The sequence below is a fragment of the Lissotriton vulgaris genome, chromosome 1_2 (assembly GCF_964263255.1).
Source record: "Lissotriton vulgaris chromosome 1_2, aLisVul1.2, whole genome shotgun sequence".
Classification (NCBI taxonomy): Eukaryota; Metazoa; Chordata; class Amphibia; order Caudata; family Salamandridae; genus Lissotriton; species Lissotriton vulgaris.
In genome coordinates this window covers 40,644,415-40,932,772 of record NC_141686.1, presented here as the reverse complement: position 1 = coordinate 40,932,772, position 288,358 = coordinate 40,644,415, and the positions used below count along the sequence as shown (strand labels likewise).

General features: G+C 46.8%; 1 protein-coding gene across 1 annotated transcript; it reads left to right on the top strand.

The window, feature by feature from the left end:
• Positions 1–100,546: 100,546 nt before the first annotated feature.
• On the top strand, positions 100,547–285,493 carry ETFBKMT (electron transfer flavoprotein subunit beta lysine methyltransferase). The gene is made up of 4 exons (XM_086952785.1): positions 100,547–100,865; positions 169,217–169,347; positions 229,509–229,514; positions 285,027–285,493. The coding sequence occupies exons 1-4, from the start codon at positions 100,567–100,569 to the stop codon at positions 285,362–285,364; spliced, it is 774 nt and encodes a 257-aa protein (XP_086808911.1). The 5' UTR covers positions 100,547–100,566; the 3' UTR covers positions 285,365–285,493.
• The last annotated feature ends 2,865 nt before the right edge of the window (positions 285,494–288,358 follow it).

Below are 288,358 nucleotides of genomic sequence, written 5' to 3'. Positions count from 1 at the left end.
TGACATAGTTGAACAAATAGCGTTTCGGCCTCTTTCATTCGATCTCGTATCTGCATATGGCTGAAACGCCGAGGCAGACAGATGTGTTTAATAACTTGAAGCGGTGTCGCTCTCCAGGAAGCGAAGTAACGGGAACTTCCAGACCCGTCGGAATTAACGGGCCATTCCTAATGAGAGCTGAAGTGCTCCATTTCGTCTCCATCACCACTATGACGTCAGCCCTGCTGTTAGTGCTGACCCGCTAGCCCTCCCCACCCCCATGTGCTGCCTTCCCATCACTCACTGCACCACTTGTATCTGTCATTAGCAGTGCCCCCTTGAAGATCAAGCTGTGCACGGTCCTGGGGTCAAAGGCAGGACCAGCCCGAACGTTTTTGTTGCGCCCTAGGTTTCGCATCAATGGGAGAAACATTCTAAATATACTTTATCCCAAGAGGCCCTTGCCAGCACTCGAGCGCACACACCCACACGTTAGCAAATCAACAGGTTCTTTTTCTAACACAGTTCCCTAGCAAAGCAATCATATTGCAAAGTACACGCAGACTTCATAGCTCTCACCAAGTGACCATATCTCTGCAGCCCCTTTCACGCCTGTCTGTCAGTCATTGTGATAACACGAATCAGTGAAAGAAGAGTGTTCTCATGAAGCTCCTCATTCAATGTTGTAATCAGGGCCGGCTTTAGCGCTGGTTGCCCCTCCCCCCCCCGTTGGTGCCCCCCCCACGCCCCCCCCCCCAATGACCACATCCACCATGGATTCCCTCACTAGCACCTTTAACAGTGCCCAAGTCTCCATAACCACTCTCTCTCATTGCTGCGTTACTCCTGAGGCGGAAAGCCGGGAGTCTGTCTCTGAGCTTAATTTTTTTAAAACTTGTGTATTGTGTTTTTAAAATTGCAGATTTGCACATTGTCCTTTCTGGCACTCACCCTGATCGCGCCGTGCAGCTGACTACTAGCTGACACTGCCTGTCCCCCATAACGCTGCTTTCTGGGCGCCATCGGCACGCCGAGGGAGACTTCTGCCACGCCCTTCCATTGCTGGCCACGCCCCCTCCCACGTCATCAGTCACCACTATAAACCATGTGTCAATATTGGAAGCGCAGCGGACGAGCGCAGCGGGCGCGCCGGTTGCGCGCCGAAGGCGTGCTAAAAGCAAGCTCGTCTGCGCTCGTCCGCGACGAGGACGCGACCAGCGCCGCCATCTCTGGCCAAATTGACTCGCATCTCTCACGCTATACCCGAGACACACTGCTTCACTTACAAGGATCCGCACCCGAAGGTAAGCTTACCTTTGAGGACACTGCATTTCCCCTAGCTGACTTCTCCCAGAGGGGCCTGATTTCAGGAGGCCTACTGAACGTCAGATCATTACCTAAACACGCCACTGAAATCAACCTCCTTATAGAAACACACCATCTCGACGTTCTGTTTCTAACTGAGACCTGGACACAGGCCGACTGTGATATTGATCTTGCATCCGCATGTCCACTCAACTTCAATATCTTGCACCTCCCAAGACCAAAAGGCCGCGGCGGCGGAGTTGGCATTATATTCCGTGCCTCCTGGACTATATATACTATAGACATAGACCCAGTGCCTGGGGTCGAGCTCTTCGGTCTGGCCATAAATTGCCACCTAGGAGATATCTTTACGGTGATTATTTGCTACCGGCCCCCAGGACCTTTCTCCTTTCTGCAACAACAAGCACTTCTCACCATCTTCACAAATATGGCAACCTCCCATAATAAATTAGTTATTTTGGGAGATTTTAATCTTTGGCCAAATGGCTGCCTCGACACAGCACTAGACAACCTCCTGCTTTCTTGTGACAGTGTGGGGCTACACCAACTGATTAGGCAACCCACCCACTCTGCAGGCAATCGACTTGATCTTATTTTCTCGAGCTCAGACCTAATACAAGTGGGCGATATTCTGCCTATGAGCTGGACTGATCACTCACTCATCAAACTTTATATTACTAGTACCACTGCAAATAAGCCCAAAAATAGTCGTCCAGCTGAATTTACTTACCGGAACTGGAAAGCTCTAGAAAAGCTCAGCTCTGCCACTACAGTCTTCGATATGGAGGATAGTTTCTCTCCCATTAGCTCTGTGGAAAACAACTACAGAACCTTCAGTAGCAGGATAATATCCATCACGGATTCCATTGTCCCTTTAAAACACGGTAATCCTAAAGGGAGAGGGTCTGCTCCCTGGTTTACTGACTCCCTGAAAACCCTCAAGTCAGCTTGTAAGCAGGCCGAGAGGAAGTGGAGACACAGCTACTGTGACATCAAGAAAACCCTCTGGAAAAATAAACTTTCTGAATATAAAGCGGCTATTAGAGTGAGCAAATCGGCCTACTATTGCTCCACAATAGTTAATGCAGCTAACAGCTCTAAAAGTATATTCCAGATCTTAGAGAATCTTATACACCCCGACTGTGCTAAGAAAACTATTCCCCCATCCCAGACCCTCTGTGACAATCTCGCACAGTTTTTTCTGGATAAAATCATGACAATCATCAATAACCTGACAATCTCATCATCCCAATACCCGTCTACCTCCCCGGCAATCTGCCCCACTAACCGTCCTCCCAGTTTAGTCGGTTCGCCTAGGGAAAGTCTTCTGGCTTTCCCCCAGATTCCCGAAGCAGAATTTGAAAGATTGGCATTGGGCATTACCTCTGGGTCCCCTCTTGACCCACTGCCCCCAAAAATCTGGAAAGCATGCGGGCACGAGCTATTCCATACCCTTCGGAGGATTTGCAACCAATCTCTCCGCAGTGGAGTGGTTCCCAACCCTTGGAAGCTAGCTCTAATCACCCCGCTTCTGAAAAAAACCATCCCTGAATCCAGAATGCCTTTCCAATTTCCGACCCATTTCACTCCTGCCCTTTCCGGCGAAAGTGGTGGAGCGATGGGTCAGCACCTGCCTGTCAACCCACCTCGAGCAGAATCACGTTCTGGACGACTTCCAATTCGGATTTCGTCCAGTCCATGGCACCGAAACAGCTGTACTTACGGCCATGGAAGAACTTCGAGTGCGGGCAGACAGGGGTCAAGCGGTGGCATTGATCCTTTTGGACCTGTCTGCCGCATTCGATACTGTCAACCACGTGATCCTGCTGGAGAGGTTGAGAGAGGCTGGGGTTGAGGGCACCGCCCTGCTCTGGTTCCACTCCTTTCTTAGAGATAGGAAACAGGCTGTATCCCTTCCCCCTTTTCAATCTGCTTTCTCCCCAGTCCCCCACGGTGTACCCCAGGGTTCTTCTATCAGTCCGATCCTTTTTAATGTTTACTTATTACCACTGGTCACTCTTATCAAATCCCACAAGATGACTACAGTAAACTACGCGGACGATACCCAGCTTATTTTTTCCTGGGAGGGTGAAGAATCTATTACCTTAGAAGCCTTCCACAACTGCCTGAGAGATACTGCTGGCTGGTTACACCATAATTCCCTCCAATTCAATTCCTCTAAAACCGAGGTTATGTTCTGTCCAGCAAGCCGCATACCTCGCCTTCTACCTGCTGAGTTCTGGCCCCCGGAAAATCCAGATAATCCGCAACCGGTGGCTAGTGTTCGCAATTTGGGCGTCTTGCTGAATAACAAACTGAGCATGGAAACACAGGTATCAAGAACAGACGCCACCTGTTCAGCCCTTATGCGCTCACTACGTAAAATCCTGCCACTACTTCCACCACCCGCAAGAGCACAGATAGTAAGGTGCACTATTCTTAGTCGCCTTGACTATTGTAATGCCCTCCTGCTCGACTTCCCCTTGGTACTGCTGGACAGACTCCAACGTGTCCAGTCAGCAGCAGCCAAACTGGCTCTTGGATGGACCAGGAGATCCTCAACCACGGCTGCCTTAGCCGAGCTACACTGGCTTCCCTTGAAGCAACGTATTGCCTTTAAGTCTCTCTGCCTGGTCTTCAAGGCATTACACGGGTTAGGACCTAGACCTCTACAACGGATGTTTACCTGGTATACACCAACCAGAGCTTTGCGATCCGCGACTGCCCGACTTGTAATAGTACCCAGATTCAAGAGAGCCAGGATCGGGGGAAGATCGTTCCGAGTGACGGCTGCAAAGCTCTGGAACAGTCTGCCCGCTGACATTCGTCATACCTCACAGCTCTTGCCTTTTCGGAAATTAATAAAGACTTGGCTTTTCCCCTAGTTCCCCCTTCCACTTCCACTTTTCTAAATCAACTCCCATAGCTTTCAATTCAGAAGTAAGCCTCCCAGCGCCAGGATGCCTGCCAGGCGACAGCTGCGCTTTATAAGTGTTTTAAATAAATAAATCTCAGATGCATTACATCCGTTAATATAGCGCTACTCATACCAGTAAAGGATGTCAGAGTGCTTTCCACCACACATACATTGCACAGAGACAATCAAACATACTTGTGTAAATCAGCTTATAGGAAATGTTACATAAGCCAAAGACATTAAAGTGTAGGAGTCACTTGTCATCCATACTGGTAGGCAGTATAGTTTAGGAGTGTTTGGTGTGGAGAAGCACAAACTCCACAGAAAAAGAAACAGCATAGTTGGGAGCTTTCTTTAATACTAAGAATCGATTTCTACCCAAATAAAGCTTTTTTGCAACATTAATCTATGCTCTAATTTATACTTTGCAGTGTGTATGCAGCTCTGTGATGAAAGGTAATACCTCACTGTTCTATATCAGGACTTTAAGGTATAATATACAAGTATTAAAAGGATGTCTCTTTTAAAAGCAGTAACCTGCTGATCTATTTACATTATATGCACTCTGTAATCTACATGGTACACGTTCTTTGCAGCAGGCATATTAACCCTCTGTACTAACTGCACATAAGTCAAAACATTAACTATACAAAACTCCAATCTCTCTCCAGGAAGAACATTAATCATAGGAGTTATTTTGACATTTTTGTGAGGCCTGGTAATTGCCAGAGGAAAGGAACGCGGTAGCAGGTGCTTTAAAAACATAATAAACTTGCAAACACGGTGCCCCCAGGAAGCCAGCACCCGGTGCGGTGGCACTGGTCGCACCCACCGCCCTAGAGCCGGCCCTGGTTGTAATTATTTATATTTCAAATGCCTCGATGTGTTGTAATTGATACAATAAGCGTGTGATATTCTATACAAGTTCTATAGTCATATTATTGTGAATGTGGTTGTTAACTACTTAAATTTGGCACAATGATATGGACTCATTGCTGTACTTGCAAGCAACAACTCCATCCCTCCTTTAAACAACCCTCTCACTACATGACACGCATCAGTTCATGAGCACAACCGCTAATGGCCTCACTAGTGTGCTGGGGTCTCTGAGCTATAAGTGAACCCTGCCAACAGCTCAAGGGGATTTTGTGCACTTCAACCAGGAGTGTAATATGATATTAATTGATATGGTTGAGTGTGGGGATGGGCCATGCTGCCTTCACAACCCTCTGACTGTTACAGACAGATGAGATGCGTAACCTGATGGCTACCAAAATAGAAGTAAAAGAATCAGGAAACTCATACAAGACCCAACATGGCATGCCTTGAAGAAGGCCTCCCTGCACTTACACTGGAAACAACAAATGGGATAAATGCCTCTCACCTATCAGAAATAGCACCGTAGGCCTCATAGCATTTCTAAAAAAAACACAGATCTCAAGATCCTGGCCAATTATTTGCCCATATCCAATGCACCTTACTTTAGCAGGAAACTGGAAGAGCAGCGACAAGACAGTTTCAGGAACATGCAGAATGAAACCATCTCCTCCACAGACACTGGTCCTGGTTTGCTTCCCAGAGGAGCACCAAGAAAAGCTATTGCCAACGTAATGGAGCTGCGCCTCCTCTCAATGGGTGAGGGAAAAAATATATTTATATGTAATTACTCAGACCCAGACCCTTTACTTGTCCTTGGCCTACCACATTTTTGAACCCTGATTTGAATATATAGGCCAGAAAAGTAGGCCCTATCTTATCCTAAGTCCAATCTTTTCTCTCCAACCACAGTGAAGAATTCAGAACAGGAACAACTGACTCTCCTACTTGCCTGGCACTGTGCTGCAACCTCAAAGGCTCTTCTCTCTCTTACCTCTGCTGTCACTTGTTCAACAGTCATGAATGACCCTTGGGCGATCTTCTTGAGAAATGTCAAGTAAACTGTGAGGCGTATGCAGATAATACCTAAGTATATTTCCTGTTAGGCAACAAACCAAAAAAAACCTTCAACATCACTGCATGCCTGGCCCATGTCCTCCAATGGTTAAAGATGTGTTACTTCATGAACAAAACCAAGGCTGCGATCATCTACCCTTCGACTGGCTTGCAGGTCTCTGGACCTTCCTTCAATCCAGAAGACACTGTACACTTGGAGTTGTCATTCATACCCCATGTCAATGACATGATTAAAGGTACCAATCTACAACAAACCCTAATATATAAAATACCCTCTTTACTCCAAAGTGACTACCGGGCCGTGCTATCTATAGCCCTTAGCATTTTGTGCCTGGGCTACTTTCTCATAATTTGTTGGCAGTCTACAAAAAACTGCAAAACAAAGCATCAAGAATTCGTCTTAACTTACTCAAGCGGAACCACACCAATTGTGCTACTAGTCAAACCCAGTATAAAATTCCAAATTCTGTGCACCCTCCAAAAAGCCTATTTAAATAAAGCCCACAAAGACTGCACAGGTTTTAGCCAAACTGCATCCCAGGCAAAAACCTCAGTTTATCATTGTTCAAGACTGTGCAATCCTTTAGCCCCTTCCTGAGATCAGTACCTGCCCATATTCACCCCAGGAAATACCTAAAAATTGGGAAATTCAGTCTACATTTACAAATGTAACATCTAGACTCTCCTGTGATAAGATTTTTTAACATTAGGTATGGGATCAATCAATCAAGATTTATCAATCACAGCTAATCAGAGAATCGGGTATCCAGACGCATGAAGGTCCCGGAGTCTTAGTCGAACAGCCAGATCTTGAGGGCCATTCAGAATTCCGGAAGTGAGGTGATGGTCCAGAGCCACGTGAGGAGGCTGATCCAGGTCTTTGCTGCAATGTGGAAGAAGGAGCGTCCTCCACTTCTGCTTCGGTAGATGCAGGAGTATGTGCAAGTGAAAGGGAGGCGGAGTGTTGTCCTCTCAACGGTTGTTGGAAGTTCTGGCGTAGGTTAATGTATGCAGGTCCTTGGTTATGTAGAGCCTTGTGTGCGTGGGTCAGTATCTTGAATTGGCATCTCTTCTGCATGGGGATCCAGTGGATTTACCTGAAGTAGGGTGTGATGTGGGTTCATCAGGGAAGGCCAAGGGTGAATCTAGCTGCGGCATTCTGTATGGTCTGAAGTCTCTGTAGGAGGTGTGCGGTGATTCCTACGTAGAGGGCATTGCCGTAGCCCTGTCGACGGGTGATGAGGGCCTATGTCACTGTGCTTCTCGTGTTCAAGGGTAGCCGCTTGAAGATCTTACATAGCATGCGCAGAGTGAAGAAGCAGGCAGAGGACACAGCGTTGATCTGTGATTTCATGGTAAGTTTGTTGTCAATGACGGTACCGAGGTTTCTGGTGTTGTTGGAGGGAGTGGGTACGGGTGAGGTTCTGTGAATTCTGATCCTGGGTCATAAAGGTTGTGGTTCTGTTACGAATTTGGTATCAGCGTACCGTAAACAGTGAGTTCAGCAAGTATGAGTGTTTTCGTCATGTTACACCGATGGATTCCCTGTGTATTTGAAGATTTCGTTCTGTACCCTCGGGTTCCATTTTGTACATGGCAGCCATTTTGTGGTTGCCCTCACATAGGCTGATGACTGTGGCCAAAAGAGTCTTTTGGACACATACACCATAGCTTGAGTTTGTGCTGACTTCTGTTTGACCTGAGTGAACTGACCCTGTTGCCTGAAGCTGACCTTGCCAAACCAGTTCTTGCCCTTTAGCTGATCAAGATTAAGGATCAGAGCACAGGACATCGTAAAGTTTTACCACACACAAACATGCCTTATCCTACTTCTATCTGTTTCTGTATCTTTCTTTATGGTCTATTTATGATGTGGGTTGTGGTCCTTTTTATTATGAGTTTGTCCGGCTTGTCTAAAGAAGAATGTTTATCTTGGGTTTGTTTAATGATTAATTATGGGCTGGACAAACTGAAAAATGGGTTTGTCATCATGCAATGCTTTTTGTCGTGGAAACATGTGAGTGGTCAAACTGTAAATAAGGAATGTTTGTCTGAAGCACAATTTTTTGTATAAAAAGGAATGGCTTGCTTTGTAAAGTTGAGCAGTCTCCTGAGAACATACACCGTGTTGTACTTCTAGGACCTCTGTTACTGGCTGCAGCTAATAAATTTGATCTTTGAAGCCACCAAGAAGTATCCTGTGTCTCTGTATTCTAAGACAGGTGAACCCGAAGACTTTGGGCGTGCCCCTGGCGCCACTGGGTTTAAATCCCGGTTCTTCATGGGTCCTAGGTCTGATGGGTACCAGGAGTCGTTCCATGTGTTGCAGCTGTTGCAAAAGATTAGTACTTTCCACCCTCATTGGACACTTTTTCCCTCCTTTATTTATTTATTTATTTATTTATAAAGTTTTATTTATAAAGTTTTATAAAGGCAAACTTGATGCCGAAGGATATCAGAGCGCTTTACAACCTGTTCTCCTATAAGCTGGGATAGTGTCCCAATTCCATTCTGTGCTGATGTGGCTAAAAGGTTACACAACCCTCCTAAATGAATAAATAAATCAGGCATTGCATCACATTCAGTACTCTGTGGCAAACTTTCCAAATAGTTCAGTGGTCTCATGGTTTTACATGAGCTCTGAAGCTGCCTCTGGCTTCTCCAATGCTATGTGACAACAATAAAAAGTTAGGAGTGGAATGCTTGTAAAATATTCTGGTCAGATTGGAACATGTTCTTCCAGGTCACATGCTCCTGAACAGAAACAGAAGTAATCCCAAACCTATTTTGGCATAGTTGAGCTTTATCAGTGAGTCACACCTTCGATCCTATGGCATAGCGAGAACAGGACTTACACCTGGGCATACTCGCCACAGTTAGGGCCTCATACTGATACAACAAAAGGTCATTGGTGGAATGCTGGCAAAAGTAACAGCCACATGAAGATGGTCTATTGTGTTGTTGCTTACAGCACCCCTCTAGATGGAGACTAACCAAATGCAAATCCATCTTGCCACTATTCCAATTGGTACATTAGTGCCCAAGCTAGCAAATACATCTTATCTACAAAGGGACACAACGAAGCAAAACCATATTAAAATGAATGACAAGTTACCTTAGTTATCACATTAAGGCAAAAGGAGTGGTTTTGTCTGCTAATGACTATTTTCCCTAAAAATTACTTTTGGAATACAGCATTCAAGCCTAGATGAAATGGTTTCCTTTGATAAAATATTTTTCCACTCCTTTTTCTCCTGCCACCCCAGACAAATATCTTAGAGGTAAAGATTATAAGACTGTCCCTAGTGAAAGGCACTTCTGTCTGTTTGCCAGTTTAGAAGAAAACAGCTTGTGTGAATTGCATAGTGCATTTCTTTGTATTGCCTTGTTATTTTGTACTCATTTAAGTGGCAAGTACAATTCTTTTTAATTTTTTTGTCAGGCATAGAATAGGTTAACACGCTGCACTCTCAAGCTGTTAACATTGCATAGTAACTATTTACTTTACTAGCAATTATATTAAGGTAACAATCCACATAGACGAGATAAAGAGATCCAGCAACCCAGCTCAATGTACAATAGCAAAGTCTCTTGAATTACCCATCCATGCAAATAACATCTAACTCTCTGTAGTCCATGCCAGTTGATATTCACCATTCGGTTTTGATATGAATAATATAGTAGCCCCTGTATCAGAAACTGGATGGCAAATAAATCCTTTGGCTACATTTTCTTCAAGATATTTCTTTATACCGTGTCATCCTCGGGGTTAAAGGGTAACATTTTCCATGCTGAATTTGAGCTCTTGATTGGAAATTAATGGCACAGTCATACATGCATTCAGGGAGCAATTTGTTTGCTCTCTTCTTGCTAAACAAAGCACAAAAACAAGATATGCAAGAGGTACATCTGGTTCTTCTAGTTGTTCATGAAAGCAAACCCTGTTAAATAGTTGTTTAAAGTGTACTTCTGTTTGTAACCAGCATCTTTATTTGCAGTATTCCCATCCAATGGTGATATATTCTTTTTGCAAGTTGATTTGGGAATTGTGTTTCCTAATCGTGTGGTTCCAATTACTACAGGAAACATTGGAGAGGAAATGACTTTGAATGTTAAAGATTCAATTTGCCCATTTGCGTAGCAATCAATAAAGGCTTTGTTATCAAAGAATATACTCAGACACCAAGGGTGTTCCATCAATTTTAAAAATAGCTTCCACTAAAGTCTTTTGAATAAGTACAACTCCATGCTATTTGCAAAATTCTTCATCAATGTAACATTCAATCACTCCACAATCTATCAATGCTGTAGTCTTCGATGGATCCCGAGGAGTTGAGTTAGTCAGTCAAAGATTACATGAGTTTGCTTTACAGCAAATACTATAGAAGTAGAGAGGCTTTCCTCTGGCTTCATTTTCATGGACAAGCCTGTTAGTTTCCCTGCAAAACGGGCACTTTTGTATGAAGTATCACCATTGACACAAAGATAAATATTTTTTTAAATATTTATGTTGGTTCTGTCTAGTCAGGTGAGAAAGATCTATATACTGAGCCAATCTTCATTGGTTATCCATCTGCTACCATTTCTGATGTTTTTAGCAGGGTAATAACTTTTTCCTCTATTCTTCAGGATCACTGTTGAGACCCAAAATGGAGCATTAAATAAATTAGGTCATCATACTCCATAGCTGCAAATTATAGAATGCAGCATCTGTTGCCTCATTGATCCAATTGGCTTCGCTCTAAGCTTCTGGAAGCCACTGATGTGAGTAACAATTTCTATTTTTGGCTACGCTATTCAGAAAAGTTTGGAAAATATGTAGTATTGGACTGTTCCCATTATTAACCACTTGGATGCTAAGGGTCATTAGGCCAAAATAAAGACATGGCCCTAATAAAGACTTTGGGGCATATCATCAAGGGCATTATTGCTGCTTTAGCTGCACTTTTTGCATCTAAAGCGGCAATAGTTTTAATGCCCTATCAAGAAGGCGGCGCTAACATGCATTAGCGCATGTTAGCTGCTGAATTCCCAACGCCTGGCATCTCAGCGATAAACATCGCTAATGAGATGCAAAGTAAGCGTGGCTGGGTAACTACATGGGAAATTATCGCTAAGGCTGCTTCGCGATATCAGCAAAGAGTCTTAGCGATAATAATCATCGCGTTAACTATGCATTAATGCAGGAATTTAACGTGTAAAATTCCTGACTAAGACATACCTAACATTGGAGGAGGATCATGGTGATATGACCACAGGGTCGTATCACCAAGGCTGTCGCCGTTTTGAGTGCAACATCGCTGGTTTTCCAGCAATGTTGGCCATTTCCCTGGATATCTCTGGAATATTATCGCACTGGAGTAACGTGCTGTTGGTAACCCGCTTCCCAGCGATAGAAAAGCGTTAAGCGTGCTTTGCGATACTTATCGCCGTCTGTTGCTGATATGCCCTTTCTTTAGTTAAATATGAGAGAGTAAATTACACTTTTGGCATTTCCATTGGTAAGATTAAGATTTTTTTTAGAATGGAGATAACACTTGGAACTGCGGTGGAAACACAACATCTTCTTTGGAGGCTCCACTGTCTTTGCTGGATTACATACCATCATCCCTGTAGTCCTGTTGCTGTTATCTCTCTGATTCTTGTAGCATCTTCTGCCTAAGAGATGGTATTAGGAACTGCTGTTCCCAATTCTTCTGAGTGATGAAGATAGTCTCCAGACTGTCCGATAATTTTACTGGGCTGTCCACAATATAAAGGTAACTGGTTAAGCACTCAAACCAAAAAAAGTATTTATAGTAATATTAGTTGCTATATTAATCAATACCGCACACTGGAAGTCACACAATTACTCAGTTTAAGATGAATGGATGAAAAAAAGAAAATCTTTGAATTAGTATCTGAAACTCTAGTTACATTACTCAAGGGAAAAGGGTTTTATTAGATCATTCTCTTCAAGAAAGTAAGGTACAAAGTGTCAGTCTTCTAGAAAACCATAAACTGGCTTTTATGAACTATATGGATTACCATACCTCACTATTTAGCAACAGTAGTTTATTAATTCCATTTGTATCTCGATCTTATAATTATTTATATGCTAATAACTTAACATGACATAACAACATAAAAATGTTTTACAAGCATACAACGAGCGGTCCCACACTGCACTTCCTGCTTTTAGTGCTATATGGTCGAAGTGCCAAGGGTCTGAAAAGTGAGGAGAGAAACATCCCATATGCGAAAAATGGGAGGATGGTCCACTTACAACCCTGCCAAGTACCCTTATCAGGCGTTAGAGTAACGCATTTTAATATGGTGGTCCGCATCACCGCATTAAAATACATTATCATGCATTTTAGCTCCTGTTGTCCACCTGGGCGCACGCCTCGCTGAGCAAGTAGAAGTAAGCAAATAGTAACCACGACCGCCAGCTACGGCAGCATGGCGTCGGAAAACTAGGACAGTTGTCTTTGTTTGTACGCATGTGGAGTGCAATATCCAATCCAGAACTCGGCATGCAACACAACCACTACTTTAAGGGAGAAAAGTTACACATAACCAATCATAAAAAGAGATGTTTCAATGCATACTGTGACTGTGTCACTGCTGGTGCTGTGCTCAGCTGTGTGTGCCATTGAACGTCACTTACGTGTGCAGTCAGACCAGCATTTTAAAGTCATTTAGCAGCTGAGTGAGCTCTGTGAGCTACAGCCCGACTCACCGCTCAGCGCTTCCTGACAAAAAGAAAAGCCTAGACATTAAATCAGAGGAGCTGAAGGGCCAGAGGTGAGGCCTGATGATTTCTCATTGCACCCAGGGCTTCCCAAGAAGGAGCGTTTTACAACTTGCCTATGCCACTAACTCTGATGCACTTCTGTGGTGTGTATTAACTGAGTACCTGAAGGGGTAAGTAAAGCCTGTGTTTAATAGCTGCTGAGACCACGCCACTACTGCCTGTCTGTCTTGTGGCATGTAGTTCCTTCAGTGATTGTCAGTAGAATAAGTGATTTTTACCGCGTGGCTCCTTCCCAATTGCTGTTATTCCAGCAAAAGGCCTTCATGCCACTGACAGTGACCTTTTCTTTTGGTGGTATCCGGCATGATTCTGAATGCTGCCAAAGTATCGTGAGCGCCGGCATGATGATCACTGATGTAATAGTGCAGATATTGGCAACTACCCCCGCATAGCAGTAATTGGTCGCACCACACAAAGTAATCAGTCCACACAAATTTTGTTGGAAAACAGTTTGCTGAAGGTTTATTTCCTACAAGAAGTTTGCCAAAGTGGTGGGTTAACTTACGCACGATCCAAGGGTAGGCAGCGGTGACTAACCTAAGCTGCCCTGCCCGCCTGATGAGCCAAACTGCACCATGGCCAACCCACTCGGTTCTACCATTTATGTGGGGATTATCCCCCTTAAATACCATGGACCATCAGTCCATAACTTTACTCATGCCTTTTTAAGGGTGGAGCGTTGCAAGGCAAGCCCCCAGTTGCTCAGGCTTACAACCACCCTCAGGACTAGCAGGGCATCGACGTTTTCATCCAGGGTCCTGCCGCAAAGACTCCGGGGGTTTGGCATAAGGTACCCCGATTGTGCTCCTGAAAAGGGTACCTCTATGTACCAATCAGCCTCCGGATCACCCTGTAACTTCGCCTTGCCCAGGATGTGGTTGCAGTCATATCCGGGGCACCCCAAACTTGGCAGGTTCCATAACCTGCAGTTGCCAGTCCTTCTAGCTGGACAGTTCCCAATCTACCTCCAACATGTGTCCCCGCCCCTATCGGGGTAACCATGTGGTGTTTGCACTAATGAGGTCATGCCTAATTTACCAAGCCCTTCTTATTCTATTTGATTTTGAATTAGAGTTGAACCAAGCCCTCCTGCTTGGTGGGCATGTACACAGCTTTATTTACCTTTCCGTAGGAAAGTTCGATGGCCTCCGCAGAAGTTGGCACCTACTGTTCTCTGTTTTAAACACAATTCCAAGTGATGTCCTTATGGTGTCCTCTGTGCCAATTTGGGCCCTCTGATTAGGGGTTGACTGAGCCCTGTCTTTACCCCTCACTGCCAAGGCCCCGAACTCAGGGTTGCTGGTAAGCATTGTGGTGTCCGCCTCCAAGGCCATGAGTATATTTCTTAATAAGTTATTGTTTGTGGCCTACACAATCTTATCTTTACTCCCTGACCTTCATTTGTATGGGAGTACAGCACCAGCAAGAACTAGGACCTCTTGGGGATTTGAAACTACTGCGTTCTTCGTAGCCACAGTTCTGTGTGATATAATCAATTGTGCACTGTGTGCAAGTTTGTGCATTTACATTTGAGGGTTGACTCAACCCTTGTTTAGCACCCTACTTGGCAAGTTACAAATTTAAGAGTTCAAACTGCTGACCATGTGCCGCAGCAGCAAGTGAAATATTGAACCCGAGGAGAGGGTCATAGGTCAGGGACAGGGTGGAGTCTTGTAAGCGATGGAATCCCCTTTCCCCCACTTGAGCTAGCATCTTAGGCATGGCCCTCTTCCCCATAAGTATCATATGACATGTATTAAATGTAAGCTGTCATGTACCTTCGAGGACGCCAGGTGATCCTCCCCTACCAAGACAAAGGAGGATCTAAAAGCAGGGACAGAGGCCTGAGGTCTCCTAAGTGTACTCCAAATATTCTGCCACATTTCACGTCTTTATTGCTTGCAAAACCCATCAGCGTGTCCAGCGGGGAACAGAGAGGATGGTCAATGGGTGGCGGCAGGTATAGAAACTGACCCCAGCCCACTGTGCGCCGGTAATGACGCTGCATAGGCGCCGGACATAGGAGGGACTCCCATGGGAAAGAGTCCCAGAAACAGGTGCGGGGGGTGTACCTAATGTGGCACTAAGAGGGCCGCCCTCTTACAGGGGCCCACTGCGAGCGCTGGTATAATTTACGTAAAGTGCTTTTCTATCTTCGACACCCGGAGCCAGAATGGAGCCACTGGCACCTCTTAAGTCGGTTGGCTCCTCACTCTTCAAGGTAGGATTACAAGGCATTAAAAAAAATACAGACTATTAACATTTGTTCATGGCCACATAAAGCAATCTGTATCACATTATTTTCTGTTTTCGTTATTTTACTTATCAGTCAGGGATCGTCAATTGCAGCTCTAAAGCACGTTTAAAGTGCTTTCTTCATTATACCTTGAGTTTGTAGTATGTTCTAATGTGGTAGAAAATAATGGCTTTTTGTGATTTTTTTCTAATTTTCCAGGGGCTGGTACAGTAAAATGCGAGTTTTTGGTTGCTCAAAATAGTGTTTTTTATGATATTTATGGGTCAGATTTATGTCGGACTTGCGGTACTTTAGTGCCGCCGTTGCGTCACGCAGAGGCGGCGTAAACCCTGCGCCACGTTATAACCTACTTACATCATGACGCATCTATGGAGATGCGTCATGGTGTAAGGCCCTGCGCCACATGAAACCTGCGTCCGGTTTCATGTGGGCGTTTCCACGCAGGGGGGGGGGGGCGTTCCGTCGCAGGAACGCCCCCTGAAATGTGACTCAGTGAAATCTACAAGATTTCACTGAGTCACTTTACCAACGCTGATGCGTCAAAACCCTGCGCCTGCTTGTAGCAGGCGTAAAGCTTGGCGCACCACGTTACAGATAGGGCAAAGTTGGGAAAGTGCTGGAGTTGCGTGCCGCACGCAACACAACTTCAGCACTGCGCCAACTTCACACCCTAGATACGACACGCTTCTGTTTATTCCTGCGCCATGGTGCGCTGCATTTCAAATGCGGCGCATCATGGGTGGCGCAAGAATAAACTTGCGTGCCGCATCTTTCCTGGCGCATCTCTGCTGATTTGCAGAGATGCGTCAGGCAACATAAATCTGCCCCTTTATGTTTGCCTGGGCTTCATTGCTTGATTTTACTCAAGAAAAAGTGTCACTCACAGTCGTTGAATGTCGCTCATAAGTACAGTGAAAAAAAAAATGTAATGTCACACATATGCAATCTGAAACCTTAGCAGCTGTGCACTTATCCACTTATATCACTTGTAATATGGTTTCTTCTGCAAGTCTGAAGAAACGTGTCTAACAGGAGCTTGCTTATTGAACCCCCCCAGAAGAGGACAATCTTATTTACTTTAAAATTTTTAATTCAGGGAAGTTTCAACAAATACATGTTCACAGTTTAGACAGAAGGCAGCTCAGGAGGCATCGAGTATCTCAGAAAACTCCTATGTCTGTGTGTTGTTTGTTCCCGTGAGCGCGCTTGACAAATGTTTGTTTTTCTGATTGGAAAACCAGCGTGGAATTTGCCAGCCCTGCTGCTTGATCCCTCGATTGTCTTGCAAGTGCGTTTTGTTTGGTGTGCTCTAAAGGATGAAGGCTGAAAGGATTATCTACCGTTCCCCTAACAATGATAAGAGTAATTTATAATTGTATCACCAGCTCAGTGGTGGCCTCGGGCCGCCAGCAAACCGCTCAGACCACAATCCCAGGCATCTACCTGCTTCAGTACAAAGGGTTAACATTGAGCAGGCTGGGAAGTAGAGGGGGCTATGCTTAAAATAAAATAAAAAACACGAGCTGTGAATTGTTTTGGAGTTCTGGGGGTGAGAACGGAAGGCGCCTGTCCCAGTTGTCCCTGTAGGCTAAGGGAGGCAATAGCACTTCCGGGGTCATGTTTCAGGGTGATGAATAATGAATGACACATCGGGCACACACTTGTCGGTAAAAAGGACAGAGCGTCTGGCTATTTTAGCTTCTTATCTGGGGTTCCTGCTCTTCATCACGTCAACAAATGCAGCAAGCTGTCAGGTTGTGGAAAGAGTTCTAGTGTGCTCTTTCAGAGTTGCCCCCCACCCCAGTCAAATTCCTCATTGCTTTGAGAAAATAATTTCTGCGTCGGCCTACACATCCACTATTGCCCCCTTGTGGACAGAATGAGAAATAATGATATGTAAGACAAGTGGCATTTTATTTTGTTAATTTGAAATTTACTACAATCCAAATGTGATATAATAAAATATTATTATTAATTGTGTTGTTATTATTTGCGTTAGCTTTATTAACATTATTTCAGTGACGTGTATCGATTGTTTTACTGAAGCATGGGAAAAGTGTAATGAACGTTTTGGTGTTTATGGTTTTGTCTTGACAGATGCTCTTTCTTTTTCCCCAGGCCTCTGCATGTGAATAATATTCCTGTTTATCACTCAATTGAATCCAGGCTTTTTAAGGCCTGACCTGACAGCACAGCTGTTGCTAGACCATATGTGATCAACAAAAGAAGAGCTTTAAGGCACTGCTGAGAGAGGGGGGTTGGCTTCACCAACCTGGTGATTGTTTACAGTGTTAGGCTGGCCAAAAGTTTAGTAGTACCACTGAAAACAAGCATTGGCAAGGCCAAGTATGAATAATGAATGACACATCGGGCACACACTTGTCGGTAACAAGGACAGAGCGTCAGGCTATTTTAGCTTCTTATCTGGGTTTCCTGCTCTTCATCACGTCAACAAAATGCAGCAAGCTGTCAGGTTGTGGAAAGAGTTCTAGTGTGCCCATGGCTTACTGGCTTTGCCAATGAATTTCGCTGTAGCTATGGTGTCTCTGCAAAAAGCATCAGAAAAAAGAGGATGACAAATAGTGCGATGACTTATGCATCCACATGTGTCACACCATACATGCATGCACATACCGCATGATACAACCACCACTTGGAGCAGTAAAAATATATATATATACATTTGTAAAAATATGTATTTAAAACGGAGTGGCCCGGCAGCAAATGGCAGCTGCTAGGTCTTGCAAAAAAATGAAAGGAGTGGGGGAACAAGGAGGAGTAGAAGAGGACGCTAAAATGATGGCAGCAAATGCCAATTAGCGAGCCTGGAAAAAATTCAATAAAACATTTTAAATGACACTGACAGGAAGGGTGGGGGAAAGTGCAGTCTTAACTCATGGCACACGCTGGGCAGTTGCCTGAGGGCCCTACGAGCACAGGGGCCCCATGCAGACCAGAAGTTAACACTCATTTTCAGTTAAACAATTTAGGTCGAGCCTGGTCAGCGCATGCGCTGCTCTGCGAGCCATGCTGTATTGAGTTAGGGATGTGAAGCCCCTCCCACTCTCCGTCCATATTTTTCATTGGCTTCTGTTGTTGTCCTTGTAAATGCTGGTTTCTGATTCCTTAATTGCCTTGTTAGTCCCTCCTCAGTACCGCATTGTTGTCATTTAAAACCTCCCATGGCGACTGGCCCCTTTACTTCTGTTGCAACACGGTTTGTTTGAATTTGTCTGTAAGCACTATTTTCTTTAATGGGTTTTGCCCTACTGCAGGCACAATATGCTTTTCTTACATTCGGCGCGCCATGCGTGCTTTCACTTTCAAAGGAGTCGGACAATGGCAGGCACTTGTTTGCAATGCCATAAGTCTTGCATTTACAAGAGTTTGAGCATTGTAAATGCCACTAGCTTAAACCTCTTGCAAATGCAAGACCTATGGCCTTGCAAATATTTTTTTTTATTGTCAAAGCCCCCATAACGCACTTTCACGTGCATGCAGGCCGCACTCCTTTCTTTAGAAGAGCCGTGTTTAAGGAAAGGTGTACAGCCGCTATTAAAGTGAAACCGCTGCATGGGGGTTTTTACAAAACAAAAGCATTTGTTTGACGAGCAGATGCTTTTTTGGGGGGAAAAGCCCCCATGCCGCAGTTTCACTTTAATAGCGGCCGCGCACCCTTTGTCAGACACTGCTTTTTTTAAAGAAAGGGGTGCGGCCTTCATGCATGTGAAAGTGTGGCATGAGGGCTTTAACAACAAAAAAGTATTTGCAATGCCATAGGTCTCGCACTTGCAAGAGTTTAAGCTGTTGGCATTTACAATGCCTATAGCTCAAACTCTCGTAAATGTGAGACCTATGGCATTGCAAATGCTTGTTATTCCTGTGAGTGGTTGTGTAGGCAGGGCTCACTGCACTGCTTTGCCCGGGGACCTATAATGCTGTTAAGATGGCCCTGGGTAAGGTGAGCAACTGAGGAGTGGGTGGGGGAGAAATAAGCACATGTGAATAATGAGAAGTGATTGTGGAGAAATGGAGGAGAAATGCAAAGGGGGAAGGAACAAAACCAAGCATTTGCAGTGAAATAGAACTTACATTTGCAAGAGTTTAAGCTATGAATGACAATGCCTTTTATTTATTTGTTTTGCTAATTAACACAAATAATTGGCATTATCATTTACAATGACAATAGCTCAAGCTCTTGTAAATGCGAAACCTATTCAAAGAAGCGGCTGCCATGACCCCGGCTGCTTGGAAAGTGAAAGTACTCATTGTGCGCTGAATGTTGCAGGAAAGCATGGCATACCTGCAGTAAGAGAAGCTCATTAAAGAAAATAGTGCTTACAGACTAAAAAAGACGTACCGTGTAATAACCAAAGTAAAAGGGGCCAGTCCTCATGGAAGGTTACAAATGAAGACAAGGCGGTACTAAGGAGGGACTACCAAGCCTATTAACAAATCAGAAGCCAGCATTACGAAGGGCAATGACACAAGCCAATGACAAATATTGGCAGCTAGTGGGTGGAGCTACTATTCCATACTCCAATACAGCATGCCGCAGAGCAGTGCATGCGCTGCCCGGGCTCAACCTAAAAACACAAAGAGCAAGGTTGTCGAGGCAATGGACAAGTTGGGGTGGGGGTAGGAGGGAGAAACATGAAGATTGTGGTGTGTGTATTTGAATGGGGAAGAAGCACACGATGTAAAGGGTAAGGAAACAAATGCGCCCTCATGGAATGCCGAATAAAAATAAAAAAGTAGTTTACTGAGTGTAAGTAGTGGAAGGATGCAAGTCAGACAATCAAAAGGATGGAAAGAAGCTATGCTCCAGGGAAGGGACAAACAAAAGAAGAAGAAGCAAATCCATCAAATAAAAAGCAAGCAAATGAGACTGACAAGAAAGCCAGTGTGACTTTTTGGAGTGGTCCCAAGAGGTCTTCTAACAAGAGACATTAAAAAGCTGTCTGTTCTTGAGACCTAAAAAGTGCTTGTACTGCAGTTTTTGCTTTGTGGAAATGCTAAGGCTCAATGCAGCTGGACAGAGTTGATTATGGTGACAGTGCGCAAGGCTATGTGCTGATCTACAATCAGCATTTAATAAATAAAATACATTAAATTTAAGAGTGGATTGTTATTATACTGTGTTAAAGCCTGCAGAAATATACTTTGTTACATTGATTCTCACAGATTATTGTAGTAGGCAAGGAATTTAGGGTCTAATTAAGACTACAGCGGTCCATGGGACTGCTGCAGTCGCGTTCCGAGCACCCGACCCCATCCGAACGCTGTCTTCTGCATGTGGTGGTGGGGCCACCACAGGACTGCCCCAATCGCTGGAGATCAAGGATCCTGCGGCGTTGCCACAGCAGTCTGAAGCTGCAATATGCTGGCTGTGCCGCTTAGGCACCAAAAAGCATATTATGAGTTTCCTCACTGCTCTCCTTTTCCTGGCAGTGAACCATCCATGAAAAGGATGGCAGTGAGGAAACTCAGGGGCCCTAACACAGCCCCCTGTCACCTCTGTGCATGGGGGTGCATGCAGGGGGACACATGTTATGCCCTCTGTATTTTTGCACCACCTATTCCTGCACAGAAAGACATATGCACAACACTGTGAATTTCTTCCCTCGCAGGAACCGGCTGCGTCCGTCTCATGGAAGTGCGTCTGAAGCACACCTTTGTGCCTTAGACACGTGTAACGTCCGGAACGTCTCAGGATCGTTAACAGACACGATAATGAGGACGCAACCACTTGTGTACGGTTAGTTATTTTAATGAAGGCAAAAATAATACAATAAGTAAACAAAAGATATAGTCACTGGAATCCTCCAGTCTTTCTACGTTACCAACCCACAGCACGGATGGTCCTAACCGTCCTCTGCAAATACGCCGGTCCCGGCGTATGCCAACAGAGGGCAGATATGCAATGGCCGAAAATGCCAATCGGTATGCTGTGAGGGGTACGAAGAGTGAAGGGGAGAACAGAGGAGCCAGGGAAACACCCAGCCGGGGTCTCTACCTGAAGGGAGCAGCCGCTCAACCTCTTCTCGTACTGCACCGGGATGCGAAGTCACCTCCTGGTGCTGCGTCACCGATGCCCAAATCAAAGTATGGTAAAGGGATCGAGAGCAGCCGCTCGATCGATCCTGTGGACTTCCTAGACTGTAACGCGGCAAACACATCCCGGTGTGCGTTACAGCTGGTAGTCCCTGTATCTCAGGTCGGGCTGGGAGCTACGGCTCCTACCAGCGCATGTACCAAGGCGCCTAGACTCAGCCGAGTCGGGGCGAAGCTCAATGGTTGTCCGGTAGAGCTTCCGGGTCAGGAACAGGTTACGCTTGGCAAGACACGGCCCAGGGAGTAACGACTCGACCTACCTCCGTTCTTGCCTGACTCGAGTACCACTCCGGAACGCTGCTCTTCACGAAGCAGGTATGTCGGTGGAAACACAATATCCGACAGTGTTCTTCCTCCAGGTTCCTCCTTTTATAGGGCGTGTTTCCTTGAGTTATGTAACGGCTCTCCCGTTTACATAACATTTTACTCGCTAAGCATTCTGGGATTTGTAGTTCGTGTTTTCTGGTGCTGGTTTACCCCTTCCTGACGGGAATTCTTGACAGTACATCCTCCCTCTCTCAGCGGCTCCCCATGGGGCCAGCGCTGGAAGGAAACCGTCGATGAAACAACGAGACCAAGCGCGGAGCATGGACCCCTTCAGCCGGTTCCCATGATTGCTCCTCCGGGCCATAGCCTTTCCAAGCCACCAGGTACCACAGCTTGCCCCTACGCCATTTGGACGCCAGTATGCCCGATACCTCATACTCCACCTCCGATTCCACGCATATCGGCCTAGGTGTCTCAGACTGCTTGGAGGTTGCTGGTTTAATCAATGATACGTGAAAGACTGGGTGTATCCGCAACGACTGGGGTAAACACACCTTCACGTTCACTGGTCCAATACACTTGGAAATCCGATAGGGGCCCATGAACTTGGGATGGAACACACTGTTCTTACGAAATCGCATGTTTCTTGTGGATATCCAGACGAAGTCTCCAGTACGGTACAGTGGCCCTGGCCTTCTCTTCCTGTCAGCCGTAGCCTTGTACCTTTTCTTGGCTTCTATCAGGACAGCCTTTGAGCGCATCAATGTGCCCTTAATGCGTGCTACCCTGTCCGCCGTGGCGGGAATCCTGTCTTCTTTGAGAGGATGGAGAAATGGCAAGAACCTGGGATGCTGACCATAGTTGCTGTAGAACGGAGATGACTGGGTGGAGCTGTGAGTGGCGTTGTTGTATGCTATCTCCACTACCCATAGCAAGTCAACCCATTCCTCTTTACCCTGGTCCACAAAACATCGCAGATTCTGCTTGAGCGTTTGGTTCAGGCGCTCGGTTTGGCCATCCGTTTGAGGGTGGTAGCTGGTGGACAGGGCGGTTTTGACGTGCAGCGCCGTGCACCATGTTTTCCAGAACCGCGCCGTGAATTGCGACCCCCCGGTCTGACACTATCACCCCTGGCAATCCATGTAGACGTACCACATTCTTCAGGAGTAGTGACGCCAATTCACCGGCTGTAGGGACTCTTTTGCAGGGGATGAAGTGTCCCATCTTCGTCAAATAGTCCACAACCACCAGGATCGCTGTCATCCCTTGGTCTACTGGTAGACCCACCACGAAGTCCAGTGATATGTTATCCCACAGTCTATCCGGGGTCGGAAGTGGACGGAGTAGCCCCTGGGGTCGGCCGTGGTCGGCCTTCATGGTAGCACACGTAGGACATGCCTGTCCCCACCTCCTGACATCCACTCTCATGGTGGGCCACCAGAAATGCCGCCCCATGCTAGCCATCGTTTTTTCGAAGCCCAAATGACCTGCACATGGAGAGTCATGGCACCAGACGAATGCTCGTTTCCTTAATCTAGGCGTGGGTATCAGCAGGCACCTGCCTTTCAGGGGTATCCCATCCTTCACCTGCCATTCTTTGTGACTGAGGAGCCACCTTTGCCACGCAAATGAACGGATCCATCTCTGGATTCCCCTCAGGAATGTATCCGGCTGGATAACTCCTAATACCATCTGAGGGGGAATGATGGAATGTTCGGCAATAGGCATCGGCTCTGTAACAGCAGACTGGCGCGACAGGGCGTCCGCCTTCCGGTTTTCCGTCCCAGGCCGATACGTGATGTGGAAGTTGAACCCTGCAAAGAATATCATCCACCTCAACTGCCTGGGAGAAAGGTGTCTTGCGGCCGTCATGAACTGTAGGTTCCCATGGTCCGTATACACTGAAACCACATGCCTCGCCCCCATCAACCAATGCCTCCATTCGGTGAAGGCGTCCTTAATAGCGAGAAGCTCTTTCTCCGCTATGTGGTAGTTGCATTCGGCGTCGTTAAGTTTACGGGACATGTACGCAACAGGATGAAGCACCCCTGTGTCCTGATTACGTTGGGACAGGATAACCCCCAGCGCCACATCCGACGCGTCCGCTTCCACCACGTAGGGGAGATCCGGATCAGGGTGAGCCAACACTGGTGCCTTACCAAAGGCGCTTTTCAGGGCTTCAAAGGCTGCGTTCGCTTCCGGGGACCAGATGAACTCCTTGGACTTCCTCAGCAGCTGTGTGATTGGGGCCACCAACCCTGAAAATCCATCTATAAACCGCCTGTAAAAGTTGGCGAAGCCAATGAAACTTTGGACGTCTTTCACTCCTTGAGGCACCGGCCACTCTTTCACTGCCTTGATTTTGCGTTCTGCCATCTCCTGTCCATCCGGACTCAGCATCACCCCGAGGAATTCCACAGAAGTGACGTGGAAATCGCACTTGCTGAGTTTGCAAAACAGCATATTCTCCCTCAGCTTTTGGAGTACTGTTTTGACGTGGTGTACGTGCTCCTCCACATTGGACGAATAGATGAGGATGTCATCTATATATACTACTACGTATATATCCAGCACCTCTCAAAATACCTCATTCAGAAAGTACTGAAAGGCTGCAGGGGCGTTGCACAGGCCGAACGGCATGACGAGATACTCAAAAAGGCCGAACCTGGTCTTAAAGGCGGTCTTCCACTCGTCCCCGTCTCTCATGCGCACGAGATGGTATGCCCCCTTTAGATCCAACTTAGTGTAGATACGAGCTTTCTTGACCTGCTCCAAAAGAACACTGATGAGAGGCAAAGGGTACCGATTCTTGATGGTTATCGCATTTAACACGCTAAAGTCCACACAGGCTCTCAGCTCCCCGTTGGTCTTTGGGATGAAGAAGAGTGGTGAGGCGGCCGGGGACTTGGACGGACGGATGAATCCTAGTTTGAGGAGTTTATCCAGGTACCCCGGAGATGCACGTTTTCTGGTTCCGTCAGGGCATACAGCCTGCCACTGGGAACGCTTGCCCCTGGCACCAGGTCGATCTGGCAGTCAAACAGTCTATGCGGCGGGAGCACCTCTGCCTTGACTTCATCGAAGACGTCCTCGAAACTCCGATAGTGTAGAGGGAGTGCCACATCCTTCTCAGCCGCTGTAGCCACCGTCTGTCTCCCGCTCTCTTCAGCGTCAGGGGATTCCGGTCGCATTCCACAATGCAGTGTGCAATATGGTGACGTCATTTCCATGCGATGCGTTGGCCAATCCACAGAGGGGTTGTGCTTCTGTAGCCACGGCAATCCCAATATGACACCGTATTGGGGTGCTCTGATGATGTTAAAATCAATTTGTTCCAAATGGTTCCTTCCATATCTCACCGGAAGAACGCCCGTGTGCTGCCCGATGGGCCCCGTCACCAATCGCCTCCCGTCTACAGCATAGACGTCTTTGGGTACATCTTTGGGAAGAAGCACTAGCCCTAGCCTGCAGGCCTCGTTGTAGTCCATAAACATGCCTGTGGCCCCTGAATCCACCATGGCTACAACGGGTATCCACTGGTCGTGCACTCCCACGTGCACCGTGAGAAATAGGTGTCGTTGTCCTTTCGTGACAGAGTTGGATAGTGAAGGGATGGATGCGTGACTCCGAGATGCCCCTTCATTGGTCTGGGAGTCCTCTAGTTTTCCGCCGGTAAATCCACCACTGCTGTTACCGACCGGTTGGCCCGATAACGTGAGGTCTTCGGTTTGGCAGGGCATTCACGTACGTAGTGGCCTTTTTTGCCACAATATAGGCACAATCCTTGTTTACGGCGTGACTCTTTCTCCGTGGCTGTGAGACTCGCTCGTATTGCGCTAATGTCCATGGGTTCTCCCTTGGATGCGGTTGAGGTTTCGGGACTTCCCACCGTCACATATGATGGAAGGGCTCTTCCTTTTCTCCCATGATCCCCCTTTCTTTCGTTAAGCCTATGTTCCAACCGCAATACCAGGTTGATAAGGCCTTCACATGTCTTGGGTTGAGGGTCTATATGAGCCACGGCATCCTTGAGCTCATCGCACAGCCCTTGATGAAAGAGCGCCGTTTGTTTAGCAACAGGCCACTTGGTTTCCGCAACCAACCTACGGAACGCATTGAGATACTGTACCAGGTCGTTGGATCCCTGTCTCAACTCGAGCATTTCACGGTCCGCCGTGTACGAGTCTGCCCTTCGGTCGAATACCTTCAGGAATTCTTCGCGGAAAGCACCCCAGTCACATAAGATGGGGTCGTCCCTGCTCACCAGAGGTACGGCCCACTGTGCCGCGTTTCCAGCCAAATAGGAAATAAGGAAAGCCACCCGGGCCTGACTCGTGGGGAACGCCTTTGGTTTGCACGACAGATGTAGCGCCACTTGTGTGAGGAATACCTGCACCGTGTTGGGGTCCCCACTGTATCTCTCCGGTGTTGCCAAGGGTATGGCAACCGGCATCTCCACTACTACCGCAGGGTTTTGGTTCGTGAGGGAGGCGCTGGGCGTGAGCGGGTCCATCTGTATAGCATCCAGTCTGGCTTTTACATCGGCAGTTTCTTGCCTAGAGGCTGCCAATTCAACTTGCATGGCAGCTAAAGCAGCCAGCACGTCATCAAGTGTTGCCATGTCTGTTTATCGACCAGGAGACAGTTAATGTTATAAGGTCGGATATTTTGTAACGTCCTGAACGTCTCAGGATCGTTAACAGACACGATAATGAGGACGCAACCACTTGTGTACGGTTAGTTATTTTAATGAAGGCAAAAATAATACAATAAGTAAACAAAAGATATAGTCACTGGAATCCTCCAGTCTTTCTACGGTACCAACCCACAGCACGGATGGTCCTAACCGTCCTCTGCAAATACGCCGGTCCCGGCGTATGCCAACAGAGGGCAGATATGCAATGGCCGAAATTGCCAATCGGTATGCTGTGAGGGGTACGAAGAGTGAAGGTGAGAACAGAGGAGCCAGGGAAACACCCAGCCGGGGTCTCTACCTGAAGGGAGCAGCCGCTCAACCTCTTCCTCGTACTGCACCGGGATGCGAAGTCACCTCCTGGTGCTGCGTCACCGATGCCCAAATCAAAGTATGGTAAAGGGATCGAGAGCAGGCGCTCGATCGATCCTGTGGACTTCCTAGACTGTAACGCGGCAAACACCTCCCGGTGTGCGTTACAGCTGGTAGTCCCTGTATCTCGGGTCGGGCTGGGAGCTACGGCTCCTACCAGCGCAAGTACCAAGGCGCCTAGACTCAGCCGAGTCAAGGCGAAGCTCAATGGTTGTCCGGTAGAGCTTCCGGGTCAGGAACAGGTTACGCTTGGCAAGACACGGCCCAGGGAGTAACGACTCGACCTACCTCCGTTCTTGCCTGACTGGAGTACCACTCCGGAACGCTGCTCTTCACGAAGCAGGTATGTCGGTGGAAACACAATATCCGACAGTGTTCTTCCTCCAGGTTCCTCCTTTTATAGGGCGTGTTTCCTTGAGTTATGTAACGGCTCTCCCGTTTACATAACATTTTACTCGCTAAGCATCCTGGGATTCGTAGTCCGTGTTTTCTGGTGCTGGTTTACCCCTTCCTGATGGGAATTCTTGACAACACGCACCTCCATGGGATTGCCGCAGCAGGACCACCCGACCTGGATTACACTCGTAATCCAGCGGGCTGTCTGACTACAGGCTTGGCGGTCTTCCAGGGGTTACTGGAGTGGTGGACCACTGGACGACCGCCAAACTCAGAATCATGCCCATCGTGTTGGTCACCCTCTTTGACAAACCCTGGTGGTAGAAGATTTGGATTGTGATAACTCTTGTTAGGCCCTCTTTGGGTGCAGTGTATATCATTTTCTCAACTGTAATTTTGTACGTATATTAATGTTATGCCAGATGTTTTTTGTTGTGGGATAGCTCATGCACTCAGCAACAGTGATCTCGGTCTATTCTAGGCTTAGGGAAAAGGGCTTTCTGGGTATATGTTGGGCAGGGTAGTTCCTCAGTAATCGTGTGTGGTTCTGTCTTGCAAATTCTGAAGCCCAAAAGAGCTTGAAAAAGGAAATACAGCATGACTGAAAGTTTAAAAAAAGAACCACTATGATGCGGCCAGCACTGACCATGACATAGCACTGTTTGTTTATGCTGGTGAGAAAGCGGGGTGGAAGGCATCCACACCCTCTTTGTCGCATAGCCTTCCTCCCTCAGAGATGTCTCCTGCCCACCCTCCTGCCAGCAATAAAAAACAAGGCTATGATATGGCCAGTGCAGGGCAGCATGGATAAAAAACATTGACAAAGCTAATAGCTCACATAGGCAAGAACTTTTGGCATTGCCATTTTATATTGAATATTGAAAGGAGCCCATTAGTCAGCCTGAACTGCCAGGCCAAGTCCTTCCTGATCTGGGACACAAGCAATCCAAGAGTAGTTTCTCCCTGACTGGGTCTTGTCAGTCGGGTGCATCTTTACTCCACTGGCACATTGAGCAAGGCAGTTCGAGGATGGGTTGTTCCTGTTGGAGCAGTTTCCAGAGGGGTTTGCATATGACTGGGCCCAAACTGAGGTAGCAAGGTTGGCAATAGAACGATATGTTGAAATGCTATCCGAGCGCTCTCCTGTGGTTAGACTTATTGCAAGCATTCCTCCCATCACCTTTTGTGGGAGAGAAGTGGAATGGGCCTGATGGGACAGTGAGGAGACAAGGGGCCTGCTCTGGGCCACCAAGCACCAACATCCATTCACAATGTGAGGCGGAAGGTAGGTATGGCTGGAGCTACAAGATAGGAAACAGTTTGGTGACTCCATTATCCAAACTTTGCATGCATTAATTCACTGACTTTGTAGCCTCACAAAACCTTGTGCCTGCGTATCATCAGTCCCCTGCTGAACGTCGCACTAATCAGCCCTTTCTGATGTAATCCTTCAAGTGCATAGAGGGAATACATTCATCAATCAATCAAGTCAATGCTTGTTAAGCATGGCTACTCATTCGTATAGGTCTCAAGGTGCTGGGGGGCAGGGGGCTGCTGATCCGTTTAGGCACTGTGGGTCAGTCAAAGGGCCAGGTCTTGAGGTCCTTCCTGAATTGGGTCAGTGATGGAGCTTGCCTGAGGTGGAGAGGCGGGGGGTTCCAGGTCTTGGCGGTGAGGTAGGAGAAGGATCTTCCTCCGGCCCTGGTCTTACGGATCTGTGGGACGTTAGCCAGGGCCTGTAGGGCGGAGTGGAGGTGTCTGGTGGGTGCTTACAATGAGAGGCAGTGGTTGAGGTATGCAGGTCCAGCATTGTGGAGGGCTTTGTATGTGTGTGAGGAGCTTGAAGGTGATCCTTTTGTTGACTGGGAGCCATCGGATATCTCTTAGGTGTTCAGTGATGTGGCTGCTGCGGGAAATGTTGAGGACGAATGAGGGATTATATCAGAAAGGGTGTACTTGTTAAGTGAGTTATTAAAGAGTGTCACATTCTGTGTCGCTGTTCTTTTATTCAGTAGAGCAGAGATATAAACTGCTTTGTTATTCATAACAAAAATACGCATCTAAAGTGGGGAGTAAACAGGGTGCCTAAACAAGCAGAGGTGAACGTAGCTGCACAGTCAATCAATCAATCAATCAATCATGTTATTTGTAAAGCGCGCTACTCACCCGTGAGGGTCTCAAGGTGCTGAGAGGGGGGTGGGGGGTTGGGGGTTTATCTACTGCTCGAAGATCCCGGTCTTGAGGAGCCTTCTGAAGGCGAGTAGGTCTTCGGTCTGCCGTAGGTGGGTAGGTAGGGTGTTCCAGGTCTTGGCGGCGAGGTAGGAGAAGGATCTGCCGCCGGAGGTTGTTCGTTGGATGCGGGGGACGGTGGCGAGGGCGAGGCTGGCGGAGCGGAGCTGGTGGGTGGGGGTGTGGAATCTGAGTCTGCTGTTCAGGTAGGCTGGTCCGGTGTTGTGGAGTGCTTTGTGTGCGTGGGTGAGGAGTTTGAAGGTGATCCTCTTGTCGACGGGGAGCCAGTTTAGGTTTGTCAGGTAGGGGGTGATGTGGCTGCGGTGGGGGACGTTGACGATCAGTCGGGCGGAGGCATTTTGGATGCGCTTTAGTCATCGTAGGTGTTTGGCTGGGATTCCGGCGTAGAGTGTGTTGCCGTAGTCCAGCCTTCTGCTGACGAGGGCCTGTGTCACCATTCTTCTTGTTTCGGTCGGGATCCACTTGTAGATCCTGCGGAGCATGCAGAGGGTGTTGTAGCAGGAGGAGGAGACGGTGTTGACCTGTTTGGACATGGAGAGGGAGGAGTCGAGGATGAATCCTAGATTGCGTGCGTGGTCGGTGGGTGTCGGTGCTGTCCAAAGAGTGGTCGGCCACCAGGAGTCGTCCCAGGCCGATGGGTTGGGTCAGAGGATGAGGACCTCCGTCTTGTCCGAGTTCAGTTTCAGCCAGCTGCTTCTCATCCAGTCGTCGATGGCCTTCATTTCGTCGTGGATGTTGGGTTTGACGGTGCGTGGGTCCTTGGTGAGGGAGAGGATGAGCTAAGTGTCGTCGGCATAGGAGATGATGTTGAGATTGTGGTGGCGGGCCACTTGTGCCAGGGGGGCCATGTAGATGTTGAACAGCAATGGGCTGAGGGAGGAGCCCTGGGGGACGCCGCAGATGATGTCGGTGGCCTTGGATCGGAAGGGTGGGAGGCGGACGCTCTGTGATCTGCCGGAGAGGAAGGATGTGGTCCAGTCGAGGGCCTTCTCTTGGATACCGGCTTCTTGGAGGTGTGTTTTTAGAGTGCGATGGCAGACCGTGTCGAAGGCGGCCGAGAGGTCCAGGAGGATGAGGGCTGATGTTTCGCCGTTGTCTAATTGGCGCCTGATGTCGTCTGTGGCGGCGATGAGGGCAGTCTCGGTGCTGTGGTTTCGTCTGAATCCAGATTGGGACGGATCCAGGATGTTGTTGTCTTCGAGATGGCGGGTCAGTTGCATGTTGATGATTTCTCGCTGACCTTTGCCGGGAACGGGAGCAGGGAGATTGGCCGGAAGTTCTTGAAGTCCTTGGGGTCCGCCTTGGGCTTCTTGAGGAGGGCGTTGATTTTGGCATGCTTCCAGCTTTCCGGGAATGTCGCTGTTTCAAAAGAAATGTTGACGACCTTCCGTAGTTGGGGGGCGATGGCTGCGTCTGCCTTGTTGAATATGTGGTGTGGGCACGGGTCTGTCGGAGATCCTGAGTGAATGGAGTTCATGACCTTGCGTGTCTCGTCGTCGCTGACGTTGGACCAGGAGGTAAGGCGGTTGGCGTTGTTGGTGTTCGGAGGAGGGGTGGAGTCTGGCGTGGTCGGGTCGGTCGTGGTGTTGAAACTATCGTGTATGTCAGCGATCTTGCTGTGGAAGTAGATGGCCAGTGAGTCGCACAGTTCCTGTGAGGGCGGGATGTCGTTGGTGTCAGCGCTGGGGTTGGATAGTTCTTTAACGATGTGGAAGAGCTCTTTGCTGTCGTGTGCATTGTTATCCAAGCGGTCTTTGAAGGAGGACCTCTTGGCTGATCAGATGAAGTGGTGGTGTCTGCGGATGGCGTCCTTGTGGGCTGCGTGGTTGTCCGGTGTACGTTTGTGGAGCCATTTCTTCTATAGTTTCCGGCATGCGCGCTTGGAGGCCAGGAGCTCGTCTGTGAACCAGGTGGCTCTCTTGCCGGCGTGGCTGTTGGAGGGTTTCTTCAGTGGGGCGAGGGTGTTGGCACAGGCGTCGATCCACTGTCTGAGGTTGCGGGCTGCGGCGTCTGGGTTGGTGGGGTCGATGGGTGGGTTCTGGGAGAGGGTGGTGAGCAGCTGGTCTTCGGTGACTTTGCTCCAGCCGCAGCGAGGCAGCTGTTGGGTGCGGTGGTGCGTAGTTGGTTTTTTGAAGGTGAAGTGAATGCAGCGGTGGTCGCTCCAGTGGGGTTCAGTGGTGTGGTCAAAGGTGACGTGGGTGCTTGTGGAGAAGACGGCGTCCAGCGTGTGGCTGGCGGCGTGGGTGGGTGCAGTGACGAGTTGTCTGAGGCCGAGGTTGGCGTGGTGGAGTTGACGTCGTTGTTGTTCTCGAGGTGGAAGTTCAGGTCCCCGAGGAGGATGTAGTCCGTGGAGGCGAGTGCGTGGGTGCTGGCGAGGTAGGCGATGGAGTCGCTGAACTGGGCCTGGGGTCCGGGGGGTCTGTAGACGAGCGTTCCTCCTCCGAAGCCGTTGGTGCGGTCCCTGCGGGTGATCTTGTAGCCATCTGGGATGGCAATGGCGATGTCTGGTGCAGAGGAGTCGTTCCACCACGTCTCGGTCAGGAAGGCTACATCCGGGGCAGTGGCGTCGAGCTCGATGGCGTGTCTGCATGCGGAGCGGGTGTTGAGGAGTATGCAGCGGAGGAGGTTGGGTCTGGTCCTTGATGGTTTGGTGGTTCTGTCGCAGGTGAAGCTGCAGCTGCGGCAGGAAAAGGGTCCGTGGGTGCGTTTCGGGGCGGCCTGGTTGCAGCGTTGGTTTCTGCCGGTGTTGAGAGCGTGGAGAGAGTTGGCGTCGTAGCTGAGGCTGGGTATGGTGCGGTGGGGTGCGCGGGTTCAAGGGGTTCTGGTGCGGGGCGTTGTCCATGCGCAGACGCACGTAGACGGGCTTGCCTCTGGCGTGCCTCCGGCGCCCCAGCGGCGCGGCCGCGCAGCATCCTACATTAAGAAGGGGTGGAGGGAGGGAGGAGCAGCTGGGAGCAGCTGGGAGGCGGGTGGCGGGAAGCGAATGGGAGAGGAGGGGACGGGGCCGCAGGGGACGCAGCTGCGGGAAAGGAAGGCGGGGAGTGCGGGGAGCGGGGCGGCGAAGAACTAAAGGCACAGCAGAAGGAAACAGGCAACAAAAACACAGGCAACAGTTATTTAAGCAGCGCATAGAAAACAGGCAAAAAATACAGGCAGCAAATACAGGCAACAGTCACTAAAGCAGTGCACAGAGAAAACAGGCAACAAATACAATACAAATACAGGAAACAGTCTCTGAAGCAGAGCACAGAGAAAACAGGCAACAAATACCATACAAATACGGGGAACAGGCAGCAGATCAGACCGAATACTTACCGCCCACCACTGGGCCACCAGGGATGAGGCTCAGGCGGGAGCCTGCGGGTGGAGGAGGGCCTCGAACTCCCAGCAGCAGCGAGGGGCAGCAGACAGAGGACACAGCAGCAGCAGGGAGCGCTGGGGCGGTGGGGGAGCGTCCTGGTCTGAGAACAGGTCAAGGTTCACAGAGTCGCAATTTGGCTCACTGATGCCAGTTCTCACCCTTAGCAGACTAGCGACAGTCAAAATTCAATTTTTGGAACTAAAGTAACAACTACACATTCAAAGGCCTGGGGGGGCATAGAGTAGGAAGGAATGAAGTGTCTCCTTTCACCAACAGCAGAGGGTTCAATGCAGAAAAGAGGGTCTTCAGACGGTAAGTGATGGTCAATAAACTTTTAATTGACTTACAGAGCATAAGCGGCACCTGAGACGTTAACCCTCATAGTCCTTCCAACCGTCCCGCTCCCGAACCTCCTCCCTCAACATTCTCAACACACATAGCTCACATGACCCACACAGAATGACACCTTTATCACACACCTACCCCCTTTAAGAACCCACACAAAACAAGACCAACAAAAAAAACAAAGAAAAACAAACAACAATTATCCCAATTCGAAATCCACAAAATGAGCCGGAATTCTCCTCAACCTGCCACCTCGATGCAAGGCATTACTATCAACATATGACTTGTGTCTAGCAGCTTCTTCCAACACAACATCGCCAATGCACAACTCCACACCACGATCCTTCCCCAACATGTACCCATTGCACCCTTCCTCAGTAGATACTTCCACACCAGGAACACCATTCCACTCATTACACAAGCTCAACTGGCGAAAATTCCATCTCCTTCCATCTTCCAGCTCCACTGCACTACCCAACACCTTCCGCACTCTGAAAGGCCCTGACCAAGCAGCTTCACCCTTCAATACACTTCTAGGATTCCTTACACGTACCATCTGACCCATTTTTACAACAACAGGCCAAATGTAAATACCACCACATTAACGAACAGTACACTCCTGGAATGCCTTAACTCTAGATTTAATATCCTCATCACATACACTCTCACTAGACTTCATTCTAGTGTTCCTTACCCTCAACCACCATGGAACCAACACTGTTGAAGGGTTCCTCCCCCTCAGCACTTCGAAGGGTGTTTTAATGGTCACAGAATGGGGAGTAACTCGATAAGCCAAAAGTCTCTCTTGTAAAGCCTTCCTCCAAGGTAATCCTGCACTCAAAGCCAACTGAATTGCTTCCTTAACCACTCTGTTGAAGAGCTCCACCTGGCCATTCCCTTCCAACACTTCACACTGCTGACCATCCTTACCTCCACCCACTTAGAATAATAATCAATCAAAACAATAGCATAACAAACTTTAGCTGATACTGCAGAAAACAGAACCATAAAATCAATAGAAATTTTTTGCACGGTCTCTCAGGTAACTCCACCATGGTCAAGGGTATACACACATTTTTAGCCACCTTATCACTAGCACCACACACCTTACAATTCCTAACCCAACGATCTCCATAGAGTCAAAACCAGGCCACCAAAAATTCTCTTTTATTCTTCTTTTGGTGCTTGACATGCCACCATGACCCTTGTGACTTTTCTCAATGATATCATTGCGCATGCCCACAGGAGGCACAATCCAGTGCCCTCTCAAAATGATACAATTCGACACACACAACTCTTTCTTAATCTTTCAAAAAGCAGAACAAGATGACTCCCTTGGCCAACCGCCCACAATATACTACTCTACCTCTCTCAAAACCACATTCTTATCCATTTCATGCAACCACGAAGGGTCCTCAGACGATAAGTGATGGCCAATAAACTTTTAATTGATTTACGGAGCATAAGCGGCACCAGAGACATCAACCCTAATAGTCCTTCCAACCGTCCCGCTCCCGAACCACCACCCTCAACATTCTCACCACACACATTCCATATGCCTCATTCGACCCACACAGAATGACACCAATACCACATTCGGCTCAGAAAATGATAGAGGTACGGGCTGATCAGCTGTTCCCCATCATAATCGTAGTTTGCAGGACTGGGTGAGACAGCAGAACAGGTCTGAGACAGAGAGAGACAATTGGATAGAGTGTTTCTGTTGTCTTGCCTGGTGTTCTTTTTTAATGCAAATAAATTCTTCTCTGGGCATACCTGCCCACACAACCCTACAAAATGTTACACCGGAGCAGGTGAATGTTACGACTACGTTGTTTCATTCCATGGTTGGGGTGTAAAATGCAGACTCCCAACCACGGAATTAAACGAAATCAGAAGTGTGCCCTAGTGACAGGAATTCCCAGTGGTGCTTGGGGCTCTTCTGTTGCGCAATACATTGAAATCTGTTATCGGTACAAAAAAAAAACCTCTGGTAGAAAGTATACGCGCAAAACCTAAAGCTCCCGGAGAAACAGCAGGGTGTGGTGTTCCTGCGAACAGTGACCCCCACTGTGCGGCCAGATCCGTGACGAGGAGAGTGTCAGATTACCTCCTGGCTATGCCCAACACTGCGGAAGTGAGGATATGCCCAGTCCGCCACCACTGCCCCGACAGCAAACACTGAACAACACACAGTGGACTTGCTGTCCGAACACCGGCAGAGGGTGGGAGAAAATGGGAAGGGAAAACAAGAACACCACGCCTGGGCTCTGCCTGTTCAATTCTTACAGGCAATTAGCAACTCCTGCACTTGGAATAAGAGACAAACAGCAAGAAATCAGGTGCACAATGTGTATATGCCTATCTCCCCATGGACACACATAAACAGGCTTTGCATAAGTTGCACAATAACCCTCCTTACCAGTCTTAGTTCTGTGGTGCCGCTTTCAATCCAAGATTCAAAAGCAGTGTGCAGCAGCGTCCTTGACAAAATGAAAATAACTCCCAAAAAGATTCGTAAGTGATTTCCATACCTCGTAGAACAAAAACAAGGGGGAAAAAGTCAATAGACATAAAAAACCCCCACTGTAATCCCAAAGTGCCCGAAAACACTCCCTGGTAAAGCTGAAACAAGCTATACTTTGGCCACATACAAAAAATGCTACCAGGAAGTCAAGATCCGAAAATACACCCAAAAACCCTATAACGACCTGAGAGGGGTTACAAAAATCTAGGAAGAATCTTGCCAGGTAATCCTCAGTCGAGGTTCCAATACGCAGCTGCATACTGGAGGGAAACGTCACGCAAGTCAATCCAATGGTGCCGAAAGTAAAAAATAAAAGGGTATCCCATGGGAATGTAACAGCCAAGTTGACTGTCGAACCGGATTTTTGGAGACCCCCCTCACTAGGAGAGACAAAGCCAGTGGTGCAGAGGACACCTAGAATCTATGGGGTTCTTCATGCTCAAATCATACATTACCAAGGAGACCAGGACAATCAGCCGTAGAGGGAAGAAAGTTATTTATTAGCTCGAGCTAAGGACAGATTTCCCAGAATGGCACAAAGACAATTCTACGGAGACTGCTGTTTTACTCCACAGCTTACACATATTTATAGTACTGGCAACCCCCCTTACACAGGTTTCTCATCTGTCCAGTTCTAGTTAGGCCTCGTGCTTCATCAGCCTCGGGTGGCGCACTCGTGGTCAAGGAGCATGTGCCTCAGGTGGCGCAATGTTCGTTGGGTCTGACTTCCGTGCTCACATGGTGTAGTCACAGAGCATCTGTTTCTGCTTGCACAACACACACAGCCTTTGTTTTCAGGACACAGATGGTGGTCACAAGTCACAGTCGCTGGTCATGAGAGGCCGAATTACCAACAGCTGACAGGAAGTGGATGAACCTCTGGTGCAACCGGAGGACAAGGTGCACGAGCAGCTTTTCAGGAGGCTCAACCATGAGGAGCAGAGGGTTAAGCAACGTTCAACAGAGTCACGGAAAGCACTTCTTTACCAGGTTGCTGAGAGCATGGCAACACAGAATGGAGTCTTGATGGTCATTTTTAAGCACAGTTCAACATCACGATCCAGGAATATAGGAAAATATGCCCGCAATCCTGCAGACACCACGTTCTGAAAGCCGGAAACCAAGGATCTCAGCACCAACAGGAAGGACCGGATACAAAAGCAAAGTCCTTCCGGGTAATACGACCGGGTGTAGAAACCAAGCAAAGAAGATCGGCTATAGGCTTCCTTTTAAAGCACACCGATTGAATGTGCTACACCAGCTGACCTGGTAACCTGTGAATGCATGCCCATAGAGAGAAGACTGGAGAAAAAGGTAAGGCCGACTAAATCCTAACAGAGAGGTTGGGAGGAACTGCAAATACCGAGCTCTAAGCAAGGCGAGGAGGAACGACGAGCTACGTAATCTTCAGCCTTTCACGCATTACTTTACCATATACTGTTTTGTTAGGCATCTGCCTCGGACATTCGACATAAATGGAGCGGGAAGAGTTCCATCTGTATTGTTTATCTGAGTCTACGAATGAGAGACTCTTTAACTTGTAAAGAGCCGCGATTTGATATCACTTAGGATTGCTAATAGATGTCAGAGAATGTTTTCCCATGCAGATAATGTGAAGTATGAAGTAATCCCCGCTGTCACTGACAATCACTGTCCTGCCCAACTATACACTTGGCTGCCAGACCTTTAAGAAGTGCCTTGGCCTTAAACCATCTATGACTTATCCTTCCCAGTTTGTCACAGATTCAACTTTTGCTGTCATTCAAATTACAATGCTACGCTCCCAGCAGATTCCACCTTGTTCAGAGGGAGCACTTCTTCCTTGGTTGCCCTCCAACACTAAACGACTTTGGATCTCAACTAGGAGGTGCCATCTTGTTTCGATAAACCCCTCTTCATCTTTAATTGACTTAGAATCATGCTTTAGTCTCTAATGGTGCCCTATCATTCTGTTGAATACACCCTGATTATAGCCATTAGGACCCAGCACGCTGGTCATCCACAAGACTTGCAATTTGATCCGGTTTTCCCTTTCCAATTAGAAAACTCATTATCAGTGCTTTGCCATCCTCAGATTACTTTTGGGTGCTGGGTATGTTAGGGCTGGTATTGGTTATGCCTTATTGGCTTATGCCCACTGAGCTTTCCTTCTTGACCCCGAGAGTGCAAGACCTCTGACCTCCTGGTCATGGTACTTGTCCCCCCTTGCACAGCTCCGTCGTTGAGGCTCTGCCCCCAGCGCCTTTCTGGTTCCAGGTAGGTGTTTGAGGCCCTCCTTTACCCGCAGGCTCCTGCCTGTGCCTCATCCCTGGTGGTCCAGTGGGAGAGCCTACTCTTCTGCAGGTCTGCCAGCCACATCTATCTTTTTCTGCCTGCTCTCTTTTTTATTTTCCTTTTCTGTCTGTGCCTTTTTGCCTAATTTGCCTTTTCTGTCTTAGCCTTTTTACCTCATTTTCCTGTTTGCTGCTGTTTTCCTTTTTGCCTTTCCTGCCTCTGCTGCCCCCACTGCCCCTCCCCCCCTGCTTTTTCCCGCTCCCGCCTCCCAGCTGCTCTCCCTCTCCGGACCCCTACTTAATGGTGGCTGCTGCACGACAGGCTACTGGTCCGCTCTGCCAGCCTTCTTCTGTCTTTTTCTGTCTGCTCTCTTTTCTATTTTCCTTTTTTTGTCTGTGCCTTATCCCTGGTGGTCCAGTGGGAGAACCTGCTCTTCTGCTGGTCTGGCAGCCATTTCTATCTTTTTCTGTCTGCTGTCTTTTTTATTTTCCTTTTTCTGTCTGTGCCTTTTCCCCTAATTTGTTTTTTCTGCCTTTGCCTTGTACCTCATTTTGATGCTTGACTCTATTTTTCTTTTTGCCTTTCCCGCCCCTGCAGCCCCTCCCCCCGTGTGTTCCCGCTACCGCCTCCCAGCTGCTCTCCCTCCGACATCGCAATCGCCAACCCCGATGGGTAGAAGATCATGAGGAAAGACCGACAACCGCTCCGGAGGAGACCTCGCCATCGTCCACAAAGCTCCCTCCGACTAACAAGCTCATCTCGAAAAATCAGGACACTCAACAACAACTTCGACGGCCAAGACCATGTCACTGACTCAACACCATCCACCAGCTACGCCATCCAGCCGACCCTCCTCACCTGGACCCCAGTCATCACAGAAGAAACCACAAAGACTATGAAGAGCATCCAATGACCCCTGCCCACCGCACATCTTCCACAGGGATGCCTCCACCATCGCACCAGAACTACGACGGACAATCAATTGCATCCTCGAAACAGGCGCATTCCCTGATGACTGGAAACGTGCCGAAGTCAAACCCCTTGCCGCCAAGGTCATTGAGAAAATCATCAACACCCAGCTAACACACTCCATAGAAACTAACAGCATCCTCAACTCATCTCAATCCGGATTCCACAGCAACGTCTGCACCGAGACCACCCTTGTAGCCATCACTGACAACATCAGCTTGATCCTCGATCAAGGCCAAACTACAGCCCTTATTCTACTAGACCTCTCAGCAGCCTTCAACCCCATCTCCCACCACACACTAGCCGCTAGACTCCACAACACCGGCATACAGGGAACTGCCTTAGACTGGATTTGCTCTTTCCATTTCGGCAGAACACAAAGAATAAGACTCCTGCTCTTCATCTCCGAACCCACAGAGATCAGATGCGGAGTACCCCAAGGATCCTCCCTCAACCCCACGATCTTCAACATCTACATGGCCCCCTTGCAACCATCGTCAGAAAACACGGACTCAGCATAGTATTCTACGCCGACGACACACAGATTATTCTCTCCCTCACCAAGGAACCCAACATCACCAGGCACAACTTCCAGGAAGAAATGAAGGACGTCGCATCCTGGATGGGCAGCAGCTGACTGAATCTCAACTCTGAGAAAATGGAAGTCCTCATCCTCGGATCCACCCCCGCTGCATGGGACAACACCTAGTGGCCTCCCGCCCTCGAAATCCCTCCCATGACCACGCTTGCAACCTCAGCATCATACGCGACTCCTCATTTACCATGAACTGACAGATTTATTTATTTTATTTATTTGAAGGTTTTATATAGCGCGAACAAGACCCTTGCGAGTATCAGAGCACTTTACATGTCAGATGTAGAAAACAAGAGTAGACATAGCAAACAAAGATATAATTTAATCAGACATACAATACTCATAAACATAAAAACTAGCGAAAAAAGAAAATAAACAGAATGGAGCACAAAAACAGAACTAATAATAAAATACAGTAATAAGTCAATAAATTCACGTGAATTTAGCCATGAGGATCGCTTTCACTTCTTTTTTGCAGGAGGCAGTGGAAGGGTTCATTTTTGTGTCAATGGGCAAAGCGTTCCAGATCCTAGGGGCCATACCAGAGAAGGATCGGTTATAGATTTTTGTCTTGGCAAATCGTTGTGCTTTCAGTAGAAGAGTCTTTGAACTCCTGGAGGCTATGATGCCCGCAGAGAGCACCAGTTTCTGAGCTAGGTAGTGCAGGGAATTGTGGTGTAGGGCCTTGTGTGTCATACAGGCGATTTTCAGATGAATTCTTGCTTCAAACGGTAGCCAGTTGAGGGCTCTAAGGTCTGGGGAGATGTGAGAGGGTCTCTTTGAGCCCGTGATGAGTCTCGCAGCTGAGTTGATAGCGGCTCTTAGCGGGGCGACCTTGGGATGCTGCATAAGGTTACCGCCCCATATTCCACTCTAGGGTTTACTAGAGCTTGAGCTGCTTGTTTGAAATCGTAGGCTGGCAGAAAGGGTTTCAGTTTTCGTAGGGTCCTCATGTGGAAGTTAACTCCTTTTGTGGAAGCGCTGATATGCTTCTGCATCTTTAGGTTACTGTCAAGAGTTACACCTATTGACTTTGCTGAGTCAACGATGTGAGGTTGTCCTTTGAGAGCTGTTAAGTACTTCAGCCAGTTCAGAATAGTGGGTGTTTTGTTAGGGGGAGTGATTAAGAGGAACTCCGTTTTGAGGGAGTTTAGTTTCAAATGGTTTTCGGCCAGCCATGTTTGGGTTTTTTGTAGTGTGGTGTTGAGCGATTTGATGTCTTAAGGTGAGTGGATCTTGATGTAGATTTGGGTGTCATCTGCATACATATGGAAGTGAATCTTGGCGAGGCTGAGAAGTTCGGTGAGAGGTTCCATGAAACTGTTGAAAAGGGTGGGTGAGAGGGAGGAGCCTTGTGGAACTCCTAACATGGCTGGCATGTAGTTGGACTGGGATTGATTGACCTTGAATCTTTGGAATCTATTTTGGAGGAAAGAGGCAAATCAGTTAAATGCAGCTCCAGACAGTCCCATTCTGTGTTTCAGGAGTTCCTGCAAGTTGCTGTGTTTGACGGTGTCAAATGCTGATGACAGGTCGAGTAGGACTAGTAAACAGGCTTCGTTTTGGTCCTGGATTTTTAGAGCATCGTCAATTACATGTATCATGGCTGATTCGGTACTGTGACCTGCTCGAAAGCCTGATTTAAATTGGTTAAGCAGGTTGAATTGATCAATGTGACTGTTCAGCTACATGTTAACACATTTTTCCAGGAGTTTGCCTAGCATAGGTATGTTAGAAATCAGACGATTGTTATTTAAATCCGAAGGGTCAGCTGTTGTTTTCTTTAGAATAGGGGATAACTGACCTGTTTTCATGATGCCTGGAATGGATCATTGAAGGAGGGAAGTATTTATGATCTTGGTCCAGAGAGGTAGTAACAGAGAAATTAAGTCTTTTAAGTAGTTGGCCGGAAGCGGGTCTGAGTTATGGTTGTAAGGTTTCAGAGCGGTATGTGTCTTTAACAGGGTATCTTTACTGTAAGTGTTGAAGTGGGACCAAGTTGCGTTGTTTTTGAGGTTGAATTTTGGGAGGTCATTAGCCTGGCCACCTGCAGGGGGCAGTGATGAATTATTTTGCATGTCTGAGAGGAGGGATAAGAGGTCCTTGAGTAGGTCTGATTTTGTGGATTCTGTTTTTGAAGCGAAGAAGGAGGCAAATTTATCACAATTGGGTGGAGTGACTGGGATAGCCTTATGGAGACTGGGTGCGCTTGTCAAAGATTTCCCGTCGGGAAGGAGTAATCCGGCACCCGGAAAATCGGACTACGAATCCCAGGATGCTTAGCGTGTAAGATGTTATGTAAACAAACGGCCCGTTACATACCTTCTGGAAACACGCCCTATAAAAGGAGGAACCCAGAGGGAGAACACTGTCGGATATTGTGTTTCCACCGACGTACCTGCTTCGTGAAGAGCAGCGTTCCGAAGAGGTAATCCCGTCCGGCAAGAACGGAGGTAGGTTGAGTCGTTACTCCCTGGGCCGTGTCTTGCCAAGCTTAACCTGTTTCAGACCCGGAAGCTCTACCGGACAACCATTGAGCTTTACCTTGACTCGGCTGAGTCTAGGCGTCTTGGTCCGTGTGCTGGTAGGAGCCGTAGCTCCCAGCTCGGCCTGAGATACAGGGACTACCAGCTGTAACGCACACCAGGAGGTGTTTTCCGCGTTACAGGCTAGGAAGTCCACAGGATCGATCGAGCGGCTGCTCTCGATTCCTGTACAATATTCTGATTTGGGCATCGGTGACGCAGCACCCGGTGGTGTCTCCGCGTCCCGGTGCAGTACGAGGAAGAGGTCGAGCGGCTGCTCCCTTCAGGTAGAGACCCCGGCTGGGTGTCTCCCTGTCTCCTCTGTTCTCCCCATCACTCTGCGTACCCCTCACAGCATACCGACTGGCATTGTCGGCCATTGCTTATCTGCCCTCTGTTGGCATACGCCGGGACCGGCGTATATGCAGAGGACGGTTAGAACCATCCGTGCTGTGGGTTGGTACAGCGAATAGACTGGAGGATTCCAGTGACTATAACATTTGTTTCCTCATTGTATGAATTTTGCCTTCATTAAAAATAACTAAAACGTACACAAGTGGTTGCGTCCTCATTACGTGTCTGTTAACGATCCTGAGACGATCAGGACGTTACAGCGCTCTTGGTTTGAGCTTTGAGAAGATCGAATAGCTTTTTGGGGCGGTTCTCGGCTTGGTCTATTTGAATCCTGAAGAAGTCTGTTTTATTTTCTGATCTTTCTAAAGTAGGAGTTTCTGGAGGTTCTTAGTAGCTTGAGGTGGTCAGCTGAGGGTGCGGATCTCCAACGTCGTTCAATTACTCTAAGAGAGCGTCTGTCTTCATTTAGCCTCCCTTCAGGTTTTTAGGGGCATATTACCAACAAATAGCAATATTTATCGCTAAGTAGGGTTAGCGGCACTATTTTTATCGCCGCGCATCACCAGTTGTTATCGCTGAGATAACTTGCTATTAGCAAGGTTTATCTCAAAATTGATAAAAATCAGGCGAAATGCGTGAATATCGCTGAGAATACAGCGATATTCACGCATTAGCGATGAAATGCACTTAGCCATATTATCCACCTCCCATTGGATAACATGGCTAAGAACTGGTCTGAGCAGGTGTTGGTTTTTGGCTACGCCGGCCTTGGTAATAGGCGATAGCGACGTTAGCAACTGCTTTCAGTCGCTAACAGGTTGGGTACGCCCACTTTGTATGTCATTAGCGATAAATATCGCTGACATGCAAAGCGGGCCCCAAACCGCTCGCTATCGCCTAAAAGCTGTCGCTAACATCAGTTAGCGACAGCTTGCTAATAGAGCGATAGAATTATCGCCGCTTAGCGGCCGAAAACGGCTGCTAAACCGGCGATAATTGCCTATCCCCACCCTTGGTAATATGCCCCTTAGTCTTTTGGGGAAGTTCTTTTCAGTTGAAGAGGGACTATTTTGTCTAGTATGTTGTTCATGGAGTGAAAGTAGTGATTGGTCAGCCCCTGGACATCGGCTAGGTCTGCCGGGAGACATAGTAGGTTTGAATTAGATGATGCTAGAAGGTCAGAGCCGACGTTTTTCAGGTTTATCTTCCAGATTTTAGTTCTCAGGCGTTGCGTTGGAAGTCGTTTAACTGTTTCCAAGACTTGGAATGTAATGACGTGATGGTAAGACCAATCGCAGGGGAGGATCGAGTCGAGCTGTGTATAGTTCACTTTGGAGATTACTAGGTCGAGAGTTGCACCTTTGTTGTGTGTTGGGCTGTTACATATTTGGTTAAGATTAAGGTCAGAGAGGAAAGCTTTGAGGCTGTTTACCGCTGGGTCGTTCTGGTCATCCCAGTGAAAGTTGAAGTCCCCCAGGAATATTTGCTTATTTTGTTGGTTGTAATTTGACGCTAGAATATCCATGAAGTGTTCTATGAATGTGAGGTTATCTCCAGGAGGGTGGTAGAATGTGTGTAAAGTACATATTTGTTTGTTATGACTGGCGTTTTTTACGCAGAGGTATTTACATGAGGATAAAGCGGAGGAATTGGCTTTGGTCACTGTTAGGCTGTTCTTATGTATGCAGGCTATCCCACCGCCTGGCCTATCCCGTTCTGTCTAGTCTGGTGATAGCAAAATGTCCATGATGGGAGTAGATGCTTCATTTAACCATGTTTCCGTCAGGATTAGAATGTCTGGTTCGTTAGTGAGTAGTAGGTCAGCTAAACCAGCTGCATGTCTAGATGCGGATCTGCAGTTTAGGAGAATACAATTTAGCCGCGTCTTGTTGGATACTGTGGTGGGTTCGATTGTGAGGGGGATTCTCGTGAGGTTATTTTCAACTATGCCTCTGGAGTTGTGTCTAGTGTCTCTGTATGTGTTGATCGGGATAGATTGTATTCATGAGTCTTGTAGTAATTCCAACCACACTGGATGTAGGTTCCAAGTAGATTTATTCTTAAGAAGGACAGCTTAACAACCACAAGTAGAAGGAGAGGTCCTCCCAGCATCAACTTCACAGTAACAGTGGTAAAATCAAGCCAAAACATTCTAGATGACTTAGACTTATTCTAAATGACATGAATTGGTTCCGAATGACATCAAGTCATGGAATACCACAAGTCTGTATTAAGTTAACTGGATGCACAGCGTAATGTGGAGGGTGAGATGGCTCATAAGAGCAAAGGAGGGCCCCTAATTCTTTAGCAGATAAAGGGTTTATCATCCTGATTGGGTGGGATATGGCATTAGGGTGAGGCGCTGTGCTCCAACGTAGGGACCCCTGATCCTGGGAGCTTGCAAGTAGATGTTGGGTGCGACTAGAGTTCTTGGAGTGTGGGAAAGATCTGTATTCCTGTTTAATGTGTGTGAACTTGGGTTGCTGTATAATCAGGTCGAGTAGGGTATGGATGTCAGTTTTGACTTGCTGAAGGGCTGATAATATCAGGTCGAGTCTGGGATCAGGCGTGAGAGTGTCCTTATTAGATGGATGGACTGTGGGAGTAGGCGGAGTAGTTGCATCTTTAGTGCCGTTTAAGGGAGAGTCGTGGTCGGGATCAATACGCAGAACTCTTTCTGTGTGTATGTCAATGGAGGGGGGAGTGATGAAGCAGGATGGGGAGTGGATTGAGAGGATCTGTAGTGGCATAGGTGAGGATGGGGGGGCAGTGGGGCTGACGGGCTGATGGGAGGTGGCGGTTATATGTGGGTTTAGAACTGAATGATTAGTGTTGATGTTAGGGGAGGAGTATGAAAAGCGGAGATGACTGGCATTAAGAGGATGGTTGAAGGCTAGGCTAAGGGGTGTGAGTGGTGCAGGGAGTAATGGTGCGGGGGATGGTGGGGGCGATAGTGCAAGGTGAGGGGGATAGTGTGTGTATTGGTAGTGTTAAGGTGTGAGGCGGTTAACAGGTGGGATGAGTTGTTAGCTGGGGTGTGGCTAAAGTCTAGAGTTAGTGTCGGAGCAGATGGGGACAGCTGAGAATCCCGATTTACTTCGGGTTCAGATTGGGAGTTGAAAATTTCCGAACGATTGGCTGGAGAGGAGGGGTGTGTTATAGTATCTTTTTCCTTGATGAGCGGAAAGATATGATTTATCATATTTAGGTTGTGGTCGGATGATTGGATGAGGATAATTCCATTATAATAGATATTGACGGTGGCTGCTGCATTAAAGAATAGAGATGGGAGGATAGCTAGTGTGAATCTGTGCGTTGTTTTCGTCATGAGAGAGACCTTAAAGAGAGCGAGAAAGGCTTTTCTCCATTGAGCTCTTTTTTTAGTATAGAAGATGATGTCATTCTTAATGAGCCCTTTGTTCATTGAGAAGTATGGATCAGAGATTGGGGTTTTAGGATGAGATTTTAAAAAGTTGTGTTTAAAACCTTTAGCTGCTTTTTTTAAAGGTTTGGGGGGTAAGTGATGGAGTAGGTGTATTTACCGGTACACTCCATAGTGTAGGGAACACTTGATTAGCAGGAAATAGACAGATGGGATGGTGTATATGCAAAGTATTGCCCTTAAGAGGGAAAGTGTGGTGAGGTTGTGAGTGGTGAGTCAGTCCAAGATGGCTGCTCTGTTATCTGACTAGATCATTGCTTGCAATGAAGTCCTCTGTCTATTTCTTTTAAAAGACCTCATGAGAGGCAGTCTTTTTTCTTTGGTTATCTACTGATCTATTGTGGCAATTTTGTGTGATCTGTATAGGCAGCAGAGATTCTTCTCCTATCCAGGAATTCGAGTTTCTGGGAGGGATTCCTAGTTTATAGCCATCTGGTTGTGATGGATCTGCGTGCCTTCAGTCAGGAGTAGCCCAAGTGGCCCCTAGATTGAATGTGGCAATGTGGCAAGAGTGTGGCAAGGGAGAGAAGAAAGAGGGCAAAGCCCCGGATGCCAAGCAGACCCCAGATGAAGTGAAAAGTGCTGGGGGTCCAGCCTGGGCCCCTCAATCACACTCAGGCTGTAGAAGTAACATGTGGCAAGTTTGAGGACATGAAAGAAAATGACAACAGTTAGAGCGGGTGCTGTGGACCCACCTGAGTCCGCTGTGATCTCAAGAGACGCGATCTAGGGCAATTTCTGCCTTCGTCTTGGTATGTGCCAGCCTCGCTCGGCAATACAGAGGGGTGGTGGGGAGCCCAGTCTATACCTGCTGAGCTCCTTGGAAGCACCGGTCCAGAGCCCCTCAGCATGATAGGTGGCTCATTGCCTCTTGGCCTCTGATCAGAGCTGGCATCCCTCCATTGTCGAGAGGAGACCCGGGGGGCAGTTCTATTTCCTCTTGCTATCCTGCAACGGATCCAGTGCTGATGAATACAGGGGAGGGGGAGGGGGGCAGGGGATCACGGTAGGGCGCTAGACAGGGAGATCTCTGGTGCCTTCGTGTTGCCTTTGTGTAGCCTCCTTTCTCAGCGTCTCATCTTTCTTATCAACTCTGGACTCCACAACGATTTCACTCAATTGTTGAGCTCCTCAGCTCCAGCTGGGAAGGCTTCCCGGTCTCCAGTGTGCTCTGGTGCCTACAATCAATGACCTCTCTGATTGTCGGGCTCTACAAACATCAGGGGGAGTCCCGGTCTCCAGAGTGCTCCTGTGCCTGTAATCAACTTCAGCACATGGGACGCGCCAGTGGCTCACACTCAGCAGGCAGCGCTCTGCGATGGCACTCCGGTGGGGGCCGTCAGAGGCAGCAACAACAGCATTGTCCCTGGGCTCCGAGTTCTGTCGCCATGCCAGATGGAGAGACGCACTCTGATTTCCGGACCCTGCAGACTGCCCTGCTGTAGTAGAGGTAAGCAGTGCAAATGTTCATGTTACTCGTAGGCTATTTCCTCTTTCCTATAGATCGGTAGGGCGTCTGATGGAGCTAAAAACAGGGATATCAAGCAAAGTGATCCCAAGCTAGCGGAGCTCTCCTAGTGAGCTCCTCTCCCGTCGGCCATCTTGCTCCCTTCATGCAAGATCAACGCTGAGTCCTCCACATGCTTCAACACCCGACGCAAGACCTTCAAATGGATCCCCCCGACTCCAGGAAGACTGTCACCCACGCACTCATCACCAGCAGGCTGGACTACGGAAACGCTCTCTAAGCCGGAATGAACAAATCACTCCTTCGCAAACTCCAGACCAAACAGAACGCCACAGCCAGACTCGTCCTCAGTATACCACGTCACAACCACATCACCCAGCACCTCCGCGACCTCCACTGGCTCCCCGTCAAAAAGAGAGTTACCTTCAGTCTGCTGACACATGCCTACAAAGCCCTCCACAACACCAGACCCCAATACCTCAATGAAAGAATCTCCTTCCTCACCCCCAAGAGAAACCCCCGCCTTGCCAACCTAGCCCTTGCTGAAACATCCAGCATCCACAGAGCCAGAACGGGGGGGGCAGATTCTTCTCCTACCTCGTGGCCAAGACCTGGAACAAACTCTCCCTCAGCATCAGGCGAAGCCCTACACTGCAAGCCTTCAGAAAAGACCTCAAGACATGGCTCTTCGGATGACCTCGGAGCTGCCTGAACCCACCCACAACCTACCCCCCAATGAGACCCTTATGGTGAGTAGTGCGCTCTATAAATCCCTGATTGATCGATTGAGATGCTATAATGAAGGACAGACGTATTATAGATACCATCCAACGCTCTTCCCTGCAACAGTTCAAGAATATAGCAAGTGTAATTTTATACAAATGTAACATTTAGTCAAATGAGTGTTCCTTCCCTTAAGAGTCAGAAGCAAACAGATATTGAGAGGGCCATGAAGTAGGAGGAGTTAGAGTTGGTTCTGTTTTACTTCATGAAATATCAGTAGAAAATTGGACGAGGTTCGCTGTCCCTTATCTGCTTGTGAAAAAAATGGGTGATTCATGATGCATCACCAAGTGCTGTGACTGCAAATAGATGCAACAATCCTAGGTAATGCATCAAGGTTCAAGATGGCACCAAGACGGCCAAAGGCGGATGCAGTTACCGAGACCTCAGGCGTGCTTGTTAGCAGTTTAAGCTTGTTGGATTTGATCTCATAAGTCTTTATTACTATATTTGTAGATCATAGAGGGGTATAAGACAACCTTACAGACTCACATTAAAACAGTGTTTCTTCTTTTACAATTTGTATGATTAGACACTATTAACACTGCTGCCCATGAAGCCGGCCTTTACTTGTTCTTTATTCTGCTGCACAGAATCATTATGAACTTTTAAATCTGATTTTCTTTGTTTTGACTTTTGCACACAAAGTAAATTGTTTGTAGTCTCCAGTGAATTAAAAACTCCTTTGATGTTGTTATACCATATCGACTGCCTACTGTGATCCTTCTTTTTGTAGGGACAGAGATTAATCACTGTTTTTTCCCTTATAAAACTCATTTCATCTATCTGTTTATTGAACTATTTGAATACATGTAAATGTGGAGTCACATAGAACCCCAGGGATTCAGTAGAATGTCTTAATCCCCTCTTCTTCAAACTCCTCCTCAGAATATTCTCAACGCAAACATTGAAAGCCAAAGGAATCGTCATCAAATATTTGCCATACCAAGCTCCGTAGAGGCAGCTTTCCAGATTCCATTTGACATCTCTCACCTTTATCCCCTTTACAATCCTTTTATAAACTCTACTACCTACTCTACCCTACTAAGAAACTGCAAACAGTGCAAAACGAAGCTGTGAGACTGATAGGCATGCTACCAAAAAAGTCCCCAACTTCATCTGGTCTCCGGAGTCTCCATTGACTCCGTATCGAACAACGAGCAAAATTTAAAGCTCTATGTTTCATGCATAGAATCAAGGCTGGCAAGGCCCCTTCCTATCTGAGCTCTCTGGTCCAGCAATACGCCCCTCCAAGAATCCTACGTTCCTCGACCCAATACAAGTTCCAGGTACCCAGGATCACTCGAGTTAGACAGGGTGGTCGCTCTTTTTCCTACCTGGCCCCCTCCCTGTGGAACTCCCTCCCAATTCAGCTTCGCACAAATGACTGTTACCTGCAATTTTGTGAGAACCTAAAAACATGGTTGTTCAACCAATAACTCTGTTCTCATTAGCTCACTATTCTCCTCTTTGTTATTTTGCTCAGTTTCGTCCTTAGCGCCGGGAAACCTTAGGGTAGCTGTGCGCTCTACAAAAATAAATATAATAATAATAATAATAATAATAATAATAATAATAATAATAATAATAATAATAATAATAAATGCAATATTAGGAATCCTAGATAAATGGACAATTGGCTGTTGAAAACCTTAGGGGTTACGATAGTCGCAGTGTGGCTGAGCAATGACTAACCCAAACCAGGCAGACATGCATGTCACTAGTATCTGAGATCAAACGTGAAAACCAGGGACCCACCCCAAAAGGAATATTCTGAGTCCATGACAGGTAAATAAATCAGAATTTCCACTCTGGTAAACGCCTGACTTAGAAATTGGGAATATTCTATTGGAATGCTTCGGACAGCATAAAAGCACAAAACCCATCTCTTTTCTGAGTTCCTTCACACTCCATGGTGGCCCCGGGGTGTCATCCTGAGCCTTATGTCCTGGGGACCCAGATCTCACGCTTAAGATGGGTCTTTGCCTCGGGTATGGGACTTCCAGGGATGCAGGTACTGTGACCTTCACTTCCGGTACACGATGCTCAATTCTGGAGACCTGGTACTGAATTGCTGTGTGTTAGGAAGTTCAGACCCTCTGTTCCTTCCCATAGAATCGTACAGTTTTCATCCCTCTCTGTCTCCATTTCCATTCATAATTTACCTCGGTAGAAGTTCTGCTGTTGCTACCGGCACACACCACCTACGCAACGCATGTTGGTGCTGCACCATTTCCATTGTGGGTATTTAAATAATTTACGCATACACACCTTACACACTTCGTTTACATCTGGTTCCGTTAGTCAGACCCTGAATCCTCCCAGTGGTTTTCAGAGGGTCACGACAGAGGAGGATCGCGACAGAGATAGACTGTGAGAGAGCATTGGATGCTATCCTGGAGTGACGACGTGCTCCATGAGGGTTTACTGACAGGTAAGAGAGCTTACAATGCAGGTGCTTTCGGCAAAAGACATGCCTTTCGCACAAGAAATATATACATGTTAAACAATCAAATTAAAAATGCAATCAATGTACAAGTCATAAGAAAATCTACACATTAACCTGAAACGAAAATAATAAAAATACAAGCCATCAAAATCTCTGCAAGTGCACAGGGAGACAAATCTGGAGGTCCGCATAGTTTTTCCTGGATATGTTTCTCTGTTTTTTTCAGTTAGGTCCCAGGTTTTAACAAGTTCATGTCCCATGCCTCCGAAGTGTCACTGAGTGGCAAGGAAATGCGTCCTTCGGTCTCCACCTGTTCCTCGTCCAGTCCAGAGTATGTTTAATGGTTGTTGGACAATTTAACAATAACCAAGTCAAGAGACTGCAGTAGACCCGGAAGTGATGAAAGCAACACTTGACCTACAGAGACACCCAGCCTGAGGGTCGTCCCGTTCCGCTGCCTCCTCAGTGTCTGTCCGCGCAAACTCCACGTGGAGCGGCATTTGACGTATTGCCTCGAAGAACACATACAATTGATTAACGATAAAGCGTGCGCTGCTCCACCCCTCCAGAATGCGATAAACCCGAGCAGCCATCCAGCTATAAATCTATAGCGATGCAATTAAGAGAGACATGTAACAAAGACATATAGATCTTTAGCATCGGTTGAAGCCGGTGAGTCGCGCTGTTTGCTTCTCGGACTTGTTAAAATATAGGAGGACATCAAACGTACTATTGTTTCTGGCTGCTGAGCGCTGTATCCTTTGCGTAGATATTTGAATGAGAAGTCGAAAGGTCTTATGTTTACACTAAACCCAATATTGTTCACATTGTGCCTAGGGAACCGGGCTCTGAAGAAAGTGGGGCCCAGATTCTAAAAGGTGTCACGGAACGAAGCAGCCAAAAATGCTGCGCTGCGCTGCGTTGCGTGACAGGGAGGGAGCAGGAAAGCGCCATATTCACAGATATGTCCATCTCCTCCCCTCTTCCTAGAGCCTGCGTTGATTTCAGCTGCTGTGAGCCAGACACACTTCTTAGCGCCGTAGTGTTTGAGTTGGTGCCCGAGTCTACCAAACCTTTGTGTCGTGTCCCACATCAATCATACACGGACACCGACTTGTACATCTTAACTCTTTATTAACACGTGTGCTTGGTTCCCTGTCCCTACTCTAACTGCCCACTTCCTAAGTCCGCTCCTCCTCTTCCTCTGACCCCCTAGCTCCGCCCACTCCCAACTACTGGTATGCTGACTTCACAACATCTCCCCCCTTTGTAACAAAACAAACAAAGAAACTGACTTCTCAGTCCATCTCCACTATCAGTCTCTGGGGTGGACGTATGTCGTGATGAGTATTCGCCAATAGTTCGTCTTTGACTAGACAAGCTCTGTTGCGGATGTCTGGAGGGATGGGGCCTTCAGTGTCTGGGGTGCCTACGGTGAGTTCAGTTTGATATTGGCAGTCTGTCCCCCATTGTGACTCTTGCTCACGTGACGCTCGGCCTCTTTTCCACGGGGATGTTACTTTAGTTCCCTTCCAAGTGTCTGTATGTGTTTTAGCTTCATTTTGCCTTGTCAGGTCGAGACCAACACTGTCTTCCTGTTTCGAGTCTGGGATGCCAGCCGGTGGAGTATGACCTGGGGAGGCCATTTTGGTATGACTCGGAGATTGAGTGGTTGCCTCGGGTTGCTTCTCCCACTCCTGCTCGCGCCGGATCCAGGCAAGCCTTGGAACCGGCCGGGTAGTTGTGTGTTTCGTTCTTGTCTGATGATGACTTGGCTCTCCGGGCGAGCCCGACTTCCTCTGCGGATCGACTGGTTGGTCCGTCTTTATTTGAGTGCTACTGGCCACGATATCTGTTTCCATTTTGTGGGACCAGGACCAGGACCTTCGAGTCAACCTTTCTGCCCCTACCCGGGGTGACGGTGTAGTCTTTGCGTCGCAATGCACCTGTGCTCGATGTGACAGGTTGTCTGGTGGAGTAATCGAGTGTGCATTGTCATAGGGGTTAGACACGTTGTTCTTAACGGGAAAAATGTCCCTTGGTTCGCTGATGTGTTCAGGTGCTTGGCACCATGGCCATTGTCGGGACCACGACTCTGTCGACTCAACGGATCGGACCGAGATGTTATCTAAGTCAGAGGGGTCCTCACTCACTTCCCGCTGGGAATGTTTCTTTAAAAATGTTGCGTGTGGTCGTTGTCGGGACCACGATTCTCCTGACTCAAAGGATCGGACCGACATGCTCTCTGAATCAGAGGGGTGCTCCGTTAGTCTCCTCTGTGAGTGTTCCTTTGGGAATGTCTTACCAGGTGGTCTTCGGAACCGGGTAGTCCGTGACGAGCTGCTTTCCGTCTCGGAATTGCCTTTGCAAGGCTTCTTCGTGTGCCTGTGTCGTAGCATCTTCACTGTTGTCTCATTTGGGAGATTGTTTGAAGATTCCGCGCTTGTTCCTTGCGCTTGATCCCAGGCGTTTGCCCCTTCGTTCTTCTCGTCTGATGTTACCCATCCACGCTCTGTTTCTACGTTGTCGCGGGGCCCAGGGATGCTTTGAGGCCCATGATTGTATGGATCTTTTCTTGCTTGTTGTTGTTGTGCGGGACCAGTCCGTCTTGTGTGATCTGGTTCTCCTCCCCATTTGTTTGGTGATCTAGTGTCTCTGAGCTGTTGGTGGTGCATCCTTCTGCTAGCTGTTTCCTCTGGCTCATCTTCGCCCCTTGGTGATTGATGTTCCGACGTCGATTTCCTGTCTTGATCACTGCCGCTCCTCCTATTGTTTGTCTTTCTCCCCCACTGGTTGTGCAGAATGTCATTTTGTCCAGGAGTGCAATCTGTCCCACTGGACGCTCCCTCTTTATCAGAGTGACGTGTGTTATGCGGTGACTGACTTCTTGAGGGACTCCTGGAGGATGGATGAGTCCGGGGAGTTGTTCTTTGGATGGTTGAGTCCGAGTATTCTTTGGTTCTCTCCGAGTGGCCAGACGCTGAGTAGTCTGACTCTGAGCATTCCATGTTGCTGTGCCTCCTCCGCTGTCTTTTTTGTCTTTTCTCTGGTCTGCCTTCTCTCTCTCTCTTTTTGTGGTTGTTGGAATTCTGGGTTCTCTCTTCCCAGGTATTTCGAAGTTTTGTACTCAGATGCACATCCCTCCATTTGCCTCTTGTTTGGACGTGCATCCCAATTTCAGCTTTCTTGATGATTTCTTTTAGCGACCAATGTCCTCTAAGTATCTTGTGGCTTGTTTCGGGGTTTTCACAGCCTTCTATTATTCGGAGCCGAACAGCATCCTCATTCGTAAACGTGTTGAAATGACAGCCTTGAACCAGACTTTGCAACCGAATGATGAAGTGCGGCAATGGTTCGCCTGGTTCCTGCTGTGCTGTGTTGAAGACCATGCGATTATGATCTACCTCTGCCTGTGCATTGAGATGGGCATAGAGTTCCTCTTGGAGTTTGTCATAAGTGTCTGCTTCTTCCTTGGAAAATGTTCTAATTGGGCATCGGCCCCCGGGACCCACCAGATGGAGGAGTAACAGTAAGCATTTTCTTTCTCTTTGCTCACCGTTGGCTTTCAAAAAGTCGTCCAATGCTTCTAGCCACCAGTGCCATTTGAGGTCCTGAATCCAATCGTCACTCTGTGCCACTGGGGGCGATACTTCAAGATGTGGATTGAAACATTGAGTTACGTCTCCTCCCGCCCTGAGAGAAGGAGGTCCTGATCGGTCGTAGACGCGGGGCATTGTGCTGTCCACTTTTCCTCGGATTTCAGGTGCTTCAGTTTGTGTTCTAGCTTGAGCTTGCTCACTAGTCCTTCCGCGTTCGGTCAACATTACACCCCTGAACTTGTCCATGGTTGGTGACAATGTTGGATTTCACTTGCTTGTTGTGTGTGTTCATTGGCTACCCCACACGCGCATTGGCTCGTGCTCGTTGCTGATTCCGGAGTAATTACTTATGCTTTGTCCTTGTTTATATTTGTTTGTGGCTTCCTCTATTTGGTGGACGCGCGTTATTTCCTGACATTCGCCACTGCACATTCACTTGCGTATCCCACTGTTCGCGTTTCCACCCGTGCTGACCTTTGTTTTGTCGCTGCTTGTTCGTTGAGTCACTCTTGTGGTTGCTCGTGCTTGTTGATTGATACACTCTCGTGTTAGCATGTGCTTATTCTGTTTGGTTGCCAAGATTTGTGCAGTGTTGTCCACGTGCCGTTGTCCCGCTTACTGCTTTGCATTTACCAGCGTTTGTTTAGTGGCACATACCAAGGCTTGTTGACTTGCACGTACCAACACGTGATTGTTTGCATGCACCAGTGCTTGTTTACTTGTCTTCCCCAGTGTTTGTTTGGTCACTGCCAATGCTTGCTTTCGTTTGTTGATTTGCATGTGTCAGTGCTTGACGATTCGTGTGGATCAATTCTTTGTTTACTTGCATGTGCCACTGCTTGCTTGTTTGCATGTATCAATGCTTGTTCGCTCTTGTCCAATACTTGTCCTTACAGGCACCAATGCTTGGTGACTTTCCTTTACCAATGCTTGTCTTCTTAGACTGCTTCTTGGATCTGCATGGGCTTGTTTGTCGTCTTTTCAGCGCTTTATTATTCTTTACTTGCATTCGCCAACGCTTGTTTGCATGCGTCAATGTTTGTTCTGTTGCCGTCACCAATGCTTGCTTCACTTACAGTTGCCAATGCTTGTTTGTTCTTCACTTGCATTTGCCAATGTTTGTTTGCATGTGTCAATGTTTGTTTTGTTAGCCACTACTGCTTGCTTCACTTGCAGTTGCCAATGGTTATTTATTCTGCACTTGCATTTGCCAGTGTTTGTTTGCATGTGTCAATGTTCGTTTTGTTAGTCACTAATGCTTGCTTCACTTGCAGTTGCCAATGTTTATTTTCACTAATGCTTGCTTCACTTGTTGTTGCCAATGTTTGTTTTGGTCCACCCTGCCAATGCTTGTTTTCTTTCCCGGTGCCTGACTTTAAAATGGCCGCCGTTGCATTGCACAGAGTTGTCCTTCTCAGACGCCTGACTCTAAGATGGCCGCCGGGAATCTCGTTTTCAACGAGATTTGGGTCTTCTCTGCTCGTTCCTTCGACCGGAGCCACACATTCACTCGGGGCTGCCGTTTCCACTCACCACTCGTCGTCTTCAGCCGCGATCCACCGCCAGAGTAGCTGCTGCAGGTGAGACTTCTTTTCTTCGTCCCTTGCCGCCGGAGTGGGCTCCCGGTTGGCTTTTGCTTATTTCTTGTCCACCCCTCACACGTGGGGTGATCTTCACGGCTACTGCCGCCGGGTGGGCTCCGGTGGGCGCGCTCGAGCCTCCAGGCAAGGGGTGAGCTCCGCTTTGTTCGCCGCCGAGGTGGGCACTCGGTGGGCGTTCTCACTTGCGCTTCGGCCGCCGAGGTGGGCACTCGGTAGGCGCTTTTAGCTCCACGCTCCAGCCCCACATGCAGGGCGAGCTTCAGGCCAGTTGCCGCCAGGGTAAGTTCCCGATGGGCACTTCTGCTCCTCTCTAGGACTCACGCTTCAGGGGGCGATATTTGAATACCTTCTTGGCGCGCAATCGCGCTAGCTCCACAACCACGGAGCTTCAGGAGCGCTTTCACTCGGCGCTCTTTCTTCTGGCGCTTCGGCGCTTTCACATTGCGCTTTCTTCTCCTCTCGACTCTTCCCGCTTCCAGGGTCTGCTGGGTCACTCCTAGGCTTCTCCCATGACGCCTCAGGGTCGCAGTTGCAGCGGAGCTCTGGACGCTCCACGCCGCGGGACGGGGCTCGTCTGGGTGGGTTTGCTGCTGTATCCCACCCTCGTCGCCAGCTGTCGTGTCCCACATCAATCATACACGGACACCGACTTGTACATCTTAACTCTTTATTAACACGTGTGCTTGGTTCCCTGTCCCTACTCTAACTGCCCACTTCCTAAGTCCGCTCCTCCTCTTCCTCTGACCCCCTAGCTCCGCCCACTCCCAACTACTGGTATGCTGACTTCACAACACTTTGTACAGGAAGAGTACCCTTCCTGGACAAAATACTATGCGTGGACACACTTTAAAGCTTTTCTTACTTTGTATGTGTGCTGCACTGAGCAGTACGTAGGCAAAGTAGGAAAAGAAAAGTGAAATGAAAACATTTCTCCTTTTAACGCCTGCTTTTTAGCAGCACTAATTTTTGGCGCTAAACCCTGTCCATTATTAGAAGTAGATCGGATTTAGCGTAAAAAAGCATAGGTTGTTGCATGGCAATGCCCATATACACCCCATGTAACACCCCCTTGACTCAAACTAATGCAAAGCAGTGTTTTGCACTGTTTTGCTTTACTTTTCCATACAAACCAACGCAAATACCAATTTGCATTGGTTTGTCAATCCCCCAAAAAGTTTAGCGTCGGTTTAGCTGTAAAAAAGGGATGCTAACCCTACGCTAAAACTTTGTTTATCTTGCCTTAGGTACCAGAAAGGATGCTGCTGTGGCCACTGACTACATTGTTATCCCAGGTCAGTTCAAAGCGAGCCCTGTATGCCCCGGCAATCTGTTCCTGGGGAGATACCATCCAGGGGGAAGCTTCTGAGCAACAACCTAGACACTGCCCGGAATAATCGTACAATCAAAATGTAATCAATGTCCAAACCCAGTCGGCATTAGTAATGCTATGGTTTGATCTGCTGCGGTCTGCTGGTTATAAGAGGCTTTTTATATGCTGTATGGAGAGATTCAACAGAGAGCTTGATGATGAAGGCATGACTCAGTAAAGATTAAGCGAGACTGATGTCTTTGGCCTGGTCCACTATAAGAGGACAACAAGCCCCTTCGTATGATGGTCAGATGAAGTTAGTTCTGCAACTCATCAGCACTTATCAGCTCTATAGCCTATTGTCAGACCTACTCGCAACATAATATATTGGGTAAGCCCCTTCTTCGAGTAACAAGCCCATTTCTGATGCTTTATGTTACAATATTGTGGCCTCTTTCACTGGTCCTATAAGGCAGATGACTACAGTTGCTTTAATGTAGCACCAGTCCTGGTAATTAATGGAGGAGGTCATGTGGGGTGGGGGTGCGGAGTGATATAAAAAAAGATTGTTGCACCGGGTGCCACCAGCTCTGAAGCCAGCCCTGCTCGTGCTCTACAAACCCATCTCCGACCATGCACAGCTCCTCTGGCCCCTGCACCTTTCTACCAGACACTTCACCTGCCATGTGCAAGTATTACATTCCCTCTACCTCTCTGCACTCTTGCTGCACTTATTCTCCACAGCCCAAGATGGACTTACTGTCTCTGTGTGTCTTTCTTAGCGCGCTCCCTCCTCTCCAACTCACTCTCTCCTTTATACCATCCGTCTCTCCCTTGTAACAGTCCCCTTATCTGCACTTCTCCACCCTCTCCTGCAACTGTCACCTGTGGAGGACACCTCAGTCTTGAGCCTCTCACCCACACCTTCTACTTCTTCTCTGCACCTCGCACCCTCTCCCCTGCACCACTATTTCTTTTGCCTGCCTATGTCCCTTGTCTTCATTCTCTGCTGTTCTATACTTTCACTTATACTTCTATAATTCCCCTTGCATCGCTCAGGGTCTTTGCACTTCTCATCTCCTTTTGCATAGGTTCCTTCCACCCCTTTGTACCCTAGACATCTCACACTGAACCTGCTCCATTCTCTGCATCGCTCTCTCTTCCATGTGCCTCTTCTCACTACTTTTCAACTCCCACTATCTCCTCTCTGAGCCATTTTCAATCTGGACTTCCTTCCCCTCATTTTCAGTATGCGCCTACAAGCACCAGCCCTCACTACCACCCTCAAACAGTGCCCCACATCTTAGCATAGACCACTCACATACATTTAATTTGTTTTAAAGCAATGATTAGGGTTGGCTTTGCTAATACAAATGTATATCCACCGAAACGAACCCTTTTTAGCAACATTAGGATGATTAAAGATTGAGGGAAAAACATGATGATCTAGCCTATATTATGCAGTTTGCATGCAGCTATTTGATGTCAGTGCTTGAGTCACTGTTGTATAATTAGGACTGTAACGTAGGAGCTGCTGTAACAAAGGGATCGCTATTGCAAAAGCAGCAACCCACTGAGCTATCCACATATAACAGAGTTCTTTGACCTTCGCGGTACACGTTCTTTGCAGCAGGCACATTATCCCTCTGGGCTACTTTCTGACAAAACTTCAATCTCTCTTCCGCAGGACCAGCAATCACCAGAGTTATCTTGACATGTTTATTGATGCCTGAAAACTACAGGACTCACAAGGAACTCTGCAGCATGTGCTTTTAAAACTATAAGTCATTTCTAAACACAGTATCTACTCTCCTACATACCTCCCCACCCCGCGAGATCAGCGCCAGGTGTGGCTGCACCGTCTGCTCCTCCACAAAGCTGGCCCTAGGAGTAAAGACATAAAACAAGTTAAGGTTCTCCTCTTCTGTCCAATACGCTGTTTGAAATTGTCCGAGGAATCCACAAAATTATTCCTCCCGGACCCCACAAACGCCTGTCATTGACAACCCTACTATTATCTTAGCAAGCAATAGACCTCACCCTCTGAAACACAATATAAGCCTAACAGAGAATCCAAAGCCATTCAGAGAGAACACACTAAATCACATTTAAAATATACAGTCCAGAACTCATTCAAAACAAGTAGCCCTGCCTGCAAGGTTTTTTAAAGAAGTGACCAATCACTTTTACCTATTGTCGCTTCACAGCCTGGAATTCAAGGACTTGCTTATCAAAGAATGATGGTCTGGCACAGTTATACTCACAAAGTATGGTCTGGGGGCCACATGCGGCTCTCCTGACCTTTACATGCGCCCGAGGCCAAAAGCAAGACTGGGTTGCTGTTTTCTCGACTCAGCACTAACATTGCAAAAGAAGTTAAATATAAAGGGAAGCCTTTATGAAAAGGTTGATTGAAGTTAATGAAAGCAAGTGAATAGGTTATCCTGCACTGTTCAATCTTAGAAACAACTTTATTTTGAACCCATTCGCTGCTAGGCCTTTTTTGACCACATAAGGTATCCATGCCAAATTTGCGTCCTTTTCTTCCAACATCATAGGGATTCTAAAGGTACCCAGGGTTTGTTGATTCCCCTGAAGTGGACCCAGAAATTAGACAAATTACAGCTAAATATTGTTTTTTTCAGGAAAAATGGTAAAAAAAATGCTGCAAATGAAAGCATCTGTTTTGTCCCCTGAAAATGGTATAAACAAAGGATTTGTGCGGCTGAAATCACAATTTTCCCAACTTTTAGGGACTGACAGACTTTTTTCAGAAAACCAACATTTTTCCACAGTTTTGGCATTTTACTGAGATATAGCCTATTTTTGCTATTTTTTGTGCCTTCAACCTTCTTCAAGTTATTGGTAGAAATGGGTATGAAAGCAATAATGGATTCTGGACAGCTATACATTTTAGAAAAGTAGACACATTTCTGAATTAAGCAAGGAGTCATTTGTGTAGATCCTTCAAGGTTTCTTTATAGAAGCAAACAGTTGATTATAGGAAAAATTGAAAATTAGTTGAAAAAAACAGTCATTTGTGCCAACGTTTTCACCTGTAACTTCTTTGACAGTTGTTTGAAAGCAATATACTGTTACATCCGCTCGACCTTTCTCGGTGTGGGGATATACAGGACTTGTAGGTTCACCAGGAACCCGACGAACCCAGAGCCAATAACTTTATAGCGTCTTGCAATAGTTTTTTTTATTATGTACCGGGTAGATAGCACTTAATTTGGAAAAATATATACATGGAAAAATCGGTACGAAAGACACCTATGTATTTCTGAAATTGGAACAAAATATAGAGTTTAGAAACAGTAGATATTTGCACATTTTCGAAATTGTGAGTACCCATTCTAGCATGAGAATTATAGGTCATTTTTCAAACTGACTTCATTTTTACACATTGTCTTTCATTTGGAAGGCAGAAATGCACCAAAAGTCAATAGATAATAACAGTTGCTCTAGAAGTTTGTGTTACCCTAAGTCTCCCGATAAAAACGGTACCTCACTTGTGTGGGTAGGCCTAGTGTCCGCAACAGGAAACGGCTCAAAACGCAACATGGACACACTTTGGACTTTGGGGCATATTAGCAAGAACCTCGCTAAAATTATTACAGTTTTAGTGGCAGGAAACTGCCGCTAAAATGGCGATAATGGGCTTGCTAATATGCGTTATAGAATTCCAATAGAAGCCCAGGTTAGATGTGCAGGACTTCTAACCTGGGCTTCTATTGGAATTCTATAACGCATATTAGCAAGCACATTATTGCCAGTTTAGCGGCAGTTTCCTGCCGCTAAAACAGCAATAATTTTAACGAGGTTCTTGCTAATATGCCCCTTTATTTTTACAGTAAAAACTGACCCTTTTTTTGCAAAGTGCCTAGCTGTAGATTTTGAGCCCGAGCCCTGCCAGCACTTAGGGAAATTTGGCAAACCTATACATTTTTGAAACCTATACACCCAGGGGAATCCAGGATGGGGTGACTTGACTGGCTTTCACCAGGTTCTATTACCCAGAATCCCTTGCAAACCTCATAATTTGTCAAATAAAACACAGTTTCCTCACATTTCTGTGGTGGAAAGTTCTGGAATCTGCGTGGATCCACAAAATTCCACCCACCCCGCATTCCCCAAAGTCTTCTAAGAAAAATGGTACCTCACTTGTGTGGTTTGGCCTAGTGCCTGCGACAGGAAACGGCCCAAAACGCAACGTGGACACACTACATTTTCACAGTGAAAACTAACCCTTTTTTTTGCAAGGTGCCCAGCTGTAGATTTTGAACCCTAGCTCTGCCGGCATATAGGGAAACCTACCAAACCCATACATTGTTTAATACTAGACACCCAGGGGAATCCAGGATGGGGGACTTGTCTGGCTCTCATCAGGTTCTGTTACTCAGAATCCCTTACAAACCTCAAAATTTGTAAAAAGAAAACACATTTTCCTCACATTTCTGTGGTGGAAAGATCAGGAATCTGCGTGGATTCATAAAATTCCACCCACCCCACATTCCTCAAAGTCTTCCGAGAAAAATTGTACCTCCCTTGTGTGGGTAGGCCTAGTGCCCGCGACAAGAAACGGCCCAAAACGCAACATGGACACACCACATTTTCACAGTGAAAATGGACCCGTGTTTTGCCAAGTGCCTAGCTGTAGATTTTGAACCCTACCTCTGCCGGTACATAGGGAAACCTAGCAAACCTATACATTTTTGAAAACTAGACACCCAGGGGAATTCAGGATGGGGTGACTTGTCTGGCTCGCCCCAGGTTCTGTTACCCAGAATCCCTTGCAAACCTCAAAATTAAAAAAAAACAAATTTTCCTCACATCTGTGGTGAAAAGTTCTGGAATCTGTTTGGATCCACAAACTTACTACCACCCAGCGTTCCCCCAGGTCTCCAGATAAAAATGGTACCTCACTCACGTGGGTGGGTCAAGTACCCCCGGCAGGCAAGGGCCCAAAACGTATTGAGGAGACATCAAAATGGCCTATCACAAAACAACCTGGTTTTGCAAGGGGGTCATCTGGGTTTTTGGCACCGGGCTCGGTGGCCATCTTGGGAAACCTACAAACCCACATATTTCTGAAAACTAGACACCCGGGGGAGTCCAAAATAAGTAATAAAAAAATTGTGGCTTTATCACAAAGACCTGTATACTCCAAAACTATACCACTCACTTACCAGAAGCAGCTAGACTCACCAACACCACTCTTACTGTGTCTGTGCAGAGTGGTGTTGGTGAGTCTAGCTGCTTCTGGCAAGTGAGTGGTATAGTTTTGGAGTATACAGGTCTTTGTGATATCAATCATACGTGTGTAAATCAGTGTATAGGAAATGTAACATAAGCCAGAACACTACAAGGTGAGTCACATGTCATTCATCCTGGTAGACAGTATAGTTTAAGAGTGCTTGGTCTGGAGCAGCAAAGACTCAGACTTTAAAACATAACTCCATGGTTGTGGGTTACATTTAATAGTAAAGATTTTGTTTTACTGAAAGGAACCCTTTTTGAAACATTACAATAAAGAAAGATGGAGGAAAACATCGCAGTTTGCATGTAGCTCTTTGATGACAGTTATGAGCTCACTGTTTATATTTTAGGATTTTAACATCTACACTGCCAGTGACAAAAGGATCTCTCTGACAAAAGCACTGACCTATTTAAACTATATGCACTTTGTGATCTGCATGGTACACGTTCTTTGCAGCAGGGACATTAACCCTCTGTGCTACCATAAAATGAGTTAAAACTTCCACAGACAAAACTCCTCCTCTCTCCAGGAAGAACATTAATCACTGCAGTTATCTTGACATTTTTATTGTTGAAACTTGCCGGAGGCAAACAATTGAGTAACAGGTGCTTTTCAAACCATAAAATACTTCCAAACAGGCGGCCCCTGGAAGAGTCAGCACCCGGTGAGGTAGCACCGGTCGCACTGCCCTAGAGCCGGCCCTACCCCTCTTTCCCCCCCAGAAACTCCTCCTCATGACCGCCACCCTGCTGGCATCAATGCAGACCTCAATCACATCACAGACAAAACATTTTGTCCCCCCCCCCCCGGAAAATGTTTCTGAGGACCCACGGTCTAGCAGCTCTAGCAGAACTTAGGAGCTGATTTAAAGTTTGCTAGAACAAGCTTAAGGTCCGCTGCACCACTAAGAAGTTGCGGAACAGCTATTTCACCTCCAGCGGAGCGTCTGCTTAGTCCACCATTGATCAATGTAATTGTAATTGTGATTCCGGGAAAATCACTTAATCTCCCCGTGCCTACCAGAACATCAATGTGTCCTTGTTTAATGTAACTGGTGCTCATGTAAAACGCTCCAATACCTTCGGGTCGAGTTGGTGCTTCATAAAACTGCACAGAAAAAAAAATATATAGTAGCTGCTTGTCCTCTATATGGCCGCCACCTTTGCTGAATGGGGAGGTTCACCTTATTTATGGCAGACCTGCTAATGCAGATATGCCCTGCCCAGGATGGCCACGCAAGGCACAGCGGACCTGGGCAGGGAAAACAAACAATTGCCCCAACACGCAGGAAAGGAGCTCCCTGCACATCATGACCAGTCTTTTATTCTTTTTCATAAACAAAAACTTGCTTTTTTTCTCCTGAAACTGAAAAAAAGTACGAGATGGGACAAAGCAATATGGCGGCCCACGTGACAAGGTTTCATCAAAATGACCCCCCCAGGCAGGAGGGCATTGCTCAATATACCTGCTGGTTCTTCTCTGGGAGGGCAGAGGCTCTCAGACTAGCAGACTGCCCAGCGGGGTCTACAGGACCCTCTTAGTCTCTCCCTCAATTCCCAAAACAGTTACATTTCCTTTTTTTGAGCTGGGACACAATGATACCCATGCATTTCACGTATGTAAACACTACCCTTACCAGCTGACAGCAAACCTATATGCTGAGGTTAAAGGTTCTTAACAGGAACAATTCACGCCCAGCGACCACCGCTGTTTCCTTAAGAGCAATCTCATGGTTGTGCAGGGATTATTTATTGGAGCACAGCCTTGTGCTTCTTCTTTGGGCCAACAGACTGAACATACAGAATCGTGCTATGTAGTGAGTAGAAGCTCCAAACACCTCTTCAGAATTGTTCCATTGATGTGTCCTACTTATAATTTGTTAATGAAATGTCACTTTTGTGTCAAACAAAAAAGCATGCACTTCTGTGTCACAATTTAGTGCATACTTTTTTAAGTTGAACTATGATTCCCTCAAACTAAGGAGCAATTATACTTGTATTTAAAAGCCAAGGGCAGAGATTTGTTGTTCAAATAACCCCTTGTTTTTTTTCTTTGAAGGACAGCATAGTATTTTCAGAATCAGAGCATTTTAGGTTTCCACACTGGCTTACATGAAGAAAGTTGGCTTCCTGGAATGACGTCAGCCATGACACCCGAAAAGGTGGACACTTACTTTAGCCCTCCAGATACAGTGGGTATAATACATTATCTAAAAAGAAGGGTGTAAGAAGGGTAACAACTAAAGGGAAAGCCAAGAGAAGCACACTATTCAAGTTCTATTATTTTGGTATTTGCATGTTATGTTAACAGTGTTTTTATAGCGCACTAATCACCCATGAAGGTATCCTGGCTCTCTGTAGCAGGAGTGTGAGGCAATCCCTATAGGCCTTACTCGAAAAGCCAGGTCTTCACCTTCTTGCAAAAGTCCAGAAGAGAGGAGGAGGCTCTTATGTGTTGTAGGATGTTGGTCCAGGCTATAGGAGTCAAGTATGAGAAGGCGCAGCCTCCTGCTCTGCTCTTGTGTATGCATGGGGAGTGTGCCAATGAGAGACCAGTTTATGAGATCGTCAATTCATGAGCACTGGTATAAATATGTATAAAACATGCATTTTTCAAAAGGTAACCTCTCGAAGGTGTATCCTCAGGTGCTTGCTGTGCTTGCTTGTAGCAGACTACAGACCACTCGACCCTGAGTAAGATGTGGAGGGGGACTGGTCCCATGAGAATGATCACTCGTGATTGGTCAAGACCTAATGGACAAAGTGTTCCCATTGACTAGCCTGCAACAAAAGCTGCTCCCGGGATTGGTGGAGGCAACTTCCATATTGTGTGGTTTAGAGTTGGTTGGTGGAAAGTGAATATCCTCTTATTTCTGGATGGAGTGCTAAATACGAAAGAAATCCACTTCTGGATTATTGTCCATCACACTATCCATAGGGTAGATGAAATTCCATTGGTGGATTCTCATCAGCATTTAGCACTTCCTCTACAAATTGGATGATTTATGGCCACTGCCCAACTCTAAATCAGGGCCTTAGGGACTAGGATACAAAGAAGAGCTGAGCAGCAGTTGGAGGTTAAAATGGAGTGCAATGAACGGAAAGGCTTGGAAAGACGAGCAGGCATTGGGCCATGTCGCAGACGTCGATATGCAGGACATTGGTATTGTGCATTAACATGTAATAAATTGCTGCCCGTGATACTGATGCAGCAGCTACACATGGATCAGTGTTTGTTGTACCTTGCACAAATAATGCACCATATACACATGCGCAAAACAGTAAAAGATTTACAAAGAGTAGAAAAGAAGACTTGCACCATGGTGCAATGTCCACTCACACCTGCACGCATAAATGTTGTTTCCACTTACACCTGCAAGTATAAATGTTGAATACAATAGAAAGTCAACACATCACACTGTGGATGAAAGAACAGGTATCTACCTGGCCCTACTAGCATACCACTACAGCTGCACCAACTCTTGCCCTTGCTGTGGGAGGAAAAAGCAACAAAAGGGAATTTGATGATGGTATCCTCGCTTAACAAGTTCAGTTCAGAGTGTCCTCCAGAAATTGGAGAATGGCTCCACCAACTAAGTAGACTGTGATTTTGCAAACAAAGCAGTAGCCTGTCTCCTGCAGCCAAACAGCTTACAAGAATGAGTTACTCCACCCAGAAACTTGCCCACTCCTGTACCTTTGGGGACTGTTACACCCCAAATCTCCCCCTGTTTGAGGACCCCCCTGAGTCCAGGGGGATCCTCATAAAGAGGAGCCAATCTCCATTTCGCCATGGATGGAGGTTTCCCACCCTTGCAACTGGGGCTGATTGTTCCTTGCACTTACATTATTTTGTTTCCTCACACCCAGAGTCTCCACTTCTTCTGCACCCTGTGGGGTTTTCACACCCATCAGCTCCTCATCCCAGCACCCTATGTTGAGAATACCCACCCTTGCATCAGGGGGGCCTTCACCCCAGAGTATCACCTGCCAGAAGTGGAGAGGCTCCAGGGTGAAGATGCGGTGTGCAGCTCCCCTAGTCTTCGGGTTTCTATCTGGCCCTGGAGGGGTATCTCTAGAGCATAAGGGAGGGGGGTGTAATCTGGATCGCTCTCTATCAGGAACATCTTCATTAGCAACAGTTTTCAGCGTGACTTGTCTGTTGTCATGTTTTGTGTATTTGTAAAGCGCACTATCACCCGAAAGGGTTTCCTGGTACTGAGCAGGTGTATGTGCCTAGCCCCACCTATGATAGGTTGGTTAATTGAAAAACAAGGTATTCAACTTCTTGTGGAATTTAAGAAGAGAGGAGGAGGCTCTGATGTTAGTGGGAGGCCGTTCCACACTTTAGGAGCGATGTAAGAGAATGCCTGTCCTTTTGATCTGGTTCTGTATATGCCTGGGATGGATGTGAGTAGGAGTCCTGTGGACCACAGCTGTCTGGGTGGTTGATGGAATGAGATGCCACTGATCTGGTAAGTGGGGACTGAGTTGTGTAGCACCTTGAATGTGCGTGAAGAGCTTGAATTGAGTATCTTTGTGCATTGAGAGCCAGAGGTTTAGTGTGATATGAGTTCTGTGTGGAAGGTTGAGTATGAGTCTGGCCACATCTGCACATTTATGCGGTCTGTTGTCTGGTAGATCAAGTAAAGGATGTCTAATACTTGCCCTTGAGAGTGGGTTATATAATGGCACATGGCAGTGAATGTGATGCTAGGCTAATTCAGCACAGCCACTGAGAAAACCTCTATACATTCATAATAGGACCACAGCGCATGCGCAAACTGAATCTGCTGCAGACCAGAGACGCAACACAGGGTCTAGTCAAAAGCATAGAGAAGCAAGCATACCCCATGCACAGGATACAAACACCACGTAGAAAGAAGGGGAAAGACACTGAAGAAATAACTCAACTTTGTAGGATTGGTTGAGTTAGACCATCCCTCACTTTACACTGCTAGGGTTGTCCTAATCCTGTAAACCCAAGCGAAGAAGAATCCTTCTCAGTGCAAGTGTACTGCAGGCAGGCTACCGGAGAGTTGAAGCAAGAGGCAGGATACACTAAGTCCCATTGAGTACAGAGTCAGATCTGAGTCAGTTCAATGGCACAGGAGTCGATCCTATCAGCAGTATCAGTTGGGGGTCTAGTAAATAATACAAATGAAACACTCAAGCAGAATTATATCCATCCCTACCTAAGATAGATCATAGAGCAGCCAGAAGAGAGCCAAACCCCTTGATGTGGGACAATCTGCTGACCACAAAGAACAAAAAGGCTATCAAGGCCAGCAAATGCAAAGAATACCAGACAGAGTGGTGTGGCTCACTGGTTAGAGGCAGCAGACCTGAGAGCAGAGGACGGCCCGGGACCAGGGTTCAATTCCTGACGTGGCAGGGTCGTGGACCAGGGTCAGCGGACTCGATAATTCTCACCTTAGTGCCTACTCTAACCAGGGATCCCACTCGGCAACTCTGGGCATTAGCTTACCTCATCTCCACATACGCTGGGGATGCCTGGTTTCACCTTGGAGATACCCAGTAGGTACCATCTCACAGGGAAAGCCAGGACAGGTTCCCTAGCGGTCTATTGTGCAGAGATACTCCTGCAGGAGTCGATTCTAGCGCTTTAAGAAACCTGCAATTAATGACAATAGAGGATAGACAATAGTTTGTCTGTGCCTCCAACCCTTGGGATGCTACTCCACTTAAAATGATGTGCTTTGCTTTTGCAATTGCGTTTAACGGGTCAGGTGGTGCAGCAGTTTTCTGCACTGTAGGGTGTTGGATTCTAGCAACCCATATCATGGGGCGGGCCTGTCGCTCCAGATCTTTTGCCTTGCCCAGCTGTGTCCGCATGATTGTCATTTTGGGTGCTGCATAGAATGGAGAGCTCTGAACACAGCGCTTCGGCGGCACTTGGGTTATGGCGTGCCCATGAGTCGATGACTTTTGTTGTCTACCTCAGTGGTTTCCAATTCAATGGCTGTCCTCCCTATCCACGTGTTTGTCCCACCCCGGAGCATTTTGGCCCCATGGTGTTCCGATCGGCAGGGCCGTGACTCCAGAGGGGCTTGTTCTGTTAGAGCCTCCTAATGGATTCTGCTGTGGGCAGTTGGATCCAGGGGCCTCCAATCGAGATGGCAGTGCCTGTGGTCAGCTTTACACTGAGATTTGCAATCCTCATAACACAGACACACGCTTCCATGAAACGTTGCAGAGCTTGGACACCCACACTTCCTCTTCCCTCTTACCAGGAATAAACAAAGCACTTTCATGTGGTGCAGAGACACCTTTTAAATTTAACTCTATTCTCATCCCTCCTGCTCTAAAAAAAATGTGTCTATTTTTCTTGAGGTGCTTCGTGGCTCACAGAAAATGGCAAAAAACTAGGAAGGGGTTGGGTGTAGGGCCTGGCTATAGAAAAACATGCTAATAGTAAAGGCAGCGTATAATGTGTAGCCGACCCTCATGTTAATGGAGTACTGGCAACTAATCTGACTTGCTCATTCCTATCTTTTTTCGTGATAGTCAGGCCCAGATTCAAATAAAACCCTAGCCAGTAAAATTTCCTTTGGCTCCACAATCTTTTATTGTGATTAACTGTGGAAAAGAGTGATTGTTGTCATATGAGTGTACATCGAGACAGATATGTCTTGTACCTGGCTGCAAAGCATTCAGCATTCTTGATTTAGTTAGGGTCTTATTTCTTGTTTGGCTCAGCAAGGCCACCCCTTTGTCGGCTAAGTATTCCTATTTCCCTGCCATGGTAATTTTGGCCACTCACTTAAGACACATTTTAACAATCCAATCCACAATACAAACATAAGTTGTTTTTGCTAAGAGGGCGATGGACATGCCAATTGCTTGACTCTCATTGGCAGCCTTCGACACTATCTCCCATCAGACTCTGCTCAGGAGACTTGTGGAAATTGGCCTCCAAGGGAGCGCTCTGAAATGGATGACGAGTTTTCTGTCTGACAGAACACAAACTATAAATCTCGGCCCTTTCCGTTCAAAGACTTCTAAACTGACTAAGGGAGTACCGCAGGGTTCCTGCTTGAGCCCCACCTTATTTAACATCTAAGTTGCTCCCTTAGCGAGATTACTAAGGAATTTAGGATGTGTTCCTATGTCTTATGCTGATGATACTCAGCTCTTACTTTCCTTTGATAAGAACAATCCTAACGCTCAGTCTACCTTTTCGGAGTGTATGCATACCATTGCAGGCTGGATGCAAAACAACTTTCTCCAGCCTAATGTCGGGAAAACGGAGATTATGCTTTTTGGCGAGGCACTGTTGAGGTGGTCCCCTGGGTGGTGGCCTGAGGAAATGGGCACTGCACTGACTCCCAAACTAGTTGTTAAAAATCTGGGTGTCCATCTGGACTACAAGTTGACAATGAAAGACCACACTACATCTACTGTTGGGGCATGCTTTCACATGCTTGGTCTCCTAAGGAAGATATACTCCTTTCTGCCTCTAAACACATGGAAAACACATATCCAGGCACTAGTGTTAAGCCGCCTGGACTATTGCAATTCCCTGCTGATTTCAGTGAATGAAGCATATTTAAACAGGCTGCAAGTAGTCCAGAACACTGCAGCTCGCCTGGTAGCTAATCTTCCCCCTCGAACTGCCTCCCTCCCTCTTCTGCAACAGCTACATTGGCTGCCAGTGCGATGCGGATTAGGTTTAAGGTCTATTGCACTGTGCGCAAACCTCTGAATGGCAAAGGCCCCAGTTATTTAGCAGAGATATTCACCAACTACTGGCTGTCTAGGTCTCTCTGATCAGGGTCCAAATCTTTTCTTGTTGCTCCTCGTTAATTGAAAGAGCGCGTGGGGGGTAAATCTTTTTCCCACCTGGCTTCAACTTTTTGGAATGCACTCCCAATACACCTGCAACAATGCTCTGATCATCTACAATTTAGAAGACTCCTCAAAACCTTACTATTCTAATCCGTTTCTTTTGTGTGGCTGGCAGTAGCATTCCAACACCGTGGAGATACCCCTTGGGGGGGTGATTCCAGTGCTGTACAAATAAATAAATCAAATCAAATCAATGTGCACAGGTTCAGGTGATGGATGTCTATTTCTGTCATCTATATTTTCCAATATATTCTTATCTCCTGATCCATTTGTAAATGTACCTATTCTTGCTCTCCACATTGTCTTTTTAATCCTTGGTCGACATGTGGTTCCAATTCAATCAGATCATTACAATTGGAAGGTCTGTCAGGAATGTGTGCCAACCTGTCTATCAGGTCTTTATTTAAACCTTTATATAAACAAATGCCCCTCCTTTTCAATAGGCCAATCAGTCTCCAAAACTAACCCTAGGAAATGAGTCAAATATATCAAATCTTTTTTTCTTTGCTTTTATCCAACAGTTAATTATAAAATCAATATGCCTCAGTCAAATACATGATGCAGTTCTATGTAAAGTAGATGACTATGTTGTTCAAATCGTGGCATTGACCAACCCTGGCCGCATCTCCAGGTAGGTTTGAGAGTATAGACCGACACAAAGAAATACCCAATTTCTGTGGATTTCAGAACATTTTTTGGGGTATCTATCTGCTGAGGCAGAATCACCACCTGAGTAATAATAGGATTGGATAATATGTTTGACTGAGAGCTATCACCGCCAGACTAAATATTCATTTACCTTGGAACTGGGTTAGAAGGGGGACTCTGAAGTAGTGTTTGAGCAGCATGCATTCTATCAGTTCTATGAGATACGCCAATAATCTGTTCTCTGAGCCACTGAATTTTTGTGCATGCATCAGCTATGTTTTTTTAGGTTGAGCATCAGTGCACATGCAAAGAAATATCCAATTTCTGTGGATTTCTTTGGGGTATCTATCTACTGAGGCAGAATGACCACCTGAGTAATAATAGGATTGGATAATATGTTTTACTATGAGAGCTATCGCCGCCAGACTGAACATTCACTTACCTTGGAACTGGGTTAGAAGGGGGACTCTAACGTAGTGTTTGTATGTTTTTTTAGCATCAGCACGCATGTGCTGTCTGCAAGACCTACTGTAATCACTCAACACAGAGTATAATCCTACCTTCGGCTTCAATTGGTTCACTCCTGCGTCGCTTACATTTCCTTATTGGTGGGCTCCCGATTCTTCACTGCTGTTTTTTAGTTGAGGAGCACTGGCCAATTACAGTTTCCTTACACTGTAGTTGTTTATGTGTTCCTGTTGAGGACTACTTATTTAAAATTGGTGTCAGCCAGTGTTACTATCTACATGGGTGCTGCCTATCATGGCACCCCTGTCATCTTCCTATGCACACGCATAAAAGGTCTAGGTGCGCCTTGCTTTATATTTACGCCGGTGCATACCTTAAGGGTTTTTGTTTTATTCTCATGGTGCCCAGTTCCTGGGCCGCTACGCACAAACATTCATCCAAAAACAATGACACGCATAGAAGGTACACGTGTGCCATGCTTTATATACAGCTCTGCGCCTACTTTTGTGTTCTTTCTTTATAAATTACTCTGTTGCAACAGAGCACTCAGTAAGGGGCGGGGCTTGGATAAATCTCACCAGGACGAGCAGTTGAGACCCGAACACCAAATTATGCGTGACTTCTGAAGAGGAGGGGTTGCTCTAACCTAAAGCGGGACATCAAATATTATACTTGTGTGATTGCCTTCCACTCCAGCCTCCAGGGGCGGATTGGCAATGCGGGTATTCGGGCATGGGCCGAAGGGCCGGTATCTCCATGCCCTCTATGGCCGTTTTTTTTTCTCCCCTTTCCCAGCCGCACGGTGAAGCTGCATTCATTTCTCTGCCTCTGTCTCCGTGATCTCTGTGGACTAGGAAAGGGGAGAAAAAAAACGACCCACAGAGGGCACGGAGACAGAGACAGAGAAATGAATGCAGCTTCACTGTGCGGCCGCGATTATCCGCTGTGGCCTCTCCTTCACCCTCTGCCCAGCAAAGCAATCAGGCTGAGGGTGGCTGGGGAGGGGGTGATTGTTTGCAAAAATCGGCCTCCCTGGGGGCCAGGTGTTGATCAGGCCTTTGAGCCATTTTCACCTTGGCCCCCCTGGGGCCCACACAGCACATAAACATTGTTAGGTTATTTTATTTCTTTTTTGTTCTTAGTTTAATGCGATTTTATATAGCGCAAACTTTACCAGAAGGTGTCAGAGCGCTTTACATAAGAATCAGTTGCGAAACATAAGGACTTAGGACCTAAGGAAGGGATACAAATGGATATACTCTAAGAGTCACATAGGAATGATAGATAGTACAAAGGTCTACTTCATATACTAATGATTAGAGTTATCTATATACATATATATACACACATAGTAGATTTTCTCAAGCAGAGTTCCATTAAGTAGGGTTGGAGGGGGGATGCAGTCACAGCACCAAGGGAGGGTGGGAGGGATACAAGGGTATGGAGAAAAGGCAAAACAGAAAAGGAAAGAAACATTTGAAGATCGTCAAAGGGGGAAACGAGGGAGAAGAGTACAAGACGAGGGAATGGACAAGATGGCGGGTCAGGGTCCAGAGAAAAACGGCTGAGGGAATAGTGGGCGAGGAAGAATGGGTCTCGCTGTGGGGGCCAGGTGATCTTTGCAACTTGCACCATCTTCACCTCAGCCTCCCCTGGCTACCATGGATGACCCAGCAGCTGTGTTTTGTGCTCCCCTGCCAGGACATTGCCCTGAGGCTTGGAGGGCTGGGGAGGGCTGATTAATTTACTAATTTTAGGGGCCTTACTGCTATTCATGTGCTCCTGAGCTAAAGGTCTGGGGATGGCTGAGTAGGTTAGTAATAGCAGGGGCTTCACTGCTTATTAGGTGCTCCTTCCCTGAAGGGCTCGAATAATTTTGTGACAGAAAGGGGCCTTGCTGTTTTTTTAGTTGCTCAGCATGGCGCCATTGTCACCTTTCCCTTGTGTCTCCTGTGCAAGAACAGTATCCTCTCACTTTCATTCATTTCTGTGCCAAACATCTTAAGGATTTTGGGGGCCCTGGGTCAAACATATTTTTGGGCCCCTGTTCGGAACAGATTTGAATTTATAATCCAATTTCTGATCTTTTTTTTTTCAAAACCATTTTTATTAGGAATTCGATCAGGTTTAAGCACAGCCCTCCACAATCAGGAGGAGACTGTCAACAGTAGATACGAAAAGACACATCATTGGCATAGCATCGAACCCAATGCATGAAGCGAATTTTTCAAAAATACTCCCACCCACCTACCCCAAAACTCCCACCAACCCCGGCCACTACCCACCCCTTATCCCACCCTAACCCTGTGCACGTGATCATGAGTCAACCATAAGAGAAGGTGTACAAATGTGGAGCCGGCCAACGACCTAGGGTGTAGGGTCAACATCCTGTGGTAATGCATTGTCCATGTCCATAGGAGGGTCGAGAGGCAGGCCCCTATAGTCTGCCCACCGTTTCCATATTTTGAAATGTTTGCGGGGACAGCCCCGAGCCTCAAAAACCGGCTGTTCCAAACCCATGATGAAGTCCAGGCCCGCCCTCCAGGCACTGGGGGGGGGGTGCTCGCTCGCTCTTCCAGGCCTGTGCCAGGTCCCTCTTCGCTACCACCAGCCCCAGCAGCAACAGATGGCGCTTGTATATGTTGCCCCCAACATTTTCTAGGACGTGAAGAAGGCCCAACCTAGGGGTACGGGGCAGGTCCCACCCCAGCACCTCAGACAGGCAATCCCAGACCCCGGCCCAGAACCGAGTCAACCGCACACAAGACCACACAGTGTGAAAAAGGGTGCCTCTCTCCGAACCACATCTCAGGCATTCCGGGGTTGCAATCAGGCCCGCCCGCCACAAACGGTCCCTTGTGAAATAAGCTCGATGCAGATATTTGAACTGAATGAAACGGAGGCGGACTGCAATGGCAGCCCCCCGGGGGGATTCAAGGGCCTCGCGCCAGTCGTCTTCATCCAAGGGGCCAACATCGGCCTCCCATAGGGCCTTCAGTGTCGAGAGCGAGGGGGAGCAGTGCGTGACCAAGGAGCGGTAAATCTGGGAAACTTTTTTGTCACCCAAATCTCCCATAAACAGCTTCGCCTCTATGGGACTGAAGTCTGGGAGCTGTTCCAGCCCCACCAGGCTAGGAGTAAGAGCGTGACGAAATTGGAGATAACGAAAGAACTGGGACTTGGGCATGTTGAACTCAGCACTCAGTTCCTGAAAGGATTTAAGAGCGGTGCTGGAGAGGACATGCCCCAGGGACGAGACCCCTATTGCGTCCCAGCCGTCGAAGCCCTGCAGCGACGCCAGCGCCGGCAGCAGGCCATTACGCTACAACGGAGTCTCCGCCGTCAGTTTACCCCACCAGCCCATGCGGTGCAGGGCCCTCCGCCAGACAGCAAAGACCACCTGGGTGACTTGTGGGAGCAGCCGCCTCCTCCTGGCCGAGTACAACAACGTATGAAGGGAGGCGTCGCCCATTAGAGAGTGCTCCAGGGCATAGGCCGGGTCACAGCGGTCCCCATACCACCACTCTTTGAGCACCAGGAGATGGGAGGCCTGATAGTAAGACAGCATATCTGCGGTAGCCAAGCCGCCGCAGTAAGTAGAGAGGAAGCACGTACGGAGCGCCACCCTGGAGGCACCTCCAGCCCACAGGAACCTGCCCAACACAGAGTCAACACTGCGAAACCACTGCGGATCAATCGGGTAGGGATGATTCTGCAGCTGGTAAAGGAGACGGGGCAAGGCCACCATCTTAAAGATGGCCGATCGACCGTAAATGTTAAGAGGCATACGTGTCCACGTCTTGATGTCCAACTGGACCCGGTCCCAAACCGGTTGAATGTTCCGGTTCCACGCCTCCGTGGGCGAGGCAGAGAGGAAAACTCCCAGATATTTCACTCCCTCCACTGCGATCCGAAGGGACGCAGCCCATGGAAAGTCCACCGCGCCACCACCCAGCACCCATAAGGTCGACTTGTGTGGGTTAAGGAAGAGCCCCGACGCTTGACCGAAGCCCTGCATCAATTCCAGAACCCGCGGGCCCGTATTCTGCAGGTCAGTCATGAAGAACAGCACATCGTCCGCATACAAGGCGATGCGGTCCGCATGATCCACGCTCCAGACAAAACCACGATACAGCGCATCACTGCGAACCCTGGCGGCCAACGGCTCCATGGCCAGCGCAAAAAGGTAGGGGGAAAGCGGACACCCCTGACGCGTGTCCCGAGTCACCGGGAACCGAGCCGAGGCCGCCCCCGAGATCCGCACCGAGGCCGTAACCTCAGTGTAGAGCAGGCGGACGTATGAGATGAAGACCGGGCCGAGGTTCAGCAGTGGTAGAAGGGTGAAGAGGAAAGTCCAGCTGACTGAATCAAAGGCGCTATCAATGTCAGCCAGCAACAACGCCGCTTGATCCTCCGAAGCTCCGATAGCATCAATCGCCACCTGCGCCCGCCGTATATTGTGCCGTGTCGCTCGGCGCGGCATAAAGCCAGCCTGGTCAGGATGAACAAGGGCAGAGATATGGGGAAGCAAACGATTCGCGAGCGCTTTGGCCAGGAGCTTGGCCTCGAAGTTGATCAGGGAAATGGGCCGATAAGAGTCATGGCGGTCCGGTGGCCTTCCCGGCTTCTGGAACACGACGATTTCGGCATGACGCCAGTCTGGTGGGAGGCGGCCCCGCCCTCGCACCAGCTCCAATGCACGCAGGTAGTGCGGCCCGAGCTGTAGATGGAATTTCTTATAGAATTCGCTGGGAAAGCCGCTCGGTCCCGGCGCCTTACCCACATTCAGCTGACCCAGTGCGTCCCCGAGCTCCTCAGCCGTCAGGGGGAGATCTAGGGCGGCACGCACCTCGTCAGACACAGCAGCTGGGGGGACCAATGTGAGATAACCTGCAATAGCAGCGGGGGAGAGAGTTTCCCGGGAGGCATATTGACGCCCATAATAGTGCGCGAAGCTCGCGGCCAGAGTGGCCGGGTCTGTGATTGCCACACCTGCGGCATCAACGAGACCCGGGAGCGTAATGGGCTGCAAGGTTTGTTGACAAAGCCGATGGAGCATTGTGCATGACTTGTCACCCCACTGGTAAACCCGGCTACGGGTGGCCAGCCACGCCTGGCGAGCCTCGTTCAATAAGACCGAGGAGTATGTTTGTTGCGCCTGCAGGAGCCGTCGCAGGGTGATGTCATCCGCCGCATCTCTGTGGCGAGCCTCTAGTTCTTCCACCCGCCCCGCCGCAGCGGCTATGCCCTCTAGCCGAGCCCGACGAGCAGACGCACACCATGCCAGATCAATACCTCGCAGAGTGGGCTTCATGGCCTCCCAGACAGTCACCGCGTCCACATCCACGGCAAGATTGTCCTGCCAGTATTGGGCGATAGCGCCACGAAGATGTTGGGAATAGTCAGGTCGCTGCAGATGCCACGCGGACATCCGCCATCTGAAGGGCTGGCGCGGTCTATGCAGGTCTATCTGGACCGCTACCGGGGAATGGTCGGAGAGCCCGCGAGGCCGAATCGCCGCCCCTTTCACTCTGGCAAGGAAAGCCCTCGGGACAAAGACATAGTCCAGGCGCGAAAGGGAGCCATGAACTGCCGAGACATATGTGTACTCGCGGCGCTCTGCATGTAGATGCCTCCACACATCCGCCCATCCCAGTACATCCATCATAGCCCCCAACCGCGTAGGGGGGGGGGGGGGCAGGCGCCACCCCAGGCCTCCGCTGTCGGTCCACAGCCACATCCACAACATCGTTCCAGTCGCCACCAATCACCGCCAGGGAGTCGGGGAGTTCAGCCCATAAGGCAAATAACCGCTCAGCCAAGGCCCATTGCAGGGGGAGGGGAGCATATACACATCCAAACACCACGGGCTCCACACCAACCTTCCCTTGAATAAACACAAAGCGCCCCTGGGGGTCGAGCCACTGACGCTCGTGAGTGTATGCCAGCCGCCTATGAATAAGTATGGCCACCCCCCTGGAACCCCTGGCAAACCCGGCATGGAACACCTGGTGGAAGCCAAAGCGCTGGAGACTGAGGGCCTTCGTACCCAGCATGTGTGTTTCCTGAAGCATGAGCACATCTGCAAGATCCCTTTTGGCCCAGCGAAGTACCGCCCCCCGTTTAATCTTATCCAAGAGACCTCGGACATTTCAGCTAAGAACATGCTTGGAGGCGCCAGAAGGCACCAAACGAGGGACATCAACCATCATCACGACTCATCCAACCCCACAATCCCCAGCCCCCGACCCAGGCCCCAAACCCCACAGTAGCATAGGTCAGAAAGATCACGTGCACCCCAACGAACAATACCCCAATACCCACAACCCCCGCAATGCCAACCCCCCCAACACGCCACCAAACAACCCCAAACCCCCCACCCCCACCCCAATACCTCAAGAAACAATGAAGCATCTGTCGTGGCATACGGTACTTCAGGCACAAAACAGAGCGCCAAAAGTCAGGCATGCCAATGGATCCCACACAACCCCCTAGTACCAACCAAGCACACACCCAAAAACCTCCCCCAACCCCAACAGGAGGAAGCAGCCCACCAAACATGCCCCATCCTTCCCCCCATCAATAAGCACAATCAATAATATTGCAAGATATAGTGCATTTGTCCACACGAGTCCCAGCTAGGCCCGTAAGAGCCAGGTAATACTGCACCAGATAAACCCCTGATCGTTGTGCAGCAGGTCGCCGCCGCAGTAGGTGGCCACACTAGAGATGCAAGAGTCAAGGGTCAGTGGACAGAAGTCACGACCCCCCGCCAGAGTGATCCGTCTCCGGCTGTGTGTCCCCCAAGAGGGGGTCTCAAGACAGGGACCTCCGCCTCGGACGGGACTTGCGGTGACGCTTCCCTTTGGCCTGTTGATCGCCCCGCTCCTGAGATGAACTGCGGGAGGAGCCGGAGTGCAGCCCTGGCTGGACGTGTGGACGAAGCCGAACCGCCTCGTCTGTCCAGGCAAAGACAGCCTCCGGAGTGTCAAAGAAGTGGGTCCTCGAATTGTAGATGACACGGAGGCGGGCCGGGTACAGCAATGAGTATTGAAGTTTCAGGCCCCGGAGCCTGGCCTTGGCCGCCAGAAAAGAGTGCCGCTGCTGTTGAACCAACTTGGTATAGTCTGGGAAGATCATAATTTTGCAATTATCAAACAGCAGGGTGTCCTTGAGCCTCGCCTCCCGGAGGATGGCATCCCTGTCGTGGTAATTCAGGATCCGAGCAATGATCGGGCGAGGCCGCTCCCCAGCCGGGGGCTTATGTGTCAGGGCGCGGTGGGCGCGTTCTACCACAAAACAGCTTGACAGGGCGTCCGGGGGTAACCAGCTCTCTAGCCACCGGGAAAGGAACACGTCCATAGGCCCCTTCTCGCATCCCTCCGGAAAGCCCACAAAGCGCAGATTGTTCCGCCGTGCCCGCCCTTCGGCGTCCTCCACGCGGAGCGCTAGGCCCCGCTGCGTATGCTCCAGGTCGGCGACTCTCTTCTTCAGGGCACCAACATCACCCTCCACCGTCGTGACCCTGGTTTCTGCCTCCGTGATGCGAGCAACCGCGTTGCGGAGGTCCTGGCGCAGCAGCATCACATCGGCGCCCACTGCGCCGATCTTCGCATCCAACATGTCACGGGATTGCGTGATGGCCGTTAGCAGCGCTGCATTGTCCGGGCCCGCCGCCTGACTCCCTCCGGCCGCCCCAGCACCATTCCCGGGGCCGGTGAACTTGTCGATGGGTCCCGTAGTGGCTGTATTGAGACCGCCTTTGCCTCTCGTCATGGCCGCCGGCGCGGTAGTCCGACGAGAGATACTCGCTATGGGTCACCCCACGGAAGCAGGCAGCAGATGGGACGTCCACGGCACCGCCGTCCCTCGGGTCCAGCTCGCCCCAGTTCGCCAAGAGACGGACCAGACCCAGGGGGGGGGCACACTCCACCGAGGCGCAGGGACCACCAGGCAAGGGCCCAAGGCTGAATCGCCGGATTGGCGCCACCAGATCTTCCGTCCCTGGAAACGCCGCCGCCCCACGAGAGCGTCAGGGCAGGTTGAGCAGGATACACTTCTGGTCCACACCACCAATGCGTCGGGACCCCACTCCACAGGGTATGGTCACGAGTCCCAGTCTCTCGGCTCCAGTGACTCCGCTCCGGCGGCGCGGACTGAGATGGATGACGCCCAGCCGGCCTCAGGGCATCCCGGCGGGCAGGAGAAAAATCAAGGCCCCGGCTCACCACGCGGCAGGTAGGCCCAGCAAGGACGGCTCCCGATGGTCGCGCCAGCGGGCGTCCGGAGCTCCAAGAACCACACCACCGGGATCCACCGGACTCCAGTAAACTCCTGCACCAGTAGAGATGGGGGAAGAGGGTGTAGGGCAAGGATAAATTAGCGGATAAGAATCGGGCCGGCAGGAGCTCTACAGAGCCGCGTCCGCCATCTTCGCCCTCGAAGCCACGCCCCCCCAATTTCTGATCTTTGATGCCCTCTTTCAGCCGGTCACTGGACAGTGCACCACCATACTTGTCCAAATTCCTAATGTATTTACATCTAATATTCAAGGACATTGACGTGTGTAACCAAATGGTGTTTCATGAAAGGGCACGCCCCTTGAATGTGGGTCACGCCCCTTAATTGTGGGCCACGCCCCTTGAATGTGGGTCACTTTTTTCGTCAGTGCCCGGGCCAAATTGTGATCCCAATCCGACCCTGCCAGCCTCTTATAGTGCCTCCCTTAGCCTATCAAAGAATGTAAGCTGGCATTCCGATTGGCTTACCTTGCTCCCAATTTGCATAAAAGGTACACGTGTGCCGTGCTTTATATTTAGCACAGCACCTACTTTTTTTCCGTTTACTCCGTTAATGCTAAACAGAGCACTCCGTGAGGGGCGGGGCTTGGATAAACCTCCCAAGGACGAGCAGTTGAGACCTGAGCACCAAATTAGGCGTGACTCCTGAAGAGGTACAGGGGTTGCTCTAACCCATGCCAGGACATCAGATATTATGCTTGCGCGACTAACTGCCACTCCAGCCTCCTATAATGCATCCCTTATCCTATCAATGAATGTACACTGGCATTCTGATTGGCTAACTATGGTCCCAGTTTGAATAAAAGGTACAGGTGAGCCGTGCTTTATATTACTCCCTTAATGTTAAACAGAGCACTCCGCGAGGGCCGGGTCTTGGATAAATCGCAGCAGGACGAGCAGTTGAGAACTGAGCATCAAAATATGTGTGACTCCTGAAGAGGAGCAGGGGTTGCTCTAACTCATTGCGGGGCATCAAATATTATACTTGCGCGACTGCCTGCAACTCCAGCGTTCTATAGTGCCTCCCTTATCCTATCGGTGAATGTAAGGTGGTATTCCGATTGGCTCACTTTGCTCCCAGTTTTGAAAATAGTTTCAGTCTAAATGAAAGTCGCTGCAGGAGGACCATATTCTAGAGCAGGGCTTTAAATGGAATGAAAAAACTGGGGGGTCTCTCATAGGGATTTGGCCAAAGTAACTCTTAGCATAGTGTGCCGCCCCACTGGTATATTGCTGTTTCTATCCATTTCTCCAGCTATTTAACACAACAAGTAATATTACACCTACAACAAGCTAGGACTATTGTCAATGGTTGTAAATTGCCTGGGATAAATGAGCAACAACAATGACTTTGTTAAATATATATTGAAAATGCTTCAGGTCTTGTGGGTGAGGTTATGGCGCAAGGCTAGAGCAGCCGACCTTCGAGCTGAAAAAGCAGGTTCTAGCCCCACGTTGTCTCATCATACTGTGATTCAAAACATAAATATGGTCTTGTGTAAAGTAACTGCTGCTCATGTTTGCACTATATGATACTGAAAAATCAGTCTCTTTGAAGCTACATCAAAATCACTGACAGGTGGTACTATCTCAGAGTTAAGCTTTTTTTTCTTTTCCCACCTTTTAAGAACTGCCGGTGCTGAGCACCGGCAGGACCTGGCCCACTTAAAGCCCTGTTCCTGTGTCTCTGTTGGCTTTGCACTCCCCTAGCTCCTGTTTTAGGTCTGGGCCTGTTTCCAGACACCAATTTATTGAAGGAATCTAGGGCCAATGCAGTTTCTCCTGCAGAGAAGTTAATACCCAAACCACGGTCCTGCTAGTATTGCATGTTAGCATAAACGTTGTCTACCTTGTTCAAGATGTCGGCTATATAAATGTGCATGTGTGTGTGTCACACACACATTAATCTCACGAATACAGTTCTTTATTTAGTCACTTTAATATTTCGTTTTTTAATCTGCTCATTTATGTGCATTTAGCATGCACTGGTTGGACCAGCCCTAAACTCCCAGCGAAGCTGCTGTGCATATCAAAGACCAGAATACTACGTCATTCGCCTTTTTTTGCCGACGCCTCTGGTCCGGCCACTTTCCGCTGTTCCAGGGCAATCCCAGCAAGGTACTCAACTTCTGTTATTTTCCATCTGGCTTGGCTTGTTGTTGTAGCCTTGGCTCGATTTTCTTGGTTTACTTTTACATTCGCTGGGGGTGCCACCCCTCTCCCAACACTGCTTTTTGTTGTTGCGGTTTTATATAGCGCAATCTTAACCCGCAGGTATAAGATCGCTTTACATGAACACCCGTTGCATTACACAACAATCATTTCAGTTTCCAGGCACTCCATTTGGGACCCGGTAGCAATTTCAGGTTGCTGGCACATAGCTTTAGTATTTGAGATGCCATTTAGCGCCTATCCTCAAGAACTCACTCAGCATAGTGGCTTTCATGTCAGCGTCAGTAGAGGCTGGGTGTTGTCAGCATTCGACTGAAAACCTACGTTCAGCTGCCTTACTGTGCTTTGGTGAATTTCTTTGCGTGAGAATCCCAGATTTCTTTATTAGCATTTCAACAACATATGCCATTACCTCCTTGTCCTGTCTTCCCGTCCCATTCCTTACAAGTGAGCAGCTAGCCTGCTCCACAGAAACCAATTACCTACCAAGCTTTTCGCACCTCCCCCAATATGGCGACACCACCAGGTGACCATGAAGGGAGAAGTGCGTCATAGTAACATCCTATTCTTTTTTTTCTGCGAGCAGTTTCCTTATTGCCTAGCTGAGCAGTGGGGTAAGTTTTTCCCTTTCTTTATTTTAATGTTTTTTTGGGAGCCTCTCTTTGTTCTGAGGTTCGCTCTAGCGGCCGTTTTGGTTCTTTGGCTCACCTGATATGGGGTCTGTTCTCGGCTTGCTCTAGCAGCCGTTCCTGTTGCTGTCATTTCCCGCAGCGCCTTGCTTTAGCAGGCTTGGTTTGCGGTGATGCTTTTTGGTGTGCCTGGGGCGACATTGGGGCGGATGGCTACTTTTTATGTCCCGCTCTCTTTTTCTGTTCCTGCATGTGCTCGGGCCCTCTGGACTTCGTGTGTATTTCTGGAGGGTCCTTTTTTGCTGTCAGCTGTCCTGTGTGTGTCCCTGTTGCACTGGACTGTCGTTGCTGGCGTTTGGAGTTTTCATAGCTCTTGCCTGTGTTTTCCTGGGTCTGTGATGGATCCAGGTGCCTCTTCCTTGGCTCCTCCTCTGGGTGCCTTGCGCAGTCTCATCGATGAGGCGGTGGTTGCTGCCTTCCGGGCTCGGGAGGCTGCAGGCCCTCCTGCCAAGGTGCCTCGTGGGTCTGTTGATCGACATGATGCTCCTAATGGCGATTTGGGTCCTTATAAGGAGGAATGTGTCTGGGGGCGCTTTGTTCAGGGTGCGAAGCTCTCTGACTTATTCGCCCATGTCCGTGTTACCCTGGGGTTCACTACTCCTGTGTCGGATGTCATGGGGGTTGGCTTCTTTACACTATATCACCAGCCTCCCCATAATCCTTCTCGTTGCCTGGTGCGGTGTGCAAGGTGCTGGATCATGAGTGGTATGAGGTGGATGAATCTGCCTTCCCGCGCTTTTTGTCTAGGCGGTATCCTTTGGTGGTTTTTGCTGAGGACATTCCTCAGGCTGTCATAGTTGATAATTTAATGGTCCAGGTCTGGTCCTGTCGGATGACGCCCTCCCTTCGCACGCTGTGGATAAGCGTGTTGAAGGGGCGGAGAGGCGTTCCTATGCTGCTTCCAATTTTTCTGTCAGGGCGATGGCCTGTTCTGTTTACATGGTGCGGTCCCTCCTCAGAGTTTCAGTCCCTGTCTCTTCTTCTCCAGGAATAGGAGGATGCTTCCTATTTTTTGGCCCTCATGGGGTTGTACAGATATTTCTTTGACAAATGGAGCGTCGCTGCGGCTGCTTCTAGTGCTTCGATTACGGCGAGGAGTCCTATCTGAAAGCGTTCTAGGTGGTCGGTCCTGCTGCAGCTGCCCTTTTTGGGTTCCAAGGTGTTCGGTCCTCAGCTGGAGGAGATGGTGTAACAGTCGGCGGGGAACCGCAAGCTGGTGGCTCCGCTCCGCCCTCCTTCTCGGGGCGTAGTTTTGGCTGCCGGCGTGCCTTTGAGCCTTCTGCTCTGGGTGCATTGCGGCCCTTTCGTGGCAGGGGTCATGGCCGGGGGCCCCTGGGGATGCCAAGCCGGTGTTGCTCCCGCCGCTTCTTCCTCTTAGCAATAACTGTCTGTATTTGCCGGTTGGGGTTCGCCTTCCATCTTTTCTGCACCGACGATTGTCGGTTCCGGATGCCTGGGCGGTTCAGCCCGTATCGGAGGATTGTCGGCTCGGCTTCTCCTCTCCCCTCCCTCCGGTCTTCCCTGTGTCTCACCTGCCCCATCTTCCTCTGTGTTGTACGGCCCTGCTGGACGGTGTGCGCCTTCTGTTGGAGAAGGCGTCTATCGTGGTATTTCCTCCTCTGGAAAGGGGCAAGGGTTGTGTGATGGAACGGCCCGTAAAACCCTATCTGAGGACCCAATCCCCCCTATCATGCCTTGTCCGACACCCCCGGGACTGAGTTTACCTCACCGAAACGCCAGCACCGAGACAGGACGCCGAGCAACCTCCATCACCAACGAAACCCCGCCCTTCTCTCTCCCACAGGAGCCAACCCGAGCAACAGGAAGGGAGGAACCATATCCAGCTGACCCCGGAAGTCCCGCCCCCCTGGCAGAGTCAGCACAGGATAAAAGCCCGGATTCACCACAACAAGGTGTCGGAGTTTCGTGGCAGGACCCTCTGGCTGGAGACGGAGAAGGTGACCAGACGTGCGAGGAAGAAGTGTGGACAGAGGAGTGGTGGAGTCCCTTGGAGGTGGCTGGAGAGCGGCCGTAACTCACTGGAGAGTTACGGCGGACCGCGTGAGTGCCTTTTGCCTCCTTTATCCCTTCTCACTAGGAGTTCGTGTTAAAGTCCCTGTATATATACCCTCTCTGCATAGTCTCACTACCCTTGCACTGTATTATAAGTATATAGCACCTCACTGTATAAAGCCCTTTCGTTACTCGCACACCCCACCCCTGCACCCTCTCTATTACCCAAACCTGTGTTCCTTATTCCCGGTACCTTCCTTTCCCCACTGTCCGTTTCCGACCCCGCTCTTGCACTACCTGGGTGAAGGTGTACAGTTGAGTCTCTCTGTCGGCTCGATCAGACTAACGGTCCTTTGTTTCTTTCCTCTCTTCCGGTCCTCCTGGGAGTCTCCCCGTCATCGAAATCTACCCGGACCATCTGCGGACATCACGAAGAGGAAGAAGCAACGCCTCTGTGTTCATCGCCTGGTGCCACACCCTCGACCTGTTGGGACTATCTGTACTGTAAATCTAGAATAAAGACCGAATATTGCCCACTACATACGGCCTCCTCGCCTGCTTTTCCGGCCCGCTACACTCACTCCACGACATTTGGTGTCAGAAGTGGGATCTGCTGGAGGTATGGATGCCGTAATAAAGAAGATGGCAGAGTCCCAAGAACAATTCGGGAAACTTATGGAGCAGTTCATGAAGACTGCCGAAGACGACAGAGGTCAGCTCCACGATGTTCTGAAAGGCCAGGGGACGACCCATGAAGATACCATGACAAAGCTAGCAGACGCCCTGGGCCAACAAAGACCGATGACCTCTCTTCCCTCTGTCGTTCTTCAGAAATATGTCCCTGGAGAAGACCCGGACTATTTTTTCACAAACTTTGAGAGGATAGCTCAAGCCGCCAACTGGCCTGCTGATCGGTGGGGACAGTATTTGGGTCCACTCCTCACCGGTGACCTCCAAGCGGCCTACCAACAGGCCAATATCCAGGGCAACACTCCCTATGCTGACATTAAAAGGTGCATCCTAGAACGCCTTGGCATTGATGATGATACTTACAGGGTGAAACTTCGTCAGGCCAGGGAAAAGCCCCAAGAGAACCCGAGAGCACTCTCCTTTCGGATCCGCGATCTCGCCAACCGATGGTTGAGACCCGAAACCTCTACCAAGGAGGATATTCTGGAGAAGATCTATCTGGAACAGTTCCTTAATTCCTTACACCCGGCTACCCAACGCTGGGTGAGGCAGCACTCCCGACTCACCCTTGAGACTGCTATAGAGATAGCGTCTGCATATAGCAGGGCACAAGAACTTCAGCGGGGCAAGGACGACCACCCCCACAGGCCCCTGCCTGCTACGTCCACTCGCCCAACCCGGCCTCCCCAAGGCCGTCGACCTGAACCACCACCGCTATTTCCCTCCCCCGTAGTGTTCCGAACCCCGACTCCCGGACCCCAGTGTTATTCCTGTGGTGGGTTCGGACACATTGCCCGGATGTGTCCACAGAAGGAGGAACCGATGGAGGTCGGTTTCGTCAGGAACTACCTGTGTAACCCTCCCGGTTACACGCCACCGCCGTTCTATTGTCCAGTGTCCATAAATGGTCAGCCACTGAGGGCTCTCGCCGATACTGGATGTCGACAGAGTGTTCTACGACCCCAAGACCTTGCCCAGCCTCTAAGCAAACCTACTGGGGTTGTAGCCATACAATGTGTGCATGGAGACACTAAACAATATCCCACCACTCAGGTACGAGTCCAACATTCCCAAGACCCCGGGACCTCTCTCACCGTGGGCCTTGTGCCCGCATTACCGGAACAAGCTATTTTAGGGAGTGATTATCCGGGACTTCCAATGCTCTTACAAAAGACTTCCGACTCCCTAACTCAGTGGTGGAAAGAGGCGCCCTATCCAGAGTGTCCCGATCAAGTACCCGATCCCAAACCCCACAAACCGAGGAGTCAGAAGAGAAGAGAAAAGAAAGAACACCTCAGCGCTTATCCTGCCATTATTGACGAACACCCCTGGCAGACTGACCAAGAGTTCATGGCCGCCCAACGAGAAGATCCTCTGCTACAGGAGGCATGGGGAAAAGCACTTGACCACGAGGACCCCTTACAAGTAGGTCCTTACTTCCTTAAGAAAAACGGGTTGTTATATCGAAAAGGGGGGCCCCAACAGAATGCTCAGTTGCTTGTCCCCGGCCCCTTTCAAGACAAAGTCCTTTTTCTGGCACATAGTCACCTTTTGGGGGGTCATTTCGGGGACGAGAAAACCAGCCAAGCCATCTTGGAGAAGTTCTATTGGCCGGGGGTGTATCAAAGGATCAAGACTTACTGCCGCGAATGCATAATATGCCAAAAGAACAGTCGACACAGACCACCCCGTGTCCCGTTGCAACCCCTCCCTGTCATAGATGTTCCCTTCAGTCGCATTGGGATGGACATAATCGGTCCCCTCTTGCCCTCCCGTAGCGGGTGTCGCTATGCCCTGGTCATAGTAGACTATGCCACCCGCTTCCCGGAAGCCATACCCCTCCGCCAACCTACCACACAGGCAATAGCGAAAGCTCTGATCTCCTTGTTTTCGCGGGTTGGCTTCCCGCGGGAAATCCTCACTGACCAGGGCACCCCATTAGTTTCAGCCCTTATGAAACGGGTATGTGCGGAGTTAGGAATCAAACAAATCCGGACCTCTGCGTATCACCCGCAAACAGACGGGCTCGTAGAACGATACAACGCCACGTTGAAGCAAACATTAAAAAAACTCTTAGGCCTCGAAGCGAAGAGATGGGAAGACATGCTTCCTTTGGCCTTGTTTGCGATCCGTTGTAAACCTCAGAGCAGCACGGGGTACTCCCCATATGAATTACTGTACGGACGAGCCCCCCGTACCCTCCTAGATATGGCCCAGGAAGAATGGGAAGCTGAACCGGACCGGACTCGTCCACTCCCAGAATATATGCAAAACCTCAAGACACATCTGTCTATGATTCGCGATATTGTCAGACAAAACTTGGTGACCGCTCAGGACAACCAAAAGAGACAATATGACAAGGGCACTCGCAGTAGGGTCTTTGCTGTCAACGACCTAGTACTCCTTATGATGCCCTCGTCCGACCAAAAATTATTGGGACAATGGCAAGGACCCTACCCCATCCTTCGGCAGGTAACACCCGTCACGTACGAGATAGAACTGGACCCTACCCGAGGCACCACTCAAATCTTTCATGTTAACCTGCTAAAAAAGTGGGAAGGACCCCGTCCGGTGCTGTCGGGAACCAAGAAGAACCTCATCTTCTCTTTCGACCCTTGTCTAGATTCCGACCTTAACCCAGTACAAATCCAGGAACTACGCCACACCTTGGAACCCCTGAAAAGCGTCTTCTCGACTTCCCCTGGTCGAACCACGGTCACCGAACATAGGATTGAAACCGAACCAGGGAAAGTGGTCCGCCTGAGGCCGTATAGAGTGCCAGAGGCCCGTAGAGATGTCATCCGTCAGGAAGTGGAAGTCATGCAACAAATGGGAATAATTGAACCCTCAGTCAGCGAGTGGAACTCCCCTATCGTATTGGTACCGAAACCTGACGGCTCGGTCCGTTTCTGCATCGACTTCCGGGAGGTCAACAAGGTCTCCAAGTTCGACACCTACCCCTTACCCAGGGTGGACGAAATGATCGAAAGAATAGGGCAAGCAAAATTCATTTCCACACTCGATCTCTGTAAGGGGTACTGGCAGATACCCCTCCGGGAACAAGATAGAAGAAAGACTGCCTTTTCCACCCCGGATGGGTTATATCAATTCCTGGTCATGCCCTTTGGACTTCATGGCGCCCCCGCCACCTTTCAACGGGCCATGAACCAGGTCCTGAGACCCCATACAGCTTACGCAGGCGCGTATCTGGATGACATCGTCATCTTTAGCGACAGCTGGCCCCAACATCTGCAGCACCTTTCCAGTGTTATCAGCTCCTTAGGCTCATACGGATTTGCCATCAACCCGGCCAAAACCACGTTGGCCGCGAAAACAGTTAAATACTTGGGGTTTCTTCTGGGGGACGGCCTGATCAGACCCCAAGAGAGCAAAACGGCAGCCATCCGATCCCTCCCGTTTCCACATACAAAAAAAGACCTCCGAGCCTTCCTAGGACTCCTGGGGTATTATCGGCGCTTTGTGCCCAACTTTTCTCAAAGAGCGGCAGCCCTCACGGACCTGTTGAAAAAAACAAACCGCTCAGACGAACAACTCAGGAATCCCTCCTCGGAAGCCTGGCATGCCTTTACAGACCTCAAAGAAGCCTTGACCTCGGGTCCTGTGTTGGTCCCCCCCAATTACTCAGTCCCTTTCATCCTACAGACAGATGCATCGGACTACGGCTTAGGAGCCGTATTGTCCCAGAAGGATGCCCTGGGAAACGAACGACCCATTCTGTTTGTGAGCCGCAAACTCTTCCCCCGGGAAAAACAATATGCGGTGGTTGAAAAAGAAGCTTTAGCCATCAAGTGGGCGGTGGAAAGCCTTCGGTATTACCTTGAGGGCAGAGACTTCATACTTTATACCGATCACGCCCCTTTGGAGTGGATGGCTAGAAACAAAGGGCAGAATGACCGGGTCCTGCGGTGGTTTTTGTCTCTCCAACCCTTTCGTTTTCAAACCAAACATAGAAAGGGTTCCGATCAAGGTAATGCGGATTTTCTGTCCCGGTATCCGCATTCTCCTCCCATTACAAGAAGGACAGCTAGGGGAAGGGGATGTGATGGAACGGCCCGTAAAACCCTATCTGAGGACCCAATCCCCCCTATCATGCCTTGTCCGACACCCCCGGGACTGAGTTTACCTCACCGAAACGCCAGCACCGAGACAGGACGCCGAGCAACCTCCATCACCAACGAAACCCCGCCCTTCTCTCTCCCACAGGAGCCAACCCGAGCAACAGGAAGGGAGGAACCATATCCAGCTGACCCCGGAAGTCCCGCCCCCCTGGCAGAGTCAGCACAGGATAAAAGCCCGGATTCACCACAACAAGGTGTCGGAGTTTCGTGGCAGGACCCTCTGGCTGGAGACGGAGAAGGTGACCAGACGTGCGAGGAAGAAGTGTGGACAGAGGAGTGGTGGAGTCCCTTGGAGGTGGCTGGAGAGCGGCCGTAACTCACTGGAGAGTTACGGCGGACCGCGTGAGTGCCTTTTGCCTCCTTTATCCCTTCTCACTAGGAGTTCGTGTTAAAGTCCCTGTATATATACCCTCTCTGCATAGTCTCACTACCCTTGCACTGTATTATAAGTATATAGCACCTCACTGTATAAAGCCCTTTCGTTACTCGCACACCCCACCCCTGCACCCTCTCTATTACCCAAACCTGTGTTCCTTATTCCCGGTACCTTCCTTTCCCCACTGTCCGATTCCGACCCCGCTCTTGCACTACCTGGGTGAAGGTGTACAGTTGAGTCTCTCTGTCGACTCGATCAGACTAACGGTCCTTTGTTTCTTTCCTCTCTTCCGGTCCTCCTGGGAGTCTCCCCGTCATCGAAATCTACCCGGACCATCTGCGGACATCACGAAGAGGAAGAAGCAACGCCTCTGTGTTCATCGCCTGGTGCCACACCCTCGACCTGTTGGGACTATCTGTACTGTAAATCTAGAATAAAGACCGAATATTGCCCACTACATACGGCCTCCTCGCCTGCTTTTCCGGCCCGCTACACTCACTCCACGACAGGTTGTTATTCAATCCTCTTTCTAATCTCCTAGAGAGATACTTCGAATCTGCGCCCTGTCTTGGATCTGGAGTGGGTCCATCGCTTCATCCCCTGTCGTCCATTCGAGATGGTGACTCTGTTGTCCGTCCTGCATCTTGTGCTTCCTGGGAGCTTCCTGGTGTCTCTGGGTCTGATGGATGCTTCTCTACATGTGCTGATCGATCCGGCGAATCAGCAGTTTCTCCGATTTGCTGTGAGTTCCCAGCACTTCCGAATCCGGGTGCTGCCCTTCGGCCTTTCATCGGCGCTGAGAGTTTTCATGGAGCTCTTGGCCCCTCTGGTGGGTGTTTTTCATTCCTGTGGTCTTCAAGTTTTTCTCTATCTCGATGGCTGGTTGATTGTTTTGCCTTCTTTTTCTCAGGTTCGGTCGGATGTGGACCGCGTGTGTCGTCTGCTGAGGTCCTTTGGGTTCCTCATCATTCACCGGATGTCCTCCCTGGTGCCCTCCCAGTCCCTGAAGTTCCTGACGACTCTCTTCGGCTTGGCTCTCGGATAGTGTTCTTTTCCCGGGAGCGCCAGTTGACTTTGGTTCGTCAACATTTCTTGGGTTCTGTCCCAGTCCCTGGTGTCCACCCGTCTCTGGTTGAGGTGTCAGGGAGAGGTGCATCCACTTTGCATTTCCTTCCTTGGGCCGGCTGCTTTTGTATCCCCTCTTGCATCATGTCCTGTCGCACTAGGATCCTGCCTCCCTGGACTACGGGGCCTTGGATCCCGTCTCTCCTGGGATTCGGTTGGATCTCCAGTGGTGGTTGTCCCCTCAGTCTCTTTCACAAGGGTTCGATCTCCTTCCTCCTCTGCAGGTACTTGTGTTGTTCACAGATGCCTGTGCTGTGGGTTGGGGGGCTGTGATTTGTGCCTCCAGGGCTCGGGTCAGTGGTCCCGTTTCGAGTCTCTCCGGTCCTTGGACTGGACGGAGTTGAGGGCGGTTTGGTTGGCTCTTCGATGAGCAGGGTGTTCCCGACCTCGGTGGCTATGAGTCTGTCCCTGGATCTGTTCGATCTGCTTATCCTCCGGTTCCACCGTCCATGGCTGGTTCTGTTTGCTTCAGTGGCTTCTGCCCTTCTTCATCGGTTTTGCAGCCTCGTTCCCTCCTGGTTGGCCTGGGCGGTCAACGCTTTCTCTGTCCCTTGGTCACTGTGGCTCCTGTTTGCCTTCCCTCCATGTGCTCTGTTTCCGCGGGTCCTCTGGGAGTTTTGGTTGGACAGGGAGTAGGTTCTTCTGGTTGTGCTAGAGTGGTCTTGTCAGTCTTGTTTTCCCCCTGTATCCTTCTCCTCTGGGTGCTCCTCTTCTCGGTGTTGCCTCCCTGCGCCGCCTCCGGCTGGGGGTTTGGTACTTGAGAGGTTGAGTTTGTTGGGTCAGAGTTGCTGGATTGAGGTTGCCCAGTATATCCTGTTGTCTCGACGCCCTTCCCACATTGAGGTCCTATGACCGTCATTGGAAGTACTTCTCCTCCTGGTGTTCTGGGAAGGGTCTCTCTTCATCCTCCTGTGAGACTGTGAGGGTGTTGGCCTTCTTGCGGGTTGGTTTCATCATGAGACTCACTGTTTTCTCCCTGTGAGTAACCAGGCATTACCTCCTCGTCCTGTCTTCCCGTCCCATTCCTTATAAGTGAGCCCATACCCAAGCACACAGTGATTGTAAGAAAACAGACCCAAAAAGTGTGATAAACAGGTCCATTTAAATGAACAGAGAGCAGTACAAATTACAAACCATGTACAGCAGACAACACATGTTAATCACAAAGCAATATAGCAAGAGAAAAAGATAATCAATCCCTTGACCCCAGGAGTGGGGAGGGATTCAGGATTGTATCGAGGAAGAACTGGACTCGGAGAAATTAAGATTACCAGCAGGTAACTGGGTCATTACCTCCTGATCCAACTTCCATGAGACAGTCCATACATTGTGAGCCTATAACTAAGCAAAGGCATGTTGATGATGTGGAATGGAGAAACAAAATAGCTAAAACACACATTAAATACAACACCCATGAAATTTAATTTAGAGAATTCAGTATTTTCACCACTGAGGTCTCTGCATTTACAAGGCATTAAACATCCTGAACAGAAGACAATACAGCAATCCCAATGTCTGCTGTGAGACATCCACCCAATTCTAGTTGGTAATGTGAAAGGAATATATGTAGCAACTTCTATGTAGTCGTCAAAGCAATGTCTTTTTTTTCTAACCAAGATTTTATTAGTCTAATGATTTGTAAATCTCAATGAACAAACAGGGTGTATAGACAGTGCAGTGGCATATGACAATATATCTACAATGAGGGAGGCAACACACTGCCTCTCATCCCAGCACAGTTCGCCCCATTGTATTCTGGTAAATGCAGTATGCATACTTCAAAGTTGCTGTAGTTTTTCACCTAAGCTGGTGCAGGTAGTGCTGTTATCTCTAGACATGTGTTTGTGGGTTTAGTCCTTCATCAGCAGAGATTAAAAATAGTAGAGAACAGAGAAAAATCATCTGGGGCTGCTGAAATGCTGCCCAGGTCTTTACAAGTCACAGTACCACTCCACAGGGGTAAACACCCTTTACAACAAAACTTTTACAACGCACTACCGTTACAACGCGGTCATTACAACGCAAACCATTACAACGCATTGTGCTGGGGGGCGCTCTAGGATAGGGAATAAGTTTAATTTTCTATCCAACACCTTCCCTAGTGTCCACGGGGACTGGAGTTGGAATAGAAAATTTAACTTTTCACTATCCAGCACCTCTAAGCGCTATGCGTTGTAAAGGTATGCGATGTAAAAACCGCGTTGTAAAGGCAGGCGTTGTAATAGCCTGCGTTGTAACGTCATACATCCCTCCACAGGCCCACAGGAGCATCCCATGTGAGCTCATCAGCTCGTTGGCTCAAATGAGCTTTTTAAACACCAGGGAGGAGGGAGCATCCTGCCTCTCATCCCAACACAGTACACCCTATTGTATTCTGGTAAATAAAGTATGCTTACTTCAAAGTTGCTGTAGTTTTTCACCAAAGTTGCTGCAGGGAGTGCTGTTATCTCTAGACACTTGTTTCTGAGTTTAGCCCTTCATCAGTAGAGAGCAGCAGTTATAGAGAGCAGAGAAATGTCATCTGGGGTTGATGAAATGCTGCCCAAGTCTTGACATCACATCACTACAAATGTGTATTTTCAGAACAATGAAGCCCATAGTAAGCCCACCATTTCCCACAAAGTTGTTTGCGTTCCTCCAAGCACCCTCTGGTCACATAACAGGGTTCTTCTGGGCATCCTCTGCTCGACAGGAAAGTGAAACGTTTCCTCCAGTAGGTCACAATGACAGGACAAGTCCACACTGTGTGGAAGAAATCTCCTTGTTCCTCCGGATAGTGGAAACAGTGCCGGGATAGTGTTTGTTTGCATGCCATAGACAGGTTGGTGAGAAGTAGGACATGTGTAAATAGTACATCTGAATTAGCCAAAGCCTGGAGGAAATAGCGAGGACTCTCGGGGAAACACATGCATTCCTCTAGTCATTGTCGTCAAAGGGCCCCACCCAAGCCTCTCATTACTCCTTCAATACACAAGACCGATCCGGCGAATGTATTGCCAGAGATTTATAGATATGTAATGCCCATCTCTTCCCCAGAGACCCAGAAGAATTTTGTCTGCCAGTGGATTATATGCAGGCATAGCTTCTAGGGAGTCACTGTGGGATCTAAGGGCATGAGATACATTAAGAGAAAATGCCTGTCTCCAAGCTTAGATATATCTATGAGATCCCAAAATTCGAATTCCCGCAGGGATGCAGTGTGTCTTAGCCAGTTGCCATGCCACAAGGGGGTTTCCTTCGTAAGCCCCTTGTCCCACATAATCCAGCATAATGCTGATCACCATGACAACAAGGTCACACAAGTGGCTTTAAGGAGAGTGTGGGAGACAGGGTTCCCAAATAACATTTACAGAGTTGGGCCATCTCCAGGCGAAAGGCTGGTTGGCCCACCCCCATTCATCTAGTCATTCACTGCCAGGATCTGGGAGGCCAAGTAGATGGACTGAATATCTGCCATTCCTATGCTGCCATCGTATACAAATGCTTGCATTTGTGGAATGCTATTGAGGGGGTGGAGGGGCTTTGCTCCTATGGGAAGATGAGGATCTTTCCTGCAGGTTTGTGAGTCATTTCCGGGGGATGAGAAGGAGGAAGTTCTGAATGACTTAAAGGAACTAGAGTCGTGTCATAATCTTGAAGAGGGCCACCCTTCCTAGAATGTTGAGTGGCAGTTTAGCTCTTTGATGAGGTCAGTTGTTATTTTATGCATTTGTGGCTGGAGGTTTAAGGCTCATGTCAGGTGTGGATCCAGAGTAATGTGGATGTCCCAAGTATTAAATGCTGATACCACATCAATGCCTGCCAGTAAATCATATCTCTGTCCCCTCAAGGGGGAATCAGGAGAGATTTGTACCAATTGACTGTCAGCCCAGAGACCTCGCCATAGAGGTTAAGCATGTGAATCAGACGGTGCCCGGTGATGGCCCGCTGAGAGAAAAAATGTAAGATGTAATCTGCATATTGGTCTATTCAATTTTCTGCGGCTACCTCCTAGTTGAAGCCCCAAATCTGGGCATCACACCTGACCCAAACTGTCTGTGGTTCAATGGCAAGTGTGAATAAGAGGGGTGGACAATGGACAACCCTGTCTTGTGTCCCTGTCTATCTGGAAGGAAGGAGATAGTGCCCTGTTGACCTGGATTCATGCCCTGGAATGGGTGCACAGAAGATGGATGTAATTTATGAATTTGCTATGGCCCAAATCCCATCCTTTTTAGGGTGTCACCTAGGAAGTACCAGTCAACCAATTCGAATGCCTTAAGATCTGCACCCTAAATAAAACATCCTGTGCGATCATCCTCCTCAGGTTCACTAGCAGGATTAGGAGGACCAAGGTTCCTTAGATGGAAAGGGCATGCTCTCACAGGCTTGAAAGGCCACCTCAACTGCGTCTGTAATCATGTGTTGTCTGGAAGGAACAGTATGAAGGCAATGCCACCTTTAAATGCACTGCATCCTCAAATGTGGGCTGTAAACGGCACCTGTTAGTAAGAGGAAGAACATGCGATGACCAGCAGTACCTTAGTCTGTCGGGATCTACTTAAATATGAAAGGTGCTAGTGAAACCTTGTACAAAGTGCCATATTGAGGTCAGCACACCCACAAGGACCACAGCTGTCGTGTCTATTGAGAATGTGATATATTCCTCCCTCCACTGAAGGAAATATGACCATTAAAACCAGACCGCTAAGTAAGTACTGAGCAAGCCCTTTTTAGAAGCAGACTAACAGTCTGTATGGTTAGCAAGATGTTAAATGACCATACCTAAAATGTAAATATAAAGATACTAAGGCAAAGCCTTAATATCAGAAAAAAGTCACACCAAGAACAGATGCTGCAAAATATATTATAGAACAAAAACAAATCCTTACTTCAGCAGTAAGGAAGAGCATTCTGACACGACAGAAAAAAGGAACAGCAAGAGAGCTCATAGTTCCTTACATTTGTGGCACTGCTGAGAAAGTAGTGGCCATATTGGGAGAATTATTTCAATTCAGCTGGGGAATTACTTTTGTGGGACAGAGAATTACTCACAATGTAAGGGCTGTCTTGAGGTGGATGAACGAGGTGGTAATGTGCACATACACTAAATACCTTTAAGACTCATAGACAGGCACTGTGAGAAATTAATACTGCTTCCAGCCACAACTATAGAGCTCTCAATCGTGCCCTGTTGTGAACACTCACCCACACCCAGAGACATCCATTGCTCACTCAGTTCACAATATGTACTTTAAAACACTAATATGTTGCAGTAAAAACTTCAGAAAAACATCCCCCAAAAACGTAATACTTGAAGGAAATGCAAGATCAACTAAATTATGTGAAATATTTGTGAGAAAGAAATCAGAATTGTTGCCTGCAGTTAGAGATATGAATATTAGACTAATTAGGGACCCATTTCAAAATCAGTTTTTATGGCCTGGCTTGACAGCGCAGCTGTTGACAAACAATTATGTGAGAATCACCAGGAGTGGCGCTTTGGCTCCGCCTACATGTTTGGAGTCAGGAGTACATATTTCCACTGGGCACAAGTTGTGTGCTTCCACAAAAAAGCTTGCCCTCCACAGAACTGTGAACTCTGTTCTACGTTTTCTTAGCTTCTAATGTCTTAGCAATCCAGCTTGCACTAACATGAACCGAAACTGTGCTTCCTTCTGTTTTGAAATGATGTGATCATTGTTGCTATTGTTATTTTCCTGCTATAATAAAGAATTATAAGCTTTGCACTGAGAGACAGGGAACTTTTCTAGTCTTTCGTTCATAATGTACCTAATCAAGGACAACCTAGCTGTCAAAGACCATATTGTATACAGTGTTTCAAATCATGCTACATGAATAGTCTCTAAAAACCTCTGCATCTATTGTAATAGTATTATGAGAGAATCTTCAAATATATTCTGTAGTAAATTGTATCTGTATGCTTATTTCCCATTGGCGCATATCCTGAGAACCATGTACTGTGTAGTAATGTGTGAAATCCTGTGTCTAAAGTCCTATAAAAAGATGTAACATTTCCTCTGTTTAGAGGAACCCCATTTCCCATGCTTACAAAGCAAATCTATGCCGGATTTTCTCTTGAACTTTACTGAGTTCTTTGCACTTATGATTTATATGCCTTAATGATAACTTTATTGATGGTCTACCTAACGTACACTGCTTTGATAATTCTTTATATAAACCTTTAAAACTTTGGCACAAGTCTGTCATTCTTACTGAAAATGTTACAGCCTTATTCCTATCTGTAAGCTTTCTTGTGTCAGAGATGTGTCCAATTGGGGAGCACCAAAGTCAGTTTAGGGGCTACACTGCTCCTTTAGAATGTTCTTGGTGAATAAAAGAAAGACAGATTTGTACGTTGACACAGCTGTGATCATTTTGCTTATTTATCCAACTATCTGAGCTTGAAATTTCAAGGGCACACACATGACATTTTAAAGCTATTAAAGAGCCTTAGATAACTAGATAATTGATGGTGTTTATCTCTGGTAACAGCACAGATGGAAGTAGGGCAGTCATTAACTTACATGGAGTTTTAGGTCTAGTGTGTCAGTGCAACCCTTTAACTTACACTATTATTATTATACAGTTCTGTGCTTCCACACAAAGACATATTAATTCCAATGCTATATACTGGTAAAGCTTCAGAGCACCATACAACATTCCTTTATGGCCAGACCAATTGGCATTGTTGATGCTTGTTAATTACTAGGGATCTGAGACAGGGAGGACCTGTTCCACTTACAGCCCCGAGGAAGGGTTTCAGTTCTTAACCATAGAAAACTCAAACTCTTTTCAAATCAAATTTCAAAGCTTTATTCGACATTTGTCATAAAAGCAATTCCTCCCTAACACTATACAAATAAATAATATGTCTAAAAATACTCACAATAAAATACATATTAAACAATTGACAGTCGAATACAATGCACAATTAAAAACATTTACTTGATTCATAAATTGATAAAAAGAGTTTTATCCTAAAAACCATATTTTTAAACAGATACAATATCTAATAAAGTGCGAGTGCGGATCACCCAAGCCCAACCAAGAAATTTAGCTACGGCAATTGCAAAGAGCGGCGAACAATCTGTTTCTAATATTCTCAATGCAGTCGCCTGGCTACGAGTGCCCAGATTTAAACAAACTGGTCTTAGCCATTTGTGCCTTGGGCTAGCATATAGTGGGCAGCAAAACAACAAGTGGGAGATATGCTCTATTTGGTCTTTGCAATAATAACAGTTCTCATCCCGTGATGGAGACCAATGCTTTTTAAAAGCATTCACTGGGAGTGTTCCAACTCTGAATTGGAAGTATAACTTCCTATCACGCGGCCTTTCAATTATGTCCCAATAAGCTTCTCAGGATGGAACCATTTTAATATCCAAAAAGCGGCCAGTTAGATTAGCTCTTGACCCAGCACAATAGATTGAGGAATACACCATCTCCCAATATATTTCCTTCAGTTTTGCTTTAGTTGGAAACTTTGTCACATCCATATTACCCCAAAGATGGTCCAGCTTTAACTTTGTCAGTAGACCCCTCAGATCTTTCAACCAAAAAATACAGTGAAATTGATCAAACTTGACAACATCTAACAATGCAGATGCATAGTGGGCTAGTTTCAGCGTCACCATCAGGCGCCTCCAATACAACAATGGGCGCAATCGTGCTATGTCCTCAATGCTTCTCAGTCCAAGGTCCAGTTTCAATGGGATTGTTGGTGTACTTTGCGGGACCGTTACCATGCGACGCAAGAACCTGTTTTCCGCTGAACCTAGGTCTGCTAAATTTGAGAGACCCCAAAGTTCGGAGCCATACATACAAGCACTCAGAACTTTCATTTTGTAAATTTCGAGGGCACAGTTTATTGGCTTTGTCAGCGAGGCTCTATGTTTGAGTGCAACTGCTCCTGCAAGCTGGCTAAACTTTAATACTGCCATGTTGATGTGAGACTTCCATTTCATATTATCCTGTAATGTAATTCCTAAATAGGAAAAAGCCTCAACTTTCTCTAAAGGAGTGCCCTTATAGGTGATTACACCTTTAAATGTGGACTGACGGTTCAAACACATAAACTTGGTCTTAGTAGTGTTCAGCTCAAGGCCCCGGCTATCACAAAATTCGCCAAATGCATTTACAGCCTTTTGGAGACCGCTTGGGGTGCGTGACAGTATAAGCGTATCATCCGCAAACATGAGGACTGGGACTTTTGAGCCTGCAATTTTGGGGGCATCACTTGGAGATTTGTTCAGGAAATCCACAATACAGTTAATATAAATGGAGAATAATGTTGGGGCCAGGACACACCCTTGCCGCACTCCCCGCTCTACTGGGAATGGCTCCGTCACTTCTCCCTGCGCCCCCCACCTGATTTTAGCATAATTATTTTCATGCAGACGCACAAGGAGAGTGAGAAGTTCTGGGCTTATTCCTGCTTCGGCCAAAGTTCTCCACAGCTTTTGTCTAGGCACTAGATCAAATGCGGCTCTTAGGTCCACAAAAACAGCATATAGGGTACCCTTATTTAATGTTACATTTCTCCAGTAAATGGACATGAAATAGAAGACCTGATCTATAGAACTAGTCAAGGGACGAAAACTCGCTTGGTAGGGCGACAAGATGCTATTATCCTCTATCCAGGTTTGCAGCTTATTCTGCACTAGTCGGCCCATCAGTTTCTGAGCTGTATCTATGAGACTGATCGATAGTTGTTGGGGAGGGATTTGTCACCTTTTTAAAAGGGGTGAAGTCTATGGGACTTGCAAGAGTGCTGCTGCAGGATCGGATATCAGAAATGCAAATGTTTGTTTTTTCCTTACCTGTCAGGAGCACCGAGAGAAGGCTATGGCAGAGAGAGTGTGACAAAAATGTTGTGTACTTGCCTGCAGGTGCAAGTTACTGTCTGTGCATAATTCGAGAAACACAAGACCAGTCCCTGCAGAGTCTGACGCCCACCAAGGAATCAGGTTTTTGCATGCATAAATTGGGAGGCGGGAGACTAGCCTTGATATTGGTAGTCTCCTTTCTGAATCAGGAGGGTTAGCATGTATGGAAGTGACCTGATACTGGTCCAGAGCACATGCGGTAGACCTTGTGCATATGCACACACACACACACACACACACACACACACACACACACACACACACACACACACACACACACTTCTTTCAAGTGCATTAACAACCTAAAACATTTAATACTGGCAAGAAACACAGAGCAGTTGCAGCAGGTACCTTAACCCCTCAAGTTATCCTAAAATACAGATTGGTAGTTGTCAATAAAGAAAACGAGTTTTTCTAGCAGTTTCTCTTGTCAATTTATTTAGGGCAGAGTTTGAAAAAATTATGCATATTGAACAACAGACTACAGGGTGAATAGTCAGATACTCTGCTTCTCTACACCCCTCTTTGAAACCACTGCTAATATCCCAAAGTTTTAGATATATACGTATATCTTCTATTATTTTGTATTAAGAATCTTACACAGTCCACATTTAATGTTGATATCAAACATGGTTTCTTCATTCTATATTGTATCCATATCTTTATATTTATAGCACAGACCATCTTCCCCATGAAAATTCACAAGGAGCTGTATGCAAAAAGGATACGGCTGGATTCAATGATAACTAAAATGCAATAAAAAAAACGCACTAAACATTCTTTGGATCTTATTGAAATGAAAGAAGGCGTTTTCTCAAAACGTTTTAATATTTATACTACAAAGTTTTAAAAGTAGAGAAATATCAGACAAATAAAGACATTCCAAGATGTCCGACATGTTTGCATGCCCTTCATCTGCAGCTGAGCTATAGTCCTCTTTCAGTGTTCTGCTCATTCGAGGGTATCTTGCAGCTGTAGAATTTCATGGAGAAAGTTTAGCTAGACCATGTGTAGCGTGTACGCTGTCATACGGAGATGTATTTGCATGCATGTTCTCCTGGGCAGCTCGGCGAGAGCACGAGAAATCAGATCTTGCCATACTAGTAGAGAGCAGGGTCTCTCTTCCTCAGAAGTCAAAGCGTTCATTGAGGCGAACACAGAGATTTCCAAGGAGCACCTGACTCCAGAGATCAGACTCCGACTGCTCACCCCACGTTGCCCATTCTGGCATGGGCGACCCGATTCCTGGCCGTTTGCTGACCCCTACTGGGCAATCTACTGGCCGGGAGGCCAAGCGCTGTCAAGGTAGAAATGCTCATGAATGTCTTTAGAATAACGTGAATAAACGTAGTTAACTCTTTGATCCACTTTATTTTTGTGTTACGGCTTAAGAAATCTAAATAGTGAACATACGTAGTTTCCTTTAATTTGACAAAGTAGGATCTCGAAACTTAAAGAGCTTAGTAAACATTTTCGGTTCGTTTAGTAAGTGATAAGGTATTTATTTATTTATGCGTTTTTATATAGCGCGTACTCCACGCAGAGGTGTCGGAGCTTTTTAATAGAACGAACTCCTTTACATAAGGAAAGAGAGTAACATGGTAGTAAGTATCAATACTTTTATGTACAACAGTTACTCGTGGTGAGAGGTACAGGTTAACAAGTTACATATTCTCTCAAGATTACATATTAAGAAAAGATGGAGTGATTAGAGTTACACAAATACATATTTACATAATTGCGACAGATGGTCGTAGTAGCTCTCGTGAGTGTCATGTGACAATCAGGGTCATGACCTGGGATGACGGGACGTGTGTATAAGGGGAGCTTGGCGAGGAGAATCAAAAATTAGCTAGCATTCGCGCCAAGAATTTTAAATTCTATTAAGGACACGGAGGCAAGGATTATGCTTCTCTTTCTTATATTTGCTACTCACAGCAGCCAATTAAAAACGTTTTGTATGCAAATAAAACTACATTTCCCATGATGCTTGTACATACATCACATCCTGTATAGCCCCATAAGAGCTGCTGTACCCTGTGTCTCCTCCTCTTTCTTTGCTCGAACATATATAGTCCACACATTAATAAATCCAGTCCATTCCACGGAAAATGAGTCCCAATAAACATCCTTCAACATGGAGAACCATCGTCAAACTGGAAAGATTATGTCTTCTAAGCCAGAAGAACACCTGCTCCTTCTTCTTTACTCGAAGCTGAAAGGAATGAGACAGGAAAAACCCGTAACTTCTGCTGATACAGAATATCAAGTACATGCGGGTGGGTAATTATTACCAATACTGTAATAAACCGGGTGGGATAATCCTCGCCTCCGTGTCCTTAATAGAATTGAAAAATTTTGGCGCGAATGCTAGCTAATTTTTGATTCTATTACAGGACCGGAGGCTTCGGATTATGCTAGTTTAACGCTCATCAACACAACTACAGTCTTAAAACTCCCACCGGTACATAATATACTGTTTAAATAGAGTCTGAGAAACTCCATCAGAAGAATTAAAACTTGCTCAACAATGGGAATTATCAAAACAAGAATGATAAGTATTGTACTTGAACAAACTGCGTCTCACAATTGGTTCTAAACACCCATTCTGGCAAAAGGCCCTCAACCATCGGCTGTAATAGCCTCGTACTCACATATAAAATGTCAATAATCATTAACAATCATATGAGCAATTATACGAGAAAACCTCAAATTGTAAATCCGAGAATCATCGCTGTAAGTCATTAGGCATGGGAAGAAACACCCATAAAGTGCATTATCTCGAATTCGTGTGACCAGGCCCTGACCACATGCAGTTCAGACCTCGCTCACAGAGCAACTTCCTAGAGTATATACTGTACCTGTAAAACGAGGACTTGCCTCGCCATAGGAACACCTGAAGGTGGAATGCTCCGTAACACAGCTTGACAATATTTCATGTCCAGTCGACATACTATTATATGTCTATTAATAAAAAGGAAATCACGAGAATTTTTCCGGTTCGGGATATTTACGCCACCAAAAAGGATTTGAAAGAAAAACCCGACGCAAGTTCAGCAACCTGCCCTGAACCGAGAATGAGCCGCAGAAAACGGCCAAAATGGACGCTATAAGGTGAATGTTACTGAAGTCCCCATACATTATTTGGTAAATAATTCACAAGTAGAGAAATCAGTCCTCACAAAGCCGCCACATGGCGTACATATCAACAAAGCGACCCTCTATCGCCGAAACGTATGTCGGGAGTGGAAGGACCCAGAAATACGAAATGAACGCCCTCAGCGCGTTCGAAAAACCTGGAAAGTATTGTAGATACCAGAAACTTGATCGTAAATAAAGCAAAGTCGGAATACATACCACCTGGAGAAAACTGTACTTACCACATTGCTATGTGTCCAACCCAGACCCGTGCCTACTAAACGGCAACGATCAATCTGCGAGCCGTAGCTCCCTGGTGAACCATAAAGGCATCTGCCTTGATCTACATGAGTGCTACTTCATAAGAAAAAAGGGAAAATTCTAAGGTAAGGGAGGAAACCGAGCCGGCCTCCGCCGACCCAAGGAGCATTGGAATTTCAAAATGGAGTCCACCATGCACGAAAGTTGCGACCCAGTCGCTGGAAATACAAGGAAACCGGATGGAAAAATCCTTTACTGTCCTGTACGCTAAAGAGGTATACCGCAACAACCTAAATATGAAAATTTCGGCAGAATGGCCTGCGTCCTGGAACAAGTCCACTAAGAAGATGACCTATATGCCCATATCCGATGATCGTTCTCGCAGTCGAGATATTGCGCATGCTGAACAGTAAGCCTCAGAGGCGTGCACGATAAAGACCCCGAATAACTGAAAGATCGGAAAAACTGTTTGAATGACGGTGCCCAACGCACGGCTACTGTGGCACTCACCCGAAGGGAAACTCTTGCACTGATACCATCGGAAAGTCATCCTCGCATTGTACATTGGGTCGTACAACAACTGAGTCGCGTAGGATTGAGATAAACCTGAAATCTAATCTAAGAGCCACAAATGTATGAAGGTTATAACTGGGCTATTCCAGCACATCATAATCCGATGTCTGGGAATGTGAGGCCAAGGCCTGTTAAGATAGACCTATCCATACATATATATCCCACTAACTTGAAAGGTAAAATAACTCGGTACTCGGAGGGTACAAGAGAGCTGAGAGCTTGGGATAACCTATACCCAGCATCAACCATTAGAACCGCCACCGGAACAACTGCCAATGTAGGGAAGGAGGAGACCACCAGACTCTCTCCTGAACGCTATGTGCCAGAAGCTGCGGAAAACAATGGAACAGAACCGATCAACTAGTAGGAATGTGACCACAGGCAAAATACGTCTACCCTTTATACCCGCAACGATAATAATCTGTCCCAGAGGGCCCTGTCGCAAAAAGGCCTACCTGGATCGAGTGTCCTGGTGCCCAACATTATGAAAGGTTTTGCGCCTCTCGGACGATCTGGCGCAAATGGCGTCATACCAACGCCTATCGCCGATCGTGGCTGACTACGACATTGATTTGCAGCCTGTCAAATCTGTGAATACCTTTCTAAGACGACTAGAAAAAAAGAAGCCTGGCGACGCCATCGGGCAATTCCTCAGCTATACCCAAAAAGGGGGGGTCGCAACGCCCTAGACTGAATCCCGTCACATGCGCGCGGCTGCCTTACGTATTGGTGAAAAGGAAATACGAAATAAAAATAATAAATAAAATAATAAAATAAAAAATAATAAGTAAATAGATAAAAACAAAATCATGCTCAAGGATTTGTGGTAGCAGAACGATAATGGGCATCAATCAAGCCCTGTCACTCTGAGTTAGAGAAAGTCATACTCGAGGCCCTGTTGACCACACAAGAACGTGAAGAACCTGGGTGTCAACATAATTAATTCAGGAGGCTCTTGCGCTCCTATCGGTTAGTTGTCATCCTCCAATATATATATATATATATATATATATATATATATATATCTGTGACTCCACCTGCGGTTCCCTTCGGGCAGGCATGGCGCTCTTTGCTGGAGGTGCGTCGCTTTACGGCAGAACCACGCGTTACATATTCCCCAACATCTTCCACAAAGAAAGAAAGTAAGCCACACACCAACAGCGGAGCCTTTGTGTTTTTATTAAAAGTACTTTCTCTCACCCGGCAGTCCTGACATGTTTCGCTCGACCTTCGAGCTTTTTCAAAGGTGCGCCATGAGTCCTTGTCCTTTCAGCTGATGGAAACCATGCTCTCATACTTTTTCCGTTTTGACACGCCCCCAATGGCTGCTGAGACTCCTGGTCTTTGTAGTCTGTAATGGTTCCCAGGCTGAAAGGAAATGTTTTTCAGTTTAAATTTTTACACAAAGAGTCTGTTGTGCCACTGTGAGCCAAAAATAGGGATGAGGTTCAATAGAATGGTTTGAAGGTTTTGTTTTCAGAATACTCTTGTAGAGGGCATCTTCAGTGATTAAGTCAAAGCCTAGGGGAAAGCCTTTTATTAGACCTAGTCATATGCAAATCAGTCTTGACCCTGTTCCCCAGGGGAACAATGCAGCATGCCAGGCCTGGTCCTCCGTGGACTGGAAACATGCATCCTAGGACCGGTTTCAGTGTATCGGCCCTCATAAGGCAGGCTAGCAAGTCCAGTGGCATGGAGAGTACGGGACCCACGTCTGGGCCTACCCTTTCCACTGGGGTGAGGGGGGACAGATGCAAAAAGAACAATTGATGAACAGAATGCTGAGCAATGCCATGCATTCATCCCAGTACAGAGATCTGGGCCTAAATCGTCTTCCCCCATCAGGCAGTAAAAATGTATTCAAAGGAACATAACTTTAAAAGTTGTTTGTTAGTCAGCTCAGTTGTTTTCATTTACTTAGGATTTATCACAGTAATTAAGCCTAGACATGCCAACCGCATCAGAGTGTTTTAAAGTGAAATATATACAATTAACGCTGTAAAATACAAAACAACATTTTTTTTTTTACCATACACGAAAATATATGCAAGTCTTCTATAAAAGCAAAACCGAGAGACAATCTGATGCAAAGTAAAATAGAACAAAAATCACTTCTAAAATAAAGGGAATAAGTTTGATGTTGGTCTTTCAAGAGTCAAAACAAGCGTTGGCAAAGGTAATATGTTTTTCCTTTATGGCTTATTGGCTTTGCCAATGGTTTATAGCCACACTACACAGCATTCGTGATGCTGTGCAACATGGCTAAATAAAAAAAATAATAAAAAAGAAGCCTTTGACACGGCCGCTCGCATCATTTTGTAGGCACACGCACTACATATATGTGCTTCTACAAAATGATTGGGGCACTTCATCATCAAAGGATCTTTATTCGGTGATTAAAAAACTTCATAAAAGCACATATATATATATACACAATTTAAAACATAATTAAATGTTATCTAGACCCTGACTAATGTTTATACAAATGAATTAAAAAGCTTTACAAAGTCCACGATCAGGCCGACCCTCTTGTTTTCCTTAATCTTAAAGAAACTTTCAAGAAATTCATTACACAGCACAATGTACGGGGGTCATTCGCCCTTTACAAGAAGAGTAGAACGGCTTTAGCACGTCTCAAATTGGCCTGTTTTAAGATGTCCACCAGAAATCTATGCCTAGGTGTTACATAAAAAGAACACAAAAGTACAAAATGAAAGGGGTCTTGCGAAGACCTATTGTCGCAGCCGCAAGCACCCTTCTGCTCAAGTGATGAAGTAAAAACCTGGTGGATCAGCTAATAGATTAGGTAAAAGGTTGAGCCTAAAACGAGACATTAAAAACCTCTCCTGAGCATTATACATGAGATAAACGTACGGTTCCATTCCCTCCCTGCTCTTAACAAGGCCATGGGCATTTACTGAGCGTTTGGTCCCTTCAGTTACTGCTCTACGGGTGGCTCTCCAGTCCAAAAACGCTCTCTTAATTTTAGGTATGTCCAGTGGTAAAATTACTGTAGGGTTTATAAAAAGATCCTTATGGTCTAGGTCTTCCAAGGTAGTCTTCACATATTTCATCCACAGTATTTCCAGGCCTTTATCCCTGGATTGGGGCACTTATTTTTTTTTTTTTTTTAAAACCTTTATTTGGAGACAAGCAGGTACAAGGGAAGTGTACATTCAAAACATACAATCACATTCGGCCATTACAGTGGTATGTCAGAGCCTAGAAAGCATACGAAAAAGAAATAAGGAGACACGAGGAAGTACAGGGCAGGGCATCAGTCAATACAAGGAGCAACAACGAAATGTGCAGGAGATATTAAAATACAATGATCCAGCATGGGCAGGCGAGCCAATAAGACAGTGCAATATGAATACAGTACATTAGCGGAGAACACGTGAGCCAGAGGGGACACAAGTATGAGGAGCACAGGAAAGAAGGGTGCCGCATAGGGATACAATCTGGATTCCCGATAAAATACCTGTCCGAAGGGAGACTCCCACCCCCCAATAGCTCGCAGGAAAAGGAGACAGTCAGCCCCCCCCCCCGATATCGGAAGAACAGCAGGTGTCGTGTAAAATCCCAGCCCATCACGTTGTCATCAACCTATCCCCTCACGGTCCTCAGGTTCAGAATCAGAGTCCCGCGCAGCCCTGGTCAGGAGGTACACCTGGAGCGGACTCCAAAAATCCTTTGGTCTGCATCGAACAGGCATCAAGTCAGAATAGATATTATACTGATCCTGACAGTAAATGAGGTCAGTCACCCAGTCTTGAACGCGCGGCACCCTACCACGACCCCAGCAACAAGCAACCCTACGCTTAGCCAACAACAGGGCCACGTCAACAAATCTACGGTGAGAGGCAGGTACGTCCTTAGAGAAGCCAAGTAACATCACTAAGGGGTCAAACGCCACCCCATCCTCCGCCATAACCTGCAGGGCTTCATGAACCTGAGACCAATATTCCAAAACCCCCGCACAGCTCCAAGCCAAATGCAAAAAGTCAGCGCCTTCCGCCCGACACCTAGCACACCTATCATCCTCCGCCAGATGAAACCGCAGTTTCCTCGCCGGGGTATAGTAGTACCTCTGAACAAACTTGTAATGGATAATTTTAAGGCGACAACTAGAAGAGACATTGGCCGTGAGCCCGCAACAATATTTCCACTGCTCGTCTGTAATAGGAGCACCCAATTCGGCAACCCACTGCTCGCGCACCCGATTGGTCGGGACCGATCGCTGTCGGCGAATAGCCCCGTATAACTTCGACACCAGGTGTCGCCCATCTGAAACCAGCAGCACATGGAGGGGGAGGGTTACCCCAGGCTCCGAAGGGTAGTCCGGTAGCAGAGCACGCATGCCCTGCCGCAGGCGGACAAAGTAGAACAGGTCTAGAGGGGAGCAAGCAGCCGAACCGAAGAAATGAGCCTGCGTACGGAAGGCACCTTCATGAAACAAGTCGCCCCACGTGAGGATACCTAGCCGCTTGCACATTCCCTGAAACCCCGTCTCCAACAACAGCGACAGATCCGGATGATAAGACAGAGGCAAGGCCGGCGAGTATAGAAAGGAAACGCCTAGCAAATGAGCCATCCGCTTCCAAGCATCCACCGTGCATGTCACCGTCGTGCGGGGCGTTTCCACATCTGACACCTTGCCCAAAACCATCCCCTCCAGTGGGAGCGGGTGGGCGACCCAATGCTCAGCAGCAATCTGGGGCATGAACGGCGTGGGGCGCATCCAATGATAGGCATAATGCGCCTGAGCGCTGAGATAATAAAGTTCAAAGTCAGGGACGTCGAAACCGCCATCAGCATAAGGCAACGTAAGGGTAGCCCAGGCCACCCGTGGCTGCTTGCCCCCCCAGAACAATCGCAGAAGCTCAGAACGAAGTCTATGAAAGAAATAAGCACCAGGATGATATGGGAGGTTTTGAAAGAGATAAAGAAAGCGGGGCAGAACTACCATCTTGATAAGAGACGCCCTACCGGCCATGGAGAGAGGTAAAGACATCCACCTGGTGACATCATCCGCCAGTTTAGTAATGGCCACACCATAGTTGAGACGAACCGCGTCTCCCCTATCCAAGGATACGACAATACCGAGATATCGCAACTCCGAGTCACACCATTCCAGAGGGTAGTCAAGGGGAAACCTGGCCACCGCAGCTGTGAGGGGGAAAAATTGAGATTTCCGCCAGTTGATATGAACCCCGGAGACACCTCCAAAAGCGACCAGCTCCCGCAGGAGCGAATTAAGGTTGTTCTCAGGGTCCTTGACATAGAGTGTGACATCATCGGCGTATAAAGAAATGCCGACCTGCCGCTGAAGACAATTAAAGGCACTCTGCTGATGAAACTGACGTATCCTACAGGCTAGCGGCTCAATGGCGATAGCAAACAAGAGGGGCGAGAGGGGGCAACCCTGTCGGGTCCCTCTCGTGAGAGGGAACGAGGGGGACAGCACCCCATTCACCACTACCCTCGCCATCGGATCAGTATATAAAAGCTTAACCCAAGAGATGAAAATCCTGGGGAAACCCATCCGACAAAGAACATCAATAAGGTAGCCCCACTAGACAGAGTCAAACGCCTTAGTGGCATCAAGAAAGATAGCGGCAACCGGGACAGTGGGATCGATGGTCGACACAAGCGAAAACAAAGTGCGAAGATTGTGAGAGGTGGCGCGGCCGGGCACAAATCCCGACTGATCAGGCAACACGATAACGGGCATGAGTTCGGCTAATCTCACCGCCAAGACCTTCGCGAGAATTTTAACATCGCAGTTGAGCAATGAGAGGGGCCTGTAGGAGCCCACATCCAGTGGATCCTTACCCGGCTTGAGCAGCGACGTGATGGCGACCTCCCGCATGGAGCCCGGTAGGCGTCCCTCCTCCAGAGACTCCTCAAACACCTCACGGAGCACAGGGGCCATGATGTCAACATAACACTTATAAAATTCAGCAGGAAGGCCATCCAGCCCGGCGGCCTTCCCATTAGAAAGAGACATGATGGCATTCCTGACCTCCTCAACCTCTAGGGGCCTGCCTAAGAACTCCCGATGACCATCCGATAGTCAACAAAGCGCCAACTCATCGAGGAAGCCACCGTATCGAGTCTCACCCGTCTGCTGTGTCGTGTAAAGGTGTGCATAGTGATCAATAAAAGTGCGCTGAATCTCCGAAGTGTCTCGACAGCGAGTGCCATCCGGAGACACCAATTCCAACACGTCCGACCCATGCCTAGGATGTCTAGTAAGGGCAGCGAGGACCTTACCGGGTCGCTCCCCTTCGCAGTATCGCCTCGACGTCCAGTATTTCCCCCTGTGCTTAGCCTCTCGAGCAGCCTCCTCCTCATACTCGGAGAGCTTAGTGCGGAACTGTGCCAAAAGAGCGGGGTCCGAATTCACCTGCATCCTGCGCTCCAAGTCTCGCAAATCAGCCTCCAACCTCTCGAGGTTCCGAACAATCAGACGGAGTACTCCACAACTTTTAGAAATAGTGACTCCCCGGATCGTAACCTTGAATGCCTCCCAAATGACCTCAATGCTTTCCACAGAGCCCTTGTTTCTAGGGAAGAACGCCTCCACCTCCGCACCGAGTTCCTCCTTGAACACCGGGTCAAGCAAAGCAGTCGGAAACAAACGCCAAGGCGGGCGCGGCCTGTGTAACCCGGGGACGGACAAATCAACCTTCACCGGACAGTGATCTGAATACGTCCGAGCCAAATGTGTAGCCCCCCTTAGGCCAGCCATCAACCCTCTAGAGAGAAATACATAGTCCAGTCTTGCCCATGAGCGAGCATGTGTGGTGTAATGAGTGCCCTCCCTAGTGGCAGGGTGGGTGAACCTCCAGCTGTCAACCATCCCAGCCTCCTCCACTATCCCCCGCAGCACATCCCTAGCCTGTACATTGTACTGAGGGCTACCCTCCGATCTGTCCAACTGGGCCTGAAATGCAAAATTAAAATCACCCCCCCACACAATGTGAGTAGCATCCACTGCAAGGACATGACCCCACAGAGTGACAAAAAAGATTGGCGTATCAACATTGGGAGCATAGCAATTAACAAACAGTATAGTGTTCTGCCCAAGCCGTCCCCACAGCAGCACATAGCGCCCCTCAGGGTCCCCCATAGATCCAAGTTCCTGAAATGCAAGCGACCTCTTAACAAGGACGACAACCCCACGAGCATAAGAAGAATATGAAGCAAACCCCCTGGCCGCAGCCCACCTTCCGCCGAAAGTGGGGGAGGGAGCGGGGCGCAGATGCGTCTCCTGGAGAAAAGCAACATGAATAGCATGCCTGTCCAAATACTGGATCACACTGCGACACTTCCTGGCATCATTAAGGCCCCGTACATTCCAGGACAAAATCGAGATCTGATCTACAACAGCAGTCGACATCACAGAAAGTAAGGGCCCCTCGGGACCCGATAACCAAGTACAGGGCATCCAACTACCAGTAACAGCCAACGATAGGTCCACGCCCCAGGGCACGGGCAGACCCCCACATACACTCCATACATTTCCCAGTCATCTCCAAAACAACCAAACAAGAACACAACAACTCCCCCCCAACCGACCCATCCATGCAGCAAGCACTCAGGACAGACTACGCGCCACGCGCCGCCAAGCCATCCCACACGGCCCACATCTCGCACACGTGCTACGCTCGCAGAGTGCGCCCCGGCACGTGGCAGCCTAAAATGGCGGCCGGCGCACTCGGGCCCAAAATGGACGGGAGCACGGATCCCAGAACCCGTCCCGTAAGATAGGAAAATGGAACAGCCTGGATAGCGGGCGCCACGACATTTCCGTGCACTCAAACAACAGTAGCAGCTACTAAAGCGAACCAGAAGTCCCAGGCAAACAGACATGGACAGCTTCATCCCCCCCCCATCCACCCACCTGACACCACCCCCCCATCCCTCAACACACATCCAGTCAACCAACATAGGACTAGAATCCAAACAAAAGGTAAACATGGGGCACACCCTCCGGGGAACCTTCCAGAGGTGCACAACGCCACTCCCTCACGCCACGCCAGTGTCCGCGCCAACGAGTATCAGGCGGCCCCAGGCGCAGCGCGGGGGGGTGGGTGCCCAGAGCGCGACATCCCATAACACCATCCTGCGGTGCCACCCCAACCCCACAAAAATAGCAAAACGCACTCACTCATCACAATACAGACACGACCCACGCATCAGCAAAAAAATCAAAAACGGACAATAGCCAGGCCGCAAACACTGAGAAGGAAGCCAGCAGGTCTCAATACAAAAGATACATGTCCACAATGCTCCAAAAACCGGAAAGAAGATAGACAAAGTCCAAAGTCACCAGAATCAGGCGACCTCCTCCTCAGCAGCCGAATGTTCACCCTCCGGATCTCGATCGTCACCACGATCCGCAGCAGCTCGCTCGCGCTGGAGGCGCTTCGCAAAGTCCTCAGCATGCTGTGGGTTGGTGAAAAAATGTTGTTTAGCCTGATGCGTCACACTAAGTTTAGCCGGATAAAGCAAGGCGTAGTCCACTTGAAGGTCCCGAAGCTTCCTTTTCACCCCCAAGAACTTCCGACGCTGGTCCTGCACCATCGGTGTGAAGTCGGGGTACATGGTGAAAGACACCCCTTCGAAGGAGAGAGCCCTGTTAGTGCGGGCAGCCTGAAGAGCAGCGTCTCGATCACGATAATTCAAGAGGCGCGCAATGATGGGACGCGGTGCAGCCCCAGAGGCCGGACGAGGTCCCAACGTCCGATGCGCCCTCTCGACGATGAACTGGGACGAGAAAACTTCCGTCCCAATGGCGCCCACCAGTAGCCTCTCCACATAAGTCTCCATTTTGCCCACATTCGTGGACTCCGGTACACCTACAATGCGCACGTTGTTGCGCCTACTCCTCGCCTCCAACTCCTCATTCTTGGCGGCAATGACACGCAAGATATTGTCCATCCTCGCCAGTTGGGTGGTATGGGTGGCCGCCGTGTCATCATGGTCCGAAATGCGCTGTTCTGCCGCCGTCAAGCGCTCCTCATGCACGTCCAATTTCTGAACGACCGCATCCATGCGCGACGATATCTTGTCCACTTTGTCCACTATAGTGGCGAACCCCTGCCTCATCTCCTGCATCATTTGGACGAAGTCCGGTGGAGGTGGGTGCGGGACACTCTCAGCGACATTCGGGGGGGGGGACCGCGAAGTCCCAGCCTCCTGGAGCAAACGCGCCCCACGCCTGGCCCCTCCAGAGTCAAAGGACAGTTTGGACTGTTTAGTGTCCGGCTTCCCCATAACGGTGGTACAGTAGGGGAACGAGGCAAATGGGAGTCAGGATACAGGTCGGACAAGGGACCCGGCCAAGCAGAAAGCAGCTCGAATCGTGGGGGCACGAGCAGGCCAGCACGCCCCGCCACTCCCAACGACGAGTAATGGCCGTCTTCGTTCCCAGCCCAAGGGGGCAAACCCTCAGAATCCAAGTATAAAATCCGTTGCGCCTCCGTGGGCGATGGTATATGGACAGGCAGATGGGAGAGCCGAGAGATAAGTCCGACAACAAGGAAGAGCCAAGCGTCTCGCCCGGCCAGCGATCGGGACTGGCGGAGAAGGGCGGGGCTAGGCCTACACCCCACGTGCAGAGCCCCGGACTGGCATGAACAGTGACGCCGGGCAAGAGGGCATCAGACTTCCAGAGCACGAGTCGGAGAAACTTGGGACCCTCGTAACTTCGGCCAGCAACCTTCAAATGGCTCAGGAGTTGGACCGTGGGTGGACAGCCGATATCCCAACCGAACCGTGGGGTCAGTGCAGGGCGCAGCGATGGTAATCAGGATACCTAGGCGGATAATAGCTCCGGGCAGCGGGAGCCTCACGACAGTGCGGCCATTCCGCAGTGCGCCCTCTAGCGCCCCCTATTTTTCTTTTTATTTACCTAGCCAAGTTGGATCTGTAACTAAAAGCAATTCAATAGGAAAAAGGATTGGTGAAGGGTAAGCAACATGGGGGAGGGTAGGGGGTGAATGATGAAGAAACATAGAAGGGTTTGTGAGGGAATGCCGGAGCAACAGGGGAGGGAACTCGAAAGCACGGGGAGGGGCTGGAAGGTAGCAAAAGCCATAAAGCGGGATGGTGAGACGTAAGCAACACAGGGGTTGGTGGAAAGGAACATGGAGGACATGGGTGGGGCGAAGCAATGAAGAGGTTTTTTCTATAGATCATTTTGGGCTGGGGTGCAGTCCTCCGTCCTCTAAGTTTTTTAGGCTAAAATAGATACTGTACCATGTCATGAAACAGTTGTTTTTTGGTGTCACTGTGATAAGCAGTTAGATATCATACAAATGCACTTTGTAGTGTTTTTGATTTCCGGCAATGAAAGCACTTGAGACACACTTACTAGAATTATTAGCTCTTACAGCAGATGCCAATTTATGTGATGGGGTTGTCTTATTATTTTATTGAAGCCTACTCGGAGCAAACATTAACAGTAACTGGTACGATTAGGCCCCTATTGTAAAACTCAAATATTACAAATAAACATAATCCTTGAAACTTTCTTCTTGCAGCTCTTTACTAAGGAGATCTAATTAGGAACAAGTTTGGTATGTAAGAAAGTTAGAATTAGACTGCTCTCAAGCAGAAAGTTAGGATAAAAATTAGGAGAGTTAATCCAAAGATCTGGAGTGTGCGAATGTCCATATTAACCCAGTGAACTGGGAGGATTTTATAACCTAATGTGCTAAAGTAGTCAATATATGATAGAGAACAGTCGCAAATAGTGATCTTTCTAAATTGGGCCCGTCTCTGTTCATTTGGTACCAGTGTAGGGGTGCTATTCAAGAAAATTAGGTCCTTGATTTCGAGGTAATGACTCTTCTCTGAGGGTTGTAATGCATGGGTTGGAGACTCTTATAGGACTAATTTAGGCCTCCTTATATGAACTTGTGTCCCTGCAGTGCAGGGAGGCCCTCAACCCTTCAAAGCAGGAGCAGGTAAACACACCTCCACAGTTATTGGAGCATTTGCGACACACAGTACTGGGAGTTCCAGCTCATCTTGTAAGGTGAAACAAGAAGAAAATGAAAGATGAAGTAGGAAGTGACATAGACGAGGGAGTACAGACATCATATTGTATAAAAAGTGGATTTTATAGATATGGGTTAAAATGGAAATTGAGAAACGTGTTGCAAACTGGATTAGAGGTAGGGGTACAGCCTATGTGGTTTTTATCACTTTTAGAGGTTGAAGAATGTACAGCGTGCTTAGTTGCTTCAGGAGAGAGTGGTGTGCTCATGCTTGCACAAATATAAAGTCTATTTCCTGACCCATGACAAGGGTAAGGAGACTGCTGCAATCCATGGCCAATGCCAGAGTTAGAGCCGCATTGAATGTGCGGTATAATGCCCCCTCACTTAAATTATGTATTGTGGCAGAATGAATTTAGAAAAGAGACTTCATAGCAGTGATCAGAAGGAATGTCACATGTGGCATTGGCACCCTAGGGACAGATGTGACTACTAGAGCAGCCCATGAAAGTGTAGAATCATCACTAGATGCAGTATTGAGGACTGAAGTGAGGATCAGAATGAGTAGCTTGAAGCTAAAAATTGCACGCATCTTGCCGCTTAACAATGTCAAGTGATTGATCTTCATAGATAAATTAGCACCTAACTCATGCAAAGCAACATTGTTATTATTTTGGATAGCAATTTGCTTAAAACTCATTTACATGATCTCTTTTGATGTCTGGTATGTACTGTCATTCACAAAGACAGACATAATACAAATGTGATTTGCACAGTAGTCCTCTACCAGAAGTGCCGGAAATGCTTCACTTCAGAATTTTCTTGACATTTTTCCTTTGAAGTCCTTTCTGTCTTGATCCAATTAAAACTTAGTGTGCTGTTTTTTCTACCATTTACCACCATTCTATCCACAGTTGAACCTTCGAAAAACAATTTGAAGAACTAGTCACATTTATGGAAACAATATGCCTACAGTACCCTCTTGAAGATTTTAACATCACAGGAAAATTCACTGGAAAAAAACAAAATGACATAGTCACTACATGGCTCCACAAACCAATTTTCCTTCCCATGCACAAGAAAGCTAACATTCTTGACCTAATAATTTCTCCACAAATTCATATCTTGCACCACAACACACTTGGACAACCCATCTCCATATTATTTGCCATTCTACACTGATTCCAAATAGGATTATTAAACGGTCAAAAATACAATAAGTTGGGAATTTATTTTTCAAAAGGCATACCCATTCATTAATTCTTGCAGGATCTTAGAACCACTGTTTTGTCTTCTAATGTAACAAGGAGTGTGGACTCCCACACAAACTACTACAGTGTATCAATGAAAGCTATAATATTCTTCCTTGCCCAGTAAAACCAAAACTTCATACACCATGGTACACCAGAGCTTTCCCCATCAACAAACAAATCACCAAAGAACTTCAAAAATCAACAAACTCTCTTGTTGCCCAAAACATTCACAGAAAATGTAATAAAATAATCATACTAACAAACAAGCCAGCTACCTCAGGGCAATAATAATTAAATTAAGCTACTAGCTGCTTTAGTACACTTTTCACCCACATAAATCACTGTGCTATCCCCGTTTCTTCAACAAAAACCACTAGCTCACAAACGTTTGTACTAGCACTGCTATCTTCTTTACAGTCAAAACAAACCAAATTCCTGAGTTTCAGAAACAACAAAAGGCTACTCTTTCTGTTAGCCCTGAAGTACTAATATCACTTGATTCTCCTTTGAATACCAGAGGTGGAACAAAATCTCAGAGACCAGCTGGGAGAAAACCCTTAACATCTCCAATCCTTCTACTGCCACCAACCTCGAACAGGGAGTGAAAAACTTTGAAGCCTAGATCACCAAATGTGCAGACTTCATCATCTCCATCAAGAGCAACATCATGAGAATATCCTTCAAAAAGGTGAGCTGGTACACCCAATTACTCAGAACACCGAAACAAGACTGCAAGCAGTTGGAGAGGAGATTGCGCACTAGCAAGGACTCCTCCGACAGGGCAGCCTACAAGACCTCTCTCAACTTATTCGACCACCTGCTGAGGGCATCAAAGAAGACAGCCTTTGCCCCCCTCATCAAAACCAGGGCCAACAACAGCAAGGAACTTTTCATTATTGTAAAGGAATTCACACAAACCCGGCTGCCAGCGAAAACAACATCAAACCCTCACAGGAGTTGTGCGACAATCTCGCCCACTTCTGCCACTACAAGATTGCACCTGTATACATAAACTTTTAAACCTCAACCCACAACTACGGACTTCATTGACAGATATGCCACCACTGTAACAGACAAGAACCACAAACTGAACCTCCTGGAACATCCTCTCCACCCAGGGCAGCATCTCTGCCATGAAATCCTTCCACTCTGAAGCTCCCACAGACCAATGCCTGTACCACATCTTCAACCTTGGAAACCAAAGGATAGACCAGGAACTCGCCACCCTTCTCAACATCTCTATCATCACTGCAACATTTCACGACACCTGGAAACACATCAAATTCAGAACACTTCTCAAAAAACCCTTCGCTGACCCCAACAAACTCAAAAAACTACCGGCCAATGCTCCTGCTCCATTTCCAGCAAAAGTATTGGAAAAGATCATCAACAATCGACTCATGACACACCTGGAGCAGAACTGGCTACTCGATACCTCCCAGTCCGGCTTCTGCAGAAACCAGAGCACCAAAACCACCCTGATCAAAGCCATCAACGACATTCGAACCCTCCTTAACAAAGGAGAAACAGCAGCTGTGATCCTCCTCGACCTCTCGGCAACCTTAGACACTGTATCCCACCATACGCTGATCGAAAGACTCCACCACATTGGCATCCCTGGGGATGCACTCAGACGAATCATCTCCTTCCTCACCGGAAGAACCTAGAGGATCCACCTCCCACCTCTCACCTGTGAACCTATGGAGATCACCTGCGGTGTCCCCCAGGAGTCATCGCTCAGCCCCACGCTCTTCAATGCATATACATCCCGGCTTGCCAACATTGTCAGATCCCACAGTCTGAGCATCATTTTCTACACAGGCGACACCCAACTCATCCCCTCACTCACTGACGACCCAACCACCACCAGTACCAACTTCCACAGATGCATGACAGACATTGCCGATAAAGAACAACTGCCTACAGCTGAACACAGACAAGACGGAAGTACTGATCTTTGTAGGCGTCTAGTTGAGGCCTTGTCTGCTCATAGATAGAACATGTTTCCATAATCCCGTCATGAAATGATCAAGACCTGAATAATCATCTTTTGGGCAGAAAAAGGATTCCTCTAACTGTTTTTTTTTTTGCCAATTCAGCACCACAATGCTGGTGGAGGCAACCTTAGCAACCTGAGGTTTCACCGACAGATTCTTATCCTGCCAGAAGTCTAGGTTCTTAGGGAGTGCACTTAGGTTCTCAGGCCAATGCTGTGGACCCCAGAGTTTGAGGTTCTTGCTTAGGGCCATTACGTTAGTCATTTCTCTATTAAGGTTTGGCAAATTATTATTCATCCATGTGGAAAACGGGAGTTCAGGGCCACAGAATTGTGGCACTGCGCAGAAGACCGAGAAAAGATGATTTGAGTGTCATCTTTGTATGAGAACAAAGCTAGGCCACAATTTCCACCACGTCCTCACGTGTACGGACATAAATATTGAATAGCATCGGTCTTAGAACAGTGAGGACAAATGGCTCCGTGTGCCACTGGAATCAAGCTAGCCTGGCTGATGAAGGGTAAAACCCAGAAACCAGTCCCAGGATGCTTGTTTCCGGTCCAGGGAGGACCTGGTTTGGCAGTTCGGTCTGGACTGTTCCCATGAGGCACAGGGTCAAGACTGATTTGCATATTCTCGGTCTAAACTGGGGTGGCATGGTGAGCAAAAGAACAAGGGATTTAACCCAGATCTCTTCACTGGGGGTGAATGTATGATTTATTCAGTATTCCGTCCATCATTTGTTTACATAGCACTCAGACATAGAGCTGGCTTAGAAAACTTGGAAAGTGCGATCTTTCAGAAAAGAAGACATTGAGGATAAATCTGTCCCCTGTAGACCCAGTTAGGCCCATCTTTCCAAGAAAGTGAAATGAGACAACGTACTGAAGGCAAGGCTAAGATTGAGCAGAATCGGCTCGGCTCGGCTGTTCCACCTCATCTGGAAGTCATCTCGGATTTTCCATATTTCTAGGAGGGCGGATTCGGTACTGCGTTCTGCTCTAATACCTTATTGTGAGGAGTTCACCAAGTTTTGCGATTCCACAAAGATGATCTGTGAGTTCACATGTTTCTCCAGAATTTTGGAGAGAATGGGAAGCATTGAGATTGGCCTAAAATTAGACTAATTGGTGAGATCTATGTTAGATTTTTTAAGAGGGCATAGCCATGCCTGAGGAATGTGTTTCTTTTGTAACGATGAATGAGAAGTCTTACTAAGTTGTTTCTGGTCTGAGTCCAGCAGGTTGAGCTTGGTTGGCGGAAGGGGATCTCTGGAGAGCCCTATTTTATTGACTGAATCAAGGTCAGAAACTGAAGGGTATCCAAAGAGGTTAGTACATTCATTTATAGGTCTCGCCTGCGTGGGCTGCGCACATGCGCAGTCTCGCTGGCGAGATTGTTTGATTTAGAGGATGCGGCAGAAAAAGAGAACAGTCTATGTCGCGGCGAGCGTTTGTTTCACAAAGGCGGCCGGTGATTACCGCACACACCATTCGCGGGACTAGGCCTGTCTCTGAGTTCCTGCATAGCCGGTGACATTGCTTGTTTGACAGACAATAGCGTTATGAACATCTCTGCCCCGCTCTGACTACCTCTCTTCCTTTCCCCCTCCATGTGATCTGGTAGCGCTGCTTGGAGTCGTGGTTCGGTCACACTCCCTGGTATCTTACAGCGGGAAAGTGAAACAGTAAGAGGGAAGCCAGGGACTCGTAGACGAGAACGGGTTCAGTCTGTAGTGTGAAATGGCAGCGGGTAAACCGTTTGTTTACTAATCTTGTTTACGTGGACGCACATGTGGAATGTACACACAGCCAGAACCCTTAGCTTACGCGCCACCATCGCCACAATACTGCTTCCCTTCCCAAAATAAACATAAACATTTCTAGCACAAGAGTGGCTGATAATACCTGAACTTTGAACAATTCAAAGTGGTCACTTTGCGCCTTGGTGTTTTTCCCATTCCAAAATGGCAGCCAGGTGGGAGCTCATCCTATTTCGAGATCAATGTTGTGGGGAGGAAGGCGGTACGGCCCAGGACAGAGTTGGATCTCTTGCACTGTTTGCAAAGGATCAGAGGGTTTTTGTGCAGTTAGGTGAGTTTCGTTGTTGGTAAGTGTTAATGCTGCTGGGCTGTTCTTTGTCGAACCGTCGGGTCAAAAATTTCACTTCTGGCGAAATAGCTCAGCAGGTTGCTGCAACATACCGATGTGATACGAGTTAAAAACTTGCCAAGCTCCAATTTTCTCCTATTTATTGAAGGTGCGCATGCAGAATATGAGAGTAACCTACACATAGCCTGGTGAGGGACGGGCGTATCCTCTATCATAACAGTATTATTGTTTTATCTGTTAAACATGTATTCAATATCAAAACAGTTTATATTAGTTTGGCAGTTGTACATCATTCTCTATGAAAATTTACTCGCTGTGTCTTGTCATATTTAACTACCCCCAGACCAGTTTCATTGTCGTTTTGCTTCCGATATGGGCACATTATGGGAGTTTTATTCCTATGTTCAACAAGATAATTGTTTCCTTCAGACAATTGTATAGTTTGATTTGTGTTTCTTTCCCGAGAAGCGATCACAAAGTTGTTTTCTCTTGTATATGTCCATTTTGGGAGTTAACTTAGTGCTTTATGGAAATTGTTGTTTATTTTCGTAGACTGTAGCCCCAAATAGCCTTCCGTTCCAGCACAGTACTGTAAAAGGAGGCCGCTTTGTGTGGAATTTTAGTGGGACCAATAGATACATACCATTGTCTCCTCGTGTGTTGCATGCCTCGTTGTTTTGTTTACTGGTGTTTGCTATTATTTAAAATAAAAGTTCCCTTATCTTAATGCAAGGTTTGTAAACTTGCCAGTATTGGTCTCTACCTTTCCTCCATTTACGACCAGTCACTCATGAACCCAGTTCTGGAAACCAGGCCTGCATGTCTCTCACTTCACTACAGACACACCTTCTTAATGCGGCTACCTTACCTTCAAATACTTCTTTGCACGTTTCTTCCCTTTTATATCTTAACATTGAGTTGGTTAAACACTTGATTTGATTTTTTAGTTTAGTGTACGTGTATCTAATTACAGCCATATATCATCTATGCATTCGGCGCAGAGAGCATTGTTTAACCTTCCGGTTTTAGGCATTGCAGGAAATGACTATCTCAGGTGTGATTAATTTCCTTCCCTCGCCAATTTGTGCGTTATCTGTTTTGAAGGTATTAGAACTCAGTGCACTTTACCCACGCCTAATAAGAGTAAAGTGCATGTGCTCTCCCTTTAAACATGGTTAAATTGGCTTACCTCTGATTGACCTGTTTAAGTGGTCTTTAAATCATCATCAATATCTTCATTAAATAGGACTTGTAAAAGTGACTAATCACCCGTGAGGGTATCCAGACGCTGAGAACCCTGCTGCTAGGAAGGGATCAGTTGAACAGCCTGATCTTGAGTCCTTTCCTAAATTCCTACAGATAGGATGAGGTTCGACGGTGAAGAGGAGGTCATCCCAGGACTTCGCATCGAATTAGAAGGAGCTTTACTGTTGCTGCCGAGCGCAGGTGTCTGGAGAGTTCATGGAAGTTCAGGCGGTGTTCGAGATGTTATCTTCACCTGTTGGAGGTTGCAACCAAGCACTGATATTGGGAATATTATCAACAGCCTGACGTTCAGCTGACCGAACCTTCACAAGAGAGAGTTGGATGTTTGACACCTTTTTAACAAAAAAGCATGCCAGCACCTCACATTGTGACTGAGACAGTGAAGGTTACGGAGATACTTCATAGAGGTCGTGAAGTTCTTTGACCTTTTTTAAAGAGCCTTTTGGAGCAGTTTTGGGAAGTTAAGATTTTATCTGAGTAGAATGATGCCTGAGAAGATCTACAAAGCAAATGATAGTTTATCAAAGCCGATTCATACAAGAGTTTCACATCCTCATCATAGGATTTCCTCCAGGTACTTTCCAGGCCTTTGCACTGCTTTTTCTCCAAATGTATAGCCTCGGCAAACCACAGGGCAAGGGGGTGGATTCTGACTGAGGAGCTGAGTTTGGCCAGCAAAATTACCACCAAGGAGTCACATATCCAGTCATCAACCACAGGTTGCTCTAAGTCAGTCCTCTGCTACAGGTTGAGTCTTGTATTCCGTATTTTAGCATTCAGAGCATTAGACCAGTTCCTAGACATGACTAACGTTTTGGCTGCCCCTGTAGAGGGTGTTAAATAAGTCAGGATGGAAAAGGGCACTGCCAAGGGGTCTGACTACAGTAACGGCAGGGGAGGTTCTGTAGTGAGGTCCTTGATGCTTGAAAAAATAAAGTCTAGAAAATGGCCCGCCCTGTGTGTGGGTGTTTGAATTAATTGGAACCAAATGTAACTCACTCAGATCCTCCATAAAGGCCCAACCAATACTGCATGTGGGGTCTTACAGGTGAATATTAAGATCTCCAAGAAATATTAAGTTAGGGCATTTGAGACTATATGGAGAGAGTAAGTCAGTAACCAAGGAAAACCAGTTCCCAGCATAGCCCGGAGGATGGTAAATTAGTGCACTGGATACTGTAAAATTGTGTTTGACAGAGTGAAAAAAACAAGGCTTCTCAAGCAGGAATAGATGGCTCCTCTACTTTACGTCCGTACTTATCCTTAAACACGATAGTGATCTCACCACCCGATTTATCCTGCCTATCCCTTCGAGCAATGGAAGAATTTAGCGGTAGTGCGGCAATAATATCGGGTACTGGGACAGAAGCCTCATGAAGCCATGTCTCAGTCAGAAACAGGGCATCAGGGGCGTTATCCAGCAAGAAATTGTATAAGTGCTGATGTTGCCTTGGGAGGAAGCAACAGTTGATGCTGAAAAAGCGGAATTCACTTCCTGACGTGCTACCAAGGTGACCGCTTTATTGCTTGAAGATCCGTGGGCGCAATCCATGGCGATCCACTTGCCATCTTTCTTTCACTGTTCTCTGATATGAAGTCTCTGTATCATCATTGATCACAATCTCGACCTGAATTATTGCATTTAAAACTAGCTAAATGTTCCTCCTTCCAACTTCCTCTTCAGAAAACTAAAGTGGTTAGTTCCACACTCTAACTTCTGGAATGCAGTATATGCACTTGTTGTCCGAAACCTAGATTGAGGAATGTAGTGCAAGCAAGCCTTCCCAAAATTCTCTATTGCTCCACTTAGAGGTATAGTCCATACTACTGTGTGACTTGTCATGGGAGCCAGAATGTTGGACCACATCATTCCCTCTCCAGTTAATTTGAAGCAAATTTTCCAAGTTTCTTGTCCTGAACTTGGCAAGGGACTCTGCGGTGGATACCTCTGTGCTGAAGTACAGCGTTTCTCTTCATCACTGTTGTGAATACCCGGGTGTCGGATAGACAAATCTTAGGCATACCTGCTGAAAGTTTGCCTCATCTTTTCCTTAAGTTGCAGATAGTTCTCTATTCAACAAGTCAGCTGCGATGCTGGTTGTGGGCTGGTATGCCATTTTGCTCCACTTAGACCGGTACAGCCAAGATTTTTTTTAAATAAACTGTGAGCAGGAAAGTGGGGTGGAGCTGGGAAACTCGGGTCTAGAGAAACCCAAAACAAAAAAGGCCAGTGAGGCTGCCCCAATTAGCTTCCTGTTAAGCTGGGGGAAGGGAAGTGGAGAGGTAGCCCTTCCAGAGAGCAATGAACCAGGAAAAAGCGGCGGAAAACTGTGTGACTACAAATCGACCTTCACTCTCACTTCTCAGAGTTTCAACACCACAAAGGATACCTGGAATGTTCTTGGGAAGAGAAACCCTGAAATTCCCAACTTCTCTCTGAGCTCCTCCTGTAACCCGTCATCTTAGGTACCACTAAAATGAGCTTTGCAGTAAAAATATTGTGGGGGGGAAATTACCTGAAAATACTTGTTAAAAAGATTTTCCACTATAAAAAATAGAACAAATACAAGTTGTGATACAAAAAACATAACATTGGACCATGCCATACTTTAGAGGTGCAATTGAGCCTAAGGAACCACAGCTGTGACATAGAGGGGCATAGGCTAGATGGCCGCCGCGTAGCTGTGGCTGTTTTACAGTGGAGCAGTGAGGATGAGGACGGGGCCCTAAAGAGCCTGTGTTAATGCAGCCACGGGACCCCACATACGGAAAATAATCAGTTTTAATCCGAGGAGGCCCTGATGACGATGATCTCTGCCCTTACCTGTCGCGGATCGGCAAGACAGTTAATGCGGGTGCTGGCGTTGGCTGTAGCTGTCCTCTCTCCCTGCCGCCGGCTCCTTGCGAGCACATGAGGGCGGAACTTCCACACAAGGCAGCGGAGCAGAGCGGAGCTCAGTGCGGAGCCCAGAGGAGGCAGCGAGCATTGGGGATTGCAAAGCCTTTGGTGCCGCAGGAAAGGGAGGCGAAGGGGAGCCATGGCCCCAAAAGTGAACACGGGGGTAAAAGCGGCAATGACCAAAAAGAAAGCTGGGATGGAAGGGGCGGCAGTGGCGGCTGAGGAAGGTGAAATTCGGCAGAAAAATCAAACGCCCTCGGTGAACTAGTGAATATCGGACCTCCAGGGCAAAACGATACAAAACGGGGGAGCAGGCAGGCAGGGCGCTGGTGCTTCGTATCAGACAGGATAAGGTCAAGAATATAATCTCTAGCATACATGTGGATGCCAAAGAGTATACCGAGCCAAAGGAAATATTACGGGTTTTTAAGAACTTTTATCAAACATTGTATTACGAGGAGGGCTGTACTAGGCGTCAGAGTGAGGAGAGCGGGGATGAAGGTCCAATGCTGGATGAACAGGGTAGAGAAGAGCTGGACAGAGATCTGACTATGAGTGAGATCACAGTTGCATTACAGGAGCTAGCAGCCGGTAAAGCTGCAGGCCCCGACGGAATTCCCTTGGAGGTCTACAAAAGCATTGAAACCGAGATCGCTCCATTGCTATTAGACCTCTTTAATGGTATATTGTGTTCAGGTGTAATTCCAGATTCCTGGAAGGAAACGAATATAATTGTATTTCATAAAAAGGGTAAACCAAAGGAAAACCCAGGGTCATACCGCCCAATCTCGCTTATCAACGCGGATACAAAGCTGTATTCTAAAGTTTCGGCTAAGAGAATGGGCAGGATCATTGGCGGTCTCGTCTCCCCGTGGCAGCATGGGTTTGTTCCTGGGCAAGGAACGACGGACCATACTAGACGAGCTATAGCACTGTTCGATGCCCATGGTGCCGCGGGGGGGGGGAGATGGCCATGATTCTCCTCGACGCGGAGAAAGCATTTGACCGCGTGGCCTGGGATTATCTTTGGGGCATTCTGGCTGGTAGAGGCTTTGGACCTAAAGCTATGAGAGCTCTTAAAGCAATGTATAAAGATCCGGTAGCCCGAGTTTTAGTAATGGGAGAGGGCTCTGATAATATAGTAATTAAGAGGGGGACGCGTCAAGAATGCCCCTGCTCTCCGATTCTTTTGTCATTATACATTGATCCCCTGATCCAGAAGATCTTAGGTTGCCCACAGATCAGCCCAGTGGTGCTTAACGGCTATGCAAACAAACTGCTGGCCTACACCGACAATCTGGCGGTAATAACCACCGATCCTCAGCAGGCGATGCCTATTTTGGCCCAACTGGAGAAGGACTTTGGTAGTCGATCAGGGTACCTACTAAACGAAGGAAAAACACAAATAATCTGTACTAAAAACATCATTAAGGCAGATGCCAGATACGTTGATTCAGCTGTATATCCCGGGGTGAGAGTTAACGCCTCAGTCGATAAGATTATTGCAGATGACTATCTGCCGCTTATTAAAGCGATTGAAGCCGATTTGAAAAGAATAGACGTGTTACATCTCTCTCTGATAGGGAGGGTAAACATCTTAAAAATTACAAAGTTCCCCAAAGTTTTGTATTTGTTTCGGGCCGTACCACTTTTGTTAGAGGATAGAGTAATCAAAAACTTAGAATCAATCTTTATAAGGTTTATTTGGCAGTATGGCAAGGTCAGGCGCTCCACTAATTTTATGTCACTTTCACTGGAAAGGGGCGGGTTGGCCATGCCAAATCTTAGGCTATATCATTGGAAATGCCTCTTGACACAAATGACCATACTTTTTCAATCAGATTTAAGCCTGGCTGTTGGTCAAGGAGATAATCAGTGTCCCCCTTCCATTTTTGAGCTTTTATTGGGGAGAAAGGCTATCGGTCTATTGATGTGTGAAGTAGACCGCAGGTACTATAAGGGGGCCTGGTATAAGATCCTGGAAGGTGTGTGGGGGACCTGGAAGGCGGCCCAAAAGTTTTTGAATATTCCAAAGATAACAGCAAACCTTCATTTATGGAACTCTAGCCTTTTTCCCCATTTTGGCATGGATAGGAATTGCTTGTTTTGGAAGGAGCATGGTGTGAGGATTTTAGGAGATTTTATGGCAGGAGAGGATATCCTTGGGTTTGAAACAATTCAGCAGAAGTACAGTATCCCTCCCAATCATTTGTTCTTGTACGGCCAGGATGTACGAACCTTGTCTGCTTTCAGACCTAGATCTCTCTGTCAACAGTTAATCCAATGATTGATTATTTAGTAAAAGGAGGCAAGAAAATAAAAATAGTTTATAATCATCTGCTGCTGAGATTACAAGATGACCTGGAGAAATCCGAATCAGCACTGGCGCTGAAGCTGGGAGACCCAGACGTCGATCTGGATCAAGCCCTTCTTTTAAATAAGAAATTATGTCGGTCCTCAAATTTGAGGACACAGCATTATAAAACACTGTTTAATCTTTATCATACCCCTGCGAAGCTGTTTGTTTGGGGGGTCAGGGAGGATGATAGGTGCCCTAGATGCAATGTTGGCCCTGCAGATCTACTACATATGCTCTACCATTGTGATCAGCTTGTCCCAATTTGTAGGTAGATTACGAGCTTCTGGAAGGAGCTGCTAGATCATAAAATCAATCTATCCCCTACCCTGATGTTATTAGGCATGGATGGTAAGCTGAAGCTGGGAAAGGAAGCAGAAGCTTTGGTTTTTATCTCAGTGGCTGTACTTTGGATTCTTATCTCCACGGTGATGGAAAGATACCACCGCTCCCTCTTTCTAAATGTGGCTCGCCAGATTATTGGGAATGCATAATATAGAGTCTTGTTTATGTGAGCAAAAGGACAAAAGAACTCGAGAATTGGGTAGAAGTATCTGGGCACCACTTAAAAAGTGGAGGGATTCAAGACTTTAGCAGAATGTTTTATCTACGAATGCTAATATTAATTGTTGGAATTTTAACACCTTGGCATTTTTAGAGCTGTTCTTATGTTATATATACTTTTACCATCTGTTCGTGGCTTTTATTATTCATATATTACTCATTAACTTTTCTGAACATGTATGATGATATCTGTTTTTTATAAGGACAAAAAAAAATCACATACTTTAAAAGGCAAATCTAAGTGTAGTGGGATCGAGGGTTAAGGAGCATCCCTTGAGAGAAGCATTTAAAGTGCAATGTTGAAGAGGGTGGGCTAGTAAGGGTTTTGTGGGATTTAGGGAACGGAAACATTAAGGGTACTAAGGGGTTGATTGGATTCTGAGATTGGCAACGTTAAGGGGAGTTACAGGCTTAGGTGTTTTAGGGAAGGGTAGGATTAAAGGGTAATAATGTTTAATTAGGGTTCGGGGACTGTTAGTAAGGGATTTTTCAGGGTTATTCAGGTTCAGTAAAAGGAAAAAGCGTAAAAGAGTAGTAAGGTTTTTGTGTTCAGGATAGTACGTTTTATAGGGTTCAGAGAAAGATAGTAATAAGAGGAAGTAAAAACATCTTTGTGTTCAATGAAGTATATCTTTAAGGGATAGTAACGGGTTTTCTATGATTCAGGTAATTAGCATTAAGGGTTAGTTGAGGGTTTTTACGGTGCACAGAATGCATGTAACAAAATTGACTTTTAAAACACAACATTTGGGGACATATCATTAGTAATAACGGAGAACAGGACATTAATACAACAGTCTTTAAGATTAACTAAAGCTTTGTGTGAACTTTTATTTCTTTGTGCTAGAAAGTACCTGCTCTACTACAAACCTGAATAGACAAACACTATGTCTTTGTTCAATTATAAGACAGTAGTCCTGATATCTGAATGTGCCCTACTCGGGTGTTAGCAGTTTTTTTAAGGGTACATTTTTAATTTGCGTTGTGGCATTGGTTGTTTACATCTCATTGTCTTAATTAAGGATTACACGAACAGAATTCAATAGCAGGAAAGGATAAGTTACATTAAAGCTGATAGGGGACAATTTATAATTTTCAATGGAAGGGGTAGAGGAGACAGAAGGGTGGAAGCAAGAGAACAGGACTACGAGTGTGAAGGGGAAAGGTGGAGGAAAATGGAGTGGAGGATAACAGTAATGAGGAGGGTAAGGAATCGTGAGATGGAGGAAAAGTAAAAGATATGACTAGATGAGGCAATGAAGGAGAAAGAAGTTTTAAAGGGACAGAAATAATTAAGGCGCAGAGGGTAGGGTGACAAAGTGCGAGAGAGGGATTGGGGAGGGGCTCAGACTCCTTAAAAACTTTGACACATATGGGCACCAATCTCCCAGTTCCTGCTTTGTGTGCAACGCTTCCTCACCATTAAACACCCCTCATACCAGCCTCAGTGGAACTCCAGTTTATCTCTAGTTACAGGCATCCATTTACCTCTTGTGTGTCCCTACTTCCCTTGTTATCCTACCCGTGTTCCTCCCCTTGTCCCCTAGTCCTCACTTACCTAAAGGAAGATGGTAAGTGCATCAATACATCAACCATCTCCAAGTCTGGCCATCTCGGCTCTGGAGAGGAGTTGATATATACGGCTAGAAAGGCCCTCCTCCTACCCTCTCTTGATGACTGATTGGTCGGCAGCGTGTCTGACACCTCCCTTTTCCTCTCTTTCTAAATCTTATTGGTCTGATATGATTCAGAGGCCCCCACACCCCTTTAAATGGAGCGCTCTGCCCATCATCTTGTGGCATCGTCCACCATAGGCGTCATCAAAGACCTGTGTTTTCGCCCGGCTGCTGCTTTTTCCTTTTCGCCAACACGAGTGCCTGACCTGCACTGCTGCTGCCTGAAAAACTGTTTGTTTACCAGAGGTTTGAACTTAAAGATGGCCCAGCTCATAAAGGTGACCTGCCCAACCAAACCGAGCCACCTTTCCAAACCATGGAGATTGACATTTATGCCAGACAATGTACAGATAGAGGTGATTTGGGTGGCTCCGTTATGTCCCTATGTATTCCTGTAGCTGGGCTTTAGAAATTCACTGGTTATGTTATGTTATATTATGTTATGTTATGTTATGTTAAATGAATTTGTAGTTCGCTTGTTTACCCGAAGGTGTCCTGGCGCAAGGTCAGAGGTTTGGACAGGAAAGTGGAGAGAGGAGTTGGCCTAACGGCTAGGGGGGTCGACCTCAAATCTAGGGAAATGGTTTCGAGTCTCTGCAATGACGCTGAGCATCCTGTGATTCTTGGCATATCACTTAATCTCCCTGTGCCTAACGAAAAAAATGAATGTGTCCTCATTTAATGCAACTGGTGCTATGTAAGGCGCTCTGATACCTGATCCCTTCAGGTCAAGTTCACGCTGTGTAAAACTCTGTTGAAAAAAATAATAATTAAAAAAAAAAAGTGGACTGGGCCTAGATATTAAAAAGCCACGTTTTCAATTCTTTTCTAAAGGTGAGCAGGTTGAAGGCAGAATGCATAGGATACCGTAGCGAGTTCCATGCCTTGGCCGTTTAGGTGATGAGGCTTCAGCCTCCCCAGGGAGTGCTCTTGAAATTGGGAACAACAAGGGGTTGAAGAGCCCAAAGAGCGAAGTGTTCTGTTGGGTTCGTACCATTTAAAATTCTGCTTGAGGTGGGAAGGGCCTTTATTGTGTAGGGCCCTAAAGGCTGTACAACGGGCTATGAATTTGACTTACCGGAAGCCAATTTACTTTTTGTTTTGGATTTCAGTTTTGACTGACTTGAATTTAGGTGTTCACCCCAACTTTCATGTATTTCCACTTCACCCAGAAGCTATCCCTACTCGTCGTCTTTTGAGCATGCTCTGGCTACCAAGTACTACCCCTTCCTTAACTAGCATTCCCCCTATTGCCAGCATGCTTGGCTCCTTTTACTTGGCCCTATCAGTATTTAGTCTTTAGGCAGCACCACTCCCCTCCCGTACTCCCGCCACCCAATACCTGCTCCCTCTTCTCCCCTCCTTGCATCTCCATCTGCCCCAGTATCATCCCCAAATCACCTCCCTCCTCACCTGGCCACATACATATTTCTGTCTGCCCCATGGTTTGCTCACAGTGCCTGATATCACGAAATGTCACTTCCTCGTTTTTAGGTTTCGCCTAAGTGAAAGCTGCGCACTGCGCAGCTTTTCACGAAGGTGAAAACCTAATGAGAATAGTATGTGGCTTTTTGAATCCGCCCTCTGTTCCATTGGCTAGCTCCTTAAATAGAGGCTAGCCATTGGAACAGAGAGCTGTCCGTCATGGCCGGACCAGATTCGTGGGCGTTCCCGCAATTTCTTCCCTCTCCACCCTTTTCTGATCGTCATCGCGGCGGTGGGTGTGTGCTATTTTATTTTTTCGTGTCGGCCTGTTTGGTTCTTTTTAGAAGTGTCTGTTGCTGGAGTTGGCTGCAAGATTTAAGTTCCCACGAAGCGATCAGGTAGGGAAGGTTTGCCCGGCCTATTTGCAGGTAAGCGGCATTTTTAAATATTTTTTTTTATCCAGTTTTCGCCCCCCCCTCCCGCTGTCCGTGTGCCCGTTCCCGCCCCCCTCACCCCTCCCGTTGTCTGTTGCACTTTATCGTCTCGGGGCGCCTTGCAAGTGGCACTAGCACGCGCTATCACCACCCGTGGAAGAACTGCTTTTACCCATGTTATGTGGGTCACACTAGATACGGCGTGGGCCACGCAGAAAGGAGGCCAGGTATGTGACGGGCTGCCACCGCGCGCGCTCTTTCACCATCACGTCACCTGCATGTGTTTGTGGTGCTCTTCGAAACATGGTATTTAACGAACATGTTGTTCATGTACAAGTTTAAACGCCACCGATTTGTCGTTTGATAGTGCTACAGGCAACAAGTGGGAACTATTAGGCCACTAAATAATGTTCATATCATCGGCCTCAGAGGGATGAAAATCTGAGACAGCCCTGAAGGGAATGGAATCTGTAGCCCAGTGAATACATCATGCGCTGGGGGAGGGGCGAGGGTGGCACAGGAGGGGTGGTGGAGGTAGGCGGCCACGCACTAACGATACTCCTACGTGTTGTTTGAATGCAGGGGCATTATTCCGTTCTTGCTTCTGTTGAGAGAGGACTCGGAGTAGCTGCCAGTGACGTAATGCACCGCTTGGCGTATCTTTGATGCTTACTATGATATCCCACTGCACACAGTTGCAGCTTTTTACTGATTCGGGAGAAGTTAATAACACGCAGTAGATGAGTGGGTGCAGCGCCTGCTGCAGAGATCCGGGACCTTGTCCGTCACATGTTCGTACAGCCGCCGGGTAAAGTCTGGCTCTCATCTTTTCTAGGTTGGTAAAAATGTGCAGTGGGTCAATTCAGGGCGGGGGAAGATGCAGAATAATAAACAGCCAACTGACAGGTGACCACTACTTCGCCTTTCAGATCCGTTCTTCGAAACATGGTATTTAACGAACATGTTGTTCATGTACAAGTTTAAACGCCACCGATTTGTCGTTTGATAGTGCTACAGGCAACAGGTGGGAACTATTAGGCCACTAAATAATTTTCATATCATCTGCCTCAGAGGGATGAAAATCTGAGACTGCCCTGAAGGGAATGGAATCTGTAGCCCAGTGAATAACCCCAGGGGTTCATCTTTTATTTCCCTGCACACTAAACTCACTAAGGAGCTGTGCTTGCTTCCCTGCCCCCTGGCTGTGCTTGCTTCCCTGCCCCCTGGCTGTGCTTGCTTCCCTGCCCCCTGGCTTTGCTTGCTTCCCTGCCCCCTCGCTGTGCTTGCTCTCTTGAGTGTGTGTGTGGCTTTGGGTGGGTGTGTGTGGCTTTGGGTGGGTGTGTGTGGCTTTGGGTGGGTGTGTGGGGCTTTGGGTGGGTGTGTGTGGCTCTGGGTGGGTTTGTGTGGCTCTGGGTGTGTGTGTGTGTGGCTCTGGGTGTGTGTGTGTGTGTGTGTGTGTGGCTCTGGGTGTGTGTGTGTGTGGCTCTGTGTGTGTGGCTCTGTGTGTGTGTGTGTGTGGGTAGGGCTCTGTTGGCGTGTGTGGGTCTGTGTGTGGGGGTCTGTGTGTTTTTGTGTGGCATTTGCCAGAGATTAAACTATTGGCATTGTAAATGACAATGCCATTTATTTATCTGTTTTCAAAACCAACACATAAATACAAATTTTATCATTTACAATGCCAAGAGCTCAAACTTTTCAAAAGGCGAAACCATTGCATTATAAATGCGTGTTTCTTTCTGCTCCCTCTCCTGCCTCAAAGCTCGCCCTTTAAGGCTGAGTAGCTCAAGGGAATTTGGAAGTTGGCACTTCTGTTTGGCTCCCCTGATAGCATGATTGTGGAATAGGTAACCACAGACAGCCTCAGGCACTCTCCCATTAAATGTATTACAGCCCTGCAGAGAAGTGAAGGCACTCGGTGGCGGTAACTCCCCATGTAAAGCACTGGGTCACAGCTGTAGAAACAGGGTCGGGTCGGGATCACAATTAGACTCGGGCACTCCGAAAAAAAAGTGGACCACATTCCCAAATGGTTAGCATTTTTTGTAGCTTTATATAGCGTGAATTCGGTCCAAAGGCATCAGAGCAATTTAGGCATCAGAGCAATTTAAGCATCAGCTACATTGAACAAAATCAAAGGGATATTAAGTGATTTGCCCTGAATCACTGGATAGTGAGCTGATGCCAGAACTCCAACGTACTACCCCAATTACAACATCAGCAGCTGTGACACCATGACGCTACGTCATATTTTTTTTCCCCTCAGGAAACTTGACCCCGCAGCGATGCCTAGGCAAACACTCCCCCACCCCTCCACCAATGCCTAAAAGAAACTGGGACCAAGGTGACAACACCTGGCCCCTTACAAGGCCACTTCTCTTACTAACCCCCTCTCCATCCCATTATGGCCGCAGGGTATGACCCTGCAAGGGTTGGGGGGGGGGGTGGGCAGGGGGGTGGTTGGGAAGCTTAGGTGAGAATGTGCATGCAAAAAACACATTTTTAGAGACAAGGCCACTTTCTTCCGCAACCAACTAGACCAGGCGAAGAATAGACCTAGAGAACTCTTCAACATTGTTAAAAGTCAAACAAATGGCACACCCTCTTAAGAAATAAATGCAACCAAGGATAGATGCGGAGAAACGCCAGCTTCTTCACAGATAAAGTCACAAAAATTGAGCAATCCTTCATCCAAACCTCAAATCCTCCCTCCCTCACAACCTGCCCCTCTTTAATCACCCTTGACCAAACCGATTGAAATCTTACCATAGACAACCAGGTTCGCTTCCCTCTAAAAAATGATGCTAATTGGTCAGACTTCGAACTCATGTCGGAAAACGAGGTCTTCAATATAATTGCAAGCCTAAAGCCTACTTCACACACTATTGACCCCCTCCCACCCACAAAAGTGAAGAAACTCCACTACATCATTGCCCCTTTCTGGACAAAAATGATCAACTCCTCTCTTACATCAGGCTGTGTCCCAGACTCCCTTCAACTAGGACAAATTACATCCATACTCAAGAAACCAGGAGCCTACCCTAACGTGCTCAACAACCTCAGACCTATCTCCAACCTCCCGTTCCTATCTAAATAATTGGAGAAGTGCGTTCTCCAACAACTTAACAAACATATGGATGACTTCAACCTCCTCAACAACTTTCAATGGGGATTCAGGAAAGGTTATAGCACCGAAACAGCGATGCTCAATATTTCAGATGATATCATAGAGCCTTAGATGAAGTGAAGCCTGTCTCCTCATCCTTATTGACTTAGCGGCATTCTACACAATAAATCATCCAGCTCTAATTGAGACTTTGCAGAGGCGCTCTGGCATTAATGGCACAGTACTAAAATGGTTCACTTACTTCCTTCAACAACGTTCACAACAAATTAAAATCAACTCCTGCCTCTCTATAGCAACACAAGTCACACTTGGAGTCCCACAAGGATCAATCCCCTCACCATTCATCTTCAATCTCTTCAAGGAATCCCTTACAATTATTCTGAAACAAGCAGGGGTTCAATACCACCTATATGCAGATGGCACACATATCTACTACAACGTCAAACACCTCAATGTTATGCTAAGCAAGATCCAAACTTGGTTTAACGCAAACCCCTTAAAGCTGAACCCGGAAAAAATGGAATTAATACTGTTCTCTCCGAAAAGTATCCACCGACCAATTCAAGACTGGCTCGAGAATCTTGATGCTCTAAACTGCTCCCTCGTCCTATCCGACTCGGTAAAGCCACTAGGCATTACCCTAGATAAGAACCTATCAATGAAGGACCACATGAAAAACTCTGTAAAAGGTGCACTCTACTCACTAAAACACCTCAAGAAAATTAAACCTTTCATTCCCCAGGATGATCTCAAGACAATAGTTCAATCGCTAGTCCAACTGGACTATGGGAACACCTTCCTAACAGGGACACAAAGAGCTCACCTAGCCCCACTAAGGTCAGTCCTTAACATGGCAGCTCGACTCATAACTGGTGTAAAAAGATTTGAACACATCATACCAGCCCTCAACTGGCTTCCCATGGAAGGTAGATGTAGCTACAAACTGGCCTGCATAGCACACAAGGCCCTTCACGCACATTCCCTCAACCACCTAAACAGAAATCTGGTAAAAGCAGGAAAATCCCGAACTCTGAGAAGCACCGATTCCACTACTTCTCATCCCTCCGAAATTGAAAATGAAAACGACCCAGTGCCGAGCCTTTTCTGGTAACGTACCCAGGATGTGTAACTCTTACCTCTAGACCTCAGATGCAACCCCTCCTTCTCCTGCTTCAAAAGGGACTTGAAACTCCATCTCCTCAACAATTACTTTACCATCCAAGCCAACTAACCTAGGCTTCAATATCCTAGTGGACTCCCCTCTCGCTTGACCTTCAAGGATGGGTGGTTATCTGACTGATCCAACCACTAAGTTTTTCTCCCCTTCACTGCATTTAAAAGTATTATATTGTTGCTTATATCTTTATGCTCCCTCTTATCCTGCGATGCAATGCTAATTTTTCTTTTCCTTTGTGTATGTAGAGCGCTCTGATACCCACGGGTCAAGCTAGCTCTATATAAAACTTTATAAATGAAATAAATGTCTCCCCCTGGGAGGCTCCCACCCTCTCCACTCCCACCATGGTGTGAAAGGGTTGGGGGACGACTTTGCTTCTGGGCCAGGACGGTCACTGGAGGCAGGGGGCCGGGGTAAGAATGCCCTTAGGCAGTGCTTTAACTGGGCCGCTACTCACTGGTACGGAGTACCGGCACTTCTTTTTTCCCCCTCCGAGAGTACCGGCACTTTTTCCTTACAAATGAGAGTACCGGTACTCATTCAAGCAGGTCGGCATTTTAGGTCTAGTGAGCATATGTCACATTTTTATACAGTGACACATGCTCGCACGATGGCCATTTCACACCGGTTTCGCACCCTGCATTACACAAGCACACTAAAGTCAGAGCGCCCCCTCTCCTGAGAGCTGGAAAGCCCATCGGATGGCCTGATTGGTGGATGTGCTGCACAGATCTGCCCATATTCAGACTGGCTCGGCTGCACCCTGTGTGCTTGGCTGTGTTCTGCTAGGCAGGTGGCGGCCATGCAGCTTTGGAAGTAAATTTGAAAAGGTCCCAGCTGGGGGCGGCAGGGGGCAGCCACCGGGAGGGGGGGTGGGGGATAGAACACATCCCAACCTGCTTCTTCTGAAAGTTATTTGAGGATGGCCGTGTGTCGGCCTGGGGGTATTGTGTGGGATCATTGTTTGGGAGGAGTGAATGGCTGCTCTCAGGCCCACCCCCGGAAAGGGGGCAGAGGGTGTAAATCTTTGGTTTTGACTTGACACTGCACATGCTGATAATGGCGCTCTCATCTGCCCACTCTTGCCTCGGCCGGAGGATGATGGTCAGGTGGGTCTAAACATCCAACATCCTGCTCTCGGTTTTAACTCAAGACATCACGTCTGGGGTGGGGGTGTGGTGGGTCATCTCCTGGAGCCTGCTGTTCTTGACAGATTCAGGAATACTGATAGGGAGGGAAAAGGGCACCTCTTCTACCAGAAAATAGTTTATTTCAGATTAGAGCGGACTGATTACACTGTTCAATTTAAAAGTTAGGTGATAACATTTTTCTATTTATTTATTTATTCATCCAATCGCTGCTGGTGTGAGAGGACTAGACCACAAACAAATGCAAAACGATGGGAAGAGCAAGTAATGCAGGGGCGGCTTCAGCACTTCACACCGGTGCCCTGCATTACATCTCTCCAAGGGGCCCATCAAATCCTGCGTTCCAGCAGAGGCAGGAACAAAACGAAAGGGATCTAATAAATTCATTTCCTGCTGTTTCTGCCTCTGCTGCTGTGTTTCGCTCTGGTCCTCACTGCTGGCCCGGCTCCTCTCTCCATGGGCGGATCTTCAGGTGAGTTTGTTTGGGGTGACCTCCCCCCCCTCCTCCCCCCCCCCCCCCAACCCAATTATACTTTCTATTTGGCATTTATTTAGGCCAGTTAGTTGGTTCAATTAATATGTGTAGGCAGCAGCAACTGGTATCTGGGCTAGCAGACCTTTAAAAAAATCACAGACGTGGAGATTTCCTTCTTGATGGCCCCTGGAGTGCTATATACTGTTTTGGTCTTCGGTGCCGTTTTTATGGCTGTTGTCCTTTATACAACTCTCCAATTTACACAAGAAGTGGTGTTTAGATTTGTACCTAACAAGTGGTATCATGGGTTCTCACCAACATTTATTTTGCTTAGGATCACACAATTTGGTAAAGTGCAAGGGTATCAAAAATATATTACAGATTGAAGCAATTTGTCATTATTTGCTCCCCAAAATATTCTTGTGCCCTTTAAAGTGTCATTAGCCCTGCCCATTGTCCTGCCTCCTAGCCCCGCCTTCTTGCCATGCCCCCAGCTCAATTTGATGAGTACTTGCACTTTTTTCCCCCATTTAAAGCACTGCCCTTAGGGCAGGGCACAAGTCCTAAAAAAAGGAGTGGGGGGCGCTGACGTCACAACAGGAAGTGATGTCACGAAAGGTAGCTTGCACCATCAGACTCATTGCCTCCCCTCGCTCACCCCTTAGATGCGATTGCATCAGAGAAGCCAGTGCGTGAACAGTGTTCTGAATTCGTTCCGATCTCGCCCCAGAGAGGCCTTTGAGTGAATGTGTGGCTCCATTTGCTCCAGTTATCAATCTCCCTGTAAAATAAGTGGGGGGACACCTTACACCCGCATGGTAGCCCGACTCGAGCCCTGCCTTGGGGTCAGAATAACACTTGGCCCCCAGCCTCAGTTAGTATGACAGGGGAATGCAAGTAATACTACCAACACTTCGCAGTGGCCTGCCAGGACCGGGGAAGACAGTAAGTCCCTGTGGGCCGGTTTACATGGGCTCTGAAAAACCGGCCTTCAGATGACCATGAGGCACCGGCGCCCGACTGCCCGCCTTACCAATCCGACCCTGTGTAGAAACTCACTCCTTTCCAAGTGTGCACTGTCCTGCTGTCACATTACGGATACCCATGGAGAACTCTGTTGGTCTGCGCCGATGCTGCCTCACGGCCCACTCTTAAATTCAAACACTGAGACCTACAACCATCTCTAACAATGCACCACACCTCGGGTCAGATGTATGTATGTAAATACCTCAGAACTGTGAAATGTAGTAGTTGGGCTTTACATTGGGGTGGCCTAACCTATATATTCTACTGTAGAAATGCCTTTGACTGGGCGGTGCATACCCCCAGCCTTTACATCCGCTGTGGCTACATTGTGAAAGGAAAATGTGGTACTGGTACATTGCTGCTTAAGTATGTGCAAAAACAACAGTTGATGGACAGAATGCAGAACAATGTCATACATTCACCCCAGTACAAAGATCTGGGCCTAAATCCATCGTTTTTTTGCTCACCACACCACCCAGTTCAGACATGGCGTATGCAAATCAGTCTGACCCTGTGCCTCATGGGAACTGTCCAGCCCGAACTGCCAAGCCATGTCTTCCCTGGACCGGAATCAAGGATCCTAGGACCGGTTTCTGGCTATCGGCCGTCTTCAGCCAGGATAGCTTGAGTCCAGTCAGTGGCGTAGTGAGCACGGGACCCACGTCTGGGCATACCCATCCCACATAGGGTGAACAGCAAAACACACAAGATGATGGACGGAATGCAGAACAATGTCATACATTCACCCCAGTACAGAGATCAGGCCCTAAATCCATTGTTGTTTTTGCGTTTAAGTATGTGCAGCAGTTTCTTGGATGTACTTGTTTTGCATCAGAGTAGGCAATGACCCCCTGAATTGCATCTGTGTAACATTCTATATTAACATTTATTGGTTGGTGCCAAAATACCTCTACCTCTGCCTCGTGTCTCTTTACTTTTGTAGCTGCATTCTTGTTTTTGGATTGGAAAGTGCAGCTGTCTAATAAGACCTGTTGTTTCCAGTAATAAATACAGTGGGGTTTGGGTCTGCCGATTTAGTTTTTTAAAGACGAACTCGCCAGCCTTTCGCCTAATTCCATTTGGTGTTTGGCTGTATCCTTCCGTCTAAAATGAAGTGTACGACATGAGGGATTGTTGTACATCGCCTCGCTCCTCTACCTGTTGTCCCGTAATCGTTTAAAACATGCTTAAATTCATAAATATATGAACTATTTTAAATACATAAATATTTGAAAGCTACTCCATCAAGACGAGACTCGTTTTTCTGCTTGGTCTAAGTTTAGCCACTAGAGGATGCTAGACACCATAAAATGTGTTTCGGATTTAACGCATGTCCAATTATAAAAATGTCGAAGGTTTACATCCTGTGTAATTGCCACTTCTGTGAAATGCCTCCGTGCCAGCGTTGAGGACGATGTTACAGTTAAACAAATCCCTAAAAGCAAACGGAGATTAAAGAGTGCATCAGTGCATGTCAACACACGCTCGCCAAGGAAGACTGGCCATCCGCCACAGAGTCGAGAATCGGGGCCGGACGGACTGGGAACCAAAGGAGCCCTGGCAATGTTGTGTGACCAGACCACGTAAAGTGAACACCAAGTGCAGGGCGCGAGCCTGACCACTACAAAGGGGGTTTTGGGAGGGCTTCTCCCGCCGCCCCCCTAAAATATTGGGGAAAATGGTGCATTCTACAGCACATTTGTCTTTATATATTCAATAGCGATTAGCTTTTAAAGCATAGGAAATGATGCCCTTACTGTGCACCATGATTTCATAATCTTTGTTGGCGCTCTTCAATGATGCCCTCGCTACCCCCTCCAACAGTGCCTCTCATTTCTCCACTGCCCCTCTCCTACGTGTATTTCATTTGTTTTATAAACAATGTAGGGCGTGGGAGCACTTTCCATCACACGCAAACGGAGACAATGAATCAGGCAATTGTAAATCAGTATATAGAAAATGTTCTATAGACTACAAGGTGTAGGATTCACATGCTCTCCACACTGGCAGGCACTTTATAAGAGTGCATGGTCTGGAGAAGCTAACTCAGGATTCAGTACACAACATTGTGGTTAGAGTTGACTTTAATTATAAGAATTTAATTCTACCCAAACAAACCATTTTAGAAACTTCGGGATAATGAAAGACTGGGATAAAACCCATAACTTTCTAACCTTTACCATGCATTTTTTATGCAGCTCTTTGATAGAAGTTCATAGCTCACTGTGCTAGGTTACGATTGAAACTTATAAACTACACCGTAACAAAATAATCTGAGACAAAAGCAGTAACCCACTGAGCTATGCACATACAATGCAATATTATGTATGGCACACTTTCTTTGCAGCAGGCATATTAACCTCCCGCGCTACCTTAGGTGAGTCACACCTGCCACTAGACAAAACTCCCAACTTTCTCCAGCAGGTACGTTAATCACCCGCGGGAACTTGACATGTATTGTTGCCCGAAAACGTCTGACTACAGCGTCGGATTGGTAACGCGGGCATTCGGGCAATGCCCGAGGGGCCGGTGTCTGAGTGCTGCTGTGAGCCTCTTTTTTTAGCAGTCTGGGGGGGCATTTGGGCGCTGTGTCTATTGTTCGAATACAGACAGCGGCCCAGTAGGTGTCTGACTGGCCTTTCTAGAGGCGATGGGCGCTATTACCTCCGTTTAGCAAGAGGTGTCACTCCCTTTGTCTCGCTGGCCGGACCATTAATGTCTGCACATGCTGAGTGGTGGCAGGGGGCCTGAGTAGAAGTGGCCTCACTTGTTTCACCACTGTGAACTAACACGTGCATTTTTTTTACCCCCCCTCCTAAAGTTTTTTTTATAAGATTATGTCGCAACAGTGATTTGAGGAGTGATTGTGCAAATGTGGGCCGATATTTTTTTTTGCATACCTGGGCTGATTTTCAATCCCAATCCAACCCTGTCTGACTATACAAGAAATTCTGCAGTGCTTTTAAAACTGCTGCACTGCTACAAAGCTGCCCCGCCCACTAACAAAACACCCCTCCCACCTTCCAGCCTCCCGGAGAAACACCCGATGCCTGGTAAGGCAGCCTGGCCTTGCTGAGTATCCTGTTCCAACGTAAACACAGATAAGGAGCCTCGCACAAGTGCACTGAGTGGCATCACACCTACCCCGAAGATCTAAAGTAGAAAGTTACCTACTACATAGAGTACTGCTCTTCATGTTCTCTCGGCTGAGACCTTTCAAACCAGCACTGCTTGCTGTAGCCGTTAGTCCCTCCTTGACTGCTACAATATAATTTCATTACCATGGAGGTAGCTGGACCAGAAACGGAATCTGCTCCACACCCAGCTCATGCACATGAGAATGGCCCAAAGCGCCAGATTTGCATGTCTCCGATAAGCATGCAAACAGTTCCCTGCTTGGAGTTCTTTCTGTCTGGTTGCACCCCAGCGTCTCCACAGGTTTTGGGTGCCTTGAAATGCTGCACAGATGATTTGCCCACTGGCTCTACAGCTACTACCTTGTTACATGACTCTTTCTACCACCTCATTTTATATGGTCTTCTCCTGCTGAGCTCAATGCTTCTTGCACCACCAGCATTATCATCATCATCATCCTCTAGCAGTCAACACATTGGGTACCACTCACTCTTGGTGTCTTTTCTCCACAACTCGAAACCCCTCGATGCTGGCCTACTGAAGTGCCCCTCTGCGAATGGCTGCGCCATGAATGTTCATGACCTCATCAGTCTGTCCCAATTGCAGATACGTATTTGGCAGAAACATGGACAGCTTATTCGTTTTACACGCCACAAATTTTTCATGACATCATCCTGGTTTCTTTGGGAATGGTGAAGACCAGTGGAGACTGTGCAGTAGGGGAAAGGGAGAATACACAGCTTGAGGGCCACATATGCTGAATTACAGGCCTGGTTGAAATTGTGGTGCAATGCAGCATGGCTCTATGGTGTTGTCTGTTCCAAAAAGGCTAGCTTTCTCCTTATTGGTGTTATTCCAAGCGCCACTAATTCATTTTCGGATTCAGAAAGATTCCATGCAATACAGTTCTAATCTGATATCGGAAACTCTAGACACCAAAAGCCTTCCTAGTCATTTATCATTCGAGTCAACAACCAGCCATTTTTAGGTCTCGCCTGTCGATGCGCATGCGCATCGAGCTTGCGAGACTATGGGGGCTTATCCACTCTTGAACCGACTTGCAAGGAATCGTGGCGATTCCTTGCAGTGCCCGTGACTTTTAAGCTCAATGCGCATGCGCATTGAGCTTAAAAGCGCGTGCACATCAGTTCCCTCATCCGCACGTCGCATTTCTCCTCCCCAGCTCCGCCCCCTCACTTCTTGATTGCACGGCCGCTAGGCCGTGCCTCCCCTACTCTCCTCCCCCCTCCTCCTCCTACTCTGCCTGCCGTGTCGCACCTCTCCCCGCTCCGCCCCCTGCACACTGGCCTGAATTGTACCGAAGACTGGACCTCGTATGCCCTCAATCCATATTGTGGACCCCTTGACTCCAGTTCCCTCAAGAGTGTCGCCGCAGACGCTCTGCATGCACCTTTGGTCTTTCCATATATTGTTTTTTCATTACACTCCCAACCCAAAATGGCCGACACTTTCTGCCGCGCGCCCATTGGTCATTTGCTTCCATGTGACCGCGAGCGGCTTGCGGAAGAGAGGGAGGGGGCATGGTACGGTCTTTGGTGCTCATCGTGGAGGAAGGGTGACGCCCCATTCACCCACCTTCCCAATCCATGCAAGATTCAATGTGCTGAAGAGGGAATTTCACACAGTGCTCTATGCTCTGGATCCGCGGCTCATTCAGCCTCTGCGTCCCACCCCCTCTCCCACACACAGAGGAGTTTCTTAGCAACACCAGAGTCCAGCTCGGAGTCCGCGAATCTGCAAGGCAGCCATTGATCAGGCCCAACATCTTTCCGGCGCTAGATGCAGCCGGGCTGTTGCAAGTGGCGGGGGATTGTGAGGAGGGACAGGGTGGAGGGAACGAGGTACTAAGGGGCAGGCCGCATTAGCATGCATATCAGGGCTAGATCGTAAACGTGGCCCACCATCTCGCAGCGCCTTATCCGCATAGACTGCCCTGGCTTCAAGCATGCGTTCACGAGAACAGGAGGAAAGCCAGGTCTGGGCGAGCTTCCCTGTCAGGGGAGCCACACAGGATGCCCGCTTATGCAAAAAAACACAATATGGGGTTGCCGAGTCATTTTTTTAATTCACTGACAGGTCGCCATCGGTAAGCCTCACTCACTGTCCCTTACTCCTGCACTCCTTTAGAGTCCTTCACTTATGGCTAGCAATGTTGCATTCCAAATGCTATAGGTGTCACATTCGCAAAAGTTATAACTATTGGCATTGTAAATGACAAAGCTATCAATTTAGCTATTTTAAAAACCAACAAATAAATAAAATATTTGTCATTTACAAGACCAATAGCTCCAACTTTTCTAATGCGAGACCTATTGCATTTCCAATGCTTATTATTATCTTTTGTATGTACATTGACATTAGGTGGGTCTTCACTGCATAAGAGTTGTCTCACTAGAGAAATTCTTAAGCATTGTTCGAGCACAAGCATCACATCTCTTCCTGATTGACCAGTGAAGTGCCATTTACCCACTGGTAGTCCCGTCATTTGCAGTGGAGGTGGCTGGTCTCCTTGGCTTGTCACTCGACACTGGTGCTATTTGTATGGTGCACCTTCTATGATTAGTCAAGGGCAGGGATGGATCAACATGTGCTGTCTCAATGCTCTATTAGTGGCTACAACTTGTTGAAGCTCCTTGTGAGGTTACCTCTGATGTAGTGCTACCAGGGTAGTAGTAGTTAATCCCTGAAACAGGATACCACTTCCGTCAGTTGATCACTGCAATGTTTGAATGTGGTAACCTTCTTGCTATTGACTACTGTGAATTGAGCGTGGTTAAATGTTGCTATTGGTGGCTCTCAAACCAGCTCTTCACTTTAGGGAACATTTTGGAGTTTAATGTGGTGCTTATATTTTGATTTGTTGCAGACTTCACATTTTTTGCCTGCAAGAATCCTCTTTGTGAGCACTGTTAAAACTGAAATGAATAAGTCTTCAAATAATGTAGGCGTCAGTCATGGGGAATCTCCAGTATAATTTTATTGTGCTTCCGCTGCAGCAGTGGTGTCTTTGAGCATTCACCAGAGAGTCCGCTTCAGCTATCAAACTACTCTGCTTATATACATTTGCAGTTACATAGGAAATATGGAAAAACAATGATCTCAACAAAGCATCATCCCCCAATACAAAGGTCCTTGAGAAATGTCGCTGTAGCAAGAGGATTTCAGACAAATTGCCATTTATCATTAACAACAGTTCAATGGTTTCCTTCCTTTCTCAAGATGCCTGGTTACACTTTAAATAAACCATTATTCACTAACCTTGACAACATAATGTCAGGGATTCACTTGTAGCCACCATCTTGCCACCGGGGGAATCACGCTGGTGGCCTTTGCCTACATACCTGCAATTCTCTTGGCACCTTCTTTGGCATTCTGTGCTCACATCCACACCTTGAGCGCTTGCCGCCATGTGGCCTCCTGCGCATACTTTCAGTTCTTCATGTTCTAGGGTATGTAGGGTAAAGAGCTCGACACCTTAGGTCACCTTTTTGGCAGAACAGTAGGGGATCTCTCTACCTCCATGCATGGTGGTTTATGCTTTAATTGATATTTGGCTCAAATTTTGCCTCACACTTTGGAAGGGGGTCTGAATACTGGTGAGTCATCCTCAGCTGCCGAATCGTCCACAACAGTGAGTCATCCTCAGCTGCAGAGTCATCCACAAACACCAACAACATGAGGCAGCCTGCTAAGATCTCACGAGACCTCAAAATCTCGGTGGCCATTTTCAAAACTCTGAACTATAAGTAGCCTGGCTCCCAATCATTTGATCGTTCGCAACAAGGAATTCAGACTTGAAGCATCTCCTGCCCAGCCTCCGAATTACGATCACACTTCTCTATCTAGGTACAATAAGTGCTCTATTAAGAGCTCTCCCCCGCTTCCATATTAGTCCAGCTACTGCAGTGCTCCTTGATAGAGCATTTGTTGCCTTCCTTGGGCCTCTGGCTGCATACCTGGATAAAGGAAAGCTCAGTACCACCCACCACCGGTGAAAACTCTGCGCATTCAAGCTGCTAAACATTCTAAAAACAGCTCTTGTAGGGTTATTTAGCTGCGCAGCTAACTTTGTTGATTATTGTGTGTATTGTGTTCTCTTTTAACCTCCCTAGGAAATCTTTATTTCTGTGCAATGTGATGTGCTATTGTGTGAGGAGAAACATAAAACATCGGTGTGAACTTGATCAGCATACTAGTAGAAATCACACATCTACTAGGTACGAAGGTTGATACTCTACATGGGTTATGTGTTGGGGATATATAATCTTGAGCTGTGACCAGTAATGTATGTATGTACATGTTGTATACTGTATATATTATCTCTGACACGAGATGGCACGTGGCTTTACTCGTGACATCTCGTGTCAATCGCTTTCTGTTATGCACATGTTGAGGTGATGGTACTGAATGCGAACCTGAAAGGAAATTATCCCTTTTAAAACATTGCCTTGGGGGGATTGGATTAAAAGAATTCGTCACTCTTCCAGCTTTAACCAATCCTGGTGAAAAAGATGTGTATGAATGTGCAGCAGAAAAATTAAAAATTAGATTCGGAAAGAAAAAGAACATTGTCATGGAGAGATTTATTTTCTATTCCCGCAAACAATCTGCAGATGAACCAATTGATGATTTTGTATCCTCTCTCAGATCTCTTGCCGTAACTTGTGATTTTGAACATATAAACTATGAACAGGTATTAAGAGATCAAATTCTCATGAGAACAAATAACAAAAAGGTCTAGGAAAGACTTTGGACAACTTCGGATATGTCTCTAAATGCAGCCATTGACATTGCAAGGTCAATTGAACATTCCGAGAAGTTTGTAAAGGAAATAAGAGGAAGTGAAAAAGGAGATGTCTTTAGCGTTTCCAAAGAAGGAGAGAAATTTAAGAAACCGTTTACTTTTAAAAATGATTTTGCTAACAATAAGAGTGACTCAAAATTTAAGTACACTAAAAGTGATAAGAAGAGCAATACTCAGTGGATTTGTTTCAGATGCGGAAGTTCAAATCATTTAGCAAATTCTAAAGTTTGTCCTGACCTTGATAAAATGTGTTTGAAATGCAATAAGAAAGGGCATCTAACAAAGTTTTGTAAATCCACTACCAAAAAAGTTAATATTGTTCAAGATTTTGATGACTATGATTCAAATGAAAATGATATCAATACTGTGATCAATATTTGTGGTAGTGAAGGTGTAAGTAAATTTCCATCTTGCGATGTGATTATAGATGGAAAGACAATTAACATTTTTGTTGACACCTGTGCATGGTATACATTATTGGGTTTAGATGTCGTAAAACAAATTGGCCAAACAAAATTTTACTTGAATCTGACATTTCCCCAGGGGGTTATACTGGACATAGGATTGAATTGGTAGGTTACTTTTGGGGGAAAATCACCTTTGCCAGTGAATCTACATATGGTAAGATCTATGTTGCTAAGTCTGGGCAACCTTTGTTAGGATGGCCACACCAAGATCAATTGGGCATTAAGATAGATCCAAGAGCCAATCCTCCTGTTTACTCCGTTGCTAACACCAATGATCCTGATCGTAATCTCATGCTTGATAAATTGAAATCTGAATTTTCAGATGTTTTTATTGGGAAACTTGGTCAGTTTTTGGGTTTCAAACACACTATTAAACTCAATGATGGTGTTGTTCCTGTTCGGCACAGAGTCAGGAACGTTCCTCTTACCTACAGGGATAAACTCAAAGTTTTACTCAAAGACTTGTGTGACAAGGACATTATTGAGCCCATTGAGTCCTCGCCGTGGGTTTCCCCGATCGTGATTTCGGTTAAATCCAACGGCGAACTGAGGCTCTGTGTAGATCTTCGCAGTTTAAATAATTCTATTTGGGTAGATGCCCATCCCTTGCCAAATCTTCATGAGATGGTTTCAACATTAGGAGGTGCTGAGATTTTCTCGTGCATAGATTTGGCAAGTGCCTATCATCAAGTCGTTTTGGATGATGACTCCAAAAATCTGACAGCCTTTATTACGCCAGAAGGTCTCTTCAGATATAAACGCATGCCTTTTGCATTGGCTAGTGCCGCTTCCGTTTTTCAAAGGCTAATGAAAGAGACACTTGAAGGGTTGACAGGGGCAATCGCCTTTCAAGACGATATTCTTGTATTTGGGAAAAATGTAGAGGAGCACGATGATAATTTAAGGAAAGTTATATCTACATTATCCTCTAAAGGTCTTACTCTTCGTCTTGATAAATGTAAAATTAGAGAAAAAGAAGTTGAATACCTGGGACATTCCATAAGCGGTGCTGGAATTAGACCTAAGCAAAAACACATTGAGAGCATCATTAAAGCCCCGGTTCCAGTTTCTAAAGAACAATTGGTAGCCTTCTTAGGATTAATGGAATTCTATGCCAAATTTATTCCAAATTTCTCTTCTAAAGTTGATTCCTTTAGACCACTTCTAAAGAAAAATGCAAGGTTCTTATGGTCTGATGTAATGACGGAGGCATTTCAGAACCTTAAGGCTTTTGTTGTGAATGCACCCTGTTTAAGACCTTTTGTTATTGGAAAAAAATGTACCATCATGGTTGATGCAAGTAGCACAGGGTTGGGAGCTGTGCTCATGCAGAATGATTGCGGAAAAGAATGGATAATTGCCTATGCTTCAAGGGCGTTGAGGGATGCTGAAAAACACTATTCAGTTATTGAAAGAGAGTTATTGGCGTCAGTTTGGGCAGCTGAACACTTTAAAACATTCTTGTGGGGAACAAAATTCACTATTAAGACTGACCATAAGCCTCTTATTTACATGATGGCACCAGGTGGAGGTCGAACTTTATCGGCTCGCCTTGCCAGACTGGCATCCAGACTACAATCCTTTCATTTTGAGATGGTATATGTAAAAGGGAAAACTAACATTCATGCTGATTGCATGTCCAGGTTGCACACTTCTTGTGATGTTCCTTGTGATGATGATGAGTGTGAAGTAGCTTTCACTTCGCAAGACATTATGTTAGTGTATGGGGAGAAGTTTGATTTGAGTAAGGAGTCTTGGGTAAGAGAAATGGAGAAGAGTATTGAATTAACTCAGGTTAAAAACTACATTTTACAAGGATGGCCAGAACAAAGGAAGTTTTCAGGCGAGATGATGAGTTATGCAAAAGTTCAGGATGAGTTAGCAATCGAAAATGGGGTTCTCATGAGAGGTGATAAATGTATTCCTCCTTTTTCCTTGAGAGATACTATCATTGGCATTGCCCATGAGGGGCATTTAGGAATCTCGTTTACCAGGAGACGCATAAAAGATTTCTTTTGGTGGCCAGGAGTGGACAGTTGTGTGGAACACTATGTCCAAAAATGTTCAGAATGCGCCAACAGTGATAAGTCTGCTGTCCCTTTACGTCCTGAACCCTGTCCTGTTGAGTTTCCTTTCGGTCCTTGGCGGAAGTTAGGTCTTGACTTCATTGGTCCATTTTCCGTTTTACCTGAACATGAGAAATTTGGCATGGTTTTGATAGATTATTTCTCAAAATGGCCAGAGGTAAAAATGGTTAGGGAGATAACAACTAGAAATGTAGTTGAGTTTTTGGATGGGGTTTTTTGTCGAGAAGGAATTCCAGAAGAATTAGTGACTGACAATGGACCACAATTTACCAGCAAGGATTTTCAATGTTTTATCACCAAATGTGGGATTACGCACAACAAAATTGCTGTGTTCCATCCTGAAGCCAATGGCCAGGTTGAAAGATTCAATAGAGTTGTGAAGGAGGCTATCCAACTTTCTGTTAAAGGTCATTTGAATTGGCGTAACGCTCTTCAGTCTATGTTATTGTCCTATAGAACATCTCCTAACTCTGTCACTATGGTTAGTCCGTTTGAACTTTTAAGGGGTCGGAAACCCAGTACTCGTTTAACTCCATGGTGGCTAAAAAGAAGTTTGAGTGACCATTGTGGTTTTTCTAAAGTAGATTATGATTTGGTTCGAGATAGGGTCAGCGCATATAAGGATAAGATGAAGGAAAGGATGGAGGCAAAGCAGGGATCAGTGAGTAAACATGTCATTAATGTTGGTGATTTTGTTCGTATTAAAAGAAAGGAAGGTGTTTTGAAAGGTGGTCAAATTTGGTCACGTCCCAAGGAAGTTATTGAGGTTTTCAAGCATGCTGTCAGAATTGAGGATGGGAGTGTTTGGAATTTGAACAGAGTTTCCATATTTAAAGGCAAAGATACGTTTGCGTCAGAGGATGGCAGTAGTGCTTTACTTAAAGGCAAGGATGTTGTTGTGTCAAGCGATGATAGCAACGTTTTTCTTGACTTTGAATCTGACAGTGGGGTCCCTGGAAATGTAGAAATCACTTCTGGGAATCTTTTGAGTGAGAATGCCAATACTAGGGTTGTAAGGACCACTCCATCTGTGGTACCCTCAAAAAATTGCCATAGGTCTCACCGTCTTCCTGTAAGATACAAGGATTTTGTCATGAATTAAGATAAAATTGTATGGGATTATTCTTTATAGTTTTGTTATTATGTTGTTTGTTTTTTTCATTGTTTTTTTTCATTTACAGGAAGGGAGGTGTGTTGTATACTGTATATATTATCTCTGACACGAGATGGCACGTGGCTTTACTCGTGACATCTCGTGTCAATCGCTTTCTGTTATGCACATGCACAAGCCACTGCATCTTTCGAATATGTATGTTTGACATGAGTTTAGAATGATGTGGCATTAACTGTTAGACTGGACTTACTCCAGACGTGTTTCCATTAAACTCTCTTCTCATCAAGCTTCCTGTGTCCTCCAGTCTTTCCTACAGTACACTTGTGATATTCTTCTTTGTGTACATCATTTAGAGGTCCTAGTGTGTTGCCCTTCTCCAGAGTGCTCGATTAGTAGGTGCAGTATCTTGTTTCTCCCCTTCAGCAAACGCTAAGTACCCTTTAGGTAGCATCTGTCAGTTTTTGTTTTGGGTGATATCTGTCCTGCTTTTCCTTATGATTACTCATTCTGCCGGTCCAAGTTGGATCTCTGGAGGATAGTGGATCATCATGTTTATTTTGGTAAATAGCTTAGCTTTTTATTTTAGCGTGTTATATTAGTTTGTTGTTTATTCCCAAGCCTCTTTCCCTTGTGTTCATCCAACACCATGGTGTGTTTCTTCTACAGGTGGTGGTGTGGTGGATTCAGGGAAGAAACAGTGCATGCTTCACCCGTTGGTCTTGGACCTCGTGGATGATGACATAGAACTTCAAATCTCTGACACAATCGGGGCCGGACTGAGAACCAAAACCGGCCCTGGGAAAGTGCTCGGCCAGCCCCCTGGGGGTGCAACCGAGCTCTTTGCCGGGGCCGGTTTTCGGCCGATTTTGTTACAGGGCCGATTTTGCAGCTATGCTGCAAAAACGGCCCTGTAGCAAAAACGCCCCCCAGGGGCCCAGAACCGGCCCCCACCCTTGCGGCGCACCGGGGGATTGACCGGTGCCCGCAACGACCAGTCCGGGCCTGGACACAATGGGGTGTTTGTAGTATTTGTATCTAGGGCTTTTGGTTTTATGGTATTTGTCTTTTTGACATTTCTTTCTGTATTTATCCATATTTATGTTTTGCTATTTATGTATTTATCCATATTTATTTTGGTATTTGTGAAAACATGAAGCTATAGGTAGTATATTTCCACATTTATTTAACCGATAAATGTGCACTTGTGCTTGAATGCCAGACAGATTTTAGTGATATGAACACCCACAGATAATACATCAAGGCACTTATATAAAAAAAATGCTAATTTCAGTATCCACTTTGTGCATATCTACTGGTGTTTAAGCCTTTTTACCGAAATGTATTTCTTTTTTAAACCTCTTACCTGTCAATCTGCACAGCTATTGGCCTGGTAGTCACAAGTGACAGCATGTAGAATCACTTAAATAAAAACAATTTCTGTTTTTATCCACATTTAAGAATAAATACAGACAGGAACATAAATGGTTTTCGGTCTGCATTTTCTGAAAAAATCAGTAAAAACCGAAAACAGGGAGCCTTATTCATAACTGATGTTATGAGAACAGCATAATCTTCCTTACTGGCTTCCATGCCATAAGGAAAACAGTGGAAGCTTTTCCTTAGGCACATAATTCAACTAACCTTTCCATGAACCTGTCCGTTGTTCTCACAGCACAACAGGAGTCATCCCATTAATTCAAGTACCTTTATTCATCTTCTGGTTACAGCATGTTATAACACGTCCTGTCCCCTGCCCAGTTCCTGGCTCTCTGCCGTCCCCCACTCCTTGACCGGAAGTGGTGTCCAGCTCTTTGCCCCCTCCCACCAGTCGGGTCCAGGGTCCTAGTGCCCTGTCCCCAGGTCACAACATCTCCCCCTTTGTTGCAGAAAAGACAGAGAGATTGTTGAGAGAGAGAACAAACATTGGTCCCCCTCACATTTCTTCAATCAGTCTCTTTGGTCTTTTGCACTCTCTTCTCTGCCGTGTGTCTCCGTTGTCCATCTGTGTGTCCTCGTCCTGTCTCATGCCTGTGTCTCCTGTTGCAATCGCTCCTCCGTCTTCATCAACTATCTTGAGTTCCTTGAAGTGTGAGCTGTTTGCACGTGACGTGGTAACGTCCCGCTGATACTGTTATCATGGGCTCTTTCACCTCGGTCACCGTCAACGGCTCCTTTGAGAACGGGCTGTTCGATTTCCTCAGCTGCCGCACCACCACTGTGTCCCCTTGCTTTAGTTGCGCCGGAGTGGTGTGTCTCCTTGCATCTGCACAGGTCTTCAATTTCTCCTTTGCCTCTTGATCTTTGGTGGCAATGCTGCTTTGCCCTGGCTTTGCTGCTGCTTCCAGCTGCGGTAGCCTGGTCCTGCTTGATCTGCCCAGCACTAGCTCGGCGGGACACCGCCCTGTGGAGCTGTGGGGGGTGTTTCGATAGTCCCTCATTACTTGGCACAGAGCCTGCCCTATTGAGATCTGCACCAGTTTTGCTGTTTGGACAGCCTTCTTAATGTTCCACATGAATGTTCCACCATGCCATTTGCTTGTGGCCATAGGGGCGTTATTTTCCTGTGATGGATCCCTAGATAGTCCATACATTTTCTGAATTCTTCCCCTGAGAAGGGTGGACCATTGTCCGTGTTTACTGTTTGCGGGGAGCCCCACACCGCAAAGACGCCGTCCATAGTTGGCAGGTTGCGCTTGCTGATGTTGATGAAACGTGTCGCACAATGGGAAATCTGGAGAATTCATCAATTATCACGAGCAGGTAGTTGCCCGTTTCCAGGGGCCCGTAGAAGTCTGCTGCCAGTCCTGTCCACACTGCTCGCAGGAGCTCTGACATTTTTAGTGGTTCCGGTTTTGCTGGTTGCGCCGTCACTTGGCAGACGTGGCAGTTTGTGACTGTGGCCTCTACCATGTTGTCTAACCCAGTGAATCACACTTTTTCCCGTAGCAGTTTCTTCGTCGCTACCATGCCTCTGTGTGATTCGTGAGCCAAGTTCACAGTCTGTCTCCACAGCGCTCTTGGCATCACTATTCTTGTTCCTCTCATTAGTATTTCATTTTTGGTCTCTGATAGCTCTTCATGAATCTTTTTAAATGCCAGCATTTCCTCTTTGATCACTCCGTTTTTCCATGATGCTGTTGTTGTTGACATGCCTCCATCTCTGTTGTCTTGTTACCATTTTGACGGCCTGCATTGTGGCGTCCCTCTCTGTTTCCAGCTCCAACTCCGCCAGTGTTATATATGCCGGAGTACTTTGTTTTAGTACAAAGTTCAGGTACTCCCCCGCTATTGATGTTACCTCAGGTGCCAGTGGCAACGGGTGCCGCAACATATCTGCCGGGTTGTGCTCTTTCCCTGGCTTGTGCACAATCTTTAAGTTGTAGTCCATTAGCCGTATGCCTCATCTCTCTATTATAGGTGGTATTTTTGCATTGGGATTTCCATAGATCGTTACTAGTGCTTGATGATCCGTTATGATGGTGAATGGTTTCCCATATATGAACATGTGATAGTGCTCACACGCCCATACTACTGCGAGGCTTTCCTTTTCCGGCTGCGAGTATGCCCTCTCAACGTCAGACAGGCTTTTGCTTGCGTATGCCACTATGTGTCTTGGCGACTCTTTGCCTGGCCTATGCTGTGCCAAGATCGCTCCTAGCCCCACCAGGCTGGCATCCGCCGTCAGTTCTGTGCATAGCAGAGGATCAAAGTACGCAAGGTGGTCTACCGCCATCTCTACATATCTGATGTCCTTGAATGCTTGGTTGCAGTCTTCTGTCCACATTAATGTCTGGCCCTGTTTCGTCACTTCTCTCAGCGGGGTGCTTACCATGGCAAAGTCTTCTATGTATCTCGTGCAGTAGCTGGCAAGCCCAAGAACGACCTCACTTCTGCAACGTGGTTCGGGGGTTTCGCTTTTTCTAGCATTTCCACTTTGCTCCGATCTGGTCGCATCCTTTTTTTTGAAAAGATGTGCCCGAAGAACACCAGTTCGTCTCTCCCTATTTCGCACTTGTCTTCATTCAGCGTGAGTCCTGCTTGTTCCAGCTGGGAGCATACGTCTCGCAATGCTTTGTCATACTCGTCATCTGATCGACCAAATACCAGAATGTCATCACTGTAGTTGAGGCTGTTCTTTACCGGCCTTATCACTTGCCGTATTGTCTCTTGAAATATTTCCGCTGCCGATTAGATGGCAAAACTAAGTCGTTTGTAGCGAAAGAGACCCATGTGCGTGGAAAATGTTGTGATATATCTCGACTGAGGGTCAAGCTCTAGCTGATGATATCCTTTGCACAGGTCCAGTTTTGAGAATCGGCATGTGTCAGTTAGGCAGCTGATCATGTCGTTGAGGTGTGGTCCAGGGTGTCTTTCATGTTCAATTGCTGTGTTTGGTATCCTCATATCGACACAGATGCGAATTTTCGTTGTGTTCTTCTTTGGTACTGCCACTATTGGCGACACCCATGGTGTCGGTCCCACTGCCGGCTCTATGATGTCCTGGCTTAGCAACACTTGTATTTCCTCCTCCACTTGCGGCTGCACGTGTATCGGCACTCGCCTGTGATGTTGAGACACTGGTCTTACTGCTTCATTGATGTGCAGTGTTATTTTCCGTCCGTTTAGCTTCCCTAATCCATGTAGAATTTCTGGATATTCTCGCAGGATCTTCTTCTTCTCTGACATGTGGTATGTCATTGCTAGGAGGCGCATTATCTGCTCTGTGACTTTACTCAGTAGGCATGGTGCTGGAATGTCACCCTTTAGTACATGTATCTCTTCCTTGCTTGTTTGGTCTTTGTACTTCAGTGTCTCAGTGAATTTTCCCATGTTGGTTACTGGTTTTCTTGATCACCACGTAAATACATCAACTCTGGATGGCGCTAGTGCTGGCTTTATCTTCATTTTTTCATATTCGGAAACACACATGATGTTGCATGTAGCGCCGCTGTCTAGCACAAAACGTGTTTTTTGTTGCCCCACATCTATGGTCACGGCCTCAGTCTTTTTTACTTGATGCTTCTCCATTAGGTGGATGCTCCCTCGCCCTTTGTCTTCTTCCACAGCATCGGACATCATGTATAGTCGTTCTATGTTCTCTTGCACCGCTTCTCCGTCAGATTCAGCCGATGAGCTGCGGTTTGTCGTTACCATGTACCTGGCATATCTGTTTGTCATCATTTGCGGTCTTCCAGGTCTTCCTCTCTTGCTTCTGAATTGGGTGCCTAGACATGCGCTTGCAAAGTGGTCGCTCCTGTTGCATTTCCTGCATGACTAACCCATTGCCGGGCACGCCCCAGTGTGTGGAAATTCCAGTCCGCATCTGTAACATGTTTTTTCTTGTTGTCTCCTTGTCGGTTGCTCATTGTTGTCCTTCTACCAGGTGTTCGTGTGGTTGCTTCTGATCATGCGGTTTGCTTGTTCCAATCGCCTCTCCTTGCCCAGCTCCATCTGCTTAGATTGCGCCGTTGCTCTCGCTTCTGCCCTTGCCATCATTAGAATTTTCTCCAGGGAGGTCGGTTCTTTCAGAATTCATGTGCGAAATTCCATTGACCGACATCCCTCAATGATGCGCAGGCGAATCGTTTGTTTTTCTCACGCTGGTCCTGTTGCAGCCGGGGTGGGCTCCAGCGCCGTGACTCTGTTATGTCGCTTGGACCAGGGTGGGCTCCTGGCTCCGTAGCTCTTCACTTTTTTGGGGCACTGGACACACGTGTAGTTTGTCACCTCATCGCCAGTTGTTGTATCGTTGTTCTCACATCATAACAGGAGTCATCCCATTTATTCATGTACCTTTATTCATCTTCTGGTTACAGGATGTTATACCACGTCTTGTCCCCTGCCTAGTTCCTGGCTCTCTGACGTCCCCCACTCCTTGACCGGAAGTGGTGTCCGGTTCATTGCCCCCTCCCACCAGCCGGGTCCAGGGTCCTAGTGCCCTGTGCCCAGGTCACGACATCACCCAGCTGCATTCAGCTAAGTTAGATAAACAGGTTTATCCCAAGAATAAGTTCATGTAAAGGATACAAAAGAGAAAAACAGCAATATTAAAAAAGAGGAGCTCTCTCGGCATTATACAAGTCTCATCTTTTCGCCAGATGTAAACTGATCAAATTGGTCCAGCCCTTCTTTCCACGTCAGTCCCAGACTGCTGAAAATGCCATGATAAATGATACTGTGGCGCAAAGATACGTGGTTGAGCCCTTCTTTGTCTTGCTGTTGGCCTATTTCTTTTTAATGTTATTTATGTTGTGCCCATACTGCTTACTTGTACTCTTTGACTCTCTGACAGCATTCTACTTTGGGTCCCTGTAGGTGCACTGCCATTTACACCAATTGTTATTTACTACTTACTGTATTTTCTTTGGTTAGGTTTCTTACATTTTGCAGGGTCAGTTACATGGCCTCTGTTTTTTATTTACTTCTTTCCATGTGTCCAGTACTATTTGACCATTGACTCTCATACACAAGACTTACTACAAAATGCCAAAGTACCGGGCTGAATTTTACCTCATCCATGCTCATGACGAGCCCAGCTCATCATGAGTCACAGTAGAGCTGTGCTCATGACGAGCTGGGCTCGTCTTAACTGCCGCGGTCCACCCACCCATGATTGATTCCCCGCTTGTGTGGGAGAATTAATCAGTGGGCGCAGTCGTGACGAGCCCAGGTCATCATGAGCACAGCTCTACGGTGACTCATGACGAGCTGGGCTCGTCACGAGCACCGCGGCGCCAAAGCCCCCCGCCCCCAGCACCGTGGGGGAATTACCCCCGCAGCAAAGGGGTTAACACTATTAGGACTGCCTGGATGTAAGATGCCCGCCCTGTCTTTTTGTAGTATCACTCTATCTTGCAATACCTATAATGGAGCATGATGTGCTATGATTTCAACTGAGCACTAAAAGGTCTGATTTAAGTATCATCACTCCTCCCTCACTTTAATTGTGTCTTGCGAGACTTTGCTGTACATGTGTTTCAGCTTCATTGATGACTGTGTGGTGGTTTATGGCATATCACTATGTTATATTACAAACAAAATTGGAGAGCAAAGGGATTTTATCCACCTTGGTGGACGGAAGGGTACTCCCGATCCACCAAGGTAACTGTATAACAAAATAAGGAGTACCACCAAACATAAGGTTAGAAACCGATATCGGTGGGATGAGACTCTAATGGAGAAAAAGAAGAAGTCCTTCTTTGTTTTTAAGGAAACCCTCACTCACCGACCTGGTCGGTGACATGCTTCATCATCGGGGCCACCTTGACAGCCGAGTGCCGTCAAGGTGTGCTGCAACACCTGGGATACAGTGGAGCGGGTAAGTGAGTGATGAATGTAAAGAAAAAAAGTCAGTGAGTTAAAAATTGTCCTGGTATGACTTATCCAAACATTATTTATTCTAAGACTACTGGACAATGCTAAAAACAGTGTATGTCGATACAGTGAAGGCTTAATTAGGACCAAATGTATCTGTGATATGTGTTAGGTCTACATGTTTCAAACCAACAAGGGGATTTACCGTTTTTTCTTCAGGACCAAAAAATATAAAGGAATTGGGTGGTCAGGGTACACTAACACCCTGCCATACCTGCAACCCTTTTGACCCAAATAACTAGTTGCTATGAGGGTGAAAAAATGTAACCCAGAGGTGGTTACATTAAAATGCAAAAAACCTGTGAAGAAAGAGAGGATCATAAGTCATCAAAACTAGTTACGTGCCTGCAACGTAGTGAAGTGACGCAGTCCGCTCTATCTGTGAATCATCCCACATTCATTTAATGCGAATTATCCATAGTGCGGTGAATCAACATTGCTTCTCAGTGGAAGTTTGGATGCTAACAAAGCACGCCTATCAAAGTAAGTGTGAGGGTGAACACGCATATACATTTTATAGCCCGTTTGTTACAAGCTTGATAGTGCGTGCCTAAGTTATGTCCATATATTAATAGTGCCAGGGATTACTGACGTGATAATAGTTCAACTTGATCCAAAGTTACATACAAGACAAAACAGACGACACACTGTACACATAATGCCAAAGTTTAAAAACGCTCACTCCTCGTTAAGGGATTATTGGCTGCACGGGGATTAAGGGGAGAGTTCACAATGCTCGAGACACTTCCTGAGTCTAATGAGCAATTGAGAATTTCACCTGTCAAAGGGAGAATAGCCTCAATGCCTTCAGATAAAACATGAGGGGTTGTTGGATCTAAAGGAGATCCTGATTTGGTTGTATTCATAAGGGCCCGTACTATGTCTTCATTCCTAGGTGTGAGCTAAGTTAAAACGGGAAGGTTAGGAGTCACCAGAAAGTCTGTTGCTTGACTTGGGTCTGTCCCTGTACCCCCTTGGAATGAGTAATAGATATCTGAAACCTTTTTTTGGAAAAAGAATGCTAACTCATTGCATCTTTTCTTGGAGGATTGTGAAGGGATATTACCCCGGTTTGGGGTTGTCAATGCTTTGACAACTCTTAAAAAGTCCTTTAGGGGAATTTGATGCCCGGTTTATCTTTTCCTCAAAATATTGGGCTGAGCGTTTTTCATTTAATTGTGGTGCAACCTGATGGTCGATTTTATATTTTCCTTTTAAAGATGGATCATAATCCTCCCCGAGTTTCTTTGTAGCTTCTTGCAGTCCTTCCTTGGGGAAGCTAGATGGGTGTTGAACCAGGGGGCTCTGTTTGTATTAATTTCAGACTGTTGCAGTTCTTGGGATACATTCAGTTAGTGACTGAGTGATCCAGTTTGCCTACTGAGTGTAGTCCTCATCCAGATTACATATTAAATTTGGAGAGGAGGTTTCCAGCATTTTCATCCATACTCCGGGGACAAGTTTAGACCAATTCTACACTTGATTAGAGGGAATTATTTGGATGTCTTTGGGTGGATATATTAGTCGACGTAAAAGGAATAAAATGGTGATCTGACCACGGCACGACAGTCTGGGGCGGAGACTTGAATCTTACGGTCATTAGAGAATATGGGATCAAGTATGTGCCCTTTCACGTGGGTAGGGGCGGATACATATTGTGTTAGTTGTACCACCTCTAATTCCTGCGACAACCTATTAATATACGAAATACCGAATTTGTCAAGATGTATATTAAGGTCGCCCAAGATGGTGATGTGCTTTTTTTCCCACTGCTAGACTAGCTAGAGTGTCTGTCAAGTTGTCTATGAAATTTGCACTAGGACCCGGAGGTCTGTAAATTAAGGCTCATGAGAAAGTGTATATAGGGGAGAATGAGATGGCAAATTGTAGGCTTTTACAGTCTTATATTAGGAGGAGAGTAATGATGCATTTGAATTCCTTCTTTAATATAATTGCTAAGCCACCCCCTACCTTTCCTATACGGTCGTGCCTATGTATTTGGAACCCAGAAGGAAGGGCCATTAATATATCCAGGGTGCAGCTGTCATTAGGCCAACTTTTCGTGATAAACAGAACATCCAGGTCTCCCTCTTTCAACAAGATCCTCGTTTCTCTACTTCTGGGGGACCTTTCCTCCTATCACACTTTCCCAGTACTGTTCTACCACTGTCTAAACCTTTTCCTTGCCCAGCTTCTTGAACCCCGGTCCCACCCCTAACAGAAAGTTGCGTCTAGTTTCCAGAGGAAGCTCTTGAGTTCTGCTGCCTCTTGTGCTCTTGTCTTCCAGGAGGGACATCTTGGTAGAAAATTTCTCTTTTCTGTCGGCTCAGCTAGAGGGCACTCTTCAATGTGGTAGATCTGGGATTTTACTGCCCTGTATTTGTTTCATGTTTGGGGTGTCCAACAGGGCTTTTGATTGTGTCAAATATTTCCTATATGGTCTCTGCGTATGTATTCTTCTATGCAAACCAGCTTCCTTTGCAAACGACTCACCATCTGTGTTCCACATGTATATCTGTTCTTTTATTATGCTTTTTAGGTCTCGCCCACTAGTCAGCACATGTATCCTAATTTTACAGTGGGCTTACAGTCTGCCTATTTTTTTACTGCTGGTTGGCTCCATTGTCACTAACATGTGCTTGCTTCTTATTCGTTAGCTTGCATGGCTTTTTTGCCTCTTCTTGTATCTCTTTTTCGCCTGGTCTCAATTCTTGTGTTCTTTTACTGTTCATTTTTCAGGAGCTATTTTTTTCGTATTGTTTAATCACTCCACAAGGGCCCAAGTGTTTTCCATCTGTCTCACTAGTGTGCTTCTCTTCCATCCTCTGTGCTCTGTGTTCTCTTTCTCTTGCCCATGTAGGTTTAGTGCTTAGAGTGAGTTGAAAAGGTGTGGCATAAGTGATTAAGGGCATGGCTTTAAACATGTGATCCACAATACTGTGCTTTACCCACCAGCATGCTGCCTGACCAGCATTTAGGTGTCTTTTATGCGTTTACTGCTATTGCACCCAGAGAGCTCACACAATAACAAACATGTGTCTGAAACAAGCCAGACCTAGAGGCTTTCTGAATGCTTGTTAACAGTTTCAAATAATGAGTAACAACAATTATTTTGTTGTAAATAATTAGTTGGTAATTACAAATGGCTCATATGAGGCCATCACTAAGTTTGCTTTGGAGAGAGGCCAAGGATTGGATGATAATGTAACCTGAAATCTGTTAGGACCCAATGACTCACATTGCCTTTAGCCTTCACTTCAGAGCTCTCAATTGTGCCTGATCAAGAATAACCTTCCGCAACCAGAACTCCCTGGACATCTTAATGCTACTTAGTACATATGTACCATACAAGCATTGGAAACCCCCAAACTGTATCTTTTCAGAACCAAGACCTCTTGGTTTTGCGAATACTTGGTGAACTAAATTCCAAAATTGCAGTAAGGCAAAGAGAGCTTCCAAATGTTAACTAATTCAAAGCCTACTTGTGTAAAATATGGAGAGCCTGATTAACAAACTGCACTTTGTTTTCCATCTTGTAGTACTACAAAACTTATGACAAAATGTAACTTTTACTTTTACTTATGTGTGCGGATTTCTCTGTCCCAAATGTGGTGTCTCTACACACATAATTCTAGGCTTTAGTAGTAAATATGGGAGGGACACAGAGGCGTAGGCGGGAAACGGGTCAGACTTACTCCTAAAGGGGATGGGCTTAGAGAGACGTAAGCGGGGTTTAGGGAGGAAGATCACCTACCTACACAAGAGTATGCCAACTGCTATAGTCTAGGGGTGGAGACATGCAACCAACACTTTTGAAATAAGTCTGTACTGAATTTGTGAATACCGAAAGTAGTAAACTTACTGCTAAGTGTAAACCTATTTAAAAGTGAATGTTACCTTTGTGAATCGGGCCAGTAATGTATCTATAGTAATATATTACTAAACCGTTGGCAAGGGCAATAGATCCCAAAGATGAGACTTATTGGCTTTATCAGTGTTTGTTTCATATATACATCCATCCACTCTTTATTGTTAACTTCTATTTCTCACGGAACTATTCCTCAGACATTGGGATCACCCAATTGTTTCTGCACCTCATCGGCTTATCAAACCAATGCCATAAGCTGGAGGTTTGACAGCTATTTTCCTTTTACTGAACCAGGGCAAAGCCAAGCTATTCATCATCATGGGTCAGCCTCATTGCAATGTATTTTTTTCTCAGAGTTTCTTTTTTCTTTCCCTCCCTCAGCCAAGCTTTTTAGGTTTCGCTGGGGGGCGGAGCCGTTAGGCTCCTCCTCCAGAGAAATCTATTGAGTACAGTAAGGCACTATGGAACACGCCCCCCGTCCCATTGGCTAGCTCCATAAATGGAGCCTAGCCATTGGACGAGGGGCCTGTCCATCAATGCCGGACCAGACACGGGGGCGTTCCCGAGATTCTTTGGCTTTTGCCGACGTCACGCGACGCCGGGAACGCCCCCGAGTCTGGTCCGGCCCGGCCGTGATTGCTGCTGTCCTGGGCATGTTTTTCCCCGGCACGTTTCCCGCCTCCCTCCCGCCGTTCGTGTTCTCTCCCGCCCCCCTCCCCCCTCACGCCCCCTGTGTCCTCTCCCGCACCCTCCCGCCGTCCGTTCCTCTCCCGCCCCCCCCCCCTGTCCTCGTAGGCCTCCCTCCCGCCGTTCGTGTTCGCGTTCGTGAGTAAACGCACCCACTGTCAATTGGACGTGGAAGGGACCCCGCCGGCCGCTTCTGATAGCCTGCCCTCTCTTGTTTTGCCAATTATTCCTCCATGCCATTGATAAGAATTTTTTTAATGTTTTTCTTCTAAACAAAAAAGTGCCCAGTGCTGGTGCCGCCGGAGAGCGCTTTCTTCTCGCGCTCCAAGCGCAGAGCTTGAAACGCGTCTTTAAAGTCGACGCCCGGGTCTGTGGTGTCGGAGGTGAGCCCGGAACAGCAGGGGTGTTTTTGAACCGGTGCTGTGCGCTCCACCCAGGTGCCCTGTTACCACCGCCAGGCTTTCATCCGGCAACTAATCTAACGTTTATGACTGTGAGTGAAGATGCGGCGGTACAGAAAGGCGCTGCCATGTCGATTTAACATCAACTGCCCCGCTGCCCTTCTGATAACTCGCCTCCCTATTGTAGTATTGATAACTTCATGTCAGTATTTTTTTTTTTTAAATCAAATGTTTATTTTTCGTTCCATTGGAGATATCGTTCTTCTTCCTAAAATTAAAGAGACTTTACATTCCACAGCTGGGTCAGTGGGCTTCAGTGGGTGTGTTGTTGACCTTGTGAATCATGCGGCACCCACATTCCATCACCAGTCATGCCCCCCTGCCCCCCCCCCCCCCTCGATGCTTCAACTCGTCCGTTTGTTTGGATGCTAACACGGCACACAGTCAGTGCTATTGTTAAATGTCAGTGCTTCGTGGGGGGTCTAGCTTAAACTGCATTTCTGGTCGGACCCTTTCTTAGCATTCCTTTCTCTTTTTGACGGGTGATTTTAATGTCAGATTCGTTTTCCTTAAACAATTTGTTTTGACTTTGGCTAGAGTGTGTAACATAGCGCTTTGTTGTGTATGTAGTTGAACTTTGTAACATAGCGCTTTGTTTCTTATTTGGCTAGACTGTGTAACATAACGCTTTGTTTTCTATTTAATTAGATTGTGTAACATAGCGCTTACTTTTGTATTTAGTTAGACCATGTAACATAGCGCTTTGTTTTGTATTTAGTTGGACTTTGTAACATAGCGCTTTGTTTTGTAGTTAGTTAGACTGTGTAACATAGCGCTTGCAAGGCTGTGCCTCTCACGCTGACCCGTGTGAGTACCTACCGACCCAGGGGGGAGCGTCAGCTCTGCTGTTGGTGACGTCTACTTGCCCCTCTCTCTCACAAGGTACACAGAGTCTACTCCCCTCTCTCTGCGTCTCTTCTCTCCCTCTCTAGCTCTTCATCTCTCTTATTCTGCCTGTTTCCTGCTCGCTCGCTCTCGTGCTCCCTCTCTTTCGGTCTCTCTTTCACATTGTCTCGCTCCTGCTCTAGATGTGTGTCTCTCTCTCTCTTACTCTCACCCCTTTCCATTCTGCTTTTTCTCCTTTCTCTTTAGCTCTTGTTCTTTTTTTCGTTCTCACTTTATCTCCCCTCTCACTTCATTGCTATTTCTCCTTCTTTCTTTTTCTTACTCTCTCTCCATCCCTTCCTCTCCCTCCCTAACTTTTTTCTTCCCTCCCTTCGTCTCCCCCTCTCTCTCCCTCCCTCCTTCCTCTCTCCCTCCCAGCCTCCCTCCCTGCCTCTCTTTGTCCCTCCTACTCATCATCCCTCCCTCCTTTCCTCTCTCGCTCCCTTTCTTCCTCCCTCCCTTTCTTCCTCCCTCCCTCTCCCTCCCCTCCCTCCCTCCTTTCCTCCCTCCGTCCCTCTTTTCTTCCATTCCTCTCTCCAGTCCCCCTCTCTCAACACCTCCCTCCCTCTCCACCTCCCACCCCACCTCACTCCCTCTCTCCCTCACTACCTCTCTCCATCCCTCCCTCTCTCCGTCCGTCCCTCTCTCTACCACCCTTCGTCTCTCTACCTTCCTCCGTCCATCCCTCTCTCCCTCCCTGCCTTCCTCTCTCCCTCCCTCTCTGTCCCGCCCCCTCCCTCTCTGTCCCTCCCTCTCTCTCCCTCGCTGCCTCCCTCTCTCCCCCTCGCTGCCTTCCTCTCTCCCCCGTCCCTCTCTCTCTCCCTCCCTCGTCTCTCTCTCCCTCCCTCCCTCTCTCCATCTCTCCCTCTACCTCCCCCCTCCCTCCCTCTCTCCCTCCCTCTCTCCCTGCCTCTCTCCCTCCCTCTCTCCCTGCCTCTCTCCCCCCTGCCTCCCTTCCTCTCTTCCTCCCTCACACTCTCCGTACCCCCCTCTCTGTACCCCCTCTCTCCCTCTCGCTCTCCCTCTCTCCCTCCCTCTCTCTCTCTCCCCCTCTCCCCCTCTCTCCATCTCTCCCTCTCTCCCTCCGCCCCTCCCTCTCTCCCCTGCCCCCCTCCCTTCCTCTCTTCTTCCCTCACACTCTCCGTACCCCCTCTCTCCCTACCTCTCTTCCTCACTCTTTTGCTCTCATTCGCTTTCACCCTCTGTGTCTCGGAGACTCCCTCATGCTATCGGTCCATAAGCCTGAAGACTACTTAAGGAAGCCTGGGACCCACAATTCCCTGGAGCTCGTGGGGGATCAGTACCACTGAACCCCCTGAGATGTGAAACCGAACCCACTGCACCCTCTTATGTGTGAGCTGCTGCTATGTTACGATATTCTAAATACACCTCACTGTCTCCGAATATTACATATAAACACACATTTTGAATTTGGACGAGTGCCCCTGTGCACTGTCAGTGATCTGGCCAAAGAGGGCACGAACTACCTGAAACTGGATCATAAATCCAAGACGTTCCAAACAGGGTCCCCAAAAATACGTTTGGCCCAGAGCCCCCAAAATCCTTAAAATGTCCCTGATGACAGCGCTGTAGTGATGGACTTCCATTCCTGGAACGTGCCAAACCTGGACCATAGGGCATCCCGACTGACCATACATCCTCCTCCCGGTGACGGGATCAAGTTCCTTCATAGCTCATCCTGCAAAGTGGTTCACTTCAAGGCGTTCAGGTGCGTTCATTGTGTCTGGTGGTTTTGAAAAGCGCCAGATTAGGAATATTGGGGTTTTAAGCGTTGTACAATACAGCGCCCCTACACTCAAATCACACAAGGTCAGGTAGGTGAAAGGAGAGATGAGACTTCATGCCCATTCAATCCACAGGGTTTATTCTAATACTGGCAGCGGGAGGAGCTTGTGTACCAATTACATAGATGCCGCCAAAAGGGAACAAGCATTTACAATGCAATGGTCTCGGCATTCTTAAAGTTAGAGCTATTGGCATTGCTCATGACATTATTTTTATTTATGCTTTTGTTTTTAAAACATAAATAAATGGCATTGTCATTTACAATGCCTATAGCAGGGCAGGAGAGCAAGCACAACGAACAAGGGGGCAGGACAGCAAGCACAACCACGAGGGGGCAGGACAGCAAGCACAAGCAACGAGGGGGCAGGAGAGGCTCCTCCTCCAGAGAAATCTATTGAGTACAGTAAGGCACTATGGAACACGCCCCCCGTCCCATTGGCTAGCTCCATAAATGGAGCCTAGCCATTGGACGAGGGGCCTGTCCATCAATGCCGGACCAGACACGGGGGCGTTCCCGAGATTCTTTGGCTTTTGCCGACGTCACGCGATGCCGGGAACGCCCCCGAGTCTGGTCCGGCCCGGCCGTGATTGCTGCTGTCCTGGGCATGTTTTTCCCCGGCACGTTTCCCGCCTCCCTCCCGCCGTTCGTGTTCTCTCCCGCCCCCCTCACGCCCCCTGTGTCCTCTCCCGCCCCCTCCCGCCGTCCGTTCCTCTCCCGCCCCCCCCTGTCCTCGTAGGCCTCCCTCCCGCCGTTCGTGTTCTCTACCGCCCCCCTCCCCCCTCACGCGCCCTGCCCGGGAGTGAGCCGAAGCTCTGCCTGGGCTCCTGAGCCGCTGGTGGAAGCAGCCGCGGAAGAGCTGGCTTCGTATCTGCTGAGGAGTAAATCGGTACGATGAGAACTGGTGTATAGTTATCATTTATAAATCCTATGCTTTAAAGATCACGTTAAGCTGTTCTTTGGGATGTTCTCCCCTGCCAAATACGTTTTTGGAAATGTTTTTTAATCCAATGTATCTGTCCTTACTCGGTGCTCTCATCTGCCCCCTTAAACTGTTCAAAGTGATTGGCAAGGTATGGGGCGGCCCCTCCCTGAGCGCGGCTGTGTTTTATCCTTTGATAAAAGGAGATGTGGTAAGTGTGGCTGTAATCCGGGCTCCAGTTTCAAAGGGGAATCCAGCAGCCAAGCGGCGTCATCGTTCCAAACCCGGGCAGGCGAGGAGGGCGGGAGGGAGGCGCGCGCGCGAGGGACAGAGATGGAGAGAGGGGGAGAGGGCCATAGTATGCGAGGACCGTCGCAGCGAGGAGATAAAGTACAAAATGTAGGGCCAGGGATAAAGGGGTGAAGTTTGAGGGATGAAAAAATACGCATCAGGGGTTGATGGATACGAGGGGTGAGAGAGTGTAGAGTGAAATGAGAAGGGGGGCATGTGGAGGAGTGGGAAGAAAAAGACTGCAGTCGCGGAAGACGGCTAGGGAGGCGGAAATAGTGACAGGGAAACAGCACGTGTGGGGGGACGGACGGGTATTCGATCGTCCTGGTCCCGCATGGTTGTATCCCGCTGTCCGTCCGTCCCCCCCTAACGCTGTCCGTGTCTTTGTTCGCCCTCCCCCCTCCTCCAAGCCCCCACCCGGCCTTGCCATTAATCTTTAGTTTGCTTCGCATTGACCACTCTTTCATTCCTGTAACCAACAGCCTCAGACTAACGTTCATTCGAGGACTGGGACTACGGCTCCCAGAATGCACCGAGCCGCTAATTAAACCCCAGGACTGGCACAGGTGAGTCTGTCTTGTCATGAAACGTCACCGCATCGATATCAAGTGCAGTAAACAAGGCATGCACCTTACGGAATCTCCTCTTTCGCTCGTTTTCTGTCCTCTTCGTTGTTGCCTCGGGTTTCTCTCGAGTGTCCCAGATAAAAGCCTGCAGCACCTCTTTTTATAGCTCTAAACTTGGAATAAACCTAAGTTCGTGCCTTCCGCTGATTGGCGGATGAAAGTGGGGCAGTTATGAGGCCCCTTCATCCGATCAGAGAAGGGGCGGCTCCGAAGAGGCTTTCACTTTCTGCCTGCCCTGCCCTGGGATCCCCTTCATTTCATGGAAAGCCGTGATTTACAGGAAAAAGAAACTTGAGGGATAACAAGCATTGGAAAAGGCAATTGGCCACGCTTTTGCGAAAGATATTGACTTTGCCTGTTTGACAATATCTTTAAGCTAAATTGTAGAGCAGTGGGACTGTGCAGCATGCTAAAAGTAAAGGTAGTAAAAAGGCACAATGATGGGACACATCGTTTGTTTTAAAAGGAGGGTGGCTGTGTCAACAGGGACAATGGGAGGGAAGGAACAACAAGGGGGTGGGAGTTAACAGGCAATGAGGCAGTGAGATAAAAGTGCTATTATGCAGTTGGCGCTGGCCACCTCATAGCGCTAGTTAAACATTTGGGGGGGGGAGCGCGGAAGGAGCAACACAGGAATCTCGTCCTTCGCTCGTTTTGTGTCCTCTTCGTTGCTGCCTTGGGTTTCTCTCGAGTGTCCCAGATTAAAGCCCGCAGCACCTCTTTTTATAGCTCTAAACTTGGAATAAACCTAAGTTCGTGCCTTCCGCTGATTGGCGGATGAAAGCGGGGCAGTTATGAGACCCCTTCATCCGATCAGAGAAGGGGCGGCTCCGAAGAGGCTTTCACTTTCTGCCTGCCCTGCCCTGGGATCCCCTTCATTTCATGGAAAGCCGTGATTTACAGGAAAAAGAAACTTGAGGGATAACAAGCATTGGAAAAGGCAATTGGCCACGCTTTTGCGAAAGATATTGACTTTGCCTGTTTGACAATATCTTTAAGCTAAATTGTAGAGCAGTGGGACTGTGCAGCATGCTAAAAGTAAAGGTAGTAAAAAGGCACAATGATGGGACACATCGTTTGTTTTAAAAGGAGGGTGGCTGTGTCAACAGGGACAATGGGAGGGAAGGAACAACAAGGGGGTGGGAGTTAACAGGCAATGAGGCAGTGAGATAAAAGTGCTATTATGCAGTTGGCGCTGGCCACCTCATAGCGCTAGTTAAACATTTAGGGGGGGGCGCGGAAGGAGCAACACAGATTTTGTGTGGGTGCAATGTGCAGAAGGGGTGGCTGCAACCAGGGCACGAGTCAGGGGTCCACGCGGGTGGACGGATTCCCCCCATTTATTTTCACAGGGTGGCTGCCGTCCACCCTGCCAAGAAGTTGGTCCCCACAGAAAAAGATACTGAATTCGTCCCGGTGTAATTTCCAAACACCGGGACACTCTCAGCAGCGCCTGCACGTTGTTGTCTGCTTCCGATCACAACAAAGTGCAGGAGGGGACAGGGCTCTCTTATTTCTATACTGGCCATAACAAAGGCCGAGTCTTAGGGGTCATAAGCCTCCTTTTGTTGGAGTCTCCTGGCTGTCAGCAGTCAGGAGCCTCACACCTGATGCAAATGGAGCGGAGGGCTCTGTGCGTGTGTGTGGGGGGCTCTTGTGTGTGGGGGGCTCTTGTGTGTGGGGGGCTCTTGTGTGTGGGGGGCTCTTGTGTGTGTGGGGGGCTCTTGCGTGTGTGTGGGGGGCTCTTGCGTGTGGGGGAATCTTGCGTGTGCGTGGGGGGCTCTTGTGTCTGTGGGGGGCTCTTGCGTGTGTGGGGGCTTTTGCGTGTGTGGGGGTCTATTGCATGTGTGGGGGGCTCTTGCGTGTGTGTGGGGGGCTCTTGCGTGTGTGTGTGGGGGGGGGCTCTTGCGTGTGTGTGGGGGGGCTCTTGCGTGTGTGTGTGGGGGGGCTCTTGTGTGGTGTGTGGGGGGGCTCTTGTGTGGTCTGTGTAGGGGGCTCTTGTGTGGTGTGTGTGTGGGCCTCGTGTGTGTGTGGGGGGCTCTTGTGTGTGTGTGGGGCTCTTGTGTGGGTGTGTGTGTGTGCAAATGCAATACGTCTCGCATTTGCGACAGAGTAAGCTATTGGCATTGTAAATGACAATGCCATATATTTATCTGTTTTCAAAACCAACACATAAATAAAAAGTTTGTCATTTACAATGCCAATAGCTCTAACTTTTCCGAAGGCGAAACCGTTGCATTGTAAATGCTTGTTTATTCATAATCTGGGATTCTTTTCTGAGACAAACCATAAAATTATCAGAAGGGAAATATCTGTCCTATAGATTTGTGGCTGCCAGATGAATGGGATAATGCTGTTTAAGGGAGCTGCCAGATGAATGGGATAATGCTGTTTAAGGGAGCATCTTTGCTGGGGAAATGCAGCCAGCAAAGACCTTCTGCTCTGAAGGTGAAATTGAATACAGCTCCATGCACATACTTGGCAGAAATGTCATTGGATGAGTACGCACACTTAAAAAATCTAGAATTTCCAACCAATGCTTTTCCTCCCTCCCACCCTTTAATACTCCTTACACTGTCCATCTGCCCACAGTTTGGCGCATACTTGCCCTTCCTTTATTTCTGTTTAATGTGCTGCCATTGGTCCACCAATATGTTATTATTGGTACCCTGGCAAGTTCCGAGTTGACAATGCATCTGTATTCACACTGTCACTACACAGAGTCCCTCCTCTCATCCATGGCCACGGACATAATGCTCCGATTTCAGACATTCTGTGCCTATTCTTTTGAAGAAAAGTAATCCTAGTTGCACCCTTTTCTGTGTCTTTTCCTGACACGTTAATATTTAGGCTTATCCTGGTTCCTGCACTATTGGCTCTACCTTCCGAGAACCACTTCTGCCCTCACCATGAAATGAAAGAAGTCTACACTCCAAACAAAACCACCTTTTCAAACCGAAATGGTGCAGGTCACCAACATGAGCTACTATGATTAATACCAAAGGGTTGTTAAGTCTGCAGTGTGTGCTGTGTATATGGCCAATCTCACCCAACTGGCTTGAATCAGTAACAAGTGTACACAAAAAAATAAAGTCTCTCTTTTACTGGTAAATAACTTGGTTATCCGCAGTTCGTTTGAGCACATCTTCGCCTGCTGTACACACAAACTTATTTTTGAAAATGTTAATTTCTTAGGTATCTCTTGGATAACCCACATGTTGTTAGAAATGCTTCGATGTTGGATATTGGAAGTGGATGCGGCGCTACAGCGATTGCTGCCTGTATGAGTGGTGCATCGCAGGTCTTGGCAAATGACATAGACCCTGGTGAGTAAAATTTGGATTATTTTCTATGTTCAATGTATTTAAGTAGAACAGCTGAGTTTGTTAAGCACTTTCTTCAAAGGTATGTGGGTAACGGGCAGGTTGTTGGTTTGAGTTATGGTATGGATGATCCAACTTATGATCTGTCGGAGAAAACCCCATACCTCTCCTATCACTCTTCGACTTTGTGTTTAAACCTGTACAGTGCTCCCCTTCCTTTTGACTAAGTTTGCGCTATAGAAATGCCACATACATTACTGCAGATCTGGGTGCAGGGATCACCTAAAATCGTACAGCCCAAAAAGACACCTCAGCAACACATCCACGGACGGATGAATCTAGGACTTTGTTATGACCAATTTCATAAGACAATGTGTCTCCAAGATAAGGCTCCCCACAGCATATCAAATACATTCAATAAGAAAGGACAGATTCAGTAAGTGAATTCGAGGGCAGAATTAGAACATTAAGAAAAATCATAAGTTGTTATACAGAAATCGTTAATCAAGGTGAATAACTTCATTGCCAAGAAATATCTAAGCAAATATAAAGAAAAATGGCAGCCAAGAATTATTCTGAGTTCCAAATAATCAGCAAAGTTCATAAGAAATCAGACAGCATCCCTAGTACCATCGAAAAGTCTCAAGAGTTCTCGTACTTGCCCCCAAATTTGAAGGTCTATATAGAAAATCTTCTCATAAGGCCGAATGAAAACTTCAGATTGATCATGGTGTGAGCAGAAGAATACAATTTTAGCAACTTGGAGCATACAAAATTAGAGCGTCATACTACTTTACCACCTAAGCACTATGCCAGGACATGAATACTGATTCAGCTAGAGAGCCCTGAAGTCATCTGAAGATGGCTGAAGAAACTAGTTACAAAACAAAAGTGAACTATTGTGCATGAATGCAATACAGCAGGTAGCGGAAGAGCAGTTGAAGCGTTACTGATTCATGTTGGAAATATCTTTTTCTGGATAAACGAGAACAGTGTCATTCAAAAATAAACAAAGATGACGTTGCTTGACTATGTGGAGCAGAAACAGTAAACGGTGACTTTGCAGGGCGAGATATCCATTTTGAACAAGATGGCGTCAAGGCCTAGTTGGCTTAAGCCATGAAAAGGCACTTTAACAAATCATAACAAAAATGTTTCAAAAGCAATGATATCAGATAAGTATGCACATATAAATCCAAGTGTAAATCCATATTCTTCACGCTGTAAACATGCGCAATTTTAAAAAAATGCACAAAAACTGATTGATGAAATATGTGCCATTGGGGTGAGTTATATTGACACCAATGTTCAATCCCCAAGAGACAATTAAGTATGTGGTGACCACAAGGTAGATGGAAAATGTTTTATATATTAATATGAGTAGGACGTCCAGCTCAAAGTAACATACAAAATAATCTGCTCTGCACATCACAGACAAAGCATATTGCAGGAAACTGCACAATCATAAGGAGCATGGCCTTAGACCAAGTCATGGGAAAATATGTGCAGCCCCATCTCCCTGAAGTCAAAGGTGAATGTGTAATTAGCTAGCATCCACCTTGATGGGATGCTGATACTTACATTGGATATCACTGACCAGGAACCAATCATCTTAGCTTTCCTGACATTCACACTGTAACCACTGAGAACAATTGATGTGAGTCTGACATTTTAATTATGTATCATCTTTGTTGGATTCCTCAAAGTAAAAAAATAAATAATTGGACAGTATGTAGCTGGTGAAACAGAGCCCATATGTTTCTTAGGAGAGCACTGCCCGTGATTATTGACGGGATAAATTGGCTTGCAGAAAACTTGAGAAGGTTCACCACCAAATCTCTTCCCGACAAATCTGCCTACAAAATTGCACTAGGGACTATCACAAAAAGATCAGAGAAGCTTGCAGGTCCCACAATATTAACAGGATAGATAATGCTGGGAACTGGGCCAAAGAAATGTTAAGGTTTTAAACAAGTTTATTAAGCATGCTGCATGTGCTTCCACTATTCCGGCCTCTCAGCCATTGTGCGATGCACTCTCAGATCATTTTGAGGAGAAAATCTCGAAAATCTATCGGAACCTTTCAATCTACTCTATACAGGCAGAAGCCTCCTCTACTGTCTCCCCTGCTACCAACCCTTCCGCCTTAAGAGGAGTTTGAACCCATTACCTCAGCACAAGTCGCTAATATGATGAGTAAAATTAAATCAGGCTCACCGTCTGATCCTTCCCCTCTGTACATCATGGTGGCTCTTGATACCATACTCCTTCCTGGTATTACTTCACTGCTATATCTTTCTCTTAGCTATACAACCTTACGTTTGGACAGGAATGCAGCACAAGCCATGCCTATTTTGAAAAAAAAACTAATGCATATTCCCTTGAGCTCACCAACTACAGACCCGTATGGCTACTTCCTTATCTTAGTAAAATCATGGAGACGTCGGTAAACAAACAACTTTTATCTTACTTGGAAGTCCACTTCCTTTTGGACCCCTCTCGGTCGGGTTTTAAAGTGTCATATAACACAGAAATAGTGCTGGTGGTGGTATTGGAGACTGTTAGACTAACATAGATTGGTGTCTGTGGCAAAATTCTGGGCTGGCTCAAAAACTTTCTTAGCAACCGGACTCAGACAGTGCACCTCAAATGTTTTAAATCTCAGACCATGATTTTAGATAAGGGTGTTTCGCAGGGCTCTTCAGTGAGCCCCACGTTTTTTATCATCTATGTAGCCCACCCTAGCTCAAGTGGTAAGATCATGTAACTTTGAGGTCTTCTCATATGCAGATGATACTCAATTGATCATCTCTATGGGCCTTAATCCAGAATCCACCAAAAGCAGATTTGGTAATGTATGAGGAAAATTGCTTCCCAGATGACTTCGAATTGCCTACAGCTGTACTGAGATAAGACTGGGATCCTGCTGTTTGGCAAGGACCATGCATATTGGTCGGATCACTGGTGGCCTTCTGAGTTGGGCTTGATCTCCCAACCTAAAAGGTGGTAAAAGAATCTCGGCATCCTGGCTGAAGAGAACCTCTTTATGTGGAAGCTCCTGTTACACAATAGAAGTACTCTCACTCAAGCACTCATTGTAAGCTGCTTGGATGATGTCAATGCCCTTTTGGTAGCAGCTAATGAGATGCTACTCTCCAAGCTGCAGGTGGTTGAGAACACCACTGCCCGCCTGGTTTGCAAACTTCCTCCTCGCTCCCCTTCGGAGCCTACACTGAAATCTGAAATCTCTCCCCTGACTTCGCATGAGAAAACGATCTCTATTCAAACTCCTGTCCCTGGTTTACAAATCTTTGTTTGGCAAGGGCTCTCTGTCTTAGATCCAACAGCCAATATCTGCTATGCTCTTGACGTATTCATACTACCAAGTATGGTGGACTATCCTTTTCCTATCTTGCTCCCCATCACTGGAACATACTGCACATTCATATTCAGTCCAGTAATGAATTTGCCTGTTGTAAAAAGGCATGGATATTCTGAAACACTTTTGTCCTAATCATGCTCTCAAGCACCGAGATACTCCTTTGGGGGTTATTCGTCCTGCGCTACATTAAATGTCATTTCCATAACATAACATAACAGGGCCACACACTTTAACTGCTAGCACCATGCCGTGCCATTGCTGCTCACTGTCTTTGGTGGTAGCACCACCCTTTCCTTTCCTAAATAAGGTCCGATTTATAGGGAAGCCAAGAATATAGTGTTAGAGTTGGTCTGCTAATTATAGTAGGTAGGTTAATCCGCTACGAGTACATCTCTGCAACATAAGACGGTCTTGCATGGTTATTTACTACAATAGCACTTCAAAAGGTCATGAAAGTCTGCCACATTCCACGGGTCAACTGACTTTGCATTTTACCGAGCATCGGCTGGCAATGAAGGGTCAAAGAACGTATCTAATGCCTTATTATTTTTTTATTTTGTCTCTAAATATATCCAAAGTTTGTCAACTGGCCAGGCAGCCTTATATGTCATGTCAACGTCCTCAATAGTACATCACTTACCTCTCCACTCCTCACCCCAAAGGTCAGTTATACCTTATGCTATTTGTTTTAATTTTTCTCAGTCTAACTGTTTAGGTTGAGCCCAGAGGCAGCACCCATGTGCTGCTCTGTAAGACTTGTTGTAGTGTAGTGTGAAATAGAAGCCCCACCCACTCTCCACCCATATTTGTCATTGGCTTGTGTCATAGTCCTTCGTAAATGCTGGCTTCTCATTCCTAAAGAGGCTTGTTAGTCACTCCTTTGTACCACCCTGTCTTCACTTGTAACCTCCCATGGAGACTGGCCCTTTTACTTCGGTTGTTATATGGTACTCCTTCTTTAGTCTGTGAGCACTACTTTCATTAATGAGTTTATCTTACTGCAGGCAGCACATGGGTGTCCGCTTTCAATAACAACATTGGCACCCGATTTCACTTTAACTTGGGAGCCTGCCATTATCTCAATCCCCCACCCTCCCCATCGCTGCTTAATCTCGCTCCGTCGCCCTTTGTGTCTGTTTGTCCCCCCCACCAACTAGCCCTAAAACCCTGCCTCATCTACGAGACCGTCTACGTTGCCGCAATCCTTGCTTGTTAGGTATGTGGTGTATGTCACTGTGGTATGTCTCGAGTGGTGTGTCTGTGTCTTCTCTCCTCAAAGGATTTCATTGCATTGTTTGCAGAGTTGTGTGTCGCCTGTGTGCATATGATCGTTTGAGGGGATATTTCTCACCAACAGGAACTTTTTGTAGAACACATAATTTCAAGGAAATCTTCCTCCGTATTAGCCGAAGCATTCAGCGTGTCTATACGAATCTGGTTACCACTTGCAGAGCTGATTCACAGTGCTATCTGGGGGCAGTGTCTTGGAGGCTGGGAGGGTTGAGCAGAGTCAGACGCACGTTTTGAAGTTTCTGGCGCAGTGTGTCCCTTTTAGCCTCCAGGGTTGCCAAAAAGACATATTTCCTCACTGTGTGTACTCCAGATCACAAGTTCTTGCCTCCAGTGCGTCCATTTTAATAAACTGGTTTTGCTCATGATTGGCACTAGGGTGACCAACTGGCATTGGTGCAAATTCAGGACGGGTGAGTGTAAAAATTCAGGACAAAGGGTCAAAATTCAGGACACAAATTCAGGACAGGAGGTCAAAATTCAGGACAAAACTTCAGGACAATAGGTACGTTTTACAGACACATCAGAGGTCGCGCAATAGTATATAAGTAAGCCCTGCCATTTCCAAACATATTCATCCATTTGCAAACCTATCCATCATGTATCCTTCCATCTATCATTTCACTCATCCATCGCTTCATCCATCTTCTCATCCATCCTTTCACTCATCTCCATTATCCATCCATCCATCCACCATTTCACCCTATCCATCTGTACACTTATCCATCCACTCTTTATCCCATCCATCCATTCACTCATCCATTCAGCCACTTACCCTTTCACCAATCCAGCCATCCTTTCACTTACTAATCCTTCCACCCATCCACTATTTTAGTCATCCATCGATCTTCCCTTTCTCTCTCCATCGACCCTTTCACTTAGCCATCCTTCCTTCCATCCATCCATCCCCCCACCCATCCATCCATCCATCTACTCATCCACTCATAAATCCATCCATTGATCCTATCACTCATCCATCTATCATTTCACTCCTTCACACATCTATTCATCCTTTTGTCCATCTACCCTCCCTTTCACTCACTCATCCATCCTTACATCCACCCTTTCACTCATATGTCCATTAATTCACCCTTGCACTTATCAATCCATCAATCCATCCATCATTTCACTCATCCACCTACCCACCCATCATCCACCCAACCATCCACCCACCCACCATCCACCCACCCACTCATCCATCCTTTCACCCACCCACCATCCAATCCACTGATCCATCCTTTCACCCACCCACTATCCACCCACCACTCATCCATCCATCCATCCATCCTTTCACCCACCCACTCATCCATCAATCCATCCATCCTTTCACCCACCCACTCATCATCCATCCATCCTTTCACCCACCCACCCATCATCCATCCTTTCACCCACCGACTCTCCATCCATTCATCCTTTCACCCACCCATCATCCATCCATCCATCCGTCCTTCCCCTCATCATCCATCGTTCCCCTCATCATCCATCCATCCTTTTCCCTCATCAACCATCCATCCATCCTTCTACCCACCCACTCATCATCCATCCCCTCATCATCCATCCATCCTTCCCCTCATCATCCATCCATCTTTTTACCCACCCCCTCATCATCCATCCATTCCCTAATCATCCATCCATCCATCCATCCTTTCACGCATCCCCTCATCATCCATCCACCCTTCCCCTCATCATCCATCCATCCATCCCCTCATCATCCATCCATCCATCCTTCCCCTCATCATCCATCCTTCCCCTCATCATCCATCCATCCTTTCACCCACCCATCCATCCTTCCCCTCTATCCATCCCCTCATCCATCCATCCCCTCATCCATCCATCCATCCCCTCATCCATCCATCCATCCCCTCACCCATGTTCAAATTCAAGTTCAGAAATTTGTATAGCGCACTACTCACCCACAAGGTGCTTGATGGAGGGGGGGGAGGGTGAGGAGGGGGGGGGGACTTTACTTATCGAATATCCAAGTTTTTAGTTGCTTTCTGAAGGAGAGGTGGTTCTGTGTGAGGCGGAGGTGGGTGGGGAGAGAATTCCAGGTTTTGGCTGCTAAGTAAGAGAAGGATCTTCCCCCCATGGTGGATCTATGGATACGCGGAATTGGGGTGAGGGCTTGATTGGACGATCGAAGTTGGCGGGTGGGGGTGTAGAAGGACAGTCGTGTGTTGAGGCATTCGGGTCCTAGGTCGTAGAGGGCTTTGTGTGCGTGGGTGAGGAGACGGAACGTTATTCTCTTGTTGACGGGGAGCCAGTGGAGGTCTTTCAGGTGGCCGGAGATGTGAGCTTGGCGGGGGATGTCCAGTACGAGTCTGGCTGAGGCGTTTTGGATGCCTTGGAGTTTTTTCTGTAGTTTGGCTGTAGTTCCGGCGTAGAGGGTGTTTCCGTAATCCAGTCTGCTAGTGACCAGTGCGTGGGTGACCGTCTTTCTTGTTTCGGTGGGGATCAAACAGAAGATTTTTTTGAGCATGCGTAGGATGTTGAAGCATGATGATGAGACGGCGTTGACTTGTCTGGACATCGAGAGGGAGGAGTCCAGGATGAAGCCCAGGTTACGTGCGTGGTCTGTAGGTATGGGTGCGGTTCCCAGGGCTGGTGGCCACCATGAGTCGTCCCAGGCAGAGGGGGATGAACCTAAGTTGAGGACACCCATCCATCCTTCCCCTCATCCATCCATCCCCTCATCCATCCATCCTTCCCCTCATCCATCCATCCTTCCCCTCATCCATCCATCCTTCCCCTCATCCATCCTTCCTTTCATCCATCATCCATCCTTCCCCTCACCCATCCATCCATCCCATCCATTTATCCTTCCCCTCATCCATCCACTCCATCCATCCTTCCCCTCATCCATCCATCCTTCCCCTCCATCCATCCATCCTTCCCCTCCATCCATCCATCCTTCTCCTCATCCATCATCCTTCTCCTCATCCATCTTTCCCCTCATCCATCATCCAGCTACCCTTCCACCTGTACATCCATCTATTTACATTTTCTCTCCATCCTTCCCCTCACTCATCAATCCATCCATGCTCTCTCATTAGCCATTTATTCAATCTTTCATTCATCCATTCACCCTTTCACTAATTCATCCAGCCATTCACCCATCCCTTCACTTACTTACTCGCCGACCTTTCCATATTAATTTTGAGCTGAGCCCTTTTGAGAAGAGGCCCATCAAGAACTTCACCCTCGCTGCAGGGGCCGTTCCAGGACTGGGACGGAAGCCACCCAGGGAGGAGACAGGATCCACCACAGGGGGGGAAAAGAGCAGCCACAGGTGGGGGTGGACTGGAGCCACAACATGGGGGGACAGGAGCCATCCCAGGCGTGGGGTGGACTGGAGCCACCACATGGGGGGACAGGTGCCATCACTGAGGGGAGGGCAGGAGCCATCACAGGAGAGGGAACACAGGGGTGGGCATGCAGTATTCTAGTATCATCTTGGGCTCCTCTCCTGCACAAGACAACGAGAAGACAGGCTCTCTGTCCAAAATGCCACCCCCCACTGTGATGTACAGTACTTACAGGAGATACTCTTAAGAGAACTGATTGAACTGATTGTCCTCCATACTTTGTTAATCAGTGTGGGTGCGATTGTGCCATTTCTTTATTTTCTTACATTACAGACTGCATGTTTGAAGAACCGAGGTTTGCTTACAATTTAGTGACAGTAATTAAGCTCTGTGAAGAGAACCACGTGCTGCCTCGGTGTAATCAGGGGTGTAATCTGGCCGAGTCTTGGATGTTTGGGGCCCTGGGTAGAAATGGAATGTGTGAGCCCCTCTCTAAATAGCAGAGACATGACACATTCAGGGCTGTTTGCGTGTGAATAGATGTCGCTGCTCCTGAAGCTGCAGCCCCTCCCTCTCAGTCACCTTCGAAGCACCTCTTAACAGCTCATCAAGGGCTGGAGGTGTGAGGGTCGCCACCCCGCTGTGCCCCTCCAATGCTGCGGGGCATCTGAGGAGCTTTGGTGCAGCATCGGAGTGAAGAAAAGAGGTGGGTGCAAGCTGTGCCGGCTTTAGGGTGGGGCAACCGGTGCCCTGTTAAAATGACGGACAAATGGCGTCCGTTAAAGATTCCTTCACGGACAACGGACAGACGGCCGAAATTACGGACTGTCCGTGAAATTTACGGACGGTTAGTCATAATTGGCACTAATCGCATGATGGGTCATAGGGTGATTAAGTACGAGGGGGGGGGAAGGTGGCAGCTGTCGCCACCCTCAGCTCGTGTGTTGCATGTTTGTAACTGCATCAGCTCAATTCTGAGACACCCAACAAATGGGAGTGCACGTCCGAGGTCCGCTACTTAGCATGATCTTCAGTGGCATGGGTGAACCTGCTTTCCGGGTCGACATACGTCAGTTTCCCGGCTCTCCAGTGCGCCATGGGAATTGCAGTGCACCCTGTGCTCCTGGAAAAATAACTCTGTCTCTGTTTGCCTAGTTTTCTTAACTGCAAAAAATTTGGGAAAAATAGGAAAGCGCACACACTTAATATTGTGGGCTACATATAGCAAGCACTGGCAAAGTCAATGGGTCTCACTTTTTGGCTTTGCCTATTCTTTTGGTGATGCTGTTAGTTCCCTGACGTGAGCCATGGAAGTATATAGGCCATGCATCCAACAAGCATTTGCAATGCAATAGGTCTCGCATTTACACGAGTTTGAGCTATTGGCATTGTAAATGACATTGCCTTTTATTTATGTTTTGGTTTTTAAAATATAAATAAAAGGCATTGTCATTTACAATGCCAATAAGCTTAACCTCTTGTAAATGTGAGACCTATTGCATTGCAAATGCTTGTTTTAAAGTTGTAACTTATCGTTTCATTTGGAGAGTTGACTCTATCTGCCTGATTGTATTCTCTGCTGACTCCCGCACTGAGACATCTGGTTTACTTTGACGGCACATAAGCACTTTATTAGTGCTCCCCCGCCCCCACTAAGACACTTACATTAGGGTCTTGCATTACCCAAGTTTAAGGGCTACTTACAATAATTCCTATCTCTCAAGCAACAACTTGGTTTTCCCTGGTCTGCCACAGAAACCAACCAACAAAGCAGAGGCTTAGACAGACGCTAATACAGTTGGCGGTCTAGTTCTTTGAATTCCTCCCATCTTAGGCAGGCTGAAGGCTATTTAAGTAATGGCGTGCCAAAGGCAAGCCAATTTGGCCCATCCACGTCAAAATGCCAACAGGGACCCTGCCTCTTACATTTCAATGGGTAAGAAAATGTCTCCTACATCATATTCATATTCTAGTGTGGATCTCAAAAATATAAGAGAACAAGCCGCTCGTGTCTCTAGCTTATTATGCACTATGATATTACGTATAGAACAAAAGGTTCCCCTATTTGTAAATGTTGTAACTATGTGTGCCTTCCTCTACCTTTCAGGAAAGATGGAACAATAATATCCATGGCAAGGAACCACCTAAAACCGACAGTGTGGCACAGCTCAAATCCGCTGACTCCTCTATCTTGCCGATCCCACAAGCCACTCCTGTTACTTTTTAAAATGTTTATTTTATTTATTGCATTTTGAGATACAGAACTCAAAGAAAAACAAACAACACGCTCACAGTTCAGTCAAGTACATCGTACAAAGCTCATTAACACAATTATACAGTGCATTGGAAAATTAGGGACATATTCATATACATTGCTTTTGCCGGATCATCACTTGTAGACATCTTATTGTGTACCTATATATTATAGGAACTGACACGACCTAATATCATAAAGTCAATTATACCCGTGTATAATTCTCCATATTTGGTTCAACGTGGCCGCAGCTTGCCTCGTCAAAAGCTGCCCCCTAAGGCTCTCCAATCTCTTTACCAATTAGATAATACTGAAACAGGCTCCAAATTTTTTTGGGGTGGTTCTGAGGCGGTACCAATTCACTGTATACCTCAGAATGGGTGTTACTGTATAGCATATCTGCTGACCAATCCTCTGTTCTTGGATGAGGGCCTTTAGCCCACCGCATGTCTACCCGCCTCTTGGCCAGTAGCAGGCCAATCGCGACCAGTCGCCGCACTTTTTGGCAATTCTTTTATCATACCCAACAATGCAACAAATTTGTTAGACCAATTATATCGTAAAGAGTCTAAAGTACCTCATTCCAAAACTCCTAAATTTTGGAGCAGGACCAAGCAACATGCAGGAACCCGGACTCAGGGTCCGAACAGCGAGAGCAGGATGCAGAATCCCTTAAACCATATCTAAATAGTCTAGTTGGCGTGATACACACCCTATTCAAATATCTGAAATGAATTAGGCTGTGTCTGCCATTCAATGATACTACGCCATCACCTTAATTAGCTTACAATGGTGGTTCACACATCGGACGTTCCACGTCAATAGTCTAACTTTACCAACCATTCTTAGCGCAATTTCAGCAGTAATCTTTTACTATGGATATCACATGCTCCTTGTGTGAGCTCAAATAGTTGTACTGTGCAACATACAACAATAACATTCCCAGCAACCCCACCCACGCTATGCCCACCCCAACCAAGCATAAGCGACCCAGCACCCACCCTCCCTTACAAAACAATCACACCCAAAGGGCGAGACAAGCAACAAACCTCAGAATGCAGTGTGAGTTACACTTGGGGGCAGATATTACCGGCATATCGGCATGGTTGATACCAACGCCAATTCTTTAACACATTAGGAATGCTTCCTACCGTAGATGTATATGCAGCTATCTAGACAGCTAATAAATGTTAAACCCTCCACCCCACCACACTAACCCCAGGCGCAGAGCGCATGTCATCAAAACTGTTTTGCTACTGGGCTGAAAAGCAAATTAACATTCTAGAACATACCCCAGTGAACTGTACTTTGCTGGAAAATATTGGTACAGAGCAACAGATGATCTAAACAAAGAAGCCAAAAGCAAAAAACCCCACCCGTCATCCCCATCAAAAAAATGGAAATTAGCAACCTTGAAGTCAAGCTACATCCCACAGCATTCCACCACACCCCAGTGTCATAGTATGGCTAACTTGACAGAACCCATCTTACGCATCCATCACAGGTCAAAACATCAGGTAGATGCGAGGCCAACCCTCCAGAAAACACGAATATTGAATGATTATCCGTGCCTACAATTTCTCTGTCTCGGAGGCATCATCACGATGTGCACGTGAGGGGCCTAGGGAGCCTCCCTGGCCCCAGCCGCTTTCTCATTTTTTCAGGAATTGTAAAGCTAGCGTAGGTTCGGTAAAAATGTGAGCCTTTCCATCGACTTGTATCTTAAGTTTGGCGAGATAATCATGTTATAGACAAATTTGAGCTCCCGCAGCTTACGTTTTACCGGCAGAAATCATCGTCTCGCCTCCTGTACCTGCTGTGTGAAATCGGGATAGAGTTCTCTGGCCTTGTGGAGAGCTGCATCTCTCTCCCTGTAGTTGAGCACCCTCACGATGATGGGACGTGGAGGGGCACCTGGCACTGGTCTAGTGGGCCAAGGAACTTTGCGCCCGTTCTAAGATAAAGATGTTAGAGAACATATCCCTACCCAGCAAGGCAACCAGCAATTGCTCGACGTAGAGCTCCATGTTCGGAATGTTTGTGTACTCTGCAAGGTATACACCTGTTACAACGCAACTTTTACAACTACCTACTGTTACAACGCAACTTTTACAACGCATACCATTACAACGCATTGCGCTGGGGGGCGCTCTAGGATAGGAAATAAGTATAATTTACTATCCAACACCTTCCCTAGGGTCCACGGGGACTGGAGTTAGAATAGTAAATTATACTTACCACTATCCAGCACCTCAAAGCGCTATGCGTTGTAATGGTATGCGTTGTAATGGTCGCGTTGTAACAGTAGGTAGTTGTAATGGTATGCGTTGTAACATGGTACATCCACTCTGCAATGCCTACGATATGAATATTATTTCTCCTTGAGCTTGCTTCTAGGTCTTCAGCTTTAGCTTGAACGAGGTGCAAAGCTTTATCCATTTTCGTGATTGAGTGCCTGTTAGAGCTGAGCATGTCCTCCGCGGCAGAGTCCAGGCGCATCTCTTGTGTTTTTCCAGCCGCTCAGACATTATGTCCATTAGGAGCGTAAGCGCGTCAATTTACCCATCAATTTTGGGGAGACTGTCCTGCAATTGAGAGAGGATTTGTTTCAAGTCTGGGTCTGCTTGAGCGTCCCCCAGCTCCGACCCCGACTCCAAGACGTTTTTATCAGCTTCTAATTGTCTGGTGGTCCTGCGCAGTTCAAAGAGGAGCCTTGATTGAGATTTGTCCGTTTTCCCCATCCTGATGATTATCTCAGAACCCTGTTCCAGCTGACTCAGCCAGGCGCTCCAGGCCAGGAAGAGTGGATAGCACACACTACTAAATCACTGGCCGTGCCTGCCTCTGCGCATCCCCCAGCCAGTGCCGCACACCAATCACTGCTATCTAATTCTCTGCAAATGCACTATGTAGGGCGCACCAGTTCGCATCAGGCATGAACCAGTCAGAGTGTACAGGGCATCAAATGTCTGTTGGCGCACAAAGTTTTGAGGCGGCTCACCTCTAGGTGGTGAGGGGTTTAGCTTGTGGCCACAGCTCAAAGTCCAGTTTGCAGCAACTGTTGATTCTGTGTAGGGGGACAGGTGAAATGAAGGATACCACATGGGTCGCTTCAAGACAAACTGGCATCCTGCCCCTCCACACGCAGAAAACGATCCGCTTCACCTGCGGGTCGCTTTAATTGCCGCCAATAATAAAGTTGTCTTTTCATACAATAACAGTGGGAGCCACAACCGTAGAGGGAGCCCAGCGCTACACACGCCGGTCCGAGCACAGCTCTGTGAAGGGGCAATGAGTAATTGTCATAGGTGGCCTCTCCTCGGGCGTAACGATGACGAGCAAAGGGAGTCCCGGGCTTTAGTCTAAATTTTTGCCGGGCAGCACAGAAGGCCTCACCCCGGTCTGCCAGCCAGGCCGTACCTCCCGCTACCAAAAGCAGGGGAGACCCGCAGGCCCCAGGCAGGCACTATGCGGCCGGCCCCTCCAAAGCCAAAAAATGACCTCAGGGGGCAACCTGGAACAACAGCGAGCCGCCGACACAGGCCCGGGTGCCTCCCAAGCCGCATAGTGGGCTCACTGCAGGACCTCGCCGCCCGCCCAGCTCGGATGTTGTCGGGGCTCCACCACTGCAGCCGCCACACAATCGGAGGCAAGCGAAGCGCTCCCTGGCTCTGCTCCATCAGCGTGAACTTTGATCACGCCAGGGCCTAGTCCGCATCCTGGCTCACAGACAGTACGTTCGCTGATCGCCCTTACGTCGCTGATCCTGCACAGTTCTCAGTTAGCAGACTCTGCCCACGGCCCATTCACATCTCGCTGGGTGGAGGGAGGTCAAATCAGAGCATTAGAGAAGCAGGATTGTGTAGGGTAGAGAATCAGGCTTGTGGAGCAATGCTAGATTGTGACCATCTTTAGGCCAGGCAAGCTCCGCTCCCCAGCCACTTCGTTATTTTGTCTCTATTTCAACGCGCACATTATTCAGAAACATGGCCTGAAATTATTGGACTTTTTGGATACTGAAAAACATGATATAGGTTTTATTACTGAAACATTGCTTCATCCAGATGTTCTTCCCTGCATCTCCATGGCATTAACTTGTGTATTATAGTCTAACTAGACTTGATAGACAAACTAAAACAGGCCTGGGCATGGCCATTGCTACGTACAACACAGTGAAAATTATGTTATTGAAATCCGTTCTTACTGACTGGGTTGAGATGATTACTTTTAAACTAGAGATCCTGCCGTAAAAACAACTTGGAAAGACGCATTAGTCTATCATCCTCCTGGCTCAAAAAAATAACTTCGCACAAAGCTGATTTAATGTCTGGCACCACATATTTTGTCTGCCGATAATTTTATGTGATTTTAATCATCATGCAGAAGTGATCTCTGATTCAGGCACCATACGATTGCTTTCTGACCTGGAAACTTTAGGTCTGCATCAAAGGTGATATGCCCCACACATTTAGCAGGACATACCTTGGACCTAGTATTCACTAATTCAGCCAACTTGCAGACAGAACACCCTACCCTGCAGTTTACACTATTAATTTTTATGTTAGTGAGGAGAGACCCTTGGACTTCATGGTATAAGCACCCAGGCAGGTCAGACCTTGGAGCAAGGTAGAACTCTCATCATTTACCTTGGTTTTCTCTCTGCCTCCCTTGAGGGGCAATGCAGATAGGAATATGGCTTTGAATGATTTTGAGGGAGCCATTTCTCAAGCTTTAGATTCTATGCACAGCCCCCCCTTATACTTAGTAAACCCATATCAAAGAAACCAACCTTTCCTTGGTTCTCAAACTCTTTAAAAACGAGATGGCAGCTTGTAGAAAGCTGGAACATGAATGGAGGACCACAAAATCCCCTGGGGATGGAATAACCTATGGAACTGCATTAGGAATCTATCATAGAAATATTAAAGAAGTAAGGAAGACCTTTTATAGTAGATAGGAAAAACAACTCTGGAACCTCGACTAAAGTATACAAGATTCTGAAGGAATTCAATAATCCTTCAACCTGGGCCAAACCAATTCCCGCTTCCCATGCTCTCTGTGATGAGCTCGCAAACCATTTTGAAGAAAAGATATCTAAAATGTATAACACCCTTTCAAATGTTTGGGAACCTGAAGGGCTGATTTTACCCAATTCCCCTGTTATCACCCATCCGATACTATTGGAAGCTTTTGATCATGTTGCCCCATATCATGTGCTGGCTATGTTTAACAGGATTAAGTTGAGATGTTATGTTATGTTAATGGTTTTTGTACCGCGCACAGCTGCCCCAGCAAAGGGGCGTCCTGGCGCCAAGGAAGGTAGATCTCCAGACGATCCTGCCTGCCATGTATTACGGCCACTTTGGCCCCAGCCCTTCTCCCCACTAATACAGACCTTCTCAACACTTCTTTGAGCACAGAAACTATTCCAATAAGCTAGAACGCAGTGCGTGTCAAACCTATTTTTTTTTTTTAAACCACAGCAGATCTGCTAGAGTTGGCAAATATAGACCATTATCACTGCTCCCCTTTCTTGGAAAAGTTATGGAGACCCTAATCAATCAACAGCTCATAGAAGCAAAGGTAGAAGTTTGTCAGTTGGGAAAGACAGGATGGACTCAACCAGTACGTTCCCTTACCTAGGTGTTTTGTTTGAGCGTACTGGCTCCTGGGGAGCTGCGATTAAGAGTAGGAATCTCCTTTTTAAGAGGTCAATAGCGGCAGTGATTAGTTTTGCAAACAAAATGGGCTAAAGGCCCCCGGAAATTCTCCTCAAAACCAGGTCAAGTGCACTAGTATTGCAATGTTTGGGGCAGGAATCTGGGGTTTTTATGATGTCTCCCCAATCCAATTAGTCGAAAAACCTTTTTAAGATGTATTTTAGCGGTCTCAGAGTTCCCCAGTTTTTAATTGTCATAGCAAACTGGGGATTCCATATATTTCGATATGAGCAGAATGCAACCTCTATAACTATGGCATCGAGTTTGGGCATCTTCCTGTTCAGGGTTGAATAGAGATATCATTAAGGATACAATGAAATTGGACCATGTGTGTAGCATTAACTGGCTCAATTATATTAGAAAATGTTTTTTATAATGCTCCAGAAACCATGAACTCTATTTCTAGGATTTTTTTTCAACTTCTTTGTACAACACATTTAGAGTCTCTAAGAGCTGCACAGGAGATGACTAAATATACAGTGATCCAGCTTCAATTGACATTGGCAACCTATCGTATCCAGCCCTATTTGGTTCGTTGCACTGGAGGGTACGACAGATACCTCCTTACATGGTTTAGGTTTGACTGTTTTCACCGCCTGGTCAGTTTTTCCCTCTGTCAATGATTGGTCCAGAAAAATGTGTCATTGCCCGTGTGATAATATCTCAAAGCAATCAACTATTCTTGTGATTCTCTTCTGTAAAATATATTCAAATGAAAGAGCTAGATGGATTCTGCCTTTTTTTTTTTAAACAAGGGGGTTGGAGGCAATGTTGACCATCCTTTTTATATTTGCAATTAATGGAAAACGTTTATTGTGTGACGATCATGACTGGCCTCTTGAAAAGTATAATGAAAAACAGAGAGAGTATAATTAGGTCATGAATTCTATTTTCCAAATGCATAAAGTGTATTAACGGTCCAAAATGCTTAGGATGCGTGAGAAAAATTTTGAGAAAACAGATGGAAGTTCTTTGAAAGAGAAGTTGTTTAGACAATTTTGTATGGTGTGTCAACAAACTTTTATGAATGTTTTAACTGTGGCTTTTATGATTTTAATATAACTTGAAATCGAATAAAGTATATTCTGATTCTGAACAGCTCATATCTTTTCTGGCAACGTATTCTGTGTTAGAACCCTCTCAGTCAGGTTTCCGGGCTTCCAATGGCACGAAAACTGCGCTAATAGAGGTTCTGGATTCAATCAGACTTGCTCTGGATGAGGGGAACCCAGCTATGTTGGTTTTACTAGACTTGTCCGCAGCATTCAGCACCATCTCGCATGCAACTCTAATCTGTAGATTGAGGAAGATTGGTGTTGGTGGCAAAGTTATACCCATTATGCACTGTTCATGCAGTGCACATGAGTCCCATGGCAGACTGCTTATCTAATATTCTGTCACAATTGTCGGCCTCTGGCACACATCTCCTGTGCCGAGTGCAGGGCACCATAGCCCAAGAAAGGAGGATAAGTGCTAAAGTTATTTTTTATCATGATTTTAGCACTGGCTATATCTAAGGTCTAAAATGTACATGTATGTAATGTTTATATTTTTCATGACTTCCAAGATAACCCAGTGATTTAATGCTCCCGCTGCAGAGATATGTTCTTGCGTAGTTTGAAGGTTACATTTTCAAATCCCTGCACCTGTAAATAAAGTGTTTGGCTGCACTATTTCTGAATTTTGTACGAAAAATAAATTATTAACAGCTATATAATAGAAGAGGTGTAAGTGCATAGGTTCACAACGCTAAGGTGTACACCAGCTATATCACTGCGCCCTCACATGATTCCAAGGAGGAATTAACTGTATGTAATGAAAGAATGAAAACTAACAAAACATTTCAAAACCAATTCTCACAGCCTCTTCTGAGTTTAATAGTTATTGTTACACGTATTTTTATTCAATACAAAATGATGTCTACAAGATCAAAGAGTTTGAAATCAGTTCCAGACGGCCGACACACATTTTGCTACTTGATGTCACATTTTCAAAGCTGCAAATGAAGGAAAACAGCCTGCTATTACCACACCATGAAAGATTCCCTGATTTCCAATCCATAACACTCTCCAGGATCTAAAGTGATACTAATTTCCATCTACAAAAACAAAGTGTAAAAAACCCTGTAAACTTAAACCGAACTATTGATCCTGGCAACAAAATACCATGAATTGTATTCATACATGGCTTATAAACATATATATATATATATATATATATATATATATATATATATATATATATATATATATATATATATATATATATATATATATATATATATATATATATATATATATATATATATATATACACACACACCACTTGAGGTGTAAGGAAAACAGACCGTTTTTGGGTGCTACATAGTTAAGGTATTCAAATTTATCTCTACTAAATGTAAATGTGGGTGTACTTGTAAAGCGCACTGCGACTCCATGGAGTATCCTGGCGCTGAAGACCACTGGGGAACCCGTCCCGGTTTTCCCTGTGAGATGGTCCCTTTCTGGGTATCTCCAAGGTGAAAACTGGCGTCTGTGGGGGGCCGTTGTAGAGATGAGGCAAGCTTAATGCCCAGAGTTGCCGAGTGTGTTCCCTGGTTAGAGTAGGCACCCCTGCATGACTTTTAATAAGAATTGTTTTTTATTTTATAATGCACACACTAAATGGGTGTCACTCTTCAAGCTTTATTTACGGATAATCTGTTGTTCTAGATCCTGAACAAAGATTGCCCAGACTCATCAGTTTGTTTACAAAGTGAGTGACATAAAGGCCCATCCTTAATTTTTATTTATTGTATTTATTTTTTATTGATCTTGATCCATCAAATTACTGGACACAACTATTTGTATATAAAAAAATATTCTCACTATTTTAAACAGTTTAATAATTTAATAAGTAATTATGTTGGCATAGGCTCAATGTTAACTGTTTGTAAAAACGTGGCTCTGATACACAGCACCTGAATATAATTGCCTTTAGCTCTTTGTCTATATGTTCACTCATTAACCACACAATGAAGACAAATAAGCAGCGGAGGCACCTCTGCTATGGCTATAAAATGATTTTCTTATCATTTTCTTTCCGCTTAGACGCAGCTAAGTCTGGGCGGGCCCTGATGACAGCAGGGGAGGTGTAGTTGTAGGAAGCTGGCTCTGTATATACTATACCAAAGTATGGTATAGTGTGGATAGAATCCAGTGGATCTCCAAAGGCTTACAGAGGTAAAAGTAGATAACACCTAACTCTCTATTTGTGGTAGTGTGGCGAGCAGTAAGGCTTTATCAGAGGGTAGTGTTAAACATTTATTGTACACACTCAGGCAAGAAATGATGTCACACACTCAAAGACTGAACTCAGACCAATTTGTTTGCATAAAAATATTATTTAGTTGTATTTTATTTCAAACCAGGCAAGTGTAATAGTACTTTGTAAGAATAATGCTGTTGAATACAGTTTGAATGCAATTGAATTGGATAAACAGTTGGAATTACTTTTCAGTTACTATTAAAATTACATTTTAACTTTTCAGATTTCTTTTTCTACTCAGTGTGATATTCCTAGATATCACACTGGGACATTTCATAGATAAAAGGTGAGTAAATATTTTTTTGTAAGTATACAGTTTCTTAAGGTTTCATACAATTTTCCAACTCCACACTTAAATCAATCAGCGAATTTATAGAGTGCACTACATACCCGCGGGGTCTCAAGGCGCTGGGGGAGGGGTTCACAGCAGCTAGTGGTCGAAAAGCCAGGTCTTGAGTAGTCTCCTGAGGACAGCGGGTCTTCAGTCTGACGTAGTAGGAGAGGGAGGGAGTTCCAGGTCTTAGCAGCGAGGTGGGAGAAGGACCTACCCCCGTAGGTGGTTCTGCGGATGCGTGGGACGGCGGCCAGTGACAGGTCTGCGGAACGGACGTTTCTGTTAGGTGCGTAGCGTGAGAGTATGTCGTTGAGGTAGGCTGAGCCGGTGTTGTGGAGTGCCTTGTGTGCGTGGGTCAGGAGTTTGAATCTGATTCTTCTGTCAACGGGGAGCCAGTGCAGGTTTCTGAGGTGGGGGGGTGATGTGGTCTCGGCGTGGTACGTCGAGGATCAGGTGTGTGGAGGCATTCTGGATTCTTTGAAGTCTGTTGATGAGTTTGGACGGGGCTCCGGCGTAGAGGGCGTTGCCGTAGTCTAGTGTGCTGCTGACGAGGGCGTGGGTGACGGTTTTTCGCGTGTCTGTCGGGATCCATCTGTAGATCTTGCGGAGCATGCGGAGGGTGTGGAAGCAGGAGGAGGATACTGCGTTGGCTTGGTTGGTCATGCTGAGTTTTGAGTCGAGGATGACTCCAAGGTTGCGTGCGTGGTTTGTAGGTGTTTGAGGGAGCCCAGTAATGCGGGCCACCAGGAGTCGTCCCAGGCTGAGGGGTTGGGCCCGAGGATGAGTATCTCCGTCTTGTCCGTGTTCAGTTTGATCCGGCTTTCTTTCATCCAGTCGGCGACGGCCTTCATGCCCTGGTGGAGGTTTGCTTTGGCGGTGAGGGGATCCTTGGTGAGGGAGAAGATCAGCTGGGTGTCGTCGGCATAGGAGATTATGTTGAGTTCGTGTAGTCTGGCGATGCGTGCGAGAGGTGCCATGTAGACGGTGAATAGCGTCTGGCTGAGGGAAGAGCCTTGCGGGACGCCGCAGATGGTCTTGGTGATTCCGGAGTAGAACGGTGGGATGCGGACTCTTTGCATTCTGTCGGAGAGCAAGGAGGTAACCCAGTCCAGGGCCTTGTCGTGTATTCCTGCGTCGTGGAGGCGTGTGCGTAGTGTGTGATGGCAGACGGTGTCGAAGGCGGCGGAGAAGTCCAGGAGGATGAGGGCTGCTGTCTCGCCGTTGTCGAGCAGTATTCTGATGTCGTCTGTGGCAGCGATGAGGGCGGTCTCGGTGCTGTGATTCTTGTGGGAGCCTGACAGGGAGGGGTCGAGGATGCGGTTGTCTTCTAGGTAGCGGGTGAGTTGGGTGTTGACGATCTTCTCGATGACCTTAGCTGGGAACGGAAGCAGGGAGATGGGCCGGAAGTTCTTGAGGTAGCTCGGGCCCGCCTTTGGTTTTTTCAGTAGGGCGTTGATCTCGGCGTGCTTCCAGCTCTCTGGGAAGGTCGCCGTCTCGATGGAGACGTTGATAATGTTACACAGGTGGGGTGCGATGGAGCTGTCTGCTTTGTTGATGATGTGGTGGGGGAGAGGGTCGGATGGGGCGCCTGAGTGGATGGTGCTCAGGGTCTTGACAGTGTCCTCTGTGTTTATGTTGGTCCAAGTAGTGAGGAGGTCGTGGTCGGTGGGGTTCGGTGGGTCTGGCATGGTGGGGTTGCCGGGTTTGTTCGAGGATTGAAGCTGTTGTGGATGTCGGTGATCTTGCGGAGGAAGAAGGCAGCAAGGGTGTCGCACAGGGCTTGTGACAGCGGGATGTCGTTGGTGCAGGAGTTGGGGTTTGAGAGTTCCTTAACGATGTTGAAGAGCTCCTTGCTGTTGTGTGCGTTGTTTTCGAGGCGGTCTTTAAAGGAGGCCTTCTTGGTGGTCCTGATGAGGTGGTGGTGGTTGCGGATGGCGTCTTTGTGGGCTGCGTGGCTGTCGGGCGTCTTCTCTTTGTGCCAGATGTTTTCTAGTTTCCGACAGGTGCGTTCGGAGGCTAGTAGTTCCGGGGTGAACCAGCTGGCTCTCTGGCTGGTGGCTCTGTTGTCGTGCTGTCTCAATGGGGCTAGCGTGTTGGCGCAGTCTTCCATCCAGAGTCTGAGGGTTCGGGCCCCCTCCTCGGGGTTGGTGGGGTTGGTCGGTGGGTTGAGTGTGAGTTGTGTTTGTAGGGGTTCCTTGGTGACCTTGCCCCAACGACGTCCGGGGATCTGCAGGGCGAGGTGACGTATGACTGGTACGCAGTGGTGGTCGTTCCAGGTGAGTTCGGCTGCGTGGCTGATTGCAACGTGGGGGCTGGAGAAGAGGGCGTTGAGCGTGTGACCGGCGATGTGGGTCGGTGTCGTGACGATCTGTTTCAGTCCGAGGGTAGCGAGGTTGTCAATCAGGGTGGAGGAGTTGTTGTCCTCTTTGTTTTCCAGGTGGTAGTTCAGGTCGCCGAGGAGGATGTAGTCATTGGAGGTCATTGCGTGTGTGCTGATTAAGTTGGTGATGGAGTTTCAGAATTGGGGGCGGGGTCCGGGTGGTCTGTAGACGAGGGTGCCTCTTACGGTGGTCTTGGGGTCCATGTGGATCTAGAAGTGCATGTGTTCGGCGGTGTTGAGGGTGTCGGCGGTGTTTGTGGAGATCCTGATGGTGTTATTGTGGATGATGGCGATTCCTCCGCCGACTCCGTTGGTATGGTCTCTGCGGGTGATATTGTAACCGTCAGGGATGGCCACTGCGATGTCTGGGGCGGAGGGTCCGTTCATCCAGGTCTCGGTCAGGAAGGCGATGTCTGGTGCTGTGGAGTCGAGTAGGTCCCAAAGCTCGACGGCGTGTTTGCGTGCGGAGTGGGTGTTGAGCAGGATGCATCGGAGCTGGTTCGGCTCTGTTGTTGCGGGAGCTTCGGCGTCTTTGATGCAGGAGAAGCTGCAGTTTCAGCAGGTGAAGGGGCCGTGGGTGCCCTTAGGGGCGGCCTTGTGGCAACTGAGTGGTCGTCCGTGGTTGAGTGAGAGGAGGGTGTTGGCATCGTACCGGATGCGGTCTTCGTGGATGGTGCGTGGTCCAGGGGTTCTGGCGCTGGGCGCGGTCCAGACGCAGACGGGCTTGCCTTAGGCGGCACCCGCTGCGCGGCCTCACAACGGCCGGCATTTAAGGGAAGGAGGGGAGGGAGGCAAGCTGGGAGGCGGGAGGAGGGACGGCATGGCCAGTGGGCACTGGGGGGTTGGGGCCGCAGGGGGGGGCAGCGGCGGGAAAGCAGGGGAAACACGGGGCTCGGGTGGGGGGGAGCGGGGCTAAGGGATGAGCGTCAAGGCAGCGGGGACAGGGGGGGACAGGGCAGAGGGGCTACACAGGAAGGGCCGTGGAACAACGGGCCCTGGAAACGGCGGCAGGAGCGGGAGACAGCGACCAGGGGCAGTCGCATCAGTACAGGGCAGGAGGCATGGGCATGGGAGAAGAAGAAGGCAGTCTTCAGGAGCGGCAAGGCGGTAGAACCGGCACAGGAGCAGGGGCACTGGGGGGTGGGGCTGCAGGGGGGGCAGAGGCGGGAAAGCAGGGGAAGTGCGGGGCTCGGGCGGGGGGGAGCGGGACTAAGGGATGAGCGTCAAGGCAGGGGGGAACCGGGCAGAGGGGCTACACCGGAAGGGCAGTGGAACGACGGGCCCAGGAAACGGCGGCAGGAGCAGGAGACAGCGACCAGGGGCAGTCGCGGCGGTACAGGGCAGGAGGCGCGGGCACGGGAGCGGAAGAAGCAGGCAGTCTTCCGGAGCGGCAAGGCGGCAGAACCGGCACAGGAGCTGCGGCGGGAAGGGGAGCGACCTACCAGGAGGTCAAGGGTCGCTCTCCTCTCCTCATGGCGGCCGGCTTTAAGGGAAGGAGGGGAGGGAGGCTCAGCTGGGAGACGGGAGGAGGGGGCGGCATGACCAATGGGCACTGGGGAGGCGGGGCAGCGGCGGGAAAGCAGGGGAAGCGCGGTGCTCGGGGCGGGGGGAACGGGGCTAAGGGATGAGCGTCGAGGCAGCGGGGACAGGGCAGAGGGGCTACAAAGGATGGGCAGCGGAACGACGGGCCCAGGAAACGGCGGCAGAAGCGGGAGACAGCGACCAGGCACAGTCGCGGCGGTAGAGGGCAGGAGGCACGGGCACGGGAGCGGAAGAAGCAGGCAGTCTTCAGGAGCGGCAAGGCGACAGAACCGGCACAGGAGCTGCGGCGGGTTGGGGAGCGGCCTACCAGGAGGTCATGGGTAGAAAATGATTCACAGAAAAGCAGTCAATGCAATCCTATGGGAGGGAATGAAGTTATCGGTTTACAGGTAAGTACTTAGTTTTGGGAGTTGGTTTTCTGGGGTTAGAACAGGGGTTCCCACAGAGTGAAGTATACACTCCCAGAGCACCTTCAACAGCACTAGGACCGCTGGGTGCAGAGGGCTGAGGCCTAATGTTTTCTATAGGGGGATAAGGGGCCTCATGTTGGTAGCTGCTCATGAGCTGGCAACAGGGTTGTGGAAGCAAAGCTCCTGCGATTAAGTTCAGGGGAAAGGGGGGGTTTCAAGTTAGCACCCAAAGTACACTCACAAAGGGGCGGCGGGTGCAGGGTGCTGTTTTGGCATTGGGTGCCGTGTTGTTTTCAAAGGGGATTGTCCGGTTGCAAGAAACGCTGCCGGCTCGGGGACAAAGATCTTCTGGAGGCAACCACTGGTTGTAGAGGTAAGTTGGGATGCCAGGACATTGTCGGTTGGGCCATCCAAGGCCGTGGCGCGTCGGATGCAGGGGTGTCTTTTGGCGTCTGGTTATCCCTACCAGCTTCGCTCACGGTCAGGGGGGATCCTCCAAAAAGGGGCTGCAGGCATCGTCTGGAGACTTGAGGCAGTTCAGGGATAACCCAATCCCAAGTCAGGATCGCAAGAAGACCTCCTCATGGTGTTGGGCCACTCAAACTCGGGTCGTGGGCATCGGGTGCAGAGTGGTATAGATTTGCTGATTTGGCTGGAGCCAGAGTCTGTTGGTGAGCAAATGTGGTGCTCACGGAAGACAAAGTCTGGTTGAGGAAGGCAGAGCAGGTCCTCCGGGTTCTAGTGGGGGTGCTGGCTACAGGACATACCGTGATATTGTTGGAGCAGGTCGAGGTCGGGACAGGCCAGAGGGGCTGGGGCCAAGTCAGTTGGTGTACTCCTCTTCTTCCTTCAGCACAGCCCTTCAGTCCTTCTTGAATTTTCTTGTCTGAGGAAGCAAGGTTCAGAGTTGCCACTAAGAATGGACCTAGACACTGTAAGGGTGCAGGGCTCATGCTGACCAATGTCATATACAGTGGGTTGTAGGCGGGCACACGGGGATGTGTGCCATGTCGACTCTTCACTTTGTTTTGCACTAAAAGACGCATCCTGCAATAGCAGTGTATGTGTGTCCGGGTACAGGGCCTCTAAGGGTGGCACAATATATGCTGAATCCGTTGGAGGCCTTCCCTGGTCACAGTGCCCTTGGTACCCATGGTACTTTTTACAAGGGTTTTATATGTGGCTAGAGAGTTGCCAATTTAGGTGTGCAACTGTACAGATTTAGGGGAAATAACATAGGCCCTGGGTACCTGGAAGGCAGGAACCCAGGGCACACCTAGTCAAATAGCATCAACATCCAGCAAAAAGTGGGGGGCAACCATGCTAAAAGAGGCACTTTCCTACAGTAGTGCACACTGTAAGTGTGCATGAAGTTTTATCCAGCTATCTAAGGCAGACCAAAGCGTCATACACACTTAGGTCTCTCTCCACCCGAGCTGTGCTGCACAGACGGGTGGAGAAGAGCTGCAGGCTCCTAGGATGTGAGCGAGCATCAAACAAGCCTGATCAGGCGAATCATATTGCTGCTTTCATGCTGTATTACCAATATGAGAGCAGCGTCTTGATTGGCGTCTAGGAGCTTTTTTGTGTGTTTTATTTAGCCCACAACTTCCCATCCCACCACTTGTTATGAAGTTTCTGCAAATACGTTCTTAGAAGAGCGATAGATTGCCCTACAATAGATTGCATTGTGGTCCTTTTCTGTCTGCTGCTACATCCTCTGGGGAAACTTTGAGCGCTTGGTTACTTCCTGCATCTACTTCTTATATTGCTACCGTAGCATCTTACCCATCATGTGCAATGACTGAATTAGAGGTTGTTGGAAGTTAGTAGAAATATAATCTTCGACTATTACCTTACACTGCCTGATAGGCTCATCTCAAGTGAACACCACTTGGCTGTCAAGCATCTCAGAAAAAGTATTATACAATGTACGAAATACTTTAATGCATGTTTATCAAAAGGAAGGTCAAAAGAAATAATGAAATTAAATAAACATGTTAAACCGTTCCAAAGCTACCAACCTCATCTGCGGCGTACCCCAGGGCTCATCCCTCAGCCCGACGCTGTTCAACATCTATATGGCCCCCCTTGCTCAAGTGGCCCGCCAACACGACCTGAACATCATCTCCTATGCCGACGACACCCAGCTCATCCTCTCCCTCACCAAGGACCCACACACCGCCAAAACCAACCTCCACGAGGGAATGAAGGCCGTCACCGAGTGGATGAGGAGCAGCCGTCTGAAGCTGAACTCGGACAAGACGGAAGTCCTCATCCTCGGCCCCACCCTGTCTGCCTGAGACGACTCCTGGTGGCCGACAACGCTAGGAACAGCACCGACATCCACGGACCACGCATGCAACTTGGGAGTCATCCTCAACTCCTCCCTCTCCATGTCCAAGCAGGTCAGCGCCGTATCCTCCTCCTGCTACAACACCGTCCGCATGCTTCGCAGGATCTACAAGTGGATCCCAATCGAAACCAGAAGAACGGTGACCCAATCCCTCGTTAGCAGCCGGCTGGACTATGGCAACGCACTGTACGTAGGAATCCCGACCAAACACCTACAGCGACTACAACGCATCCAGAACGCCTCGGCCCGCCTGATCCTCAACCTCCCCCGACGCAGCCACATCACCCTCCACCTCAGAGACCTTCACTGGCTCCCCATCAACTAGAGGATCACCTTCAAGCTCCTCACCCACGCTTAAAAAGCACTCCGCAACTGCGGACCAGCCTACCTGAACAACAGACTGAACTTCTACACCCCCGCCCGCCAGCTCCGCTCCGCCAGCCTCGCCCTAGCTGACGTCCCATGAATCCAGCGTACCACCTCCGGAGGCAGATCCTTCTCCTTCCTCGCTGCCAAGACCTGGAACACCCTCCCCACCCACCTGCGGCAGACCCAGGACCTGCTCACCTTCAGGAAGCTCCTCAAGACCTGGCTCTTTGAACAGTAGCGGCAGCCACCCACACTCGCAACGCCTTGAGACCCTCACGTGTAAGTAGTGCGCTTTACAAGTTCTGTGAATGATTGATTGATTGATTGATTGAACCAGTAAGTCAACCTCTGAAATAACTGCTTGAGTGCTTATTCATTTGAATTCAAGCTCACTCAGTGATCTATCTCCTGATGACCAGAACTTTCCCTCCAGTACCCAACAAAATAAAATAAAGAACTGTCCCCTCTAATTTTATTAAACTATTTATTTATTTAAGAGTTTGCGCTTGCGGACATACAGGAGGGAGCTGGCACCAAAAAAAGAATAAAGAACAGGGCGGTTTTCAGGGACTTTCTGAACTGAAGATGGTCCAGGCATAGCCTCAGTGAGATGGGGAGCTGATTCGAGTATTGGGGGGGCCAGATACGAGAAAGCTTTTCCACCTGTCCTTGATTTCTTAATCCGGGGAACCTTGAGAACGGATTTGAAACCGGAGCGGGGATCCCGAAGGGGAATATATTGGTTACATTTCTTCACAAAGTAGACTGGACTGTTACTAAACATCGCCTTATGAACGATACAGCAAACCTTGAACTTTATTCATTTTCGCACCTGAAGCCAGTGAACTTGAGTGAGAAGTGGTAGGGAAGCTAATCTATAAGGGGCATTTAGTACCAGACGAGCCGCTGTATTCTGGACTACCTGTAAGCGGTCCAACGAGGACTCATTAGCCAAGACCAGCAAGGCATTACAATAATCAAGTCCGCTCAATACCAACGTCTGGATGAGAGTTTTCTGTGTGTAATCTGGAAGAAAAGGGAAAACTCGTCTCAGAAGACTGAGCACATGAACGCAGGAGCCGACCGGGTGGGTCACGTGTTCCCTAATGGTCAAGGCCTGCTCAATACGAACACCTACATTTTTTGCTGATGTCTCCCCCCCTGAGAAACACACACACTCCCGATATTATGGGACGGACGGAAGAATGCACTGTGCGCTTTTCCCCAGGCCATCATCATTTATTATTCCCGCAACTGCGGTGCAGGCGGCGCCGGAGGGACCCCCCTGAGCGCGAGGCCCTGGGCAGCTGCCCATACCGCCCATGGCTAGGACCGGCCCTGGGGTTGCGGCCACTCCAGCAGCCTTGATGCCGGAGCTCTGCGAATGAAATCCAGAGCATGTACCTTTTAATGAGTGCTTCACTCAGTGGCGAAGCTAGCATCGATGCAGCAGGTGCAGTGGCACCGGGGCCAATCACGCTGATGGGCCCATTGAACCCTGGCAAGTGCCGTACACTACTACCCCCAACAGTCAACGCTGCCAGTTTCCTTGCTTGTACCAGGGTCCCTGGCATCCTTACTAGCGTCCTGCCTCCCATCACCCGCCTGCCTCTTCTAGTGATGTGAAACCGAGTCTGCCTTGTGACCTTGTGTTCAGAAATATAGCAATAGAAACTCATTTTTGAATTGTGCTTCTTATAACGCATTCATGTTTTTTGTAGGAAAGATTATTTGAGATAAACGTGAAGCTGTCCTTTCTTGCTAATTGAATAAAGGATGCAGGTGTGGAGGCACAGGCACGTAAAAGGTGCCTTATCTCAGTTATGTAACATCTAAAACCTTGAACCAACGTATGAGTTGAGAAGTGTAATTGGTTGTTTATCATATATGTTCTGCCAAGATGCTTAAGTGCGAGAAATAGTACTTTTAAGGTTGATGAAGTTGGAATGTGTTTATAATTTACCTTTGCCAATATGTAATTGTGTAACTTAACTTGGCAGCTTTCTATAGTCGAATGAGTTGGCGATTTTAATGCAATTCATTGAGCGTCAAAAGGTATAAAAGACCCGTTATAATGTAAGCAAGCTTAAACATTTAGCAGAATACACTTAGTATATTTACTTCCCCGGGGGCTTGAGCAAATAAACTTTGCTTTATTAGTGCCCCATGACCGCATATTGACTGTTCTATTTCTTACAAATAAATGCTGCTTTAACTAAAGTTGTTTAAAGAAATATTCACACTTTTTTTCTTACTCCTCAATTATCATTACTTCATGATACTACAGGGCTGACATCCATTTCTACACATATTTTTACATGGCTTTCTACTGCTCTAAGTCTAGCAAAAATCAGTATATTACGTTTTTGGAAGTCTGATAATGTTCCGACATCTAACTTCAGTTGAAAGATATGTTTAAAGTGGCCCATTTTGAGGAAATGATATATTAACTAACTGATAATCTACCTTATTTTGATTCTATTTAAGGCCCTTTTCTGGAAATATAACGCATTTTTATGTTTCAAAGTATTCTATTATTTTTATCTTCTTTTTTTTGTGTGTGAAGATTATGTCCTCAAACATCCTTGCAAGTTTTTGCTTAGATTTAATCTATGCTTGCTCTGGTTTAATTGTTCTTTGATTTTAGAATTTAGTTACTTCATGTATTCAATCATGTTTATTGCTATGGAGTTTTTGTACACTTTATGTTCTTATAATGTATATATGTTGTTTTAATGTTTAACTGTTATTTGTATATATATATATATTACCTACTGGCGGTCGCCAGTAGGTAGTTATAGTTAGGATTATTTTCAATAGGGAAATCGCAACATTCTATTGGGAATAACTTTGGCGCCGGTTGAGAAATCTGCCTGAAAATTTCCTCAAATTTGCCTCGCGGTGCTCCGGTCCTTGCGTGAAAGTTTGGGGGGGATTCCTCAAGCGGGGGCCGAGAAAAAAGGGGGGTCCCAAAACGTGTTTCCCCATGTTAATTTCCATAGGGCGGTCGACCTCACTTTTAGCCCGAACGGCTGAATGGATTTCCACAAAACTTGGCAAAATTGTAGGGACTGGTAGCCCGATGTGCCTTTGCTATGTCTCAAGATATGTGCTCCAGTGGATTTTGAGTAATTTAGGTTCCAAAAAATATATATTTCTATAAGCGCGCCCCGGTACGCGCACCGGGGCGCGAACCAGTGCGCTATGCGAGTTCGCGCGCGGAAAGCTGATTGGCTCTCGGGTGTCTGTAAACATTCCAAACAGTCCGGAGCGGCCGCCATCTTGTGTCTCGGTAGGATCGAAGACACAAGAGGTGGCAATAACAAAGAGGGGAATGACCAAAAGGGGGCAGGATAGACCCCCCCTGACCCCCTAGGTTTGATGTGGGGGCCATAAAAGGGCCCCGCGGGGCAATTTTTTTTTTTTTCCGATTTGCGCGGGGGGAGCGCCCGGTACGCGCACCGGGGAGCGTACCATGGAGTTTTTTAAAAATCTAGCCTTTTTTTTTATAAATTGGAGGTAGTTCTGAAAAGAACTGTTTTTTTCTTCTTTTTGTTGTTTTATATTTATTTTAATGTTTTTTTGAACATTTTGTACTTTTTTTGGCTTTTATGAACTATTTTATATTTTTTTTGTTATTTTTATGGGGAGAAACAAAAAACAAGGAATTGAAAACGGCTCAACTGGAGCAAAAAAAAAACAGGAAAAAATTATGGATTTTTGGGGCATTTGTGGTTGTCACCAGCACGGTTGATGAGCTTTATGCTTTGCTCACCATAGGTGATGGTTTTCCCACAAAAAATACAAGTGATCTTGTATTTCCAAAACTGGGGTTGAATGTTTGGGACCATCTCTCTTGTCTCTGGTCCCGATGGAGTGGGTTGCTTTCTTTTTGAGGTGCTGGGTGAAGATTGGGGAGGGTTACTGACCAGTTCTCTCACCTCTGCCGCAGCATAGTTGTTGGGATGCTTGCGCTGCATGTGGCCAATCATGGTGTTATTGCCAAATGAGTATTTTTTGTTAGGGTTCCCCCTTGAAAGTTCCATGTTACAGATTAGGCAAGTCACCTTTGGCGCATTCACCTTTTTTTGGCCACTTGGGATGGAAAAAAACTCCCATACAATGTGTGGCTTTGGCCTATATGGGGTATTGTCTTCTGGCAGGAAGGTCCTCCTCCCCTCCTCCTCTTCCTCCTCCTCCTCTTCCTCTTCTTCATCTCCACCAGTGTGGTGTTGTGGTGGTCCTCTTGGTGGTAGTGGTGGCGGTGGTGGCTAAGATGCTCCTGCTGCTACTGAAGCCATTTTTCAGTCCAAAAAAGAACAGAGAGGTCTTTCAACAGGTCTTCTTCACTCAAAGTACAAAGTGAGAATGAGGAAAAAAGGTGGGGGCTTTCATCATTAGGAAAATAAAACTGTCCTGAACCAATGAAAAGTGTTAATTTCAGGTCACATGACCAGGGCTTTCATCATTTGGAAACCAAAACTGTCCTGCACCAATAAAAAGTGTTATTTTTAGGTCGCATGACCCGACACGCTTACGCTACGTGCCCCCGGGCGCGTCGCGTAAGCGCGTCGGTTGCTTACGTTGCGCGATCGTATGCGCTCGAGTGCTTCCGGGTGCGTTTACGCCGTGCGTATCGTGCGGACGCGGCTACGCGATACGTCACGATGATGTTTTCGTTTGCGGAAAAAGCGCTAACGGGACGCTCACCGGTACGCGCCCTGGGGCGCGCCGCATGACTGCGCTTTCCGGTGCGCTCACCGGGACGCGCACCGGGAGCGCTCCAGGGCAAAAAACAAAAAAAAACATGAACCATATACATAGCAAAAATAGTATTACATAAATATACATTATAGGAGTCATTATAAAAAATTTTACATTTCATAGATCTAGAAATTTTCTATCAAAAAACCTATGAAATTCACTGAAAAAACCAAAGGTTTCATACCAGTTATAGTTAGGAATTAGCATTTAAAAAACCTTTGAAATTCACTGAAAAAACATAGGTTTCACACCAGTTATAGTTAGGAATTAGCATTTAAAAAACCTATTAAATTCACTGAAAAAACCATAGGTTTCACACCAGTTATAGTAAGCTGGAAATTTTACTGACATAAAACCATTGAAATTCCCACGTTATAGTTAGTTGGACTCACTATAACTTGCGCGCCTGCAATGCACTGCTGATGACGTCACATATTACATCACTCATGACATGGTCAGTGACATCACTCATGACATCACTGATGACACCATCCTTGTGACAGAGTGACAGACCTCCTTTTGTGGTACTGAAAATTCTGGACCCGTGTCATAAACATTGTCGTATCATGACGATTTTGATATCAGCAGACCGGTAATGGTTCGAATACTATGCACAAGCATTTCCGTCATGTTTTAGTGACGAAATCACCCTGAAATTGGCTTTCTCGTCCGGAACCCTCGGGTTCCATTTTGTGATCGGCAGCCATTTTGTGATTGCCCTCACATAAGGCAATGACTAAAGGCTGAAACCAACCTGAAGGACACGTACACCTTTGCTGACTTCGCTGTGACCTGGGCAAACTGACTCCACTGCCTGAAGCCAAACCTGTCCGGCCAGGTTCTTTCCCAGTGGCCGAGCGAGATCAGAATCAAGGCACAACATGTCATAAACCGATCATCTCACACAAACCATGCCTAATCTCACACACACCTGTCCCTGTTTCTTCTTTATGACCTGTTTTACGAGGAGGAGGTGCCCGTTTTTATTAGGGGTCCGTCGATATCTGATGAAAGTTCTGGGCCTAACTATAACGTGGGAATTTCAATGGTTTTATGTCAGTAAAATTTCCAGCTAACTATAACTGGTGTGAAACCTATGTTTTTTTCAGTATATATATATACAAAGTCCAAAGGTGGACGAAACGCGTCAGGTATGACACCCAAAAGAAAATAAAGTACCTGCTTGTCAACCCGTGAGTGTGCGACTCCACTTCCTGCGCTGGTGGGAGTTTGGTGAAGATATTTGGCGGCGTGGTTCTGCCGCGGGAGGACGCACAGTCAGCAAGCGCGCCGGAGGCTTTCCCGACTTGAACCCCCTCGTTTCTGGTCGTGACGCACGCATAGGGAAAGCGGTTGCCACCGGTGACCGGCACCGGTATGACTCTGTAAGCAAACTTGAAAATGGTTTTGCCAACAGCCCACGGAACAGACAGACACTTTTAATTGAAACAACAAACATTGAAAACACCGCCTAATGGAGGGCAGGAACTACTGTTGTTAAAAGGACTACAAAACCCAGCATGCCTTGAACTACGCAATAGACCATTGGAGGTCTTGACCACTGGGGGTCAATAAAAGAAATTGTGGCAAATGCTTGTGGGACTGCAACAACAGCGATGGTGTTAAGGGGTGACCTTTGATAAAGTCCAAAGGTGGACGAAACGCGTCAGGTATGACACCCAAAAGAAAATAAAGTACCTGCTTGTCAACCCGTGAGTGTGCGACTCCACTTCCTGCGCTGGTGGGAGTTTGGTGAAGATATTTGGCGGCGTGGTTCTGCCGCGGGAGGACGCACAGTCAGCAAGCGCGCCGGAGGCTTTCCCGACTTGAACCCCCTCGTTTCTGGTCGTGACGCACGCATAGGGAAAGCGGTTGCCACCGGTGACCGGCACCGGTATGACTCTGTAAGCAAACTTGAAAATGGTTTTGCCAACAGCCCACGGAACAGACAGACACTTTTAATTGAAACAACAAACATTGAAAACACCGCCTAATGGAGGGCAGGAACTACTGTTGTTAAAAGGACTACAAAACCCAGCATGCCTTGAACTACGCAATAGACCATTGGAGGTCTTGACCACTGGGGGTCAATAAAAGAAATTGTGGCAAATGCTTGTGGGACTGCAACAACAGCGATGGTGTTAAGGGGTGACCTTTGATAAAGTCCAAAGGTGGACGAAACGCGTCAGGTATGACACCCAAAAGAAAATAAAGTACCTGCTTGTCAACCCGTGAGTGTGCGACTCCACTTCCTGCGCTGGTGGGAGTTTGGTGAAGATATTTGGCGGCGTGGTTCTGCCGCGGGAGGACGCACAGTCAGCAAGCGCGCCGGAGGCTTTCCCGACTTGAACCCCCTCGTTTCTGGTCGTGACGCACGCATAGGGAAAGCGGTTGCCACCGGTGACCGGCACCGGTATGACTCTGTAAGCAAACTTGAAAATGGTTTTGCCAACAGCCCACGGAACAGACAGACACTTTTAATTGAAACAACAAACATTGAAAACACCGCCTAATGGAGGGCAGGAACTACTGTTGTTAAAAGGACTACAAAACCCAGCATGCCTTGAACTACGCAATAGACCATTGGAGGTCTTGACCACTGGGGGTCAATAAAAGAAATTGTGGCAAATGCTTGTGGGACTGCAACAACAGCGATGGTGTTAAGGGGTGACCTTTGATAAAGTCCAAAGGTGGACGAAACGCGTCAGGTATGACACCCAAAAGAAAATAAAGTACCTGCTTGTCAACCCGTGAGTGTGCGACTCCACTTCCTGCGCTGGTGGGAGTTTGGTGAAGATATTTGGCGGCGTGGTTCTGCCGCGGGAGGACGCACAGTCAGCAAGCGCGCCGGAGGCTTTCCCGACTTGAACCCCCTCGTTTCTGGTCGTGACGCACGCATAGGGAAAGCGGTTGCCACCGGTGACCGGCACCGGTATGACTCTGTAAGCAAACTTGAAAATGGTTTTGCCAACAGCCCACGGAACAGACAGACACTTTTAATTGAAACAACAAACATTGAAAACACCGCCTAATGGAGGGCAGGAACTACTGTTGTTAAAAGGACTACAAAACCCAGCATGCCTTGAACTACGCAATAGACCATTGGAGGTCTTGACCACTGGGGGTCAATAAAAGAAATTGTGGCAAATGCTTGTGGGACTGCAACAACAGCGATGGTGTTAAGGGGTGACCTTTGATAAAGTCCAAAGGTGGACGAAACGCGTCAGGTATGACACCCAAAAGAAAATAAAGTACCTGCTTGTCAACCCGTGAGTGTGCGACTCCACTTCCTGCGCTGGTGGGAGTTTGGTGAAGATATATATATATATATATATATCTTTGAAAATGTAATAAAGAATTGCTATAAATAAAAAAAAGTTACGTGTAATCCCTATTTATCAACCAGAAGGTACTCATTGCTAAACAAGAGTTCTATAATTCAAATATTGTGAAGCTGTGAGAGTGTTCAAATCATTAAGCTTGTTTTGTTCAGTTGTCGAGGTGATCCAGGTTTCTTAGTCTTGAGGATCTTGAAAAGGTCTTGAGTTCGCTAAAAGGAGAAAGCGACTCTTTTGCAATAACTATTGATATCATCTTTTTGCGCTCAATTTTTTTTAAACAGAGCGAAGTAAGGACTTGTGTCACTCTTGCCTGTTTCATGTCAAACGTGCCTCTTACGTACAGTGATCTGTATTTAACTGTTTATTTTCGTTTCAAAAAAATTATTGCTCATGTTTCTTTCTGTTCACCTGAAAAAAAAACATGCATAGCTCATAAGACACTGCCCTGCGGCACAGGAGAGGCACTTCACCCCTTTTAAGCACATACTCAGGCCCGGGAATCATGAGGAAACCCTTATCTGAGACGGGCGCTACAGCGCCTACAAATAGCAGCTGTGCACTCAGGGCTTTAAGTGGGCCGGGTCTGTCCGGGTCTGAGCACCGGCAGTTATTTTTAGGGGGCCTGGAACCGGGTCTCTATCGGGCTCTGTTTTCAGGCCTCCAAAGGAAGTCCGTTTTCTTTTTCTTTTTCTTTGACAGCAGTGAGAGCATGCATATGATGTGCCCATGCTCACAAACAACTTCAGAAGAACTGACGTCTTACTTTTTCACAGCACCCCTTACTGCGCTTTCACTTTTACAGTAGCTGTTGCGCTGTCCCCGAACTCACAACACTCCTTCTCCAGTCTCCTCGCCCCCACTACTCGGCAGCAGACGCCAGGAGCAGCAGTGCCACCGGGTCACGACACGACTCCATCTTGCAGGAAGACGAGCAGTAGCAACTGCGTGGTAACTGGCACAGGTTCATCTAAAAGTCCTTGGAATTAATTTTGTGCATGTGAAGAAGCGTTTCTTAACCTTGCATTCCAACCTCCATAACTGATCACAAAACGACCCCAAAGGCAATGTGTCCAAATAGAACAGCGTTTTCATTTAATGACTGTGCTTTTTCTTTGTCTTGGATCAGAAAGGCACGACAACATACCCTCAAATTTTATTCAAACATACGAGTGTGCTTCCTTCGCTGTATTATTTGATAGAAAGTGATGAGCATAATTTGGGCAGACACTTGAAAAACAACGTGCAGGCAGTAAATAAACATTCATACCGCCAGCCAAAAAACCAGTCACCCCTTCCTCTGCCCCCACCTGCTGCAACTGCTTCGCACTTCGGTACCGGCTGCAACAAAAATGAAAAGTACATTTGGGTGGTTCCTTTCACCAAGTGTATTTCTGCCTAGGTTTTGACAGTCACAATTATTTCGGATCTAGTCACTTTGCCCCCTTCCAACTGTACCTGCAATCCTTTCATTGACAGCGCGTGCAGAGATGGGGTAAGCCAATGCTGAACAGCCTCACCCCCATTTTGAAAAGGATTGACAGCGAATGAGGAAAAGCAAAGATGTGCACCTGCCCTTTGGGACAGGAGTGGGGTGGTGACAGGAGTTTTTTTGTGCTTGGGGGACTCCATTTGATTTCATGGAAATAGAAAACGTCATCAAAAATCCCAGCACCCGAGGGTAAAAACTATTTTAATGAAACTGGGTATCTGTTGGCAAGTTAAAAGGCAGACGGACACAGTGGAGTATGGATTATGACCTGGCAGAGAAAAAGACCGAAACTATCGATCTGGTTCCTCCTTGGACCTGTAATCCTTCCGGGCGCCGCAGAAGGATTACAGGTCCAAGGAGGAACCAGATCGATAGTTTCGGTCTTTTTCTCTGCCAGGCGACCCAAGGAGGCTTTGATCAGCTAAATACTGTCAAAGCGAGAGGGAATCCCCTTCTCACCCATATAGCACCTTAGTGCGTGCTACACATAAAATCCTAAATACACTCACTGTAAATTAATTTTATAACCCCACACATACTCACTTGGTCCTGAGGAAAGCCTGTTTCAAAATTAAGAAAGGCCAGGCTGAAACATGTAGACCACACAGGACACTGGAGGTCATAATCCATACTCCACTGTGTCCGTCTGCCTTTTAACTTGCCAACAGATACCCAGTTTCATTAAAATAGTTTTTACCCTCGGGTGCTGGGATTTTTGTATGGCTTTTTAATCTTCACCTTCACACTCACCACATTGCACACTCAGCAATTATACCAGCTCCGCAGTAACCTGGAGTCGAAGCACACCCGGGGCACGTTAGGTGCCACTGTGGTGGGGCCCGATGATGAAGCATGCCACCAACTAGGTTGGTGGGTGAGGGCTTTCAAATAAAACCTACTGGTTTTTCCTTGACATACGTACTCCTTTGAGTCTTACCTGTATAAACCTAGCTAGTCTCTCTTGATTTTGGATATATAAAAGCGGGGATTCAGACTAGCTTATCTAGTCCTCCCTCTCTCCTTTGATTTAGTGAGTGCTATATTACTTTGACATATGTCAAGGCTTAGTTTGGGCCCTAGAGTCAGGCAGTTTTAAAAGTGCATTTGTTTCATGTACTTTGTGCAACACGTTATTGCTGATATAAGGTGCTTAATGTAACTGCTCATTCTCAGTTTTGGTTGGCAGAGCACGGTTTGTGTTGTATGTTTGGTACAGGGCTTTAAGTGGTCCGGGTCTGAGCACTGGCAGTTATTTTCAGGGGGCTTCGAAATGGGTCTCTATCAGGCTCTATTTTCAGGCCTCCAAAGGTAGTCTGTTTTCTTTTTTTTTCCTCGACTGCAGTGAGCGCATGCACATCGATGTGTGCATGCTCATTTTGCTCACCACAGAGCAGCGGAGATAGTGAGCATGCCAGGTGAGCCGCGTTGTAGGAGGAACACAGCTTTAGAGAGCCATTTTCTCTAAGGATTTCCCTTCCTGCAGCGCATGTGCAACATCGTAGTGGTACCAGCCTTCACATCATGGGATGATTAGGAGAGAGATGACCACAGGCAGCCCGCTCCAGCACAACCCTGCTCTGACTTTTCACACTGAGCGTCAAGGCTGCAGTGTAATCAAGCAATAATTAAAACGCAGAGAGAGGAACTAGTCTGCGTGATCCTGCCCCAGCCCTAACACAATGCTAGTTATCTTGATTTAGACCACGCCCCTACTTGGATTGGCCACGCCCCTTTAAGTGGTTTCCCCGCCCATTTTAGAGCACCCCCAGTTTTTTTTCCCCACTTAAAGCCCTGTGTGCACTACACAAACGCTGATAACCTAACCATAACTAAGTTACACCAAGGGGTCAGGCAAACCTTTCAGTCAGCATGGCTTACTCTGATGAATCGCCTGTCGAAGACCAACTCGTTTTCTCTTGATTCCCCTGTTGTCATCTTGCATTTCAAACCGCTTTGAATCAGGAAATCGGCGCCCCATATCTTTCAAAGGCCATAAATAAATTGCACGTTGTGCATGGTAACAGCGTCTTTTTAAATATACGAGTTTACCCCACCGGATGTCTTGGTGTGCTCCCATTTGCTAGTAATAGGACACATCAATTTCTTTAGAATACACAACGTTGTCCTAAATGCGTTCCTTGAATAGAAAAAAATAGCTTGTGTCCTGCATCCGCCAGGTAGTGGTGCAGCTCAAGTGATTAATGGATCGGTTTTGAAAAGCATGCGGCAGAAGTCCCCGATTACTTTAAAAAACAAAACCTCCTCCCGGTATTATCTGTGAAGACAACGGGTGTGCAGTTGTGGTGCAACAATACCACATCAAGAACACCACAGCCAAAAATAAATCAACGTAAAAACACAACAGCACAATATACTAATCTAAAACAACCTTGTTATGATAATGTGTGTTCGGGTTCTGGTGTTTTTTTGTTATGTCATGCGTTGTTAAATTGCATTTTTGTTGCATTGTGTTCTGTATTTTTTGTTGTGTTGTGTTGTGGATTGTGGTGTAGTTATTTTGTCTATTATGCATTTTCTGTGTTGCTGTATTATGCAGCTTCGTTTACAAACGTCAGCAAATCCACCCTTCACCCCGAATCCCCACCCTCCACCCCCACCCCCTTTTTCAAAAGTAGCACATTCCATTGAGGGTCCAGTGTACCATCTTCAAAGATGAACGCCCCCCCCCCCCCCCCGAACTCTACAGCCTGACATGATGGGGGCAAGGGTGAGCAATGTTGAGTGCTATTTCATCCTAAACCATATGAAAGAAATGGTCCCCATACAAAAGATACTCTGCATTATATGAACATAAAGGAGCAGCAAGTGCTTTTTGTAAACAATACAGAACTGAAATCCTCAGAAAGACGTGCTTAGACTCCAGTGACTGTTGTTTTTTAAATTTCAAATTTACAAGATGTGAATGGCCATTACCGTCTGTCTGTAAAAGGCAAAAAAAAGAAAAATATTGCGCCACCATCACGCTCTGCCGAACTTTTTGACCTCATAATGCACCATTCTCAACTAGAGATACAAGGTTGTTTGGCTTCTAGTGAGGAATTATTAGCGAGCACCGATTCTTGTCTCAGGGGTCGGGTTAGGTGGTCCCGCCCACCTTCTTGCATTCTGAGTATGTGTAGGGTATCTGCAGAACGCTTAGCACCCATAGGTGTTCATGGCAGCTGAGCGTTCTAAATGTATTGGCATGGAGAATGCTCAGTTGCCCGCCCCCTCCTGCTCTTTGCGGCATGTGGCACTCCGTAACTTTTCCGAAGTGCGACTGCGATGCTGGTGATGTTGATAGAGCGCGCAGTTCACCCGGGTCACTAGTTTACCAATTTTTCCACGCACTGGGCCCTGGCGTGTATATGATGACAGTGTTTTGCGTGAACCGGGTGATTCCTTACACGCTACTATGAGTAATTCAGAGGGTGACTCTCTCACCACTTACTATACATGTACCTGACTTACCACAGGCACATTACTCCTGATGGATCAGGAGCTAGCAGTGGATAGGCGACAAGTTTTCCTAAAGAGTAGAAATACCTTACACATTCAATACATTTAATAATACCTCGTGAAGTATAATGACCACAGACACCTGATGGAGTTTTAAAAGTTTATATAGAGAAGATTAGAATGAATATGCCATGAAAAAAAGGCAAATACAAATCAGAACATCAATAATCAGGATCAAAGCCAAAATGTAACTATGGATTAGGGCAAGCACCATAGAGTACTAGGGAACATTACAGGGTATGAGCGTTAGGGAACATGCTATTTTAGTACGATTTTAAAATAAGGCAGGGACATGAGAAGGACCTTCTATGAGTACTAATATTTTAAACTAATTCCTAAACCTTATGCTATTCTTACTAAATTCACAGCAATCATACTAAAGGAAAGGGAAAAATGGAACAAGCTAACATAAGCAGTCAATTTTATAATATTCTAAAGGTAGGGAAAGAAGTGGAACATCACTAATAAACAATTGCATAAAAGTCACTTTTAATGGTGATAGAAAATACCGTAGGCAAGAGTGCTTTATTTGGAAGAGGAAAAAGGTAGGAGTAAAGTTTAGACAGACACCCACGCATATATTTACCTAGGACGGGAAAAGGACCAACCCTCTCTCCCTCAAAACACAGCAGACAGTCTGCAGCAGCTGAGCCCGATTTACTGCTTTTCCCTTGGTGTGCGACAGGAGCACCTCAAGGATTTCCACATTGCACGTGCAGCCCTTTTCTGGTCTGCTACACGTTTCACATCTCAACGTTTAGCTCTCTGTGGGATCCCCTTAAAAAAATTGAATTCTGGAGGGAGCATCGAGCAGAGCCGAAATCACTTGAACGCCACCCTTTGCAGCGAGACGCGGTCACCCCCCGCCCCCGTCTCTACCGAATCGCATCCGGAGCACCTTGAGCACCTGGCGTGAAGTGTCAAGTGCATCTGTCGACGTGGGGGATAAGAGGATACCGGACTAACTGTGCTGCTTACCGCGTTGCCAGAGGTAAAGGATTGCCAAGCTCTTCGTGTTCCGTTTGGTTGCCTCCCCGGGGACTCGCTGGTGTGAGCGAGAACAGCTGTCTGCTGCTCTGACCGTCGCTCCCAGCTTGAGTCTCCAGGGTTGAGGCAAGGGCGTTATCAAGAACTACATCTAGCCCGGGGGACTGCGAGGACCAGCAACCCCTGCCTGGAGCAGCTGCTGCCTCTTCCCCCAGGCGACACGCCCACGGACACGTCCACCGGAGAAATCAGTATTTTACTTCGTGACACCCGCTTCGCGGGCGCCACTCACTTGACTGCTGTTTCCATTGTGCATTGCCAGGATACCGGACTAACTGTGCTGCTTACCGCGTTGCCAGAGGTAAAGGATTGCCAAGCTCTTCGTGTTCCGTTTGGTTGCCTCCCCGGGGACTCGCTGGTGTGAGCGAGAGCAGCTGTCTGCTGCTCTGACCGTCGCTCCCAGCTTGAGTCTCCAGGGTTGAGGCAAGGGCGTTATCAAGAACTACATCTAGCCCGGGGGACTGCGAGGTCCAGCAACCCCTGCCTGGAGCAGCTGCTGCCTCTTCCCCCAGGCGACACGCCCACGGACACGCCCACCGGCGAAATCAGTATTTTACTTCGTGACACCCGCTTCGCGGGCGCCACTCACTTGACTGCTGTTTCCATTGTGCATTGCCAGGATACCGGACTAACTGTGCTGCTTACCGCGTTGCCAGAGGTAAAGGATTGCCAAGCTCTTCGTGTTCCGTTTGGTTGCCTCCCCGGGGACTCGCTGGTGTGAGCGAGAGCAGCTGTCTGCTGCTCTGACCGTCGCTCCCAGCTTGAGTCTCCAGGGTTGAGGCAAGGGCGTTATCAAGAACTACATCTAGCCCGGGGGACTGCGAGGACCAGCAACCCCTGCCTGGAGCAGCTGCTGCCTCTTCCCCCAGGCGACACGCCCACGGACACGCCCACTGGCTACGCACATAAAGCAACTCGTAGACTCACGCGACGCGGGACGCGCGTGGGACCAAGCGCGGGACTAAGCCCGGACAAAGGGTGGGCCGTCTGTGGCCGTCCGGGGACGACCAAGGACGGGACGGGTCACCCCTCTTACATCGACTTCAGGAGATCGAGCCCACCTATTTACTTGACCACAATACTCCTCAATGATGGCTTTGAAAAAATTGCGCTCAAGAACAATTTACATGAAACGCATGGGTACCGATGCAGCCATTAGAAAATCTGTCGATAAATCTATGAAACCTGGCCAAATTTCTAACACACCCGCAATAACCAAATACTTTTCTACTCTTTCCGAGAAAAACCACTCATCTCCTCGAACATCGGTAGAAGAAAATAAACATATTTCTATTACTATTGATAGTGAACGCCAGTCAGAATTATTTGCTGCACTAAGCAATCATAATCAAGAATCATCTAATCCAGAGATAAATCAGCCAAATAATCCGCCCTCGGAAGAGTATTCTCAACTGATTCTAGAGATGTCGCAAATAACACCAATTAGACAACAGGAGAACAAATCAGCTAATGAGGTCTCCGTGAATATCATTACGAAGACCGAAGAACAGAAATTAACGTCTCCATTAAGAAAAAACCAACCATTCACTAGTTCCCCAGATAAATCACCTAAACTGTTCTCTAATCAATCCAATCTTACAAATCTCTATTTTCCTAACACAACCCTTCCAGCTGCCTTTCCACCCCTGTCCAAAGTTCTCTTCTCCCTTCAAGACATTCTGGAATCAGTTCTCACACATCTCGGCCAAATCTTAGCCAACTCAGACGACACATTGGACGTCCAAATAGGCATTCTCAAACATCTGGTGGAAGAAAAAAAGAAAAAAGAGTCACCCAAAGCCTCATCCGAGGAATTAGAAACGGTCAACCAGGTACCATCTGAAGCTGGTTGTAAAAAAAAGTTCAAGATCTCAAAAAATGCAAAGTGTAAGTACGCAAACATCAGATGCGAAAATAAAGGAAAGTGAATTTAAGAAATTGCAATCTAAGGAAAACCCACCCATAATCTTCTCTCTGAAAAAGCTTTTCAGTGAAGAAAAGGAATACACTTCTGAAAATAGTCTCAAAAATTATCCCATTTTTTCCAACAAAGAAACTGAGATTGGTTATGGTATGATATCCACCGAAAATAACATACATTTGTCGAAGGATAGCAAAGAAAATGAAACCAAACAGACAGGAAAAATTGAAAAAATCACTGAAGTGAAAGAAAATATGGGCAAGAAAAAGCGAGGACGTCCCCTGAGAAGAATCCATAAGAAAAAAGGGAACAAACTCAAATTTCAAAAACATACTTATGCTAATTTGGAGATCACTCCACCGACTAAAATAACTACGCCGGCGAAGCCTTTGAACCCTAATGCAGATGAATATTGCCAGTCAATAGTAAGAAAACCATTAGAGCAAAATATCGTCAATCCAAAAAATCTACAAGATCATATAACTAGGCAGTGGGACAGAACACTATCAAAACACTTAACTATCGAGGAACTCTTTCCAACTGATAATATCCCGCTCAATCGAGGAAGAATAGTCCAGCTATTGCAAGAAATTCCTTCCTTGATCTCTCTGACAAGTAGAGAAATAGACCTAGTACGCTTTCCAAAAATAGAAAATACTCAATTCGCACAAGTGTCATTCTTCTCTCCAGTTCTCCCAGGTCTAATCATGAGAGAAAAAGAAATTCTACAAAAACACGGATATGATGTAATCTCAATTTCAGACATCAAAACCAACTTGCAAAATTCCGTAGTAACTAAACAACATCTTACTGATAAAATATCTAACATAGAAAGGGATGAACGTACATCAAACAACATGAGGAAAGACAAATTAAAAATACAAGTAAGGCAAGGCGAAAGGTCGGTGTGGTCAAGGAACATTAATCCAATAGAAGATGAAGATTACCAACAATCTTGGACGTGGTTACCAGAAGTATTAAACGGCAACAAAATGGACAATTTACATCACCGTCAGGTTTAACAAAGGTCTGAAAATATCGCTATGGAATATGGCCGGGAAAACTCACAATAAAATGAAAGGTGTAACAAAAGATAATCCAGACATTCTAGCGTTGCAGGAAACATGGTCAACCACCTCCTTTACGCAAAAAGGGTATTACGTCTACGAAAACCCAGCAAAAAAATCTAAAAGGGGTCACGCGAAAGGAGGTATGGCAATCCTACTGAAAGAAGACTATTGCTGGTCACAAGAAAGTATTGATACATATTCGCACAACCTACAATGTATCAAAATTCAGCTCAGATTACAGCCTACAGGCACTTATAAGAAAATATTACTTTTCAACATTTATGCTCCACCAAGTAAAAAACATGACTCTTTATTCGATCATCTATTAGAAACCATATCCAACATCCTCGAAGATCAACATCATCTACCATATATTTTGATGGGTGACCTAAACGCCAAAATATCAAATAGCGAGATAAAGAAATGGTCAACGTTATTTAAGGAGGAATCACTGGAAATAGCACTCCCGCAACTTCCAAAAGGAGTGAAGTCGGATAAAAGAGGAAGCCTGTTATTATCGTTCCTCCCAACTATAAATGGGATAATTCTAAATGGAAATATTAATGGAGACAAGCCAGCTTCATTCACAAGACAAGGAAATGGAGTCTCCTCCATCTTAGACTACTTTATATGTGGGAATGAGCTAAGAGAACAAATTTCTGACTTGTCTGTCAAATTTAATGATGAAAGTGATCATGCCATTCTCTGCTTAACAACACTCTGGATGCCACCAATCACTTACCAGACCGACCCAATATTCAGAAATCCCATAATAGAAGTAAATCCAGTCCAGCGTCGGATTTATTGGGAGGCGGAAAACTTGGATTATTTGAAAGTATTAATCACACAATCCCAATTGTTAACCAATATTTACTCTGAAGATCCTATCAAAAACTATGAAATTTTACTAAATGAACTCAAAAATGCAATACAAAGCAAATTAAAACAGAACAGACCTGCACAAAGAAAGTGCGTCAGCAAGCACAAAAACTGCAATCAGCCAACGGTAAAAATGCTAAACAGGATGATTCGGGCTCAGTACTTGTGTAAAACACCATTATATAAAGCTGAAATAAACAAATTAAAGAACCAAATCCGTAGGCAACGTGCTAGACAGGAAAGGTTGATACAGGACCGTAACTGGATGGACATTCAAATTGCAGCAAGGCAATGCAACCAACGAAAATATTGGTCCTTGATAGCTAAGATGACGGGAACTAAAAAGAAGCTTGAAGCAATCCCCGTCTCAGAAGAAGACTGGGACACATTTTTAAATGATCTGTATAAATCCAACATGAAGGGTAGGGCGAGAAAGGCATTTGAACAGAAAAAGGAAAACAATGATATAAAACTCTCCAGGGCCTCGGCAGAGTCAATTGCCTTGAATATCAAAAAGGCACGAAGTACGGGTGCATCCGGTCCTGACCAGATCCCGATAAAGGTTTATCAAGCTGACCATAAAGCTTGGGGTCAGATGTTAGCGCCACTATTTAATTACATATTCGACTCTGGGAACATTCCAAACTCGTGGAAAGGAAGCACAATAATTCCTATTTATAAAAAAGGAAAAAGGACTATTGCTGGCAATTATAGACAAATTGCCTTAATGGATTCTGGCGGAAAGATCTTTGCGGCTGAAATTCTTGACCGGTTAAAGCTTTGGGCTTTTTCAACTGGACTAATTCCCATGTTTCAAGCCGGGTTCCGATCGAACCACTCGGTTACGGATAATATAGCTATCTTTCAATTTCTACTAGATAAATACGTAACCGGGAAATCGCAAACAATATATGCTGCCTTCATCGACTACTCAACAGCGTTCGACAGGGTCGATAGGCCGACATTATGGTCGAAACTGAGAAAAATGGGTATCTCAGAGCCTTTATTGCAACTAATCGTGAACCTACATAGCAATACCTGGTGCCGTGTCCAAATGGGGGGCGAGAGGGGCATGTCAAAAATAATACATACATCTAATGGCCTAAAGCAAGGGTGTCTGTTGGCCCCGATTTTATTCTCTCTTTACCTGAGCGACCTGCCGTCGCACTTACAACAAGGGCAAAGCACCCCACCGAAAATGGCATCTCATCCGATACATTGTTTACTTTATGCGGACGATATTGTCTTGTTTGATCTGACACCCTTTGGTCTCCAAAATCTCTTGGACACTTTATACAATTACTCGAAAGATCATTTTCTAACTCCAAATATAAATAAAACTAAAGTAGTTGCATTTACAAAAAAGAATAAAGAAGTGAGGTTCCAATGGAAACTGGGAAGCGAGATCTTGGAACAGACAAAGGAATATACTTATCTTGGAAGAATCTTTACGCATAACTTGAGTAACAAGAAGCAAATCACCCATCTAAAAAGGAAATGTGACCTACACGCAGGTGCAATATCACGCCTGTATAGGAAGACTGGAAGTAGGCATTTCTCAGCACTGATAAAAATTTATAGAGCCAAAATATCTCCGGTTCTATCTTACGCCTCAGAACATATTCCCCTAAAACAATGGAGTTATATGGATACAAATGAAGGGAAAACACTAAAAAAGCTATTGAAAGTTTCTAACTCAACACCTGTACAGGCCCTAAGGCTTGAATGTACGATCACCAGCGCATTTGCAATATCAATAGCAAGCCTCATAAGGTGGGCCTATAACCTTCTGCATTCTAATGCGGGTACCCTACGACATCTGCTAAAAATTGAGATCTTTAGAGAGGATGCCATCAACTCTACTTTTGTGAAAAACTTGGGAGAGGCGTTCTGTTTAGCAAAAATTAGTGCAGAAATGTTATCCTCTTGGACACCCGCACAACTCAAACTATTTTTAAAAACATTTTCACCAAAATTAAGTTATGAGTTAGATCATTTACATTGTACTAAACTATCTTTGTACAAACCGTATGCTGACTCCCAAGAATATAAGTTAAAATTGCCATATCTGGAATACACTCTTACCCATGGCGTAAGGCGTACGATCATGATGCTACGTCTGGGTATTCTCCCTTTGTTATCTTTTACCTCCACCTGGAAACCAAACAGTTCCTCTCAATGTAACCTATGTTCGGGGGGTAAACAGAACTTAGAACACATGCTCTTTGTATGTCCAAATAAAGTTGTTGTTACTGCTAGGGTAACATGCCTAGAACCAATATATCGGTCCTGCAGGATCACGAAAGCAAGGGATTTCATCTCCATGTGTGCTAATCCACCTAACGAATATGTTTGTAATAAGATTTATAAATTTTTTAAAATAACACTGAAAATGTATTAAATTGTATGTTAATGTAATATGTATTTTCCTTTTAATGATTTTGTGGTCCTCGAAAGAGTACCGAAACAAAATAAAAAAACTTTGACTTTGACTTTGACCAACCCTGGCCACGGGTCAGCTTGGAAAAGGCGAGGACAGGGACCCTCAAGGATTCAGAATGCCAGTAGGCGAGCAGGTGCAGCTCATGGACAGTCAGGACAGGATACCCCTCAGGATTTGGGTCAGGACTGGGCTCACCAAAGGGCACGACCAACACCTGCAGCTTCGGATGCAACGCCTGCGTTACCCCCTCTGCACGGAATCCGCCAGTAACCCCGATTGGGTTTTCGAATTTCCCAGCAAAGTGCTTCGCCAGCACTTAAGACTATTTCCACCCCTTGGAGTTTGAGGAAAGAACGGACAGAGTGCTCTGCAGCGCTCTGTATCAATCACCTATAGAGTTCGTAGGGTCAGTGACAGGTCAGCTACTGGGACAAGTCGGACAATTTTCTCTAACTAAACTAGGCTAGTTATACTCTATTTGGACCCCCAGACCACCCACAATTGTTGCAAGTGACAAGGTCCCATCTTTCGATTGGTCAAGAGAGGTGGTTAGGTCATTGTCACCTCCTAAATTCTATGTTCCCATAATTAATATTTATTTTTCAGTACCCACCCCTTACATTCCAGTTCCCAGGGTATGAGAAAGGTGCAAAACAATAGAACACACATAAGACTATACATTTGTATCAGTTTAGGTACAGCCGAATTCTCTTCCCAGTTCTTGGAAGATGTTCACAGGCGCATCTCAGCTTCAGGAGCCAGCTGGCTTGGGTTTGCTTCTGCGTGGTTCGGCTTTTCCCTCATCACGTGACAGGGTTGTGGGAGGATTCAGAGATGGCGTCGCTCCCCACTCCCAGGCCCCAAATACGCGGTACATGAAAAGTAAGCGAAAACAAATTAGAAACACAGAAAAAAGTGAATACACTGTATACCATAAAAAGCTTCACTGCACCCCTTACTTTGAAATATCTATAGCATTGAGGGTTAATGCGGGAAAGACAGATATGCAAAAGCAGCATGAGCTAGCAGAGAGCATGGTTAAAGACAAGCGGCCATATTTAGCAACAATGCACATGAGCAAAAACATCCCTCCAAATTGCGAGTGCGTCACATCACGTGGGTATGACCGACGCATGCGCAGACTGGATTTCTGCGAAGCGGCCATTCAGTAGTGCAAGCATCATTATAATTAATAAACATAGATGCAAGCTTCTCTCGGGCACCCGCGTGTATTGGGAAAAGTGAAAATTAAGACGGACAGGATTGGTTAATGCTTATTAAAGGTTAGACGAGGTTCATGAATGAGAGCAAGTCGCTTTACGTGCGAATCCTTGCTCCATCAATCCCCTCTTTGATGATATTTACTATCATCACTATAAATGGAAACAGATGCCAACTTCACTCTTGCATTTCATTCATCTCAATTTCAACAAACTTGTTGTTGAGCTTTCTTCCTGCATACTTATTAGGGTGAAAGCTTTTAGCTCTCTTGTAAATTTCGTTCTTCAATTCTTCTAATTCTAGCTCATCAACATTTCTCTTCACCCCTCTTTTGTTCACCATATACTTCTTTTTGCATTTTTGACATTTGCAGTAGATAAATATAATCAGTACAACCACACCTATTCCAGCTATTGGCATCAGTATTTTCCATAGAAGATTTTTACCCAGGTTAGAGAACCAACTACCTACAGAGGAGAGACCATCAGTCAGTCTCGTCCAGGCACTATCAACCTCCAATGGTTTGAGTTCTTTTTCCAAATTAGTTATGTTTCTTACATATTTCTTTATTTCAATGCTTTTATCAGGAATGTAAGTGCAGCAATGTTGCGCCTTCAACATCCTGCAGACTCTGCCCTCTTTTGCCAATAGAGTGTCAAGAGCAAGGCGATTCTGTAAAACCATTGATCTGATCGCAACCATTTCAGTATTGCCCAGCAGGAATCCAGCAGCGGTGTCAGTTGATAACCGGTCCACTACTGTAGACAATTTGCAGATACAGTGAGTATTCAGAACTACCCCCATTCCAGGTATCAGTGCACTAAAAATATCACCTATTATTTCTCCTACACTTTCACGTTTACTACGCACTAAGCCATTAGTATCTTCATTGCTTCCAGCAGCATTGTTCACATGGTATATTTTCGGGAAAACGATGCCAAAATAGCAGCTTCCATACCAGTGATCGGGCAATTTGAAATAAGCCTTGTTTCCACATATATAATAAATTCCGGGAAACACAGGTTCTGACCCATTTTTGAAACCCCAACCTCCAATTACCTTGTAATTATGTTCACACTCGCTGGAACCGATGAATACATTGTTATAATAACTAGTCTTTTCTCTATGGAGACAGAGTTTCCCTTTCCGTTCAAAATCCAGCAACAAGGCAGGACTAGCTTCGCCTTCTGAGGTGCTTTCCATATTCTCTGCCCATCTAGGGATTCTATCTTTTTCATCATTGGCCTTTTTCTGGAATTTCTCCCTCCTTCTTTCTGCCATCTTCAGAAACATCTTTTCCTGCTCTTGTAAGGAACAGGTCAGATTATTTTCCCTAGCTTCGTTTAAGTCTATGTCACCTATGGTCAGGAAATATTCTCCCATATAACGGGTTACCTCGCTTCTAATATGTACAATGTTCAGGTTTCCCCGAACAGGAAGTTCTGAAAAGATTACGTCAGTGTTTGAGTAGTAGTACTGTAAAGTGCTTCTATAGAATAAGCTAGCTAATATACTACAGGAAATTCCGTAGGTCAGGGGTAAATGGTGATATGTCACGCTCTCAGCTACAGAAGTAGGTAGCTTCATACATACATAACAATCTTCTATTTCCATAGCTTCTACATAATGCACTAAAAGGTTTGCGAAGACATTTAACTGAGTTCTGTTTTTCATCTTGTGAAAATGTAGTCCACCCTCCTCTGATGCATCTAAGTTAGGTCGTGTTTGTCTCAGTACAGCAGCATTGTCACGTCTTTCTACACTTTGTGGTGTTTCTTCAGTCTGTACAGTTTCTGTATCTAGAGTCTCTGGGTTAGTGGGGTACAAGTTAGGGTCTTTGCTTATCATAAAAGGTATAAAAACTGTTAGTCCTATCCATATTATTATCAGTACGGCTATACTACAAAAACATACTTTACAGCAGGTTTTACAACAGCTAAATTTGGATCTTCCATTTACACTTGAATCAGACATTGTGGCTTACAGGTGGTTTTCCAACCCCTCTTTGTTTCTCTATACCAGAGGCTTACTCAGGCTTGCCTCACGGAGGGTCTTCGTCAGAGCTCCGATCAGTGATCGACTCTTCGTCACTTTGGCCACTGTGGTTGGGTTCGTCAATTTCCTCCAACACCAAGTAAGTCCATTCAGGACTCCGATACAATTTGTTTTGTTTCTTTACTCGTGAGCTTCGTCGGTTGGACTGGACTCGGGCTTCTTTTCTTTCACTGGCAGCCCTTTTTTGATCTGCTAGTTTTTCTTCAACTGTCTTGATTCTTAGTCTCAGTCTTTTTATGTATCGGGGTTCACTCTTTTTCTTGTGGCTTTTAGTGGTCGAGGAGACTTGACCTTCCTCGTGAACTCTCTTGTTTTCGCTTCGTTGTGGTACTCTTGTTTCGGCAGTGTCTATTTCCCTTCCTGTCTGACTAGTTCCAGGTCTTTCATAAGTTTCTTCCGCCTGGTCTCTAAGCTGGCCTTGTTCAGGTCTACTTTGTATTTGATCTTTATTGTCAGGTGATTTGGACTCTGCTTCCTGAACACGTTCGTCTATTTCTATCTGTTCCTGTCATGCACTTCGATCCCTTGATTTTCTTCCGCATGAACTTCAGCTTTAACCACTATCTGTCCCTTTCCAGTTTCTGAAGTTTCAGGAGGAGTGTCAATAACTTGGTCTGTCCCTACTTGGCCTATTTCCTGATCAGGTTTGTTGTGAGTTTCGATGACCTGACCTTCGTCCTCTAATTCTGTCTCACCTTCACTATCCCACTCACTATCTAGGTAAGAATATTTTCGGGTTCTTATTGGATCATGAACTTGGTCGTCGGCAGAGAACCATTCAACGTCTTGACTTGAGCTCGGTAGTTCGATGTCAGCGGGATCTGGACTCTCTTCTGGAGTCTCCTCAGCTGCGCTACCTTCAGCTTCAGTCGCGTTTTCTCCTGTCACTGGCTTCGTATGGCTGGCATGGATCCACTTCGGTACGCCCGCACACTTCACAGCAGTTGTGGTTACAAGGATCACTTGCCTCGGCTTTCCCCACTTTGGTTTGAGGCAACTCTTCCGGGTGTGTTTCTTTAACACCACCCAATCACCAGGTCTCAAGTTATGTGCTGGAGATGTAGGCCATTCGACAGCAGTCTCTCCAATCTGGTGAGAGATAGAACGCACTTGGTCACCCAGCTGCCTGCAGTATTCTAGCACTAAATCATCAGAAATACTTAGCAGTTTGTGTCCAGGTACCCATGCCTGTCGCATTACTCTTCCCATTAGTACTTCATGGGGACTTAGGCCTGTTTTTCGGTTCGGAACACTTCTCAAACTCATCAGCACAAGGGGCAAAGCTTCTGTCCAGTTCATTTTGGTGGAATCACACACTTTCGCCAGTCTGGACTTGATGGTGCCATTCACTTGTTCAACTATTCCAGAAGCCTCTGGATGATATGCACAGTGCAACCTTTGCTCCATTTTAAATGCTTTACAGAGTTCCTTGAGGATTTTGTTAGAAAAATGCCCACCTTGGTCTGTTTCAATAGTCTCTGGAATTCCAAATCTAGGTATCAACTCTCTAAGTAGTAATTTGGCTACAGTTATAGCATCATTTTTCTTTGCTGGGTAGGCCTCCACCCATCTAGAAAATAGGCAAACTATGACCAGGACGTATCTGTATCCTTTGCACATGGGCAACTGGATAAAGTCCGCCTGCATCCTGATAAAGGGACCTTCTGCCCTCCCAATCGTACTTTGCTCCACTACTGTCCTTTTTCCTGCGTTGAATTGCTGACACACTAAGCACCTCTGGCAAAGTTTTTCTGCTGTGTTCCTGAATTTTGTGTTACGGAATACCTTGTTAAACATGCGGCACATGGCATCTCTCCCAATATGTGTGTCCTCATGTATGATCCTAGCCATTGAGGCTACTAGACTGTCTGGTAATACAGGCACACCAGTTTTGTAAACCATGACACCATCCTCATCTCTCGGTGTACATTCATCCCTTTCCCACCTGTCCTTTTCTTCTTGTTCTGTTGCCTGTTGCATGTCTTTCAATTCCTCCCAGGTAGACACACCTTCAAACATCATAAGTTGGCAGCTGCTTCCACCTCCCCATAATTTGATTTTGAGGGACATTTTGTATCGGGAGCAGTATTGGGCAATTTGGTCAGCGTATCGGTTTCCGGCTGTCACATCATCATTTCCAGACCTGTCAGCCGCACACTTGACCACAGCCAATTCTTGGGGTAATTGGATCGCTTCCAGTAAGTTCTGTACCACCTTTCCATTTCTGATAGGGGTACCTGAGGAAGTCATGAATTCTCTTTGTAACCATAGTTGGCCGAAGTCATGAACAACCCCATAACAGTACTGGCTGTCAGTAAAAACAGTTACCCTTTTGCTTTTCCCCAGTTTACAAGCTCTTGTCAATGCGATTAATTCTGCTACTTGTGCAGATTTTACATCGCACAGGTAAGATGCTTCCAAGATTGTCTCCAATGTAACTACAGCATAGGCTGCACTCAGACCTCCATCCTCATGTCTTAAACATGAGCCATCTACAAACATCATAATATCCTCATCAAGTAAGGCTATTTCTTTGATATCAGGACGTGGCTTGGTGCTAAATTCAGTTAGGCCCATGCAGTTATGCTCAACTTCATCTTCTTCAATATCTATGGGAATGGGCAACAGAGTTGCGGGGTTCAAAATATTACACCTGGAGATGATTACATTCTCAGCACCTATAAGAATTCTCTCATACTTAGTCAGCCGACTAGGGGTGAGATACTGGGTCTTGGTTCGGGTCAGTAAGATCACAACAGAATGTGGCACATATACAGTGACAGGATGTCCCATAACAATGTTTTCACTCTGTTCCAGACTTGCACAAGTAGCAGCTACTGCTTTCAGGCATCCGGGTAATCCAGCAGCCACTGGATCCAGAGTGGCCGAAAAGTAGGCCACTGGACGCCTAGTCAGTCCATGTTCCTCTGTTAGGACTGAGAGTGCACAATTGTCTCTTGTATCACAGAACAGTTCTAAGTTCTTGGAATAATCAGGCATTCCTAAGGCAGGGGCAGAGCACAGACAGTTTCGCAATTTTACCCAGGCGTTCATGCTTTCATCGTCCCAACTAACTGGATCTTCCACTCCCTTCTTGGTCATTTTTATCAGGGGTTTGGCTAGAGCTGCGAATCCTACAATCCATTGTCTGCAGTACCCTACAACTCCTAGGAACATTCGTACTTCTTTCTGGGTTCTGGGTAGTTCCATTGCTCGAATTATTTTGATCCTTTCTGTAGTAACTTTCCTGATCCCTTTCTCTGTCTGGTGCCCCCGATATTTCACTGAGGTTTTACAGAACTGTAATTTGTCTGCGGACACTTTATGTCCTCCCTTGCCTAGGTGATTCAACAAGGCAATGGTATCAATGACACAGTCGGTTTGACTTTTGGACGCCACCAGAAGGTCATCTATGTACTGTACCAAAACAGACTCCTTTGGCAGTACTAACGATTCAAGGCATTTCTTTAGGATCTGGTTGAAAATCGATGGACTTTCAGTGTACCCCTGGGGGACACGATTCCAGACATAGACATGGCTGTCAAATTTAAAACTAAAAAGGAATTTGCATTCGGGATGCAATGGGATGGAAAAGAATGCATGACACAAGTCAATGACAGTGAACCATTCCGCATCCCAAGGAATCTTATACAGTATCACTGCGGGGTTGGGCACAATGAGACAGCAAGGTACAACAATTTGGTTTACCTTGCGCAGGTCCTGCACTACCCGGTACTTTCCGCTAGGCTTTTTAATTCCAATTATGGGCGAATTACAGGGACTGCTCATTACTTCCTGTATGATGTCTGCTTCAAGCAACCTGTTTATTTCAATTGCGATTCCCGCTTTTACTTCTGCACTCATTTTGTACTGTCTTGTTCTGGGGTACACAGCATTTGTTTTTATTGCTATTTTAACTGGGTCTACATTTGCCATTAAGCCTACATCTTTCCCAGTGAAATCCCACACTTCAGGAACCACTTTTAGCTGTAGTTCTTCGGGTAAGTCTTTAATGGACAGGAGTTTTATTTCTGTGTCTGGTTTTAGTAGCATCAATTTGTACAGGCTATCTTCATCTGGGGTCTGAATTTTGACGCCATTTGGTGTGCAAAAGATGGTACAATTCATTTTGCACAACAAATCTCGTCCTAGCAGGTTTACAGGACTGGAGTCACAGACCACAAATCTGTGCATTTCCTAACCACTGACGCAAGCCCTTTTAATAAAGTATCCTCACCCCAGGGACCATCCGCCAAGCCGTTTTAACTTCACATACCTGAACACCCTACACCGCACACACAGTGACATACCTGCTCCGCTGTAATCAGGCGTCGAAGCACACCCGGGACACGCTAGGTGTCACTGGGTGGGCCCGATGATGAAGCATGCCACCAACTAGGTTGGTGGGTGAGGGCTTTCCAAAGACACCCACTAGGTGCCACTGCCAATTGGCAAAACGATACTGAGTCGCTATGAAAACAATAATAATAATGTCAGATTAACCCCTGCTCTCTAGCTAGTCTCCTTTTGATAAACTAACATATAACCGGGGATCTGGACTAGCTTTCTGGTCCTCTCTCTCCCTCTTGATTTTCACAATTCATTTTGCACAACAAATCTCGTCCTAGCAGGTTTACAGGACTGGAGTCACAGACCACAAATCTGTGCATTTCCTTGAAATTTCCAATGGAAATCTCCATGGGTTCAGTTACTGGAGTACTGATTATTTGATTTGAAACACCCACTACTTGGATGGCTTCTCCCGAGAGGGGTAGGTTAGGAACATCCACAGTTCTCACAGTGGAACGGGTAGCACCAGTGTCCAATAGAAAGGTGACGTCTTTTCCCTCAACCTTTCCTTCGATGTATGGTCCTGTCTGGTCTACCGGTAAGGAGGCGCCAAGTACGCACTCCTTGTCCTCCCCCCTCAGGCCCCGTCAGTATTGATCATCACAAAGGAAAGAATCATTTAGCAAAAACTGTGAAACTGCTGCACTTCTCTCATTCTCTCCTTTCCATACTTCGACCCTTTCATTCTGCTGAGCCTGATTTTTATAATTTTGTCTAGGAGCGCGAGGCAACGGAGGCTGCTTTACCTGTGGTTGGTTCTTCCGTGTCCCCTCTTTCTGCACCTGTGGATTTAAACCATTTACGGGGGCATTACCAGCCAGCAAATGTGGACACTCGTCTCTCCAATGCCCTATCTGACCGCACCCGTGACAGGGAAATTTTTTCATAGCCTCTACCCGACTCATTTTTACCCGGGGTTTCCCTCCTCCCCCAGCAGTGAGATTTTGTGCATTATTATTATTCAATTTACTTAACTGTTTTTCTTGCTGTTCCGCCAATTTTACTTGCGCCCACATGACCTTCTCCTTAAGGGCTTTCTTCTTGTTCTCTATCTCATCCTCGTAATACTTGGCATACTTGAGGACATCATCTATGGGTTTACCTTGCCAGCTGATTTTATTATCTCAAATCCACTGGGATATTTCAGGTCTTAATCCTAACACGAATCGGTAACTGAAATGGGTCATATCCTTCATGTCCACATTATCGATTCCACTGTAAGTTTTGAATACCTGCAGTAACCTTTCATAAAAGGAGTGGACGGTTTCATCGCGCTCTTGGGTAGTTCTATCTATCCGGGTCCAATCAGTTTCCTTTGCGGGCACCTTTTTCTTCAGGTATTGTATGACTTGGTCATATTTCCTCATTACCTCAGGTGAGGGAGCTCCGGTTTTGGAGTCTCTCTCATATTCATCACTGGGCCAATCAATTTCAATTTTGCATTCGGTCCACAAATCTACAGGCACCACAATGTCGAAAAACCCATCCAGGTCTTTCAGAAGACATTTCTGGACCTTTATGAAACGTTCGACCTGTCTGTACCAGTCGACTGGCTTCTCCCGCAGTTTTGGAAAGTCATTAGTAAATGACACAATATCTTGTCGGGACCAAGGGACATGGACATATTTTCCCCCAGGGACCTCTCTCATGGGACACAATTTCTCTGCGGGACCTACTTCTTTGAGTACGTATTCTGAAGTCTGGGGTTTAGCCCTACTGTCTTCCTTTTTCTTTGCCCACCGGGTTTTCCATTTTTCTACATCCCCCCATTTCTGTAGAATTTTCAGTAATTCTTTTATTTGGGTTTGTTTTCCTGACACATTCATGTTTTCGAAGTCCTTGTCGGAGAAATCTGCTCTGTAAGGTTTCTGAAGGACTTTGGAACGACTAACATCAATTCCCATGTCAGCAGCAGTGTCCATTAATCTCTCATGGAGCAATCTAGTGTTCCGGGTAAGGTTTTTGCTGATAAACAGTAGCTCTTCTTCACTAAAGGAGTTTAACCTGTCCAACCCTACATTACCGGCCATTAGTTCCTCTATTTCTATCCTTAGTCTATAGATTTCTAAGGGTTTTGGTTGGGGTGTGTCCTTTTCTAACTCTTTGGTCCATCTATCCAATTCTTCTGGGGAAACTACAGTGGCACTCCTGACCCCTGAAGTGGTTTCAATCAGGACCTCTTTTGTCCTAGCCTGATGTCTTGCCCTTGGTACACTGGTTCCAGGTTCCCTGATAGGCAGATCCATTAAGGAGATCACAGACTCACACTCACTTTCTTGATCATCAACTATGAGCGGCTCTTTTCTTGGGGGAGGAATGATAGGGGTTGGTACAATTGGAGTTATAATAGGGGTTCTTGGACTAGTCAGTCTATCCCCATAAAGAGGTATAGCAGGACCAATAGTTACTGGGATAGTCAGTGAATCCGGACTGGGATTTATCTGGGCTATGGTCTGAATTAAATCAATTCGCTGTTTGTTCAGGGCTTCCTTTTCTCGTTCACGCAAAACCCTTTCTGAAGAATTGTCATGCATCACTTGGGGTACCAATGTAGGGTAAATACTTGGGGCAGTCGGAAGGACCAAACTTGGTCGGTCTTCCCCGAAAGGTTGGTAATTTGGGACCGCGGAACTAGGTCTGCAAAACCCATCACTATCACTGGCTTTACTTTCCGTACCCGTTACATCTGTCTCACTGGCTGTCCTACATCTAGGATATTTAGAAAACGGGTTTTGGGAACCCAAAGATTCTGATTCCGCAACATAGGGAGGTGGGTTTTTCATCAATAAATCCTCTAGGTGCTCATCTTCGGAGTCCCCCATAGCCATTAAGTTGCGTGTTTTCTCCGTACATTTTCCTTTCCCCTCTTCGAGTACCCCAAACATTGGAAACAGTCCCTCAACCATCATATTCTGTCTCCACTGTTGCATCTTTTTCTCTTTAGTTTCTTTTTGGACCTTTGGATACCACTTACTCACTCCTTTATCCATTCGGGGTCTGTCTCGTTCTAGCGCTTCAATTTCCCATTCCTCTAATGCTTCATATTGAGTTAATCTAGGTCGGGGATGCAATTCATTCATTCGGGTTCTTAAGTTAAACAGGATCCTACCATTAAAGGTACCATTAATGGGAAATGCTTAGACCCCATCATCTTCTGTGTACCTCACCCAATTCTCCAACCACACACAGGTATGATACCCTTTATCAAATATCATGAAGGAGGCGGGAGTATTTGGAGGTGGAATGATCACGCCCTCCCTGGTTCGTATGGGCTTGTCTTTCTTGAAATAGTTTTTAATCTTTTCGCCAAATGACAATTTTCTCTTTCCTCCGTACATATTGTAAGGTCTACCTCTTAGCATCTGCTCCTTATAAAAACCTAGATTCTGAGGATTTGGCAAAAATTCAGGATACCACATACACCTTTCCAGTCTAGCTTCTAACTCGGCTTGATTAATTTTGTTTACCTTTGTGCTTCCAATGCTAGCGCGACTTTTATTTCGCGACGACCAATCAACACAGTGATTACAAAAGCCTTTGTCCAATAGGTGCGCGGCCTTTCGCGAGACGAGGTCTCACTCTCCGGCACTCACCCCTCCCTTACAATTTCAGCTTCACTACACGCCCGCTGTCTTGACCAATACCAGCGCGGCACGGAGTGACGTCAGAGCAGCCTTCCGACTGACACCCTCCTTCACAAGGTAACGGAAACTTTGAATTTTTCTTAAAGTGCAAGTGCTAAACTTAGTCAACAACACGTAACGTTCGCCGCTGTGTCTGAGCGTTCTAAAAAGAGAGAAAGTTCTTCTTTCGCTACAAGTAAACCACTTCTGTCTACTTTTCATTCACTTCGGGTAGACTTCTCTGCCTAACCTCTCACACGAGCAATATAGAACCTGCTACTCTCCTGACTTATCCACTTCTTTCCGGGATATATACTAAGTCAGGCTTTCACCAGCGGACTACCTTGCTTACCATTCAAGCTTCGGAGAGCCTATTACTCCTTCCACATGTGACCCTTACTAGGTGATATCACAATGGAAGTTTTATACAAAGGACTCGTAGCTATCAATTATTCAAATACAAAAAGATCCTAATTAGTGCTTCCGGTCCTTCCTAACCATGCACTAATAACTCACAACAAGCGACCTCATTGGCTAACCGGATTCTGCTCACCGTTAGCTATAGACTTCCCCGGGGATTCGGACTACATAAAAGTCTCACAGACAATTTTGTTAATATTACATATAATACTTATAGCAGCAATACAAAATTATTTAAACTTAAAAAAATCTTTTAAAACATTTGCGCAATGTTTCAAGCAATACAATCAATATTGAAACTCTTAGCAGCACATTTTTATTTTCACGGTTTATTTATTCACTATCTTATCTACCTATCTTAACTAGTCCTAACCATAGCTCTGCTACCAGAAAATTACTGATAGAGCGCGCTGTTCACCCGGGTCACTAGTTTACCAATTTTTCCACACACTGGGCCCTGGTGTGTATATGATGACAGTGTTTTGCGTGAAACGGGTGATTCCTTACACGCTACTATGAGTAATTCAGAGGGTGACTCTCTCACCACTTACTATACATGTACCTGACTTACCACAGGCACATTACTCCTGATGGATCAGGAGCTAGCAGTGGATAGGCGACAAGTTTTCCTAAAGAGTAGAAATACCTTATACATTCAATACATTTAATAATACCTCGTGAAGTATAATGACCACAGATATTGTCGTGCAGGGTAAATTGTGTGGCACGCTAATCACTCTGTTGAATGTGTATGGACCTAATGTAGATGACCCTGATTTCTTCACGGCACTCTGGAACAAGCTATATAGTCTACCACCATCGGCTATTCTCTGTGGGGGGGACTGGAATGTCACGTTGGATTCAGAGTTAGATAGGAGGCGTGATCGGCCATGTGAGCGTAAGAGAGCGGCGGATGCAGTGTGCGAGGGTATGACTGGGCTGCATCTGCTAGATGTTTGGCGATTGCGAAATCCTGGCAGGCGGGAGGGGACTTGCTACACATCAGCGCATGGTACGTGGTCGAGACTGGATTATTGGTTGCTGACCCGGGATGTGAGTGGATGGGTGCTGAATGCAGAACACCTCCCCCGTACGCTTTCCGACCATGCCCCTGTTACAGTGAAGCTGCAGATACCTACGCATGCCCCTGCTCCGTTTACTTGGCGACTCTCCCCTGGTGTGTTAACAGATCAAGTGTTGTGTGAACGTCTGAGGCAAATAGTTGAGGAGTTCTTTGTGAACAATGTGGGTTCCGTCGACAGTATGTTTACGGTGTGGGAGGCCTTCAAGGTCTCAGTGCGGGGTGCGTGTATTGGGTTGCGGTCCGGGGTTCTCACGTCCATCAGGGACGCTATGTCCAAACTAGAAAGGGAGTTGCTGGTTCTAGAACGCCGACTGGAGGAGGGGGCGGAAGTCACGTTATTAGCGGATGTTAGGGCGAAGGTTACAGAATATAATGATCTGGCAGACCAGGAGGTGAAATTTCTTTCCAAACGTGCTACGGCCAGATATTACGGTGAAGGGGGCAGGCCGGGTAAGGGACTTGCTGATCGCATTAGAGAACCTTGGGCGAAACACTGCACGGTATTAGAAATTGAAGATCAGGGGAGCGTGGTGACTACGACGGAAGGTATATTAGCTTGCTTCTCGAGACACTATGCGCAGCTCTATGAGCACAGGGTCACGGCGGAGGAGGACGAAATAACGCGATACTTGGAGGATGTTGCTCTGGTGTGGCTCTCCAGGGGTCAACAGGAATTCCTACTGCATCACGTAACTGAGGCGGAGTTTAGAGATGCAATAGCAGCGCTCCCGAACGGGAAGGTGGCTGGCACTGATGGGCTACCCGCCGAATTTTATAAAACATATGCAGATTTGTTAATTCCGCAGTTGGCACTGGTCCTGGAAGAGGCATTTGAATGCGGACGGCTACCCAGGACTATGCGGGAGGCGCTCTTAGTGGCGCTCCCTAAGCCGGGGAAACCTATGAATAGATGCGATTCGTACCGCCCCCTTTCACTCATGAACACTGATGTTAAAATAATTGCCAAAGTGTTAGCCACTAGGCTGCGTCTCCTCCTGCCGGTTATGGTATTGCCGGATCAGTCCGGATTCATCCCTCTCCGATCCACCACTCACAATCTGAGAACCCTATTCGCTGTCCTACATCTCCTTAAGCCAGAGCTAGCCGCGGTGGCGGTCATGCTTGATGCCGCCAAGGCCTTTGATTCAGTGGCATGGAAGTATATGCTGGCCGTTTTGCATCGGATGGGGGTGCCTTTCTTTTTCACGTCCCTTATTGCCCTGTTGTATACTGCACCCACGGCGAGAGTTAGGGTCAATGGACATGTCTCTTCCTCCTTCCCGATTCAGCGGGGGACGAGGCAGGGTTGCCCTCTCTCGCCCCTGCTTTTTGCCATCATGATGGAGCCGTTGGCCTGTGTTTTACGGCAAAGATATGCGGAGGCAGCTTTAGGGTTCCCTCTCAGATCGTTGGCTGTGTCCATGTATGCTGATGACATGGTCCTATATGTCAGGGACCCAGCTATCCACCTGGAACGCATACTTCGAGAGTTCATTAAATTCGGCCGTCACTCGGGCCTGACCATAAATTGGGACAAGTCAGTTGTGCTGCCACTCACGGACGGCACTTGTCAGGTTCCACTGGAGTTCCCGCTGGAATGGGCGTCGGAGTCGGTTAGGTACCTGGGCGTTTGGGTGCATAGGGATTGTCATGAAGTCATACGGGCCAACTACGGTGTAGCTATTTCTAACCTAGAGGATCAAGTGGCGAGATGGACTCGTCTCCCACTGACCCTGGCGGATCGCGTGTCTTTGATCAAAATGGTGGTACTACCGAAATTTCTTTATCTATTTACGAACATTCCGGTTCCTCTGCGGTCCTCTTTCTTTGCGAGGCTAAGGTCCCTCTTGATATCGCTCACGTGGGCTGGCAAGAAACCGCGGGTGGCTTGGGAGGTGCTGATCAAGCCATACGGTCTGGGGGGGTTCGCCCTGCCGGACATGAGACTTTACTATCTGTGTGCACAGGCACACTTTGCGAGTTACTGGATAAATGCCCCGCCATACACACCGCACGTGGCGCTGGAAGCGAGCGCGGTTCTGCCGTATCCGCTGAGGACTATGATCGTGAATAAGCACTCGGTGTTTGAGAAGGGGGAGATTGATACTGTGCGGCTCACGGCGACTGCATGGGTCAGCCTGGCTGCACGTGCTGGTAGACTCCCGCTATACGCCCCGGCTATGCCACTGCTTTATCACTCAGATATCTCTGTGTCGGGCGAACCTGGCGGGCTGCAGATCCTGCGGGAGGCTGGACTACAGACTATGGGGGACCTATTTCCGGGAGCGTCGTTTCTCTCCTCTCGGGAGCTGACAACTCGCTCGACGAATGCTACAATGTCCACCTTTGTGTATGTCAGACTTCGGGCCGCTGTACGTGACTTATACCCAACGTATCCTGAGGAGCCACCGGCCCTGGGGGCCTTGCAGTTGCTGTATACGGCCAGGGACAGGACTAAACTGCTATCTAAACTATACAAGGCTGCGCAGGAGGACGAAGGTGGGGGGGCGACACTGGCTAGAGCGAGGTGGGATAGGAGTCTCCCGGAACCGCTGAGTGATGAGGAATGGAATGAATGCTGTGCTATGACTGGGGGGTATGTGATCAATGGCAATTTCCGCCTTCTGCATTATAAATTTCTACAACAGTGGTACTATACGCCTGCTCAACTGGTGCGGTATGGGCTTCGGGCCACTGCTCACTGTGTCCGGTGTGGAGCTGAGGACGCTGACTTTGTACACCTGGCCTGGGGGTGCTCGCGCGTCTACGACTTTTGGAAGGAGGTGACTGAGAGGCTGACTGTCATGGCTTCGACTGAGGTGCGACTGGATGTGCGCTTGTGTCTCTTGGGCATGGCTTCTGGCGTGGCTGCGTCCTCGCGGCAGCTGGTGGTACTGGCGCTTCAACTGGCTAGAAGGAGGGTTGCTATGGTGTGGGGAGGGAGGAGAGCACCTGAGGTGCAACTGTGGCTGAAGGATATGGCCTATTGCAGGGACCAATTGAGCTGTTACTATGACGAGTTGCCTACGGCGTCACGCCCGAGGGATGTGTGGGCTCCATTTACACTCTATATATTGTCCTTAACTGCCACCGACAGCGACGAGAGTGTGCATGATGCTCTGTCGGACGGGGAGGCTGGCGCTGCCTAAGATGTTACTATGAGAGATCTGTATCTGGCACAGGGTGATTGGACGGGGGACATGTCGGGGGAATGTTGTGGTTTGCTGAGACTGGCACGGTGTGAAGTATTTCCCGAGCCGCACTACGGCCTCTGGTTGATTACAAGACGGGGGTGAGGGTTCCCTACCTTGGGGATGCACTGTTGGACATCTGCTACATTGGCTGCCCTATGGCACTATGCCTACTGGACTTGGGTTACTCGCTGCAACCAGGAGAAAGATGGGGGGGGAGGGTTTGGGAGTTGTTGGTGTTACCTTTCTTTATGCAAAACTGAAAATTAGACCAAGATCACATGGGGGCGATACGGCCGCACTCTGAAGGTGTGCTGTCAATATTTTATCTGGTTCAACTGTAGTGCCTTCGTGAGCTATGACTTCTGGACTCCTGCACCTTTGTCACTGGCGTGTGCTGTTAAGCTCGTGTGATTTATGTGGTACACGGATTGCGGCCGGCCCCAGCAGTGGGTTGTAGGCACACCGCTGTGTATATGTATAATGTGCAATAAAGGTCTTCCAAAAAAAAAAAAAAGTATAATGACCACAGACACCTGATGGAGTTTTAAAAGTTTATATAGAGAAGCTTAGAATTAATATGCCATGAGAAAAAGGCAAATACAAATCAGAACATCAATAATCAGGATCAAAGCCAAAATGTAACTATGGATTAGGGCAAGCACCATAGAGTACTAGGGAGCATTACAGGGTATGAGCGTTAGGGAACATGCTATTTTAGTACGATTTTAAACTAAGGCAAGGACATGAGAAGGACCTTCTATGAGCACTAATATTTTAAACTAATTCCTAAACCTTAGGCTATTCTTACTAAATTCACAGCAATCATACTAAAGGGAAGGGAAAAATGGAACAAGCTAACATAAGCAGTCAATTTTATAATATCCTAAAGGTAGGGAAAGAAGTGGAACATCACTAATAAACAATTGCATAAAAGTCACTTTTAATGGTGATAGAAAATACCGTAGGCAAGAGTGCTTTATTTGGAAGAGGAAAAAGGTAGGAGTAAAGTTTAGACAGACACCCACGCATATATTTACCTAGGACGGGAAAAGGACCAACCCTGGCCACAGGTCAGCTTGGAAAAGGCGAGGACAGGGACCCTCAAGGATTCAGAATGCCAGTAGGCGAGCAGGTGCAGCTCATGGACAGTCAGGACAGGATACCCCTCAGGATTTGGGTCAGGACTGGGCTCACCAAAGGGCACGACCGACACCTGCAGCTTCGGATGCAACGCCTGCGTTACCCCCTCTCTGCACGGAATCCGCCAGTAACCCCGATTGGGTTTTCGAATTTCCCAGCAAAGTGCTTCGCCAGCACTTAAGACTATTTCCACCCCTTGGAGTTTGTGGAAAGAACGGACAGAGTGCTCCGCAGCGCTCTGTATCAATCACCTATAGAGTTCATAGGGTCAGTGACAGGTCAGCTACTGGGACAAGTCGGACAATTTTCTCTAACTAAACTAGGCTAGTTATACTCTATTTGGACCCCCAGACCACCCACAATTGTTGCAAGTGACAAGGTCCCATCTTTCGATTGGTCAAGAGAGGTGGTTAGGTCATTGCCACCTCCTAAATTCTATGTTCCCATAATTAATATTTATTTTTCAGTACCCACCCCTTACGTTCCAGTTCCCAGGGTATGAGAAAGGTGCAAAACAATAGAACACACATAAGACTATACATTTGTATCAGTTTAGGTACAGCCGAATTCTCTTCCCAGTGCATGGAAGATGTTCTCAGGCGCATCTCAGCTTCAGGAGCCAGCTGGCTTGGGTTTGCTTCTGCGCGGTTCGGCTTTTCCCTCATCACGTGACAGGGTTGTGGGAGGATTCAGAGATGGCGTCGCTCCCCACTCCCAGGCCCCAAATACGCGGTACATGAAAAGTAAGCGAAAACAAATTAGAAACACAGAAAAAAGTGAATACACTGTATACCATAAAAAGCTTCACTGCACCCCTTACTTTGAAATATCTATAGCATTGAGGGTTAATGCGGGAAAGACAGATATGCAAAAGCAGCATGAGCTAGCAGAGAGCATGGTTAAAGACAAGCGGCCATATTTAGCAACAATGCGCATGCGCAAAAACATCCCTCCAAATTGCGAGTGCGTCACATCACGTGGGTATGACCGACGTATGCGCAGACTGGATTTCTGCGAAGCGGCCATTCAGTAGTGCAAGCATCATTATAATTAATAAACATAGATGCAAGCTTCTCTCGGGCACCCGCGTGTATTGGGAAAAGTGAAAATTAAGACGGACAGGATTGGTTAATGCTTATTAAAGGTTAGACGAGGTTCATGAATGAGAGCAAGTCGCTTTACGTGCGAATCCTTGCTCCATCAATCCCCTCTTTGATGATATTTACTATCATCACTATAAATGGAAACAGATGCCAACTTCACTCTTGCATTTCATTCATCTCAATTTCAACAAACTTGTTGTTGAGCTTTCTTCCTGCATCCTTATTAGGGTGAAAGCTTTTAGCTCTCTTGTAAATTTCGTTCTTCAATTCTTCTAATTCTAGCTCATCAACATTTCTCTTCACCCCTCTTTTGTTCACCATGTACTTCTTTTTGCATTTTTGACATTTGCAGCAGATAAATATAATCAGTACAACCACACCTATTCCAGCTATTGGCATCAGTATTTTCCATAGAAGATTTTTACCCAGGTTAGAGAACCAACTACCTACAGATGAGAGACCATCAGTCAGTCTCGTCCAGGCACTATCAACCTCCAATGGTTTGAGTTCTTTTTCCAAATTAGTTATGTTTCTTACATATTTCTTTATTTCAATGCTTTTATCAGGAATGTAAGTGCAACAATGTTGCGCCTTCAACATCCTGCAGACTCTTCCCTCTTTTGCCAATAGAGTGTCAAGAGCAAGGCGATTCTGTAAAACCATTGATCTGATCGCAACCATTTCAGTATTGACCAGCAGGAATCCAGCAGCGGTGTCAGTTGATAACCGATCAACTACTGTAGACAATTTGCAGATACAGTGAGTATTCAGAACTACCCCCATTCCAGGTATCAATGCACTAAAAATATCACCTATTATTTCTCCTACACTTTCACGTTTACTACGCACTAAGCCATTAGTATCTTCATTGCTTCCAGCAGCATTGTTCACATGGTATATTTTCGGGAAAACGATGCCAAAATAGCAGCTTCCATACCAGTGATCGGGCAATTTGAAATAAGCCTTGTTTCCACATATAAAATAAATTCCGGGAAACACAGGTTCTGACCCATTTTTGAAACCCCAACCTCCAATTACCTTGTAATTATGTTCACACTCGCTGGAACCGATGAATACATTGTTATAATAACTAGTCTTTTCTCTATGGAGACAGAGTTTCCCTTTCCGTTCAAAATCCAGCAACAAGGCAGGACTAGCTTCGCCTTCTGAGGTGCTTTCCATATTCTCTGCCCATCTAGGGATTCTATCTTTTTCATCATTGGCCTTTTTCTGGAATTTCTCCCTCCTTCTTTCTGCCATCTTCAGAAACATCTTTTCCTGCTCTTTAAAGGAACAGGTCAGATTATTTTCCCTAGCTTCGTTTAAGTCTATGTCACCTATGGTCAGGAAATATTCTCCCATATAACGGGTTACCTCGCTTCTAATATGTACAATGTTCAGGTTTCCCCGAACAGGAAGTTCTGAAAAGATTACGTCAGTGTTTGAGTAGTAGTACTGTAAAGTGCTTCTATAGAATAAGCTAGCTAATATACTACAGGAAATTCCGTAGGTCAGGGGTAAATGGTGATATGTCACGCTCTCAGCTACAGAAGTAGGTAGCTTCATACATACATAACAATCTTCTATTTCCATAGCTTCTACATAATGCACTAAAAGGTTTGCGAAGACATTTAACTGAGTTCTGTTTTTCATCTTGTGAAAATGTAGTCCACCCTCCTCTGATGCATCTAAGTTAGGTCGTGTTTGTCTCAGTACAGCGGCATTGTCACGTCTTTCTACACTTTGTGGTGTTTCTTCAGTCTGTACAGTTTCTGTATCTAGAGTCTCTGTGTTAGTGGGGTACAAGTTAGGGTCTTTGCTTATCATAAAAGGTATAAAAACTGTTAGTCCTATCCATATTATTATCAGTACGGCTATACTACAAAAACATACTTTACAGCAGGTTTTACAACAGCTAAATTTGGATCTTCCATTTACACTTGAATCAGACATTGTGGCTTACAGGTGGTTTTCCAACCCCTCTTTGTTTCTCTATACCAGAGGCTTACTCAGGCTTGCCTCACGGAGGGTCTTCGTCAGAGCTCCGATCAGTGATCGACTCTTCGTCACTTTGGCCACTGTGGTTGGGTTCGTCAATTTCCTCCAACACCAAGTAAGTCCATTCAGGACTTCGATACAATTTGTTTTGTTTCTTTACTCGTGAGCTTCGTTGGTTGGACTGGACTCGGGCTTCTTTTCTTTCACTGGCAGCCCTTTTTTGATCCGCTAGTTTTTCTTCAACTGTCTTGATTCTTAGTCTCAGTCTTTTTATGTATCGGGGTTCACTCTTTTTCTTGTGGCTTTTAGTGGTCGAGGAGACTTGACCTTCCTCGTGAACTCTCTTGTTTTCGCTTCGTTGTGGTACTCTTGTTTCGGCAGTGTCTATTTCCCTTCCTGTCTGACTAGTTCCAGGTCTTTCATAAGTTTCTTCCGCCTGGTCTCTAAGCTGGCCTTGTTCAGGTCTACTTTGTATTTGATCTTTATTGTCAGGTGATTTGGACTCTGCTTCCTGAACACGTTCGTCTATTTCTATCTGTTCCTGTTCATGCACTTCGATCCCTTGATTTTCTTCCGCATGAACTTCAGCTTTAACCACTATCTGTCCCTTTCCAGTTTCTGAAGTTTCAGGAGGAGTGTCAATAACTTGGTCTGTCCCTACTTGGCCTATTTCCTGATCAGGTTTGTTGTGAGTTTCGATGACCTGACCTTCGTCCTCTAATTCTGTCTCACCTTCACTATCCCACTCACTATCTAGGTAAGAATATTTTCGGGTTCTTATTGGATCAAGAACTTGGTCGTCGGCAGAGAACCATTCAACGTCTTGACTTGAGCTCGGTAGTTCGATGTCAGCGGGATCTGGACTCTCTTCTGGAGTCTCCTCAGCTGCGCTACCTTCAGCTTCAGTCGCGTTTTCTCCTGTCACTGGCTTCGTATGGCTGGCATGGATCCACTTCGGTACGCCCGCACACTTCACAGCAGTTGTGGTTACAAGGATCACTTGCCTCGGCTTTCCCCACTTTGGTTTGAGGCAACTCTTCCGGGTGTGTTTCTTTAACACCACCCAATCACCAGGTCTCAAGTAATGTGCTGGAGATGTAGGCCATTCGACAGCAGTCTCTCCAATCTGGTGAGAGATAGAACGCACTTGGTCACCCAGCTGCCTGCAGTATTCTAGCACTAAATCATCAGAAATACTTAGCAGTTTGTGTCCAGGTACCCATGCCTGTCGCATTACTCTTCCCATTAGTACTTCATGGGGACTTAGGCCTGTTTTTCGGTTCGGAACACTTCTCAAACTCATCAGCACAAGGGGCAAAGCTTCTGTCCAGTTCATTTTGGTGGAATCACACACTTTCGCCAGTCTGGACTTGATGGTGCCATTCACTTGTTCAACTATTCCAGAAGCCTCTGGATGATATGCACAGTGCAACCTTTGCTCCATTTTAAATGCTTTACAGAGTTCCTTGAGGATTTTGTTAGAAAAATGCCCACCTTGGTCTGTTTCAATAGTCTCTGGAATTCCAAATCTAGGTATCAACTCTCTAAGTAGTAATTTGGCTACAGTTATAGCATCATTTTTCTTTGCTGGGTAGGCCTCCACCCATCTAGAAAATAGGCAAACTATGACGAGGACGTATCTGTATCCTTTGCACATGGGCAACTGGATAAAGTCCGCCTGCATCCTGATAAAGGGACCTTCTGCCCTCCCAATCGTACTTTGCTCCACTACTGTCCTTTTTCCTGCGTTGAATTGCTGACACACTAAGCACCTCTGGCAAAGTTTTTCTGCTGTGTTCCTGAATTTTGTGTTACGGAATACCTTGTTAAACATGCGGCACATGGCATCTCTCCCAATATGTGTGTCCTCATGTATGATCCTAGCCATTGAGGCTACTAGACGGTATACACCCGTTACAACGCATCTTTTACTCCGCACTACCATTACAACGCGACTTTTACAACGCATACCATTACAACGCATTGCGCTGGGGGGCGCTCTAGGATAGGGAATAAGTATAATTTACTATCCAACACCTTCCCTAGGGTCCACGGGGACTGGAGTTAGAATAGTAAATTATACTTACCACTATCCAGCACCTCAAAGCGCTATGCGTTGTAATGGTATGCGTTGTAATGGTCGCGTTGTAACGGTAGGTAGTTGTAATAGTATGCGTTGTAACGTCATACATCCCTACTAGACTGTCTGGTAATACAGGCACACCAGTTTTGTAAACCATGACACCATCCTCATCTCTCGGTGTACATTCATCCCTTTCCCACCTGTCCTTTTCTTCTTGTTCTGTTGCCTGTTGCATGTCTTTCAATTCCTCCCAGGTAGACACACCTTCAAACATCATAAGTTGGCAGCTGCTTCCACCTCCCCATAATTTGATTTTGAGGGACATTTTGTATCGGGAGCAGTATTGGGCAATTTGGTCAGCGTATCGGTTTCCGGCTGTCACATCATCATTTCCAGACCTGTCAGCCGCATACTTGACCACAGCCAATTCTTGGGGTAATTGGATCGCTTCCAGTAAGTTCTGTACCACCTTTCCATTTCTGATAGGGGTACCTGAGGAAGTCATGAATTCTCTTTGTATCCATAGTTGGCCGAAGTCATGAACAACCCCATAACAGTACTGGCTGTCAGTAAAAACAGTTACCCTTTTGCTTTTCCCCAGTTTACAAGCTCTTGTCAATGCGATTAATTCTGCTACTTGTGCAGATTTTACATCGCACAGGTAAGATGCTTCCAAGATTGTCTCCAATGTAACTACAGCATAGGCTGCACTCAGACCTCCATCCTCATGTCTTAAACATGAGCCATCTACAAACATCATAATATCCTCATCAAGTAAGGCTATTTCTTTGATATCAGGACGTGGCTTGGTGCTAAATTCAGTTAGGTCCATGCAGTTATGCTCAACTTCATCTTCTTCAATATCTATGGGAATGGGCAACAGAGTTGCGGGGTTCAAAATATTACACCTGGAGATGATTACATTCTCAGCACCTATAAGAATTCTCTCATACTTAGTCAGCCGACTAGGGGTGAGATACTGGGTCTTGGTTCGGGTCAGTAAGATCACAACAGAATGTGGAACATATACAGTGACAGTCCCATAACAATGTTTTCACTCTGTTCCAGACTTGCACAAGTAGCAGCTACTGCTTTCAGGCATCCGGGTAATCCAGCAGCCACTGGATCCAGAGTGGCCGACAAGTAGGCCACTGGACGCCTAGTCAGTCCATGTTCCTCTGTTAGGACTGAGAGTGCACAATTGTCTCTTGTATCACAGAACAGTTCGAAGTTCTTGGAATAATCAGGCATTCCTAAGGCAGGGGCAGAGCACAGACAGTTTCGCAATTTTACCCAGGCGTTCATGCTTTCATCGTCCCAACTAACTGGATCATCCACTCCCTTCTTGGTCATTTTTATCAGGGGTTTGGCTAGAGCTGCGAATCCTACAATCCATTGTCTGCAGTACCCTACAAATCCTAGGAACATTCTTACTTCTTTCTGGGTTCTGGGTAGTTCCATTGCTCGAATTATTTTGATCCTTTCTGTAGTAACTTTCCTGATCCCTTTCTCTATCTGGTGCTCCAGATATTTCACTGAGGTTTTACAGAACTGTAATTTGTCTGGCGACACTTTATGTCCTCCCTTGCCTAGGTGATTCAACAAGGCAATGGTATCAATGACACAGTCGGTTTGACTTTTGGACGCCACCAGAAGGTCATCTATGTACTGTACCAAAACAGACTCCTTTGGCAGTACTAACGATTCAAGGCATTTCTTTAGGATCTTGTTGAAAATCGATGGACTTTCAGTGTACCCCTGGGGGACACGATTCCAGACATAGACATGGCTGTCAAATTCAAAACTAAAAAGGAATTTGCTTTCGGGATGCAATGGGATGGAAAAGAATGCATGACACAAGTCAATGACAGTGAACCATTCCGCATCCCAAGGAATCTGATACAGTATCACTGCGGGGTTGGGCACAATGGGACAGCAAGGTACACCAATTTGGTTTACCTTGCGCAGGTCCTGCACTACCCGGTACTTTCCGCTAGGCTTTTTAATTCCAATTATGGGCGAATTACAGGGACTGCTCATTACTTCCTGTATGATGTCTGCTTCAAGCAACTTGTTTATTTCAATTGCGACTCCCGCTTTTACTTCTGCACTCATTTTGTACTGTCTTGTTCTGGGGTACACAGCATTTGTTTTTATTGCTATTTTAACTGGGTCTACATTTGCCATTAAGCCTACATCTTTCCCAGTGAAATCCCACACTTCAGGAACCACTTTTAGCTGTAGTTCTTCGGGTAAGTCTTTAATGGACAGGAGTTTTATTTCTGTGTCTGGTTTTAGTAGCATCAATTTGTACAGGCTATCTTCATCTGGGGTCTGAATTTCGACGCCATTTGGTGTGCAAAAGATGGTACAATTCATTTTGCACAACAAATCTCGTCCTAGCAGGTTTACAGGACTGGAGTCACAGACCACAAATCTGTGCATTTCCTTGAAATTTCCAATGGAAATCTCCATGGGTTCAGTTACTGGAGTACTGATTATTTGATTTGAAACACCCATTACTTGGATGGCTTCTCCCGAGAGGGGTAGGTTAGGAACATCCACAGTTCTCACAGTGGAACGGGTAGCACCAGTGTCCAATAGAAAGGTGACGTCTTTTCCCTCAACCTTTCCTTCGATGTATGGTCCTGTCTGGTCTACCGGTAAGGAGGCGCCAAGTACGCACTCCTTGTCCTCCCTCCTCAGGCCCCGTCAGTATTGATCAGCACAAAGGAAAGAATAATTTAGCAAAAACTGTGAAACTGCTGCACTTCTCTCATTCTCTCCTTCCCATACTTCGACCCTTTCATTCTGCTGAGCCTGATTTTTATAATTTTGTCTAGGAGCGCGAGGCAACGGAGGCTGCTTTACCTGTGGTTGGTTCTTCCGTGTCCCCTCTTTCTGCACCTGTGGATTTAAACCATTTACGGGGGCATTACCAGCCAGCAAATGTGGACACTCGTCTCTCCAATGCCCTATCTGACCGCACCCGTGACAGGGAAATTTTTTCATAGCCTCTTCCCGACTCATTTTTACCCGGGGTTTCCCTCCTCCCCCAGCAGTGAGATTTTGTGCATTATTATTATTCAATTTACTTTACTGTTTTTCTTGCTGTTCCGCCAATTTTACTTGCGCCCACATGACCTTCTCCTTAAGGGCTTTCTTCTTGTTCTCTATCTCATCCTCGCAATACTTGGCATACTTGAGGACATCATCTATGGGTTTACCTTGCCAGCTGATTTTATTATCTCGAATCCACTGGGATATTTCAGGTCTTAATCCTAACACGAATCGGTAACTGAAATGGGTCATATCCTTCATGTCCACATTATCGATTCCACTGTAAGTTTTGAATACCTGCAGTAACCTTTCATAAAAGGAGTGGATGGTTTCATCGCGCTCTTGGGTAGGTCTATCTACCCGGGTCCAATCAGTTTCCTTTGCGGGCACCTTTTTCTTCAGGTATTGTATGACTTGGTCATATTTCCTCATTACCTCAGGTGAGGGAGCTCCGGTTTTGGAGTTTCTCTCATATTCATCACTGGGCCAATCAATTTCAATTTTGCATTCGGTCCACAAATCTACAGGCACCACAATGTCGAAAAACCCATCCAGGTCTTTCAGAAGACATTTCTGGACCTTTATGAAACGTTCGACCTGTCTGTACCAGTCGACTGGCTTCTCCCGCAGTTTTGGAAAGTCATTAGTAAATGACACAATATCTTGTCGGGACCAAGGGACATGGACATATTTTCCCCCAGGGACCTCTCTCATGGGACACAATTTCTCTGCGGGACCTACTTCTTTGAGTACGTATTCTGAAGTCTGGGGTTTAGCCCTACTGTCTTCCTTTTTCTTTGCCGACCGGGTTTTCCATTTTTCTACATCCCCCCATTTCTGTAGAATTTTCAGTAATTCTTTTATTTGGGTTTGTTTTCCTGACACATTCATGTTTTCTAAGTCCTTGTCGGAGAAATCTGCTCTGTAAGGTGTCTGAAGGACTTTGGAACGACTAACATCAATTCCCATGTCAGCAGCAGTGTCCATTAATCTCTCATGGAGCAATCTAGTGTTCCGGGTAAGGTTTTTGCTGATAAACAGTAGCTCTTCTTCACTAAAGGAGTTTAACCTGTCCAACCCTACATTACCGGCCATTAGTTCCTCTATTTCTATCCTTAGTCTATAGATTTCTAAGGGTTTCGGTTGGGGTGTGTCCTTTTCTAACTCTTTGGTCCATCTATCCAATTCTTCTGGGGAAACTACAGTGGCACTCCTGACCCCTGAAGTGGTTTCAATCAGGACCTCTTTTGTCCTAGCCTGATGTCTTGCCCTTGGTACACTGGTTCCAGGTTCCCTGATAGGCAGATCCATTAAGGAGATCACAGACTCACACTCACTTTCTTGATCATCAACTATGAGCGGCTCTTTTCTTGGGGGAGGAATGATAGGGGTTGGTACAATTGGAGTTATAATAGGGGTTCTTGGACTAGTCAGTCTATCCCCATAAAGAGGTATAGCAGGACCAATAGTTACTGGGATAGTCAATGAATCCGGACTGGGATTTATCTGGGCTATGGTCTGAATTAAATCAATTCGCTGTTTGTTCAGGGCTTCCTTTTCTCGTTCACGCAAAACCCTTTCTGAAGAATTGTCATGCATCACTTGGGGTACCAATGTAGGGTAAATACTTTGGACAGTCGGAAGGACCAAACTTGGTCGGTCTTCCCCGAAAGGTTGGTAATTTGGGACAGCGGAACTAGGTCTGCAGAACCCATCACTGTCACTGGCTTTACTTTCCATACAGGTTACATCTGTCTCACTGGCCCTCCTACATCTAGGATATTTAGAAAACGGGTTTTGGGAACCCAAAGATTCTGATTCCGCAACATAGGGAGGTGGGTTTTTCATCAATAAATCCTCTAGGTGCTCATCTTCGGAGTCCCCCATAGCCATTAAGTGGCGTGTTTTCTCCGTACATTTTCCTTTCCTCTCTTCGAGTACCCCAAACATTGGAAACAGTCCCTCAACCATCATATTCTGTCTCCACTGTTGCATCTTTTTCTCTTTAGTTTATTTTTGGACCTTTGGATACCACTTACTCACTCCTTTATCCATTCGGGGTTTGTCTCGTTCTAGCGCTTCAATTTCCCATTCCTCTAATGCTTCATATTGAGTTAATCTAGTTCAGGGATGCAATTCATTCATTCGGGTTCTTAAGTTAAACAGGATCCTACCATTAAAGGTACCATTAATGGGAAATGCTAAGACACCATTATCTTCTGTGTACCTCACCCAATTCTCCAACCACACACAGGTATGATACCCTTTATCAAACATCATGAAGGAGGCAGGAGTATTTGGAGGTGGAATGATCACGCCCTCCCTGGTTCGTATGGGCTTGTCTTTCTTGAAATAGTTTTTAATCTTTTCGGCAAATGACAATTTTCTCTTTCCTCCGTACATATTGTAAGGTCTACCTCTTAGCATCTGCTCCTTATAAAAACCTAGATTCTGAGGATTTGGCAAAAATTCAGGATACCACATACACCTTTCCAGTCTAGCTTCTAACTCGGCTTGATTAATTTTGTTTACCTTTGTGCTTCCAATGCTAGCGCGACTTTTATTTCGCGACGACCAATCAACACAGTGATTACAAAAGCCTTTGTCCAATGGGTGCGATGCCTTTCGCGAGACGAGGTCTCGCGCTCCGGCACTCACCCCTCCCTTACAATTTCAGCTTCACTACACGCCCGCTGTCTTGACCAATACCAGCGCGGCGCGGAGTGACGTCAGAGCAGCCTTCCGACTGACACCCTCCTTCACAAGGTAACGGAAACTTTGAATTTTTCTTAAAGTGCAAGTGCTAAACTTAGTCAACAACACGTAACGTTCGCCGCTGTGTCTGAGCGTTCTAAAAAGAGAGAAAGTTCTTCTTTCGCTACAAGTAAACCACTTCTGTCTACTTTTCATTCACTTCGGGTAGACTTCTCTGCCTAACCTCTCACACGAGCAATATAGAACCTGCTACTCTCCTGACTTATCCACTTCTTTCCGGGATATATACTAAGTCAGGCTTTCACCAGCGGACTACCTTGCTTACCATTCAAGCTTCGGAGAGCCTATTACTCCTTCCACATGTGACCCTTACTAGGTGATATCACAATGGAAGTTTTATACAAAGGACTCGTAGCTATCAATTATTCAAATACAAAAAGATCCTAATTAGTGCTTCCGGTCCTTCCTAGCCATGCACTAATAACTCACAACAAGCGACCTCATTGGCTAACCGGATTCTGCTCACTGTTAGCTATAGACTTCCCCGGGGATTCGGACTACATAAAACTCTCACAGACAATTTTGTTAATATTACATATAATACTTATAGCAGCAATACAAAATTATTTAAACGTAAAAAAATCTTTTAAAACATTTGCGCAATGTTTCAAGCAATACAATCAATATTGAAACTCTTAGCAGCACATTTTTATTTTCACGGTTTATTTATTCACTATCTTATCTACCTATCTTAACTAGTCCTAACCATAGCTCTGCTACCAGAAAATTACTGATAAAGCGCGCAGTTCACCCGGGTCACTAGTTTACCAATTTTTCCACACACTGGGCCCTGGTGTGTATATGATGACAGTGTTTTGCGTGAACCGGGTGATTCCTTAAACGCTACTATGAGTAATTCAGAGGGTGACTCTCTCACCACTTACTATACATGTACCTGACTTACCACAGGCACATTACTCCTGATGGATCAGGAGCTAGCAGTGGATAGGCGACAAGTTTTCCTAAAGAGTAGAAATACCTTACACATTCAATACATTTAATAATACCTCGTGAAGTATAATGACCACAGACACCTGATGGAGTTTCAAAAGTTTATATAGAGAAGCTTAGAATGAATATGCCATGAGAAAAAGGCAAATACAAATCAGAACATCAATAATCAGGATCAAAGCCAAAATGTAACTATGGATTAGGGCAAGCACCATAGAGTACTCGGGAACATTACAGGGTATGAGCGTTAGGGAACATGCTATTTTAGTACAATTTTAAACTAAGGCAGGGACATGAGAAGGACCTTCTATGAGCACTAATATTTTAAACTAATTCCTAAACCTTATGCTATTCTTACTAAATTCACAGCAATCATACTAAAGGGAAGGGAAAAATGGAACAAGCTAACATAAGCAGTCAATTTTATAATATCCTAAATGTAGGGAAAGAAGTGGAACATCACTAATAAACAATTGCATAAAGGTCACTTTTAATGGTGATAGAAAATACCGTAGGCAAGAGTGCTTTATTTGGAAGAGGAAAAAGGTAGGAGTAAAGTTTAGACAGACACCCACGCATATATTTACCTAGGACGGGAAAAGGACCAACCCTGGCCACGGGTCAGCTTGGAAAAGGCGAGGACAGGGACCCTCAAGGATTCAGAATGCCAGTAGGCGAGCAGGTGCAGCTCATGGACAGTCAGGACAGGATACCCCTCAGGATTTGGGTCAGGACTGGGCTCACCAAAGGGCACGACCAACACCTGCAGCTTCGGATGCAACGCCTGCGTTACCCCCTCTCTGCACGGAATCCGCCAGTAACCCCGATTGGGTTTTCGAATTTCCCAGCAAAGTGCTTCGCCAGCACTTAAGACTATTTCCACCCCTTGGAGTTTGTGGAAAGAACGGACAGAGTGCTCCGCAGCGCTCTGTATCAATCACCTATAGAGTTCGTAGGGTCAGTGACAGGCCAGCTACTCGGACAAGTCGGACAATTTTCTCTAACTAAACTAAGCTAGTTATACTCTATTTGGACCCCCAGACCACCCACAATTGTTGCAAGTGACAAGGTCCCATCTTTCGATTGGTCAAGAGAGGTGGTTAGGTCATTGTCACCTCCTAAATTCTATGTTCCCATAATTAATATTTATTTTTCAGTACCCACCCCTTACATTCCAGTTCCCAGGGTATGAGAAAGGTGCAAAACAATAGAACACACATAAGACTATACATTTGTATCAGTTTAGGTACAGCCGAATTCTCTTCCCAGTGCATGGAAGATGTTCTCAGGCGCATCTCAGCTTCAGGAGCCAGCTGGCTTGAGTTTGCTTCTGCGCGGTTCAGCTTTTCCCTCATCACGTGACAGGGTTGTGGGAGGATTCAGAGATGGCGTCGCTCCCCACTCCCGGGCCCCAAATACGCGGTACATGAAAAGTAAGCGGAAACAAATTAGAAACACAGAAAAAAGTGAATACACTGTATACCATAAAAAGCTTCACTGCACCCCTTACTTTGAAATATCTATAGCATTGAGGGTTAATGCGGGAAAGACAGATATGCAAAAGCAGCATGAGCTAGCAGAGAGCATGGTTAAAGACAAGCGGCCATATTTAGCAACAATGCGCATGAGCAAAAACATCCCACCAAATTGCGAGTGCGTCACATCACGTGGGTATGACCGACGCATGCGCAGACTGGATTTCTGCGAAGCGGCCATTCAGTAGTGCAAGCATCATTATAATTAATAAACATAGATGCGAGCTTCTCTCGGGCACCCGCGTGTATTGGGAAAAGTGAAAATTAAGACGGACAGGATTGGTTAATGCTTATTAAAGGTTAGACGAGGTTCATGAATGAGAGCAAGTCGCTTTACGTGCGAATCCTTGCTCCATCAATGTCGCATCATCTGTCCAGGAGCCTACAACGGGTTCCCTTTCCTCCTGCAAGTGACGCGGTTAGTGATCCTTTCCATAAAGTCTCCTCATCGATCCTGATCTAGCAGAATCCCCAAACCTTCTGGAATCAAAGCTTTCCCTCCATCTTGGGTGTATTAATGGCTCTATGCAGACAAGATAATATGACTTCCCTTTAGATGGCCTCGCCATTATTCTGTCAATTGCTGTTAGCTGTCTTGAACTGCTGACTTCTGAACCACGGCCTCCGTAGTCTGTACCTGAAGTCTCCTTCTCCCTGGCCCAGAGTCTTCCTTCGCTTGCTCTGAGGGCTCGATATGTCCCTTCTGGTATAGATGTTTCAGGGTTACCTGCTCCCCTTCTTCCAGGCTGAGCACTTACTCCTCCCTAAGCCTGAAATGGAGTCGATGTTGCACCGCAGTGGCATGAATGATGACAAGAACTTTTTGAGGCTTCCAAGTGTGCTCAATCAATCCTGTTCCTTAGGTGTGCTCTAGTGAGTGGACTGGGAAAAGCAAAGCTTTAAATCCTGCTGAAACTTAAGCGGGCACAAAGCCTCCCACAGAAGCCTGCTTAGTGTGTGGTCTGTAGTGCACCAGCCATACCAGACTTCCACCGGCCCAGTCGTACAAATAACCTAAACCCACTGCTTGGTGATGTTTTACTAGTTTAGGGACACACATACCAAGCACCTTGACTGTGTCCTTTCCTAGCACTGCTCTCCTCCCATACTGAATCTGAGCATAGTCCTTAATGCCACCAGAAATGCATTCCAGAAGACCAGTTGCGTTATCTGCATGCAAGATCTCAGGAAGAATGGACATCTTTATAGCCGCAATCCTACCCACCGATGACAATGGCCGGTGTCTCTACCTCGCGAAATGTATTGTGAACCTCTTTTATAATATTTTTTGTTTTGGCTCCTCTGGTTTTACCCCACTCATTAGTTTTCATGCACAGCAATAATTCATCAAAGTGTTGGCGCTTGAAAATTATTCATCTACTGTAGGTCTGATTTGCAAACTATTGTCCTGATTATTTTATGCTTCTGCAGTATCTTGGCCTTTTTACCAGCTGGTCAGGTCACAAAGTCAATTATCAACCTTGGTGGGCGTCTAACCTAACAACAAGCATTGGCAAAGCCAATAGGTCTCTCTATTGGAACATATTGACTTTGCTCTTGCCTTTTAGCCATGCACTACAGCTTCTAGCTTTTTCTTGACGATGTGCGTCATCTTAAAATAATAAAAGTAAAAAAGGTTCAAGTATGTGACCACTACAGGTGGTCATGCCACACCACTGGTGCATATGTTAGAATCCATGCACGTGCCACTGGAAGGACGTGAGTGCCATTTGTTTTAATTTGTTAGTTACCAATCCAAGTTGAGAGCTGCCACTTGGATGAGTAAACAAAAAACTACTTGTGCACAAAAGACCAACGTTGCATATGGGGATGGTGGGTGGTACCTTGGGGGAAAGGTGGAGAATACATTTGGGCTCGGATGATACACACATGGAGAGAAGAACACAGATCATGGTGGAGAGAAAAAAACTGGTTGGGGGATGAAGGGCACATAAGAGAAAAAGAGGCACACAAAAGTGACGGCAACATGAGCTTCAGGCAGAAGCACATGGGGTGAGAATAACATGGAGTACAAGCGGCATGAGGAGGAGAATTACATGAGAGAGAAACGTGGAGATCAGAGTGGGCATTTGAGGGGAGCATAGCGAGGGAGAGAGCTGGAAAACACAAGAACTCTCATGGAGTGCTAAAGCAAAAAAACTAGTTTCCTAAAAGTGATCAGCAGAAGGATAGAAGCCAGCCAGTTAGAGAAATGGCAAAGAGGATATGCTTTATGGGAGAGACACAGACAAGATTGACCAGCGGGGACATGGAAAGCCATCAAATAAGAAGCAAACCAATGATCATGACAGTGAAGTCAACCATGGTAAACATTGGTCCCTTTTGGCACAAGTGACGAGTCCTGCACTCTGCTGCAGGGTTGAGGCTGGAGATGGACTCCTTCAGCTCTCGCTTCTACCCACTAGTAGCTAGACTTGTGGTACCGACATAAAGTGTTAAAAATAAGGTTGTTGCATTCATGGCACAAGTTTCACTTCTCTATATAGCTGGGAAAAATTCTGTTCACTGGGCGTTGCTGTCAGAGCACAGGGAGAGCTGGAAATATGCAGGGGCTCTTTTAGCAGGGACAAGCAACAGGTTACAGCTGTGTGTGTAACATATACGGTAAAATACTAAACTTAAAGTATTGGCTGTGCTGAGCTGTTTTAAGCTGTGACTTTTATACTTCAGGTGTGCCCAGATTCGAATATACATAGGGCAGTGTATTGGTAAAGCACGTGTGGCTTTTGAGCAGAAACGTTTTTAAGGTTGTGTGCCACTGTTGGTTATTTGTTATGTTATGTTATGTTATCCCGGGGTTTTATATAGCGTACGGCTACTCAGAAGAGTGTCCCTTTGAATTGCACACAATCTCATAACACAACAAGGAAAGTAAATAAAAACAGAGAAAAGGAAACCTAATAGGGCCAGGAACTAAGAGGTAAAAAGCCAAGTTTTGAGCCCCTTCCTAAAAGCCAACAAGTTAGGGGAGCTGCGCAGGGACACAGGCAGTTTATTCCACAACTGAGGCGCTAGTAATTTAAAAGAGCGGCCTCCGATGCGGGCTCTCTTGACACGAGGAACCGTAGCAAGAAACAAGGCTCCTGACCTGAGCGGCCTAGCAGGGTGGTAAAATGACAGCCTTTTCTGAAGGTATTTTGCTCCGGAGGTGTGCAAGGCTTTGTATGCCAGAGTAAGAGTCTTGAAAATTATCCGCTTCCGGACAGGAAGCCAGTGTAGAGCCTCCAGGAGACCCGAGGCTCTAGCACGGCGAGAAAGTCCATAGATGGCGCGTGCTGCCGAGTTCTGGACAACCTGTAACCGTTGGAGCAGGTATTCTGGCAGGCCGAGATAGAAGACGTTGGAATAGTCAATTCTCGAACCTATAATCGCCTGCACCGTGATCTTCCTGTGTTCCTCCGATAACAGGGGAAGAAACTTGCGTTGCATCCGGAGCAGGCCAAAGCAGGTGCCAGTGAGACCGATTACCTGTGAGCGTAGTGTGAGGCCATTGTCGATCTTAATCCCAAGGTTTTTTGCCACCTGGGACGAACTTGCTGGTGGAAACATGTTCTCAGGCCACCACACTTTCCAGTCCGGGTCCGAACTGCACCCAAAAAAGAGGACCTCGGATTTATCCGAGTTGCACTTGAGGCTGTTATGTTGGAACCACTGAAACACAGCCTCAAGGCAACCCTGGATCCTACCTCCATCGAAGTCCGCACCCTTCTCACAGGTGAAGAGGAGCTGGGTGTCATCGGCATAGGAAACGATCTGAGCCCTGAAAGACTCCGCCAGTACCGCCAGAGGGGTCATGAAGATGTTAAATAGAGTTGGGCTCAGTACTGAGCCCTGAGGAACTCCGACACCCAATGGCGACATCTCGGCGGAGCAAGCAGAAGCCCAGAAGCCCAGACCATTTGATGCTGGTATTCGCAGCTGTCCTGGACTAACATAGAGTTAGTCTGGTAGTTGAGTTCATGACATATTTGGAAAATCAATTTCAACAGAAAATCAACAACAAAAGGAAACATTGAATGTCCTGGAGCTGGGAGCTATTTAATAGACACACCTGTTATGAAAGGAAAACACAAATCTATACATTGGGTTTCAGAAAAGATAAAAACAATGAGTGCTTTGCAGTTATTGCTCAGTGTGAATAGGAAAAATGCACAAATTGCGCCTCTGGCCAACTCAATTAATTTGTACCCTACCTGTAACCCACAGAGCAATATTTCTTCATTTAAAACTAACTACTAGTACCAGCACCAAGTAGAATCATTTAATGTCCAGGGCCAATGAACACTGCACTCGTAATCATCAACAAGGTATTAGTTTATGTAAAGTAGGAATAGTTTAAATGTGAGAAACTGTTATTTGCTTCAGCACACAGCTGCTGGAAGAGAGGAAGGGGGCGCCGGCAATAAACCGAAGTGAAGAAAGTCACTTCTGTTGGGTGGGAACAGTGACACGAGACCTCTGCGGCTTGCCCAGAACTGGAGATTATCACTTTTATTGCACAAGCTGTTACCACAACTTGTCTTTGATCCCGGCAGTTTTTATCAAGGAGAGCAGCTGTTATTGGCATTCGATAGGCTGTCGCCATTAGAAGCTTAGTACCTCCTTCTTTTTGGATGCCAGCAGCCAAGCACGTGTTGACGGACTGCAAGCAGTGTGGGACTGCAATATCTGGAGCAGCTATGTAATGTCCTGTGGAGAAGTGTGGCTCAGGGGTTAGAGGCGGCAGACCTGGAGCTTGAGTTCGGCCAGGGACCAGGGTTCAATTCCCCGCCTCGGCGGGTCTTGGGCTCAAAAAATTCCACGGACTCGTTAATTCTCGCTCCGGTGCCTTCTCAACTCACGGGTTCACACTCTGCGACTCTGGGTAATAGCTTGCTTAATCTCCACAACGGCCCCTCGCGGTGGGATGCCTGGCTTTCACCTTGTGGATACCCTGCCAGGGTTATCTCACAGGGGAATACCAGGACGGGTTCCCTAAGCAAGCGCTGAGATGCCCCAGGGTAAGTCGTGCGCTATATAAGTTTCATTCATGAGGCCGCAACTAGCCTACTGCAAATAAATATAAACAAGCATTGGCAAAGTTATGTTATCCTTCACTTCGATTTTGCCCTGTTATGCGTTTTAAAGATAACCACCTGGGCAAAGAACCGTATCGGAATGAGAATTGCTCCTGCTGAGGGAATCATTTTTTTAAAATAGCGCAACAAAGAACAAACACCAGAGTCTACAATGCTTGAAAACGTTACCTTAAAATAACTATTTAATTTCTACGTTGCTGTTTGTAAAGCTGGCGCCTATGCAGGTCCTTCAATTCGCTTTATTTTTCAGAAGGTGAGAAAAAAGCAAGCAGGTCGGCAGAGACTGCGTCAGCTTCTCGTAGATACAAACCGGCTGAAAAAAAATCAACACGCAGTGAATATACAGAGGTGTGACTCCAGGACAGCGGGACTGGTGGCAAAAGGAGGGCATTTTCTATTCAAATGACAGAAACATACATTTTGCATCTATTCTCCAAAGAGGGCCTGTGCTTCTGAATCATCGCAACGCCCTCACAGCTGTAAGGGGCTGCCCGCTCTGAATGTGATTTGTCTGCCGACTGCTCCTGGCTTATTTTAGTAACGGGCGCTGCTGTATTGTCAAGCATGAGGTTGTTTTGTGTTCATCAACATGCCAAAAGGGGTGTTTCGCAAATTAGCCATAAAGGCAAAAAATAAATCCTCTCACTTTGAAGTCCGAGAAAGAACCAGACCGTTTTATCAGTGTCACTGGAGGAGAGGCATACTGCCCCACCTTTTTAAAGTTCTGCTTTTTTGTGTGTACCCAGACCCTGTGCTGGCATCTTGTGTATGTCGAGCAAGTGTACATACATAACGTGTATGCTGTTATATTGTATGTGTCTGAGTAAGAAAGGCCAGTGGGGTCTATTTTGGATACACCCAGGCCTAGAACAAAATGAGTGAGGACTGTGCACTTAGATAGTGGAAATGTATTGCCTGCATTCCTGTAGCTGGGGGGAGCAGACCCAGACACTAAAGTGAAGGGAATGGAATGGAGACAGGACTTCCTTTAGAAAGTTTGCAAGTAATTTTGGCTAGCAAGGAGCTGCTGAATACTCTTACTGAGCACCTTCCTTTGGTGGATGGTAGGGGTAACGGGTGGACCTGCGGACTGTTGTGAAAATTGAAGAATCCCTTAGGTGATGCCTACCCTGTTATCCTTCCCTGATGATGCCTTCTGGTTGGTTGATGACAGCCAGGTGCAGAATCCTCACACCTCTTTGTCCCTATGTTGTGGTGCTCCAGAATGAACCCAGGCCCAGTTCCACCTATGTGAGAAGTATCAAATAATCTCCGTTCTGCAGTATGAGACAGTATAATCTTGGGCACCACATAAAGTACTTTTCACAATTGAGGCCAACATGCGGGTGGGAGGGGATCTTCTACCTAGCAGTTGAGTTTAAAGATTAGAAAATTCTATTTTTAATACTGGAGGAAACTGGTACTATTCGTCAGTGGTTTGAGACTGTTTGTGACACAGGTGCAATGTCTTCATGTTCTGGTTCAGACTGGCAAGTGTGTGTCTGGAGTATAGGTTAACGGTCATGGGCAGCATTTATTATCTACTGTTTAAAATAAAACACAACACATCGGATGGCAAAATCTAACTTTGCGTTTAATGCACAATATCTAGAAGCACAGCAAAATAATTGAAATAAAATTGTCATTTTAACTGAACAGAGCTGCCTCTAGGAAAGGGTCACTTGACGTATTATGCCTAAATATATATGATTCAGGACAGTTTTTTGTACAGATTTCTCCCCATAAAAGCCAAAGAAATCTAATCACCTGACACAAACTTGTTCATGTAAATTCAAACTTATCAAATGAGCAGGTGAAAGGATCTACTCAGAAAAGTTGTAAGATGTCCTTGAGGAGAAGATATACATGAATATAATACTGAGCAACTTATTCTCTCAAAACCCAGCTTCCTTTTGCCAGGATTGAAAACCTGGCTATGCGTAGCATCTGAGCCTACTAGAGCCATGAAACTCATCAAGGATATTTGAGGCTAATGAATACTTCAAGTCACTAAGAAGCAACATGCATATTTGGTTATAAAATATATCGCTACATACTTTGTCATACATAAATATAATCTAATGATACCACACAGGAAGAAAAATCAGATGGACCATCTGAGCTGTATTTGTTTCTCTCATTTATCCACTGCTACATCCTCTTCTAAGACTTTAGGTGGACATATTTTACTCTAAATAAACTTGTGTTTGGAATTTTTCTCCTGGGATTCGTCTTTGGTAGTTTGGGGGAAAAGAGTTCTTCTCTTCCATTCCATTGGCTGATGGGTCTCTTATCTGCATTTTCTCCAAACCTATTGATTCTTAAAGCTTTGAGGAATGAATATTGCCTTATGAACAGCTGTCTAGTGTCTTTAGTGGAGAAGTGTGGCTCAATGGTTAGAGCGGCAGACCCTGATGCAGAGGTCTTGCCCGGGACCAGGGTTCAATTCACGCCTCGGAAGGTTTTGGGCTCAATTTCCTCGGACCTGATCATTCTCGCCTCGGTGCCTATTCTAATCATGGGTCCCACTCTGCAACTCTGGGCAATAGTTAGCTTAATCTCCACAACGGCCCCAACAGCGCTGGGATGCCTGGCTTCACCTTGGGGGTGCCCAGGAGTGGACATTTCACCGGGAAAAGCCAGGAAGGGTTTCACAGCGGTATGCTTACAGCGCCAGGAAACCCCGGTTGGGGTATAAGTGCGCTTTACAAGTACAAATTAGTTTCAATATCATTTAGTGTCTGCTTTTGTCTGGCTGTGTTCTCTCTTTGTGGCTCTTGCACACCACTTCCCCGAGTCTCCAGTAGGCATACTAGCGACTAGAGAGTTGCACATTTAAGCATCGATGGACCTGTAAAAATAGGATACACGTCAATTAGACGTGTAGTGTGTCTCTGATGGTTTCACCAAAGAGTAGAAATATTAGTGTGATAGAAACTGAAACACCAATTAAGAATTGCATTTCCAAGTTCTGCAGACTGTCTTTAAACCTGTTGTTTTTACCATGCCTATATTCGTACCATAATATCTGATAGAGACTTGTAGCAGCAGATTCGTTACCTTAGAATAGTACCCAGGCATCAGACTTGATCTGGAAAATCTTGAGAAATACCTTTGCTCTTTAGTAGGGGACATTGACTCATGTGATGTGCGCAGTGCCTATGTAGAGCCATGCTATCACGCTGAAATCAGTTCTTTTCGTGCCGTCAGCGCAGATCCTGAGGGGATACCTCTGTAATTTTTTGACTACTTTGTTCGACTGTCCCCCCAAAAACCTGGCAGTTGTAAATCCTATGGAGCCTGTTATAGGCAGATGTCTGTGACAGACCCTCATCTGGTTAGCTTGGGGTGCCATGCTAGGCCATGACTCCTATGCCCGCCAATACTGACTGCAAAGACTGCAGAGCAATGAACCCCTAAGCAGTTCACGAATGTGAGTCGCTCACATCAGTTGCCTTCGTTGTCCAAATCTTCATTGTATAAGTACCACAAGAACAAGAAGGCAAAGTGTTCTTAGACTTCACCACGCCAGTCCCACTCATCAGACGAGGCGCGAAAACAACATCTGGGGCCTGCTACCACACTTCACCTGCGGAGCCTGGGTCTTTAGCCACTAAGTGCCTCCCTGAATTTCCTGGAGTCGGAGGGATCCTCCCCTGTGGAGAATTCGATTGGGGTGGATCTGAGGATCCGTATGGTTATCCTGACCCCTTAGAAGAGCCCTTGGTGGAGAAACTGGCTGATGCCAGTGTTCTGGACACTTTGTCAGAAACTGGCCTGGTCTCTACTCCTAGTGTGGCTACAGAGTAATGGGCTTCACTGGCCTTGGTGGTTTAGAGGTTGGCTGAGGTACTGGACCTTATACTGCCCTCTGTGGCAGTCAAGACCAACATCTTGACAGATGTGGTTCAACCCGGGGTAGCCCCCACGTAACCACTTCGCCCCTATAATGAAGCACCCACTAATGACCTGCTTGGGGCCTGGGCCAAGAACTGCACAGGTGTTCCTGTGCTAGACAATCCTGCACCACCACCACCCCACTCCTGGGAATCCAGGATTTCTCAACTAGCACCCCACACCAGAGAGCCTGGTTCAGGTCTCCACGCCCAAATTCAAACTTTGCGCGTTCCCTACCACACTACCTATTAGTGAATCCAGGGGGCTGGATACCTTTGACAAGAGGCTGTTCTGTTTCACCAGCCTTGTACTGCAATGTCTGTGAACACTGCATGCCTCTTGGGCCAGTTTGTCTATACAGTATGGTACTCTGTTGGGCAAGTACTGCCCCATGACCTCAGAAGAGACCCAAAGCATCCTGACGAGCCTATTGCCGATGGCAGGGGCACTGCAAAGTTCACAATATGCTGTGGACAGGTCACAACAGACTCGCTAGGTAGAGCAATTGCTTCGTTGGTGGCACTTCATCTCCATGCCTGGCTAAGGTCAACTGGCTTCTCAAGGTATGTCCAAGCATCTGTCATGGGCATAGTCTTCAATGGCATTTGCCTCTTTGGCAATAAGGCAGATTCATCGCTTTAGTGCTTTAAGGACAGGAGGGATACCACCAGGTTGTTGGCACACTCCATGGCCTCACGCCAGCCCCATTCTGCCTTCTAGTCCTTCCATGGCTAGAGAAGGGGGCTACAATCCGCACCCATTTCCATCCAGCCACCATGGCAAACAGGCTCCTCAGTCCTTTCGTGGCTGTAGACGCAGCTCGCACGAGCCTCACAGTACCAAACATCAGAGCTTTGCCCAGTCCACCACTCCCCCTCTGGCAGCCGAAGCCTTCAAACCTCTTTAATATGCCCTCACAACATCACAGGCAACCGGTCGGCGGGCAGGATCAAGCACCACCTGTCCCACTGGCAGTTCATATCTTCAGATAAATGTGTGCTCAAAATTTACAGAAACCTTGCCGACCATTTCACCATCCACACATTGGTTGACAGAGGACCAACTGTCCTGTTTTATCTGGAAGTGACCAAAGGAGCCATTGAAAGGGTGCCACCATCAGAAGTAGGTTATGGCTCCTCTTCCTGCTCATTTCTAGTTACAAAAAAGAAGGTGGTCTCGGTCCTATACTAGGCCAGTGCACTCAACTACTTCCTGAAAAAAGAAGAAATTCAAGATGTTCACATTGGGTCAGGTCCTGTCTGTCTGGAACCCTGGCGACTAAATTGTAGCATTGTATTTGAAGGATGCATATTTTCCAACCCAAAGACATTACCTGCAGTTCACAGTGGGCCACAAGCACTGTCAGTTTGGCGTGTTCCCCGTTGGCCTTACCAGCATCCTTCACGTGTTTAAGATGGTGATGACGGTGGTTGAAGCCCACATGCAGATATCAGGGGTTCCAGTCTACCCCTGTTTTAACAACTGGCTGTTGGCGGTAGGCTCTCCCCAGGAGGTTGTCACCTATCTCCAGACTGCAGCAGACCTCCTGCATTCTCTTGGGTTCACTATCACGTGCCAAAGTCACACCTGATTCTCTCTCAGACAAACCCTTTAAACTGAGCCATTATGGACACAGTGCAATTCTGCACCTATCCTCCGGAGTGGCTAGTTCAGGATAATCGGGCTATGATCCAGATGTTTCAGCCTCTATCCTGGGTTTTGGTGACACTGATGTGTTTTATCTAGGACCCCGATCAATATTGTGACCTCATGCCCCTATAAGGCTATAATCAATACATATCCCTATAAATAGCATAATAATTAGAACCATATTTCAGTAACTTGCCTCTGCAGTCCATGAAAGTCCATGACACAGCAGAAGCCACTTCCTTAGATTCCTAGATAGCACACCGAGTTCTTTCGACATCCCAAACCCCCAGCAACCTGAGAAAGCCCTGCTTGCTTTGTTTTGATTAGTAATTGAACTCCTGGGAGCACTGTAAGAACGATCAGTTCTTAGTGACATCTTTATTGACGTCTTATGTCCAAAAACTTATGTCAAACTCGGCACCTTTCAGGTATAAATATACCGACATTGCCTTAAGCAAACACACAGTGGTGGTGAATTCTGGAGCAGAACAGCTGTCCTCTTGCAGAAAGCCCAGCAGACGCAAGAAGCCCAAGGACGCTGCCCCTCCTCTTTGACGCGCTGAGAAAGACGGTGTCTTTTCTCCTGCCGAGAAAATCCAGCTCCGGCGTTTCCAGCCTACCCTTGCGGGTGACTGGGATATCGAGTCCTGAGAGGAGATACCAGACCTCCTACATTCTATTCCAGAGGTACGGTACTGATTAAACCCTTAGAGAGAATTCTTGAATCAAACTCTTGGCAAAACCAACTTAACTTAAACTGCTACTTACCTACTCCCTCCCACGTATTAGGCTTAGGTCAGGTACACCGGGGTAGGCGTAGTTAGAAGCACCAGTTGAGGTCGTTAACCAATGTATATATGAATGTATATATTTTATTCATTTTAACTATCTTATGGCTAAGAAACCATATCAATGCTTTTACAGTATTATTTCGTAATACTCCTTTTACTGTACGCACTTTTCATTATAACAAGTCTTGCAATTGTGGCAATTCATTTCTCTTGCATGAAAAGGAAGACTGCTCAATAAATAATACCTTTTATTGAAAACGCCCGTCTCTCTATTCTCTGCACCCTGGTGAAATTAAATCTGCACAAGTGACTGAATGAAATAGCTGTCTATTGTTTCACACGACTCTAGAGATTGACTCTTATTCTGAGGATTCAGAAAAGGGGTGGTGATGAACAGAGTGTCTGAATTAAGCAGACCACTCTTACCCAGTCCAAAGATCAGGGCTTGATCCATCACCGTTATTTATCTCACTGCCCCATCCCAGCTCAGAACCTGGCTATATGCAAATCAGTCTGACCCTGGCCCAGTGCATCATGGGAACAGGGCAGACTAAACTACCAAGCCAATTCTTCACCAGAAAGGAGACAAGCTACCGGGGACCGGTTTCTGGCATTTCAGCCGTCTTCGGCCCGGCTTGCTTGAATCCTGATGGAGCAGTGAGAAAGGGACTCATGTCTGAGTATACCCTGCCACACCTATAGTGGCCAAAAACGATTCAGAAAAGGGGGTGGTGATGAACAGAGTGTCTGAATTAAGCAGACCACTCTTACCCAGTCCAAAGATCAGGGCTTGATCCATCACCGTTATTTATCTCACTGCCCCATCCCAGCTCAGAACCTGGCTATATGCAAATCAGTCTGTCCCTGGCCCAGTGCATCATGGGAACAGGGCAGACTAATCTACCAAGCCAATTCTTCACCAGAAAGGAGACAAGCTACCGGGGACCGGTTTCTGGCATTTCAGCCGTCTTCGGCCCGGCTTGCTTGAATCCTGATGGAGCAGTGAGAAAGGGACTCATGTCTGAGTATACCCTGCCACACCTATAGTGGCCAAAAACGATTCAGAAAAGGGGGTGGTGATGAACAGAGTGTCTGAATTCTGAAACTGGGATGGTGCAGTGAGCTAAAAAACGGTGTTGGATCTAGCCCTGATCTCTTGACTGGGTGAGAGCTTTCTGCTTAATTCAGAGACTCTGTCCCTCACCACCCCTTGTTGTAAATATTTTTGTCCACCCTAAGCGTGGAAGGGTATTCTCAGATGTGAGACCCTTGCTCATTGCACCATCAGGATTCAAGCAAACCGTGCCGAAGACGGCTGTAATGCCAGAAACCGGTCCCCGGGAGCTTGTTTCCTTCCCAGTGTAAGAATTGGCTTTTGTAGTTTGGTTTGCCCTGTTCCCATCTTGCACTGGGACAGGAACAGACTAATTTGCATACAGCCAGGTTCTGAAACTGGGATGGTGCAGTGAGCTAAAAAACGGTGTTGGATCTAGCCCTGATCTCTTGACTGGGTGAGAGCTTTCTGCTTAATTCAGAGACTCTGTCCCTCACCACCCCTTGTTGTAAATATTTTTGTCCTCCCTAAGCGTGGAAGGGTATTCTCAGATGTGAGACCCTTGCTCATTGCACCATCAGGATTCAAGCAAACCGGGCCGAAGACGGCTGTAATGCCAGAAACCGGTCCCCGGGAGCTTGTTTCCTTCCCAGTGTAAGAATTGGCTTTTGTAGTTTGGTTTGCCCTGTTCCCATCATGCACTGGGACAGGAACAGACTAATTTGCATACAGCCAGGTTCTGAAACTGGGATGGTGCAGTGAGCTAAAAAACGGTGTTGGATCTAGCCCTGATCTCTTGACTGGGTGAGAGCTTTCTGCTTAATTCAAAGACTCTGTCCCTCACCACCCCTTGTTGTAAATATTTTTGTCCACCCTAAGCGTGGAAGGGTATTCTCAGATGTGAGACCCTTGCTCATTGCACCATCAGGATTCAAGCAAACCGGGCCGAAGACGGCTGTAATGCCAGAAACCGGTCCCCGGGAGCTTGTTTCCTTCCCAGTGTAAGAATTGGCTTTTGTAGTTTGGTTTGCCCTGTTCCCATCATGCACTGGGACAGGAACAGACTAATTTGCATACAGCCAGGTTCTGAAACTGGGATGGTGCAGTGAGCTAAAAAACGGTGTTGGATCTAGCCCTGATCTCTTGACTGGGTGAGAGCTTTCTGCTTAATTCAGAGACTCTGTCCCTCACCACCCCTTGTTGTAAATATCTTATTCTGAGGAGCAAAGTTGTCATGTTTATGCGGTTGTCGGAAGCTGAATCCCTTCTTGTCTGAGCCAGGGAAGCTGATCACTTCCTATTCAGTCAAGAAAGTTTCCAGTGACCTCTGAGCTAGCTGGCACAAACCTAAATTAAGTCTAACATAGTCAGTAGAGACCTAGAAGACCTCAGTCCTACGTCTACACTGCTGTTTGTTATTCCAATGCGCAGAGCCTATAGGGAAAATAGGAACTACACTACATGGCGCCCAACGTTTGGTAAGGCGATAAAACTAACGCAAGACGTTAGAGTAACTCAGTCGTGCTTTTTCACACGGACCCTTTTCCCGTAAATACTCCAATAGACGTCTGGAGTGGGTGAAAGGTTAAAATCCGCCGGGACTTAGTAGGAAGAGATTCCTATGAAGAGTTTCTGGTTTAGTCAACGTTGAAGGATACAGTGTTCCAAAATATTGTGCACCTAATCTTTGATTTCCTTGAAACTTGATCTGCAACAAAAAAAACTTTCTGCATGTAAAATGTCGGAAAGTGATGAGGAAAGGGAAGCAGCTAGATTAGCAGCCCGACTAAAGGAGGATGACACGAGCCTCCTACGGAATGACCAGAAAGCTAACCTCATTCCGGTCAACATAAGAAAAACTATAACTTTAAAACGTATAGAAAACTGACTGACAGCACGAGGTGGTACAGTCATTTTCGTGATAGAGGCACACGAATATCGGCAGACAGAGGTATTCTATTCATGGATAAACTTTCCAGCGGCAAACGCAACAACACACGAATTCCACTATTACAAAATAGAGGAACCACCGGAAGAATATACTCCTTTCGAGGAGATTGAAATCCCATTAAAATACCAAGAGCACCTGCTCTGGTTTAAAGGCGCCCTAAAACACCATGATCACATTACCAGGCTTGGTCCACGAGGTAGACCAGGAGCAACGTGGCCGGTTCTAGCCAGCTACACACCACATCCAGACATTGATAAAATGTCAAGAGAAGAACTTTTAGCACAGCTAAAATTATTAATTAAAATACACAGACAGTTAGTCCAATATGTAATGCGGACTGCAACAATCCAGACAGCTGTTAATATTCCACAGCTGACCCCTCATCAGGGGAACACAAATAAAATTACACCACAGAACATACAATCATGTCTTGGAAAAACTCCCACAAAACGGGAACAAATTCCTTTCTGGTTGGCACAGAAAATTACTCAAATAGAGGCAGTATTCCCGAATACTACCCATATTGAGAAACACAGAATTCTGACTATCTGCCTTCCAATGGGGGTCGCACCACATGTGGAGGACTGTGACACTTGGGGTACAGTCTTTGCTTCCATTTACACGAAAACACATGGTGTTCTATCCATGACTGTAATACCGGATGTGCTAAATCAAATTCAGAATGAATACGGTCCAGAACCTGCTTTAACTCTTGGTATGAAATTACTGAAAGACTTCAAGCAGGTCTCTGCTATATTATTAGCCAACATAAAAGGAGAAGCAGCATCTGTGGCGATCCACCAGAAATTGAAAGAACCAGATATAACAGATCAACCAATTGAGCTTGCCAGAATAATAGAAAAATGCTATGAAGCATTAGGTAGAGATAGTTTGGGTGGGAAACCTGTAAAACCCCAACTACTCGAAAATCCTGGAAAATTATTTATTAAAAGTAATCTGAAAACTCCTAAAAAGAACTGGGATGGAAATAAACAATTCACTCCCAAAGAAAAAGTTTTCCAGTCCAGAGGAAGGTCTCCTCGCGGAGGGAAAGAACTCCGAATCGAGAACACCAGTCTCCCCAGAGGGAGCACTCTGAGAAAAGATATAACCTTAGAAATAGGGATAACTTGAAAAAGCCTGATAGATATCAAAGTATTGATACATGTCCCTCTCGATCTTTTTCACAGAAATCGGAAAGAAGAGCACGGTCAGATCCAAGGGAAGAGCACACCAAGTCCAAAGACAAGGAACCTGCTCAAAGTAAAAAATTACAATTTCCAAGAAAGAAGGTAGCCAGTATTAGAGTAATCAAACATGCCGAGGATACTGAGGACACAGCTGAAAAACGGAGAGTGGGCACAGACAATGCTAGAGAGTGCAGCAGAAATCAGCATAGCTCGCAAGATACTGACGAGTCATCTGGAGACAGTGGACACGAATTAATACATTCAAGTGGAAACTGCAGACACCAGAGTTAGCGAACCTCATAAGATATACGCAATAACACAATGTATAAGACTAGGAAAATAAGGGGTCTGTTTTGGGATAACCTCTCAAAAGGCTATGACATCCTGTTAGCTGAGAAAGATTGCCCCCCAGAGTTTGTCAGGGAGTGCCCTCATGGCGAAGAAATGATTATGCCTGCTTTCTCAAATCACATTCCAATTCACACTAAATATATATATGCAAGGAAATGGGCAGTAGCTCAGGCACCAGGCACCAGCATTATATAAGAATCATGTAGGATGGGATGAGGACTCTCCTCCTCACAAAATCCAGTAAAATGTCAACCTACTGCACAAAGGCAGTATCCGATTAAGCAAGAAGCTAAAAAACAGGTCAGGGAGATTTTAGATCAATTTGAATACCAAGGGGTAATTGAAACATGCACCTCTCAAATGAGCAATCCTTTGTATCCTGTCTCCAAACCAGACGATTCATATCGTCTAGTCTTGGACTACAGACACCTTAACTCATGTTGCAAAACATTTGCGGTACAAAATTCGCACAGTGCGGCACTAATGAATAACATAGTTCGCAAAAAATACAAAACAACATTAGACATATCTAATGGGTTCTTTTTTCAAAATATTGCACCAGAAAGCAGGTACTTGACCGCTTTCTCAATAATGGAGTCACCGAAAAATTTCTGTAGGCTCCCACAGGGATTCAAGAACAGCCCAGGACTATTCTCAGCCAGAGTAACAGAGTTACTACAAATTTATGATGATGAGGCATTATCTTATGTGGATGACATCTATCTCACTGACGATGACTTGGATACTCACTTGAAAAGAGTGAACACCATAATACTTGGGTTCGCAGCGGAGGGTTACAAATTCAACTTTAAAAAATCAAGAATTGCCCATCTAACTGTCCTATTTTTAGGATAGGAATTATCAAGTGAAGGTAAAAGCCTAGCGGATAACTTCTTAGAAAAATGCGCTGTACTCCAAGCGCCGAAAACGCTGAAAAACTTACAATCGATCCTAGGCTTTCTGAATTTCGGAAGAACTTACATTCTGAACTATGCAGAGAGGATTAAACCTCTCTACGAATTAATTAAACCTGATTTCAAACCAATCTACTGGACTCAAAAACACACAGAAATTTTGAGATCACTGGAAACAGACATGTTAGCTAAAACAAAATTAGAAACATGTGACAATACACGCAACCTTGTAATCCGGGTCATCCCAGGAAGATGCGGATTCACGTAACTGACCTCTAATGAGGGAGAAATGGTACCAATAGCTTACAAATCACATTTGTACACACAAGCAGAAAAAACATTCAGTCTTACAGAAAATACTGTAAAGGCAGTTCAGACGGCTGTAGCAAGAGAAAGATCACAAGCACAAGGCAAAGAAATAACTGTTTTCACAGCAGAATCAGCCTTCGAGGCACTATTCAGCCCAGTAAATCTAAAAACAGTGGCACTGGATCCAAAGTGGATACAGTGGGAGAATTCTCTTGATACAGAATAAGTGAAATACTATTATGTCCCGAACATGAAAAAACTGAATGATTTAAAATATGAAAAAGAATATCCTCTGCCTCTCCAACAATACTCTTATATAATCTATACAGACAGATTTGTACAGCATTATAATGTAGATGATAAATCATACAATGCAGCCTGCGCGATTGTTAAAGGTCGCTGGCTCTGCGGTAAATTCAGACCGAAAATAACAAAAACGGAATCATTGAGAAACTGTTCGGCTCATCGAGCTGAAATCAGATCTTTAAAGATGGCGCTTGAAAATGCCGATCGTGAATTCCCGACACTAATAGTGTGCGATTCGCTTTTCTGCGTGAAATCTTACAACAATGACTTGCAGAGCTGGGTTCAAAACGATTACAAAGATGACACAGGTGCCACAATGAAGCATAAAGTGCTTTGGAAACAAGTAGTTCTTTTAAAGAAGGAACTACAAAAGACTCACGTGATACACACTCTGAGTCATCAACGTGATGGCGTTCACGTTGCAGGGAATTCATTGGCTAATACAGCCACAGCGGAAGCAACTAAGCCGGCTTCCGTAGCCACAAAAAGCGTTCAAAAAAATACAGAGGCGGGGAAACCATGCTGGCGGTAAAAACGTCTTCAAAAGGCGACTGTGCAGCACTACCCGTGAACTATCCACTCAGTTATACATACGTAATTGACGCAAACTCCGTTCCTTTTGCTCGAATCCCTGGAGTGGGGGATAGGGTGATTCCAAACACGAACAGGAGATTCTTATTAATAGCAGACGCACACATGGGTGAAGGTGCAAGGCACAACCAGATGAAAAACTCTCTGAAAGAATTACTATCAGAGTAGTGGTGGCCGGGAATGAGCATACAACATTACAAATTTGTAAAGAACTGTCCAGACTGCGACAGAGATCGCAGCAGTGAATCTAGCGGAGTAATGCCATGGCCAGTCTTATAGTTAGCATAAAGCCATCTATAAGTAAAATCCAGCGTCCTATTAAAAACATTTTTAAGACTGAATACACTAGAAAATGTAGACCCCAGCGCTCGGCTGACGCCAGAACTGTTATAAAAGATTTGCGAGTCTTTATCGGCACATACGCAATTGCCAAGCATCATTCTGACCAGGGTCCTGCTTTCAGCTCTCGAGCTTATAAGGAGGCCATGATCAGCTTGGGCATTGGATTGCGATTCTCTTGTCCCTTCCATCCTGAGGGAAACGGGGTAGTGGAAAGAAAAAACCCAGACATAAAGCAATCTATAACGGCAAAGGTATTAGGTTTGGGTGATGGGTGGGTCCAACATTTAACAAGTGTCCAACGTAGTCTTAATAACTTGCCAAGAAATTCTCTAAAAAGTTTCAGCCCGTACAAACTATTGTTCGGAACTAGAATGTATGTTCAGGATCTAGATAGTCAGGCTTCAGTGGTAGAAGATAAGAAAACATGCTTTGACATCAAAGATTGTTTGGCTGTTTTACAGGACTTAAATGAAACAAGAAAAGCCCTGAGCAACATAAAGTTAAAGCAACAGCCAACAACCACTGAAGACACACCACCTGTCCCAGCAAGACCTGTCTGGATTCCAAAGATTGGGGATCTGGTCAGAGAGAAAATAGCGGTGAAGAAGGAATTTGGGCCTTCTTACAGAAAAGCAGTACCTGTCTTAGCAATCAACGGAACAAGATCAGAAGGACTACCGCCCCTTGCTGGTAAAAAAGAGAATCGAGTTGTATCAATCGACATGGTAAAACCACAATCATGTGGCCTATAATCAATAGCAGGCCCAGTGGACTCCCAAGAAGTAACAGAATACCCAAATTTGCTAGCATCCAAGAGGTTCAGACTGAAAGACTAATCACATTTGATAACAATGCCATGGAACTTGTGCCTCTTGAAACACAAATTGAAACATTTTGTCAAGAAACACCAGTCTACAATGATGTAGCCTCAGAATGTCCTGATGAAAGACACATCGGAAATACAATCCCAACAATTGACAGAACTGCATCTGGCTACTTCATCAATTTCGATAACTTCTCTGAAGATCAAAGCGACCCTGAAGTGATGCCAGCCACAAAGACTTTTAAAGAAAAAGCAACAGAACTCTTTGATCAACTCAAAGAAACATATCTAAATGCACCATTTATTGAACATTGGATTGTAGCTGGGGTACTTATACTCCTACTATGCCTAATTTTATTTTTAATTTTAGGAACATTTATTACAATACAATGGACACAATGGACACAGCAAGTCAGAACATCAACCTAGTTCTTAAGCCTCACAAATCATCTCACATCGAGAAAAGAGAACTATCATCAGTGAATGTCACAGCCATTCCAATACCCGGCGGGGTAGTTTGGGACAAAACTGACTATGAAATATATGGCCCGGTAGAGCTCTTGAAATATCCTCACCAATTTAAGGTCTCATTAAGTGACTTTGTAAAACCAAGTACATTCTCTGATGATTGGGACTTTAAAAGTATAAATGATATGATGTCGGATTTAGTTTTGTCAGCAAAATTTACAGAACATGATTATTTGCAAGGTTCATCTAATTATGAACATATGTACTGTTTTACACATTATGCAGACCACTATTTACATAAATCTGCTCAACCTAGAAATGTTTTTAAATATAACCAAAGGGAACATTGTGCTACTCCACCTAAAAGCAGTTCAAAAACATTCTATGAGAAATTCCAATACTTCTCAGAGTTTAACACAAGTAATGCAGAAACATTTTATTATAAACTGTTGGATAAAACAGGGACAAAAACCATGCTGACAAATACTAAATTGATATATTCAGAAGCATTTTATGAAAAAATTATTACAATTGGTTTTGATTTCTGGAAGAACAACATTGAAACAAAAACAATCTGGGGTACTAAAGATTGGCAGGTACAAGGCCTAGAAGCATTATTTCGAGCCTGCATGATCCCAGAACAAATAATCTTCTTGAATGACACAATTCAACAGACCACTTGTCTTGGTCTAGCTAAGATAAAAGAACTGAACAAACCGTCTATTCCAAAACCAATACCTGATAGTAACACCACTGCAGATGTTGAAATAGACGTATCCCACATTTTACATGAAAACAGAACACATCCTGATTGGAAAAAGTGGTTAATCTGGCCTACAGACACAAATAACTGTCAAGACAGATTTCTGAACAAAATACAGGGGTTAAAAATGACCAGACCAGACCCTAGATACTCCCAGAGACAACATTCAGGGATAGTAACAACATACAGTGTAGGGAAACTATGCCTTGAAAGGCTGCAAACATCTGCACTGGCACAAATTAAGCAACACTTGTCTTTACTTCAAGATGGTGCTGACTTGCGCGATTTCATAATGGGACGACGCAAACAGCGTCAAAAACAGCGTCAAAAACGTTTCATAGCGGCCAGCATATATATGCTGCATACAACGAGGCCTAGAAAGTGACTCAAATTGAAACGGCAGAGAAAATACGAGAAATTGATCGTATTAATTTGGAAAAAACACTTTTTGTTGTGGACAATGGGTTAATGACTCTGTCCTCCAGAATATATTCACTGGACAGTATTGTATCATCTGCAATTGATATAACAGACCAGGACTTACTAATGTTACAACATGGCCAGTCCCAATTACATTCTATTGTACAGCTAGGCTGGACGTTGCAAAACCTCCGTTCAGGCTATGTGCCATGGCTTGTAATCAACACAACGTCATTGTTTTCTGTCTTTAACCTTACTGATAAACAAATCAGTATGGCACAGAAAGGAGCAGACTATACAATCCTGAGCATCGAAAAACTTGAGAGATTACCATTGACAATGTCAGAAAGACCTGTCATTGAATGGATAATACATGGGAGTATCACAATTCCGATAACAACTTTCCGTTTTAAAAATTCCCTAAAGTATATACCAGCAGGCCAGTATGAAAAGTTGGGTAAAGGATACATTAAGTCATCATGGAAGTTACCTTATACACACATGTTATAGTGACAATAACAAAAATGTATTTCTTAGTGGTAATGAGTGTAAACAATCACTAAGCGGTATACTTTTGTGCCAGGGTATTAACTTGCATGGGGCCTGTGAGGGTACATCGAATAACCTTTCATGCCACCAGCACGGCACACCTGCAGCACAAATAGAGCCATTCTTTAGACAACTTTCTAACGGGAGTTACGTTCTAACAACGGATCACAGCTGTTGTGGCTTAGTGCCAGGGAAAGCATATCTCTTAAGCGTCAGCTCCATGGTCACTTGCTGTATGCAAGCATTGTATCCAAATGGCCCTGGAGACTCAGTGGCTCCGATTTGGCCTCCTTTGAATATCTCTTCTATACGAATTGATACTTTAGGCAGAATGAAGTCTGTGCTTTTACAGACAACAGTGCCCATCACGTCATCAAAAGAGACGTATGATCTCCAAGTTACAAGGACAACTGCAGAGATACATACACTTTTATCAACAAATTGCCCGGTGCATTTCACAGAAATGCTCAGCCAAATCCTAAATATGTCGGATGCCAGTGGTATCTCGTATGTATTTAAGACAATTTTTTTGGGACTGTTAACACCATTCAAAGCAGTCCTGGGCATCTTTCCCAATTTTGTCCATTCGGTCTTTGGCAGCCTACCACTACTTTTGGGACTCGTAGCAGGTATTTTATTTTTGACCCTCCTGCTCCGATATGGCCAGCCAAAACACAGACATAACTCCAGCGACTATGGAAGAAACGATCCTAGCAGTACGCTACCGGGACCGCATAGCTAAAGTCCTTGGATTAGCCCGGCTACGAGATCTGAATATGACCTGGTTTCTTTCATTCAGACCTATATGGCACACCTGCATCCTACCTGTGCTTCGATGTATGCTATGCGGAGAGGAATGCGTGTTAGACACCTGTCTTGCACTACAATCACCAGTACCAATGGTTGTTGATACTTTGCTAAGTCCAGTAACGGCTCATGCATCGTGTTGTTCCCAGCGGTTACCAATCCTGATGACTGCATTCGTTGAGACTCCTGCGCTACGATTAGGTGGTGGCAGTGAAGCAAGAAGAGAAAGCAACATCACCCAGGTACGACCTTCTGTGAGCATTGCTGATCCTGAAATCGATGATAGCAATCATTCTCACAACTGCCAAGTTACAGCTTTATCGAACTTGGTCGAACTATCACCTGAATATATAGACCAATTCTTTGCGAGCCTGTCTGAAATGATGTTCTCCCCTGAATAGAAACAATAACTTTTGTAAAACAATCCGGGACACAGCGTTCCCATGAACTCTGAATTCGGCCTTCAGCTTTGATAAACAAGAGCTACTAAAAAACATTTGGAACTATTTTTCCCATAAAGATGAAATTATTTTTTCCGAATTTCAAAATATTTACCTTTTCTGGCATTGATACTCTGCTTACAGTAGAACTATTCATAAAGAACAGAGCTTCTATTTTTAGTAGATCTAGAGACAATATATTACCTCAGCCTCTAGCACATTTTACAGCAACTGTATTTATATGTCATGAAATAGTCTTGCCCTTCTTTTCTGTATTAAGAGACATTTCATGTGTAATTTTTCGCAAATCGTTCAACTGGATATATATGCAAAACCTTTATGAATGATTACACTGCTTAAAACGTACAGTAGTTATTAACATTTTCATGTATTTCGTATACACCATTTCAAATGCAACATGTATTTTGGGGTGGGTAGGAATACACATGCATCTTTATTGCTTAAGTTTTTAGTAATTGATGGACATAAATTCGTGGAGTGGGTGATGTGTTTTATCTAGGACCCCGATCAATATTGTGACCTCATGCCCCTATACGGCTATAATCAATACATATCCCTATAAATGGCATAATAATCAGAACCATATTTCAGTAACTCGCCTCTGCAGTCCATGAAAGTCCATGACACAGCAGAAGCCACTTCCTTAGATTCCTAGATAGCACACCGAGTTCTTTCGACATCCCAAACCCCCAGCAACCTGGGAAAGCCCCGCTTGCTTTGTTTTGATTAGTAATAGAACATCTGCGAGCACTGTAAGAACGATCAGTTCTTAGTGACATCTTTATTGACGTCTTATGTCCAAAAACTTACGTCAAACTCGGCACCTTTCAGGTATAAATATACCGACATTGCCTTAAGCAAACACACGGTGGTGGTGAATTCTGGAGCAGAACTGCTGTCCTCTTGCAGAAAGCCCAGCAGACGCAAGAAGCCCACGGATGCTGCCCCTCCTTTTTGACGCGCTGAGAAAGACGCTGTCTTTTCTCCTCCCGAGAAAATCCAGCTCCGGCGTTTCCAGCCTACCCTTGCGGGTGACTGGGATATCGAGTCCTAAGAGGAGATACCAGACCTCCTACATTCTATTCCAGAGGTAAGGTGCTGATTAAACCCTTAGAGAGAATTCTTGAATCAAACTCCTGGCAAAACCAACTTAACTTAAACTGCTACTTACTTACTCCTTCCCACGTATTAGGCTTAGGTCAGGTACATCGGGGTAGGCGTAGTTAGAAGCACCAGTTGAGGTCGTTAACCAATGTATATATGAATGTATATATTTTATTCATTTTAACTATCTTATGGCTAAGAAACCATATCAATGCTTTTACAGTATTATTTCGTAATACTCCTTTTACTGTACGCACTTTCCTTTCAGTCCTTGTACTGCACGCAAGTCTTGCAATTGTGGCAATTCCTTTCTCTTGCATGTGTAGGAAGACTGCTCAATAAATAATACCTTTTATTGAAAACGCCCGTCTCTCTATTCTCTGCACCCTGGTGAAATTAAATCTGCACAAGTGACTAGGTGAAATAGCTGTCTATTGTTTCACACGACTCTAGAGATTGACTCTTATTCTGAGGAGAAAAGTTGTCATGTTTATGCGGTTGTCGGAAGCTGAATCCCTTCTTGTCTGAGCCAGGGAAGCTGATCACTTCCTATTCAGTCAAGAAAGTTTCCAGTGACCTCTGAGCTAGCTGGCGCAAACCTAAATTAAGTCTAACATTGTCAGTAGAGACCTAGAAGACCTCAGTCTACACTGCTGTTTGTTATTCCAATGCGCAGAGCCTATAGGGAAAATAGGAACTACACTACAACACTGACTGAGGCTGCTTGGTCTCCTGGCCTCCTACATACTGTTGGGCAAGCATGCCCGCTGGCATATGCATGGACTGCAGTGAGACTTGAAGCTACAGTGGGTGCAGCATTAGGGGAATTTCTCTGATCTGATCCAGATATCAGTACAAAAGGGGGTGGTAATGGATGGAGCATCTGAACCAATCAAACAGTCACACCCAGTCAAAAGATCTGGGTTTAATCCATCACTGTTCTTTAGCCCACTCTGGCACCCTAGGTCAGACATGGCTATATGCAAATCAGTCTGACCCTGTGCCTCATGGGAACTGTCCAGCCCGAACTGCCAAGCCATGCCTTCCCTAGACCGGAAACAAGCTTCCGAGGACCGGTTTCTGGCATTCCAGCCGTCTTCAGCCCAGCTTGCTTGAATCCAGTGGCAAAGTGAGCAAGGGACTCACGTCTGAGCATACCCTGCCACACTTATGGCGGCCAAAAGCGGTACAAAAGGGGGTGGTAATGGACGGAGCATCTGAACCAATCAAACAATCACACCCAGTCAAAAGATCTGGGTTTAATCCATCACCGTTCTTTAGCCCACTCTGCCACCCCAGTTCAGACATGGCTATATGCAAATCAGTCTGACCCTGTGCCTCATGGGAACTGTCCAGCCCGAACTGCCAAGCCATGCCTTCCCTAGACCGGAAACAAGCTTCCGAGGACCGGTTTCTGGCATTCCAGCCGTCTTCAGCCCAGCTTGCTTGAATCCAGTGGCAAAGTGAGCAAGGGACTCACGTCTGAGCATACCCTGCCACACTTATGGCGGCCAAAAGCGGTACAAAAGGGGGTGGTAATGGACGGAGCATCTGAACCAATCAAACAATCACACCCAGTCAAAAGATCTGGGTTTAATCCATCACCGTTCTTTAGCCCACTCTGCCACCCCAGTTCAGACATGGCTATATGCAAATCAGTCTGACCCTGTGCCTCATGGGAACAGTCCAGCCCGAACTGCCAATCCATGCCTTCCCTGGACCGGAAACAAGCTTCAGAGGACCGGTTTCTGGCATTCCAGCCGTCTTCAGCCCAGCTTGCTTGAATCCAGTGGCAAAGTGAGCAAGGGACTCACGTCTGAGCATACCCTGCCACACTTATGGCGGCCAAAAGCGGTACAAAAGGGGGTGGTAATGGACGGAGCATCTGAACCAGTCAAACACTCACACCCAGTCAAAAGATCTGGGTTTAATCCATCACCGTTCTTTAGCCCACTATGCCACCCCATTTCAGACATGGCTATATGCAAATCAGTCTGACCCTGTGCCTCATGGGATCAGTCCAGCCCGAACTGCCAAGCCATGCCTTCCCTGGACCGGAAACAAGCTTCCGAGGACCGGTTTCTGGCATTCCAGCCGTCTTCAGCCCGGCTTGCTTGAATCCAGTGGCAAAGTGAGCAAGGGATTCAAGCAAGCCGGGCTGAGGACGCTGGAATGCCAGAAACCGGTCCTCGGAAGCTTGTTTCCGGTCCAGGGAAGACCTGGCTTGGCAGTTCGAGCTGGACTGTTCCCATGAGGCACAGGGTCAGACTGATTTGCATATAGCCATGTCTGAACTGGGGTGGCAGAGTAGGCTAAAGAACGGTGATGGATTAAACCCAGATCTTTTGACTGGGTGTGAGTGTTTGATTGATTCAGATGCTCCGTCCATCACCACCCCCTTTTGTACCGCTTTTGGCCGCCATAAGGGTGGCGGGGTATGCTCAGACGTGAGTCCCTTGCTCACTTTGCCACTGGATTCAAGCAAGCCGGGCTGAGGACGGCTGGAATGCCAGAAACCGGTCCTCGGAAGCTTGTTTCGGGTCCAGGGAAGATATGGCTTGGCAGTTCGGGCTGGACTGTTTCCATGAGGCACAGGGTCAGACTGATTTGCATATGGCCATGTCTGAACTGGGGGGCAGAGTGGGCTAAAGAACGGTGATGGATTAAACCCAAATCTTTTGACTGGGTATGAGTGTTTGATTGATTCAGATGCTCCGTCCATCACCACCCCCTTTTGTACCGCTTTTGGCCGCCATAAGTGTGGCGGGGTATGCTCAGACGTGCGTCCCTTGCTCACTTTGCCACTGGATTCAAGCAAGCCGGGCTGAGGACGGCTGGAATGCCAGAAACCGGTCCTCGGAAGCTTGTTTCCGGTCCAGGGAAGACATGGCTTGGCAGTTCGGGCTGGACTGTTCCCATGAGGCACAGGGTCAGACTGATTTGCATATGGCCATGTCTGAACTGGGGTGGCAGAGTGGGCTTCGGAACGGTGATGGATTAAAACCAGATCTTTTGACTGGGTGTGAGTGTTTGATTGATTCAGATGCTCCGTCCATCACCACCCCCTTTTGTACCGCTTTTGGCCGCCATATGTGTGGCGGGGTATGCTCAGACGTGAGTCCCTTGCTCACAAGCTAGATCATCTGAGTTGCTTTCCTCCCTTCACTGGCTTCCTATCAAGAAGCGAATTACATTCAAAGCTCTTACATTGGCCCATAAGGCATTGCATTTGGTAGGGGCCTCGTACATTCAGAAACGGCTCTCTCTCTACAAACCCACCAGATCTCTCCGTTCGGAAAGTCTTGGCCTGGCAACGGTGCCTCCTATTAGGAAAGTCAGGATAGGTGGACGTTCCTTTAAACATCTCGCCCCCAAACTATGGAACTCCCTTCCCGCTGATCTTCGCCGCACTCCCAACCTGTTTGCCTTTAGAAAGGCCTTGAAAACTTGGCTTTACAATCAGTAATCTGTTATGTTTTTGTTTTTTCATCTCCTTTTTTCAGTAATGGGTCAGAAAGCGCCGGGACACTCCTAGGAGTAGCCGTGCGCTATATAAGTCACCCATTAACATTAACATTAACTTTGCCACTGGATTCAAGCAAGCCGGGCTGAGGACGGCTGGAATGCCAGAAACCGGTCCTCGGAAGCTTGTTTCCGGTCCAGGGAAGACATGGCTTGGCAGTTCGGGCTGGACTGTTCCCATGAGACACAGGGTCAGACTGATTTGCATATGGCCATGTCTGAACCGGGGTGGCAGAGTGGGCTAAAGAATGGTGATGGATTAAACCCAGATCTTTTGACTGGGTGTGAGTGTTTGATTGATTCAGATGCTCCGTCCATCACCACCCCCTTTTGTACCGCTTTTGGCCGCCATAAGTGTGGCGGGGTATGCTCAGACGTGAGTCCCTTGCTCACTTTGCCACTGGATTCAAGCAAGACGGGCTGAGGACGGCTGGAATGCCAGAAACCTGTCCTCTCAAACTTGTTTCCGGTCCAGGGAAGACATGGCTTGGCAGTTCGGGCTGGACTGTTCCCATGAGGCACATGGTCAGACTGATTTGCATATGGCCATGTCTGAACTGGGGTGGCAGAGTGGGCTAAAGAACGGTGATGGATTAAACCCAGATCTTTTGACTGGGTGCGAGTGTTTGATTAATTCAGATGCTCCGTCCATCACCGCCCCCTTTTGTACCGCTTTTGGCCGCCATAAGTGTGGCGGGGTATGCTCAGACGTGAGTCCCTTGCTCACTTTTCCACTGGATTCAAGCAAGCCGGGCTGGGGACGGCTGGAATGCCAGAAACCGGTCCTCGGAAGCTTGTTTCCGGTCCAGGGAAGACATGGCTTGGCAGTTCGAGCTGGACTGTTCCCAAGAGGCAGAGGGTCAGACTGATTTGCATATGGCCATGTCTGAACTGGGGTGGCAGAGTGGGCTAAAGAACGGTGATGGATTAAACCCAGATCTTTTGACTGGGTGTGAGTGTTTGATTCAGATGCTCCGTCCATCACCACCCCCTTTTGTACCGCTTTTGGCTGCCATAAGTGTGGCGGGGTATGCTCAGACGTGAGTCCCTTGCCCACTGTGCCACTGGATTCAAGCAAGCCAGGCTGAGAACGGCTGGAATGCCAGAAACCGGTCCTCGGAAGCTTGTTTCCGGTCCAGGGAAGACATGGCTTGGCAGTTCGGGCTGGACTGTTCCCATGAGGCACAGGGTCAGACTGATTTGCATATGGCCATGTCTGAACTGGGGTGGCAGAGTGGGCTTAGGAACGGTGATGGATTAAAACCAGATCTTTTGACTGGGTGTGAGTGTTTGATTGATTCAGATGCTCCGTCCATCACCACCCCCTTTTGTACCGCTTTTCGCCGCCATATGTGTGGCAGGGTATGCTCAGACGTGAGTCCCTTGCTCACTTTGCCACTGGATTCAAGCAAGCCGGGCTGAGGACGGCTGGAATGCCAGAAACCGGTCCTCAGAAGCTTGTTTCCGGTCCAGGGAAGACATGGCTTGGCAGTTCGGGCTGGACTGTTCCCATGAGGCACATGGTCAGACTGATTTGCATATGGCCATGTCTGAACTGGGGTGGCAGAGTGGGCTAAAGAACGGTATTGGATTAAACCCAGATCTTTTGACTGGGTGTGAGTGTTTGATTGATTCAGATGCTCCGTCCATCACCGCCCCCTTTTGTACCGCTGATCCAGATATCGGCGGGAACTGCAAAAGAATTGCAGTGGTGGCAAACAAACCGTGATTGGGTCAGCAGCAGACTTCTTTTGCTTCCCCAACTAGATATCACAGAATCGACAAATGCGTACCTCCAGGGTTGGGGCGGTCTTCTGGGAGAGGTGGAGATTTGAGGCTTCCCGCCTCCAGCAGAGTCTCAGCGGCACATCAGCTTGTTGGAGTTGAGAGCGATTTGCTTGGCATTGAAAGCCTACCTCCCTTCCATCGAGGGAAGGCTAATTCCGGTGCTCACAGACAACATCACCGCCATGTGCTACTGTAACAAACCGGGTGGGATGGGGTCATAAACTTGTGCCAGGAGGCTCACACTAGACTGTCAGGACATTCTCCAGGCCATGCAACATGTGGCGGGGTCTCTGAACGCAACGGCAGGTGAACACAGCCATCGATGCCTCGCAAATGACAAATAGCATCAACATCTGTAGAAGTACAAGGCCCCTTCCGTGACTGGTGAGATCTATTTGCCCCCGTAGAACACGCAGTGCCAACACTTCTGCAAATTGGACTTTCCAAGGCGGCTCAAGTGTGGCTCAGGTTTCCTGTATGCCTTCCTGTTAATACCACTCGTGCTCCTAGTCACAAAGATCAAGACAGACCTGGCCAAAATTATCTGGATTAGGCACGGAGAGTATGGGTATGGTAATGCGAACTCTTGAGCATGAGAATCGGTTCTCCGATCAGGCTGCCCCTTCAGGAGGGTCTCCTGTGACAGCATAAGGGCATGGTTCTGCATGCATCCTGAGCGCGCGCCGCCTTCCTGCATGGACAATGATCAGCAACAATGTAATCTTTGATCTCCCTCCCGAAATCTGTGGCAGCCAGGAGTCCTCTCCTCAAAGATTGCATATGCTTGCCGCATGGACAAGTTTGTGGCCTGATACACTAACAAACCTGTTGACCCTCTATCTGCATCTTTCTTGGAGGTGTCTTTGTTTGTGTTGGCTCTAGCCCGGCAAGGCTTTGCGCTGGGCACAGTTAAAGGATATCTTTCGGCCATCTTGCCTTTTTTGCGGTTGCCGGTTCAACCCTCCCTGTTCAGTCACCTGTTGTGACCCGATTTCTGAAGGGCTTCCAACATATGCTTCCACCCAAATCTTTTGTTATGCCCCAATGAGATCTAAATTTGGTTTTAATTTTCTTGATGTGTTCACCGTTTAAAACCATGCATTCTTTTCCTCTAAGACGTATGATGATCTAACAGCTTTTTTGGTGGCCATCACATCTGCCAGGAAGGTAAGCGAGCTGAAGGCGCTTTCTGTTAACCCTCCGTACACCAGCTTCTTTCCGGGCAAACTGGTTTCCGCATCTGTGCCTCTTTTCTGCCCAAGCTGGTGACACCCTTCCATGTTGGCCAAAGCATCACGCTGCCGACCTTCATGGCTCTGCCTCACCCCTCCAAAGAGGAGGAGAGACTCCATTGTTTGGACCCAAAAGGAGCTTTCTTTTGTACTACATCGATCGCACCCGAGCACAACAGGTGGGTAATCAGCTCTTTGTTAGGTTCTTTGGAGCGAAGAAGGAGAAAACAGTTCAGACACCTCCAGATAGATAGTTCTCGCATTAAGATCTGCTATGGATTGGCAAAAAAACAACCCCTTGAGGGCTTGCATGCTCACTCCACCAGAGCTAAATCTGCAACCGCTGCATTAGCTCACCGAGTCCCTGTCCTGGACATCTGTCAGGCTGCGACGTGGGCATCTTTACACACATTCACCATACATTACTGCCTTGACAGTCTGGTCTGTTGTGACGGGAACTTTGCCTATTTCGGGCTCCAGGGAGATATTGCCTTGGTATCTGTTCTAAGGTAAGGAATTTGCAGCTAGAAGTCTCTATCAGATAAACAAGTAACTTATCTTCAGTAATGCCTTCTCTGGTAGAGACTCTTTCTAGCTGCAGATTCCTTACCAACGCTCCCAACCTACCCACTTCTGCGAATCGGTCTGCCTACCTAAACAAGCATTTACAATGCAATGGTTTTGCCTTTGTTAAAGTTAGAGCTATTGGCATTGCTCTTGACATTATTTTTATTTATGTTTTTTTAACATAAATAAATGGCATTGTCATTTACAATGCCACTACCTTTATCTATCGCAAATGACACACACAAACACACACAGAGCCGCCCCACACACACCCCCACACAGAGCCCCGCACACACAGCCCCCCACACACACAGCCACACAGAGCCCCCCACACACACAGCCACACAGAGCCCTCCACACACACAGCCACACAAAGCTTCCTACACACACAGCCACACAGAGCCCTCCACACACACCAACACAGCACAAGCAGGCAACAGGGGCAGACGGAGGCACAAGCAGGCAACAGGGGCAGACGGAGGCACAAGCAGGCAACAGGGGCACACAGAGGCACAAGCAGGCAACAGGGGCCCACAGAGGCACAAGCAGGCAACAGGGGCCCACAGAGGCACAAGCAGGCAACAGGGGCCCACAGAGGCACAAGCAGGCAACAGGGGCACACAGAGGCACAAGCAGACAACAGGGGCACACAGAGGCACAAGCGGGCAACAGGGGCACAAGGAGGCACAAGCGGGCAACAGGGGCACAAGCAGGCAACAGGGGCACGAAAACGGAGGCACAAGCAGGCAACAGGGGCAGGTGGAGAAAACACAATTTTCAACAGCCCACTTGGCTCTGCAACAGTTGCCTTTGAAAAGCAATACGGCGTAATGGGCATGATCAAATCCCGTCCCCTGCATAAAAAAAAACAACAGCCTGAGGCGACTGCTAACACAGATGTAGTACAAGGCATTACACGGCAAGGGTGCTGCTGCCGGCAATTATCCTGGTATTTAAACAAATCTCTCTCTCTCACACACAGAGCGGCCCCACACACACCCCCACACAGAGCCCCGCACACACAGCCACACAGAGCCCCTCACACACACAGCCACACAGAGCCCTCCACACTCACAGCCACACAAAGCTTCCTACACACACAGCCACACAGAGCCCTCCACACACACCAACACAGCACAAGCAGGCAACAGGGGCAGACGGAGGCACAAGCAGGCAACAGGGGCAGACGGAGGCACAAGCAGGCAACAGGGGCAGACGGAGGCACAAGCAGGCAACAGGGGCACACAGAGGCACAAGCAGGCAACAGGGGCACACAGAGGCACAAGCAGGCAACAGGGCCACACAGAGGCACAAGCAGGCAACAGGGGCACACAGAGGCACAAGCAGGCAACAGGGGCACACAGAGGCACAAGCAGAGCACAAGCAGGCAATGTCTACACGAGGCTGGAAAAAATAATTACAAATAATTTACATACAGGCAAATTTAAAATAAAGACATTTTTGATGGGAAGTTGCTGCCTTCGTGAATAACTGCGATTCCTGCTTTCAAGTGCATGAAACACTTATATTTCCAAAATGGCTTTCTCGTCTGGGTAGGTGCAGAATAATGTGCGCCTATGCATGCCTTTATCGTCCCTTTTCTATATCTATGCTTACTGTACTGAACTGTACAGTACAGCTGCAGCTCCATCCGGGTAATTTTCTTCCCCTGGGCAGCAAACGAAACGGCGGCAGCAGAGGCTACATCCGGGTACTCGCTGGCTACAGGTTAGTGCACCGAGTGGGTCCATGCTGGTGCTTCAGCCCGCGAGACGCTCTTCCGTAGTCACTACCAGAGCTAAATACATATAAGGTCCCAAATGCGAGACCAATTGCATTGCAATACATGCCCAGCACATAAAGAAGTTACCCTTGGGGTCACCTCTAGAGATCACAGAAAACTAAGAATGAAGTACACCAGAACGCCACCTTGTTACAGTAGCAGTCATAATTTCCAGAACTCAGAAGGGAAGTGCAGAGGAGGAATCCGAGATCAGGCACTAGTCAAAGAGGAAGTGAAAAAGTTGTACAAGAGCAGAAGTTCCAGCCAGGACCAGACATCCAAACTATTGGCCACATCCACGGGGTTCAGCGTGTAACACCACAAGAGATATCTGAAAGGAAAACGACATCCAGGCAGGCTATATAATGTCAAGCACTATGCCAGTCACATCACGTGAAAAACTGATAGCACAACCAAGAACGACCCCTAACACCGCCTACACCAGAATACAGTATCTGCCGCTGCGGCAGGCCAGGGCACCCTAAAAGAACAACTAAAGTCACGTCACCACTCAAGGACTCCTTCACCTACTCCGTACAACTTTCGGTGTATGACATGTAGGCCCTTACACCAGTTGTGCACGTTCACTACCATCCACTCCAGAATCGTCATCCTTTTGACACTGCCCCCGCTTTAGGTAGACAGCAAAAACACTTGCCACACCTTTAAACTTTGCCCCTGCAATTATAACCCAGTGACCCGCTGTCTTCCATTCAAGGGCATATTCTGCCCTGGGCCCTTTTCACACGTTGTGCCAATAAAACAGCACAACCCCTCCCTTTCTGAAGACATGCACCCATGCAACAGTGAGAATCCCCCCACCCCCACATGGAAGCAGTATAATCACTCTGGGGCATAGACTCTGGCTTGTGTGGGTGCAAATGGGCGTCACACCTGTGCACCACACATCACTGTATACGCAGCTGTCATTTGTTGGTGCACACCACTTCAAAGACCATCGTGCCACAACCCCCCTTTACTTGAATGTATCAAAACTTTGCAACATTCCCGCGGGTAAAGCTCACAGAAGCGCCGGGCTGTCGCCCACCACGCTTGCACCCCTAATTCCCACAAGACACCCCAAAATAAATACCCTCCCCACATCTTCAATCACGCCCCTACGACCGGGGGTTCTTACCGGCAGCCTCCCCAGGGAGGCAGGTCTCAGCGGCTTCAGCTCGGGCCCGTTGGGGGTGGTGTAAAGGCAGCCCCCCAAAGTCGTCCCCGCGGGTGGCTGTGGGTAGATCTGGGTGAAGTAGGTGCCGGGCCTCAGCTGCGGGCTGGAGAGATCTGGGCCCACGAAGGACAGTACCTTCTGCGGCTGGGCGGAGACAAGCACCCGTCCCGGAGCGGGGGTCACCCCCGGGGTACCTTCAACATGGCGGGGAGGGGGTACGCGATTAGAAAGATACCCCCCGGGACCGCACCCCTGCAAATAAGTAGCACCCTCCCTACGCAGTCACCCCTACTAAGCCGCGCCCTGCTCCCAGACGTGGCACACTGACATTAAATCAGACACCTACTAGCCTATCCAGCTGATACCCTACAGCAGCGCGGCCAAAGTAAACACCAGCACCCCTAGCAATCAGCAACTAGTTCTAACTTCTGCACAGGAGGAGCAGTATGCACGCAATCTTAGCAGGCAGCGGCTCAAACGCACACAAGCAGCACCCCAACATACAGCAGCCCCCTCAATCCAACGCTAGGTTTACCTACTCTTGCAGGACCCCTCGACCCCCACGGACGACACTGAGACTAGGCTCTGAAGCACTGTGCCACGATCCCTACTCCCCCGGCCGGGACCCCCCCTAGCACTGCCCTGGCCGCCCCCCTGATTTTCGCCGCTGGGTCAGACGGGTATTTCCGGAGCTGTGAAGTGTGTTGCCACTGTTGACTCAATACCGAACATCAAACCATGGTTCGGACATTGACAGTGAGTGGACAACAGAAGCAAGCAGAAACTCGAAGCCAATCATGGGGAGAAGCAATGTGGAATTAGACCACCAGAGACAACTTGATAGATACCATGCAGAGAAGGGGAGACATGGAAGCCTCAATATCAGACATGCACAGAAGAGGGGAGCATGGGAGCAGTACAGGCAGGCATGGATTACAGTGTAGCAGGCAAAGAAGGGGGTGATGGGTGAGTGAACGCCATGTTTGAGCAAGCAATCAATGACAGACATGCAGAGCAGAGCGGTGGTTAGTGAACAGCAAGGATGAACAAAAGCAATGCAGAGAATGAGAGAGATGGAGACTGGTGGTGACGTACCGTGGATGAGGCGAGAGGAACAATCCAACAGGAAGAATCTATCAGGGAGGATGGTACAGCGAGCTCACTGCGAATCAGTGGAAGCTCGAGGTGATGTTTGGAAAGTGAATGCACAGGATGAGGCGGTGAAATGTAGGATAGCACAGACTCTGAACACACACAGACCACGCGGGCGCCGCCATACTTCCTTCTTCCCCCGGGCTGCGGGGGGCGGGCACTTCCGGCCGGCCGAGCGCCCCCAAAGTAAACACCAGCACCCCTAGCAATCAGCAACTAGTTCTAACTTCTGCACAGGAGGAGCAGTATGCACGCAATCTTAGCAGGCAGCGGCTCAAACGCACACAAGCAGCACCCCAACATACAGCAGCCCCCTCAATCCAACGCTAGGTTTACCTACTCTTGCAGGACCCCTCGACCCCCACGGACGACACTGAGACTAGGCTCTGAAGCACTGTGCCACGATCCCTACTCCCCCGGCCGGGACCCCCCCTAGCACTGCCCTGGCCGCCCCCCTGATTTTCGCCGCTGGGTCAGACGGGTATTTCCGGAGCTGTGAAGTGTGTTGCCACTGTTGACTCAATACCGAACATCAAACCATGGTTCGGACATTGACAGTGAGTGGACAACAGAAGCAAGCAGAAACTCGAAGCCAATCATGGGGAGAAGCAATGTGGAATTAGACCACCAGAGACAACTTGATAGATACCATGCAGAGAAGGGGAGACATGGAAGCCTCAATATCAGACATGCACAGAAGAGGGGAGCATGGGAGCAGTACAGGCAGGCATGGATTACAGTGTAGCAGGCAAAGAAGGGGGTGATGGGTGAGTGAACGCCATGTTTGAGCAAGCAATCAATGACAGACATGCAGAGCAGAGCGGTGGTTAGTGAACAGCAAGGATGAACAAAAGCAATGCAGAGAATGAGAGAGATGGAGACTGGTGGTGACGTACCGTGGATGAGGCGAGAGGAACAATCCAACAGGAAGAATCTATCAGGGAGGATGGTACAGCGAGCTCACTGCGAATCAGTGGAAGCTCGAGGTGATGTTTGGAAAGTGAATGCACAGGATGAGGCGGTGAAATGTAGGATAGCACAGACTCTGAACACACACAGACCACGCGGGCGCCGCCATACTTCCTTCTTCCCCCGGGCTGCGGGGGGCGGGCACTTCCGGCCGGCCGCGCTAGGATTGGCCGGCCGGCCGGTCACTTCCGGGTCGCCGCGGGCAGCGCGGCGGCCCGTCTCTAGCTCAGGCAGGCGGTCTGGGGACGGGAGGGTAGAGGGAGACTGGAGGCGAGCTGGGAGTGAGAGAGCAGGGAGGTGGGAGGTTACAGGGCAGAGGAGCGCGCAGAGCGAGAAGCGCCGAGAGGGAGAGACCAGGGGGAGGGGAGTCTGCGGGGATCGGGCCTGCCCTACAGTGCCGGCAATGCCGGACCAGACACGGGGGCGTTCCCGGCGTCCCATGACGTCGGCAAAAGCCAAAGAATGTCGGGAACGCCCCCGTGTCTGGTCCGGCATTGACGGACAGGCCCCTCGTCCAATGGCAAGGCTCCGTTTACGGAGCCAGCCAATCAACGACGAGGGCCGAACCAAGCCACACTACAGTTATCATCAGGTTTTCGCCTGCGCCGAAAAGATGCGCAGAGCGCATCTTTGGCGAGGCAAAACCTAAAAAGGTCCCTGTAGGCCCATAGTTTGGACACACTAGTGAACTCAGCCTTCTGACATGTCTCTGTGCTTCTGGTGCAGATATTGTCAAGAAAAGAAACTGATGTCCGAGCACTGGGGAAGCGCCTGTATAGGCATCGAACACAACACATCTGGTGTGGATGCCGCCGTGGAGACGATCGACACCACCATCCAGCGCAGAGATACTGTTTATGTTTTTCCAGATCCAGTGTGGCGCCTGGGGAAAATTCTAATGTAAGGAATCTGCGGCTAGATATAAAATCTCCAACAGTTAAGGCGTTACTGAAAGTAAGTAACCTGTTTATTTAGTCCGAATATTGTAATCCCTTCAAAAGGGAAGGGATTGCTAGCTAATACGAAGGCTGGCAAAGTATCAAACAATGAATACGTTTGTTTGTGAAGATCACAGATTTTTAAATTAGTCATCTGCAATGAACAAATGTATTCCTGGTGAAACCTTCCTCGAAGTTTTAAAACAGATCTGAAAGGAAAATAGACATGTCGATTTTTTGATAGCACTTCTCTGAGAATGTGACAGTTTTACAGAACACCTGAAGTTTTCAAATGTGGACTGCAGTCCCTCCATCTCACATGGGTAGGCGTCTAATGTCCTATAGATCCCTCCAAGGAATTATCGTCCAAAGCTAACATGTCCTTACTCTGGAATGTTGTTCATTTCCGTCATCAAAACTATGTAAATGCACCCCCAAAATAGAGATACAGCCCTGATAGACAGCTGCCATTGCTTTTGCTTCTTATTAAAGTATCCCATCACAGACCGATTCTAGATTATAAATGATAATAAATCACTTATTTGCTTACATTCTGATATAAATCCTGAATTCACATTTCCAGAATTTCATAAGTACATTTGTCACTCGAGGAAACTCCAGTTTCCACAAGAAATAAAGCCTAAAACCATTGTCTGTAAGCCTCTTTCGTTTCATACATGTTTTACCCATATCATACACTTTGCATGCCCTGGTCACCTTACAAAACTAAAGTTGCTAAAAGTGTACGGTAATTTCTTTACATTGCATTGCAATAAACTAACATTCTATCAATGCCTCTATCAAACAGCAGAACACTAGTTTTGAACTAGAGAACAGATCGGTAGGGGTTTCAAAAGTCTTACTGCTGGCACATTGGGTAGTTAAAGCAAAGAATCTGGAATTGTATTATATCGCATAAATATACAAGAAAATTATTAATTGGCATGTAGCGTTTTTGAAGGAAGTCATTTCTAAATGTATTTTCTGTTTTTCGGTTGCAGCAGCAGCCATTGCATTGAACTGCGAGCTCAACAAAGTGAAACCTGTCCCGGTGCTAACCACAAACATTACTGGCTCAGATCCTGAAAACTGGAACGTTATTGTTTTAGGTGATATGTTTTATGATGAACATCTTGCTGATGATCTCCATTACTGGCTGAGGCAGTGCATCCACAGATATAAAACGAAGGTATTGATTGGAGACCCTGGAAGGCCCCAGTTTGTGAGCCACAAGATCCAAAGACAACTGCACAGACTGGTGGAATATCCGCTTCCTGAATGTACAAAACAGGAAAACTATGGACTAACTTCGACTTCGGTCTGGAGTTACCAGCCGTGATTTTTCTATCCTCATCAATACTTTTGAAAGCGCCAAATATTACTTTTCTTATGAATGTGGAGTTCAGAATCTTAAACCAGAACAACACGGGTATAATTTTTATTAAATTCATGAAACACAGACACTGTTTCTGAAATCTAAAATTGGTCGGTCAATTCAGTATGCCTTGTTGAAGTAACTCTCTACATTGACTCTTGTACTTTTCCTCACATTATGCCAAACCGATTGAAATTTGTATTAACCCTTTCGATGCTGATCATCACCCACGGGTGTCGTGTGCTGATGACGAGCTGAGCTAGTCATGGTGGCAGCAAAAGTGCAAAATCCAGCACAGGGGGGGGAAATGGCCAGCAGTCATGTGGTTAAGGAGTAAAAAATTGAAAATTGATAACTCGTTGAGAAGTTGAGTGACCTGATCGAATTACTTTTTTTTTTACTTAAAAATGTTTTAAAGTTTAAAAATCTGAATCATATGGAGGAAAAGACGATTTATAAGGCACTGGGTTGCCCCAAAAAGTTTTGGAAAATATGGACACCATGGCTCACACATTATGGACTCTCGCTCACTGATTCACAATGATCGCTTAGGGTGGGTGTGCGGGGTGCGAGATAAGAAGGGTCACATAAAAATGTACAAAGATAAAATACAGTTATTTGATTGTCCACCGCTGTCGTTTATGTATGCTGCTGACGTCACATTGAATATACCACTACGTTTTGCTGCTAAAAAGCGCTTTTGTAATGTAATTAAGAAAATGTCAATAAACATTTATAAATAAAAAATATGAATCGTACATAAACATCAGTAAATAGGACTCATGCTTTACTTATTAGAAAAATAATTCTTATACCTTCTGATTAGTGAAATAGGATATGTTATTGTATTTACATCAAAAGATTTTGTTATATTAATACATTCTAAAAATTATCTTCTGTTGGAAATGAATCAGTTCATTGAATGTGTGTACAGTTAATAAGTTCCTTTCCAAAAGGTTTTAGCAGAAGAGAAAGAGAGAAAAAGAAGAGGAACATTTTTGCATGGTTCCAAAAAGAGCAAGGATAGCCTGCAGCCAGATTGCCCTGCATAATGACATGGTTCCCTGAGAGCATTAGAGCTCCAATAGTGTTCTTGAGTGGACAGTCGAGATACAGTGTTGGTTGGTTAAGGGGCTTTTAGGTGATTGTAGAAATAAGACCTTGTTTTGAAATAAAGGGAACTGGGGCATTGGATGCTGGCCAATTTGAATGCTGTGCCCAATACACAGAAGCAACCAGCAGCTGACCAAGGTTTCGCACATCCACTTCGTCTGTTTCAGAGTTATTTGGCAGTGCGACTACTCTCACCATCCGCTGCCAGGGATGTCAGACCAATAGTTTATGTAAGAGCAGAGAGGCGCACACAATGAAGTCAATAGTATGAGTAAGTCCAAAAAGATATGTAGGTCTTCAGTTCTTATTTCTAAAAATATTCTTTATTTTCACGTATAACGGCACAGCCAACGCGTTTCATTCCCATTCGTGCCTTGGGAATTTCATCAGGGCTGCAAAGATACATTGACATGTATAAGTATTCAACCGATATTAAAACAACATTCACCTAAAAATGGCACCAAGCCAAGTTGCATTAACGTGCACACCCATAGATCCAAAGCTTATTGACCAAGTCTTTAATCTGCTAAGTGAAAATATTTTCAAATTTAAAATTCCCTTGTGAAAGCACTTTCCCTCTCACCGGTACTATGCAATCACAGGGCCAGTACACGCCATAAGGCTTTATCCTGAATAAAAGCACCACACCATGCCTATTGGAGAAAAGTAGGCACCCGAAAATGTGCAAGTGTTCAAACCATGCAGCCGGTTGAAAAAGAAAGAAAGAGAGGGATGTGAGTCAAGTGCCCTTAGTCCCAGCATGAAAAGTAAAGGTCAAAGTGAAGAAGTGTGATCCGACTGCCTTTTGTCCAAGATTAAAGTCCAAGATTGTGAAGTAAAAACCAAGGTAAAAGGACTCCCTGGTAAAGAAATAAGATCCAAAGTGCACTGGTCCAAGTGACCCTAAAATATCTGAAGAAATGGTTGAGAAAGATCTATCGCTCACCATGTAATGGACAATCTAGTCCGTGCGATATTTCTCGAAGTCGTTCCTCTTCGAAAGCAATTTCAAAGGACAGTCACGGTAGGTCACAGTGTGTACCTATAATGGGAGTGTCGTACAGAATATATAAGGATAATATTAATTAAAAATCCCATCGTTCCCACGGGATGAGCAAGAGGGCGATTAGATAATCCCTTGTTAGTGCGTTTATCGCAAATAAAGGTGTATAATACCTGAGGAATGCTTTGTGCTTGGTTCCAAGTGGAATAATAATTCGAGTCCCCCGGATTATCTGGTCACTGTCCCTATGGCAAGTCAAGAAGGATAAGGATTCCGGACCCCTGTATGTGGGATATTAAAAGGATATTTAGATGTTAGCCCTATACATATATGTATAGATAGGAGAAATCCATAAGATCATAGTCCTACACACAAAAGAGAATAGATCTCCTATTTATACGAGAATCATGGACCAACATCTTTCATTAGTCCTGAGGGATGCCCACCTTCATAATGGCCAGTTTAAGCCCCCTCCTGTTAGTTGTGCTGGGTGACACTGTCACTAGGTGGTATTTTTGAAAAGCATTAGATAACCGCCCTCCATTTTTGGGCATCATGTTATTGAATGAGGTCGACATTAAAAGGTTGCAGTGTCACGATATTTCACAGCAACACTGCTGCCTAAAGAAAAAAGCATGAGGCAATAGAACGACACCTATGGAGGGAATGTGTCAAAGGTAGCTTGACAACCAATTGCAAATGTTAATCATATATTTGTAGACAAGCAGTTAGCCCCATCCCGATGTATTTATTCCCCCAGTATTTGCCAGAACCCATAACATCAGGAAAGTGTACCTCGGAGGGACTCCAGAGCGGAGGGGGGGTCTGAACGCTCGGTAAGA

What these genes read in the sequence shown, in the direction of transcription:
- ETFBKMT (XM_086952785.1), top strand. Translation starts at nt 100,567, where the DNA reads ATGTGTAGCGTGTACGCTGTCATACGGAGATGTATTTGCATGCATGTT. An exon ending in GGAGGCCAAGCGCTGTCAAG is followed by an intron (nt 100,866 to 169,216) that starts GTAGAAATGCTC and finishes TTAATTTCTTAG; the next exon opens with GTATCTCTTGGATAACCCAC.